Source organism: Mesoplodon mirus (genome assembly GCF_964341445.2).
Source record: "Mesoplodon mirus genome assembly, chromosome: 6".
NCBI lineage: Eukaryota > Metazoa > Chordata > Mammalia > Artiodactyla > Ziphiidae > Mesoplodon > Mesoplodon mirus.
In genome coordinates, this window is record NC_138982.1 from 31,677,917 (window position 1) to 31,921,709 (window position 243,793).

At 48.1% G+C, this 243,793-nt stretch overlaps 1 protein-coding gene across 1 annotated transcript; it reads right to left on the minus strand.

The window, feature by feature from the left end:
- Nucleotides 1–75,552: 75,552 nt before the first annotated feature.
- On the minus strand, nucleotides 75,553–231,879 carry ADCY5 (adenylate cyclase 5). The gene is made up of 21 exons (XM_082625412.1): nucleotides 230,191–231,879; nucleotides 144,339–144,488; nucleotides 140,326–140,447; nucleotides 125,682–125,793; nucleotides 124,036–124,163; nucleotides 121,854–122,012; nucleotides 120,836–120,977; nucleotides 118,745–118,885; nucleotides 113,348–113,370; nucleotides 112,268–112,412; nucleotides 110,876–110,973; nucleotides 107,089–107,176; nucleotides 95,667–95,783; nucleotides 95,064–95,228; nucleotides 92,156–92,331; nucleotides 90,031–90,060; nucleotides 88,820–88,952; nucleotides 82,308–82,571; nucleotides 81,044–81,248; nucleotides 78,052–78,176; nucleotides 75,553–76,318 (listed from the first exon to the last, which is right to left on the minus strand). Exons 1-21 carry the CDS (start codon nucleotides 231,319–231,321, stop codon nucleotides 76,190–76,192), a joined length of 3,783 nt encoding a protein of 1,260 aa, XP_082481538.1. The 5' UTR covers nucleotides 231,322–231,879; the 3' UTR covers nucleotides 75,553–76,189.
- Nucleotides 231,880–243,793: the final 11,914 nt, after the last annotated feature.

Genomic DNA, 243,793 nt, shown 5'->3' on the forward strand with positions numbered 1-243,793 from the left:
CAGGCTGGCAATCCTGCACTGAAACAACATGTACCATAGCCAAGACTTGGAAGAAACCAAAATGTCCATCGAGAGAAAAATACACCAAGAAGAAGTGGTCCCTGTACACAATGGAATATTAGCCACGGAAACGAATGAAACAGTGCTTTTGGCACCACCATCGAAGCAGCTAGAGATAATCCCCCAACTTGAAGCAAGAAAGAAACCAAAAGACAGATATCCTGTGACATCACTTATAGGAGTTATCAAAAATTGATACCCATGAAATTATTTCCAAGAGAAGGATACGAATACATTCAGAACACCAAATGACATTTAGCAAAATGGAGAGGTGAAAGGAATACATGAATTAGGATATGGGGGTTAACAGACATGTACTAATACACATGAAATATATAATCTCTATGGAATACCAAGAGAGGTCTACTCAACACTCTGTAATAAACAAAAAGGGAAACGATCCAAAGATGAATAGATCGATACATAGATATAATGAACCAGTTTCTGTACACCTAGAAGACACACAACATTTTTATCAAATTTGCTCTGATAAGAAATAAAAATTTAATTTAAAAAAAAACAAGAAGTAAGGAGAAATAAGCCCTTGGAGGTTTGTCCTGGCACATCCCACTCTAATTTGCGGCCCACTAACACAATTTCCACGAAGGCTCTGTTGCCCAAAAACCCAGGGTTGGAAATGTAGAAATGCTGCCGCCTTGTGGCCATTTCCCGCAAGAGCGGCTTTAAACCCACAGCTAACGGTCACTTGACATTCACAAGGATTCAGGGCTGTAAAGGACACCTGCCCTCAAAAAATGTCCTGCGCTAGGGAATGGCCAAAAAAAAATTAAAACTGGCAAAGGTTTCAAGGACATACTATGAAGAGGTAAGTTTTACTCAGTCTTTTTCCAAAAAAAACTAAAATGGATAAAAGCTCAACATCAGGAATTGTTAGACTCATGGAAATCTATTCTACAGAAAGGTTTCATCTCACACAAGTCAACTACCATCAGCAAACTGTCTACAATCAATAAATGCTGAAGGGTTATTAGAGTACTGTGTACCCTCTAGCTTCTGTTGAGATGTAAAGTGGTAACTGCCAATAATGAGAACAGAAAGGAGCTGCGTTTATAAGTAAAAATTGAGCCACCATTCCATCCAGCAGGGCCACTGCTGAGCCTCTCACCTGAGAAGACCAGAGTTGAGAAGACATACGATACAACAGCTGCACCACAGTCATTTCTACAATAGCCAAGACAAGGAAGCAAACAAAACGTCCATCAACAGATGAATGGATAAAGAAGAACAGGTCCATGTACACAATGGATTATTAGCCACGGAAAACAATGAAACACTGCTCTTTGAGGCACCGTAGATGAGCCTAGAGATATCCACAGAACATGAGGTAAGTCGGAAAGCAAAGGACATATACCCTATTTTATCACTTATAGGAGTTATCTAACAACTGACACAAATGAATATATTTCCACAGAAAAAGACACTCACAGACTTAGAAAACAAACTATGCTTATCTAAAAGTAAAAGTGGGGGGTTGGATAAATTAAGATTAGGATTACCATACGTATACAAATGCATGTTAAATATATGTTCCAAAAAGCCCGACCATACACAAGCGCAGTCTACAGAACACTCTGCAATAATTTACATGGGAAGAGGAACCGTACATGAATATATTACATATATATATATATATATATACATATATACATATATACATATGTAGTGTACAAATGAACCAGATTGTGTAAACCTACGACAAACAATATTCTAATCATCCACCCGACTAAAAAAATTAAAACAAAGAACAAGAAATTATGTGACATAAATTTATGGGTGCTTTTCCTGGCACATTCCATTCTAATGTACAACCTGGGAACAAGACTTGCAGAAAGCCTCTGCTGCCCTAGTAACCAGATAGGTGAAATGAGAAATGCTGCCGCCTTGTGGCCGTTTTCCACAACAGCAGCTTTAAACCCAGTGCCAATGGTCACTAATTATTCTCCCTCATTGCAGGCCTGTAAATGACACCTGCCCTCAAAAAATATCCTGGGGTCGAAAATTGACGAAAAAATTCAAAACAGGGCAACCTTCCCAGAAGACAGTTACAAGAGGTATATTGTACTCACAGGTGTTTTTCTGTTTTTGTTTAACAGAAATAAAAAAGATGTGGAAAAATGCTGAACATTAGGAATTATTAAAGACGTGGAAATCCAAATTACTAAACCCTATCAGCTCTCACCAGTCAGAATGGCCATCAGCAAAAATTCTGCAAACAATAAGTGCTGATGGGGTTTTGGAGCAATGTGTACCCTCGGTTCAATGTGGGTCATCGTAAGGGCCAGTAATGAAAACAGAAAGAGGTTGACATGAAAAGGTAAAAATTGAGCTACCGTTCAATCAAGCATACCCACAGCTGGGCATATCACCTGTGAGGATGAGAATTAAAAATACACAGGCGGGCAATCCTGCACTCCAGCAATATTTACCATAGCCACCACTTGGAAGTAATGAAAATATCCATCAACAGAGGTATGCACAAAGAAGAAGTGGTCCATGTACACAATGGAATATTACTACAATAAAGAACATAAATTCAACTTAAAAACAAACATAAGTAAGGAGACATCAGCTTCTGGGGGTTTACCCGGGCACATTCCAATTTAATTATAACCGAGGAACACCACTGGAAGGAAGGTCTGTTTCCTGAGTTACGAGACTGGGAAAAGCAGAAATGCTGCCGCCCTCTGGGCGTTACCTGCAACAGCAGCTTTAAAACCTGTACTAATGGTCACCTCATATGCACAAGTACAGGAGGGCTGTAAAAGAAACCTGCCCTCAAAATGTCTTGAAGGAGGTAACGGCCAAAATACTTCAGAATGTGGCACATACTTCAAGAAAACTATTTGAAGAGGTAAGCTGTACTCACAGATTGAAGAGAAAAAGGACATGCCTGAAAGCTCAATTTCAAGGGATCATGAGATGCATCCATTTCCAACCACAAAGAGCTATCGGCTCACACCAGTCAGAATGACCATCGTCCAAAACTACAAACAATAAATGCTGAAGGGGTTGTGGAGAAGTGCATACCCTCAATTTTAAGTGGGACATTACATGGTAAGAGCCACTAATGAGAACAGAATGGAGGTGCCTTTACAAGGTAAGCATTTTGCTACCATATGATCCAGCTGGCACACTCCCGGGCCTATAAATTAAGAAGACAGAATTGGATAGACGCAGGCAGGCAAATGTGCATTGCAGCGGTATTACAGTAACCAAGACATGGAAGCAACCAAAAACTCCATCAACAGATGAGTGGACAAAGAAGAACTGGTACATATACAGGTGGGATATTATCCAAGGAAAAAAATGACACAATGCCATTTGCAGCACCATAGATGAGTCCAGAGGCAATCACGCAACTTGTAGTAAGTCAGAAAGCGAAAGACACATATCCTATATTATCACTTACAGGTGTTACCTAAAAATTGATACCAGTGGAGATATTTCCACAGAGAAAGGCAATAACAGATTCATTAAACAGACTTAAGGTTCACCAATGGAAAGGTGTGAGGACCGTATACATCGGGATATTGGGGTTAACAGAGATATACAAACACAGGTGACGTATATAATCGCCAAAAACCTTCAGATTACCAAGAGAAGACTAATCAACATTGTGTCATAACCTACATGGGAAAAGGCTCTGAAGAAGGATAGATGTATGTATATGTGTAAAAGAACCACATCTCGCCCACCTAGAAGATTCAAAAATGGTAATCAAAGTTGCTGTGATAAAAAATAAAAATTAAACTAAAAACACGGACAATAAGTAGTGAGACATAAACTTAAGGGGCTTTTTCCTGGCACATTCCATTCTAGTTTACAACCTAGAAAAGGATTTCCATTGAGGCTCTGTTGCCCTAGTAACCAGATTTGGTAAAGGAGAACTGCTGCCACCCTGTGGCCGTTTCTCAAAACAGCAGCTTTAAACCCAGTGCTAATGGTCACTTGATATTCAAAATAATTGCAGGCCTGTAAGTGACACCCGCCCTCAAAACAAATCCCTGGGTTGTATGTCGAGCAAAAAACTCAAAAGACGAGCATTTCCCAAACGACGATTTCAAGGGGCAAATTTTATGCACATTTTGTCTTCTCTTTCTTTTTCTTGTTAAAAAAGGGGCATGGAAAATGCTCAACATCAGGAATTAATAAAGCCATGCAAATCCAGTGTACAAAGATTTCCTCCTCACAGCCGTCAGAAAGATCATCAGCAAAAAAAGTCTACAAAGAATAAATATAGAAGGGATTTTAGAGGACTGCGTACCCTCTAGCTGCTGGTGGGATGTAACCTGGCAACACCCAGTACTGAGAACAGAATGAAGGTGTGTTTAAAGGTAAAAATTGAGCCAAGGTGTGATAGGGTAGGCCCACTATGGGCCTATCACCTGAGTAGACCAGAATGAAAAAGACACAGGCTGGCAATCCTGCACTGAAACAACATGTACCATAGCCAAGACTTGGAAGAAACCAAAATGTCCATCGAGAGAAAAATACACCAAGAAGAAGTGGTCCCTGTACACAATGGAATATTAGCCACGGAAACGAATGAAACAGTGCTTTTGGCACCACCATCGAAGCAGCTAGAGATAATCCCCCAACTTGAAGCAAGAAAGAAACCAAAAGACAGATATCCTGTGACATCACTTATAGGAGTTATCAAAAATTGATACCCATGAAATTATTTCCAAGAGAAGGATACGAATACATTCAGAACACCAAATGACATTTAGCAAAATGGAGAGGTGAAAGGAATACATGAATTAGGATATGGGGGTTAACAGACATGTACTAATACACATGAAATATATAATCTCTATGGAATACCAAGAGAGGTCTACTCAACACTCTGTAATAAACAAAAAGGGAAACGATCCAAAGATGAATAGATCGATACATAGATATAATGAACCAGTTTCTGTACACCTAGAAGACACACAACATTTTTATCAAATTTGCTCTGATAAGAAATAAAAATTTAATTTAAAAAAAAACAAGAAGTAAGGAGAAATAAGCCCTTGGAGGTTTGTCCTGGCACATCCCACTCTAATTTGCGGCCCACTAACACAATTTCCACGAAGGCTCTGTTGCCCAAAAACCCAGGGTTGGAAATGTAGAAATGCTGCCGCCTTGTGGCCATTTCCCGCAAGAGCGGCTTTAAACCCACAGCTAACGGTCACTTGACATTCACAAGGATTCAGGGCTGTAAAGGACACCTGCCCTCAAAAAATGTCCTGCGCTAGGGAATGGCCAAAAAAAATTAAAACTGGCAAAGGTTTCAAGGACATACTATGAAGAGGTAAGTTTTACTCAGTCTTTTTCCAAAAAAAACTAAAATGGATAAAAGCTCAACATCAGGAATTGTTAGACTCATGGAAATCTATTCTACAGAAAGGTTTCATCTCACACAAGTCAACTACCATCAGCAAACTGTCTACAATCAATAAATGCTGAAGGGTTATTAGAGTACTGTGTACCCTCTAGCTTCTGTTGAGATGTAAAGTGGTAACTGCCAATAATGAGAACAGAAAGGAGCTGCGTTTATAAGTAAAAATTGAGCCACCATTCCATCCAGCAGGGCCACTGCTGAGCCTCTCACCTGAGAAGACCAGAGTTGAGAAGACATACGATACAACAGCTGCACCACAGTCATTTCTACAATAGCCAAGACAAGGAAGCAAACAAAACGTCCATCAACAGATGAATGGATAAAGAAGAACAGGTCCATGTACACAATGGATTATTAGCCACGGAAAACAATGAAACACTGCTCTTTGAGGCACCGTAGATGAGCCTAGAGATATCCACAGAACATGAGGTAAGTCGGAAAGCAAAGGACATATACCCTATTTTATCACTTATAGGAGTTATCTAACAACTGACACAAATGAATATATTTCCACAGAAAAAGACACTCACAGACTTAGAAAACAAACTATGCTTATCTAAAAGTAAAAGTGGGGGGTTGGATAAATTAAGATTAGGATTACCATACGTATACAAATGCATGTTAAATATATGTTCCAAAAAGCCCGACCATACACAAGCGCAGTCTACAGAACACTCTGCAATAATTTACATGGGAAGAGGAACCGTACATGAATATATTACATATATATATATATATATATATACATATATACATATATACATATGTAGTGTACAAATGAACCAGATTGTGTAAACCTACGACAAACAATATTCTAATCATCCACCCGACTAAAAAAATTAAAACAAAGAACAAGAAATTATGTGACATAAATTTATGGGTGCTTTTCCTGGCACATTCCATTCTAATGTACAACCTGGGAACAAGACTTGCAGAAAGCCTCTGCTGCCCTAGTAACCAGATAGGTGAAATGAGAAATGCTGCCGCCTTGTGGCCGTTTTCCACAACAGCAGCTTTAAACCCAGTGCCAATGGTCACTAATTATTCTCCCTCATTGCAGGCCTGTAAATGACACCTGCCCTCAAAAAATATCCTGGGGTCGAAAATTGACGAAAAAATTCAAAACAGGGCAACCTTCCCAGAAGACAGTTACAAGAGGTATATTGTACTCACAGGTGTTTTTCTGTTTTTGTTTAACAGAAATAAAAAAGATGTGGAAAAATGCTGAACATTAGGAATTATTAAAGACGTGGAAATCCAAATTACTAAACCCTATCAGCTCTCACCAGTCAGAATGGCCATCAGCAAAAATTCTGCAAACAATAAGTGCTGATGGGGTTTTGGAGCAATGTGTACCCTCGGTTCAATGTGGGTCATCGTAAGGGCCAGTAATGAAAACAGAAAGAGGTTGACATGAAAAGGTAAAAATTGAGCTACCGTTCAATCAAGCATACCCACAGCTGGGCATATCACCTGTGAGGATGAGAATTAAAAATACACAGGCGGGCAATCCTGCACTCCAGCAATATTTACCATAGCCACCACTTGGAAGTAATGAAAATATCCATCAACAGAGGTATGCACAAAGAAGAAGTGGTCCATGTACACAATGGAATATTACTACAATAAAGAACATAAATTCAACTTAAAAACAAACATAAGTAAGGAGACATCAGCTTCTGGGGGTTTACCCGGGCACATTCCAATTTAATTATAACCGAGGAACACCACTGGAAGGAAGGTCTGTTTCCTGAGTTACGAGACTGGGAAAAGCAGAAATGCTGCCGCCCTCTGGGCGTTACCTGCAACAGCAGCTTTAAAACCTGTACTAATGGTCACCTCATATGCACAAGTACAGGAGGGCTGTAAAAGAAACCTGCCCTCAAAATGTCTTGAAGGAGGTAACGGCCAAAATACTTCAGAATGTGGCACATACTTCAAGAAAACTATTTGAAGAGGTAAGCTGTACTCACAGATTGAAGAGAAAAAGGACATGCCTGAAAGCTCAATTTCAAGGGATCATGAGATGCATCCATTTCCAACCACAAAGAGCTATCGGCTCACACCAGTCAGAATGACCATCGTCCAAAACTACAAACAATAAATGCTGAAGGGGTTGTGGAGAAGTGCATACCCTCAATTTTAAGTGGGACATTACATGGTAAGAGCCACTAATGAGAACAGAATGGAGGTGCCTTTACAAGGTAAGCATTTTGCTACCATATGATCCAGCTGGCACACTCCCGGGCCTATAAATTAAGAAGACAGAATTGGATAGACGCAGGCAGGCAAATGTGCATTGCAGCGGTATTACAGTAACCAAGACATGGAAGCAACCAAAAACTCCATCAACAGATGAGTGGACAAAGAAGAACTGGTACATATACAGGTGGGATATTATCCAAGGAAAAAAATGACACAATGCCATTTGCAGCACCATAGATGAGTCCAGAGGCAATCACGCAACTTGTAGTAAGTCAGAAAGCGAAAGACACATATCCTATATTATCACTTACAGGTGTTACCTAAAAATTGATACCAGTGGAGATATTTCCACAGAGAAAGGCAATAACAGATTCATTAAACAGACTTAAGGTTCACCAATGGAAAGGTGTGAGGACCGTATACATCGGGATATTGGGGTTAACAGAGATATACAAACACAGGTGACGTATATAATCGCCAAAAACCTTCAGATTACCAAGAGAAGACTAATCAACATTGTGTCATAACCTACATGGGAAAAGGCTCTGAAGAAGGATAGATGTATGTATATGTGTAAAAGAACCACATCTCGCCCACCTAGAAGATTCAAAAATGGTAATCAAAGTTGCTGTGATAAAAAATAAAAATTAAACTAAAAACACGGACAATAAGTAGTGAGACATAAACTTATGGGGCTTTTTCCTGGCACATTCCATTCTAGTTTACAACCTAGAAAAGGATTTCCATTGAGGCTCTGTTGCCCTAGTAACCAGATTTGGTAAAGGAGAACTGCTGCCACCCTGTGGCCGTTTCTCAAAACAGCAGCTTTAAACCCAGTGCTAATGGTCACTTGATATTCAAAATAATTGCAGGCCTGTAAGTGACACCCGCCCTCAAAACAAATCCCTGGGTTGTATGTCGAGCAAAAAACTCAAAAGACGAGCATTTCCCAAACGACGATTTCAAGGGGCAAATTTTATGCACATTTTGTCTTCTCTTTCTTTTTCTTGTTAAAAAAAGGGCATGGAAAATGCTCAACATCAGGAATTAATAAAGCCATGCAAATCCAGTGTACAAAGATTTCCTCCTCACAGCCGTCAGAAAGATCATCAGCAAAAAAAGTCTACAAAGAATAAATATAGAAGGGATTTTAGAGGACTGCGTACCCTCTAGCTGCTGGTGGGATGTAACCTGGCAACACCCAGTACTGAGAACAGAATGAAGGTGTGTTTAAAGGTAAAAATTGAGCCACGGTGTGATAGGGTAGGCCCACTATGGGCCTATCACCTGAGTAGACCAGAATGAAAAAGACACAGGCTGGCAATCCTGCACTGAAACAACATGTACCATAGCCAAGACTTGGAAGAAACCAAAATGTCCATCGAGAGAAAAATACACCAAGAAGAAGTGGTCCCTGTACACAATGGAATATTAGCCACGGAAACGAATGAAACAGTGCTTTTGGCACCACCATCGAAGCAGCTAGAGATAATCCCCCAACTTGAAGCAAGAAAGAAACCAAAAGACAGATATCCTGTGACATCACTTATAGGAGTTATCAAAAATTGATACCCATGAAATTATTTCCAAGAGAAGGATACGAATACATTCAGAACACCAAATGACATTTAGCAAAATGGAGAGGTGAAAGGAATACATGAATTAGGATATGGGGGTTAACAGACATGTACTAATACATATGAAATATATAATCTCTATGGAATACCAAGAGAGGTCTACTCAACACTCTGTAATAAACAAAAAGGGAAACGATCCAAAGATGAATAGATCGATACATAGATATAATGAACCAGTTTCTGTACACCTAGAAGACACACAACATTTTTATCAAATTTGCTCTGATAAGAAATAAAAATTTAATTTAAAAAAAAACAAGAAGTAAGGAGAAATAAGCCCTTGGAGGTTTGTCCTGGCACATCCCACTCTAATTTGCGGCCCACTAACACAATTTCCACGAAGGCTCTGTTGCCCAAAAACCCAGGGTTGGAAATGTAGAAATGCTGCCGCCTTGTGGCCATTTCCCGCAAGAGCGGCTTTAAACCCACAGCTAACGGTCACTTGACATTCACAAGGATTCAGGGCTGTAAAGGACACCTGCCCTCAAAAAATGTCCTGCGCTAGGGAATGGCCAAAAAAAAAATTAAAACTGGCAAAGGTTTCAAGGACATACTATGAAGAGGTAAGTTTTACTCAGTCTTTTTCCAAAAAAAACTAAAATGGATAAAAGCTCAACATCAGGAATTGTTAGACTCATGGAAATCTATTCTACAGAAAGGTTTCATCTCACACAAGTCAACTACCATCAGCAAACTGTCTACAATCAATAAATGCTGAAGGGTTATTAGAGTACTGTGTACCCTCTAGCTTCTGTTGAGATGTAAAGTGGTAACTGCCAATAATGAGAACAGAAAGGAGCTGCGTTTATAAGTAAAAATTGAGCCACCATTCCATCCAGCAGGGCCACTGCTGAGCCTCTCACCTGAGAAGACCAGAGTTGAGAAGACATACGATACAACAGCTGCACCACAGTCATTTCTACAATAGCCAAGACAAGGAAGCAAACAAAACGTCCATCAACAGCTGAATGGATAAAGAAGAACAGGTCCATGTACACAATGGATTATTAGCCACGGAAAACAATGAAACACTGCTCTTTGAGGCACCGTAGATGAGCCTAGAGATATCCACAGAACATGAGGTAAGTCGGAAAGCAAAGGACATATACCCTATTTTATCACTTATAGGAGTTATCTAACAACTGACACAAATGAATATATTTCCACAGAAAAAGACACTCACAGACTTAGAAAACAAACTATGCTTATCTAAAAGTAAAAGTGGGGGGTTGGATAAATTAAGATTAGGATTACCATACGTATACAAATGCATGTTAAATATATGTTCCAAAAAGCCCGACCATACACAAGCGCAGTCTACAGAACACTCTGCAATAATTTACATGGGAAGAGGAACCGTACATGAATATATTACATATATATATATATATATATACATATATACATATATACATATGTAGTGTACAAATGAACCAGATTGTGTAAACCTACGACAAACAATATTCTAATCATCCACCCGACTAAAAAAATTAAAACAAAGAACAAGAAATTATGTGACATAAATTTATGGGTGCTTTTCCTGGCACATTCCATTCTAATGTACAACCTGGGAACAAGACTTGCAGAAAGCCTCTGCTGCCCTACTAGCCAGATAGGTGAAATGAGAAATGCTGCCGCCTTGTGGCCGTTTTCCACAACAGCAGCTTTAAACCCAGTGCCAATGGTCACTAATTATTCTCCCTCATTGCAGGCCTGTAAATGACACCTGCCCTCAAAAAATATCCTGGGGTCGAAAATTGACGAAAAAATTCAAAACAGGGCAACCTTCCCAGAAGACAGTTACAAGAGGTATATTGTACTCACAGGTGTTTTTCTGTTTTTGTTTAACAGAAATAAAAAAGATGTGGAAAAATGCTGAACATTAGGAATTATTAAAGACGTGGAAATCCAAATTACTAAACCCTATCAGCTCTCACCAGTCAGAATGGCCATCAGCAAAAATTCTGCAAACAATAAGTGCTGATGGGGTTTTGGAGCAATGTGTACCCTCGGTTCAATGTGGGTCATCGTAAGGGCCAGTAATGAAAACAGAAAGAGGTTGACATGAAAAGGTAAAAATTGAGCTACCGTTCAATCAAGCATACCCACAGCTGGGCATATCACCTGTGAGGATGAGAATTAAAAATACACAGGCGGGCAATCCTGCACTCCAGCAATATTTACCATAGCCACCACTTGGAAGTAATGAAAATATCCATCAACAGAGGTATGCACAAAGAAGAAGTGGTCCATGTACACAATGGAATATTACTACAATAAAGAACATAAATTCAACTTAAAAACAAACATAAGTAAGGAGACATCAGCTTCTGGGGGTTTACCCGGGCACATTCCAATTTAATTATAACCGAGGAACACCACTGGAAGGAAGGTCTGTTTCCTGAGTTACGAGACTGGGAAAAGCAGAAATGCTGCCGCCCTCTGGGCGTTACCTGCAACAGCAGCTTTAAAACCTGTACTAATGGTCACCTCATATGCACAAGTACAGGAGGGCTGTAAAAGAAACCTGCCCTCAAAATGTCTTGAAGGAGGTAACGGCCAAAATACTTCAGAATGTGGCACATACTTCAAGAAAACTATTTGAAGAGGTAAGCTGTACTCACAGATTGAAGAGAAAAAGGACATGCCTGAAAGCTCAATTTCAAGGGATCATGAGATGCATCCATTTCCAACCACAAAGAGCTATCGGCTCACACCAGTCAGAATGACCATCGTCCAAAACTACAAACAATAAATGCTGAAGGGGTTGTGGAGAAGTGCATACCCTCAATTTTAAGTGGGACATTACATGGTAAGAGCCACTAATGAGAACAGAATGGAGGTGCCTTTACAAGGTAAGCATTTTGCTACCATATGATCCAGCTGGCACACTCCCGGGCCTATAAATTAAGAAGACAGAATTGGATAGACGCAGGCAGGCAAATGTGCATTGCAGCGGTATTACAGTAACCAAGACATGGAAGCAACCAAAAACTCCATCAACAGATGAGTGGACAAAGAAGAACTGGTACATATACAGGTGGGATATTATCCAAGGAAAAAAATGACACAATGCCATTTGCAGCACCATAGATGAGTCCAGAGGCAATCACGCAACTTGTAGTAAGTCAGAAAGCGAAAGACACATATCCTATATTATCACTTACAGGTGTTACCTAAAAATTGATACCAGTGGAGATATTTCCACAGAGAAAGGCAATAACAGATTCATTAAACAGACTTAAGGTTCACCAATGGAAAGGTGTGAGGACCGTATACATCGGGATATTGGGGTTAACAGAGATATACAAACACAGGTGACGTATATAATCGCCAAAAACCTTCAGATTACCAAGAGAAGACTAATCAACATTGTGTCATAACCTACATGGGAAAAGGCTCTGAAGAAGGATAGATGTATGTATATGTGTAAAAGAACCACATCTCGCCCACCTAGAAGATTCAAAAATGGTAATCAAAGTTGCTGTGATAAAAAATAAAAATTAAACTAAAAACACGGACAATAAGTAGTGAGACATAAACTTATGGGGCTTTTTCCTGGCACATTCCATTCTAGTTTACAACCTAGAAAAGGATTTCCATTGAGGCTCTGTTGCCCTAGTAACCAGATTTGGTAAAGGAGAACTGCTGCCACCCTGTGGCCGTTTCTCAAAACAGCAGCTTTAAACCCAGTGCTAATGGTCACTTGATATTCAAAATAATTGCAGGCCTGTAAGTGACACCCGCCCTCAAAACAAATCCCTGGGTTGTATGTCGAGCAAAAAACTCAAAAGACGAGCATTTCCCAAACGACGATTTCAAGGGGCAAATTTTATGCACATTTTGTCTTCTCTTTCTTTTTCTTGTTAAAAAAAGGGCATGGAAAATGCTCAACATCAGGAATTAATAAAGCCATGCAAATCCAGTGTACAAAGATTTCCTCCTCACAGCCGTCAGAAAGATCATCAGCAAAAAAAGTCTACAAAGAATAAATATAGAAGGGATTTTAGAGGACTGCGTACCCTCTAGCTGCTGGTGGGATGTAACCTGGCAACACCCAGTACTGAGAACAGAATGAAGGTGTGTTTAAAGGTAAAAATTGAGCCACGGTGTGATAGGGTAGGCCCACTATGGGCCTATCACCTGAGTAGACCAGAATGAAAAAGACACAGGCTGGCAATCCTGCACTGAAACAACATGTACCATAGCCAAGACTTGGAAGAAACCAAAATGTCCATCGAGAGAAAAATACACCAAGAAGAAGTGGTCCCTGTACACAATGGAATATTAGCCACGGAAACGAATGAAACAGTGCTTTTGGCACCACCATCGAAGCAGCTAGAGATAATCCCCCAACTTGAAGCAAGAAAGAAACCAAAAGACAGATATCCTGTGACATCACTTATAGGAGTTATCAAAAATTGATACCCATGAAATTATTTCCAAGAGAAGGATACGAATACATTCAGAACACCAAATGACATTTAGCAAAATGGAGAGGTGAAAGGAATACATGAATTAGGATATGGGGGTTAACAGACATGTACTAATACATATGAAATATATAATCTCTATGGAATACCAAGAGAGGTCTACTCAACACTCTGTAATAAACAAAAAGGGAAACGATCCAAAGATGAATAGATCGATACATAGATATAATGAACCAGTTTCTGTACACCTAGAAGACACACAACATTTTTATCAAATTTGCTCTGATAAGAAATAAAAATTTAATTTAAAAAAAAACAAGAAGTAAGGAGAAATAAGCCCTTGGAGGTTTGTCCTGGCACATCCCACTCTAATTTGCGGCCCACTAACACAATTTCCACGAAGGCTCTGTTGCCCAAAAACCCAGGGTTGGAAATGTAGAAATGCTGCCGCCTTGTGGCCATTTCCCGCAAGAGCGGCTTTAAACCCACAGCTAACGGTCACTTGACATTCACAAGGATTCAGGGCTGTAAAGGACACCTGCCCTCAAAAAATGTCCTGCGCTAGGGAATGGCCAAAAAAAAATTAAAACTGGCAAAGGTTTCAAGGACATACTATGAAGAGGTAAGTTTTACTCAGTCTTTTTCCAAAAAAAACTAAAATGGATAAAAGCTCAACATCAGGAATTGTTAGACTCATGGAAATCTATTCTACAGAAAGGTTTCATCTCACACAAGTCAACTACCATCAGCAAACTGTCTACAATCAATAAATGCTGAAGGGTTATTAGAGTACTGTGTACCCTCTAGCTTCTGTTGAGATGTAAAGTGGTAACTGCCAATAATGAGAACAGAAAGGAGCTGCGTTTATAAGTAAAAATTGAGCCACCATTCCATCCAGCAGGGCCACTGCTGAGCCTCTCACCTGAGAAGACCAGAGTTGAGAAGACATACGATACAACAGCTGCACCACAGTCATTTCTACAATAGCCAAGACAAGGAAGCAAACAAAACGTCCATCAACAGCTGAATGGATAAAGAAGAACAGGTCCATGTACACAATGGATTATTAGCCACGGAAAACAATGAAACACTGCTCTTTGAGGCACCGTAGATGAGCCTAGAGATATCCACAGAACATGAGGTAAGTCGGAAAGCAAAGGACATATACCCTATTTTATCACTTATAGGAGTTATCTAACAACTGACACAAATGAATATATTTCCACAGAAAAAGACACTCACAGACTTAGAAAACAAACTATGCTTATCTAAAAGTAAAAGTGGGGGGTTGGATAAATTAAGATTAGGATTACCATACGTATACAAATGCATGTTAAATATATGTTCCAAAAAGCCCGACCATACACAAGCGCAGTCTACAGAACACTCTGCAATAATTTACATGGGAAGAGGAACCGTACATGAATATATTACATATATATATATATATATATATATATACATATATACATATATACATATGTAGTGTACAAATGAACCAGATTGTGTAAACCTACGACAAACAATATTCTAATCATCCACCCGACTAAAAAAATTAAAACAAAGAACAAGAAATTATGTGACATAAATTTATGGGTGCTTTTCCTGGCACATTCCATTCTAATGTACAACCTGGGAACAAGACTTGCAGAAAGCCTCTGCTGCCCTAGTAACCAGATAGGTGAAATGAGAAATGCTGCCGCCTTGTGGCCGTTTTCCACAACAGCAGCTTTAAACCCAGTGCCAATGGTCACTAATTATTCTCCCTCATTGCAGGCCTGTAAATGACACCTGCCCTCAAAAAATATCCTGGGGTCGAAAATTGACGAAAAAATTCAAAACAGGGCAACCTTCCCAGAAGACAGTTACAAGAGGTATATTGTACTCACAGGTGTTTTTCTGTTTTTGTTTAACAGAAATAAAAAAGATGTGGAAAAATGCTGAACATTAGGAATTATTAAAGACGTGGAAATCCAAATTACTAAACCCTATCAGCTCTCACCAGTCAGAATGGCCATCAGCAAAAATTCTGCAAACAATAAGTGCTGATGGGGTTTTGGAGCAATGTGTACCCTCGGTTCAATGTGGGTCATCGTAAGGGCCAGTAATGAAAACAGAAAGAGGTTGACATGAAAAGGTAAAAATTGAGCTACCGTTCAATCAAGCATACCCACAGCTGGGCATATCACCTGTGAGGATGAGAATTAAAAATACACAGGCGGGCAATCCTGCACTCCAGCAATATTTACCATAGCCACCACTTGGAAGTAATGAAAATATCCATCAACAGAGGTATGCACAAAGAAGAAGTGGTCCATGTACACAATGGAATATTACTACAATAAAGAACATAAATTCAACTTAAAAACAAACATAAGTAAGGAGACATCAGCTTCTGGGGGTTTACCCGGGCACATTCCAATTTAATTATAACCGAGGAACACCACTGGAAGGAAGGTCTGTTTCCTGAGTTACGAGACTGGGAAAAGCAGAAATGCTGCCGCCCTCTGGGCGTTACCTGCAACAGCAGCTTTAAAACCTGTACTAATGGTCACCTCATATGCACAAGTACAGGAGGGCTGTAAAAGAAACCTGCCCTCAAAATGTCTTGAAGGAGGTAACGGCCAAAATACTTCAGAATGTGGCACATACTTCAAGAAAACTATTTGAAGAGGTAAGCTGTACTCACAGATTGAAGAGAAAAAGGACATGCCTGAAAGCTCAATTTCAAGGGATCATGAGATGCATCCATTTCCAACCACAAAGAGCTATCGGCTCACACCAGTCAGAATGACCATCGTCCAAAACTACAAACAATAAATGCTGAAGGGGTTGTGGAGAAGTGCATACCCTCAATTTTAAGTGGGACATTACATGGTAAGAGCCACTAATGAGAACAGAATGGAGGTGCCTTTACAAGGTAAGCATTTTGCTACCATATGATCCAGCTGGCACACTCCCGGGCCTATAAATTAAGAAGACAGAATTGGATAGACGCAGGCAGGCAAATGTGCATTGCAGCGGTATTACAGTAACCAAGACATGGAAGCAACCAAAAACTCCATCAACAGATGAGTGGACAAAGAAGAACTGGTACATATACAGGTGGGATATTATCCAAGGAAAAAAATGACACAATGCCATTTGCAGCACCATAGATGAGTCCAGAGGCAATCACGCAACTTGTAGTAAGTCAGAAAGCGAAAGACACATATCCTATATTATCACTTACAGGTGTTACCTAAAAATTGATACCAGTGGAGATATTTCCACAGAGAAAGGCAATAACAGATTCATTAAACAGACTTAAGGTTCACCAATGGAAAGGTGTGAGGACCGTATACATCGGGATATTGGGGTTAACAGAGATATACAAACACAGGTGACGTATATAATCGCCAAAAACCTTCAGATTACCAAGAGAAGACTAATCAACATTGTGTCATAACCTACATGGGAAAAGGCTCTGAAGAAGGATAGATGTATGTATATGTGTAAAAGAACCACATCTCGCCCACCTAGAAGATTCAAAAATGGTAATCAAAGTTGCTGTGATAAAAAATAAAAATTAAACTAAAAACACGGACAATAAGTAGTGAGACATAAACTTAAGGGGCTTTTTCCTGGCACATTCCATTCTAGTTTACAACCTAGAAAAGGATTTCCATTGAGGCTCTGTTGCCCTAGTAACCAGATTTGGTAAAGGAGAACTGCTGCCACCCTGTGGCCGTTTCTCAAAACAGCAGCTTTAAACCCAGTGCTAATGGTCACTTGATATTCAAAATAATTGCAGGCCTGTAAGTGACACCCGCCCTCAAAACAAATCCCTGGGTTGTATGTCGAGCAAAAAACTCAAAAGACGAGCATTTCCCAAACGACGATTTCAAGGGGCAAATTTTATGCACATTTTGTCTTCTCTTTCTTTTTCTTGTTAAAAAAGGGGCATGGAAAATGCTCAACATCAGGAATTAATAAAGCCATGCAAATCCAGTGTACAAAGATTTCCTCCTCACAGCCGTCAGAAAGATCATCAGCAAAAAAAGTCTACAAAGAATAAATATAGAAGGGATTTTAGAGGACTGCGTACCCTCTAGCTGCTGGTGGGATGTAACCTGGCAACACCCAGTACTGAGAACAGAATGAAGGTGTGTTTAAAGGTAAAAATTGAGCCAAGGTGTGATAGGGTAGGCCCACTATGGGCCTATCACCTGAGTAGACCAGAATGAAAAAGACACAGGCTGGCAATCCTGCACTGAAACAACATGTACCATAGCCAAGACTTGGAAGAAACCAAAATGTCCATCGAGAGAAAAATACACCAAGAAGAAGTGGTCCCTGTACACAATGGAATATTAGCCACGGAAACGAATGAAACAGTGCTTTTGGCACCACCATCGAAGCAGCTAGAGATAATCCCCCAACTTGAAGCAAGAAAGAAACCAAAAGACAGATATCCTGTGACATCACTTATAGGAGTTATCAAAAATTGATACCCATGAAATTATTTCCAAGAGAAGGATACGAATACATTCAGAACACCAAATGACATTTAGCAAAATGGAGAGGTGAAAGGAATACATGAATTAGGATATGGGGGTTAACAGACATGTACTAATACACATGAAATATATAATCTCTATGGAATACCAAGAGAGGTCTACTCAACACTCTGTAATAAACAAAAAGGGAAACGATCCAAAGATGAATAGATCGATACATAGATATAATGAACCAGTTTCTGTACACCTAGAAGACACACAACATTTTTATCAAATTTGCTCTGATAAGAAATAAAAATTTAATTTAAAAAAAAACAAGAAGTAAGGAGAAATAAGCCCTTGGAGGTTTGTCCTGGCACATCCCACTCTAATTTGCGGCCCACTAACACAATTTCCACGAAGGCTCTGTTGCCCAAAAACCCAGGGTTGGAAATGTAGAAATGCTGCCGCCTTGTGGCCATTTCCCGCAAGAGCGGCTTTAAACCCACAGCTAACGGTCACTTGACATTCACAAGGATTCAGGGCTGTAAAGGACACCTGCCCTCAAAAAATGTCCTGCGCTAGGGAATGGCCAAAAAAAAATTAAAACTGGCAAAGGTTTCAAGGACATACTATGAAGAGGTAAGTTTTACTCAGTCTTTTTCCAAAAAAAAACTAAAATGGATAAAAGCTCAACATCAGGAATTGTTAGACTCATGGAAATCTATTCTACAGAAAGGTTTCATCTCACACAAGTCAACTACCATCAGCAAACTGTCTACAATCAATAAATGCTGAAGGGTTATTAGAGTACTGTGTACCCTCTAGCTTCTGTTGAGATGTAAAGTGGTAACTGCCAATAATGAGAACAGAAAGGAGCTGCGTTTATAAGTAAAAATTGAGCCACCATTCCATCCAGCAGGGCCACTGCTGAGCCTCTCACCTGAGAAGACCAGAGTTGAGAAGACATACGATACAACAGCTGCACCACAGTCATTTCTACAATAGCCAAGACAAGGAAGCAAACAAAACGTCCATCAACAGATGAATGGATAAAGAAGAACAGGTCCATGTACACAATGGATTATTAGCCACGGAAAACAATGAAACACTGCTCTTTGAGGCACCGTAGATGAGCCTAGAGATATCCACAGAACATGAGGTAAGTCGGAAAGCAAAGGACATATACCCTATTTTATCACTTATAGGAGTTATCTAACAACTGACACAAATGAATATATTTCCACAGAAAAAGACACTCACAGACTTAGAAAACAAACTATGCTTATCTAAAAGTAAAAGTGGGGGGTTGGATAAATTAAGATTAGGATTACCATACGTATACAAATGCATGTTAAATATATGTTCCAAAAAGCCCGACCATACACAAGCGCAGTCTACAGAACACTCTGCAATAATTTACATGGGAAGAGGAACCGTACATGAATATATTACATATATATATATATATATATACATATATACATATATACATATGTAGTGTACAAATGAACCAGATTGTGTAAACCTACGACAAACAATATTCTAATCATCCACCCGACTAAAAAAATTAAAACAAAGAACAAGAAATTATGTGACATAAATTTATGGGTGCTTTTCCTGGCACATTCCATTCTAATGTACAACCTGGGAACAAGACTTGCAGAAAGCCTCTGCTGCCCTACTAGCCAGATAGGTGAAATGAGAAATGCTGCCGCCTTGTGGCCGTTTTCCACAACAGCAGCTTTAAACCCAGTGCCAATGGTCACTAATTATTCTCCCTCATTGCAGGCCTGTAAATGACACCTGCCCTCAAAAAATATCCTGGGGTCGAAAATTGACGAAAAAATTCAAAACAGGGCAACCTTCCCAGAAGACAGTTACAAGAGGTATATTGTACTCACAGGTGTTTTTCTGTTTTTGTTTAACAGAAATAAAAAAGATGTGGAAAAATGCTGAACATTAGGAATTATTAAAGACGTGGAAATCCAAATTACTAAACCCTATCAGCTCTCACCAGTCAGAATGGCCATCAGCAAAAATTCTGCAAACAATAAGTGCTGATGGGGTTTTGGAGCAATGTGTACCCTCGGTTCAATGTGGGTCATCGTAAGGGCCAGTAATGAAAACAGAAAGAGGTTGACATGAAAAGGTAAAAATTGAGCTACCGTTCAATCAAGCATACCCACAGCTGGGCATATCACCTGTGAGGATGAGAATTAAAAATACACAGGCGGGCAATCCTGCACTCCAGCAATATTTACCATAGCCACCACTTGGAAGTAATGAAAATATCCATCAACAGAGGTATGCACAAAGAAGAAGTGGTCCATGTACACAATGGAATATTACTACAATAAAGAACATAAATTCAACTTAAAAACAAACATAAGTAAGGAGACATCAGCTTCTGGGGGTTTACCCGGGCACATTCCAATTTAATTATAACCGAGGAACACCACTGGAAGGAAGGTCTGTTTCCTGAGTTACGAGACTGGGAAAAGCAGAAATGCTGCCGCCCTCTGGGCGTTACCTGCAACAGCAGCTTTAAAACCTGTACTAATGGTCACCTCATATGCACAAGTACAGGAGGGCTGTAAAAGAAACCTGCCCTCAAAATGTCTTGAAGGAGGTAACGGCCAAAATACTTCAGAATGTGGCACATACTTCAAGAAAACTATTTGAAGAGGTAAGCTGTACTCACAGATTGAAGAGAAAAAGGACATGCCTGAAAGCTCAATTTCAAGGGATCATGAGATGCATCCATTTCCAACCACAAAGAGCTATCGGCTCACACCAGTCAGAATGACCATCGTCCAAAACTACAAACAATAAATGCTGAAGGGGTTGTGGAGAAGTGCATACCCTCAATTTTAAGTGGGACATTACATGGTAAGAGCCACTAATGAGAACAGAATGGAGGTGCCTTTACAAGGTAAGCATTTTGCTACCATATGATCCAGCTGGCACACTCCCGGGCCTATAAATTAAGAAGACAGAATTGGATAGACGCAGGCAGGCAAATGTGCATTGCAGCGGTATTACAGTAACCAAGACATGGAAGCAACCAAAAACTCCATCAACAGATGAGTGGACAAAGAAGAACTGGTACATATACAGGTGGGATATTATCCAAGGAAAAAAATGACACAATGCCATTTGCAGCACCATAGATGAGTCCAGAGGCAATCACGCAACTTGTAGTAAGTCAGAAAGCGAAAGACACATATCCTATATTATCACTTACAGGTGTTACCTAAAAATTGATACCAGTGGAGATATTTCCACAGAGAAAGGCAATAACAGATTCATTAAACAGACTTAAGGTTCACCAATGGAAAGGTGTGAGGACCGTATACATCGGGATATTGGGGTTAACAGAGATATACAAACACAGGTGACGTATATAATCGCCAAAAACCTTCAGATTACCAAGAGAAGACTAATCAACATTGTGTCATAACCTACATGGGAAAAGGCTCTGAAGAAGGATAGATGTATGTATATGTGTAAAAGAACCACATCTCGCCCACCTAAAAGATTCAAAAATGGTAATCAAAGTTGCTGTGATAAAAAATAAAAATTAAACTAAAAACATGGACAATAAGTAGTGAGACATAAACTTATGGGGCTTTTTCCTGGCACATTCCATTCTAGTTTACAACCTAGAAAAGGATTTCCATTGAGGCTCTGTTGCCCTAGTAACCAGATTTGGTAAAGGAGAACTGCTGCCACCCTGTGGCCGTTTCTCAAAACAGCAGCTTTAAACCCAGTGCTAATGGTCACTTGATATTCAAAATAATTGCAGGCCTGTAAGTGACACCCGCCCTCAAAACAAATCCCTGGGTTGTATGTCGAGCAAAAAACTCAAAAGACGAGCATTTCCCAAACGACGATTTCAAGGGGCAAATTTTATGCACATTTTGTCTTCTCTTTCTTTTTCTTGTTAAAAAAAGGGCATGGAAAATGCTCAACATCAGGAATTAATAAAGCCATGCAAATCCAGTGTACAAAGATTTCCTCCTCACAGCCGTCAGAAAGATCATCAGCAAAAAAAGTCTACAAAGAATAAATATAGAAGGGATTTTAGAGGACTGCGTACCCTCTAGCTGCTGGTGGGATGTAACCTGGCAACACCCAGTACTGAGAACAGAATGAAGGTGTGTTTAAAGGTAAAAATTGAGCCACGGTGTGATAGGGTAGGCCCACTATGGGCCTATCACCTGAGTAGACCAGAATGAAAAAGACACAGGCTGGCAATCCTGCACTGAAACAACATGTACCATAGCCAAGACTTGGAAGAAACCAAAATGTCCATCGAGAGAAAAATACACCAAGAAGAAGTGGTCCCTGTACACAATGGAATATTAGCCACGGAAACGAATGAAACAGTGCTTTTGGCACCACCATCGAAGCAGCTAGAGATAATCCCCCAACTTGAAGCAAGAAAGAAACCAAAAGACAGATATCCTGTGACATCACTTATAGGAGTTATCAAAAATTGATACCCATGAAATTATTTCCAAGAGAAGGATACGAATACATTCAGAACACCAAATGACATTTAGCAAAATGGAGAGGTGAAAGGAATACATGAATTAGGATATGGGGGTTAACAGACATGTACTAATACATATGAAATATATAATCTCTATGGAATACCAAGAGAGGTCTACTCAACACTCTGTAATAAACAAAAAGGGAAACGATCCAAAGATGAATAGATCGATACATAGATATAATGAACCAGTTTCTGTACACCTAGAAGACACACAACATTTTTATCAAATTTGCTCTGATAAGAAATAAAAATTTAATTTAAAAAAAAACAAGAAGTAAGGAGAAATAAGCCCTTGGAGGTTTGTCCTGGCACATCCCACTCTAATTTGCGGCCCACTAACACAATTTCCACGAAGGCTCTGTTGCCCAAAAACCCAGGGTTGGAAATGTAGAAATGCTGCCGCCTTGTGGCCATTTCCCGCAAGAGCGGCTTTAAACCCACAGCTAACGGTCACTTGACATTCACAAGGATTCAGGGCTGTAAAGGACACCTGCCCTCAAAAAATGTCCTGCGCTAGGGAATGGCCAAAAAAAAAATTAAAACTGGCAAAGGTTTCAAGGACATACTATGAAGAGGTAAGTTTTACTCAGTCTTTTTCCAAAAAAAACTAAAATGGATAAAAGCTCAACATCAGGAATTGTTAGACTCATGGAAATCTATTCTACAGAAAGGTTTCATCTCACACAAGTCAACTACCATCAGCAAACTGTCTACAATCAATAAATGCTGAAGGGTTATTAGAGTACTGTGTACCCTCTAGCTTCTGTTGAGATGTAAAGTGGTAACTGCCAATAATGAGAACAGAAAGGAGCTGCGTTTATAAGTAAAAATTGAGCCACCATTCCATCCAGCAGGGCCACTGCTGAGCCTCTCACCTGAGAAGACCAGAGTTGAGAAGACATACGATACAACAGCTGCACCACAGTCATTTCTACAATAGCCAAGACAAGGAAGCAAACAAAACGTCCATCAACAGCTGAATGGATAAAGAAGAACAGGTCCATGTACACAATGGATTATTAGCCACGGAAAACAATGAAACACTGCTCTTTGAGGCACCGTAGATGAGCCTAGAGATATCCACAGAACATGAGGTAAGTCGGAAAGCAAAGGACATATACCCTATTTTATCACTTATAGGAGTTATCTAACAACTGACACAAATGAATATATTTCCACAGAAAAAGACACTCACAGACTTAGAAAACAAACTATGCTTATCTAAAAGTAAAAGTGGGGGGTTGGATAAATTAAGATTAGGATTACCATACGTATACAAATGCATGTTAAATATATGTTCCAAAAAGCCCGACCATACACAAGCGCAGTCTACAGAACACTCTGCAATAATTTACATGGGAAGAGGAACCGTACATGAATATATTACATATATATATATATATATATACATATATACATATATACATATGTAGTGTACAAATGAACCAGATTGTGTAAACCTACGACAAACAATATTCTAATCATCCACCCGACTAAAAAAATTAAAACAAAGAACAAGAAATTATGTGACATAAATTTATGGGTGCTTTTCCTGGCACATTCCATTCTAATGTACAACCTGGGAACAAGACTTGCAGAAAGCCTCTGCTGCCCTACTAGCCAGATAGGTGAAATGAGAAATGCTGCCGCCTTGTGGCCGTTTTCCACAACAGCAGCTTTAAACCCAGTGCCAATGGTCACTAATTATTCTCCCTCATTGCAGGCCTGTAAATGACACCTGCCCTCAAAAAATATCCTGGGGTCGAAAATTGACGAAAAAATTCAAAACAGGGCAACCTTCCCAGAAGACAGTTACAAGAGGTATATTGTACTCACAGGTGTTTTTCTGTTTTTGTTTAACAGAAATAAAAAAGATGTGGAAAAATGCTGAACATTAGGAATTATTAAAGACGTGGAAATCCAAATTACTAAACCCTATCAGCTCTCACCAGTCAGAATGGCCATCAGCAAAAATTCTGCAAACAATAAGTGCTGATGGGGTTTTGGAGCAATGTGTACCCTCGGTTCAATGTGGGTCATCGTAAGGGCCAGTAATGAAAACAGAAAGAGGTTGACATGAAAAGGTAAAAATTGAGCTACCGTTCAATCAAGCATACCCACAGCTGGGCATATCACCTGTGAGGATGAGAATTAAAAATACACAGGCGGGCAATCCTGCACTCCAGCAATATTTACCATAGCCACCACTTGGAAGTAATGAAAATATCCATCAACAGAGGTATGCACAAAGAAGAAGTGGTCCATGTACACAATGGAATATTACTACAATAAAGAACATAAATTCAACTTAAAAACAAACATAAGTAAGGAGACATCAGCTTCTGGGGGTTTACCCGGGCACATTCCAATTTAATTATAACCGAGGAACACCACTGGAAGGAAGGTCTGTTTCCTGAGTTACGAGACTGGGAAAAGCAGAAATGCTGCCGCCCTCTGGGCGTTACCTGCAACAGCAGCTTTAAAACCTGTACTAATGGTCACCTCATATGCACAAGTACAGGAGGGCTGTAAAAGAAACCTGCCCTCAAAATGTCTTGAAGGAGGTAACGGCCAAAATACTTCAGAATGTGGCACATACTTCAAGAAAACTATTTGAAGAGGTAAGCTGTACTCACAGATTGAAGAGAAAAAGGACATGCCTGAAAGCTCAATTTCAAGGGATCATGAGATGCATCCATTTCCAACCACAAAGAGCTATCGGCTCACACCAGTCAGAATGACCATCGTCCAAAACTACAAACAATAAATGCTGAAGGGGTTGTGGAGAAGTGCATACCCTCAATTTTAAGTGGGACATTACATGGTAAGAGCCACTAATGAGAACAGAATGGAGGTGCCTTTACAAGGTAAGCATTTTGCTACCATATGATCCAGCTGGCACACTCCCGGGCCTATAAATTAAGAAGACAGAATTGGATAGACGCAGGCAGGCAAATGTGCATTGCAGCGGTATTACAGTAACCAAGACATGGAAGCAACCAAAAACTCCATCAACAGATGAGTGGACAAAGAAGAACTGGTACATATACAGGTGGGATATTATCCAAGGAAAAAAATGACACAATGCCATTTGCAGCACCATAGATGAGTCCAGAGGCAATCACGCAACTTGTAGTAAGTCAGAAAGCGAAAGACACATATCCTATATTATCACTTACAGGTGTTACCTAAAAATTGATACCAGTGGAGATATTTCCACAGAGAAAGGCAATAACAGATTCATTAAACAGACTTAAGGTTCACCAATGGAAAGGTGTGAGGACCGTATACATCGGGATATTGGGGTTAACAGAGATATACAAACACAGGTGACGTATATAATCGCCAAAAACCTTCAGATTACCAAGAGAAGACTAATCAACATTGTGTCATAACCTACATGGGAAAAGGCTCTGAAGAAGGATAGATGTATGTATATGTGTAAAAGAACCACATCTCGCCCACCTAGAAGATTCAAAAATGGTAATCAAAGTTGCTGTGATAAAAAATAAAAATTAAACTAAAAACATGGACAATAAGTAGTGAGACATAAACTTATGGGGCTTTTTCCTGGCACATTCCATTCTAGTTTACAACCTAGAAAAGGATTTCCATTGAGGCTCTGTTGCCCTAGTAACCAGATTTGGTAAAGGAGAACTGCTGCCACCCTGTGGCCGTTTCTCAAAACAGCAGCTTTAAACCCAGTGCTAATGGTCACTTGATATTCAAAATAATTGCAGGCCTGTAAGTGACACCCGCCCTCAAAACAAATCCCTGGGTTGTATGTCGAGCAAAAAACTCAAAAGACGAGCATTTCCCAAACGACGATTTCAAGGGGCAAATTTTATGCACATTTTGTCTTCTCTTTCTTTTTCTTGTTAAAAAAAGGGCATGGAAAATGCTCAACATCAGGAATTAATAAAGCCATGCAAATCCAGTGTACAAAGATTTCCTCCTCACAGCCGTCAGAAAGATCATCAGCAAAAAAAGTCTACAAAGAATAAATATAGAAGGGATTTTAGAGGACTGCGTACCCTCTAGCTGCTGGTGGGATGTAACCTGGCAACACCCAGTACTGAGAACAGAATGAAGGTGTGTTTAAAGGTAAAAATTGAGCCACGGTGTGATAGGGTAGGCCCACTATGGGCCTATCACCTGAGTAGACCAGAATGAAAAAGACACAGGCTGGCAATCCTGCACTGAAACAACATGTACCATAGCCAAGACTTGGAAGAAACCAAAATGTCCATCGAGAGAAAAATACACCAAGAAGAAGTGGTCCCTGTACACAATGGAATATTAGCCACGGAAACGAATGAAACAGTGCTTTTGGCACCACCATCGAAGCAGCTAGAGATAATCCCCCAACTTGAAGCAAGAAAGAAACCAAAAGACAGATATCCTGTGACATCACTTATAGGAGTTATCAAAAATTGATACCCATGAAATTATTTCCAAGAGAAGGATACGAATACATTCAGAACACCAAATGACATTTAGCAAAATGGAGAGGTGAAAGGAATACATGAATTAGGATATGGGGGTTAACAGACATGTACTAATACATATGAAATATATAATCTCTATGGAATACCAAGAGAGGTCTACTCAACACTCTGTAATAAACAAAAAGGGAAACGATCCAAAGATGAATAGATCGATACATAGATATAATGAACCAGTTTCTGTACACCTAGAAGACACACAACATTTTTATCAAATTTGCTCTGATAAGAAATAAAAATTTAATTTAAAAAAAAACAAGAAGTAAGGAGAAATAAGCCCTTGGAGGTTTGTCCTGGCACATCCCACTCTAATTTGCGGCCCACTAACACAATTTCCACGAAGGCTCTGTTGCCCAAAAACCCAGGGTTGGAAATGTAGAAATGCTGCCGCCTTGTGGCCATTTCCCGCAAGAGCGGCTTTAAACCCACAGCTAACGGTCACTTGACATTCACAAGGATTCAGGGCTGTAAAGGACACCTGCCCTCAAAAAATGTCCTGCGCTAGGGAATGGCCAAAAAAAAATTAAAACTGGCAAAGGTTTCAAGGACATACTATGAAGAGGTAAGTTTTACTCAGTCTTTTTCCAAAAAAAACTAAAATGGATAAAAGCTCAACATCAGGAATTGTTAGACTCATGGAAATCTATTCTACAGAAAGGTTTCATCTCACACAAGTCAACTACCATCAGCAAACTGTCTACAATCAATAAATGCTGAAGGGTTATTAGAGTACTGTGTACCCTCTAGCTTCTGTTGAGATGTAAAGTGGTAACTGCCAATAATGAGAACAGAAAGGAGCTGCGTTTATAAGTAAAAATTGAGCCACCATTCCATCCAGCAGGGCCACTGCTGAGCCTCTCACCTGAGAAGACCAGAGTTGAGAAGACATACGATACAACAGCTGCACCACAGTCATTTCTACAATAGCCAAGACAAGGAAGCAAACAAAACGTCCATCAACAGCTGAATGGATAAAGAAGAACAGGTCCATGTACACAATGGATTATTAGCCACGGAAAACAATGAAACACTGCTCTTTGAGGCACCGTAGATGAGCCTAGAGATATCCACAGAACATGAGGTAAGTCGGAAAGCAAAGGACATATACCCTATTTTATCACTTATAGGAGTTATCTAACAACTGACACAAATGAATATATTTCCACAGAAAAAGACACTCACAGACTTAGAAAACAAACTATGCTTATCTAAAAGTAAAAGTGGGGGGTTGGATAAATTAAGATTAGGATTACCATACGTATACAAATGCATGTTAAATATATGTTCCAAAAAGCCCGACCATACACAAGCGCAGTCTACAGAACACTCTGCAATAATTTACATGGGAAGAGGAACCGTACATGAATATATTACATATATATATATATATATATATATATACATATATACATATATACATATGTAGTGTACAAATGAACCAGATTGTGTAAACCTACGACAAACAATATTCTAATCATCCACCCGACTAAAAAAATTAAAACAAAGAACAAGAAATTATGTGACATAAATTTATGGGTGCTTTTCCTGGCACATTCCATTCTAATGTACAACCTGGGAACAAGACTTGCAGAAAGCCTCTGCTGCCCTACTAGCCAGATAGGTGAAATGAGAAATGCTGCCGCCTTGTGGCCGTTTTCCACAACAGCAGCTTTAAACCCAGTGCCAATGGTCACTAATTATTCTCCCTCATTGCAGGCCTGTAAATGACACCTGCCCTCAAAAAATATCCTGGGGTCGAAAATTGACGAAAAAATTCAAAACAGGGCAACCTTCCCAGAAGACAGTTACAAGAGGTATATTGTACTCACAGGTGTTTTTCTGTTTTTGTTTAACAGAAATAAAAAAGATGTGGAAAAATGCTGAACATTAGGAATTATTAAAGACGTGGAAATCCAAATTACTAAACCCTATCAGCTCTCACCAGTCAGAATGGCCATCAGCAAAAATTCTGCAAACAATAAGTGCTGATGGGGTTTTGGAGCAATGTGTACCCTCGGTTCAATGTGGGTCATCGTAAGGGCCAGTAATGAAAACAGAAAGAGGTTGACATGAAAAGGTAAAAATTGAGCTACCGTTCAATCAAGCATACCCACAGCTGGGCATATCACCTGTGAGGATGAGAATTAAAAATACACAGGCGGGCAATCCTGCACTCCAGCAATATTTACCATAGCCACCACTTGGAAGTAATGAAAATATCCATCAACAGAGGTATGCACAAAGAAGAAGTGGTCCATGTACACAATGGAATATTACTACAATAAAGAACATAAATTCAACTTAAAAACAAACATAAGTAAGGAGACATCAGCTTCTGGGGGTTTACCCGGGCACATTCCAATTTAATTATAACCGAGGAACACCACTGGAAGGAAGGTCTGTTTCCTGAGTTACGAGACTGGGAAAAGCAGAAATGCTGCCGCCCTCTGGGCGTTACCTGCAACAGCAGCTTTAAAACCTGTACTAATGGTCACCTCATATGCACAAGTACAGGAGGGCTGTAAAAGAAACCTGCCCTCAAAATGTCTTGAAGGAGGTAACGGCCAAAATACTTCAGAATGTGGCACATACTTCAAGAAAACTATTTGAAGAGGTAAGCTGTACTCACAGATTGAAGAGAAAAAGGACATGCCTGAAAGCTCAATTTCAAGGGATCATGAGATGCATCCATTTCCAACCACAAAGAGCTATCGGCTCACACCAGTCAGAATGACCATCGTCCAAAACTACAAACAATAAATGCTGAAGGGGTTGTGGAGAAGTGCATACCCTCAATTTTAAGTGGGACATTACATGGTAAGAGCCACTAATGAGAACAGAATGGAGGTGCCTTTACAAGGTAAGCATTTTGCTACCATATGATCCAGCTGGCACACTCCCGGGCCTATAAATTAAGAAGACAGAATTGGATAGACGCAGGCAGGCAAATGTGCATTGCAGCGGTATTACAGTAACCAAGACATGGAAGCAACCAAAAACTCCATCAACAGATGAGTGGACAAAGAAGAACTGGTACATATACAGGTGGGATATTATCCAAGGAAAAAAATGACACAATGCCATTTGCAGCACCATAGATGAGTCCAGAGGCAATCACGCAACTTGTAGTAAGTCAGAAAGCGAAAGACACATATCCTATATTATCACTTACAGGTGTTACCTAAAAATTGATACCAGTGGAGATATTTCCACAGAGAAAGGCAATAACAGATTCATTAAACAGACTTAAGGTTCACCAATGGAAAGGTGTGAGGACCGTATACATCGGGATATTGGGGTTAACAGAGATATACAAACACAGGTGACGTATATAATCGCCAAAAACCTTCAGATTACCAAGAGAAGACTAATCAACATTGTGTCATAACCTACATGGGAAAAGGCTCTGAAGAAGGATAGATGTATGTATATGTGTAAAAGAACCACATCTCGCCCACCTAGAAGATTCAAAAATGGTAATCAAAGTTGCTGTGATAAAAAATAAAAATTAAACTAAAAACACGGACAATAAGTAGTGAGACATAAACTTATGGGGCTTTTTCCTGGCACATTCCATTCTAGTTTACAACCTAGAAAAGGATTTCCATTGAGGCTCTGTTGCCCTAGTAACCAGATTTGGTAAAGGAGAACTGCTGCCACCCTGTGGCCGTTTCTCAAAACAGCAGCTTTAAACCCAGTGCTAATGGTCACTTGATATTCAAAATAATTGCAGGCCTGTAAGTGACACCCGCCCTCAAAACAAATCCCTGGGTTGTATGTCGAGCAAAAAACTCAAAAGACGAGCATTTCCCAAACGACGATTTCAAGGGGCAAATTTTATGCACATTTTGTCTTCTCTTTCTTTTTCTTGTTAAAAAAAGGGCATGGAAAATGCTCAACATCAGGAATTAATAAAGCCATGCAAATCCAGTGTACAAAGATTTCCTCCTCACAGCCGTCAGAATGATCATCAGCAAAAAAAGTCTACAAAGAATAAATATAGAAGGGATTTTAGAGGACTGCGTACCCTCTAGCTGCTGGTGGGATGTAACCTGGCAACACCCAGTACTGAGAACAGAATGAAGGTGTGTTTAAAGGTAAAAATTGAGCCACGGTGTGATAGGGTAGGCCCACTATGGGCCTATCACCTGAGTAGACCAGAATGAAAAAGACACAGGCTGGCAATCCTGCACTGAAACAACATGTACCATAGCCAAGACTTGGAAGAAACCAAAATGTCCATCGAGAGAAAAATACACCAAGAAGAAGTGGTCCCTGTACACAATGGAATATTAGCCACGGAAACGAATGAAACAGTGCTTTTGGCACCACCATCGAAGCAGCTAGAGATAATCCCCCAACTTGAAGCAAGAAAGAAACCAAAAGACAGATATCCTGTGACATCACTTATAGGAGTTATCAAAAATTGATACCCATGAAATTATTTCCAAGAGAAGGATACGAATACATTCAGAACACCAAATGACATTTAGCAAAATGGAGAGGTGAAAGGAATACATGAATTAGGATATGGGGGTTAACAGACATGTACTAATACATATGAAATATATAATCTCTACGGAATACCAAGGGAGGTCTACTCAACACTCTGTAATAAACAAAAAGGGAAACGATCCAAAGATGAACAGATCGATACATAGATATAATGAACCAGTTTCTGTACACCTAGAAGACACACAACATTTTTATCAAATTTGCTCTGATAAGAAATAAAAATTTAATTTAAAAAAAAACAAGAAGTAAGGAGAAATAAGCCCTTGGAGGTTTGTCCTGGCACATCCCACTCTAATTTGCGGCCCACTAACACAATTTCCACGAAGGCTCTGTTGCCCAAAAACCCAGGGTTGGAAATGTAGAAATGCTGCCGCCTTGTGGCCATTTCCCGCAAGAGCGGCTTTAAACCCACAGCTAACGGTCACTTGACATTCACAAGGATTCAGGGCTGTAAAGGACACCTGCCCTCAAAAAATGTCCTGCGCTAGGGAATGGCCAAAAAAAAATTAAAACTGGCAAAGGTTTCAAGGACATACTATGAAGAGGTAAGTTTTACTCAGTCTTTTTCCAAAAAAAACTAAAATGGATAAAAGCTCAACATCAGGAATTGTTAGACTCATGGAAATCTATTCTACAGAAAGGTTTCATCTCACACAAGTCAACTACCATCAGCAAACTGTCTACAATCAATAAATGCTGAAGGGTTATTAGAGTACTGTGTACCCTCTAGCTTCTGTTGAGATGTAAAGTGGTAACTGCCAATAATGAGAACAGAAAGGAGCTGTGTTTATAAGTAAACATTGTGGCAACATTCCATCCAGCAGGGCCACTGCTGAGCCTCTCACCTGAGAAGACCAGAGTTGAGAAGACATACGATACAACAGCTGCACCACAGTCATTTCTACAATAGCCAAGACAAGGAAGCAAACAAAACGTCCATCAACAGCTGAATGGATAAAGAAGAACAGGTCCATGTACACAATGGATTATTAGCCACGGAAAACAATGAAACACTGCTCTTTGAGCTCCACAGATGAGCCTAGAGATATTAACAGAACATGAGTTAACTTGGAAAGCAAAAGACATATATCCCATGATATCACTTATAGGCGTTATCTAACAACTGACGCAAATGAACATATTTCCACAGTGAAAGACATTCACAGACTTTGAAAACGAACTATGCTTATCTAAAAGGAAAAGTGGGGTAATGGATAAATTAAGATTAGGGTTACCATACGTATACAAATACATATTAAATACATATATCAAAAAGCCCGACTATATAGCAAGGGAGGTCTATGGAACACTCTGCAATAATCTACATGGGAAGAGGATCTGTACATGAATATATATATATATATATATATATATATATATGTATGTAATGTACAAATGAACCAGATTGTGTAAACCTACGACAAACAATATTCTAATCATCACCCTGATTTAAAAATTAAAACAACGAACAAGAAATAATGTGACATAAATTTATGGGCGTTTTCCCTGGCACATTCCATTCTAATTGACAACCTGGGAACAAGACTTGCAGAAAGCCTCTGCTGCCCTAGTAACCAGATATGGGAATGGAGAAATGCTGCCGCCTTTTGGCCGTTTCCCACAACAGCAGCTTTAAACCTAGTCCTAATGGACACTAAATATTCTCCCTCATTGCTGGCTTGTAAATGACACCTGCACTCAAAAATCATGCTGGGGTCGAAAATCGAGGAAAAAATTCAAAACAGGGCAACCTTCCCAGAAGACAGTTACAAGAGGTATATTGTACTCACAGTTTTTTTTCTGTTTTTCTTTAACAAAAATAAAAAGGCATGGAAAAATGCTGAACATTAGGAATTATTAAAGACATGAAAATCCAAATTACTAAAGCCTATCAGCTCTCACCAGTCAGAATGGCCATCAGCAAAAATTCTGCAAACAATAAATGCTGAAGGGCTTGTGGAGAAATGTGTACCCTCGGTTCAGAGTGGGTCATCGTAAGGGCCAGTAATGAAAACAAAAATAGGTGACTTGAAAAGGTAAATATTGAGCTACCGTTTAATCAAGTATACCCACTTCTGGGCCTATCACCTGTGAGGATGAGAATTAAAAACACACAGACGGGCAATCCTGCACTCCAGCATTATTTACCATAGCCATCACTTGGAAGTAATGAAAATGTCCATCAACAGAGTTATGCACAAAGAAGAAGTGGTCCAAGTCCCCATGGAATATTACTCCAATAAAGAATATAAATTCAACTTAAAAAAATATAAATAATGAGACATCAGCTTTTGGGGTTTATCTGGGCACATTCCAATCTAATTTATAACCGAGGAACACCACTGACAGGAAGGTCTCTTTCCCGAGTTACCAGATTGGGGAAAGCAGAAATGCTGCCACTCTCTGGCCGTTACCTGCAATAGCAGATTTAAAACCTGTACTAATTGTCACCTCATATGCACAAGTACTGGAGGGCTGTAAATGAAACCTGCCTTCAAAATGTTTTGAGTGCGGTAATTGCCAAACTGTTTCAAAATGTGGCACATACTTCAAGAAAACAATTTGAAAAAGTAAGCTGTACTCACAGTTTGAAGAAAAAAATGACATGCTTGAAAGCTGAATTTCAAGGAATTTGAGGTGCATCCATATCCAACCACAAAGAGCTATCAGCTCCCACGAGTCAGAATGACCATCAGCAAAAAACTACAAACAATAAATGCTGAAGGGGTTGTGGAGAAGTGCATACCCTCAACTTTAAGGGGGACATATCTTAGTAGGAGCCACTAATGAGAACAGAATGGAGGTTCCTTTACAATGTAAGCATTTTGCTTCCATATGATCCAGCAGTCCCACTCCTGGGCCTATAACCTAAGAAGACAGAATTGGATAGACACAGGCAGGCAAATGTGCATTGCAGCGGTATTTCAATAGCCAAGACATGGAAGCAACCGAAAAGTCCATCAACAGATGAGTGGACAAAGAAGGACTGGTACATATACAGGTGGAATATTATCCATGGAAAAACATGACACAATGCCATTTGCAGCACCAAAGATGAGTTCAGAGGCAATCACGCAACGTGTAGTAAGTCAGAAAGCGAAAGACACATATCCTATATTACCACTTATAGGTGTTACCTAGAAATTGATACCAGTGAAGATATTTCCAGAGAGAAAGGCAATCACAGATTCATTAAACAAACTTATGTTTCACCAATGGAAAAGTATTAGGATTGGATACAATTGGATATTGTGGTTAATAGAGATACACAAATAAGGTGAAGTATATAAACACCAAAGACCTACAGAATACCAAGAGAAGACTAGTTAACATTGTGTCATAACCTACATGGGAAAAGGCTCCAAAGAAGACACATCTATATATGTAAAAGAACCACATCTCGCACACCTAGAACAAGCAAAACATTGTAATCAAAGTTGTTGTGATAAAAGATAAAAATTAAATTAAAAAACGAACAAGAAGTAGTGAGACATAAACATAAGGGGCTTTTTCCTGGCAAGTTCCATTCTAATTTACAACCTAGAACACGACTTCCATTGAGGCTCTGTTGCCCTAGTATCCAGATTTGGTAAAGGAGAAATGCTGCCGCCTTGTGGCTGTTTCACAGAAAAGCAGCTCTAAGCCCAGCGCTAATGGTTACTTGATATTCATAATAACTGCAGGCCTGTAAATGACACTGGCCCTCAAAACAAATCCGTGGGTCGTATGTCGAGCAAAACTCAAAAGATGAGCACATTTCTAAATGACAATTTCAAGAGGCATATTTTATGCACATTTTGTCTTCTATTTTTCTTTCTATCTTTTTCTTTTGTTAAAAAAAGGGCCTGGAAAAATGCTCAACATCAGGAATTAATAAAGCCATGCAAATCCAGTGTACAAAGACTTTCACCTCACAGCCATCAGAATGATCATCAGCAATAAAGTATACAAAGAACGAATGCAGAATGCGTTTTCAAGGACTGCATTCCCTCTGGCTGCTGGTGGGATGTAACCTGGTAACAGCCAGTACTGAGAACAGAATGGAGGTGCACATAAAGGTAAAAATTGAGCCACCATGTGATCTGGTAGCCCCACTGATGGGCCTATCACCTGAGTAGACCAGAATCAAAAAGACAGTCTGGCAATCCTGCACTGAAGCAACATTTGCCATAGCCAAGACTTGTAAGAAACCATAATGTCAATCAAGAGAAAAATGCACCAAGAAGAAGTGGTCCATGCACACAATGGAATATTAGCCATGTAAAAGAATGAAACAGTGCTTTTGGAACCACCATAGTATGATCTAGAGAGAATCACCCAAATTGAAGTAAGAAAGAAACCAAAAGACAGATATCCTATGACATCACTTATAGGTATTATCAAAAATTAATATGCATGAAATTATTTCCAAGAGAAGGACAAGCATGCATTCAGAAAACGAATTTACATTTAGCAAAATGGAGAGGTGTAAGGAATATATGAATTAGTATATGGGGGTTAACAGATGTGTACTAATACATATGAAATATGTAATCACAAAATACCTATGAAATACCAAGAGAGGTCTACTCAACACTCTGTAATAACCTACACGGGAAAGGATCCAAAGATGAATAGATCAATACATAGATATAATGAACCAGATTCTGTACACCTAGAACACACACAACATTTTTATCAAATTTGCTCTGATAATAAATAAAAATTAAATTAAAAAACGAACAAGAAGTAAGGAGACATAAGCTCTTGGGGGTTGGTCCTGGCACATTCCACTCTAATCTGCAGCCTACTAACATGATTTCCAGGAAGGCTGTGTTGCCCCAAAACCCAGGGTTGGAAATGTAGAAAAAAATCTGCCACCTTGTGGCCGTTTCCAGCAAGAGCGGCCTTAAACCCACAGCTAACGGTCACTTAACATTCACAAGGACTAAGGGATGTAAAGGACACCTGCCTTCAAAAAATGTCCTGAGCTAGGGAATGACCAAAAAAATTCAAAACAGGCAAATGTTTCCAGGAGATAGTATGAAGAAGTAAGTTTTACTCATTGTTTTTCCAAAAAAACCGTAAAATGGATAAAATCTCAACATCAGGAATTATTAGACTCGTGCAAATTTAATCTACAAAATGGTTTCGTCTCACACAAGTCAACTACCATCAGCAAAAGGTCTACAAACAATAAATGCTGAAGGGGTATTTGAGAACTGTGTACCCTCCAGCTGCTGGTGAGATGTAAAGTGGTAACAGACAATAATGAGAACAGAAAGGAGCTGCGTTTATAAGTAAAAATTGAGCCACCATTCCATCCAGCAGGGCCACTGCTGAGCCTCTCACCTGAGAAGACCAGAGTTGAGAAGATACAGCATGCAACAGCTGCACCACAGCCATTTTGATAATAGCCGATACACGGAAGCCACCAAAATGTGCATCAACAGACGAATGGATAAAGAAGAAGAGGTCCATGTACACAATGGAATATTAGCCATGGAAAACAATGAAACACTGCTCTTTGAGGCACCATAGATGAGCCTAGAGATATCCACAGAACATGAGGTAAGTCGGAAAGTAAATGACATATATCCTATGATATCACATATAGGCGTTATCTAACAAGTGATGCAAATGAACACATTTCCACAGAGAAAGATACTCACAGACTTAGAAAACAAACTATGCTTATCTAAAAGGAAAAGTGGGGGGAATGGATATATTAATATTAGGGTTACCATGCGTATACAAATACATATTATATAAATATATCATAAAGCCCGACCATACAGCAACGGAGGTCTATGGAACACAGTGCAATAATTTACATGGGAAGAGGATCTGTACATGAACATATATATATGTGTGTATGTGTATGTATATATATATATATATATATATATAGCCGCCTTGTGGCGGTTTCTCCAAACATCAGCTTTAAACCCAGCGCTAATGGTCACTTGATATGCAAAATAATTGCAGGCCTGTAAATGACACCTGCCCTCAAAACAAATTCTGGGGTTGTAAATCGACCAAGAAATTCAAAAGACCTCCACATTTCAAAAACACAATTTCAAGAGGCATATTTTATGCACAGTTTGTCTTTTCCTTCTTCTTTTTTATTTTTTTTTAAAAAGAGGGTATGAAAAAATGCTGAACATCAGGAATTAATAAATCCATGCAAATCCAATCTACAGAAACATTCACTTCACAGCTGTCAGAAAGATCATCAGCAAAAAGTCTACAAAGAAAAAATGCTGAAGGGGTTTTAGAGAACTGTGTACACTCTAGCTTCTGGAGGGATGTAAACTGTAACAGCCAGTAGTGAGAACATAATGGAGGTGCATTTATAGGTAAAAAATGGAGCTACCATTTTATCTGGTAGGCCCTTTGATGCGCCTATCACCTGAGCAGACCAGAATCAAAAAGACATAGGCTGGCAATCCTGCACTACAGCAACATTTAACATAGCCAAGACTTGGAAGAAACCAAAATGTCCATCAACAGAAAAATGCTCAATGAATAACTGGTCCATGTACATATGGAATACTAGCCATGGAAAAGAATGAAACAGTGCCGTTTGCACCACCATAGAAGGACCTACATATAAACATCCAATTTGAAGTAACGAAGTAACCAAAAAACAGATATCCTATGACATCACTTATAGGTGTTACCTAAAAATTGATACCCATGAAATTATTTCCAAGAGAAGGACACACATGGATTAAGAAAACAAAATTATGTTTAACCAAATAGAAAAGTGTAAGGAATGGATGAATTAGGATATGGGGGTTAACAGACATGTACTAACACATATGAAATATATACCACAAAATAACTATAGAATACCAAGAGAGGTGTACTCAACACTTTGTAATAGGGTACACGGGAAAGGATCCAAGGTGAATAGTTAGATACATAGATATAATGAATCAGATTCTGTACACCTAAAACAAACAACATTTTTATCAAATTTGCTCTAACAATAAATAAAAATTAAATTTAAAAAACAAACAAGAAGTAAGGAGGTATAAGCTCTTGGGGGTTTGTCCTGGCACATTCCACTCTAACTTGCAGCTTACTAACACGATTTCCAGGAAGCCTCTGTTGCCCGCAAACCCAGAGTTGGATATGTAGAAATGCTGCCTCCTTGTGGCCGTTTCCCGCAAGAGCAGCTTTAAGCCCACAGGTAACGGTCACTTAACATTCAGAAGGACTCAGGGCTGTAAAGCACACCTGCCCTCAAAGAATGTCCTGAGGTAGGGAATGGCCAAAAAAATTCACAACTCCCAAATTTTTCAAAAAGATAGTATGATGAGGTAAATTTTACACACTCTTTTTTTAGAAATAGGAAAATGGATAAAAGCTCAGCATCAGGAATCAGTAGACTCATGCAAATCTAATCTATGAAAAGGTTTCAACTCACATCAGTTGAATGACCATCATCAAAATATCTACAAAGAATAAATGCTGAAGGGGTTTTAGAGAACTGTGTACCCTCTAGCTGCTGTTGAGATGTAAAGTGGTAAGATCCAGTAATGAGAACAGAAAGGAGCTGTGTTTAAAAGTAAAAATTGAGGGGCTTCCCTGGTGACGCAGTGGTTGAGAGTCCACCTGACGATGCAGGGGACACGGGTTCGTGCCCTGGTCCGGGAAGATCCCATGTGCCTCGGAGCGGCTGGGCCCGTGAGCCATGCCGCTGAGCCTGCGCATCTGGAGCCTGTGCTCCACAACGGGAGAGGCCACAACAGTGAGAGGCCCGTGTACCACAAAAAAAAAAAGTGAAAATTGATATGCCATTTGATCCAGCATGCCCACCACTGGGCCTATCACCTAAGAGCCGAATTGAGAAGACACAGGCTGACAAAGCTGTACTGAAGCAATATTCAAAATAACCAAGACATGGAAGCAGCCAAAATGTCAATCAACAGATGAATGGACAAAGAAGAAGTGGTACATGTACCTAATGGAATATTAGCTTTCGAAAAAGATGAACAACGCCGTTTTCATTACTACAGGTGAGTCTAGAGATAATCATATTACATTAAGTCAAAAGTGTATGATATATATCCTATGATATAATTTATAGGTGTTATCTTAACATTCCTACCAATGAACATATTTCCAAAGGAAAAGACTCTCAGAGATGTATAAAACAAACTAATGGTTAACCAAAATGAAAGGTGGGAGGATGGATAAATTAGGATTATGGGGTTAATATACATACAATAATGTATGTTATATGTACATAAACTTATAATATATAAAATATATAAATTATATCATCACTAATACATATAAGTTATATAATCACCAAACACCTACCAAATACCAAGGGAGGTCTACTCAACACTCTGTAATAACCTACATGGTAACAGGATCCAAAGATGTACAGATATATGTATGAAAATCTGATCAGAATCGGTACATCCAGAGAATCACAACACTCTACTAAAATTGACTCTGATAGGGGCTTCCCTGGTGGCACAGCAGTTGAGAATCTGCCTGCCAATGCAGGGGACACGGGTTCGAGCCCTGGTCTGGGAGGATCCCACATGCTGTGGAGCAACTAGGCCCATGAGCCACAACTACTGAGCCTGCACATCTGGAGCCTGTGCTCCGCAACAAGAGAGGCTGCGATAGTGAGAGGCCCGCACACTGCAATGGAGAGTGCCCCCCACTTGCTGCAACTAGAGAAAGCCCTCACACAGAAACGAAGACCTAACACAGCCAATAATAAATCAATAAATATTAAAAGCAAAGAAGAAAGGGGAAATTGTAGATGGAGTAAGGATCTAGTTTAAAAGAAGTTTACTCCGATAAAAAACATAAAATAAAATTTAAAAAAACAAACATAAGTAGGAGACATAAGCTTTTGGGAGTTTATCCTGGAACATTCCACTACAACTTGCAACCTACGAACACAACTTCCAGGAAGGCTCTCCTGCCCTTGTAACCGAAGCTGGGAATGTAGAAATCTGCCGCCTTGTGGCCATTTCCCGCAACAGCAACTTTAATCTCAGTGCTATTGTTCATTTAATATTCAAAAGGACTGCAGGGCTTTAAATGACACCTGCCCTCAAAAAATATCCTGTGGGGTGCTTCCCTGGTGGCGCAGTGGTTGAGAGTCCGCCTGCCGATGCAGGGGACATGGGTTCGTGTCCGGTTCAGGGAAGATCCCACGTGCCGCGGAGCGGCTGGGTCCATGAGACATGGCCGCTGAGCCTGCGCAACCGGAGCCTGTGCTCCGCAACGGGAGAGGCCACAGCAGAGAGGGGCCCACATACCGCAGAAATAAATAAAAATAAATAAATAAATAAATAACATTGTAAAGGTATTAATTCTCCCGAAATTAACCTACACCAGGCATTAGCAAACTAAACCTGGAGATCATATCAGGCCTATCACCTTCTTTTGTAAATTAAATTTAATGAATGACCGACAAGAAAACCCATAATGAGACGTCAAGTCACACCTCTCAACGTGGCTATTATTCCAAAGTCTACAAATATGAAATGTTGTTTATGACATGGAGAAGGGAATCCTAGTACATTGTTGGTGGGATTGCAAATTGGTACACCCACTGTGAAAAGAATATGGAGGTCCTGAGAAAAGATACAAGTAGAACTATTATATTAGCCAACAATTCCACTGCTTGGTATAGGTCCAAAGAAAATGAAGACACCAATTTGACAAGATACATGCATCCCAATGTTCATAGCAGCATTATTTACAATTGCCAACATAAGGAAGCAAACTAAATGCCCATCAACAAATGAGTGGATAAAGAAGATGTGGTATGTATACACAATAGACTATTACTCAGCCATTAAAAAGGATCAAATTCTGCCATTTGCAACAACGTGGATAGGCCTAGAATATTTATACCTACTTAAATAAGTTAGAGAAAGACAAATACTCTATGTTCTCACTTCTCTGTAGAATCTAAAAATGCAAGAAAGGAATGTATATAACAAAACAGAAATAGACTCACAGAGAACAAATTAGTGGTTACTGGTGGGGCGAGTGAAGTGGGGAGGGAAAGACAGTAGATTGTTTATCTAAATCCAGTATCCCTATGTGTGAAATAAACAAACAAGGATATATAGTACAACACAGGGAAATATAGCCATTATTTTTTAATCACTTTAGTGGAGCATGATCTATAAATATATCCAATCCATATGTTGTACCCCTGAGACTAATGTAATATTGTAAATCAACTATACTTCAATTTAAATAATCCATAGGGTGGCTGAATGGATTAAATAAAGTTCAATTATACTGTGTACAAGAGATTCATGTTAACTTCTAATCCATATATAGCATAAAATTGAATGACTGGAAAAAATACTCCATGAAAATGATACTTGCCTGACTAGTCTATTATGAGGTAAAAAAGTCTTGAAGTCAAACTTCTCAAAGGAAAGAAGGTTATCATATAATGATAAATGGATTAATTCATCAAGAAATCATGAGAATTATAAATATGTATGTATCCAGCTTTGGAACCTCTCAACATATAAAGAATATATTAACCCACGTGAAGGGGAAAATGTGAAGAAATAAAATAATGGTAAGAAACATCGATACACAACTTTCAACACTGTATAGATCATCTAGACAGAATATCAATCAGGAAACACTGAACTTGAACACACACTTGATATCAAATGTACCTAACATACATCTACAGTATATTCCACTCAACAGCAGCAAACTTTCCATTGTTCTTAAGTACACATAGAACATTGCCTAGGGTAGACCCTATGTTAAGCCACAAAACAAGTCTTCAAAAATCCAAGAATATTGAAATCATATCAAGGATCATTTCCAACCACAATGGTCTGAAACTGAAATTCAATATTAAAAAGAATAATTGAAAATTCAAGAACACTTAGAAATTGAACAATAAGCTCCTGAGTAGCCAATGCATACAGGAATAAATCAAAAGGGAAATTTAAAATAAATCTTAAAGCAAACAAAATTGGAAACACAAAGTACCTAAATTTATGGAATACAGGAACAAGACTGCAATTCAAAGAGTTATGTTTACAGTAATAAATGCATATATTTTCAAAGAATTCTTGAGAGGGGAATCAAGATGATAGAGTAGGAAGATACTGAGCTCCCCTCCTGCCATGGACACACCCAAATTACAACTTACACGGAAATTTTCTCTGAAGACTAGCAGGGAACGTTTTCCACAACTAAAGATATAAGGAAGCAGAAACCACAAGGCAGGTAGGAGGACTGGAAACACAGTCTAATTGGAACCCACACGTGGAGCACAGTGACCCACAGCTGGAAGATATCACAATTGTATAGGTCCTCCACATGGAGGGAAGGGTCTGAGCCTGGCATCAGCCTGCTCAGCCCAGGGTTCCTGCACTGGAAGAGAAGAACACAGCAGGTCTGGCTATGAAAACCTGCAGGGCTTATTTTCAGGAAAGCTGAAGCCTAAAGAAAACTGAGAATTCGCTCTCATAGGGCACACTCACATCTCACATGTTCTCAGTCCCTGTGCAGAGCCAATGGTGTGAAAGATACGTGTGTCAGACCCACTTGCTAATCTTGGAGAGCTTCTTGGAAAGGCAAGAGGCAGCTAGGACTCTCACTAGGAACTGAGACATTGGCAAGCAACATTTTAGAGTCTTCCCTGGATCTGATTAGAATCAGGGGCCTGCCCCATATACCACCATGCCCATGGCACTCCTGTACCAGAAGGCCTCACAACCAGACACACTGGGGGCCTACCCTGTCTGCCTGTGCACCTGGAGCACCACACAGCCACCCACAATGGAGGGCTGCCTTGGCTATCAGCACTCCCATGGCAATCACATACTGCAGGGGCTCACAGCCATTTAGGCCAGGGTCCAACACCACCTACCAGCTTGTCTACAGCAGTTGCCCCTGCCATAAGAGAAAGGTGTGTGCAGCCCACACAGGGGACACCTCTGGAGCATGTGGCTCTGCTGGCCAGAGGACAGTGTGCTGCTGGGCCCTATCAGTCATCTCCTATATAAGGCCACTTCTCTGAGACCCGGGAATGTAACAACCTGAACCTAATGAACAGAAATGCACAGAGAATTAGGAAAAATAAGGAAATAGAGGAATATGTTACAAATGAAGTAACAAGACACGACCTCAGAAAAAGAACTGAATAAAATAGCGAGAAGCATTCTACCTGATAAAAAAAAAGTGTTCACAGTAATGATTATAAAGATGCTCACCCAAGTCAGGAGAAGGATAGATGGACATAGTGAGAATTTCAACAAAGAGTAATAACATGTCAAAAAGAGCCAAACAGTGAACAAAACAATAAAAGAGATTAAAACACACACACACACACACACACACACACACACACACACACACGAGAGAGAAGCCACATTATATTATATGATACAGAAGAACAGATCAGTGAAATGGAAAACAGAGTAGTGAAAATCACCCAAACTGAATTAGGACTATAGGTCCTAATATAGGTCCTGAATTAGGACTATAGGTAAAGGGACCTCTGATACAACATCAAGAATATTAATATGAGCATTACAGGGGTTCCAGAACGAGGAGAAGAGAGAAAAGGGCAGAGAAATTATTAGAGGATATAATAACTGATAACTTTCCTAACCTGGGGAAGGAAACACACATCCAGGTCCAGGAAACACAGAGTGCCAAACAAGATGGACACAAACAGGTCCACACCAAGACATATTATAAAGTGCCAAAATTTAAAAAATTAAAGAGGGATCACAGAAGCAGTGAAATAAATGGGTCTAGTTATGTTCAAGGTACTCCCATAAGACTGTCAGATGAATTCTCAGCACAATTTTCAGACTAGGAGGTAATGATAGGATATAATCAATGGGCTAAAAAGAAAAAGTCTACAACAGGAATACTCTACCAGCAAGATTATGATTCAGATTTGAAAGAGAGTGCTTCCCTGATGGCACAGTGGTTGAGAATCTGCCTGCCAATGCAGGGGACACAGGTTCAAGCCATGATCAAGGAAGATCCCACATGCCACAGAGCAACTAAACCTGTGTGCCACAACTACTGAACCTGTGCTCTAGAGCCAATGAGCCACAACTACTGAGCCTGTGAGCCACAACTACTGAAGCCTGAGCACCTCAAACCCATGTTCTGCAACAAGAAGAGCCACCACAATGAGAAGCCCGTGCACCACAACGAAGAGTAGCCTCCAACTGCCACAACAAGAGAAAAGCCCATGCACTGCAATGAAGACCTAACACAGCCAAAAATAAATAAATAAATTTATGGGGAAGAAAAGAATTGAAGGAGAGATCAAGGGTTTCCCAGACTAGCAAAAGCTAAAAGAGTTCATCACTAATAAACCAGCCTTGTGCACAATGTTGAAGGAATTTACTTAAGCTTAAAAGAAGTCTCACTAATTATTGATAGTAAGAAGAAAACAAACAAAAGTAAAAATCTCACTGCAAAAAGTATACATAGAGTAAGGGTAGTAGGTCATATATTTATTAAGCTTCTGTAAAGAATAAAAGACAATAGTAGTATTTTTTAAGAGAGGGTCCAAATAAATCAGAAATGAAAACGATGATGTTACAACAGACACCACAGAAATACAAAGTATCCTACGATACACACTGGGTAACTCAGGGCTCAGACTGGACAGAGCCCACTCTCCATTCCACTGTACATGAGTTACAGGAGCCTCAGGAACTGAGGAGGTGGTCCCTGAGGGGAGGCACAGATAGAAGATGTTAGGCATTAACCTGACTCTATTTATGTTAAACGTACCTGAACGACATTCACATGAAATGGATTTGTCCTGTATGTACATCAGCACCTTTAGTCTGAACTGCAGATCTTTGGCTTCACCACCTCTACTGACAGCATTAATTTCACCTGCTGTGGACCATCTCCTATAGGATTTCTAGAACCACGAAGAATTGAAGCTTCACAGGACCCAGAATCTGTGAGATTCCACTCAGAGTCTCAGAGTCTCAACTCCACTCAGAGACGTAGAGTCACATCAGAGACTCCACTCTTGTAGGGCACACAACAGTAGTGTGCACATCAGGACCCAAGGAAAGGAGCAGTGACCCCATAGGAGACTGACCAGACCTACCTGCTAATTTTAGAGGGTCTCCTGCAGAGGTGGGGGGTGACTGTGGCTCACTGTGGGGACAAGGACACTGGCAGCAGAAGTTCTGGGAAGTCCTCCTTGGCATGATCCCTCCCAGAGTCCGCCATTAGCCCCACCAAAGAGCCACGTAGGCTGCAGTGCTGGGTCGCCTCAGGCCTAACAACCAACAGAGAGGGAACTCAGCCCCATGCATCAGCAGACAAGCGGATTAACGTTTTATTGAGCTCTGCCCACCAGAGCAACACCCAGCTCTACCCACGACCAGTCCCTCACATCAGGAAGGTTGCACAAGCCTCTAAGATAGACTCACCACTAGAGGGCAGACAGAAGAAGCAAGAAGAACTACAATTCTGCAGCCTATGGAAGGAAAACCACATTCAGAAAGATAGACAAAATGAAAAGGCAGAAGAATTTGTACCAAATGAAGGAACAAGATAAAACCCCAGAAAAACAACTAAATGAGGTGGAGATAGGCAACCTTCCAGAAAAAGAATTCAGAATAATGATAGTGAAGATGATCCAAGACCTTAGAGAAAGAACGGAGGCAAAGGTCAATAAGACACAAGAAATGCTTTAAAAAGACCTAGAAGAATTAAAGAAAAAACAAACAGAGAGGAACAACACATTAACTGAAATGAAAAATACACTAGAAGGAATCAATAGCAGAATAACTGAGGCAGAAGAACGGATAAGAGACCTGGAACACAGAAAGGTGGAATTCACTGCTGCAGAAACAGAATAAAGAAAAAAGAATGAAAATAAATGAAGACAGCCTAAGAGACCTCTGGGATAACATTAAACGCAACAACATTCGCATTATAGGGGCTCCAGAAGGAGAAGAGAGAGAGAAAGGACCCGAGAAAATATTTGAAGAGATTATAGTCAAAAACTTCCCTAGCATGGGAAAGGAAATAGCCACCCAAGTCTAGGAAGCACAGAGAGTTCCAGGCAGGATAAACCCAAGGAGAAAAAATGCCAAGACACATAGTAACCAAATTGACAAAAATTAAAGACAAAGAAAAAATAATTAAAAGCAACAAGGGAAAAATGACAACATACAAGGGAACTCCCATAAGGTTAACAGCTGATTTCTCAGCAGAAACTCTACAAACCAGAGGGAAGTGGCATGATATATTTAAAGTGATGAAAGGGAAGAACCTACAACCAAGAGAACTCTACCCAGCAAGGATCTCATTCAAATTTGATGGAGAAATCAAAAGCTTTACAGACAAGCAAAAGCTAAGAGAACTCAGTACCACCAAACCAGCTCTACAACAAATGCTAAAGGAAACTCTCTAAGTGGGAAACACAAGAGAAGAAAAGGATCTACAAAAACAAACCCATAACAATTAAGAAAATAGTAATAGGAACATATGTATCAATATTTACCTTAAATGTGAATGGATTAAATGTTCCAACCAAAAGACACAGGCTTGCTGAATGGATACAAAAACAAGATCCATATATATGTTGTCTATAAGAGACCCATTTCAGACCTAGGGACACATACAGACTGAACGTGAAGGGGTGGAAAAGGATATTCCATGCAAATGAAAATCAAAAGAAAGCTGGAGTAGCAATACTCATATCAGATAAAATAGACATTAAAATAAAGAATGTTACAAGAGACAAGGAAGGACACTACATAATGAATAAGGGATCAATCCAAGAAGAAGATATAACAATTATAAATATATATGCACCCAACATAGGAGCACCTCAATACATAAGGCAACTGCTAACAGCTGTAAAAAGAAAATCGACAGTAACACAATAATAACAGGGGACTTTAACACTTTACTTAAACCAATGGAGATCACCCAGACAGAAAATTAATAAGGAAACACAAGCTTTAAATGACACAATAGACCAAATAGATTTAATTGATAGTTATAGGACATTCCATCCAAAAACTGCAGATTACACATTCTTCTCAACTGCACACAGAACATTCTCCAGGATAGATCACATCTTGGGTCACAAATAAAGCCTCAGTAAATTTAAGAAAACTGAAATCATATCAAGCATCTGTTCTGACCACAAGGCTATGAGATTAGAAATCAATTACAGGGGAAAAAACATAAAAAACACAAACACATGGAGGCTTAACAATACGTTACTAAATAACCAAGAGATCACTGAAGAAATAAAAGAAAAAATCAAAAGCTGCTTAGAGACAAATGACAACCAAAACATGATGATCCAAAACCTATGGGATGCAGCAAAAGCAGTTTTAAGAGGGAAGTTTATAGCAATACAAGCCTACCTCAAGAAACTAGAAAAATCTCAATTAAACAATTTAACCTTACACCTAGAGGAACTAGAGAAAGAAAAACAAAACCCAAAGTTAGCAGAAGGAAAGAAATCATAAAGATCAGAGCAGAAATAAATGAAATAGAAACAAAGAAAACTATAGCAAAGATCAATAAATCTAAAAGCTGGTTCTTTGAGAAGATAAACAAAAATGATAAACCTTTAGCCAGACTCAAGAAAAAGAGGGAGAGGACTCAAATCAAAAAAAATCAGAAGCGAAAAGGGAGAAGTTGCAACAAATACCACAGAAATACAAAGCATCCTAAGAGACTACTACAAGCAACTCTATGCCAATAAAATGGACAACCTGGAAGAAATGGGTAAATTCGTAGAAAGGTATAACCTTCCAAGACTGAACCAGGAAGAAACAGAAAATATGAACAGACCAATCACAAGTAATTAACTTGAAACTGTAATTAAAAATCTTCCAACAAACAAAGTACAGAACCAGATGGCATCAGAGGTGAATTCTATCAAACATTTAGACAAAAGGTAACACCAAACCTTCTCAAACTTCTCAGAAATTTGCAGGGGAAGGAACACTCCCAAACTCATTCTATGAGGCCACCATCACCCTGATACCAAAACCAGACAATGATACTACAAAAAAAGAAAATTATAGACCAATATCACTGATGAATATAGATGTAAAAATCCTCAACAAAATACTAGCAAACAGAATCCAACAACACATTAAAAGGATCATACACCATGATCACATGGGGTTTACCCCAGGGATGCAAGGATTATTCAATATACACAAATCAATCAATGTGATACACCATATTAACAAATTGTAGAATAAAAATATCATCTCAATAGATGCAGGAAAAGCGTTTGACAAAATTAAACACCCATTAATGATAAAAAAAAAGTCTCCAGAAAGTGGGCATAGAAGGAATCTACCTCAACATAATAAAGGCCATATATGACAAACCCACAGCAAATGTCATTCTCAATGGTGAAAAATTAAAGCATTTCCTCTAAGATCAGGAAAAAGACAAGGATGTCCACTCTCTCCACTATTATTCAACATAGTTTTGGAAGTCCTAGACATAGAAATCAGAGGAGAAAAAGAAAAGGAATACAAATTGGAAAAGAAGAAGTACAATTGTCACTGTTTGGAAATGACATGATACTATACATAGTGAATCCTAAAGATGACACCAGAAAACTACTAGAGCTAATCAATGAATTTGGTAAAGTTGCAGGATACAAAATTAATGAACAGAAATCCCTTACATTCCTATACACTAACAATGAAAGATCAGAAAGGGAAATTAAGGAAACAATCCCATTCACCATTGCAACAAAAAGAATAAAATACGTAGGAATGAACCTACCTAAGGAGGTAAAAGACCTGTACTCAGAAAACTATAAGACACTGCTGAAAGAAATCAAAGATGATATAAACAGATGGAGGTATAAACCATGTTCTTGGATTAGAAGAATAAATATTGTGAAAATGACTATACTACACAAAGCAATCTACAGATTCAATGCAATGCCTATCAAATTACCAGTGGCATTTTCTACAGAACTAGAAGAAAAATATCTTAAAATTTGTATGGAGACACAAAAGACCCTAAATAGCCAAAGCAGTCTTGAGGGAAATTAAAAGAGCTGTAGGAATCAGACTTCCTGACTTCAGACTATACTACAAAGCTACAGTAACCAAGATTATATGGTACTGGCACAAAAAGAGAAATATAGATCAACAGAACAGGAAAGAAAGCCCAGAGATAAACCTATGTACCTATGGCTAACTCATCTATGACAAAGGAGGCAAGGGTATACAATGGATAAAAAACAGTCTCTTCAGTAAGTGGTCCTGGGAAAACTGGACAGCTACATGTAAAAGAATGAAATTAGAACACTCCCTAACACCACACACAAAAATAAACTCAAAATGGATTAGAGACCTAAATGTAAGACTGGACACTATAAAACTCTTAGAGGAAAACATAGGAAGAACACTCTTTGTCATAAATCACAGCAATATCTTTCTTGACCCACCTCCTAGATAAATGGAAATAAAAACAAAAATAAACAAATGGGACCTAATGAAACTTAAAAGCTTTTGCACAGCAAAGGAAATCACAAACAAGACGAAAAAGACAACCCTCAGAATGGGAGAAAATATTTGCAAACGAATCAACGGACAAAGGATTAATCTCCAAAATATATAAACAGCTCATGCAGCTCAATATTAAAAAAACAAACAACCCAATCCAAAAATGGGCAGAAGACCTAAATAGACATTTCTCCAAAGAAGACATACAGATGGCCAAGAAGCACATGAAAAGCTGCTCAACATCACTAATTATTAGAGAAATGCAAACCAAAACTACAATGAGGTATCACCTCACACCAGTTAGAATGGGCATCATCAGAAAATCTACAAACAGCAAATGCTGGAGAGGGTGTGGAGAAAAGTGAACCCTCTTGTACTGTTGGTGGGAATGTAAATTGATACAGCCACTATGGAGAACAGGATGGAGGTTCCTTAAAAAGCAAAAAATAGAATTACCATATGACCCAGCAATCCCACTACTGGGCATATACCCAGAGAAAACCATAATTCAAAAAGACACATGCACCTCAGTGTTCATTGCAGCAGTATTTACAATAGCCAGGACATGGAAGCAACCTAAATGCCCATCGACAGACGAATGGATAAAGAAGATGTGGTGCATATATACAATGGAATATTACTCAGCCATAAAAAGGTACGGAATTGGGTCATTTGTAGAGACGTGGATGGATCTAGAGACTATCATACAGAGTGAAGTGAGTCAGAAAGAGAAAAACAAATATTGTATATTCACACATATATGTGGGACTTAGAAAAATGGTACAGATGAACCAGTTTTCAGAAATTGAGACACAGATGTAGAGAACAAACGTATGGACACCAAGGGGGGAAAGTGGCAGGGGGGGTGGTAGTGGTGTGATGAATTGGGAGATTGGGATTAACATATATACACTAATATGTATAAAATGCATAACTAATAAGACGCTGCTGTATAAAAAAAATAAAATAAAATTCAAAAATTCAAAAAAAAATAATAAAAATTGTTTTGGCTATTTGGGGTCTTTTGAGTTTGGGCTCATTCACATTATTCCTTAGATATGCATCTTTACTATATAGGGCCATCATCCAAAGCACAACATGCATCCTGTTTTTCCATACTGAATTCCCCTCAGTGCACACCATGGGAGCAACAGGCAGTGGCTCTCGTGACTGGTAGCTTGATTCCTGAACTGGAATGGCAGGCAACATTCCCTTTCCACAATCCCAGTAATCAAATACCACCTATGTGCCAGCTGTCAAGACATTCATAGGCCCAAGACTGCTAATCCAAATGTAGACAAAAGACATATCCTGAGGGGGCACACAGAATGCCAGACCTATTATTAAACTTTTAGGACATGGTCAAGCTAGGGATCAGTGTCATACCTTTTCAAATTGGACTTTCTCAGTCATTCTTAGTTTGGCTCAAACACTTTGATATTAAATATGGAAGTGACATATGCTGGGAAATATAGGTACACAAAGGTCTTTTTTTGTTTTTAAATCTGAGGGCCAAAAAATTTCAACTTAGTCAAAAAAACAGGGGACAGGAAATTCTGTTGATTAGCCTAACCTGATATGTTACAACCGAGGACTTTTTTTGTAAGTCACAGTGACGTTAGGGATGGTTGAAAATTCATGAGAGGCACAACTCAGGGGTCAGCATGTCAGATTCAGAAAATAGTTTTGGATGACATATCCAACAGTTAGAGAGATTACCTGCTTTTGCCAAAGTCTGAGAAATCCTCATTATTGAATTGTTCTTCCAAACTTGGGAAGTTAGAAACAAAGCAGAAGCATAATAAGAGAAAACAATCATTCTGGTAACCTAACAAGCTATTGATATTTAAATTGCCTTCTGAAAGTTTTACTTTACAAAGTTACCACTGCAGCAATTCTGTTCACCTCAATTTCTTTCTTGCAGCTTCCTTCTGAAAAGCAACTTAAGAACTGTTAGAGGTTCACTTGCCCACTTGGAGAAGCCAGTGTCAGGGTCTGGAACCAGCCATGTTTTGGATGATCCGTCAAGGTTCTCTCCTTCCACATGGTTTCCATTTCCTGTAGACAGATGTGTGGCTCTGTTGATCTCTGCAAGATGAGCTTACTGTGAGTGTGATGAATCCATGTCTTAATTCCCTTCTGCTTCACTGAGGAATGGGTCACAAGTAGCACCTCATAAGGTCCAATCCAGCAAGTATGGAACGGGTCCAGGAAGCACAGAGAGTCCCATAAAGGATAAACTGAAGGAGGACCACACTGAGGCCATGTTAATCAAATTGACAAAAATTAAAGACAAAGAGAAAATATTAAAAGCAACAAGGGAAAAGCAACAAATAATATACAAAGGAATCCCCATAAGGGTATGAGCTGATTTTTCCACAGAAACTCTGCAGGCCAGAAGGGAGTGGCACGATATATTTAAAGTGAAGTAAGGCAGACAGAGAAAGACAAATACCATATGATATCACTCATATGTGGAATCTAATTTTTTAAAAATGATACAAATGAACTTATTTACAAAAGAGAAATAGCCTTACAGATATCAAGAACAAACTTATGGTTACAAAAGGGGAACCATGGAGGGGCGAGGGATAAATCAGGAGCTTGGGATAAACATACACACACTACTATATATAAGATAACCAGCAAGGCCCTACTTTATAGCACAGGGAATTCTACTCAATATTCTGTGATAACCTATATGAGAAAATCTGAAAACAAATGAATATATGTAATATGTATAACTGAATCACTTTACTGTACACCTGAAAGTAACACAACATTGTAAATCAACTATACTCCAATAAAAAAACAAGCAAAACTAATATATGAGTAAGGAGTCAGTAGAGTGGCTACCTTTAGGGAGGGAGATTAGTTGATGGGATGGTATATGAGGTCAATTTCTGGAGTTTTCTTGTACTTGATTAGGATGGTAGTTACATGAGTATGTTAACTTTGTATAAGTTCTTTGTACATTCATGATTTGTATGCTTTTTGGAATACATGTTATATTTGAATTTTAAAAGTTTATTAAAAGGAAAACAAAAACACAATGATCCAAAACCTATGGGATGCAGCAAAAGCAGTTCTAAGAGGGAGGTTTACAGCAATACAACCTTAACTCAGGAAACAAGAAAAATCTCCTGTCAACAACCTAACCTTTCACCTAAAGCAACTAGAGAAAGAAGAACAAACAAAACCTTAAGCTAGTAGAAGAAATCATAAAGATCAGAGCAGAAATATTAATAAATGACAGATGAAGAAAATTGAAAAGGTCAATTAAACTAAGAGCTGGTTCTTTGAAAAGATAAACAAAATTGATAAACCTTCAGCTGACTCATCAAGAAAAAAAAGAGAGAACTCAAATCAATAAAATTAGAAATGAAAAAGAAGTTATAACCGACACCACAGAAATACAAAGGATCATAAGAGATGACTGCAAGCAACTATATGCCAATAAAATGGACAACCTAGAAGAAATGGACAAATTCTTAGAAAGGTACAATCTTCCAAGACTGAACTAAGAAGAAACAGAAAATATGAACAGACCTATCACAAGTACTGAAATTGAAACTGTGATTAGGAAACTTCCAACAAACAAAAGTCCAGGACCAGATGGCTTCACGGGCGAATTCTATCAAACATTTAAGGAAGAGTTAACACCTAACCTTCTGAAACTCTTCCAAAAAACTGCAGAGGAAAGAACACCCCCCAACTCATTCTATGAGGCCACCATCACGCTGACAGTAAAACCAGACAAAGATACCACAAAAAGAGAAAATGACAGGCCAACATCAGTGATGAACATAGACATAAAAATCCTCAAGAAAATACTAGCAAACCAAATCCAACAATACATTAAAAGGATCATACACCATGATCAAGAGGGATTTATCCCAGGGATGCAAGGATTTTTCAATATTTGCGTATCAATCAATGTGATATTCCACAGTAACAAACTGAAGAATAAAAACCATAAGATCATCTTAATAGATGCAGAAAAAGCTTTTGATGAAATTCAACACCAATTATGATTAAAAAAAAAAACCTCTCCAGATCGTGGACATAGAGGGAAACTAACTCAACATAATAAAGGCCATATATGACACACTCACAGCTAACATCATACTTAATGGTGAAAAGCTGAAAGCATCCCTCTAAGGTCAGGAACATGACAAGGATGTCCACTCTTGCCACTTTTATCCAACATAGTTTTGGAAGTCCTAGCCCCAGCAATTACAGAAGAAAAAGAAAAGGAATCCAAATTGAAAAAGAAGTAAAACTGTCACTGTTTGCAGATGACATGATACTAAACATAAAGAATCCTAAAGGTGCTACCTGAAAACTACTAGAGCTCATCAATGAATTTGGTAAAGTTGCAGGATACAAAATTAATACACAGGAATCTCTTGCATTCCTATACACTAACAACAAAAGATCAGAAAGAGAAATTAGGGAAACAATCCCATTCACCATCACTTCAAAAAGAATAAAATGCCTAGGAATAAACCTACCTAAGGAAGCAAAAGACCTGTGCTCCAAAAACTATAAGACATTGATGAAAGAAATTGAAGAAGACACAAACAAATGGAAAGATACACTGTGTTCTTGGATTGGAAGAATCAGTATTGTTAAAATGACCATCCTAGACTACCCAAGGCAATCTACAGGTTCAACGCAATCCCTATCAAATTGCCAAAGGCATTTTTCACAGAACTACAATAAATTTTAAAATTTGTATGGAGGGCTCCCCTGGTGGCGCAGTGGTTGAGAGTCCGCCTGCCGTTGCAGGGGACGCAGGTTCGTGCCCCGGTCCAGGAAGATCCCACATGCCATGGAGTGGCTGGGCCCATGAGCCGTGGCCACTGAGCCTGCGCGTCCGGAGCCTGTGCTCCGCAACGGGAGAGACCACAGCAGTGAGAGGCCCGCGTACCGCAAAAAAAAAAAAAAAAAAAAAAGTATGGAAACACAAAAGACTCTGAATAGCCAAAGCAATCCTGAGAAAGAAAATGGAGCTGGAGGAATCAGGATCCCTGACTTCAGATTATACTACAAAGCTACAGTCATCAAAACAGTGTGGCACTGGCACAACAAATATAGATGAATGGAATATAGATCAATGGAACAGGATAGAAAGCCCAGAAATAAACCCATGATCAATTAATCTATGAAAAAAGAAGGCAAGACTATACAGCATATCACTTTAAAAAGGTAAAGAAACGTCAAATCTGTTATCAATAGCAGCTCAGTATTCCAAAAAAAACTTTGTTCTCCTGAGAGAGAAATCAAACTCCAGTCTCATCGGTTTTTAATAAAAATTCATTCACCATTGTATTCAATCCAATCTAACCAGCCCTGACCATGCACAAAACTCATCAAGGTTCCTTTTCTACAAACTTTCCGTAAATTTCTGTATCTGTTAGTTAATCCCTTATTTTCTTTCCTATTTTGAAATAACGAGCTTTAGGACAAAATTACTTTCTTTTCCCTTAACACAACAGATTTTCATTCCTCATACCTTTTTACTGAACACATACATCCTACTTTTCTTGCATACTGAACTATTTCCCATATTTCTAGTAGTTTTAGTTACAATTTAACCCTTTAAAACCTTCATCTCCAGCAAAAACCAAGAAGTGAGTAATTGTGAACTGTCATACCAGCATTTCCTGATTAACCAACTTATGAACATATTCTATAGCCTCTAGAAACATTTTCTCACAGCATAATTTCTTTCCTCAGTGTGGTATAAGAGGTGTGTCTAGTAAACCCAAACACCTTGAGTTCCTCTCTAGTATGAGGACAAAAAGTAAACTTAGCCTTGTTTAGCAATTAATGTTCTAACGGTATCTTATTTGAAATAATCTGGATATTTAATGAATTTATTTAACTTAATTTAGCAAAACTCTGAAGCTTCAAGTTTCCAAAATCTGTAGACTATTTTTAGACATTCCAAAAACATAGTTATTCCTGAAGAGTTCACCTAAAAACCTCTTCTCATTTACATTTAATTTACTTAAGTTTTATCATACCAAGTTAATTTTCTTGTTAAAACATTTTGTAACAGATATGAACTTGACATAGTATATCTAGGTACAGTGAAAGTATTATACTTAATGACTCTAAAGATATGTCTGTATTAAATCAACAACTTAAACTTGCTATTCATTGAAGAAATCCTAGATCGTGTGATCCTTTTAAAAATTTAGCTTAGTTTCTGTTGTGTTTTAGGATTCATATCAACTTTAATTTCCTTTAAGCCAATTAAATAGAGCTCATTTACAAGTTAATTTTGGTAAAATCCAGAGGTAGAGACATATTTATAACTGTACATATAGACACACATACATCCCTATAGACACACACAGATCTCAGTTTTCCTCCTTGAGTTTAAAAAGGCCTCTTTTTCTCCTCTCATCTCAGGACTTGGAGATAGTCTAAGTAAGAGTAAGATAGGAGTCCCTGAGAGTCCTGGTTGAACACTGACATCTCAAAGGCACAGGGATAGAAATGCAAGTTCTTCCTAAAAAGACTTGTTTCCTTAGGGTCAGAATTTTGAAAATGTTTTAATCAAGCCAGCTTTCTCTAACACATACACAAAACCAGTTTTGGAATGTCAAAGGAGCCCCGTCTTGGGCTTTTTTCTCTGGAATCTAAGGAGTATTGTGGCCATGCAGTGTTACAAGAAAGTTTTTCCTTTGAAAGTCACCCAATTGTGGAGAATGCTCCAAGGGGAAAAATCGAATTAAACGTTTCTCTTTTTTTTTTTTTTTTTTTGCGGTATGCGGGCCTCTCACGGCTGTGGCCTCTCCCGTCGAGGAGCACAGGCCCTGGACGTGCAGGCTCAGCGGCCATGGCTCATGGGCCCAGCCGCTCCGCGGCATGTGGGATCATCCCGGACCGGGGCACGAACCCATGTCCCCTGCATCGGCAGGCGGACTCTCAACCACTGTGCAACGAGGGAAGCCCCAATACAGCTATTAATAACTAAGACAATCTGACACAGATGGACGTGAACAAGACCAAAACAAACAAAAAAAACAATGCAGAGGCCCGAGCCTTTAACCCAGGTACTGAGTACCTCAGCAGCTGTAATCTTTCATATTGTCTGCCAAATTTTCACCAGGTGGACCTCCAACCCAGGACCTGGACAGGACTGCCAAACAATCTTGGCACAGGGACATTTCTTTAATGAGGTCACTCACTCAAAAGACACCTTCCAACCCAAACCCCAAACTTTTTTCACTGCAAAAGAAAATTAAGTGCCAGAAGTCTGCAGTGCCTCCCTGGGGAATTCCACGGGATGGTCCCTAGAATCAGGGAACTGCTGAGACTTGTCCACAGGCTCTCAATACCAGCAAGGGGCCAACAAACCATGGGCAAAAGCTCCATCTGGAGGTAACCTGGCTGGCTTGCCAAATTTGTTACCAAACTAGGTTTGTTTTGCCTGTCACACAGCAAGCCAAAATGCTGAGAACTGTTTACTGCAAACCTTGTTTATTCACAAGGCAGTCAGGAGAGGTGATGGGAGAACAAATCTCAAATCTTCCTCCATGAAGGCAAGGGGTTCAGGGTATTTATGGGATGAAGAATAAAGAAGCAGGGCAGTCTGAAGCATGGGGAGTGTGGGGAAAGGTGATTGGAATAAGGCGTGGTAATCCACGTTCTGTGCAGGTATAACTAGGCTACAGGCCTCTGCATGTTCAGAGGGTGCAGTTTTAGCCCTCATGTCAAAAGGTCACTGAGAAGATGATCGCACATGCCCAGTTGAAGGGTTAGTGGTCCCCTTCAGTCTTAACCAGCTCAGCTCTATCTAGATACAGCTAACTCTGGCTCAGCTGAACTAGACACAGCCAACTCAAGTTCCTGGAAAACTCGGGCAAACATCTTACTGTTTAGGCTACATGAGGCTTGGAGGATATGCAAGTCTTGTAGCAACAATTAGAATGACCTTGATTAATAAAGGCAGATTACAGGCGAAATGGAATTAACTAATGTTTACCCACTGTTTCAGTTCCCTGAATCTTTTGATTATTTTTCAATCTTGAGGGAAGAGGGGTTATGACCACTCTGGGCTACTTCCTGCTAAGTAGCGTAGCCCTAACAAGGGCTTTAGGAATGAAACTGTTTAGCATTCATTGAAAATACTCTTGTTCCTGGCTTCAAGCTTAACAAGTCTTGGTACAGCATTTAAGAGTACAGTTTATAGCTAAATACCCAAATAAAAGGATGAGAAGTATAAATAAACCAAGTTTTAATAGTCTCTGACATACAGATCTAATCTCTTGGGGAATCCAGGAAAATAGTCCTGAAAACCAGTCTGGACCCAATACTTCTGGGGATACTTATAGCCAGTTGCTGAATTGTCTATACTGTTTTCTGTTTCAGCAGAATCATTAATTTATACACAGGAGGTATCACCAATAGCATAAATCCTACTCTGTTGAGCCAGAATATAATCTAGAGCTATGCAGTTCTCTAGGATTACTTTGGCTAATGAGTCAATTTCTCTTTGTAGGCCAGTCATAGCTAAAGCATTTTCATTTGCTGTTTCAGCTACCCTAGGGGTAAGGTTTCTGATCATGTGATAAGACTCCCCAACATGGCAAAATTGCTCTATCGAGCAATTCATCTTCTTGATACCCAAGCAAGTAGGTGGTCCTTTTTATTCTAGAGAACAATTTTAAAGACCTGGTCCAATGTTGGGTCTCATTTGGATTGTGGACAGAAAGGAGGTGACTAAGTATCCCAATAAACAAATACTACCTATGTACCAGCTGTCAAGGCATTCATAGGCCTAAGATTAGCAATTGAAACCACAGACAAAGATGTAGCCTAAGGGACACAGAATGCCAGATATATTGTTAAAATTTATGCTATTTTTAGGAATTTTATCTAGGACACAGTCAAGCTAGGGATCCATATAAGGCAACATCCACGAGGAATCATTTAATTAGCAAATAGGCAGAGGTGTGTGCAGCACTTGAGAGTATGTTTTTTCTTGTTTTACCTTTTATATATTGAAATGTCTTTATTATCAGTTTGGGTGAAACACTTGGATATTATATATGGAAGGGACATAGACTGGGAAAAACCATCCTGTTTCTACAATATTCTGACAAAGTAGAATTTTGACAAAGGTAGACACCAGGGTTTTGTTTGTTTTTTGGGGGGTTGTTTTTTTAGTTTGTTTTTTTGTTTGTTTGTTTTTAGGACAAGAGAGGACCAAATTTTGGCTTAGTCAAGAAAAAAACAGGGGGCAGGAAATTGTTGATTAGCCTAACCTGGTTATATCTGAGGGCTTTTTATCCTAAGTCACAGTGATGTCAGGGATGGTCACAAAATTGACAGGCACAGCCAAGGGGTCAGTATGGTCAAATACAGAAAATGGTTTCAGATGACATATCCAACAGCTAGAGAGATTACCTGCTTTTGCCAAAGTCTGGGAACTCCTCATCACTGAGTTGTTCTTCCAAGACTGGGAGATTAGGCTTTCTGTTTCTAACAAAAGGGGGGAAAAATCATTCTGGTAACCTAACAAGTTATTAAAGTTGCCTTCTGAAGAGTTTTGCTTTACAAATTTACCATTGCAGCAATCCATTGCACCTCAATTTCTCTTGGCTTCCTTCTGAAAACGAACTTAAGATCTGTTAGGGGTTCCCTTGCCCTCTTGGAGAAGCCAGTGTCAGGGGTACAGAACCAGCCAAGGTTTGTATGATCTTGGTCACGGTTCTCTTCTGCAGCATGGTTTCCATTTCCCATTGCTTTCCTGTAAACAGGATATGGTGGCTCCGTTGATCTCTGTGGGACCAGCTTAACGTGAGTGTGATGGATCCATGTCTTAATTCCCTTCAACTTCATCGAGTAGCACCTCATAAGGTCTGGTCCAATAAGGATGGAACTTGTTTATTTTCTGAGATTTCAGCAGGACTCAACCTCCAGGACAGAAGTGGGGTGCAGGGGAATAGCCATGGGAAACATAACCTGCTAGGCGAAACATGTATGACAGAGTAGCTCCCAATGATTGTACATATCCAACAGTGTCTGGTTTCTTGATTCAAGTTCCCTCCTGGTCTCCTAAACCATTTCTGAAAAATAGGAAGGGTCTCCCATACAACATTCCATAAAGGCTCACTCAGAGCTTGCTTCTAGGGGTTACCCTCACTCGAAGCAGGGCAAATGGTAGGGCCTTATTCCAGGGGATTATAGCTAAAATCTGTCAAGAGACTAGTCTTTTTAAGTTTATGATTTATCTTTTGTTTTGCCAGTAGATTAGAAATTACATGCTTCATGGCAACCCCAATGAAGGTTTCAAGCTCTAGATGCTTGAGTTACTATAAAGGCCCCTCCACTGTCACTATGAATGGACAGTTAACCCAAACCTAGGAGTTATTTCTTTTAGTAGGGCTTTTACAACCTCAGAAGCTTTTTCAGACCAACAGGGAAATGCTTCTCACCAGCCAGTAAAAGTGTCCACAAATACTAGTAAGTACCTAAGGTTTCCAGTGGCTCTTGGCATCACAGTGAAGTCAGTCTGCCAATCTCGGGGTCTAGCACCTACAGTCTCAACTCCTTTGATTGGTGGTAGCCCAGGTTTAGCATTATTTTTAGCACATACCATATATTTCTGTTTCACCTTTTGAATTGTCCTTTGCATGTTTGGTCCTACAGTGAATTTCTGAATCCACTGCAGGGATTTTATGTAAAATCCCTGTATATAATTTATTAGATCTTCCATAAGGTACTCAGGTACAAGCACCTTGCCTTGTCTATTCTAAACCTACCCTTCCTTGGTGTAACTATACAGTCAGCCTCCTGAGAATGGACAGGACTCCAGTCAAATCCCCATTCACTGGCCCTTTCTAAGTCATCAGAAGACTACTTTGGATAGCATTTTGTCAAAGCCATATCAGAGGTAAGGGCCAAACTGGGAACCCAGGTGTTTTAGTCCTGACTGTTAGCTTTGCCACCTGATCTGCTAGATTATTCCCTCAAGCAGTCAGACAACCAGATTTCTGATGTCCTGCACAGCGGACAATAGCCAATTCTTTTGGCTCCATGACAGCTTCTAATAAGTTTAAAGTTTCTTGGCACGTTTAGTTTCCTTCTTTTCTGAAGTTAACAGTTCTTTTCCAAACAGCCCCATAGGCATGGACCACCAAGAAAGCATATTTGAAATCAGTGAAAATAGTTATTCTTTCATCCTTACCTAGGTGGAAGATTCTCATCAGGGCTGTTAAGTTCCACCTTTTGTGCAGAGGTGCCTGGGGAAGGGCTTCAGCTTCCAGTGTCTTTTGATGAGTCAGTACCACATACACAGCCTTGCGTTGGCCCTGGTCCCTAAAGCTGCTTCCATCTGTGAACATCTTGTCAACTTAAAAATTCACAACCTGAAAGTTGAGAATTATGTCTTATTTGGGGGCATTACTGAGGATATAAGCCCAGGATACAGCCTCTTGGATAGCTCTGAGGGACTGTACTGAAGGGGTAACGGAGGAGCTAGGATATAGAGGAGTTTTTGCAGAAAAAAACAAAAACAAAACAGGTAGTTGAACATTACTGCTAATTAAAGCAACAGACATCTCAAGTTAATGAATTTAGCGCTTTTCTTTGTATGGGAAGATGCAAGAGTCTGGGCTCACTGAAATCATTCCTTTGATATGCACCATAACAACCTATCCCATTTTTCTCCATCCTGAATCCCCTCAGGGTGCACTGTCAGGGGCCGCTGCAGTGGCTGAGGGCTGCAACATTCTTTGTTTGCTGATATGGCAGGTGACATTCTGTGTCCAGAGTAGAGACTGCTTTCAGAGAAACATTAGGATTACCCAATAATATGGCCTGATATTTTCCCCATCTTCCTGAAGTTCCCCTGTTCTACGAGGGGAAGTACACAGTGAGGGGCATGCACAGTGGTAAGTTCTCCTAGTGTAAAATTCTCTGCTTCTTATATAAGATCATAGGTAGCTGCTGTGGCCAGAAGGCAAACTGGCCATCCCTTAGTGACTGTATCTAAATGCTTTGAGAAATATGCAACAGGCCTTATGCTGCCCAGGTTCTGAGTTAGGACTCCAAGGCTGGTTCCTTGTTTCTCAGTAATAAGTCAAAGGGCTTTATGATATCTGGAAGACCTACAGCCAGGACAGTTAGCAGTTTCTTGACCTGGAATGCCTTGTGGCATCCCCAGTCCAGTTTAGAGGTTCACTGTCTACTCCTTTAAGAGCTTCATAAAAAGGTTTTGCTATGAGTGCAAAGTTAGGGATCCAAATGCAGAACCCGGCCATTTCTAGAAATCCCCACAATTGTCTCTTGTTAGTGAACTGCAACCCTGGCGAGATCTCCCCTTCTGTCAAAGATTAAGTCTCTGTCCTTGTGAAAGTTCAAAACCCAAATATTTAACAGAAGGCTGAGAATCTGTGCCTTTTTATTAAACACCTCATAACCTCGTTCAACCAAGAAGTTCAAAGTCAAAACTGTATTTTGGTCTGAGGTGTCCTTTGTCTTATAAGAAAACAGACTATTATCTACACACTGGAGCAGGGCTCCCTCATTTAACTGAGAGTCCCTCAAGTCTTTTGCCAAGATTTCTCCAAACATCATGGGGATTTTTTAATCCCTGAGTGATAGGGACAGAGTAGGTGATCAAATAGTTAATTCCATTAGGGGACTGTAGGTAGAGAAAAAAGTATGGGAGACCCCTGTGAGTTAATGATCACTCAAGAAAGGAAGCTTGCTTAACAACTAAACCAAGCAACAGAAACACAAGACATGCCCCCAAACAAAACAATGGTGGAATGAGACCCACATCCTACCCAGTGAAGTCAGCAAGTTAATGAATGTTGAGAAGGCGCTTTTTCTGCATGTACTAAGAGGAGAAATATAAGTGAAAGGTGACATTATACTGAAACCTGAGATGATTTATCATGTTTTCATATATGTTACCGCCTTTTTGCTCATTTCCTTAGCACTGTGACAGTGCCAGTTTGCCTATGTAGGGACAAGAAAACTCCTCTGTCCGACGTGGAGGAGGAGCTGATGCTGGAAGTTTGACGTCTACTCCAGAATGAGGAAGAAGGTGGTCTTCTCCCCCTCCCCACTTTTCCTCTGATGATAAACCTATAGCCCACTAAGTTCTCGGGGTGGCACTCCCTTGCCTGCCTGTTTGTATCTCTCACAAGCGTCTTATACTAATAAATCACATCTTGCCTGTCCCTTTGCCTCTCGCTGGATTCTTCCTGCGCCAAGACAAAAGAACCTGTGCTTCATTAAGCCCTGAGATGAGTTCTGAGTTTTCAGCAACTTGTGCTCTACTGAGTCCCAAGACAAGTTGTATGGTTTAATGAGGAAGTATTGTCCAGCAGTACTGTTTAACTTTTGTATATAGATCTTCCCATTCGAAAGCAGACAACTCTTGTGATTCAAAACTCAAGGGTACACCAAAAAATGGCATCTTTCAAATCCAAAATGGTAAACCAACAAAAATCTCCAGACAAAGTAGTGAGCAGAGCGTATGGGTTAGGCACTAGATGAATATCTTCTACAGTTTGATTGTTTTTGGTTTGTGCACAAACCAATACTCATCTGTGTCTGGTTTCTGACTGGTAAAATTAAGAGTACTAGAAGGTGACAGGCAGGGGTGTATTAAATCATATTCAAGGAAGGCCATTAGCAGGGGTTGAATTCCATGCTTTCACTGTTTCTTTAATGGGTAGTGCTTTTAAGTTTGGAATTTTTGCCCCAGGGCAAAGCCTAACCTGTATAGTATAACTGTCTGTTCTCCCTGGTCTCACATCCACCCACACCTCTGGGCCTCCTACCTTCTGCCATATCTCTCCTCGGACAGTTGCTGGATGTTCTCTTCAGGGTCAGAGCAATAGAGCCTGCAATGTGTAAGCCTGCTCTGGTGGTACTTTAATGTCCATTCATCTAGGTGCAAAGGTATCTTTGGCATTTAACTTAGTAAATCTTACCCCAGAAGGGGATGGGGCCTTCAGGCATGTATAAAAAGCCATGCTTTAGATGGGTGTCCCCCATCTAACTGTCTAGCATCTGGAGAAAAGGCTTTTTCAAGGTCTCTCCGGATACCTAGCCTCAGAAGACAGTTTACAAAGCCGGGTATTTAAGACTTAAGTGGCCTTGGTATCCATTAGAAAGTCCAAAAGTTGACTTCCCACCTGGGGTTCTGTATTGATGGATGCAGGATGTAAAGGAGCCCCTGGTCCCTGTCACTCTCAGTCACTGTCATTCTCACATCTGATGTGCCTCCTGTTTACCTTCAAGAGTCTTATTTAGGATGCGACAGTCTCTTTTCCAGTGTCCCTCCTGTTTACAATATGCACATTGCCAGGGTCCCACTGTTGAGTGCCCCATTCGAGTGGGAGTTCGGGGCTTGAGGCCTCCTACCTTTTGCCGAGTCCCTTGTGAGGGTCCTCGATTTGATCTAGCTCTCCCCTGTGTTAAGGCAGAGGCCTATTTTGCTCTCCACTGTTCCCTTTTCTCCTGAACCTGGTTTTTGCCATGAAAAACTTTGAAGGCAATTTCAACAAGATGAGACACGGGCAGCCCTAGAGCCCCTTCCACCTTCTGCAGTTTCTTCTGTATATCGGGGTTGCTCTCACCAAAAGTCATTAAACATCTTTTAAATTCTCATATCCACCAGGGAGCTACCCAAACTCAGGTAGGGCAATCCCACCTGGGTCTTAGGGTCTATATCTGCATGTTGCCTATAGGCTTTATAGACCCTTTCTAGAAATTCTGAAGGGTCCTCATTCGGTTTCTGTTTTACCTCCCGTACTCTATTAAGGCTTCTTTGTTTTGGCACCCTCTTTGCAATCCTGCAAGAATGCAATCTTGATAAAGTTCAGCATTCTCGTCCCAGTTAGGGTCCATTGTTGGTACAGCTAGCTACAGTTGCAGCAGCCTGTACTGGGTTGCCAGGGGCTTCTGTATGAAGCCCATCTACGTCCTCCCTAGTTTTATCCAGCACGATTCTATGTTCTTCTGAAGTGCGGAGGGAATTTAGTAAACTTTCAACAACAGCCCGGGTTGTGGGTTTCAGAAATCAGAAAGACACTTTCCATTTTCTGGGGGTCATCTCTATAAACTGGCATATTGTTGTTTTTGTTTTGTTTTGGCTGTGCTGTGCGGCATGCGGGATCTTAGTTTCCTGACCAGGGATCGAACCCGGGCCCCTGCAGTGGAAGCAGGGGTCTTAACCACTGGACCGCCAGGGAAGTCCTGGCATATTGTTCTTCTAACTGATTAAATCTGAAGTTGGAAAGGGGGTGTGGACCCAGATCAATGCCATCGGCTGCTCAGTCTCAGCATTTATACCCCCAAGGAGGATTTGCCTTGACAGTAGGATTGCCCTACCTGAGTTTGGTAGCTCCCTGGTGGATATGAGAGGGGGAGACCATTCCTATTTCTCGATCCTCAGAGATGGGGGCAGGGGGGCCTGAGACTATGGCTCAGGTGCTGGCAGGGAAGGAGCAGCAGCCTCATCATATGGGGGTGGAGGAGGAGCAGGCAGAGTGTTCCACTGAGTTAACAGCAAGTCGTCCTCCTTTTCATTAGGATCAAGTAAAACAGGCTTCTTTGCCTTCCCTTCCTATTGGATTGTAATCTTATTTTCTTTGCACAGGTTTACTCTGATACAATGACATAAAAGACTGTACATAGGTATTTCATCCCACTTTTCTTCATATTTACAAAATAAATCTAGCTGCAAAATTGTATCATAATTTAGACAGAAAGATAGCCAAGATGAAAAGGCAGAGGGTTATGTACCAGATGAAGGAACAAGATAAAACCCCAGAAAAACAACTAAATGAAGTGGAGATAGGCAACCTTCCAGAAAAAGAATTCAGAATAATGGTAGTGAAGATGATCCAGGACCTCAGAAAAAGAATGGAGGCAAAGATTGAGAAGATGCAACAAATGTTTAACAAAGACCTAGAAGAATTAAAGAACAAACACAACAGAGATGAACAATACAATAACTGAAATGAAAAATATACTAGAAGGAATCAATAGCAGAATAACTGGGACGGAAGACCAGATAAGTGACCTGGAAGACAGAATGGTGGATTTCACTGCTGTGGAGCAGAATAAAGAAAAAAGAATGAAAAGGAATGAAGACAGCCTAACAGACCTCTGGGACAACATTAAACATAAAAACATTCTCATTATAGGGGTCCCACAAGGAGAAGAGAGAGAGAAAGGACCCAAAAAAATATTTGAAGAGATTATAGTCGAAAATTTCCCTAACACAGGAAAGGATCCATAGCCACCCAAGTTCAGGAAGTGCAGAAAGTCCAATACAGGTTAAAGCCAAGGAGAAACACGCCAAGAAGCACAGTAATCAAACTGGCAAAAGTTAAAGACAAAGAAAAATTATTGAAAGCAGCAAGGGAAAAACAACGTACAAGGGAACTCCCGTAAGGTTAACAGCCGATTTCTCAGCAGAAACTCTACAAGCCAGAAGGGAGTGGCATGAAATATTTAAAGTGAGGAAAGGGAAGAAGCTACAACTAAGATTACTCTACCCAGCAAGGATGTCAGTCAGATCCGATGGAGAAGTCAAAAGCTTTACAGACAAGCAAAAGCTAAGAGAATTCAGAACCACCAAACCAGCTCTACAACAAATGCTAAAGGAACTTCTCTAAGTGGGAAACACAAGAGAAGAAAAGGACCTACAAAAACAAACCCAAAACAATTAAGAAAATGGTAATAGGAACATACATATTGATAATTACCTTAAATGTGAATGGATTAAAGGCTCCAACCAAAAGACACAGGCTCAGTGAATGGATACAAAACAACACCCATATATATGCTGTCTACAAGAGACCCATTTCAGACCTAGGGACACATACAGAACGAAAGTGACAGGATGGAAAAAGATATTCCATGCAAATGGAACTCACAAGAAAGCTGGAGTAGCAATACTCATATCAGATAAAACAGACTTTAAAATAAAGAATGTTACAAGAGACAAGAAAGGACACTACATAATGATCAAGGGATCAATTCAAGAAGAAGATATAACTATTATAAATATATATGCACCCAACATAGGAGCACCTCAATACATAAGGCAACTGCTAACAGCTATAAAAGAGGAAATTGACAGTAACACAATAATAGTGGGGGACTTTAACACCTCACTTACACCAATGGACACATCATCCAAACAGAAAATTAGTAAGGAAACACAAGCTTTAAATGACACAATAGACCAGATAGATTTAATTGGTATTTATAGGACATTCCATCCAAAAACAGCAGATTACACACTCTTCTCAAGTGTGCACGGAACATTCTCCAGGATAGATCACATCTTCGGTCACAAATCAAGCCTCAGTAAATTTAAGAAAACTGAAATCATATCAAGCATCTTTTCTGACCACAACTCTATGAGATTAGAAATCAATTACAGGGGAAAAAAACGTAAAAAACACAAACACATGGAGGGTACAATACGTTACTAAATAACCAAGAGATCACTGAAGAAATCAGAGGAAATAAAATACCTAGAGACAAATGACAATGAAAACACGATGACCCAAAACCTATGGGATGCAGCAAAAGCAGTTTTAAGAGGGAAGTTTATAGCAATACAATCCTACCTCAAGAAACAACAAACATCTCAAACAATCTAACCTTACACCTAAAGGAACTAGAGAAAGAAGAACAAACAAAACCCAAAATTAGTAGAAGGAAAGAAATCATAAAGATCAGAGCAGAAATCAATGAAATAGGAACAAAGAAAACAATAGCAAAGATCAATAAATCTAAAAGCTGGTTCTTTGCGAAGATAAACAAAATTGATAAACCATTAGCCAGACTCATCAAGAGGGAGAAGACTCAAATCAATAAAATTAGAAAGGAAAAAGGAGAAGTTACAATAGACAATGCAGAAATACAAAGCATCCTAAGAGACTACTACAAGCAACTTTGTGCCAATAAAATGGAAAACCTGGAAGAAATGGACAAATTCTTAGAAAGGTAGAACCTTCCAAGACTGAACCAGGAAGAAATAGAAAATATGAACAGACCAATCACAAGTAATGAAATTGAAACTGTGATTTAAAATCTTCCAACAAGCAAAAGTCCAGGACCAGATGGCTTCACAGGTGAATTCTATCAAACATTTAGAGAAGAGCTAACACCCACCCTTCTCAAACTCTTCCAAAAAATTGCAGAGGAAGGAACACTCCCAAACTCATTCTATGAGGCCACCATCACCCTGATACCAAAACCAGACAAAGATACTACAAAAAAAGAAAACTACAGACCAATATCACTGATGAACATAGATGCAAAAATCCTCAACAAAATACTAGCAAACAGAATCCAACAACACATTAAAAGGATCATACACCATGATCAAATGGGATTTATCCCAGGGATGAAAGGATTCTTTAATATACGCAAATCAATCAATGTGATACACCATATTAACAAATTGAAGGATAAAAACCATAAGATCATCTCAATAGATTCAGGAAAAAGCTTTTGACAAAATTCAACACCCGTTTATGATAAAAACTCTCCAGAAGGTGGGCATAGAGGGAAACTACCTCAACATAATAAAGGCCATACACGACAAACCCACAGCAAACATCACTCTCAATGGTGAAAAACTGAAAGCATTTCCTCTAAGATCAGGAACAAGACAAGGATGTCCACTCTCGTCACTATTATTCAACATAGCTTTGGAAGTCCTAACCATGGTAATCAGAGAAGAAAAAGAAATAAAAGGAATACAAATTGGAAAAGGAGAAGTAAAACTGTCACTGTTTGCAGGTGACATGATACTATACAAAGAATCCTAAAGATGCCACCAGAAAACTACTAGAGCTAATCAATGAATTTGGTAAAGGAGCAGGATACAAAATTAATGCACAGAAATCTCTTGCATTCCTATACACTAATGATGAAAAATCTGAAAGAGAAATTAAGGAAACACTCCCATTTATCACTGCAACAAAAAGAATAAAATACCTAGGCATAAACCTACCTAGGGATACAAAAGACCTGTATGCAGAAAACTATAAGACAGTGAAGAAAGAAATTAAAGATGCTATCAACAGATGGAGAGATATACCATGTTCTTGGATTAGAAGAATCAATATTGTGAAAATGATTATACTACCCAAAGAAATCTACAGATTCAATGCAATCCCTATCAAATTACCAATGGCATTTTTTTTTACATAACTAGAACAAAAAATCTTAAAATTTGTATGGAGACACAAAAGACCCCAAATAGCCAAAGTGGTCTTGAGGGAGAAAAACAGAGCTGGAGGAATCAGACTCCCTGACTTCAGACTATACTACAAAGATACAGTAATCAAGACAATATGGTACTGACACAAAAAGAGAAATATAGATTAATGGAACAGGATAGAAAGCCCAGAGATAAACCCACGCAGCTATGGTCAACTAATCTATGACAAAGGAGGCAAGGATATACAATGGAGAAAAGACAGTCTCTTCAATAATTGGTGCTGGGAAAACCAGACAGCTACATGTAAAAGAATGAAATTAGAACACTCCCTAACACCACACACAAAAATAAACTCAAAATGGATTAGAGACCTAAATGTAAGACTGGACACTATAAAATTCTTAGAGGAAAACATAGGAAGAACACTCTTTGTCATAAATCACAGCAGTATCTTTTTTGATCCACCTCCTAGAGTAATGGAAATAAAAACAAAAATAAACAAATGGGACCTAATGAAACTTAAAAGCTTTTGCACAGCAAAGGAAATCACAAACAAGATGAAAAGACAACCCTCAGAATGGGAGAAAATATTAGCAAACGAATCAATAGACCAAAAGATTAATCTCCAGAATATATAAACAGCTCATGCAGCTCAATATTAAAAAAAACAAACAACCCAATCAAAAAATAGGCAGAAGACCTAAATAGACATTTTCCAAAGAAGACATACAGATGGCCAAGAAGCACATGAAAAGCTGCTCAACATCACTAATTATTAGAGAAATGAAAACCAAAACTACAATGAGGTATCACCTCACACCAGTTAGAGTGGGCATCATCAGAAAACCTACAAACATCAAATGCTGGAGAGGGTGTGGAGAAAAGGGAACCCTCTTGCACTGTTGGTGGGAATGTAAATTGATACAGCCACTACGGAGAACAGGATGGAGGTTCCTTAAAAAGCAAAAAATAGAATTACCATATGACCCAGCAATCCCACTACTGGGCATATACCCAGAGAAAGCCATAATTCAAAAAGACACATGCACCTCAGTGTTCATTGCAGCAGTATTTACAATAGCCAGGACATGGAAGCAACCTAAATGCCCATCGACAGACGAATGGATAAAGAAGATGTGGTGCATATATACAATGGAATATTACTCAGCCATAAAAAGGTATGGAATTGGGTCGTTTGTAGAGACGTGGATGGATCTAGAGACTATCATACAGAGTGAAGTGAGTCAGAAAGAGAAAAACAAATATTGTATATTCATGCATATATGTGGAACTTAGAAAAATGGTACAGATGAACCAGTTTGCAGGGCAGAAACTGAGACACAGATGTAGAGAACAAACGTATGGACACCAAGGGGGGGAAAGTGGCAGGAGGGTGGGGGTGGGGTGGTGAGATGAATTGGGAGATTGGGATTGCCATGTATACACTAATATGTATAAAATGGATAATAAGAACCTGCTGTATAAAAATAAATAAAATAAAATTCAAAAATTCAAAAAAATAATAAAAATAAATAAAAATTGTTTTGGCTATTTGGGGTCTTTTGAGTTTGGGCTCATTCAAATTATTCCTTAGATACGCATCTTTACTATATAAGGCCATCATCCAAAGCACAACATGCATCCTGTTTTTCCATACTGAATTCCCCTCAGTGCACACCATGGGAGCAACGGGCAGTAGCTGTCATAACTGGTAGCTTGATTCTTGAACTGGAATGGCAGGCAACATTCCCCTTCCACAATCCCAGTAATCAAATGCCACCTATGTGCCAGCTGTCAAGGCATTCAAAGGCCCTAGATTGGTAATCAAAGTGTAGACAAAAGACATAGCCTGAGGGGGCACACAGAATGCCAGACCTATTATTAAACTCTTAGGACATGGTCAAGTTAGGGGTCAGTGATGAATTGGGCAATTGGGATTGACATGTATACAATGATGTGTGTAAAATGGATGACTAATAAGAACCTGTTGTATAAAAAAATAAATAAAATAAAATTCAAAAGCAAAAAAAAATTGTATCATAATTTAAGGATCCATTTTCAGGCCATTTTGGTCTTAGGCCTAAAGACATGCAGTGTTACCAAAAAATAGCATCTTTTTCTTTTCCATGGATTTATAACTGAGATCTCCCCAGTTTTGGAGAATGCAGCCTAGAAGGCTGCAAGAGGGAACTGAATTAACATTTCCGATTTTGAAGGGGCTTTACTGCCAGGTGCTCACAGCAACAAAATCTTTCTGCCAGTCCTTGCTATGGTCACCAAGAAGCTCAATCCCCAATAGCCAGTTCTTAATAAGTAAGACAACCCAACACAGACATGGACAAACAAGACCAAGACAAAACCAAAGCAAACCAAAACAAAACCGGGAGTCCCAAGCCTTTAACCCAGGTACAGGGTCCCTCAGCAGCTGTAACCTTTTACCTCATCTGCCACAATCCCGCCAGGTGGGCCTCCAGCCCATGATCTGGTCAGGCTTGCACAGGTATGTTTCTTTAACAAGGTTTCTCATCCAAAAGACATCTTCCAAACCGTTCCTTCGCTCCAAAACGAAACTAAGCGCCGGAGGTCAGCGGCACCTCCCTGGTGAAATCCGGGCCAGGGTAGGGGGTGGGAGAGGTCGTCCCCGGAACAAATGGCCCAGGCAGCTACTTGGACTTGTCTACAGGCTCTCAGTACTGGCAAGGGGCTGATGAGCCATGGGCAAAACTCCGTTTGGACTTACCTTCTGGCTGGCTCACCAAACCTGTTACGGAACCAGGTTCATGCTCCCCGAAGCACAGCAAGCCAAAACGCTGAGACGCCAAGGTTTGCAGCAAACAAAGGGCTTATTTGCAAGGCAGCTAAGAGAGGAGACGGGAGAACACACCTCAAATCCACCTCCCCAAGGCAACGGGCTCGGGGTATTTATACAGGATAACCAATAAAGAAGCAGGGCGGTTTGAGGACCGGGGAGGGTGGGGAAAGGTGATTGGAAAAAGGTGCAAAAATCGTTGTTCTGCGCAAGCGTAACTAAGCTACAGGCCTCTGCTCGGTCAAAAGGTCACTTGCGCATGCCTAGTTGAACGGTTGGTGGTTAAGAGTCTTAACCAGCTCAGCTTGAACCAGAAGCAGCTGACTCTAAGTTTCTGGAAAACAACTCGGGCCAATATGTTATTGTTTCGGCTACGTGCAGATTGGACGACACGCAAGTCTTTTGTAGGAACAATTAAAATGACCTTGATTAGTGAAGGCAGGTTACAGGTGAAATGGAATTGACTAACAATTACCCACCGTTTCACTGCAGCCTGAAAAGATCTTCGAATTAAACTTTTGGTCTATGCAATTACATCCTTTACCACGCACATTTGAATTCCTAATGATGTCTATTCTCTCTGGGGCAGGAGACCTGCCTAGGACCAGGACTACCACATCTGTGTCCCCATGTGGCCATTGTTGCAATGAATCCCAGTGAAGTGTCTTTCAACGGTTCCTTCATTTTCACTTGTGTTCAATTTAATTTGACCAAGCCCTTCTGGTTTTATTTCCTGAACCCTGCATTTGATGGGTGCAGCAGCTGGGAATTGCTGAAAAGTGTCCCCTGGCTTCCTACCCCCTTTCCCTTCCTCTCAGGGGAGGAGTCCTGGACACACGTGAACTTACTTCCCTGCGTGGGCTTAGCAGACAGGCCCGGTTTAATCTCATCTGTTAATTACCAGCTGTGTGGACTTAGGCAAGTAACTCAACCTCTCTGTTTCTTCATCAGTGAAATGCGGTGGCCAGGATGATTAAATGAAGTCATGTTTGTAGGGTGCTTATCCCATGCTCTGGCACACAGAATGCCTAATAAATGGTAACCCTTGTTCTTAGCTATCCAGGTCAAGTCAGTTCACCTCCTGCCTACATCTCCCCCACTGCCACCTACTTGGGTCCTTTTGATGATCTGTGCTCCCTCTTGTATTTTCAATTTTCATTCCCTTAGCAAAGAAACATGTTTGGCTCACCTGTTTTAAGACATCCTCCCCTTGACCCTGGATCTTTTCTGGTTCCATCCTCCATCCCTTGTCCCCTTCACCCCTGGTCCCTCTCCTCCTCTCTCCATCCCTCAGCCTCCTGCACCCTGGCATGTCAAAGGTCACCAGTCCAAGGTCACCAGCGTTCTCCCACCTGCTGCTACAATGACTGCAGTCTTCAGCTGACATTCTCGCCACAGCAGCGCGCTGTGCCCACTCAGGGGCGCTCTCCACCCTCTGAGGCTCCCTCCACAGTGCCTCTCCTGTGCTGAGTGCACTGTTCTTCCAGCTGGAGCCAGGCCCACGGCCCAAGATGTAAATCAGACCAGGACACGTTACCAGTGAAAGTGTTTAATAGTTAAATTAGTTAAATAGACTTTTCAATTTCCATGGGAAATCATAATTGTATTCATTTTTGCAAGAGCAGGGATAAAAAGTGTGCACACCCCTTGGAGGGAATGAAGAGCTAGCAGTACACGTTGTCACCAGTCACTGCCAGGATGGGGAGGATGGGTCCCCACAAGGCCAGGGAGGCCATGACCAACAGGGGAAACACAGGAGAAACTCAGCACACACATTACTCAGGTTGGGAGCAAAATGAAAACCCAGCACCGCTGGCGGGCCATATGGAGGGGTCAGGGACTTGATTACAACACCATGGAGAGAGCCGGCCCCTCGTGACAGATGCAAGAGGCGTGATGCAGAATTCAGAGGCTGGAGCAGCAAAAGCAGAGAGAGACTAAGGCTGCCAGTTTTAGGTCCATAAGCTTTGCTTCTCAGAGCTGTGTTCAAACTGGGGTGGGAGACTGTGTGGAAAGGGGAGGGTGGTGCTAGTGTCCAGTGAGAGGTGGGGCAGGTGGGCATCAAAGTAACATTTTGCAGCTGGCATATAGCTGCCTCCTCACCTCCTTCAAGCCCATGTTGGAGGCAAGAATAATGCTGCCCTGAGAAGCAACGAGAAGATCTGGGCACAGGACCAAAGGATTCTGTTTGAATATGTCTCTATAATAGTATATCATTTCCCAAATGCCTCCCTCATAGGGTATAAAAAAATAGAGCTTTTTCTTGGTATATTTGACTGCTCCCTCCCCCCAAAACAAAAATCAGACAAAACGAGATTTCTGCTAGCTTTGCCCCATGGACTCTGAAGCTGGCCCCTACTCTTTCCTCTGTCTGGTTTGCAGGTGGAGAGCAAGGCCACCGCCCTTTCCTTGCCTGAGAGCTGCACATTACATGCCCAAGTCTGAGGGATCACCTCCCTAGACAGCCACCTGCACCTCGGCCAACAGAGGAGCCAGGCAGGCGAGGTTTCCTCACACCCCCAACACCAGCTGAGCTCTCAGAGTTGCAGGAGTTGCCTCTCTGCAGGCAGCAAACGCTGACATCTCAGGGAGTGAAAGGGTGGAAGGTGGCCGAGCTGTCCACCGCAGGTTGAGGCTGCTTCCCTTGATTCCAACTTGGCCTGAGATGGGAAAGAAGCTTTTGTTTTCTTTTCATTTTGTTTGCATTTTACTTAGGGGAAGTGATGTGTGTGTGTGTGGTGTGTGTGTGTGTGTGTGTGTGTGTGAGAGAGAGAGAGAGAGAGAGAGAGAGAGAGAGAGAGAGAGAGAGAGAGAGAGAGGTGGGGTAATGTGTGCATGCATCTTCCTACCTATGGTACCCCGAAAGGACATGCTCACCGTTCTGGTTGGACCTGGGGAAATCTGAAGTGAGGGAAACAGGTGTCCTGAATGAGACCAGTTCCGCAGCATAAACACACACACACACACACACACTCAAGTACATTGACATACGTACAGTACAAATGAGCACAAATGCCCTGCTGTGCACAGCTGTTTTCTAATATAGAGAATTTACAAAATATAGAATTTGGTATATTTGTTAGATCTCCAAGGTTTTCAATAATACAAAGTAAAAAATACAAAAAGACAAGTTGGGATCCCCGCCCTCCCTCCCCAGTGGCATCCTGCTTTGCCTGTGGGTTTCTTACACGCATACAACTAGCATAGTCTAAAGAAGGGCACAGAAACGTGTTTTGTTTTATTTAATAAATATTTTCTTTTTCTCAGAACCGCCACTCCTTGCTCCGGGGCCTCTGGCCTCCCCCTCACAGTTCTGCCCCCTCCAGGGGCACCGGCTGTGGGTGTGGGCGTGGGAGGAGCCCGCGAGGAAAAGGTCCCTCCAAAGCCAGCACTCCTGCCCAGGGCCCCCTCCACCATGGAGCAGGGCCGCGGCCTCGGTCTGAAGTTTAAAGGCTCACATAGAAAAGCAGCCCCAGGGCCCGGGGCCAGGTGGCGCCGCCTCCCGCCCGCCGAGGCCATGCTCCCGCAGCCCCGCACACGGGGATGCCACGCGCCCAGGCCCCTCCAGCGGCGCCTCTCCGCCCGCGCACGCGCCGCAGCACCCGGTAGAAAACGAGATTCCGACCGAGTCTGGCGGCGTCTACTACAGGGGGAGACATCTTTGGTCAGCTTGGTGCTCGCAGGACGCTGGCACCCCGGGGCCTGGGACGGAGACCGCCCGCCCGCCAAGGCAGAAGCTGCTTCTGGAGTCAAAGTGGAAAATCTCAGGGCGGCCTCGTGGGCTGGAGCGAGGCTTCCGCCGTTTCTCTGGAGGCCAGGCTGCCTGGCGTCCGCGGCGGCTGCTAACTGGGTGGGGGCCCTCCGTTGAGGAAGTATGTCATCATCTCGCCTTTGCCCTTGACCTTGACCACACCCCGGCACTCCAGCTGGTACGTGTTGGCGGCCAGCACCTGGTACATGTCTGTGGTGACCTAGGAGGCAAACGAGGAGAGAGGACAGGCCATTCATGACCTGAGCCCTGACTGCCACCGACTCGGAAGGGTGGGCGGCGTGCCCCTGCGGGGCGGCTCGTCCAATGAAGGGCTTCAGAAACCGGAAGGACGGCAGCACCCACCCCTGCTGCGTGACGTGGCGAGCACCTCACGTGTGCCTGTAGCCCACAAACTGCCTGTCATCGTCCACAGTGGGAGAAATGCAGACACTGAGGGGAGGCGCTCAGGAGCTCACAGCCGTCTGACTCCCCACAATCAGTGCCCAAGGGTTTACCAAAGTCTAACTCCTGAGTGATCAGAAAGTTCTAGAAACCGTTTTTTCACCACAGACAGTTGGAGAACCACTGCTGATCTCATTTCATCCTTCTGTGAGGTAAGAACTATGATCTCAGGCTCATAAAATCTAAGTCACTTGCCCGATGTTATGTAGCTAATAAATGCTAGAGCCCGGATTCACTTCAGATGGTACTGCCTGTCTCTGCTTTGGCTTTTGGAATAAACAGGAGAACTCACAGGTGGTTTCAGTAATGACACAGCACTACTGCAGGGCGAAGGACCAGAGCAGGGGGCACAGGAGCAGCAGGACGACGAATGCCGCACCACAAGGTGATCCAAGAGCCATTTCCGAGCATAGCCAGCACCCGGCCCCCGCCAGCGCCCCCATCACACGCCTGCTGTCGGACCAGGGAGGAGGGGGCAGCATAGTCCGTGAAAGGTAAGCCCCGTGCAAAGGCGAGGTGCTGGGTTGTCATGTGCTTACTGACTGAGCCCCTCACACCTGTCTGTGGGCGGGGTTGCAGGCTCTGTAAACACTCATCCCGTCTCCCCATCTCCCTTGAGGACCTCCACTCCCATCCTGCTGTCCCTTCCCCGCCCCCACCCCCCCGCTTTGGCACAGGGATAGAAGTGAGAGAAGGCCATCTGGCCAGGGCCCTTAGGCAGCACCCGCAGGCCAGCCAGGGCTGTGCTGGGGTCAGCCCCTTTGTTCAGAGGCCCCCCAGGGGAGAGAAGTTAGGGGCCAGTTAAGCAGCGTCAGTGTGAGCAAGGACCTTAACAATGGCCCAGTTTGCACTTGGGAAAACTGAGGCCGGGGAGGCTAAATGACCAGCCACAGCCTCCCAGGGACCCGGGGGTGCCGGACTAGAGCCCAGTCCAGGGCCTCTCTGCGTCAGATTGGAGCAGAAAGAATCAAGGAAGGCCTGAGAAAATAAAGAAAAGCAGCTGAAGAGCAGCAGGCCTGAGAATCACAAGTACCAGATGCAAAGGATGAAGAGAGGAGAAAGTCTCCAGGTCTCTGGCCAGGCCCCTTGGCTGTTGAGGCTGGTGAGAGCACCATCCCGGGACCATTGGCCTCGTCTGGTTCTCAGAGCTAGGCCCTGAGTGCTGTGGGCTCCATTTGGCAAGACCCTGCTCGTTGCGGCCGCCTCGTGTCTGCTCTGCGTGCCTGGTGGCTTGGCATCTGCAGCTGGCTGCCCTCATCCCCCCCAGTTCCTTCTGTGGCCAGTAGAGGGCTTGCATAGGGTAGAAGATCTGTCCAAGGTACCGACGGACCAAAACACAATTGTGTTCTCCAAGCTTCCAAGATACCAGCGCCAACTGCCCCATCACCCTCAAATTTGGCTGCAGAAATTCTGACTGGGAACAGCGGGGGGCCTGCCGGAAGACCACTTAGCATCACACAGAGGTCCCCACATGGGTGCTCCTGCACTCACCTGGATGCGGTCGGGCACGCCGGTGCTGTCCATGCGGCTGGCCACATTCACTGTATTGCCCCAGATGTCGTACTGAGGTTTGCGGGCCCCAATCACCCCAGCCACTACGGGGCCGATATTGAGCCCTGCAGGGGACAGAAGTCAGAAAGCTCATCAGGGTTCAGACTGACGCTTGCCCTGCCTGCCCTCACTACCGTTCCTCCCTCCACACTCGGCAGATTCTCCCCCTGACTCTTGGCCTTAAGACACCCAGGGTCCTCCCGCCCCGAGGCTGTGCCTGACCACAGCTGCCACCGCTCTGCTCCGACTGCACGCTTGCTAACTTGAGACCACAGGAACCCATTCACATAGCTGCTGCTCCTGTGTCCTCGCCACCCAGGCAACGTTCAGCTCCTGCAAACCCACCGCTAGACTGCCCTCTTCAAAGTGTCCAGTAACGTCTTGCGTTGTCTGATTGCCTTTCCTTAATTCCCCCTCTCTTGGTGGCATTGAAGTTTTCACCTTCAATTCAGACTCAATATACCAGACTCGCCATTTTCTTCTTCCTTGCTCCTCTGTTTGTTTCAGGGGTGCCACCATTCTCGTTCTTAGAGCCTACTTCCTAACCCACCTCCCTGACCCCAGAGTCTCCTCTCTCCAGGTAATCCTCCCTCAGGCCTCTGAGCCAGGTCGGTGATGCCGCAGCACCATCCACATGGGCTCTCCCTCTCCATCTCTCTCCTACGCTTCTGCTCCAGTCTGTCCACCTTCCCAGTCCCGCCCAGGACAACACTGAGCAACCATGCCCCTGAGCCTCTGCCGTGCTGGTCTCCACCTCAAGTGTCCTTCCTCCTTCTCCCCTGGCAAAGTCCTTTCTGAACACATCTGCCTCAACCGGCATTCGCTAGACATTTCTTGCCCCATCTCCAAGCCCCAGGGTGCTCCCTCCTATTACATAAACTGTCTCTCACACTGGGCCTTATTAAGCCTCACTGTTGCTTAACTATTTCTTGTGTGTGAGTGGCAGGACCACAAACACAGCAAAAGCTCCCACATACACCCCTTGGCCACTCCCTAAGTCAGAAATGTCATCAGTTTTCAAAACTGGTTTTCAAAACCACGACCCTCCTCTTTGGTCCCATCAAACCACATGTAGCTTTTTACCTCACGTGCTATTCCCAGGCTGGACTGTCGCCCTCACTGGCCAAAAGCCACGCTCCCCAAGGAAGACGTTCCTGAGTCTGTAGGACGGGATCTGCCACACAAGGCTCCCAACTGCCTGCCCAGCTACTTATCTGCCTGCCACTCAGTCCCCAGTCCTGGTCCAATAAAGGAGCTGGGGCAGCTCACAGAAGTAAGTACACACTGGGAGAAAAGTGCAGAGCAGTGCGGGTGAGGGAGATGGGGTGAAAGGAAAATAAGAATGGCAACATCACAGGAAACCAAGAGTGACATTAACACAGAAGCACAGGCTGCCCCTCAGTTAAAGCAGGCCCCCAGCTGGCTCTGGTCTGGCTTTCCAGCAGCCGATGCAAAACGAAAACCTGGTCCAGTCCATAGGCATGTGTCCACGGGCCCACACGGCCAGCTCCTCAGGGAAAGCCCAGTTCCCAAGACTCGGGCCAGAACGAAAGGTCTCCTGAGGACATTCATGATCACAATATTGATTTTTAGGAATCCAATATTTCAGTCTAATGTGCTAATTTTTCGAACTGAAATACCAGTATTTTTGTTGGTGAATCTCTGTCCCTTTTTTTACAAAATTTGAAATCTGAATAATTTTTGGCCTGAGATATTTCTTGGGGGGGTCGATCATACATTAAAATTTTGACAAGAACAAAGGCCTGCTCTTCTGGAAAGCATTCTTTACCTCCACCATCCTCAGAAGGAGGAGAGAGCAATGCTCAACAAAGCAGTTTCTTCTGAAAAAGGAACTCTTACTCTGAAAGCCTGGGCATCCTTGGCAAGATACATGCTAAAAAAACAAACTGCTGAGACACCTTGAACCTTATCAAGCAACACAGAGTTGTGATTCTGAGATCATTTTGTGGATATAGTAGGGGAGCGAACAGGCAAGTGTGCTGATGTACGTGGGTTTTCCCTGCGCTATTCTTTCAGCTCTTCTGTAGAGTTGAAATGTGTCAGAATAAAAGGTTGGGGTAATAAAACAACAAAATTGAATACCAGAAGGTGTAGGCACAGGGAATATAGCCAATATTTTATAATAACTTTAAATGGAGTATAATCTATAAAAATATTGAATCACTATGTTGTACACCCGCAACTAATATAATATTGTAAATCAACTATACTTCAATTAAGAAATAAAATAATAAAATTAATACAAAAAATGAAAAAAATTATATAGGGTTTTGGTTCAAAGATTTTCTGAACAAGTAGAGTATGGCTCTGCCTGTTTTGAAACTGACCCAGGGCCTCTGCTCAGAGCTCCCCACTCTCTCCTGTAGCGGCCCTGCCTCCAGGACACCACAGCATCTACGAAGCTCCTCAAAGCCACCCAGCGAGGGCCAAGGCATTTGACAAAGAAGGGATCCAGGGAAGATGTGTGGACTTATCTCCACATCCTCACCGTTTCTTTCCCCAGTTTGCGTAGACCAGAAGAGCTTTCACAGCACCTAGAAGATCTTGCTCACGTGTGCACAGAAACCACTTGGAGCTCAGCAATAACCTCTCTCTGTCTCTGAGTTCCCACCTCTCCCACCGGGGGCCCCTCTGCCGTTGGCACACAGCATCCCCCCACAAAGCCTTTCTGGCAGGCACAGTGAGTGGGAGAGGCAGGAACTCAGAAAGAGGGTGTCCAGTGCTTACCACCATGCAGAGGAGGCACCTCCAGGCCCTGGGAGAACTCTGCTGTGTGATGGGGGCCTACCCCCACCCCTCGGGCAGGGACACACTGCAATGTTAGCCTCTGCTTGGACCGGGTCATGGTGGCGGCATGGGGGATGGTGGGTGGGAGTCCCAACAAGCCCTCCGGACTCCGGGCCGGGCTCACCAATCTTCATCTGGAAGTTGTTGAAGGAGTGCTCGTTGATGTACTTCATTTGGTCCATCAGCTTCATGGCGAAGTCAGCGAGCGCTTTGATATGGGTCTTGCCCACCTTGTCATAGGTGGAGTCGTTGAGGCCCGAGGCGGCCATGTAGGTGCTGCCGATGGTCTTGATCTTTTCCAGCTGCCTGAACCGATCCTCACTGATGATCTGGACAGATGGAGGACAAACTGGGTCACCCCCAAGTTGGGCACTGAGGTCTGCAGGGAAGTGCAGCAGCACGGCCCCCTCTTGTCTCCCCAGTTCACACAGGGGGGCCCATTTCCATCACCAACTCAGTGCAAAGCCCTGGTGCTCCCCAACAGCCAGGCCTTCTCCAGCACTTACCCTGTGGCTGTCTAGTGGCTGTGGGCTACGAGCCCAGCCCCATACAAGAGCCCCTGGGGCCAGGTCACTAGTCACCTCTGGGGCTCTGTCCTCCGACAGGGATTGGCAGCCACCTTCCCCTTTGCTGGCTCAGGTCTCCATCCCTCCCAGGGAGACCTCCTCATCATTGTCCAGCAGGACGCTCTTCTGTCTCCAGGACCTGCCGAAAGCCTGTCCACACCCATTGCAGCCAACTCCAGTTACCCCACCACCCGGGAGTCTTGAGGCCTGCTTCTGACACTGCCTGGTCCCACCTCCATGCCCCAGCCCCGGTATTCCCGCCGGGCTCGTCCCTCTCACGCTCACTACGCGGTGAGCTCCCAGCCCCGAGACTGCTTTACTGGTCACAGCATCCCCAGGGCCTGGCACACACTGGGTGCTCAACAAGGGAGTAATAAACCAAGAAGAAAATGTCTTTGTTTCTGCCTCTGCTGTTCAGGGCTTTGCATCTTTGTCCTGCCTCCTCCTTTAGCCTGGGAACTCCTCCTCCCTCAGACTCTCTCAAATGCTGAGTCCCAGCCTGAGCCCCATCCAGTCCTAGATGGCATGAGAGGAATGGCGGGTGATGGGGGTGAGTCAGCCAGGCGGGGCTTCGATGGGGCAGCCAACATGCACAGACTGCGAGTTCAAACAGCTGGGCTGAAACCCCAGCTCTGCCACTTGCAGGCAGTGACCCAAGGCAGGATGCTTAACGTGCGGGGGCCTCGACCTCCCCATCGTGACATGGTGATGGGGAGGAAATGTATGCAGATGCCTGTGACAGTGCCTGGGACACAGTCAGAGCGCCTGACGCCTCTGCTCACATCTGGTGATGGGAAAAGGGGCGTCGGGGCCCGGCCGCACCTCGTCAAAGTCGGCGATGATCTCGTTGAGCAGCCGCAGGCACTCGACACCCTCGTTGTTGGCCTCCAGCTCCACGTAGAACTCGGAGAAGTTGGCGATGGAGGCGAACATGACGGCCACGCACTCACACGACTGATAGTAGAGCTCATCATTGCGCCGCTCGCGGGCCAGGAAGTGCGCGGCTACGTCCTTGGGCAGGATGTTGTGCAGCAGCCGCCGGTTGTAGGCCTGCAGCTCCTCCATCTCCTCCTTCTCCTCGGTGGCCTGGGACAGAGGACTCGGTCAGAGGGAGGGCAAGCATTGTGCTGCTCGGAAAAAGGCAGTGCAATCCGCCCACGTGCCAGCGCAGGCCCAAGATTTCAGCAAGTGCTGACTTTGCATCCTCGCTGCTGTCTCTACTTCCTGGTTTTCTATAAAGAGCATCTCTTACTTTGACCAACAGAAAAGAGAGATCTGTAGGTAGCTAACTCTTCCCGCCTGCCTCTTGGAAAGCGACGCCTATGAGGGCATTGATCCTGAAGGAGGGAGCCCTGAGTGAACACAGGTCCCAGAGGAGAGGCCGGAAGGATCCTGTCTGCCCCAGATGAGGAGATGGCAGGAGGGTAAAGGGATGGTCCAAAACCACACCCAAATGGCCCTCCAGCCACCCAAAGGCTCCTCGACTTTCCATTTTCCCCTTCATATCGGGAAATGCGATCGGAAAGGCGGTTTGAGAAAAATCACTTTAGCAGACTGACCACAGAGAAAAGGGCTCAAAGCGCTGCCCGTTCTCCCTGGTTCCCTGAGAGCTGACTCACCCCAGGGCCAGACGCAACCTGCAGGGCCAGGAGGTGCAGGTACCCAGAGGTTCCCACCTGGGCGGGACAAGGACATCACTGATGACTTTGGTTCTCCCCTAGCTTGGGTCCTGGGTCTGGGACAAGCTCACTCTCCATGATAAAGGGGCAGTGCAGAGCCTCGGATCAAGAGGCCAACAGTGGCCCACAGGCTGAAGCACCTCGGCATGCGACGAGCCAGCTGACCAGAGTGTTCAAGGGACACGGGGGTACAGACTGGAGTCTGCTGGCTTCCTCCCCTCAATGGCAAACAAAATGGCCCCCTGAACTGGGGGTGACCGTGTTGGTAAGGCAGGCAGGCAGGCAGGCAAAGAGTCATTGGCAGGGCTGTTTAAAGGATCTAGCCAGCCTGCCTGGGCCTTCCCTAACTACACATGGAGGCCTTTCTATTCACTGCAACTAGAACATCCAAAAGGGCCAGGACTATTTCTCAGAGCCCCGGCTCTCCCGGTAGGCGGTGGCTGCCTACAGGGAAGGAGCTGGCACACCCACCAAGGCTGCAGGACTGGGTCCAGCAGGGAAGGAGAAAGCTCAGGGACCCTAAGGCTCAGGGTCTAAGCCTTGCCTCTGAGGTGAGAGGACCCACTTCATTCCTGGAGCCACTGGAAACGTGGCCACAAGGATGGGGATCACACCCAAGGAAGCTCCTGGACCCTCAGGTGCCTGGGGGCGGTCCAGCGGGCATGTGCTGTCTTCCTGCCAGGTGACTTCTGCTCCTATGAGGTGGGACAGTTTGACCACCCCCCTCCCCATAAATAAGTGCCACCTGCTCCTACTCGGGAACGGGTGTGCCAGAGGGAGAAGGCTGGAGTGGGAATCGCTGTACTTCTCGCCTGCTGTCCCATGGAGGAGCCCCAGCTGGTCCATCTGCCTCTGAAAATGCACCTGACTGCCCCCACTCCTGCTCCCCACATGCCTGGGGACCCTGGAGCGCCTCAGCTCCTCGGATCAGCCTGCAGGTGACAGAAATGTGACACGTGCCTTCCCAGAGCGCCTCTGCCCAACATGGCAGGCAGGGTGGCTGTGGAGGCTGTGCGTGGGGACTCAGGGAGCAGAGACGCGGCTGGGAACGCACACCAAGCGCAGAGGCCCTGGCCAGGTATGGCTGCCACATCTGGGGAACTCTGCCCAAGACATGCTGGCAGCTGCCAGCACAGCCAGCTGCTTCTAGGGCTGGGCTCTGCCCAGGCAGGATAGCTTAGGGGTCCACAGACACTTGCTGGTCCTAGTAAGTTCAATGCTGTGGGAGGGGACAAGAATGGGCTCTCCCGAGAGCTGAGGCCGAGTGGAGGGAGCCTTGCGGGTTAGGGTGTGTTCCTTGTGCAGGTGCTTCGGGGAAGCTAAGAACCCCAGGCTCCCCACCTCCCCGTCAGCACCGCACCCACCCATCATGACCACAGACCCAACAGCTAAATGGGCTGCTGCATAAGACTGGGCGTGCGGAGTGGACCATCACTCACCCATCCCAAGGACCTGCGTTCAGGTTATTGTTTATCCCGCCCCAAAGCCCTGGAGCACAAGGGGAGATGGAGGGAGGTGGATGCATCATGAGCCTGTCAGAGAGCTTGAGTGGAGAGAGGCTGACACACCTAGCAGGTAGAGACACGCTCACCACCCGCCCGCAGACACACACACAGTGTGCATGGCCTTCTTAATTGTTTTCAAAATGGGAAGTGGTCAGCCACTTCCCTTCCAATTTTCCCTTCCTTCCCGCCCTTGTGCAGAGCCCTTGGTGCCTGAAGAAGGAAGTGATCAGAGGAAGGGGTGCCACGTGTGGTATGTCCAGTGTGCAAGGAAGCAGGGCAGTGAGGGGGGAGGGCATGGTAGGGCAGAGAAGGGGGCTGGGGTGGGTGGGAGGTGGGTTCCGTCGAGCAAATGAGTAAATATACGGAAGGGGAGGTTCTCACTGCCAGAGATGATATTTGCATGCATAGAAGGGAGAAGGCTAGAAAGAAGCCTGAGGTGTTGCATTGGCAGTGGGGGTGCTGCTATAAACTCATGGTTTTAAATATCAACAGACAGATATTGGAGTAGTATCCATCTATATGTATGTGTGTATGTGAATGTTTGTTTCTATGTTCCTATATACCTACATACATTTCCTGGCTTTGTCCACAGAGAGGACCTAGAACAGTGAGCACACTGAGTGCCCTGATCTGGGTTTCTAAATACCATTCTCCACTAAAAAGAATTGGGGCACTTTGAAGGGAGAGTACGTGCTGAGCCCCAGACATCTTCTTGTGCCAGAAAGTAAGAAGATGCTCAAAGAATGATGGAGCCAACTGAAGACACACCAGCCAAAGCCAAGACAATTAAAGCATTAAAATAAATGATGAGAGGAACAGAGTAAACCCCATTGAATTCGATAGGAATCCAGGAGTCTATGCTGATGTAGATAAATGAATGACCAAGTAAATGAGAGGGGGAGAAGGAGAGCTCTGCCTTACAGGAGAATGCCGATTAACAAATGCAGAAGGAATGACAGACATAGGTCATCACTACCTGGCAGGCAGGAGTCAGCAATGGATGCTGAGGCTGGTGGGTGAGGTTTGCTGGAGATCAGAATATTGGCGTAATACCAGAGTATCTTTCCACAAAATGCTAATTGAGTACAAAGGGGAAGATGGGGACCTGACAGTGGAGAAATCTGGCAGACACCCACTTGAGTGGGTGATCAAGGTAAACGTCACCAGGGGTGGGACAGGCCAACATAGAGGAGTCCCCAGGGTGATGCTCTGAGAAGTGCACAGTGTCATTTCCACGGTTTTCCTCCAAGAAGGCATGGCCTGAGTCTGGACATGGGAAACATCAAGGGCTCTAGACTGAGGGTCACAGAATAAGGACCTCTTTAAGACTGGCAAACATGAGAGGAAAAGAAAGACAGGAGACATGACAACTAAATGCATAGGGTACACCAGATGGGATCCAGGGCCAGAATTGGGACAGCTGACACAACGTGAACAGCTCTGTGGGTGGGATGGTATTGTGGGTGCACAGTGTTGATTTCCTGACTGGGAGTTCGCACGGGGATAACGCAGAGAGTGTCCCTGCTTTTGGGAGGTAGACACTGGAGAATTTAGGGGGGTGATGGGGTATTGTTTCAGAAAAGAGAGAGGGGGGGTGACGGAGCAAATGTAGACAAATGGCTGGGGAATCTGATGAAGGGACTGGTGGAGTTCTTTATACTGTTCTTTTAACTATTCTGTAAGTTTAAAGTTATTTTTTAAAACTTCCTCCCATAAAAGAAGATAAAAATGGGGGGGGGGTGCATGGGTGTGGGGTAGGAAGTCAGGGAGGAAAGATAAAGAGTGGAAATGACCTGTTTCTGCAGCCACATGTGGAAAGATACACTAACAATACAAGTGCCTGACATCGACTGGGTCTCCAAACCTCCCTAAACCCTCAGCACAGCTGGGGTTGGCAGGGGAATGGATGGGGGCGGGCTGCAGCCGGGGACGCAGGAGGCAATGGGAGTGCTTTGGGCAGATGTTGGGGCCTCAGACCAAGGGGACTGGAGGAAGTCTTGTCCACAACACACCCCTTTTTCCCTGGCTGTTTTGGTTTGGGGAGGTTCACCCTGGCTGAAAGCTGGAAGGCTTCAGCTCTCTGGGAGAGACAGGCACACTGCCTCATGGCTCCTTCAGGTCTTCCGGGGCTACGAGAAAGCTCCTGTTGCCTGGGCACCGGGGAGCCAGAGGTAGGGGCTCCTGGCAAGCTCCAGGCTACTCTGCTCAGCAGGCAGGTGGCCTCGGTTTGACCCTGTGCCCTCAGGAGCTGGACAAGGCCCCGGGATGCGGGTCAAGGGGCAGCTGGTCACAAAGATGCAGAGTGGCAGGCTCACCGTCCCTGGCCTCCGCCCCTTTCTCGGGTCCTTTGTAACACAACAGGGTCACCTAACAGCAACCACCTTGGGAAGGGCTCCCTGGGGGCTCCTGGGGGAGGCGGGGGTTGTGAGCAGAAGAGTGGAGGGGCATTGGCCCTGGACCCCACAAAGCCTGGTCAGCCCCCAGGAGAGACTTGGGGACCTCCTGGGAACTTCCCCAAGAAGAGAGGCGTGAGCAAGTCGGAAGGAGGCTGGGAGGCTGCTCTCCGAGAAGAGAAGGTGCAGCCTCACACTGGGTACCCCCGAGGCCCCTCCCAACCCAGGGCATTCCGCATGGAAAACATGCTCCCCCAGCCTCAGGGCACCCCCACCAGAGACACCCAATAGCAGGGGCAGCCAGATGCCCCCGTCTTCACTCAGAATCCAGTGAAAATCCAGGGCCTCCTGCCCCGGCCCGAAGACTTTAATCTCAACGTTACTAGGAAGCGGAGGATGGAGGAGGCCTAAGTGAGTTGCAGATGAGCTGAAGAAGTAGTCTGCACACAGGGGCCAGGCCAGGGGAGGCAAAAAAAGCCAGGCTAAGCTATGCCTTGCAGGCGGCTGGGCTGGAATAACAGGTCTGAACCCCACCTTCACTCCCATCTAAGACCAGGCTTTCTCTTGGGGCTTCCCTGGTGGCACAGTGGTTAAGAATCCGCCTGCCAATGCAGGGTACACGGGTTCGAGCCCTGGTCCGGGAAGATCCCACATGCCACGGAGCAACTAAGCCCGTGAGCCACAACTACTGAGCCTGCGCTCTAGAGCCCGCGAGCCACAACTACTGAAGCCCACATACCCAGAGCCCGTGCTCCGCAACAAGAGAAGCCACCGCGATGAGAAGCCCGCGCACCGTAACGAAGAGCGGCCCCCGCTCGCCGCAACTAGAGAAAGCCCATGCACAGCAATGGAGACCCAACACAGCCAAAAATAAATAAAATAAAATAAATTTATATATTAAAAAAAAAAGGCAAGACCAGGCTTTCTCATGGGCCCTTGCGTGCCCGCTCCTGCATCTTTTGAGGTGGTCCAGCAGGTCGGAAGGGGCCACAGGGGCTGCTGCTGTAGCACCTGGAATACGCTGTGCATGGCCCAGCAGCACCCCTCTGGCAGGTGGACACAATCAGGGCGCAGGGCACAGAGCATGGAGGGCAGAGTGCTGGCTGGATTCCAGCCCCACCGGGGCACCCAGCACCCAGCACCTCTGCCCCTGCCTGAGCCACCTCTCATCAAGGCCAGGGCACAGCCACCTGGCTGGACTTCCTGTCGACGATCTTTGATGCCCCTTCCAGCCATCTTCCCCTGGAGGGGTCTTCAAGCCCAGCTTAGGTCACATCGAGCCCTGCTCAGAAGCCTCTGGCACCACCTCCCGCACTAAGGCCTCCGCGGCCCCAGGACTGCACTCCCCCTACTTCTCTCCTCTCCTCCTGCCACTGTTTCCCCCCTGCCCTCCTGACTCCTTGCTGCCTCTGCCACAAACTGGGCCTGCCCATGCCTCCCCTCTGTCCCGGCATCTGGATGCCCATGGTCTGTGTGACTGAAGAGCCTCTCTCCCAGGCCCATCAGAGTCCCCGTACCAGGCACTGTCAAGGGTGGGTTTGTCTGGAGCTCCAGGGTTTTGCCTCTTGACCCCAGAGAGCAGGGAGCAGACTCGCTGGGACGTGGGGCACCGGTCAGCTGGTGAGCAGGACACCTTGTCAGTGCAGAACCCAGGCCCAGCCCAGCCCAGCCCAGCGGATGTACTGCTCACTCACAAAGTGCCATGAGGCCTGGGGGTCCCGCCCCACCCCCGACCCCCCCAGCCCGGGGCCACCCACCTGCAGTTTCCAGAGGAAGTCGAGGCGGGCGGTGGACTCCACCTGCTGGGCGTGCAGGTACAGGGCCAGCACAAAGACCGAGATGATGATGGGCGTCACCACCTTCAGCGCCACCTTGGTCGCGTGCTCAGGGCTGCAGGCGGGAGGTAGATGTCCTGGCACTTCATGCCGGGCTCTGAGGCCCCTCAGGCCTTTTTTTCTACCTCCCACTCCAGCCCCCCTATCCTCACCCTCCTTCTCTAACTGCCTGAGGTGTGCCTCCTCCAGGAAGCCTTCTCAGTGGGCAGCCCCTGCTCAGCCCCGGCTCAGCCTGCAGCTCAGCAGCCAGCACTCTTCTCCTGATGGCTCCCTCTCCCCCGTCACTGGGGCGCTTCCCTCTGGTTACATCAGGGGATGAACGAGGCCCTTGTAAAAGGCAGCGTGTACATCTCAGGGCTTTCTCAGTTGACAAGACGGGGGTTGTAACAGGGGAGCCAGGCAGGCCATACTGACCATCTCTGGGCAACCTTGGGCAAGTCCTCTTAATTTCTCTGAACCTTAGTTTCCTAATCTGTAAAATGGGATAACACCCATATTTCAAGATTGTGGCAAGAATTATAGACGCTGTATGCAAACTCCTTGTACAGTGTCTGACAAACAGTAGAAAATCCAAAACTGGTAGCTATTATTGTCTGACTATATTTCTGTTAACATTATTAATACTCCCAATAAAAACAGCTGTCCCTGACCCTGCTCCTGTCCCAGCAAAGAGCCCAAACCTTGAAGGCTGTGTAGACTCCCTGCCCAGGAGCAGCCCCGAGGCAGGGCCTAACCTACACGCCCTGCAGGCCTCTCCTCAGCTCCTCTCCTCTGGGGGCAGAAGGGGCACCTGTTCTCCTGCACCCAGGATCTCATGCACGCCCCTGGGGAGAGCTTGAGGCCTGTGGAACGACCTGTGGATCCTGACGGCCTTGGTCACTGAGTCTATAAATCATCTCGGGGTGGTAGAGAGATCATAAAAGAAGGGCACCTACCCAGTGAGCCCCCCTTGGTACCTAGGGAGGGGAGGGCCTCCTCCTTCATCACCCACCTTGCCGCCAAGGCCCCCTCCCACCTGGGTACCGCTGCCTCCTCTGCTGGGCTGGTGGCCTGAGCTGGTGGCCTCTGGCTGCTCGGTGCCAAGGGCAGGCAGGGGTTGTATCAGGGAACTCGGAGAAACAGCTTCAACTCACCACTGGGAGGTCCCGTTGTTGTTGAAGTCTCTGTGAACAGGAGTTGGGGAGGGCTGTTCAGGGCTGCTCCCTGTATCAGCAGCCTCCATGCCTGCTCTGCTGGCCCCCACCCCCTGCTGTGCCCCTCTACACCCAGCTCTGCTTCCCCACGCCTCCTGCTTCTGCCCCCACCACTGCTGCTCCTTTGCCACCTCCCCCAGCACCCCTCTTCCCAATCCAATGTCACTTTCAGGATGGGAGGCTTGCAGAAAGGCCAGCCCCAATTAGCATCTGGTCACCATGACCACAAATCACCCAGCCCTCACCTGGGACCCTGGGGCCCTCCCAGCACATCCACCTGGGCAGAAGCCTGTCCCCTCTCCCACCCCAGCCAGTCGCTGCCACCCAGAGGAGGAGAAACACTACACCTGCACTGTCCAGTATGGTAGCCACTAGCTACATGTGGCTACTGAGCTTAAAATGTGGCTAGTACAGGTTAAAATGTCCTGTAAGTGTAAAATAGATACTAGGTTTTGAAGACTTAGTGTGGAAAAATGTCAAATATTCCATTAATAATTTTAAACTGACTATATATGAAAATAATATTCTGAATATATTGGTTAAATGAATACATTATTAAAATTAACTGCTTGTTCTGCCTTTTTAATATAGCTACTAGAAAATTTTAAATTACATCTGTGGCTTGCATGATTTATCTAGCGGACAATGCTGCCCTAGAGCCACACCAGGGTCTCCCAACCAGAAAGGACCTCCATTCTCTGTGGCTGCTTCATCAGGAAGAGTGGAGGGGCTCTGGGGAGGGGCGGGGCAGGAGAGAAAGAGGAGGCAAAGTTCCCAGCTCCCGCCCTGATCCACAGGGAGAAGGGTCGACCTCCTCCCTCTTCCGTCCCCAAGGGACTGCAGCCTGCACCGCTCATGATGCTACAGAGTCTCCCTGTCATCTGCCCACAGCTCTGCACAGCTGTGGAGAAGTTCTTCCTTGCATCTGACTTAGATCCTTCACAACATCTTCACTTTCTCAGGCGACACTCTGCACAAGAAGGTAACATTTCCGACACTGGAGTTATTGCCTATTTTATCCATGACTGTACCTTCACTGCCAAGCTCAGTGCCTGGAACAGGGTAGGCCCTCAATAAATATTTTTCAGTGAATGGATAGATGGATGAATGGATCCCTTCCTCTAACTCAGAGAAAGTACAGTTCGCTGCATTTTCTCAGGGGACACAGACCTGTCATTCACGTGTTTTGCTCTTCCTGATGTATGTGTGTGTGGGGGGGATGGTAATGGGAAGAAAAAGGTACTACATATCAGGCACTTTACATATTTCTTACTACTATAGGTATTATTATTCCCGTTTTACTGGGAAAAAATAATGAGGTTCAGGAAAAATAGCCAAATGTGTGTCTGAGGCTGAGATTCAAACTCAATATGACCCCAAATCAGAGCTCTTTCCCCTCACGGAGCTACCTCCCCTGGAAATCTGACAAATGTCACTATATGACCAGGCTGACTGCCAGCTAGATAGCCTGGGGCACAACCCCCATACTTGCCACCTCTCGGCTGTAGGATTTAACTGCTCACCATCACAGCCAGGAGCATTTGAGCAGTGCACAAACTACCCAACTGTCCAGGGTGGTCCTGCCTACTTTGCTAAGTTGCTATGAGGATAAAAGGGATAACGTATGTCCAACTGGTTTGAGGCAGGACAAGTGCCCACGAACAGCAAAGGCTGTTCCTTTGCTTGCACACACCTTGCTTTCCAGCTCTGTTGGACCTTGACCCCTCTGGGCCTGAGGCGTAAGGGCAGTTAGGTGAAAATAGGTCATCAAAGGCTGCCCTGGACAGATGAGGAAAAATTCACTGAAGCCTGAGGTCAGGACTGAGTAGGAGGCTGGAGGCAGAGGGACAGGGGACCTAATAGCTCTGAGGCCACCCTCACCCCTGGGGGAGGGATGGAGGGAAAGAAACAAGACACTGTGTTGCTTTGTCCCGTGGTCAGAGCTGGGAGCAACAGAACACTCCCCTGGCAAGCCCCCTTTGGCCCAGGAACCCAGCCTCCCGCTCTTCCTTCCTCTCTGCAATGCCCCAGATCCCATGCAGAGCACGAGGCGGGTGCCACCTACATGGCGTTGGCTGTGACCAGTAGGTCGGCATTGTCAAAGAGCGTGACACCAGGCACCTCAACGACAAGCACGTAGATGAGCTCGATGGCCAGCATGAGCACCAGCTTCCCGATGCAGCTGATCTGCAGGAACACCGAACAGGCCAGCAGGCTGAGCAGCACGCTATAGGTGAAGTACTGTGGAGAGAGGGCAACGGCTTCAGCGCCCCGGGCCCCGCCCACCCCGGCCCCACCCCCCCAGCCTCCCTCCAGTCTGAGTGGCCTCAGGTGAAACCGGGGGTCTGGGGATGTTTCTGCTGATGCAGACTTGTACGGTGGTGTGAGTGGCCCTGGGTAGGAACCAGGAGGTGGGGCTCCAGGCTGAGGAGGACCACTATCAGCAGTGTTGCCCAATGGTTAGAGCAGCGCTCCAGGCTCAGGCAGACTGGAGTTTCAGCCCTGATTCATCATGGACTGTTTGTGTGGCTTAAGCCATTTATTCAACCTAAGCCTCAGTTTCCCCATATGCAAAACCTTCTATCTCATGGGCTTACTGTGATGATTACGCAATATGAAGCCCCTGGCACAGTGCGTGGTGCCCTCCATTACTGTGGGAGCACAGGCTTCAGCCCCTGATCTGCAACGTAACATGTGGTGGCAACATCTGAACTGACCTTATTTGGTGGCCAAACTGACCTACTGATGTGGTGCGAATTATCACCTTTATCCTGCTTCCTGTGACTATTCATACATTTTGCTGCAGAAACATTTCTGTGTTTCATTATCAGGTGCTGCCCATACTGCACTGGGGTGTGAGGTAACATTTTAAAACCTGAAAAATTCCCAAGTCCAGGACATATCTAACCCAAAAGGTTTCAGATGAGGGATTGTGCTCTTTCCTGTACTTTGGGGAAATCCTGGTCTCTGAGCCTCAGTTTCTTTCTCAGACAACCAAGGGGCCAAACCAGGTGATCTCAGAGTTCGACTTCTGCTCTGTTGTCCCCTGACACTAGTCCTAGTCATGTCAGCAACTATTATTTTTCTCTTTTAGATTTACCGTTGTTGTTTCTGCATCAGGCAGAGCGACTCACTGTTCGCTGCCTCTGCCTTGGGCTGGAGGCCAAATTTGGTGGCTGGCAGTGGGGCAGTCCCTTCTGCCTAGGCCTTCAGGAACCCAGAGAGGGACTGCAGAGGCCCCTGGTGGTTGGAAGGGGGAGGGACCAGCCTCAAGTCACCAGCAGGAAAGCGGCAGAGGAAGGAGGAGGGAAGGCACAACCCGATACATCAGCCCCAAGGATAATAGTCCTGTCCTTGGGGGATGGGGAGGGGAACCCAAGCGCCAGCCTGGATTCCCATTCAGACCCTGGGCCCAGACATCCAGGGGGCCAAGGCTTAATACTGAGGTCCACCTCAGGGTCTGTGAGGAGTTGCTGAATCAGAACAACACTTGTGGGATGGGGTCAGCCCGAGGGGTCTGTAGCTGGTAGGGCCTGGGATCTGAGGGCCTGAAATTGGTCGGGCTGGTGAGAGCTGAAGTCTGTGACCAACCAACCATCTGCCACAAACAAGGAACCAGAACAGGCCCTGACACCACTGCTTTGTTCCCCCATTCTCCCATGGAGCAACCACCAAGGGGCATGTGCAAGACCAAAAACAGCCTCTGCTTCTCAGCAAACAGCCCTCAGGCAGCAGCTCCTGTGGGCTGTCGGCCAGATGTGAGAGGGAAGAGAGGTGGGGAGCAGAGGGCGGGTGCTGGAGCATGGCTGCCTGGGCAGAGGGAGGGCTTGGCAGGGGCCCAGGGACAACTGGTCTAGGTGAGCACTGGTGAGGGTGAGCCCTACCCCTCACTGAGTTTCCCTTGCCCATGTGTACAGGGGAGTAGGATCAGGTCCATTCCCTGGGGCGGGGGAGGGAGGCCAGCACTGTGACCGCTCACGGGGCCCTCACTGCAGTTCTGAACCCTTGTTATGAGTCATGGGCCCTTTGGGAATTGGATGAAAGCACGGGCTTTGTCCCCATAAAAGGGCAAAAACTGCCATCATCTTACAGGTTTCACGTGAGCCCCGTCAGGGAGCCGGGTTATGGGAATCACCCAATGCTTGGAGCAAATACCCTGGGCTGGAAGCCTGGCCCTGCTGCTCGCTGCAAAAGGGCTCCCTGAGGAAGCACGGCAGGGTGAACGAAGCACCTCGCATACCATAGGCGCTTAATGCACGCTGCTCTCGAAAGGTTCTTGCCATTTTTTAAACCCAATAACCTGTAGGTACATGATTTCTTTTGGGGGTGACGAAAATGTTCTAAGATTAGATTATGATGATGGCTGCACAAGTTTGTGAATATACTAAAAGCTACTGAATTATACTTTGAATGGGTGAACTTGCTGGTTTGGGATTGGGTTCCCTTTGCTCCCCTCTGCTCTCTGACCCACGGCAGAGGGGTCAGACAGGTCCTCCTGAGGCCATATCAGGAACGCTGCTGAGGCTGAGCGTTGAGAAACAGCTCTGCCTTCAGGTTAAGAGCAAGAATTCTGAAGCTAGGTGACCTGGGTGGGAGCTCTGGCTCTGCCATTTACTAGCTGTGTGACCTTAGGCAAGTTACTTAACCTCTCTGTGCCTCAATGGCATCTGTATAAAATAGTATCTTTGTCATAGGGTTGCTGTGAGGATTAAATGAGTAAATGTGAAGCCCTTAGCACAGTGTCTGGCACGTGGTAAATACCATATAAACAATAGCTATGCTATTATTCTTGTCACTGCTGTACTGAGGAGGTCGGCCTTGTTCACTGGTGTCTGGCACAAAGAGTGAGAGAGACTGAGGGGGAAGGAGGTCTCTGTAATGGCAGTGAGCTTGAGGGCCCTCAGAGTAGCCAAGGGCAGAGAGGGCTGGGGTGGCAGGTCCCCATCCGTGTCCAGTCCCTCCCTGCCCAGTACCTCGGGGAAGTTGCAGTTGGGCCAGGGGCTGCCGCAGAAGCCCCGCTCATCACCCAAGCTGTAGTTGCCGGCTGACTCCATCACGTGGCACGCGCTGACCTGGCTGGCACTGATGTTGTGTTCGCCCGCCAGGCAGCCAAACAGGTCCTTGGAGTTGCACGTGAACTGGTGGGGGAGGAGAGGGTCAGCCTGTGGGGACCAGGCCAGGGTAGCTCATCTCCACAGGCAGCAGGTGCCCATCCCGCCTTGCCTCAGGTGCAGCCTGACACTGGCCGGGACAGGAGAGGAGCCTGGAAGAGGCCGAGGAACGGGCAAGATTTGCCCAGCTACCCAGGGCAGGGCTTGTAAACCTCCCTTGGGGCATACTTCCCTGAGTCTTTCTGGCTCCTCCAGCCTCTAGAGTGAGGACTAAAGGCTGTGTAAGAGGCTTTAGGAGCTAAATGTGATCCCAGACCCAAGGTGAGACCCAAATAAGAACTTCCAGGGCGGAGAACGCCAGGGCCTGGGGGAAAGTCTCCTCCCAGCCCATGCTTGTGAGGTACAGGGCTCCACTGGGTTTCACCCAATGGGCTGAGGAAGCGCTGGGGAGATGGAGCCACCCACCATGTTGACAAAAGCCGACAGGAACACCAAGGTGATGGTGAACACGCCCACCAGGGTGCTGTTCATCTTGGACCGCACGATCTTCCTGGAGAGCCTCTGCAGCGGGGCCGGGAAGAGCTGTCGCGGGGCAGAGGGAGGACAGAGATGGAACAGAATTCAGTGGACTCCGCACACCGCCACAGAGGAGCTCGGTGGACGCCCTCCCCACCTTTGTCTCTCGCCAACAGAACCACAGGGGCTTTCCTGACCCCCTCCCTGTGGGCGAGCCTCCAGCCTCGCACCATTGCACCCCTGCTTCCAGGCCAACCACAGCGCAGATTCTGCAGCTGGCTAGAAGGGGGTCCACCTGGGGAGCTCACAGGTAAGAGAGGTAGGACGAAAGGAAAGATGCTACCTTCACCCCAACAGGGAAGCAGAGAAAAAAGCACATGTACCCGCTGTGTGAATGCTGGGCCGCTTGGAGTTACAATCATGGAGGGGCAGGAGGTGGGAGTGAAGGAGACATGGAGGTGCCCAGAACGCTTCCGGGAGGGTCAGAAGGCTTCGGGGAAGAAGCAGGGAGCTGTGGGTCTGAGGGCTTGGAGAGAACCTGGGGTCTGGAGGAAAGGGGCGGGCACATGGGAAGGGAGCAGAGCGGCGTGTGAGCGGACAGCGGGGCCCCAGTCACGGGAATGAAGCGAGCTTTTCTTCAGCAGGATGCCCGTGGGTCTGCCATTTCCCTCCCCTAATCCTCCCTACATTTCCTTCAGCTAGACAAACTGTATGTCCACTCAAGACCCACCGCGGTTTTGGTAATTAAATGATTGGGTCTACCAAATCTGATACACTTGGCCTTGGCCCCCATGTGCTCTTCATCTCCCAAGCAACCTGACTAAAAAAGAAGTCGACAGACCCCAGAAAAGTGAAGTAGTGGATTCGTGCTTCCCCCATCCTACCTACCTTAATGCCTCCTGGTAAGGCTGATCTGCAAGCATGCCATGCGTCCTTTGGAAACCCCTAAGGGCAGATGAAGGTGGTGGAAAAAGCACTCACCAGAGCCTGGAGGCCTGGGTTCTAGGCGTGGTTTTTCCTGTGTGACCCCTGAGCACACCGGCACATTCTGGCTGAGTGTGCCAGACTGCAAGGTTTATCCACCCTCTGATACAGAGCGTTTCTGTAGCTGGTCACACAGACAGCTAAGTAGGCAAGGGGACAGAGTGGGACCACGGTGTGACTGCTCATTCCCAGTGTGGAGAGGACTGGCTTGTGTGCTACAATGTTTAAGGCCAGCAAGTGCCGGGCCCTTGGTCCAGTGTTCCTCAGCTGTGACCCAAACTCACTACATGCAGGGCGTCTACATGGGCCCATCAGGTTGCCCCCATGGGACTTTGGGAAACCAACACAAATATGCTGATGCTTGTGCTGCTTGCTATGCTGTGAGTAATAAAGTCTCTTGTCTCTGACCCAGGAGTCTCGTGACATCTGCCAGCATCTATGAAAGAGCAACAAGCTAATTTATTAGCTTGTAATTAGGGTAAAACCAAATCTCAGACCCTTCATAGTTCTTGACACCAAGAAAGTGCCCTGCTTACCCCCTCAGTCTTGGGCTTTGGGCTGGGCATGCATGTAGGGAAGCAGTATATCTTTCCACCCCAAATCCTCCTCCACCCTTCCAACAAGGCCACTTCCTATTCAGCAGAGGGAAAGAAGGGACCACAGAGAAGGAATGCAGCAGTGGCAGAGGCCTGCAAGCCATTCAGGCTCTAGGCTGAGTGGTGTAGACCTTGGACCTCCATGTCCCCAGCAGGGGTGCCTCTCAGATGTGTTCATGGATCATCAAGTCTGTGGCATTCTTCTGAAAAAACACTTCCTTCTGGGGTAATAAAGGAGGCACTCTGACTGAACCCTCTAACATAGCAGAAGAAAAGATATGTGTGATTTGGAGAACATAAGCTTGGATTAAAATATTGCTTTAATAGACATAGAGATCAATGGAATAGAGTGAGAGTCCAGAAATAAACCCTTACCTTTATGATTGATTGATTTTGACAAGGTAGCCAAGAAAATTGAATGGGGAAAGAAGAGTCTTTTCAACAAATGGCGCTAAGACAACTGTATCTCCACATGCAAAAGAATTTGGAGCTTACCTCACACCATATATAAAAATTAACTTGAAATGGATCAGAAACCTAAATGTAGGAGCTAAAACTATAAAACTCTTGAAAGAAAATATATAAGTAAATCTTTGTGACTGGATTAGGCAATGGTTTCTTAGATATGACATCAAAAGCACAAGCAAAAAGGAAAAAACAGATAAGTTGGACTTCATCAAAATTTTGAAAAATTTTCCTTAAAATAACACCATCAAGAAAGTAAAAAAGGTGTTGGTGAGGATGTGGAGAAACTGGGACCTTTGTTTGTTGCTGGTAGTTATGTAAAATGATATAGTTGCTGTAGAAAACAGTATGACGATTCCTTAAAAAATTAAACATAGAATTATCATATGATCCAGCAATTCCATTTCTGAGTATATACCCAAAAGAATAGAAAGCAGGGGCTTATACAGATATTGGCACACTCATGTTTATAGCAGCATTATTTTCAATAGCCAAAAGTTTAAAGCAACTCTAGTGTCCAGCTATGGATGAGTGGATAAACAAAATGTGGTATACATACACAATGGAATATTATTCAGCCTTGAAAAGGAATGAAATTCTGAAACACGCTACAGCATGGATGGCACCTTGAAGACATTATGAAAGAAGCCAGTCACAAAAGGACAAATACTATATGATTCCACTTTTTTGAGGTACCCAGAGCAGTCAAATTCATAGAGACAGAAAGCAGAATGGTGGTTGCCAGGGAAGAGGGCAGAATGGGAAGTTATTGTTTAATGAGTATAAAGTTTCAGTTTGGAAAGATAAAGAAGTCATGGAGATGGGTAGTGGTGATGGTTGCGTCACAACAATATGAATGTACCTAATGCCACTCTACTGTAAACTTAAAAATAGTTAAAATAAAAAATTTACATTATGTATATTTTACCGTAAATTAAAAATGATTATGAAAAGGAAAATGAAAAGACAACCCACAGAATGGGATAAAATTGTTGTAAACCATATATCTAATAAGGGTCTTATAACTAGAATATACACAAAACTCTTATGACTCAACAGGAAAAGACAAATAACCCAATTAAAAAATAGACAAACAGGGAGTTCCCTGGTGGCCTAGTGGTTAGGATTCCAGGCTTTCGCTGCCATGGCCCGGTCAGGGAACTGAGGTCACACAAGCCACGAGGAGCAGCCAAAAACAAAACAAAACAAAAAAAAGGCCAAATATACTATGAATAGAGATTTCTCCAAAGAATCTACACAAATGGACAACAAGCACATGAAAAGATATTTGACATCAACAGTCACCAGGGAAATGCAAACCAAAAACAAAAGCAACCACTTCGCATCCACCAGGATGGCTATAATCAAAAAGTCAGATAATAACAAGTGCTAGTGAGGATGTAGAGAAATTGGAACCCTTGTATACTGCTGGTGGGAATGTAAAATAGTGCAGCTGCTTTGGAAAACAGCTTTGCAGTTCCTCAAAATATGACCCAACAATTATACTCTTAGGTACATACCCAAGAGAACAGAAAACATAAGTCCATACAAAACCTTGTACACAAATGTTCATAGCAGTATTATTAATAACAGCCTGAAAGTGGAAACTACCCAAATATCCATCAACTAATGAAGGAAGAAACAAAATGTGGTATATCTACACGATGGAATATTACTTGGCCATAAAAAGGAATAAAGCACTGTCAGATAGTACATCATGAATGAACCTTGAAATATGCTAAGTGAAAGAAGCCAATCTCAAAAGGCCACATACTGTATGATTCCATTTATACAAAATGTCCAGAACAGGCTCATTCATAGAAGCAGGAAGTAGATTTGAGGTTGCTAGGAGCTGTGGGGAACAGGGAATGAGGAGTGACTACTGAAAGGTATGGGGCTTCTTCTGGGGATGATGGCAATGCTCTGGAATTAGTGGTGATAGTTGCAGAACTTTATGAATATAGTAAAAACTACCGAGTTATAATTTTATAACCTTTATAAAGGTGAATTTTATGGTATGTGAATTATATCTCAATAAAGCACTTATTTAAAAAAAATCCCGCTCAGCTTCCTACTGTGTGATCCTGGGGAAGTCAGCAAGGGCTCTGAGTTTCCTTATTGGTAAACAGGGAATATCTACCTTCCAGGGTGGTAGATTTTCCAGGGTGGTTATGAAATGATGCATTTGAAAGTGCTTTGAAAGCTGTTAAATTCAATAGAAAATTTACTTAATATTTGCATTTTAAAGAGCTAGGTTGCCGATAAGAACAAGAGTCCTTGTTTCTCAGCAAAGGAATTTTTGGTTTCACAGCTGTGGAAAGTGTTTTGGCACCAGCATGAGGATCTTACTCTGAAATGGTATGACAGGTGGCTTCTAATCTTCGCCTGCTTAAAATTTTGCCATTTCATCCCCCCATCCCCCGTGTTGCTTAAACCATTTCAGTCCCGATCACCCTATCCATCAATAGAACGGCTTCTTTCATCGCCAGTGTAATGACTTGATTTAGACAAAACTTATTAGAAGATGGTAAAGCCTTTATAGAAGGTGGTTGGGGAACAGTATATGCACACAGGCTCCCTGGTGAACCTGGGACCAGGAGCCCCACAGGGGCCACCCAGAGAAGAACTGCAGGCTATTAAACAAAATCCAACCTGGAATACTACAGCTCAGGGGTCTCCAACCCCCGGCCTGTTAGGAACCGGGCCACACAGCAGGAGGTGAGCGGCAGGTAGGCGAGCAAAGCTTCATCAGCCTCTCCCCATCGCTCGCATTACCGCCTGAGCCAAACCCCACCCCACCCCACCCCCATCCCGTCCGTGGAAAAATTGTCTTCCACGAAACCAGTCCCTGGTGCCAAAAAGGTTGGGGACCGCTGCCACAGCTCTAACATCTAATGAGTGATTGCCTCAATGCATTGCCTTTTTACAAGCCATTTTCCCTTGTCACCCTTTCAAAAGACTTAAAGTCTCAGCAGAAACCCAGGAATTGCTGCCTTTTTGAAGTCTCCAGAAGATTTGACATCCTGCCCTGGCACTGGTTTATAGAGTATCTCATCTCCTGTAACAAAAAGTTCACCTGTATGTTGACCCCAAATCCCACCTTTACTAACCCTGGTGTGGACAATAAAATTCTTCACCTGGAGTAGAATCTCCTCGCAGGGCTGCTCTACAGCTGCATACAGATCCTGGAGAGCATTTTTATGGAGGGATAATTGTGTCTGTGCAAACCAATTGCTCAGTGCCTGTTCACCATCAGAGCTCAGAAAAAGAATCAATTAAAAAAAAAGTTCCAGGGCTTCCCTGGTGGCACAGTGGTTAAGAATCTGCCTGCCAATGCAGAGGACATGGGTTCAAGCCCCAGTCTGGGAAGATCCCACATGCCACGGAGCAACTAAGCCCGTTTGCCACAACTACTGAGCCCGACTGCCACAACTACTGAACCCCGCGCGCCTAGAGCCCATGCTCTGCAACAAGAGAAGCCACCCAATGAGAAGCCCGCGCACCACAACGAAGAGTAGCCCTCCCTCACCGCAACTAGAGAAAAGCCCCTGCACAGCAACAAAGACCCAACGCAGCCAAAAATAAATATAAATAAATAATTTTTTTAAAAAGTTCCAATCCCAATATGATTAATCCAAATCAATTCAACTTGAAAAATGGGAATGGTGACACAATTAATAAACCATGACTGGGGTGAGGGACAGTTTTGATCCTGGCCTCTCAGGAAGTCTCCAGGCAAATCAATGACCTCCCTGGGGTCCTGGCTCCCTGTCTGTCATGTGGGACCAGGGTATTGCAGGAATGAAAGAAGGTGATGAAATCTGACAGCAAAAAAATGTAAGAAAACAGACTTTCTGACAAGGAGCTAATAAATGAAGCAGTGGCTCCTACTTCAGAAAAATACTTTTAAAGATATGAAAACTTCAGAACAAGACAGGAAGATGCTGACCAGTAGTAGACCCTGACTACTGCTCTTATCACCTGGCCTTTCAGCGGTCAACTGGACACATTAACAAAGGCAGTGTCCTGGAGGGGAAGGACTGTGGGCTCTGGAGTCAAGGACCATTTGGGTTTAAACCCCAGCTATACCACTTCTTAGCTCCGGGACCTAGGGAAAGCTGTCTAACCACTTGGAGCCTCATTTTCCTCATCCGCAAAGTGGATATAATAAAAGCCACCTTAAAGGTTTGGGAAACGCTGCTCAAGGTGGCATGGCTGGGCTCTGGACCCAAGATGGCTTGACTTAAAAGCCATGGGAGGAACCTAAGATCTCCTTCCTGAGAATGAAGCATTCTCCACCCCCAAACGAACATGTGCCTGACAGCAACCCCTCCTCTTCAAGTGGACAAAGTGTGACCCCGAGCCTCTGGAAAGGGGAGTGTGGAGATTCTGAAGTCATCACAAGACAGAAGCCAGCTGGGAGGTGAGAGGTACTGGTTGAGGAGTAGGGCCCTGTTTTAGAAGCTGTGGACAGGAGTCAGGAGGGCGTGGTAGGAAGGAGAGCCGGCAAGGCGGGACTTGGCTAGCTTCAGGCTTCGGGGAGGGGAGAGGCGCCTTTTAGGTGACTGCACAGAGCAGACAAGGGCCTAGAGGAAGCCCTGGTCAGTTTCCAGGAGGTCAGACAATCAGGTCCAGGAGGTCAGTGGGAGACAAGCCAAGAGGGAGCCAAGAGCAGCCTAGAAGATGAAAGAGATTTAAATATACACACACACACGCATGCACACACACACACGCACGCACACGCACACACACGCGGCCCTATAGCTGAGTACTCCTTCTGGGCCTATCTGTACCCAATCCTCAAACTGCAGGAAAGCAGAGCTTGGCCTTCTGAGTGAGAACGTGCTAATGAGCCACAGGAGAGAAAGGGGGCCCAGTCAAGTGCGGGGACAGAAGGGAGCCACTCTCTTCCACCCACTTGGGCGGTGGCAGCTAAAGTGCTGGCACTGTCAGGGGCAGGCCTGAGCTGCCTCACAGGATGAGGGGCAGAAGCCACATGGGGACTGACAGAGCAGTCAGAGCTGGCCAAGGAGGGAAGGGGCTGCACTCAGGAGACGTGAGCGAGCTCGCCATCCCTGGAGCTGACACGGCAGAGGCTGGCCCACCCCTTGCAGGGTTATGCAAAGGGGTTCCAGCCTCAGGAGGGTGTCTGGGCTGCCTCCGTGTTCGGGCCCCTACCAATCTGAGATTCTCTGAGTTTGGGGACCACATGTGATGGCAAGAAGGGATTTAGCACGGTTTTCTCTGATGAAAGCAGCTCTGGAGCCCAGATGAGCACCGATGCCAAGGGAAGGAAGGAGTGGTGTGTGCAGATGTTCAGACTGGCCCTCTAAGACAGCTTCACCAGAAGGATAGGCTCAGGGGATGATCCTTAGGACAAGGCATCTCAGAGACAAAGGGGCTCCAGAGGCCAGCTGATGCCGAAAAGCGAGACCAGGACTGTGGGACAAGATGAAGACCAAGGCACAAAATTACCCTCACTGAGAAATCTAGGTGTGTGTGTGTGTGTGACCTGGGCCAAGCTATGTCAGGAAAAGATCATACAGGCCCAAGATGAAAAAAACAATCAGAGCCTTCGGTGAGCAGTACATTTCAGAAAAACAGAAAGGACCCAGGAATTGCTCCCTGACAGACAGCTAAGATGACTACATTGACTAACTCAGACCACACTTTCTTCATGTTTCTCTCTTCAAAAAGGATAAAATATGGATGATTTAAGAAAGTAAGTCCAAGTTGTTTTGGGGAACTGGAAAAGTAAATGAAAGAGAAAGAGACCATGTCTGACAGAACTGCTTGGCTTTGGATCTGCGGAGCCCATAGCAGGCAGGGGTAATTTAGGAACTGCTGTATCTCATCGGAAAGCCACTAGCCATGATTTCTGAGAAATCGTGGAAATCAGATGAAAATTGTCTGAGTTCTGGCAAATCTTTTCACAGGGAAAAACAGAATGACACTGGAAATTCCAGTCCAGTCAGCTTCACAGCAGTACCTGAAAAGGTGACACAATCAACTTTCAGTCAGTCGGCCTGCAGGCAGTGTGACAGGGGAAGGGGGGCCAGGCCGCCCTGCTGCAGAGATGCCAAAAGGGAGACTTACCCCGTTCACATTTTACTGTGCAGTTAATCCACAACACAAAGAGGAAAGAAGACTGATTATTAACTGGAAGAGGAGTTCATGCTACAAACAATTGCTCAGGTCGGGGTCTACTTTCCAGAAAGTGGATAAATGCTGAGACAATGGCTTCTCAGAGGCTGTGAGAGAAGCACACAGCTAGAAGCCCAAGATGGGTATTAGTGTCTCTTCAACTCTTGGTCCAGATGAGCAGGTTTCAGGCTTGGTAAGTCAGAGAGCACTTTTTTTCTAAACAGACTCCTTACAAAAGCTCTACATCTGCAAGATGGAAGAAGCAGGCTCCTCTGGTGGAAGGGTGTGGGGAGGTGGGCAGAATGGAGTCGGGGCAGGGAGGGGAGTGTTCCATCCACCGGCCTCCCCCTTAGGAAACTGAGGCCTCAGAGCCGTCAGAAAGATCACTGGGCTGGATGAAGGAATTGAGAACAAGATTATGGACTGTGACACTGATTACAAAATAGGTAGATTCTATAAAACACAAGGAGGCAGGAATGACTTTTATAAATAATCTCTAACAGTGGCAAAAAGAATTCACTAGACCAAGGAACTAACTTAAAATGGCCAGTGCGGGCAGGACCCGTCCCTCCCCTCCCCACCTCCTCCCCCTCTGCTTCCTCCTCTTCTCCCACCAGCAGATACACACGCAAGTCAGGGAACACAAAACAAATGAAGTCCATGAAGCTCAGGTTCACCAACGCAGCTAATAGAAAAGAGAGAAGCTCGGTTCCAGTTTAAAAATTGTAAACAACAGATAGCTTTGATTCTGATTTGAATAGTCTAATTAAGTGCCTCAGATGAACAAACAAAACAATGACTTTGCCTCAGTTTATAACTTAAGATTCTCTTTGAGCGTTCAGCAAAAGAATGTTTAAGAGGGCCTTTTAGCTACGGTATGCTTTTTTTTAGTTGTTTTATTGCGGTAAGATATATATAACATAAAATTTGCCAATATAACCATTTTTAAGTGTACAATTCAGTGGCATGAATTGCCTGCACAAGGTTGTGAAACCATCACTGCTATTTATTTCCAAAACCCTTTCATCACTCCAAACGGAAGCTCTGTACCCAATAAGCAATAACTCTCCACTCCCCCTCCCCCAGCCCAGGCTATCCTATAGTCTACTTTTTGTCTCTATGAATTTGTCTAGAGTAGATATTTCATATAACTGGAATCATACAATATATGCCCTTTTGTGTCTGGCTTCTTTCACTTAGTGCAATGTCTTCAAGGTTCATCCATGTCGGAGCATGTGTCAGAATCTCAGTCCTTTTTATGGTAGAACAATATTCCATTGTATAGACATAGCACTTTTGTTTATTCATTCATCTGTTAATGCAGTGGTCCCCAACCTTTTTGGCACCAGGGACCGGTTTCGTGGAAGACAATTCTTCCACGGACGGGGTCGGGGGGGATTGTTCAGGAGCTAATGCAAGAGAGGGTTCAGGCGGTACTGCGAGCAATGGGGAGCCGCAGATGAAGCTTCGCTGTCTCACCAGCCACCCACCTCCTGCTGTTTGGCCTGGTTCCTAACGGGCCATGGATGTCCGAGGCCCGGGGGGTGGGGACCCCTTTGTTAATGGAGACCTGAGTTTTTTTCCACCTTTTGGCTCTTGTGAATGTACGGCGTGCTTTTATAGCCATGAGAGGGAAGAAAGTGGGACTGTCCACTGGGGGAAAAGCAGGCTGGGGTGCCTGACAACGTCAAGACCAAAAGGCAAGAGGGACTGAACACAGAGCAGGAGGGAGGTCATAGCCTTGAGGAAGGAGCTGGTGGAGAGGCAGGGAGCCAGGATTAACCCCTACAATGCAGCGAAGGAACTGGCTGAGCACACTGCTCAACTTGCCGAGTGACCCTGGCCGGTCCTGCCCCTCTCTGGGCATCCACTTCTGCACCTGCTCAGGGGCACACTGCAGCACACCAGATGCTTCTAAGGTCCTTCCAGTTGTGACAATCAGTCCACCAAGATCTTGACCATCAGATGATTAAGCAGTTTAGAGCCTAATGAAGGACTCTATTTGGAGGATGGAGCCAGAAAGGGGACTTTGGAGATGACAAAGGTCCAATCCCCCAGGAAGGAGAACACGGTGCCCACCGCAGAAGGTGTAGGGAGTGCTGGCAGGGCCTGGGCCCCCCAGGGGCTTGGCTCCAAGTGAGTGTCAGGGAGGAGCAGAGAAATGGTTACAGCAGAAGCTAGAGAGGACTTGTCTCTGCTGGGACAGAGAGGTTTCTGGAACCAGGCTGGCCCCATCAGGGAATTCTTTTGTGTGGTTTTTTTTTTTTTTTGATGTGGACCATTTTTTAAGTCTTTATTGAATTTTTGTTACAATATTGCTTCTGTTATATGTTTTGGTTTTTTGGCCGTGAGGCACGTGGGATCTCAGCTCCCGGACCAGGGATCAAACCCGCACCATCCCACGCCCCTGCCCCCCCCACCCCGCCCGGCATTGGAAGGCAAAGTCCCACCACTGGACTGCCAGGGAAGGCCCATGGGAATTCTTAAACCAGTGGCGAAGGAACTGAGGAAGAGGCTTGGTGGGCAAGGCAAACAGGAACCTGAGTGATTTCTACAACAGACCCTAATGACCTGTGGTCAGGTCCCCTTGAAGGACACAGCCTGGGTGGCAACACAGCATGCCTAAGAGGCGGCATGGGAGAAAAACACAGAACAGGGTCTCACGCCCATGCTACTACCTGTGTGGCCCTGTCTGAAACAATGAACCACTCTGGGTCTCCCTCTCATCGATATGATGGGCAGCTCAAAAGCCATAATCTCTATGGCCTCCCTCCAGGGCCATTTCCAGGGCACACTGGAACAGAGAAGGGGTGTCGAGAGGGAGCCCTTTCACACTCATTCTTTCAGCAAATGTTTATTGACCATTGCTCTGTGCCAGGCATTGTGCTACGTGCCCTTCCTTTGGCCTACCTGATACCCAGGGGACAGACAGAAGAGAGAGCAACAGTATCTTCTTGCAGAGATTTGCAAAGGCTAACTGAAACAGCCAGTACAAATAAGGCTCCTCAGACAAACTACGCCCCCTGCAGTCTGGCTTGCTGCGAATGCCAATCAAGAGTTGTGATCCAGCATCAGGTGCCTGGATCCCAGGTGGGACTCTCCAGCCCCTGGGAGGGGCCCTATCAGTGGGCTGGGAAGGGAGGGAAGAAGGTGACTGGGGTTCAAGTATAAGCTGGACTCACCTTCAAGCAGGAGTAGATCACGGACACAAATACCACCAAGGTCAGCAGCAGGAAACAGGTCAGGTAGAAACTCAACATGAACACGGAGCTGGAAGGAGAGAGGAGGTGGGGAATTCTGGGGCTCTGAGAGGCCCCGCGAAGGAAGCAGAATTTGCTCCATTTCTCCTGCACCTCCTGCCCAGTCTTGGGTGCCTGGCCCCTGACTCACTGAGGAGGGATTACTGAGGCTTATGAACCGATGAGGGACCTGCCTCCATAACGGTCTGGCTCCTGCCCTTCCTCCCGGTCTTGCCACTTTTCTGGGGGAGCATAGTCCACACAGGAGCCAAATGAAGAACGGGGTGACACCTGCCCAATATTTTGCCTAATTCTTAGCTCTCCATAGACTCAGTTCATTTAGCCTGGAAGGGCCCATTTTAAAAATCACCTGGCTGTTCCCTCTAGGTAGTCACTTATGGCCTGACAAGTAACTCTGAAGGCTGAACACTGGTTTGATAAACGGCCATCATTTATAGAAATGCATTTGTCAACAGCCCAACCAGCTACTCTGAGAAACAGCAGTGACATGTCTCTTTGGAGGGCAGAGTCTCTAAACCCTGTCCCCTTCCTACTGCCAGGCCACACAAGTCCCGTCCAGTTTCTGTTCCCCTAGCCCCACCCAGCTCCACAGCAACCGTGTAAACTGCAAGGATCTCCTGCTGCCTCTCCTCACAGAGGCAGATCACAGGTGAGCTCAATGTTCACAAAGGGCTAGTATCCTCGGGCGGGCGAAAGAACTGCAAGTGACTTTCCATCCGGAGCCTGCCGTGGCCCTCCTGGGGCAGGGGCTGGTCGAGGCACAGCACTCCCTACCAACCACAGGAGGCCCCAGAAACTCTTTCTCCCTTTCAGGGAGTGAGACAGCCTGACATGACAGGTGTTGTCAGCAGGTTAAAGGCAAGTGGAGGACATAAGAAGGCAGGTGAAGGCCTCTAGGGAGGCATCTTTGTTCCAGGCTCCCCCAGAAGCCAGCACTTAGCTGCCTGAAACAAACAGAACAGGGGAGAGAACTCTCTTCAGAGGGAAAGAAAGACCTTTAAAGTAGCTTTTAAGGCTTCCCTGGCGAGAGGACCGCCAGAGAACGACCTCCATCCATGCCTTAGCAGCTCCGAGCTGTGGCCAGAGGAGGGAGTGAAGCTACTGCGGGCAGATCAGGGACCTGGAATAACCCAGCCCCAAGCCATGCTACAGAAAGAAAGAAGCAGCAAAGAGGCAGGATTATGCACCCAAGAGAAGGGGGCTCTCAGTTGCAATGGGACAGAAAGTCTAGGTTGCTTATTATACCTATAGTTCCATTTCAATACAGAAAATGAGTCCTATGCCAGTAAAGACCCACAATCCCACCAGCTCTACATGGTCTCAGTGCAGGGGGCAATGGACATTAACTGCATAACCAGGGTGCAGCTGGCTGCCAGTGTCTGGTTTTCACCTGTAGTATCCTGACAGGGTCATAGCAGACACAAACGCAAGGGCCATCTCTTCAACGATAAGTGCCATTAAAAATAAAAGGCATTGAGTAATAAGACACGCCGACGTCATGTACCTCCTGATATGATGCCCTGAGAAAGACACATGACTTCTGTGGGATTCTTGTGAAAAATACATAACCTCCATCTAATCATGAAAAAGCATCAGACAAATCCAATTTGAGAGATTCTACACATTAATTAGCCAGTACTTATCAGAAGTGCCAAGGCCATGAGAGATAAGGCCAAGGAAGCATCACAGATTGGAGGGGACTAAGGAGATACAGCAGCTAAATCCAGTGTGGGGTCCTGGCCCAGCTCTTGGAACACAAAAAGGACATTTGGGAGAATGCTGATGAAATTAGAATACAGCCTACAGATTCGTTCATATATCATTACAGTGTTATTTCCTGATTTTGATTACTGCAGTTATATAAGTTGTCAATAGTAGGGGAAACTGGATGAAGGATGTACAGAAACTCTCCGTAGTACTTTTGTAACCTTTCTCTAAGTCTATAATTATTTCAAAATGAAAAACAGAAGGTGTTGGAGTGAGGGGACTCTTCCAGATTTAGACTTATGAGACATAACCAAATGCATCCAGTGGATCTTGAGTAGATCCTGGCTATGAATAAACTAAGAGTAGAAGACATTTAGGCGGACAATTTGGGAGATTTGAATACAGACTTGGTATCAGATGATTGTAGAGGAACTGGGGTTAGCTTTGTTTGGTACATAAAGCATTGTGGTTAAGAAGCAAAATGCCATTAAAACAGGTGTATATTGATGTGTTCAGGGGCAAAATGTCCTTGTGTCTAAAATTTACCTTAAAAAATCAGAAATACACCTGAAACTAACACAACATTCTAAATCAACTAAAAAAATCAGAAAAAGATAGATAAAAAATTCTTGCAAAATATTAACAATTGTTCTGGGACTTCCCTGGTGGTGTACTGGTTAAGAATCCACCTGCCGGACTTCCCTAGTGGCGCAGTGGTTGAGAGTCCGCCTGCCAATGCAGGGGACACGGGTTCGTGCCCTGGACGGGGAAGATCCCACATGCCACAGAGCGGCTGGGCCCGTGAGCCATGGCCGCTGAGCCTGCACGTCCGCAGCCTGTGCTCCGCAACAGGAGAGACCACAACAGTGAGAGGACCGTGTACCGCAAAAAAAAAAAAAAAAAAGAAAGAAAGAAAGAATCCACCTGCCAATGCAGAGGACACAGGTTCAAGCCCTGGTCCGGGAAGATCCCACATGCCGCGGAGCAACTAAGCCTGTGCGCCACAACTACTGAGCCTGCGTTCTAGAACCTGAGAGCCACAACTACTGAGCCCACGTGCCACAACTACTGAAGCCCGTGTGCCTGGAGCCCATGCTCTGCAACAAGAGAAGCCACCGCAATGAGGAGCCCACGCACTGCAACAAAGAGTAGCCCCTGCTCGCCGCAACTAGAGAAAACCCCCTGCATGCAGCAACAAAGACCCAACACAGCCAAAAATAAATAAATAAATAAATAAAATTTTTTTAAAAAGAACAATTGTTCTATCTAGGGGATGAGCGTTGATTATATTAATTACATTTCTGTATGTTTGAAATATTGCATAATAAAAAGTAAAAAAATATGTGTATATATATATATATGTGCATATATACATATATATACACACACATACATACATGGAGTGGTTATCTTTCTCACTTAGCCGTGACCCTACCGTGAATGACTACCTAACAAACACTTCATGTCCAACATCCCATTTCAGAGTGGTCCCCTTGGAAGCCACAGGCCTCTCTCAGTGACACAGCCAGTCCTCAGAAGATTTCAGGAACACCTCTTAGAGAAAAGTCTTCAGAATCTGAAATCCATTCTTTGAAATATCTGGAGTAGCATAAAACCCTTATTTTTTAAAGATATACTGTTTTTTTGCAAGAACCAAAGGTCACGCAGAAACCAGCTTGGTGAATACTTTGGGTGACTCAGTGGGCAACAGTGGTTTGTGTTAAAATGGGATGAGAGGATGAAGTGGAGAGAAGGGGTCTCCCATGCGCTGGGCAGTACCCAGACAGAAGTTTTCCACCTGCAATGAGCACATGGCCTACCCATCATGGGGGAGGCAGACTCTTGGCTTCCTGGTCTCACTGAGGACAAGACTGTAAACTTTTCTCCCTGCCTAAGTAAACTCAGCTCAGACTCCCGCCTCTGCTCTCCTCCCTGACCTCCCCTGCCACCCCTGGAGCCCCTGCAGCCAGAGGAGGGAGCCCGGGAGGGATGGGGTACTTACTGGGGCACAATGGTGATCTGGACAAAGCAGATGAAGAGGAAGACGAGCGAGGCACATGCCACGTAGGCACCGAATCGGTCATCCACTTGCTTGGAGTACTGAGAGGACATGGGCAGGGTGAGTGGGCGAAGGCACCTGGCCCTGTCTGCTCCAGCCCCCCTCCACCCCAGACACACCCGGGACAGCACACTCCCAAGACTTGGAAGACCCAGTCGAGAACCAGCCCTAGCCTTAGCTCTCAAGAAACCAGTCCACTCACTATATGGTGGTGCCTGTGGGGAGGGCCGTTGAATTATGTTAAACCAGAAACTCTGCAGGCTGGGGCATCATGAGAATAATTCATAATGATCATGGCTCACATTCCTGAGCACCAACTACATGCCAGAACACGTGCTGGGGCTTGCAACCATCACTGCGCAGCCTCACAAGAGGACCAGGAAATAGGCACAGGACTGCTGCTGTTTCTACGTCAGAGATGAGCGAGCTGAGGAGCAGAGAGGTCACTCGACTTGTCCAGTGCCACAGAGCTCATCTCCAAGGTCCTGACTCCCAGGCCCCACCCTTCCCATGACACCAACCAGCTGCACAAATAGCCGTGCTGGCAGACAGTCACCCAGAGAGGGTAATCCATGAGTCAGTTCCATTTACGCTGGTAAACAGACTAAGTTCCCTTCCCATAATTCTTCCCTCCTGATTAAGCGTGCCTCATTTGACCACGGCATGAGTTCACAGGAGCCCATGTTGACGGAACACAAGGGAGACCCTGTGACATGTAGCAAAGACCCTGGACCAGGGTCTCGTTCTGGCTCTGTCACTACTTCACTGGGTGGCCTAGAGCAAGTCACCCAGATACTCTAAGCTTTACTTTCTCAGTCACAATTTAAGGAGATAGGACAAAGAGCTCCTGAGTGCCCCTTCCAACTCTAATGCTTTGAGTTTCCAGTGTGCCAAAAGCAGCTGGATGGTCCATTGGGAACTATAATAATAATAATAATAATAATAATAACAATAGCATAAAAATAATACAAATAGCAATGTTTATTGAACATCTACTATGTGGCAGGTACCGTTTCATGTGTTTTACATACATGGATATGTTTAATCCTCACTATGACACCATGAGGTAGGTATGTTAAAAATCCCCATTTCCCAGATAAGGAAACTGAGACACAAAGAAATTAAGATGTATCCTTTTCCACCAAGAAAGTCTCCCTAAAACCCCCATTTCCTGGGTAGGGCAGCATCAGAGCTGGGAAATGGAAGTGACAAGAAGGAGCTCTTTCCAGGGCGGAGACAGCGGGGGGAGCCGTCCTGTTGCCTCCTTCCCCTCCCCTTGGTCCTGGTTCTGCACCGGGGTGGGGGTGGGGGGTGGTCCCCCCCAGGGTGCTGTACCTTCTTCTCTAAGTCAGGCTCCCTGAAGGTCAAGAGGAACTTGCGAACGTGCTCAGATCGTAGCCTGTCGATGCTCCTGGCGTCAATGGCACGGCCCAGAAATTCATCCACTTCATCCTCGGGGTTCGCACTTTCCTGGGCGTTCCTGGGGAGCAACGGGCGCAGACACAAGACAGGCTGACCACCAGGGGGCGCCTCTAGGGGGCCGGCTCAGCCCGTGCACCTGGACCCATCAGAGGGGCTTGATCAGCTCTAATAAGGGGTGGGGAAGCTGGGATTGACACCAGGATGGCCAGAAGCCCAAGTACTCACATGCGCAGAAAACTACCCAAGGATCAGACCCGCGGGCTGGGGAGGGGGATGCCTCACTGACAATAAGGATTTTCTAACCCTATTGATGTATTATTAAATGATAATGATAATATGAATTATTCTCAAGGGTTTGTTTTTCTCTTACAGGTAACAGTCTCTGCTCTTCACTCTCTAGCTGTACTGTCATCCTGAATTGAAGGCTGAGACCAGGAGGCAAGACATCTGCCGCAGGGCCTGGGAGCCACCTGGCTGCTCTCGCCTGGCCCAGGGGACTCTCTGGGAAGCACGTTTCACAATCTTTGGGTGCTGAACTAAACACTCTACTTGTAGAGTGGAGCCCAGTCCTCGAGTGGGATTTCTGATAGCCCCTGAGACTGGGGAGTGGAGGAGAGAGACAGGCACATTCCTTCAGGGTGCTGGGACGTGACCAGGCGCTGGCGACCAATGTGCAAAGCCTGCATCTTCCTGGGAGCCGCATGTGTGTGTGTGCGCGCGCACATGCATGTGCTGAGTGTAGTTGTGTGTGCATACGTGTGTGTGCGCGTGGAGTGGAGATTATAAATGGGGGACGCCCAGGCCCAGCCTCTCTGCCGGGGGCCTGGGCTCCTCCACTGCTCGTCTCTCAGGTGCAGTGGGCTCTGTTCACTCCCAGCCAAGACTGCGAGACCCGGGCTCATTCTCCACGGAGTATGGAAACTGAGCTCCAGGCAGATTTGGAGACATCCCCCGGGCCAAGGGAGCTGAAGTGAAGAAGGACAGGTTACTCACTTGTCCTTGGGATCTTCAAAGCCCTAAAAGAGAGGGATGGAGAGAGGAGGAGAGGAGGATGAGAACCAAGGGGATGAAAACGGGGAGGCTGCAGCTCATCCCCTCTCCACAGTTCACCAGGAGCTTGGACACAGAGAACACTGTCACTCAGTCATCCCCTCCTTCCTTCATTTGGCAAATATAGCTGGGTTTGGGACAGGCTCTGTGCTAGATGCTGGGGGCGCACTGTGATTTTACTTCATCCACTGGCAAAATCCATGAGTCTAAGCTCTTCGTGTCCCCATACCCAATTCCTTGTCATTCCCCAAACCTTCCTTCACCGTCCTCCTGGACCCTGGGCTTGGTGGGTCCCCTCCCAATTCTGCGACTTACTCAGATGGAAATAAGAGAATCCGCCAGGCCGATCAACCCCCACACACCTGTGCACACCTGTGCACACACACACAGCTCATGCACACTCACCGCCCCCCCCAACTCCCACCAAGCACATATAAAATCTCCTGGGACTTTACAAGTTTTGAGCTTAAGAAAACTAAACTCTGGTTACCTGCAACAGCTTTTCTGGTATCTGAGAACCAATGTGTTCTTATAAGGCTGGAGCTGGCTGGGGACCCAGGAGGTGAGGAACCTGCCTGCCCCGGTTTGATTACTGTTCTGATGTTCACACACACAGGGCAGGGGTGAGGGTGGGAAGGGCCCTTACTGGTTGCCAAACTCAAGGCCCTACCTAGAGTTCATCTATAAAGGACTGAAGTGTGTCAGGGTCTGACCAACTGGGGCAGAATGGAGGGAGGGGCCCCTAAAATGGGAAGGGGTGGGATCTGGGAGGCAGTGGGGGAGGCACAGGCACCCCCGGACAGGCGGCGTCAGGTTGCCAGAACAAGGACAGAGGGTGGCCTCTTGTCCCTGTGGCTCAGCATGGAACACACTGCTTGGCAGCCAGGGGGCTTGGCAAATGTCAGGGGAACCCAAACCCCAAATGAACACAGCTCTCTTCATTCCCACTGAGGAGTGGGGTTTATGATGTTCTTCGCGAGTCGGAGCTGCCAGGCTCCGAAATAGACGTGGGGCCCATGGGCACTGAGGTGCTGTCTATTCTCCTCACCAGCTCAGGGCTCCCAGGGGCCTTGGCAGCCCCTAGTGCCACATCCAAGCACCCAGCTGTGGGCTCTGAGCTCCTCCTGGGCTGCCCAGTGGTTGTCTTCCTTTCTCCTCGTCCTCTGAGAATCACCAAGCCCTCGGTCCAGGCTGCAGGGCCCCGCCCACCTCACTGTCCCCACTCGAGGCTAGAGGAGTTGGGGTCTCTCATGTGAGTGCCCCTTCTGGGGGCAGGCAGGATCTCTAGGGCACAAGCTTGAGTGGGCAGCGGAGAGTCCGGACAGGCCAGTCTCTGCAGACCATGGCGAGGGGCTGGCCCGCTGATCTCCACCACAGAGGCTGGCAACGATTTTACTCAGAGGACATCCAAGCCATATTATGCCTACGCTGGTGTCTACAGCTCGGAACTATACCTGAAACATGTCTAATGAACCTCTCTCTGACTTCCTCCAGTGCTCCTTTGGTGGTTTGCAGGGGCTGGTGCTGGGAGCCAGGTCTGCTCTAGGCTCCCTGGGTGCCGGGCTGGGGTGGTGAACTGACCGCAGTCAGGGAACACTTTGGTGGATAAACCATGGTAAAGGGCCTTTAAGAACACAGGCCAATAAACAAACAAATAAATAAATAAATAAATTTAAAAAATGGGCTTCCCTGGTGGCGCAGTGGTTGAGAGTCTGCCTGCTGATGCAGGGGACGCAGGTTCGTGCCCCGGTCCAGGAAGATCCCACATGCCGCGGAGCGGCTGGGCCCGTGAGCCATGGCCACTGAGCCTGTGCGTCCAGAGCCTGTGCTCCGAAGCGGGAGAGGCCACAACAGTGAGAGGCCCGCGTAATGCAAAAAATAAATAAATAAATAAATAAATAAATAAATAAATAAATAAATAAATAAATAAATAAAAGAACACAGGCCAGCAGACTGGGTTCCAGTCCCCCGACCTGCTTTCTAGTCCTAGGACAACGGTCCTCAGCCGGCAAGGAGGACACTCAGATGGGTTCCTGCCATTGTGCCTCAGCACTTCTGGGGAGCAGCTCAGCTCAGTGTTTCTGTTTGGTCCCTGAGTCCTCTCCTTCTGACCTACAGCAAGAACAGAGGCCGTGGGCCCCTCTGCTCGTCCGCACTGAGGTGCAGACTCTGGTTTGCACGCCTGCCCTGGCGAAGCTGCTGTGGGGAACACTTGGGCCCAGCCTGCCGCCTCTGGAGAATGCACAGCTTACCCGGGCCTGGTTAGTGAGCAGGAGTCCACATACGATCTCCCGTCAACCTCTTTATTAATAAAGAACCTTAGAGGACATCCCTGGTGGCACAGTGGTTAAGAATCTGCCTGCCAATGCAGGGGACACGAGTTCGAGCGCTGGTCTGGGAAGATCCCACAGGCCGCAGAGCAACTAAGCCCGTGAGCCACAGCTACTGAGCCTGTGCTCTAGAGCCCGTGAGCCACAACTACTGAGCCCGTGTGCCACAACTACTGAAGCCTGCGCACCTAGAGCCCGTGCTCCACAACAAGAGAAGCCACTGCAATGAGAAGCCCGCACACCACAACAAAGAGTAGCCCCTGCTCGCTGCGACTAGAGAAAGCCTGCCAGCAGCAACGAAGACCCAACACAACCAAAAAATTAATTAATTAATTAATTAATTTTTAAAATACATAAAAATAAAAAAAATTTTTTTAAAAAAGAACCTTAGAGACCTTACAACACTCATGCCTAAATCAGCACCGCTCATTACTACATCTTAAAAGCTGAGTAAAAGTTGGAACAAGATTTAAAGAAATAAACTGCTGACTACGAGTTACTCCCCTCTAACTGCTCTCAGTCACTGCTTAATCCAATCCCCTCCCCTCCACTGCATCTTTAGTGGAAGTTGGGGTAGAAGCTTTCTTTTTGCGTATCTTTCCCAAGGGTTTCTGGGTGAGTTTAACACCAAAAGCCAATGGTGTGCCTGGCGGCTGCCAGATCCTGTCCCATCCCTGGCCTAGACACTAGGCAGGCAGGGGCCCAGGGGATGGTACTTTGATGCTGGCCCCTCGGGTGACTCTGCCCAGCAAGGACAGGGATGGGGAGCCTCTTCTCTCCCTCTACAGGGGTGTCCCCGAGCCTTCTGATCACTTTCCATTCTTTCCCCACTGGGCAAAGCAACCAACACCACGGAGGAGCCTTTCTGACAGCCAGTCTCCCGTGAGACTGTTTCCCCAGTTACAGCCCTTCTGCTAATTCTTCCAAGGTTTCTTGTCCTAACAATGATTAATGTCTGCCAAATCGGTGCTTATAGTCCAAACTGCCCCCTTGGAGACTCTGAAATACCTAGAGTCCACCTACACCAAATATCACTAAAGAAAAAAACGTTCCGAAGATTTTAAACAGAGAACATACCAGCGGGCACCTTTCTTGCCTGCTGGTGGTTCTTCCTCTCCACCTCTGTCCTGCCCATCTTTTTTTTTTTTTTTTTTTTTTTTTTTTTGCTGTACGCGGGCCTCTCACTGCTGTGGCCTCTCCCGTTGCGGAGCACAGGCTCCGGACACACAGGCTCCGCGGCCATGGCTCGCGGGCCCAGCCGCTCCGCGGCATGTGGGATCTTCCGGGATCAGGGCACGAACCCGTGTCCCCTGCATCGGCAGGCGGACTCTCAACCACTGCGCCACCAGGGAAGCCCCCTGCCCATCTTTTATTCCCTGCTCTCCCTCATCTTCTGCTCCCCCCACCATCTCCCCCTTACCCTCTCTGTCCTCCCGCTCTGGCCTTCCTGCTCCCCTGTCCTCCTCTTTCCTCCCACCTGGATGACAGCCTCCCTCCTTGCACCCTGCTCAGTCTCCCCCGTTTCCTCTCACTCCCTCTCTCACCTCTTGGCCGTCCTGGTCATGTGGGTACGGAGTCCACAGGAGATGATTCAAGAACTGGGGTGAGAACAGGGGGGATCCAGCAACTGCTCTTTGCTTTGGGGAGGGGCCTGGAGGGAGCGGGAGTGGTGCCTGGAGCTCTGGGTGGCAGTGACCAGGCCTGGGACGTCTAAGTTCAAAGCCCTGGGGCAAGGCTGACCTTTCCCACTCTTCATCGCTTAGGACCCTGGTGTCCTGCAAGTTGTTTCTTTACCACCAAAAGTGAAAATGGTGATCTTGACTCAATTCACTTTTTTCTTCTGTACATTTTCCTTAAACCTTTGTCATCTGCTATTTGCTAGCTGGCAAGGAGCAGAATGACTGGTCCCTAGCCTGTCCCCTCCCTCAGACCCCTGGATCTGTCTGCCGACTCAGCTGGACTCCCATGGAGTCTCTCGCTAATCCCTGCTGCTGCAGCTTAAACCCAGTCTGATCCACAGGCCCCCAACGTGGGGATCCTAGTGTCGGCATGCCCCCCATTCCTCTACCGGGATCTGTGGGAACTCAGTGGACACACACACACACACACACGGCTTCCTCACCCATCCCTCCCTCAGAGTGGGCAACTCCTGCCTGGGTACCAGGCTGCCCTTGACCTGAGGAGTGTGCTCAGATGCAGAAGCCAAGATCTCAGATGAAAAGAAAGAAAACGTTGCTGCTGCACACTGACTTCTTGTCATCCCTCATTCTCTTCTTCCCACTCTCTGAAGTCTTCTTTCTAGCATTACTGATAGAACCCAGGCAGGGCATCCTGAATTAGCCTGACCCTGCTGTGTGCAGGGTGGCTGAGGGTGTCTGTCCTCTGAGGCCAGCAGGGTCCCTTGAGATGGAGGCAGCACCCCCACCACGGCCTCTGCTCACTCAGCCTGCACGCTCCCACACGAAGACTGGAATGAGCAGGGCGTTTCTCAGCACAGAGGGCAAAAAGACCATCACCTGGCACTTGCCAAAAAGCACTGGGATGGTTTCTGAGCGACTGGGCCAGAAGATGTGTTTCAACTGCCTGGGGAATGCAACAGATGCTGAAAGGTGTCTGACAAGCCTATGCCCACCCAACTCCCCAGGGCTCCCCAGACAGTGCCAAGAGGCCCTGGAGGCTCTGTTTTGACCCTGAGTCCAGCCAGATGGGTCTGCTTCCAGCCTACACCAGCAAGGTCTGCCAAGGGGGAGGAAAGAAGGGGCTTCACCACTCTGCTCCAAAGCCAAATCCGGCATGCCAAGAGACGGTGGGGCCCACGGAGAAAGCCCAGGCCCGGAAGTCAGGCACTCTGTCTCCTGGTCCAAAGTCAGGGTGAGCCCCCTTCCAACGATTCCTTCTGTGGCTCTCCAGATTCCCTGGGTAACAGGAGGGGCCTGGCCCAGTCCTCACACCCACAGAAGGCCCTAGCCCTGGAGAGGGCGGCCCACACACTGCCCTGCCAGCTACTCACCATCCGTTTCATCTCCTTGGACACCTGGTTGCCACCCAGGTGGTTGTAGAAGGGGCGCTCAGCCCCCCAGTGTGGTGGGTTGTGCCCGATCGAATTGGTTCTCTGGCGATTCATCTTGGCAATCATGGCCTTCTCTTCTTTCTGGGAGAGCAACATAGATGCATCAGCCTGTGGGCAGGGCCCATCAGGTGAGCCCAAGTAGGGAGTCTCTCATTCCTCCCAGGTGCCTGGCCAGGTCGGGGTTAAGGCAGTGCCTCCCTCCCTTCTCTGCACAGCCCAGAGCCCTGAGGTCTGCCAAGATCCTAAAGCTCACCCAAGAAAGCACCTTAAATCCCTCCAAACTCCCCAACGCCAGCCCTGGCTGGGAGCTGGGAGCCTCAGGTGGGAGCAGCAGAACAGGATGATGAGGTTTGTCTTGTTAGAAAGCCAAGGGGCATGGGAACATCTGTCGCTGGCATAGAATTCTAGATGTGGGCAGAGCCTGGGTCTGAAAGTGCTTGGGGGGTGATGGACGGAGAGGAAACATGAGATTCCAATTTCCATCCCCAAACAGGCATGTTCTAGCAGAGCGGGTAGTAGGACAGGCCCTGCAGCTTCTGGAGGTTTGGGTCATTAGAACGTCAGATTCAAGGGCTGATGCGCATTGCACAAATCCACCAACGGGGCCTCAGCCAGCTCTCCATGTGCCAACCACAACCTATCTGTCCATCCATCCAAATGAGCTTGAGGCGGAGGGTTGGAGAGGCCCTGGGGGGACCTGGGTGGCCTTCCCTTCAACTCCCTCCCTGAGCCTGGGAAGGGAGCCAGTCAGATCAGAGGCCGAGGGGAGGGGACACAGCCTGCTTCAGTAGACACTGCCCTGGGTCGGGGCTGGAGGGGTGGGGGGTATCCTTTTCTGTCTCCATTTCATCTTTTCTGAACCACTTGTCAAGCTAGAAGAATCAAGATCCAGAGAACCCAGGGCAGAGGGTAACCCTTCAGCCTGGGCGGGACAGGAAGGTGAGGCTAGAGGCGCTATGGGCCCAGCAGAGAGGAGGAGTGTGGGAGGGGGCCTGGGAGGATTTCGGTTCATTTATACTCCAGCCAAACAACAAGCAAATGCTTTAAAATGAGTCAATTAAGCCACTAAGTGCTTTCCCCAGAGTACCTAAACCCTCCCATCCCTCTTTCCGGATGTCTGTGGCAGGGCCTGATACCGCTCCCTCAGAGGCACCCCGTAGCCAGGTCCTGTGTGCTGGGATGTGCTTCTGTGGAGGGTGAGGTGTCCCTCTGATGTCCCTCTCAGGGTGGACACCTGCCTCAAAGAGCTCTGCCCACCTTGAAAAATCTACTTTTGCTGTCTCCAAGACTTTCTCTGAACTTTTCTCGCAGCTTAATTTTGTCTTCAGTCTAATTCCTTAGGAAAGAAACAGGGAAGCTTTTCTCTATCAAAGGGCTCTGACCAATAAGTAAATTCAATTGAAAGATTTATAAGTAAAAGGCATTTTAATCTAAGGAAAAATGTAAAATATAAAATGTTCTCCTCATTTGCTTTAAAAATTAAGAACATGGAACGTGACACTATTAAAAATAGAACACTGAAGTCTGCTAATAATTCAGTTTTATATTTTGGCAAGTGTGGGCTGAGACAAAAGAAGGAAGAAGAAAGACTGGAAAGTGCAAGAGGGGAAAAGACAGAGTTTCAAGAAACAGAGGTTATATAAGTACAGGCGGAGAGAGAGCGAGAGCCACCTAGTTTAGGCAACAGACAAGGAACGAGATGGAAATAAAGGACGTGGTATACAGAGTTCCCTGATGCTTCTTTTCCATCTTGTGGCCTTCTGCTGTATTGTTACTAACCGATCTGAGGTCTGTTGCTTTTTCTGCAACAGAAGCAAAATGAAAACCTCCCCTCTTTGCCACCAGCCTTTACAAAGCCTCTGTAGCTCTCACGTCCTTCCTGAGATGCAGGAACCATGACTGCATAAGAAATTCAGGACTTGCCTCAAGGAAAGAGTGAGAGGAGAAGGAAGCAGCAGGCTAAGAAACACTCCTCCCCAAAGAATGAAGCCCTCCCACTTCCCCACCCCAGCCCAGCCCTCGGCCCCCGACCCGCTTCTGGGTGCAGCGCAGGATGAGGAAGGTCTCGATACTGTGCTCTTTGAGGTAGGCGTTGCGCTCGCCCCCACCGCCCGGCTCCACTTCATAGTCGCCATTCAGGTAGTTGAGTGTGGCCTTGGTGATGTGGATGCGTCTACGGGTAAGGGGGGAAGCAGGGAGAGGAGGGCAGCAGACGTGAATTCAGAACCCCTGCTCCCATGCAGAACCAAACTGTAACCAACTCAGTCATCATTCGAACCCCAGGGCCCCAAACTCTGGCTCAAATGCTAACCCCTACCTGGATCTCTCAGTGGACTGTATCCCTCTAACCTCATCAAGATGGCACGGTGGGCCCCTCCCCAGCTCGTGTTCACTGAGACCACACCGCATCACATTGGCATCACGTTATTACAGTGATGTAACACATCGGCCTGCCGGGAGAGCAAGGCCTCCGGTCTCACAAACTTTGCAAACCTGCTCAGAAGCCAGCAGTGGCTCCTGCTGACTGCAGGACTGCGCCCAAATTCCCCAGCCTGGCATGCACGTCCTTAACACAGGCACTGTTTCTCCCACTGGTTCCTAAAAGGCCATCTGCTCTACTTGCGTTCCCTGGAAGTACTGTGTTTTCCTCTGCCTGTGCCCGTCCTCAGCCTGGCTGCTCCCCCGACCCTCACCTTCCTCACCTGCCCCCATCCTGCCCCGTCTGCCAGGCCAGCTGACCTTCCACCTCCTGGCCACCCCCGGAATTATCCAGGGGTCCTCCCTCCTCTAGAAGCCTACCCTGACCTCCCGCGTCTCACGACAGGCCGCCAGGTTCTGTGTAAATATTTTCTGGGTGAAGACTGGGTGAAGGTTGGGGCCACGCTCCCTACAAGTTGCCATGTGTGGCGTCAGTGCTTGGTTACTAGAGGAATTCCACTTAAATTCTGCCAACCCCAGGGCTGCGGCTACCCGGTCCTGCCCACCCTAGCCCTTTCCCCATGACAGCCACCTGGGTGGGCCGGGCGGGAAGCTGCCCTCACTCACTCACCCCGCCTTGCCTCCAGCCTCCATGTGGTTGGCCAGCGTGACGTCGTTAGACCAGACGTCGAACTGCCACTTCCTGAGGCCAAGGACGCCACAGTGCACTCGCCCGCTGTGGATTCCCACACGCATGTTCACGTTGACACCTGTCACCTCCCGGACCAGCCTGGGGATGGAGTAGGGGTAAGGCCGGGAGGGGGTCAGGGCCAGGCGCAGAGAGGTCAGGGAGCGTGAGAAGGTGCAGGGGTCAAAGAGTCATTTCTCTCCAGGCCAGCCCAAATCCAGAGTCTGAAACTGTGCATCCTGAAGGGCAGGGCTGGGCCCTGGTGCTCAGGAGCTGAGGGCTGTGAGAGGCGCTGCTTCCCAGCTTTCCCGCAAGGTGGCGCAGTGCCTCACACTACGTCCCAGGCCCACTGCTTCTCCCCAGCTAGGGCACCTGAGCCAGCGCTACCGTAAGTCAATAATTAAGTTGTGTTCTGAAAATGCAAGCGCACGTTAGTGCCGATTTTAGTCGACAGGAAAGTTATAGTCACTCCAAACCCCATTCATATAATTCTCAGATTTACCCACATTGCTGCTTCTTCGACATTAGCAGGATAATGGAGAAAAAGAGAACATAGGCCCTGCCCAGGAAAGATAGGGGAGCTGGGGCAGGTGCAGAGGACCAGGGGTGCTCCACATGCTAGAAGACAGTGCCAACCCCATCACATGCACCACGTACGTATTCGGGGAGGGCCGCCTGTAGGAGGGGGAGTGGGATGGAAGCTCTACAGCTCTGGGTATGCGTCTGGGGCCCGGGGTCTGTGGAAGAGGGAGCCGGTGCTCTGGGGGGAGGGTCACAGTGTGCACTTCTTAGGGACCTGGACCCTCCTTGGCTCCCTGGGGATGGACCCACTCAGCCAGCCATGGGGCCGGCAGTCTGACTTGGCCTGGTGGGCAGGACCACCATGTGGCCTCCAGCTCTCACCCCAGCCCACCACCGAGAGGCTGACACCTACCACAGGGAATATTTATGTCATCCATCTATTTCTCTCATCCTGGGATCAACTCTGCAAATACCTCTGCTGGAGCTGTGCCTTCCATCCACAGGACCTCTGGCCACTTGCTTAGGTTGATATCTCTCATTCTACCTTTTTGGCTTCACTCCAAGGCCACCTTCTTCATGAAGCCTTTCTGGGTCCTCCCAGTGAAATCAACTGCCCCCTCCTGGACCCTCCCACCGCAGTTTGCCTCTCTTACCTGATGGTGTCCACTGGGCATGCCTGGTATCAGAGCAACGGGAGTCCTGGCCCCTCAGCAGGCTCTGTGCTTCCAGGCAAGGGACCCCCTGTCTAGCCTGGGCACACAGGGGCACTTGGCAAACACTGCCGAAAGGAACTGAGCCAAAGAGGATGGACCCGGCCACCTTCTGGGCCAGTTACTCTGACCTCTGACCTTGCCCACTGTGGCTTTTCCTTTGCCCCACCCAGTCTACTTCTAAAGCTCACAGTTTTGGAACCTGGACGCAATCTCTGGCCTACTCCCTTGGCTGACCTGTAAGCTTGGATTGTCCATGTTGCTTAATGACTGGGGCTCCTTCTGTGGTCAGCAGTGACCAAGAATCGGCCAAAGATCCTGGCTGTTATTGCTCCCAGGGAGGATGGATTTTCTTAAACGGGAACACCTGTGTTTGCATCCACCTGCCTAGCAGTATTACCCTGGGGAGCCGTTTAGCCTCTGTGAGCCCAACCTTTCTCATCTGTGAAGAAATGGGACTGGTGACTTCTACCCCTGGCTGGGTGGTTGTGAGAAGACATGAGGCCTGGAGTGCAAGGCCCTGCCATGGCACAGGGTACAGCACAGCTGCCAGCCAGTCCTCCTTTCCTGGAGGGGTGGCTCCATACCTCCTGCTGCCCTGGAGTCTGCAAAGCCCTCCCTTCTTCCAGGACATGTCCCTCTGTGCAGAGCTTCCCAGGCTGTTGTGAGCACAGGAGCCCAGGAGAAGGCTCAGAGCCTGGAGGTATGAATCAACCCTCCGGTGTGGCCAGGGTCCTTGGGAGGTGGCTTTGTCCCACTATTTCCCTGCTTCCATCAGTTCAACATGAGTCAGTTACTCGGGCTATGGGACAGTCCTCCTGCAGACGGGTGGTCCCACGGGAGATGGACAGTGTCCCCACAGGCAGGCAGTCACCCTGGAGACGGGCACTTACGAGATGGCCTCAATCATGTCCATGCCCATCTCCACGCAGCAGTGGGCATGGTCAGCCCTGGCTTCAGGCAGCCCTGAGACGCAGTAATAACAATCTCCCAGGATCTTAATACGTAAACAGTGATTCTCCTGGAAAGCAAATTAATTTTAAAAATTAAAAATAGTAGGAAAGAGAAGTGGGAGGGAAAGAAACGGGAAGCAAACAGATTCACCCCATGCCTGGAATAACTTGCCTTTTAGGGCAGCGAGCACAGACCCAGTGCCGGCATGAGGTGTGGCCCCAGCCTGGGGACAGGCTTATCGGGAGCCGTGGGGGACGGAGGACAGGCTGAGCCGCCCTTGAGAAGCATTCCAGCCACCCCAGGCTCAGGAGCTCACTTTTCTGGCCACAGCTGAGGCCCAAGAAGAATACAGCTGGTCCAATGTGGCAGCAAATGGGGCAGACTCATCAGTGTGAGAGGTCCCGAGCTGAGAGTGAGGGGCCCATCCCACTCCCAGCCCTGCGACACGCTCCGACTCTTGACCTAGAGTTCTACTAACAGTTTTATGACTCTCCTTTTATGAAAAGGCTGAAGCAGAAGTGAGATTTAACTAAAGCTCGCCTGACCCCCAGCCTGAGATTTTTATCCAAGACAGTTCTGCTAAGCCAGCAAGCACGTGCGCGCTAAGACAGCCACAGAGCGGAAGCACCCGCCCGCTGCAGGGTCACCCTGCAGGCCGCAACCGAAGCATAATTGGGATTGAGATGGACTGTCATTAATCACCAATTCTGAGCTGTCCAAGTCTGCTTCCCAAAGGTTATTTCGTGAAGCTGGTATGCTGGGACCCAAGTATCTGTGTGCCCTGGACTCTCCTTTAAGGCCCTTCCAAAACCCAAGGGCCGAGCATGTCCCCGTTCACCTCGCCCACATTCGGTGATAAAATCAGTGAGGTGTGAGGCCCAGCATCAATGCCCTCAGAGGCCCTTGGCACCGTCTCTCATCCATGATCTGCCTGGTGTCCTGTGACAGCCCAGGGGACGTGTCCACCTCTCAGTGGACATTGCAGTAAGTGGGCCCCGACATAGGACTCTCCAAAGGCACAAAGCATCGCTCAGAGCCACGAAGGCTGGGAAAGGACGGCAGAGTATAAACAGGGACTAATGAACGTGTGTCCTTCACCACTCCATGCCCGGGGGGGTCACTTCCAATCTGTCCCAACGTGGAAGAGTCCTCTTTCCATAAGTCTCTTGGGTGACACACAGCTGTCTGCAGGCCAGCTGAGATTCAGACTCATTTATTTATTTATTTTATCACTCTGGCCACCCTCATCAGCAAAGTGGCTCTGTGGCACCGAATTTGCTCCTCCAAACACAAATTCCACAAATTCAGGGGTCAGGGCAGCATTTCCTGCAGGCCTCACCACCCCTTTCCACTGATGGAAGGCTTGCTCCCTTGTGACTGGTGACACTGTGAGCACCTCTGAGTGTGCAGCGGGGCTGATGTGAGGTGTGAGGACACGTAGCCACAGCCTGTATGGCCCCGCCTCCCCAGTTCCCGATGGCGGACTCCGCAGCACCCTACCCCAGGCAGCCCAGATCAGGCCACCCTTCCGGCCCCGTGTGCTTGGGCACACGGGGTCCCCAGGGCAGTGGGCAAGGTGACTCACTGCAGCCAGCTTGTCGAAGCGGGCGAAGAGCTCGTTGAGGGTCATGACAAGCTCCTGGGCAGTGCACTGGGACGCCAGGCTGGTGAAGCCCTCGATGTCAGCAAACAGGATGCTAGAGAGACAGGGGGGAAGACCCCCGTGAGGAAGGAAGGTCAGGGGGACACAGCTGGGGCCACCCTCCGCCTTAGGAGGGCTGCCAGCCAGCAAGAGTCCTGGGAGCTCCAAGCGGCTGCTGGGGAGGGGAGAGAGAGAGCTGACTCTGGTGTTCTCTCCCAGCTGGTAGGGAAATGCCGGGCCAGCCCTCCTTTCTGTATCTCCCTGCACCCTCGCTCCCACCCAGGAGGAAAGGGGGGCCGAGGTGCATGAGGCCTGGGGGCGTACGTCTGCCTGAGGCCATGCAAACAGGGCCTGCTCCCCTCACCCTCAGCCACCTCTCAGGCCTGCCCCCCATTTGACTCCTGAGCAGCCCCCTCAAGGTAGCTTGGTCCAGGAGAAGGGTCTTTGGTTCATCTTGTCTGGAAAGTGTTTCAGGCCCTAATGGCGGCCATACAGAGGTCTCACTTCCCAAACGCATACACAGGGAATCCAACCCCAGGCCCTCCGTACCAAGGGAGTCCTCTAGAAGAGACAGAATAAAGAGGCCCAGGGAGGAGGGAGAGGAAGACACAGCCAGTAAGCGTCTCTGGAAGCCCCCCAACTTGTCCTGCCAGCTCCTTCGGCCTCATCCCCGGGGCCCTCAGGTGCACCCGCTGGTCCCTGCATTGCACGCTGTGATCTTTCATCTGTTCCCGAGATTGAACGTGTCTTTCTTTTCTTTCAAAACAGACTACCAGAGGTGAGGCCCCAGGGCCAGAATGTGTAAGGGCCCCAAGAGTTTTTTCTTAAAATGGACACAGAAATGTACTAACTCTTGTGGGCTGAGATGCTCCTGGTGGCTGGGCACGGGGGCTGGGGTTTCCAACCTGCCACCTCACTGAGCCCTCCAGGCAGCCCTGAAGGAGGGCCTGGTGTCCCCATCCCAAGATGAGGAGCCTTGGGGAAGAGCCACGGACGGTAGCTTGGGGGCTCTTCCCCACGGCCTCTGCTCTCTCCTCTGATCCACGCGGCTCCCGAGGCTCCAGACCGACAGTCTCGCTTCAAATTAGAGTGTACAACTAAACATGCCTTGTCATTTTATTTGGAAAATGTGTGTTCATGCATTAAGCATATCTTTTCATTCTGCTCTCTGACATCTGGGGTCTTCCTCACCTGGGAAGCCTGCCTCTCCCAGGCCAGCCAGTTCCTAGAGATGGTCAACCACTCGCCTTGGAGTCCAGAGCCTCCCACCCCAGTCAGGTTCCCACACCTGGCCCACCACTCCCCTGCCCTACTCACCCCAGGGACAAGTGCCAGGTAACTCCGACAGTCCTACGCCTCAGAGCCCACCGACATTATTCAAACTAGCCAATCCCAAGCCTGCTTACCCTGCTTCACCCATTCCTTCCTGCAGAAACCACAACAGAGGCTCTTGCCCACGTTTCCCCTCTCGCTGCCTCCTCACTGACCCCTGTGCTTCCCTGTATGGCCCCCCAGCCCATGGCGTAACGCATCCTCTCCTCTCGGGACCTGTGAGTAACAAACTATCTTTTCAGTGGCAGCCGTCTCCTGATCTGCTGGCCTCACCAAACCTGGATAATAATAACACCTACATTTTAAAATAGTTGGACATTGTTCTAAGCACTTTACATGTATGAACTCATTTAAGCCTCACAACCACCCTTTGAGGTTGGAATCCTTTTCGAGGTAAGAAAACTGAGGCACAGAGAGGTCGAGTCACCTGCCCAAGGCCACACAGGCTTGTATGGGTCCACAATCCAGGAGTTAAGCCAAAAAATACTATGCTGTCTGTTGGCCCCATAGTCATCTTAAATGAGTAAAAGCACAGTTCACTGGTCTGGCATTGTATATGGAGCAGAGGGAGGTGGAGGGACAGGTGTGGGCTGCCATAGGCGGGCAAGTACAGGACTCCAACGTGAGGGGGCATGCTCTGCACCAGCTTACACGAGGGGAGGTGGGAGCGCATCTCGGGGCTTGGGCTAGGCAAGTACAAGAAAAGTACAGGAGGGCAGCCCCCAGGCCCCGAGCCCAGTGCTGCTTCCCAGCTCCGAGGCTCCTCCGGCCACCCTGATCCCAGTCCAGACCAGCAGACAAGTGCAGGAGGAAAGCCAAAGAGGATGGGAGAAATGGGGGAGCTGGCAAGAGAGGAGACAAATGAGGGGGACGGAAGCAGAGGTGAGGAGGAGGAGCAGAGAGGAGAGACTGTCAGCCCACAGAACTCAGAAATCAGACAAGCTGCTCCAGAGTGGCAGCCACGGGGCAGGGGCTCAGAAGATGAAAGGGAGCCAGAGCCCCCATCAGCCTTTTTTTTTTTTTTTTGCAGTACGCGGGCCTCTCACTGCTGTGGCCTCTCCCGTTGCGAAGCACAGGCTCCGTATGTGCAGGCTCAGCGGCCGTGGCTCACGGACCTTGCCGCTCCGCGGCATGTGGGGTCTTCCCAGACCAGGGCACGAACCCGTGTCCCCTGCATCGGCAGGCGGACTCTCAACCACTGCGCCACCAGGGAAGCCCCCCCATCAGGCTTTGATGCCTGGTGTCTGGCAGACAGGCTCAGCACCCCGCCCGGGGGAGTCTGTGGGCATCCACACTGGTGAGAGAGAAGCGCGTGAAGGGAAGTGGCCATGCTTCACACGCTGACCCCAGCTCCCCAAGGAAGCTCAGACCCCTGGCCCAGCCCACCAGCCACCTCCCTGGCTCTCAGTCTCTCAGGAGCCCCACCCCACCTGGGAAGAAGGGAAATGTCTCTCCTGGTCTACATGAAAGCACCATGACATAGTTGTTCTGGAAATTCTTCTTTAACTCTTAGATAATCAAAGCCAAGGGGAGTTGGGGTCAAGATCAGGTGTTCCAGAGTCATGAACACCTTTAATAAGTGTCAGTATTTCGAATGCAAAGCCCCAGGCACCAGGCCCAGCAGCTGTTCCACACTCGGTCCCAGGCTACAGAGCAGAAGCCTGGCTTTGGGGGCTGATGAGACACCCCCATGGTGGGAAGGAAAAAAATCTCCAAACCCGACAGAGGCAGGAACGCTATTGGGCAGGGTGACCCACAGCACCAAGCCAAGGAGAAGAGGGAAGGAGGAAAACAACAGGCCGCCCCTAGAAGCACTAGGCAGACGTGTGTGGACCAGGGCTCGGGGGCCTCGCTTCACTGAGCCCTGAGCCCTGCAGCTGCCTGAGCTCACCTAGCCACTCGGCCAGGATGGCCTCTGCCTGCCACATGGGCAGGCCTGCAACCCTTCTCCTTCTCCACAGGGACCTGGCTGGGCCTAGGAGAGCACTTTCTCCACTGCAACTTTCATCTGCTAGACCAGTGGTTCTCAGAGCTGGTATCCATCAGAATCCCCCTGGAGCTTTTATATGGAGAAGTCCCGGAGCCCCATCCCCAGAGATTCTGACTTCATCGGCCTGGGGTGGGGCTCTGCTATTGATTGGTTTTGTTTTGTTTTATGGTAATCTTCCCTGGTGATTCTAATACGCCGCCAGGGTTGAGAACCAGGGTACTAGTTTAAATGTCACCTTTTCAAGGCTTCCTCCACCCTATTTAAATCTACAACCCCTCCCATGTGTCTAAGTCCCTACGCTACTGTATTTTTCTCCATTGCACTTTTCACCATTTATTATTTATTATTGTTGTTGTTATTTATTATCATGCTCCTGTCTGCCTCTCCCCACTAGAATGTAGTCTTTGAAGGAGGGATTTTTTGTTGTTGTTTTCTTTTTGGCTGCACTGGGTCTTTGTTACTGTGCGCGGGCTTTCTCTAGTTGCGGCGAACAGGGGCTACTCTTCGTTGCGGTGCGTAGGCTTCTCATTGCGGCGGCTTCTCGTTGCAGAGCACGGGTTGTAGGCATGCGGGCTTCAGTAGTTGTGGCATGCGGGCTCAGCAGTTGTGGATCGCAGGCTCTAGAGCGCAGGCTCAGTAGTTGTGGTGCACGGGCTTAGTTGCTCTGCGGCATGTGGGATCTTTCTGGACCAGGGCTTAAACCCATGTCCCCTGCATTGGCAGGCAGATTCTTAACCACTGCGCCACCAGGGAAGTCCTGAAGTAGAGATTTAGTCTATTTCTTTCAATACCACATCCCGGCCCCTAGTACAATGTCTGGCACACAGAGGAACTGCTCAATAAAATTTGCAGTGGAATGACTGAATGAATGAGGACAGGGCACATCTTCCTTGCCCTCTGCTCTGCTCATTCCCCTACACACACACACACACACACACACACACACACACACACACACACACCCAGCACAATACCCAGCACATAGTAGGTGCCTGTGTTAGTTTCCTAGGGCTGCTGTAGCAAAGTACCACAAGCTGGGCTGCTTAAGACAACAGAAATTTATTCTGTCCCAGTCCTGGAGGCTGGAAGTCTGAAGTCAAGGTGTTGGCAGAGCCACACTCCTCTGCGACTCTGGGTAGAACCCTTCCTTTCTTCTTCCTGCCTCCGGTGGTGGCTGTCGATCCTGGTGCTCCTCACCTTGCAGCCGTGTCACTCCAACCTGCCTCTGTCCTCATAAGGCATTGTCCATGCGTATCTGTGTCTTTGCATGGCATTTTCCTCTTCCTATAAGGACACCACTTATGTTGGATTAGGGGCCCACCCTCTCCAGCATGACCTCATCTTAACTTGATTTCATCCACAAAGACCCTATTTCCAAATAAGGTCACATTCACAGATACGAGGGGTTAGTACTTCAACATATCTTTTAGGAGGGCACAGTTCAACCCACACAGTGTCTTATATGTATTTGTTGAATGGAAGAGGATATTCATAGTGTAAAGCAAGGAAGAGGCAGGACCAGTAACTCTAGTGGCTCTTCCTTCTACCCCACTGGGCCTCTTGAGGTCCCAAGCACGTTATCTGAGACACGAGTGTGGGGAGCCCCGGGCCTGGCACCCAGCAGATATCCAGCAGTGTTCATGGAACAAACGGTAGAATAGTGGTAGAGGCCAGGCATCTTTCTGGTCTGTGCCAGAGGACATCGGAAACAACATCCATGTGGACGGGACCTCCAGGTGCCTTAGAAAGCCTGACCCTCCGGGACTTCCTTGGTGGTGCAGTGGTTAAGAATCTGCCTGCCAAAGAAGGGGACACGGGTTCGAACCCTGGTCCGGGAAGATCCCACATGCCGTGGAGCAACTAAGCCTGTGGGCCACAACTACTGAGCCTGCGCTCTAGAGCCTGTGAGCCACAACTACTGAGCCTGCGCGCCACAACCACTGAAGCCCGCGCACCTAGAGCCCATGCTCCGCAGCAAGAGAAGCCACTGCCACGAGAAGCCCGCGCACTGCAACAGAGAGTAGGTCCCGCTCGCCACAACTAGAGAAAGCCCGCGCACAGCAACGAAGACCCAGTGCAGCCCCAAAATAAATAAATTAATGAAAATTTAAAAAAAACTAAAAGAAAGGTTGACCCTCCCTCCAATCTGCTGGGACCTATTCTTCCGTAAAAGAAGTTCTTTCAACAGCTGCTGAGGAATCAGGGAGGGGCAGGTTGCTGGTTCCCTTCCAGTGGTGTGGTGGTGTGACAACGACCAGCAGCCAGGGAGAAGGTTGCTCCAAGCAAGGCTTCTAGCTGGTGCGGAGCTGGGGCGGGTCCCACGTCTACGCCCTACAGCCTCTGCTCCACGCTGATGGAGACTCTGCCACCTCCACATTCCTCCACCTCCTGTCACAAGCAAAGTCACACTCCTCTGCCTCCTCGGGGGAGGATTCTGCTTCGTGTCTGTCACTTCTGGAGGCTGCTCTGTTTTACGAGGTTTACCCAAAGGCAGGCTGTCTGTTCTGCTGGCCAAGATCGCCTGATCTGCTCCTCGGTAATTCCGAAGGCCATTTTACAACAGCGCGGGGCCCAGACACGTGGCAAGGTACTAACTCATCGATTAGCTCCCACTTGAGAGCCTGTCTTGGCAACGTGATCAGGCCCTCGTGGTGGGTCTGCGGAAGCTGGGTAGGCCCACTCCGGCTGTGCGCTCTTCCCTGGTTGCCTGCCCTCCATCACTCATGGTCGCCTGCATTCTGTTCCAGGGGCAGGAGCGGGCAGGCTCTTCATCCCAATTACCACAACAGGCCCTTCAGCTCTGTCACAGCTTCAGCTCAGCCTTACCATGTGCAGTTTTGGTTAAGTGCATTTCCTCACTGTTGCTCCCTCTCACTGCCAACAGGCTCTAGGACTTAGGGAACTGCCGGCATCTGATCCCATTTCTGTGCAGAACCCACATTCCATAGCATCTCTGAACAGCCAGGAGCTAGGGGTCTGGGCGGGCAGCAGCATGAGAACCCACCCGTCTGAACTCCTGCATTCCCTGCCTGGCACGGAGAGGGAACTTGAGAAATGCCAAGAAGCAAGCCATCTGTCCAGGTGGGCCCAGGAAGAGCAGGGGCCTGGGGAAACAGAGATCATGGGGTGGGGGCCGGGAAGGGAGCATGGCAAGGTCTCAGCCCAACTCCTGGGACTGTGGGCCCAGAGGGAGCGGAAGTTCTGGGGAAGCAGGGCAGGAAGTGCCCTGGAGGCCCCCAGTGTGTAGCTTGGGGAGGCCCAGCCACACGCCAGGGGTCTCTTCTGGACCAAGAGGGCTGCCCCCTCAGCATCGCTCCATTTGCTTCAAGCCCTACCACCCAGAAAGCCACCCAGGTCCATACCCCTTGTAAGATAAAGGAGGGTCAATGGGCCTCTGCCATGCCCTAGGTGAGCAACACAATCACATGTGGTCTTATAACACCTGGCTGAGAATGGGCTCCAGATGACTGGGCATTTTCTGAGGGGCAGTGGAAAACGACTAGCGGGGCATCTGAACTGGGAGCAGCCAAAGGACCATCTGAGGACACAGGCTGGGAGAGGCAAAGGGGGAAAGCCAGGGAGAGGATGCTGAACACACTGGCTGTTGGCACACATCCACGTACAGGGAGAATCTGCCCTGGGACAGCCGTGCCCTCTCCACTCCCACAGAGACGGGACACCTTCCTTCAGGAAGCAGAGGGTTCTGTGACAAGCCTGACCACCAGGACCGGCTCCAGGGGGTCTGGGATCAAGGTATGTCCTGGGATCCCCACTGCCGGCCTCAGGGCCTCCTGCAGACCCCATTCCAACGCTCCAGCGCCTACTCTTATTTCTGCCCACCAAATCCTACTCCCCCCACCCAGACGATGAAGCCTCCACAGCACTTGCAGGCTTTCTGTTTCCAGAGTCTGGGGAGAACTGGGGAAATGCTTCCTAAAGGAGAAACACTGAAGGGAGGGGAACTGCCCCAGAACCAAGCCGTAGTCGGGACCTCTCAGTGGTGAGAGGATGGGTGCTTTTTATTTTCTTCTCATGCTGCTCTTATTTTCCCATTTTTCTATAAAGAACCTACATCCTTTGTATAATAAAAATGCTAATTTTTAAAAGATGGAAAATAAATCACATTCTTCTTTTAGGCCTTCTGAAAGAAGATTCTAACCCTTCCATCTTCACAGTGTCTTCTTTGACTCACCCTGCCCAGAATCAGCCTTCTTGTGTCTGAATTCTTATTGGAATCAGAATCACAAAGCACAATTGATTCCAGTTGTTTCAAAGACAGCCTGACATGTTCAACTGGTCAGTGACCCTGTGCCCCAACTTCTCCCTCTTCTAGTTTCCCCCAGGGCCCCCCATTTTGAGTCCAGAGCGGTGCTGGCTCCATTCCCCACTGATCCCCGTTCTGTGTCCCAGGACAAACTTAGGTCTGATGTCAAGACCCAATCCCAGGCAAGGACGTGAAGAAACTGGAACCTTTGTACACTGCTGGTGCAGAGGGAAAACCGTGCACCACTATGGAAAACAGTGTGTGCGGCTCTTCAAAAAGTGAGAGACAGAATTACCGTACGATAGAGCAACTGCACTCCTAGGCGCACACCGAGAAGTCTGAAAGCAGGGACCAAGGAGATATTTATACACCCACGTTCATAGCAGCACTGTTCACAATAGCCGAGAGATGGAAGAAACCCAAGTGTCCATCTATGGATGCACAGATAAACAAAACGTGGTAAATACATACAGTGGAATATTATTCAGCCTTAAAAAAGGAAAATACGATGCATTCTGTAACATGAGTGAACCCTGAAGACATTTAGTGAAATAAGCCAGACACAAAAGGACACACACCGTATGATCCCATTTAAATGTGGTACCTGGAAGTAGCCAAATACATAGAAAGTGGAATGCTGGTTGCCAGGGGCTGGGGGAAGTTGAGGAATGGGGAGTTAGTATTTAATGAGTAAAGAGTTTCAGTTCTGCAAGATGAAAAGACTTCTGGAGACGGATGGTGGTGATGGTTGCACAACAGTGTGTCTGTTCTTAATGCCACTGAACTGTACACTTAAAATCGTTAAAATGGTACATTTCATACTACGTATATTTTACCACAACAAAAATAATTAATTAATTGATTGACTGATTGAAAGAAAAGACCCAACCTCAGTGGCTCCAGCTGGGTCGTCAGCCACGTTCCCAGAACACCAGGCTCAGCCCTACCTCACTGGTGGGGGCTGGATATTCCTTAAGGGGCAAGCATGGTGTCTTTTCCATCTACTCTGAGTCGTGTCTGGCACACAGTAGCAGCTCAATAAATGTTTGTGGAATGAATGAGAGGATAATATAAGACCACTTATATCTATAATTGATACAGGACATGACAAGAAAAGAATACTTTTCTTAATATCAGGTTGGAGACAGGAAAGCTGCATGTTTGTGGGCCACACCTCTCGTCCATCCGCTGGCTGGGGACATGGGGAGGTAAACATTTTCAATCTCTGCCCACAGGGTGCACAATCCGCCCACGGGTATCAGAGCATCGCAGACATTGCGGGGTGGTCATTATAATTCAGAACCATGCTGTAGCTGAGCCAGACGCTGGAGTGACCTGGGGACGCAGCCAAGCCCTTGAAGGAGACAGGAGAGGAGCCTATAACCTTAAAAGGGGGAGGTTGGGGAGAGACGGGGAAAGAAGGGAAGGGCGGGGGAAGGGCAGCCCTCCCCAGACCCTGCTACACCCACCCTGTGTAGGGCGAAGGTGTTACCTCACTCTCACCCCCGGGTCAGCAGCTCCTCTGCCAGGCCCCCAGCTCCAGCTCCACAGGGCTCCTGGGTCTCTGAGAATGAGGCTCTCATCCAAGCCAGTGAGTCAAGACTGCACCCCCCACCCCCACCCCCACGCCCCGCCCCGGCACTCCTTCAGCAGAGGACCAGCGCCCCCTGGAGGAGGTGACCTTCTCTCCACTCCCACAGAGAGCAGAGTCTGGAATGATCCCCCCATCTGCAACCTGTAAAACCTAAGGGCTCCAGCGTACTGGCCAATCAGGTACAGGTCTTTCTCATCCAGCAGGGACCCTTGCGGAAGCAGGAAACCCTTCAGTACCCTCTCAGGACTGGCTGGGTGTTCCCTTCCTCCTGAAACCTCTGGGGTTACCTGACCTTGACTCTCACCGGGTAGCCTGCCCAGGAGCCTGCTCTGCTTCCGCAGGGCAAACAGTGTGCAGCCACCTCGTGGGCCCGGGGCTTGACACACTGCACGCTGTAGCTGCCCTACCCTTCCAGCACCCCTGCAAGAAGCCCCAGGGCCCCCCTCCTACAGACTCTGCTCCTCAGTGGCTGAGAGGTGGGCTGTCTAGCACTGTATTCTGCCAGAATGCAAAGTCCATGTCGCCAGGTCACTACCCCCACTCCCCATGTGATGCATCCCCAATTTACTAATTAACCTGTTGTTTGCGTGTCCTCCCAAACAGAAGGGGAGCTTCCCCATGACAGAGACAGTGCCCCCCCCCCCAAATGCCAGCACGGTCCTGCCTCTGGCTAAGTGTCTGAGAGCACAGCTGGTGATCCCCAGCGATGGAGGTAGAGGTGAAACCTCTGCTGAATGGATGAATGGAAGGACATCACCATTCCCATGTCACAGATGAGGAAACTGAGGCTTAGACTAGGTGACCTGCCCAAGTCCCCACAGCTACTAAGTGGCAGAGTGGGGTGTGAACTAGCCTGCCCAACACAGACACTCATCTTCCTTCACAATGGTGACCTCTTGGCAGGGGTAACCCGGTGGCACCTGGGTTCTGGCTGCATCAGTGCCTTTACTCTGCCCCCCCACGTGGTATGTTCTCTGGGTGTCCCTTCCTCCAACCCCCATCCCCCTCCCCTCAGAGCGGAGCACCAGGAGCCCCCAGCCCAGAACAGTCTCCGCTGACATGTCCTGGAGGCCCTCGTCCCAGGAGTAGGGACAGCACAGCCCTCCTCTCACCCTGGCGCTGTGGCTGCAGCAGGGCCAGATGTCTGGGGGGAGGTGAGGGTAGGCAGGAGGGCTCTCAAGTCACAGGTCTGAATCCAGCCACGGCCCCAGCCCCAACTGAGCTGTCCAGCAAGAGGGGCTGAAACATCTCCACCCGACACATCAGACAGGAGAGGCATCTGGGGGGCTCCACGGGGGTCTTGAGGGTTCCTTGGCCTCTGGCCTGCCTCAAACCACAGCCAGTGGTGGCCCAGCACCAGAGCATCCAACAGGCCCCCCGGAATCCCGAGAACTGTATACTGTGCAATGATCCTCCTTGGGGCCTGGGGACAATGAGGCCACGGAGAGTGATGGGCACCTGTCTGTCCCCCTTCCCCGCCCAGGCCAAACTCTCTGGCCACCCATTAGTCTCTTCTCTCCCTTAGATCCAGGCCCAAACTGTCACACCTCAGAGCTGATTTATTTTTCTTGTGGCCTTGCTCTCAGTGGGGTTAGAGAAGAGCATGTCATCACCCTGTCTAAATATTACAACTCCACAGAGAACTGACGAATGTGACTCATCACCCTTCCACCCCAGATCGAGAATCCCTGGGCCTTTCTTTGCTGATAGGAGTGTGGTAATAATCATAATGATAACAGTAACAATAATAGCTGCTCCCAATTAGTGAACACTTGCTCTGTGCCAGATATTGTGCTAAGCGCTTTCCTCATGTTATTTCATTTACTGTTTTTCTTTTTTTTATTTATTTTTATTTTTTTTTATTTTTAATTTTTTTTTTTTTTTGCGGTATGCGGGCCTCTTACTGTTGTGGCCTCTCCCGTTGCGGAGCACAGGCTCCGGACGCGCAGGCTCAGCGGCCATGGCTCACAGGCCTAGCCGCTCCGCAGCATGTGGGATCTTCCCGGACCGGGGCACGAACCCGTGTCCCCTGCATCGGCAGGTGGACTCTCAACCACTGCGCCACCAGGGAAGCCCTTTCTTTTTTTAAAAATAAATTTATTTATTTTATTTATGGCTGCGTTGGGTCTTCGTTGCTGCACGCGGGCTTTCTCTAGTTGCGGTGAGTGGGGGCTACTCTTCACTGAGAAGCACAGGCTTCAGTAGTTGTGGCTCGCGGGTTCTAGAGCGCAGGCTCAGTAGTTGTGGCGTACGGGCTTAGTTGCTGCGTGGCATGTGGGATCTTCCCGGACCAGGGCTCGAACCTATGTCCACTGCATGGGCAGGCGGATTCTTAACCACTGCGCCACCAGGGAAGCCCTTCATTTCCTCTTTAACAAACCCTGTTAAGTAGGTACTTTTCCTATCCTATTATGCAGATGAGGAAACAGGTTCAGAGTGGCTCAGTGCCTGTAACTTGCCCTGGTCACACAGCAGAGCCAGAATGACATGAAGGGCCGCCATGCCTAGGGCCCCAGGGCTAAACACTGGACCATGAGCCAAGCCCCAAAGTGCATTTCTACACTGTGATGTCATCCCTCCACCTACTACTCAACCCCCAACCCAAGCCAAAGGTTCAGCCCAAAACTAGAGACCAGAGCAAGCAATGTGTTTCCACCAAGAGCAGCACCCGGAGGCTGATGAAACAGGGAAGGGGCCCCAGCGGGATATTTGCATATGATTGCTTGCGGCTGGCCTCTGAAGTGTACCAGCCACCCCTAGTCCTGGCAATTTCAGAGCCAGAATTATGTCTGTCCCCATGAAAATGATGGCATCTTAGCTTTTCTGTCCTTTCATCTCTTTCCTGATTGCTGTTATTGATCCTGAGCACATTCTAGAACAGACATTCCTCACCCCCCATGGCTGGGGTCTGATTCTGATTCTTGCTGTGCCGATGCTCTAGCCACTCTTGTGATTCTTGTATTGACCCGAAGTCACAGCCTTTATGGGAGTGGAGGGGTGAGGGGGTGTCACCCAGAGGGTGGGCCACTCCGTAGGGCAGTCACTGCGGAAGAGGCCTGAGTCAGCCTCTCTGACCGAACCCTTTTGCTGGAGGGCTGTGGGCCCAAGAGCTAGCAACAGAGGGATGGGAAGTGAGACGAAGCCCCCCATTTGGGAGGACAGAGGGGTGAGAGGGCAAGGTACTGGACAGAGATGCAGAGGAGGCCAAACGTGGCAGATGTGCCAGCCAAGCCAGGCTGAGAACCTGTGCCTTGAATGCCAGACGGTTTCTGAGTGGTGAATTTTCTGGATTTCCTTTGTGTTCCACTTTATATTTTAGTAAATCTGCTGAAAGTTCTGCTGTGCTAAGGGCAATCGAGGAAAGCACCTTTTGTCCATGCTCTGCCTGGAACAGAGCAATGCCAGGGCCAGCGGCGTGGTGAAGACAGGACCAAGAGAGAAAATTCCAACGGGCGGAGCTCAGGGGTTTGTATGTGTTGGGACCACTTGGCGGGTCACTCCTTCCCACCTGAACGTTGGACCTCTGGGACTTGTTCTGATAAATAAGGCTGTTTCTTTACATGTCCTAAGGTGGGGCCCCCCAGATTTGAGGGGCAGCCAGCAGACAGGAAAGGCCCTGTGGCTCCTGAGTCACACACACGCAGGTGGGAAGCCAAACCTCTCTCCTCCTCTCCTCTGAGTCCCCTCTTCCCTGAGGGCTCCCCAAACCTCCTTCCTACAGAGTCATCCACAAACCCCTTCTGCTGGCGTATAAAGAAAATCTGTCAAGTAGTCAGACCAGGTAAAAACTCCAATAACAAAAAGCTTTCTGGGGGTGATTCCCTCACTTAACCAGTTATGGATCTTGGACAAGTTAATCTCTGTGCCTGTTTATTCACCTGTTAAAAGGAGATAATAATAGTACCAACCTCTTATATTTGTTGTGGGGATTAAGCGAATATACAAAAGCGCTTAGAACAGTGCTTGGGTTAAAGAAAGCTCTATACAAGCATTAACTATTGCTAGTGATTACTCCACCATGTGAGGACAGAGGCGACCATGCGAGGACAGAGGCGGGTGTGACAAGCCGAGGAGGGAAACCTCGCATCAGTACCACCTACTGAGGCCTGGACCCCACCTCCCTCTTGAGGTGAGCCCGCAGCCCCTCGGGACACCTCCTCGGCGTGGAGACTCGGCCAGGGCAGCTTTCTTCCTGCGAGTCCAAGGCTGCTGCTGGCCACACTGTCCCTGCCTGACAGTGGAGTGTGGGCGGGCGTCACGGGGGTGGGATACTCTGAAAACAGGACAAAGATACTGTCCAGGTACTATTTTCTCCCAAAGGCTTCAAATCTGTCTTGGGAGTTGGATGGAGGACACACGGGCAGAATCAGCAGCGTCGGATTCCGGGACACACTGGGGACTGGGCAGCCCTGTCCACTCTGCAAGACAACACATGCCCTCCCCACTCCTGCTGCCATCAGCCTCATCTTGAATGTGTATATTTGTGTGTGCGTGTGCGTGCACCCACGCACGATAATTTGTATTATTCTCTTTAACCCAAACTTGAAAATTCAGCCCAAACCTCCAAAATGTCCTCTTCACACCAACCTTAGAGGACTCATGGGTCCTAGGAAAACTCGCCCAGGGAGGAAGCAACCCTCTTGAAGGCAAACACAGCAGCTCCTTTTCTGGGCATGTGGGAGGATGAGCAGGCTCTCCAGGAAGCCATGCTGGATGAAGGCCACTGTATTGCTTCATGTCCCCATGGAACACAGAAGCAGATTTTGCACTCTGTAATGTACATCTGTTTGCCTGTCCCTGCTGTCAGAGCTTCCGTCTAGGGAAGCCGCAAACACGCACTAAAAGGAGCGTGGGCTTCAAGGTGGGCTGACCTGGGCACACACCGCTTTACCACTCCTGGCTGAGTGACCTTGGCCGGGGGTCTTAGCCATTCTAAGCTCAATCTCTAAACAAGGGATGTGAATAAGGGTCCCCACCCTGCAGGGTTGTCAGCCTCCTGACAGGATTAGCAGTGAGGTGGATAATGCCTGGTACAGTGTCTGGCACACACTGGCTCAGAAGGCATGGAGGCTGCTGGATGGTGGTGAAGATTGAGATGATGATGGTGACATGTGGGTCCCAAGTCTGTACTGTCGGTCTCCCTTGTTAGGCTAGGAGTTTCCCCAAGAGCTGGTGGTGTTGCTTTCTCCTTTCTCCTCCTTGCCGCAGCCTCCCCTCCTCCCCACCAATACTAATTCACTTAACAGACCTAGAGGGGCGGGGCTGGGGTGCCCCAGACAACACACATTCCAAAGCCACCAGACCACCCCGTTGGGCTGTGCCGTCTTGAAGGGGAGGGAAGGGACATGTCACCTCTTTGGGGGTTCAGTCTTCCCACCCTGCCTTTGCCCCCCAGCCTCACCCCTACCTCACGTTGTCATGTTTCTGGATGTAAATTTTATGGAACATCATATCCTCCTGTTTGGCATTGATGTCTGCTTTCATCTCCATGGCAACGTGACGGGGAAGGACAGACAGCAGGAGCCGCTCCTGGGGAGGGAAGCAGATGCTTTCATCACAGCTCCTCCCCCTGCCTGGCAGTCCCCTCCCCTCCCCAGGCTTCACTCCTCCCCACCTGAGCCCCCACCCACAGGGCCCTGGAAAACTTTTCAGGCTCTTCTGAAACTCATGGGGCTAACGCTTGTGAGTGCTGGGTGTGGAGTCATGCCCCAGGGCTACCTGGCCCCCATCTCCCTGCGACAGCTCCTGGTTCTTCCACGTACATGGGGAAAAGTACTCCTGGTGAATCTGTAGTACCAGGCACTTGGGTCAGAATCCTGGGTGTCACCTGAGACTTTGGGCAAATGACTGAACTTCTCTGAGCCTCCAGTTCCTTATCTATAAATAGGGATGGGGTTGTTGGAAGGTTTAGATGAGATTCGTTCAGTCACCAAATATTCACTGAGCACCTCCCATGTTCCAGGCGTCATGCCGGGTGCCAGGAGTGATAACCGTGAACGAGACAGGCAAAGTTCCTCCTTCACCAATTCCCAGTCTTGTGGGGCTACAGGTACTACAGGGCACTGAGCAGGGTGACCTGACGTAGGCTGGGGAGAAGCAGGGTGGTCACAGAAGGCTTCGTGGGCACCAGAGGATGACGTGTGAAGGAGGGGGCTCCATTTCGACGTAGGGGATGGTGGCCCAGGAGGATGGGAAAGCTTGCTGACTTTGAGAAACCAAGAAATTAAGACCGCTGAAGGGGAGGTTGGAGAAAAGCCAGGAGAGGGGCCAGGGCCACCCTGTGAAGTTGGGTAGGGTCACGGCAGCCCTTGATGGGGTCTGGACTTGGCCTGCTCTGTGTTCTCCTCCGGGGCCTGCCTGCTCCGAGAGGTCCAACCTCTACCTGCACCCTCTGTAGCCCCCTCCCCACACCAGGCGCTCTGCCAGGCTCGCTCACGAATCCTATCATCTGGAGCCTTTCCTCCTGGCTGTCTCTAGCCCTCCTCATCCTCTCTCCACTCCTTCAGCACCGGAAGCTGGGCTGCTCTCTCACGTGGCCCTAAGACTCTTCCGCTGCTCCTGCATCTGTCTAGTTCCCCCCCCCTCCTCCTGGCCTCTGGGAGCAAGGTCTCCATCAGCGTCTCCTCTGCTCACCTCCCCACCCACTCCCCCGTCCGGCTGCCCGCCTTATGTCTTGCCACCAGCACCTGACATCATGCCCACGCCAAGCTCACCATGCTCCTGATGTTCCTTCATCTCAAGTTCCCTGCCTTTGTCCATGGCACCCCCGTCCTCCTGATCACGAAGGTCAAGGCCTTGCTCCTCAACTAGAATCACCATCCTCAAGTACTGCTGCTAACCTACCTCAGGCTCAGCCCCGTCCCAGGAGGAGGGTCCTGGCTCCAGCTTCCAGCATCCCCTCGCCACCCTGGGCCTTCTTATAGAGCCCCCGATCACTCTGCATTTCAGTGTCAATGGTCTGTTACTGGGGTCTCCCTGAGGGTGGGAACTGTGTCTTGCTCAGCTCCAGAGCTGACAGGCTTCTGCTTAGGAAACTCTGGTGGACTAGTGAGGAATGGTGCTCTCTGTGGGCTGGTCTGGCCTCCCCAGACATCAGTGCACATGGTCATTAAAGACCATTTCATATTTACTGAACTCTCAGCGAACAGCTACTGGTGATAAAAATATCAATATAAGCTAAAGGACAATTCTGTGGAAATACAGGATGACTGGGAGAAAGTGTGCTACAAATTGTTTAGATTCATGAGAGACCTTCCTACATTTATAACTAGCTCTGGAGCTGAGGGCCAGGACGAGTGGTCAGGGGCTGGCTGGGGAACAGTGCTGAGTCCCCTCATCAGGTGGCACCTAAGAGCATCCTCAGATCTAAGAGCATCCTTTTCTGCAGAGGGCAGGGGAGGCTTGACTCTGGGCCCTGGCTAGGTGAGGAGTGCCTGTCCCCTGGAAGCATGCCTCCCCTCCCCAGTACCTTGGCCTGAAACATGGTATGGCAAACATATTTTCTCCCCCAAATCCCTGTGGATTTTCTGGAATGTCCAGCCTGGCCAGGGTCAGTGCAAGTAAACTGTGAGGCACTGTAAATGCTAATTTTTTTTTTTTTTTTTTTGCGGTACATGGGCCTCTCACTGTCTTGGCCTCTCCCGTTGCGGAGCACAGGCTCCGGACGCACAGGCTCAGCGGCCATGGCTCATGGGTCTAGTCGCTCCGCGGCATGTAGGATCTTCCCGGACTGGGGCATGAACCCATGTCCCCTGCATCAGCAGGCAGATTCTCAACCACTGCGCCACCAAGGAAGCCCTGTAAATGCTAATTTTACTGGAGAAGGGACAGGACCCAGGAGTGAGGGGGGACATTCCCTAATCCAGAAGGGGAAGGAAGGTATCCTGATCTCACGTGAGAGATGCTGGGGTCTGGAACAGGGATGAGAGGGGGGCTTTAGAGGCAGGTAGGAACTTGGGGGTGACCAGGGTACAGAGAGGTGAGGTAAGCTTGTCAAGAAGAGACAGTGGGAAGACTCAGGGACACCCCTGGGAACAGGTTTCATTCAAGAGGCTGGACCTGGAGCCCAGATGGGGCCAAGAGAGCACACGGGAAGGCCAGGCCTCAGACTGGACAGCCTGAGCTGGGGACTTAGCCAGGCACAGCGGCCGGGCGTGGGACTGGAGGGGAAAGCAGGGGCAGATGGTGACTGGGGGAGGGCCTGGAGAGGCTCAGCAGAGCTCTCCCCACTGCTCAGCCATCTGGATGTCACCAGCCGTGGGCTGAATCCAGACAGAGGCAGAGAGGCCCTCACACTGTGGCAAACTTTATGCTCGTGGGGTGTTCACAGCGCACACGCCGTGCTGGGCAGGAGGGCACAGATGACTACTGCCATCCAGGCCTCCGGCTCCCTGTCCTCACGATCGAAGGCAGACCTCCGTGTTTACACCTGTCGTCGGCCGACACAGTGTGCAGCACAGAAGAGGACTCCTCCTCCAGTGTTCGTGCAGGGTTTGGCGAGACACGAACCTAAGAAGAGAGGGAGGCCCCTCCGCTTTGGAGTAACCTTATCTCTGAGAGCCGGGACGAGTCCAAGTCCAGTGGGAGCCCCAGCACCCTGCTGACCTGCCCACTCTCCCCCTGGGGTCTCCCTCCGGGCCTGCTGTCTGGGAGCCATGCACAGTCTCAGAGATCCCAACTTCCATCTGGTTCACACACAGGAGAAGACACAGTGGTGAGCCAGCCAGACCTGAACCCCAAACAGGACACCCCCAGGATGCCAGGCAGGGAACCCTGACAAGTCCTCAGTCCCTGCCCCGCCTTAGCCAGAGGAGTACACAGGGGCAGGTCCCTCTGCCCAGGGCTCACGGGGAGAAGCCCGCGAGTCTGTGAGCTGCATGAATGGCCTGCCTCCTGGCCCAGGAGTCCCCTGAGGGTGAGGTTTAGGGTGAGACACAGTCGTCTTCCTTTCTCTGAACTAACCAAACCCCAGAGATCATCACAGAGGAAGTGCCTAGTGAGGGTGTCACAGGGGCTGACAGCTTGGTCTCCTCTCCTCCTCCCTCCCCCCTCACCTGGCGGGCACCTTAATCCCAGGAGGGAACACTGACGCTCTCACCACCCCAACTCATCAGCCCCGGGGGAGAGGTGGAGGGCTGCTTCCTGCCGCCGGAGCTGCTTGGTTTGCTTGCAAACCCCAGGGAGACTGAGGACGCAACAGGCAAGGGCAGGGCTAGAGCTGGTGCTCCAGAGCCTCCCCTAGAGCATTCCCACAGAGCCAGGAACGCTGGGCTCCCTCCAGGGGAAACGTTCCCCATAGGCTGGGCACCACCCCAGGGAGGCGGGGCTGGACAGCTGCCCTGAGCACAGCTGGTGGGCAGGCAGCAGCTCAGCCGAGGCAGGCTCCCTGCCAGCTGTGCAGGGCAGGAGGGCCTCACTCACCTGCTGCTGGTTCTCCCGCTGCGAATGCAGCCGAGCCTGGATGCACTCCCGGGTCTCCTGGAAGGCCTGTCTCTGGGAGACCTCAGCCGGGTAGTGGGTGCAGACGCCCACGATGTTGGTGCAGGAGAAAATGAGGACATTGGAGACGAGCTGCAGAGGGAGAGATGAGGACACAGCTCAGGCCTGGAGCAGGCACCAGGTACTGGAGCCTCAGCCACGACCCTCCCAGTCCCCACGGTAGCAAACGCACACCTAGCTGCCCGCAAACAAATGCCAGGGAACCCACCCACAGCCAACTGCTGGGAGTAGCCAAGTGTCATCAGTCAGGCTCTCTGATGTCCTCAGAGCCTAAAGCTTGGCTGGCCTATGATAGAATATGGCCCTAAGGATGCTGAGTCACTGAATACTCATACTGGCCATGTCCACAGTACCAAAGGCTAAAAGGTTAGGTGTCTTGGGGATGCTGTGACAGAGCCGTGTGTGTTGGTGGCGGCAAGGGCACTGCAGGGAAGGTTCCTTGAGGGGGACAGGGTTTCATTGTTTGAAAGTGCGACAGGGTCCACGTAGGACAAAGGGCTGCTCTTCCACAGAGAGGCCTTAGCTGGCTCTTCCCCAGGAATCAACTCCAAGAAGCAAATACTTGCTGATACCCAGCACTGTGTGAAGTCCTCTGGGGACTGAGGGAAGGATGAGGTCCCTGGCCAGCAGGGATCAGTGTCCACACAGGTCTCATCTCCTTCTCTGCACCAGCACCAGGGCCTCCTGGCGACCCCACCAGCACACGGGCTGGCAAGCACCCACCATTACCCCCACTCCTCACAGGTGCCCTCCTCTGTGTTGACAGAGATGTGTGTGGAGAAAGACCACTGTCCCTCGGGTCAGAGACAAGGCTGGAATTCTTTTGAAAGCAATACTTACTGAAAAGCTAAGGGAAAACACAACTCAACCCACAAAAACAGGGTTGACATAGCACATTCCAGGTCCTGGCAAAGGTACTGTTTGGTCAGAACTTCTCTTGGCAGGTACAGCTCCTGGGGTATCTGGGTAAACAGATCCTGGTCCTGCCCTTGCCTCAGGCCATACCGGACAGAAGCCACACAAAGAGGCTCAGCTTTCTAGGCCTCAATCACTCCCTCCAAACATTTAGCTCTTAGTCCCAACTGCAGAAGGGGAGCCCAGGCCGACCCCTGCACCTTCCACTGTGGCTCCTCCAGCCCCCAGGAGCCCTGCATTGGTCTCTAGTCCACTTGTCTATTTGGATCCCCAAAGGGCCTCCCTCTGGCACTTCAGCTGCCTGGCAGTGACTCTTCCACACTCTTCTTCCAGGGTGTCTCTGGACCTAGAAGTCCTGTCCTTGGCTCTGCTCTGCATTCTACCTGAAGGCTTTCCCCGGCCCAGCTCTGAGGTGGCCCTGACCTCCACCCAGGCTCTCAGGCCCAGAGCCATGTGGGCTCCATACCGGATGTGGTGCCATCTTTCCCTGGAGACACCCTATACCATGTCTGTCCCAGTCCATGCACAGAAAGAGACTTTTCCTCTCCCATCTCGGTCTTGCTCTCTCCTCGGCTACACAAAAAATTCTGGTTTTCTGGCTGAAGGACACTGTGGGCTCCCCTCAAGCACCTCCTGGCTCCCCTCCAGATGCCTCCCTGAGGAGCCTTCAGGGAAGAGGCAAACTCAGATTAGCAGCTCCACAGCTCCACCAACTCAGTGGCTCACTCCCAGCCCCCCACCCCAACCTCAGCCACCCCCGAATCCTACCACTGTCATCTTATGTAAACGCACTGCAGAGAAAAACCCAACCCATTTATCACAAGCAAAGAAGACCCCTGCTCTACAGAAGCTTACAGTCCAGTTGAGGAGATAAGCGGTCAAGACTGACAGAGAACCAGCAACAGGAAGCAGAAACTGACTCATGCCAAGCAAGAGGGAGCGGAAGAGAGCACAGAGTGAGGAGAGACCCCTGGGCAGGCCCGGGCTCCCTGGGCCTGCGGTTAGGGGCATGTTTGCCGAGGCTGGCAGACATAAGAAAGGGCGTCCCTGGAGAGAGCATGCAGGAAGCTCAGGCTTGCGGGGTACTCAGCGTCCTTGAGTAAATAACCCAGAGCTCTCTAATCCTGAGGGTAAGTCCACAGAGAGGAGCTGGAGCTGGAAAGGCAGACTGGAGCCAGAATGAAGAGGCATCTGAATGTTAGGCTGAGAAGTCCTGGCACAATCCTACAACAGGAGCCACGAACACTGCTGAAGCAAAGAATGGCAGGATGAGCACACGGCTTCAGAAAGATCCATCAGGGGCAAGAGTAATGCAGGGAGTCGAGAGATGGCTCAGGAGGCTACCACAGAAGCCCAAAGTATGAGGGAACAAAGACATGAGGCTGGGGGCTGTCAAGGCAGAGCTGACTCAGAAAGAAGAGCCCCCAAGAGCAGGGAAGAAATAGACTGCAGCCTGCAGTAGGAAGCAATGCAATGACTGTGAAAGGAGACGCCAAGGACACGCCTCCTGGATGTCGCTGGGGACCACTGAGAGAGGGCTAAGGAGAGAGAATGAGATGAGGAGGTGGAGGATGAAGATGCAGACTACAGGGAATTCTGAAGAATGTTCTCTTTACGGGATATCTCTTGAAAGGTGAGAGGAAGGTGCCAGACGATAACAAAAGGAGTGAGGAGAAACTGGAAAGGAGAATATGAGGAGTTACTCTCAGACAGAATAATGCAGCATGATAATGCAACATGGCCAACTGGGGTTTATCCCAGGAATGGAAGGCTGTTTCAACATCAAAAATCAATGTAATTCACCATATTAACAGACTAAATAGAAAACCATATGGTTATTTCAATAGTTACTGAAGAAGTATTTCACAAAACTTAACATCTATGCAAGATTTTTAGTTTAATTTAATTTTTTTATTTTTTTGGCCGCACTGTGCAGCATTGGGATCTTAGTTCCCCCACCAGGGATCGAACCAGTGTCCCCTGCACTGGAAACATGGAGTCTTAACCACTGGACTACCAGGGAAGTCCCTATACAAGATTTTTTTTTTAACTCCTAACAAATGAGGAAGAGAAGGGAAATTCCTCAATCTGATCAATGGCATATACAAAAACCTATAGCTAACATCACATTTAATGGTGAAAGACTGAATGTTTTCCCCTAAGATCAGGAACAAAGAGAGATTGTCCTCTCTCATCTCGTGTATTCAACATCATATTGGAGGTCCTAGGCCATGCAATAAGATAAGAGAAAAAAATAAAATGCATACAGATTGGAAAGGAAGAAATAAAACTGTCTATATTTGCAGATGACATGTTTGTCTGTGTAGAAAATCCCAAAGAATCTCCAAAACAGCTACCAGAATTAATAAGCAAGTTTAGAAATACAAAGATACATGATCACAGGAAACAAGGTCAATATACAAAAAAGCAACTGTATTTCTACAGGCAAGCAACAATCAGAGGTGAATTTTTTTTTTTTTCGGTATGTGGGCCTCTCACTGTTGTGGCCTCTCCTGTTGCGGAGCACAGGCTCCGGACACACAGGCTCAGTGGCCATGGCTCACGGGCCCAGCCGCCCCGCGGCGTGTGGGATCTTCCCGGACCGGGGCACGAACCTGCATCCCCTACATCGGCAGGCAGCCTCTCAACCACTGCGCCACCAGAGAAGCCCAGAAGTGAAATTTTTTTGAAGTGCCATTTATATATTACCAAAACTATGAAATATTTATCCATAAATCTAACAAAATATTGCAAACCTGTTCACTGAAAACTATAAAACACTGATGAAAGAAATTTTAAAAGACCTAAATAAATGGAGAGACATACCATGTGCATGTATTGGAAAACTCAGTATTGTCCAGATGTCAATTCTCCCCAAACTGATGTACAGATGCAACATAATCATAATCAAAACCCAACCAGGGTTTTTAAAAAGAGATTGACAAGCTGACTCTAAAATTTATATGGAAAAGCAAAACAACTAGCATAGCCAAAACAATTTTTTTTTCTTTCTTTTTTTTTTTTTTTTTGCAGTACGTGGGCCTCTCACTGTCATGGCCTCTCCCATTGCGGAGCACAGGCTCCGGACACGCAGGCGCAGCGGCCATGGCTCACGGGCCCAGCCGCTCCGCGGCATGTGGGATCTTCCCGGACCGGGGCACGAACCCGTGTCCCCTGCATCGGCAGGCAGACTCCCAACCAGTGCGCCACCAGGGAAGTCCCCAAAACGATTCTGAAGAAGATGAACCAAGTTGGAAGACTCACACTACTCAATTTTAAGACTGACTATAAAACTACAGTAATTAATCTAGCACAGTACTGGCCTAAGGATAGAAATATAGATCAATGGAATAGAATTGAGAGTCCAGAAATAAACCCTTACATTTATGGTTTGCTGATGTTTAACAGGAGTACCAAGACGATTCAATGGGAAAACAATAGTCTTTTTAGCAAATGATACTGAGATAACTTCATATCCACATGCAAAAAAATGAAGCTGTACCTCATAACTCATACCATATACAAAACTAACTCAAAGTGGATCAGAGACCTAAACATGAGAGCTACAGTTATAAAATTCTTAGAAGAAAATATAGGAATAAATCTTCATGACCTAGGATTAGGCAATGATTTCTTAGACATGACACCAAAAGTACAAATGATAAAAGATAAAAAAAGAGATAAATTGCCCTTCATCAAATTTAAGAAGTCCTGTGTTTCTAAAGGAACCATCAAGAAAGTGAAAAGACAAACCACAGAATGGGAGAAAATATCTGCAAATCATTTATCACACCTTTATTTTTGACAAATATACAAAGGCAACTAAATTGAGACAGGAAAATCTTCTCAACAAACGGTGCCAGAATAATTGGATACCCATATGATTAACTCAAAATATACAAAAATTTACTCAGAACAGTTCATAGGCCTAAATGTAAAACCTAAAACTATTAAACTTCCAGAAGAAAACACAAGACTTTGGGTTAGGCAAAGATTTCTTATATACCACAGCAAAACATGATCCATAAAAGAAAAGAAATGGGGCTTCCCTGGTGGCGCAGTGGTTGAGAGTCCACCTGCCGATGCAGGGGACACGGGTTCGTGCCCTGGTCTGGGAAGGTCCCACATGCCGCGGAGCGGCTGGGCCCGTGAGCCATGGCCGCTGAGCCTGCGCGTCTGGAACCTGTGCTCCACAACAGGACAGGCCACAACAGTGAGAGGCCCCCGTACAGCAAAAAAAAAAAAAAAAAGAAAAGAAATGATAAATTGATAAATCAGACTCATCAAAATTAAGAACATTTGCCTTCAAAAGACACTGTTAAGAAAACGAAAAGACAAGCAGCAGAATGGGAAAAGTTATACATAAATCATATATCTAATAAAAAGACTTGTATCTAAAATTCATAAAGAGCTCTCAAGTCAAAAATAAGAAAACCAACAACCCACTTTTTAAAAGAGCAAAATATTTAAGTAGACAATTCGCCAAAGAAGATATACGGATAACAAATAAGCACAGAGAAAGATGCTCAAAATCATTAGCCATTAGGGAAATGCAAATTAAAAAAAAACAATGAGATACTACTAAACACTATTAGAATGGTTAAAATAAAATAGAAAACGAAAAGAAAAGAAGAAAGAACTGCCAACACTGGTACAGGTAAGAGTGTGTAGCAACTGGAACTCTCATACCTTGCTAGTAGGAATGAAAAATGGTACAGCTACCTTGGGAAACATTCTGGCATTTCTCATACTTATGCCTGCCATATGACCAGCAACCTCACTCCTAGGTATCTGTCCAAATCAAATGAAAAGTTATGTTCACACAAAAATCTGTGCAGGAATGTTTATGGAATACTACCCATCTATAAAATGGAACAATCTAGTGATAACACACAACATGAATGAGTCTTAAATACATTATGCTGAGTGAAAGAAGCCACACTCAAAAGGCTACGTACTATATGATTCCATTTATATGGCATTTTGGAAAAGATAAAACTGCAGGGACTGAAAACAGATCAGTGGTTGCCGGGAGGCAGGGGGAGAGGTTGGCTAAAAGGGGCAGCAGGAGGAAATCTTTCAGGGTGATGGAGCTGTTCCACATCATGATTGTGCTGGTAGTTACACATCTATATGCCTTTGCCAAAGCCACAGAACTGTACACCAGAGAAGCTGAATTCTACTGTATGTAAGTTATACTTTAATAAAGAAAGGACAGGACTAAGGTCCAGGAGGGACTAGCAGAGAGAATATGAAGAGCCAGCTGGACGGGGAAAGGGCAGCCTTTCCTCTCTCTGAGGCCAGAAAGAGGGACCAGACTCTATTCTGAGACATGATCTCCAAAGTAATTATCAACTGGCTGATGCTGTATCTCAGTACTAATCCTCCTGACCTCTCCTGCCGTAACCTTACTCCTCCTGCAGCCAGAAGGCCAATAGCAACAGACGGTGCAAATCCAGGTAAAATGATGCGCTGTAACCCAATAGGGTCCAAATGGCTTGGCTAAGCTTAGCATGCCTCAGTGTTCCTCTCTCCCATTCACTAAACACACAATGGGGTGAGGAGGAAGAGAGTGCTGGGTATGAGAGAGGGGTCTTGAGCAAGGCCCCATTGGGAAGGGTGATTTCAGCAAATTGGACCTGAGAGTGACAAAGAGATTAACACATCAAACAAACACACACACACACACCACACACACTCACACACACACACAGGCCGCCCATCAAAAAAGCAGGAATCTGTGTGCCAGGTTTTAATAGATGCTAAGGCCACTGTGCAGGCACTAAGGTTATGAATGGAGAGGAAACGTCAGTAAAATCTGATGGAATTCTGCTTACAGCCTTCCAGGAAGGAGTTTGTAGCTTAAAAATGATCTCACACCTCAGGCACAAGGGTCTAAATGCTGACCAGCTTTCTTCTCTACTAAAAATAATTATCAAATATTGAGCCCCTTCATATGTCCTTATGTAAAATACTTAATTAGTAAATAATAGCAGGTATCATTCACAACAAGTAAGCAAGGCCTAATTAAGGGTTTGTTGGTTTTCCTTGTGCCAACCTCACAGGACATGTCCAACCAATGGAAGATGCGTGTGTGTGTGTGTGCGTGTGTGTGTATGTGTGTGAAGGGATACCTACATTACACCAGGTGGAGTAACAGGGACACCTGACAATACAGCAAACCTCAGCCCTGGCAGTGGCCTCAGCATTTGCTTTTAAAGCCAGGCCTACATATGGTTTGGGTCTGGGAGGTCCCAGGACCACACCAGGAGAAACCCCTGTGAGTGGGGAATGTTTGGAATTCTAGTCCCCTAGTGGAAACCCAGAGGATATGCCTAGGCATATGTACAACTCCGCTGGCATTTCTAAAACCCCAGCACTTCAGAAACCCAATCTTTGGCTGTCTGTAGGCTGCAGGTTTGATTTGGCCACAAGTGAAGTGACAGTCCTCAGTGTGTGCAGTGTCTCCATGGCAAAGGTTGGAAGGACTCCCAGCAGCTTGCCTTGGGCACTGCCATCCGTGCTGCCTCTTCTCTCTGAGTTTTCAGGGGGGACCCAAGGGCCTGCTGCCATAGGCCTGCTACTAACCAGTCCTGAGAAAGGCACAAGGCAAAGAGGAATGAAGAATGAACGGTTTGGAATAGAAGGAAGTAAGTTGGGGAAGACGTCCTCACAATCTGCTATTTTGCATAAATTCTGTTCTGGACAAGCCAGCTTGCCCTTGCAAGTTGGTTCACAGGGTGGATCTGGTGGTGGTGGTAGGAGATGGGGAATCAGAATTCCCCAGGAAGCCAGATTTGGTGACTGGGGAGAGGGGGCAAGATGTTCAGTTATATTTGAATTTCAGATAAACAACATTTTTTTTTTTAGTATAAGTATGTCCCATGCAATATTGGGGACATATACGACAAAATTATTTGTTTATCTGAAATTCAAGTTTAACCGAGCGACTGTATTTTCACTGGCAACGCTAACAGGGAGCCCTTTCAAACCTGCCCTCCCCCAGCTGACACCACCCCGCTTGGCTGAGGCCCAGCACACTAAGCGTGACCCAGCCTCCACTCCGCCCCACTTCCTCTTCCAGATCCTCTTCCACTCTCAGTGGCTCCTGCACAGATAGACTACAGTAATTCCTCTTCACATCAGGGCCTGAAATCACCCCACTTAAGTGCAAGTCAAAGCTGAGATCTAACTTTCCAAATCCACCCACCTGGACCCAGGGTGAGCTAGACAAACTCAGGGCCCTGGGAGCTGAGGACCAGCTCTCCAGTATTCTACAGCTGTGACCTGGGACTCCAGCCTTAAAGACAGTCAGAACGCTTTCTGTTCTAGTCCTTTTTCTGTTTACAAACACACAAAACTAGCAACCAAATGAGTCCCAAATAAAAGGAGCTGACAGGCAGGACAAGGGTTCCTTCTGCCTGTCCCAGATTTCATTTATCCTCCGTGCTGCTGGTGGCAAGCTTGGGGGACCTCGGTGGAATCCCATTATGATGTAAAATAAATCAAGGAAGGATAATCTTAAATTATATACTGAGAAGGCATATCAGCAGGGTTTCTTGAATACTGTACCATGCTCAATTAGGTGCTAAATGGCTTTTTTAAAATATTACATATTTTAACTTTTTTTCATCATAGTGATGCCTCTTTTAAAATTATTCCTTTACAGAGAATAAAGATTGCTATACATTTTTTTGTGATCAAAGCCACATTATCTCTGCCTGAGGGTTTCTGTGATGAGGTCCTCTTTCATAGAGGTGGCTGGTCCATCTCAATGGCTCTGGACAAACAAGACCAGGGTCTCCGCTCACTTCATTCCTGCTAGGATTCTGCCCAGGTGGCACCCCTCCTCCTCTCCATTCCAGCCAGGATCTAGCTGCTCGGTGCTTGTCAATCTCTCCTGCACTGGAATCCTCTATGCAACTATCCTCTACGTCAGTGATCCTCATATCCCCTTATATCATGACACTTTCCTGCTCAAAAGCCCACCAGTAAAATAAAGCCCACACTCCTGTGCTGGTATTAAGATTCTACAAGTCTCATCGTGGGCCACGTTCCCCTTCTCCTCACTACCCCAATCATATGGGCTACTCACTGCCTCTGGAAATACCAATCTACAATATGATTCTAAAAGTACAATGTTTGGGACTTCCCTGGTGGCGCAGTGGTTAAGAATCTGCCTGCCAATGCAGGGGGCAAGGGTTCGATCCCTGGTCTGGGAAGATCCCACATGCTGCGGAGCAACTAGGCCCACGTGCTGCAATTAATGTAGCCCGCGTGCTCTAGGGCCCGCAAGCTGCAATTACTGAGCCTGAGTGCTGCAACTACTGAAGCCCCCGCCTAGAGCCCGTGCTCCACAACAAGAGAGGCCACCGCAATGAGAAGACCGTGCACCGCAACGAATAGTAGCCCCCACTCGTCACAACTATAGAAAGTCCGTGCACAGCAATGAAGGCCCAACGCAGCCAAAAATAAATAAAATTCTTAAAAAATAATAAATAAATAAAGTGTGCAATTCAATGGTTTAAAAAAAGTAATCTATAAAAGTATGATGTTTATTTAATACAATTTTACTATTACTAAAAACAAATCAATAATTAGCATCTGCTTAATCCATGTTTAGGAAAGACAACATAGACTAAAATAGGAAAAAAGACAAGTATCTAGGAATGATGGGGGTCAGCAATTTACAGCCTTCAAAACACCTTCACAGGTAATATTTCATTGCATCCTTCTAAGATAAGCAAGTTGGGTGGCATCACCCCCTCCTGCTGATGCGGGAACTAAGGCTCGAGGCAGGAGCCTCAAAGGCAGTCACACAGCAAGGCGGCGGCAGAGCTCAATCAGATTCTCATTCCGAGTTCAGAGCTTCTCCTGCTCTACCGCACAAAGCTGTTATTTATCCCAACTTAATTTAGGTCACTTTTGTTTTATTCTATTTAATAAAGAAACACTCGACTTCCTTTCACCCTCGTCCTAAGTGCCCCAGGCCTTCTTCATAGATCCTGGTCACATAAAATGCTGCTGATTAGGGCCCTCCTCCCAGCTGCTGCCTCCAGCCCAGCTCTCTCCCAGGAACTCGCCACTGCGGGTGAGAAAGGCCCATTGCCTGTCTTGTGAGGCCAAGCCTTACCCTCGTAGAGTGTCCTTTAATTATGTTTTCAGTGAGATACAATTCATATACCATAGAATTCATCCATTCAGTAGCTTTTTTTTTTTTTTTTTTTTTTTTGCGGTATGTGGGCCTCTCACTGCTGTGGCCTCTCCCGTTGTGGAGCACAGGCTCCGGACGCGCAGGCTCAGCGGCCGTGGCTCATGGGCCCAGCCGCTCCGCGGCATGTGGGATCTTCCCGGACCGGGGCACGAACCCGTGTCCCCTGCATCGGCAGGCGGACTCTCAACCACTGCGCCACCAGGGAAGCCCAATTCAGTAGCTTTTAATGCAATCTCAAGGTTGTGCAACCCTCACCACTAACTCCAGAACATTATTAACATCGCCCAAAGAAATCCCACGCCCATTAATCCTCGCTTATTTCCCCCCCGCAGCCCCACCCCCAGCTCCGTCAACTACTAATTTACTTTCTGTCTTGATGGACTTGCCTGTTCTAGACATTTCATATAAATGGTATCATGTAATAGCCTCCCGTGTCTAGCTCTTTTCACTTAGCGTAATATTTTCAAGATTCATCTCTGTTTAGCATGTATCAGTACTTCATCCCTTTTTATGGCCAAATAACATTCCATAGTACAGATATACCACATTTTGTTTATTCATCCATCAGTTATAGACATTTGGGTTGTAGCTACTTTTTGACTGTTATGAATAATGTTGCTATGAACATTCATGTACAGCTTCTTTCAGAGACGTCTGTTTTCAATTCTCTTGGGTATATGCCTAGGAGTGGAACTGCTAGATGTTATGGATTGAATGTTTGTGTCCTCTTCCCCTAAATGCATATGTTAAAATCCTGACCCCCAGTGTGATGGTATTAGGAGGTGGGGCTTTGGGAAGACGATTAGGTATGAGGGTGGAGCAGTGATGAGTGGGATTAGCACCCTTACAAAAGAGATCTCATAGAGTTTTCTAATCTCTTCCACTAAGTGAGTACACAGTGAAAAACTATGAACCAGGAAGTGGGCTCTCACCAGACCCACATCTGTTGGTGACTCGAACTTGATTTCCCAGCCTCCAGAATGTGAGAAATAAATGTTGTGTAAGCCACCCAGGCTATGGTATTTTGTTATAGCAAACTGGATGGACTAAGACGCTGGTCACACGGTAACTCTATGTTAAACATTTTGAGGAACTGCCCAAGTGTTTTCCAAAGTGGCTGCACCTTTTATATTCCAACCAGCAGTGGCTGAGGGTTCTGACTCTCCACAATCCTCCCCAACACTTGTTTTCTCTGTCTTTTTTATTACAGCCATCCTAGTGGGAGTGAGGTGGTATCTCATTGTGATTTTGATTCCCTTAAAATTTAAAGCAAATAGTGACAATAACATGTAAGGTAGTCTACTCTGTAACTTAAACAGCTGTGCCTTTAGAGAGAAATGGCCGCACTGTACACTTTATTTTTGTCATCTTTGGTCACTTATTCCTAGGAAGACCCCAGACCTTGTGTACACAGCCAGAGAAAAACAACAGCTTTCATATAATAGTACTTATTTGAACAGGACATCCTCTTAATTCATTCAAAAAGCATCGACTAAGCATCCAGTGCACAGCACCATACTGGGGCACTGGGGAACCTTGACCCCGGCCACCCAGCTCCTGCCCTCCAGGACTCCAGGTCTGGTGGTGAAGGAAGGCATATGCACAGAAGCAGCTGAGAGGACACAAACTCTGCAGGCCTTGCAGTGTCGCTAAGCCCAAGTTAGTTCCACAAACACTCAACAAATACGGCAGAGGAGATAATACTCTTACTATATGAAGTGGTTTATAAATTAACAAGGAATAAGTAAAATTTAACAGAAAAATGGATAACGTAGATGAAGAAGCTTTTCAAAGAAGTAAAATTACAAATGACTTATAAACACATGATATGAAAAATGTGAACCTCACCAGTAAGCAAAGAAATACAAATGAAAACAATATTTTGCCTATTAAACTAGCAAAGCTTTTTTTTCATGGTAATAATGATGGCAAGAATGCAATAGAAAAGGCACCACACCATCAGTGGGGATGTGAAGGCACAACCCTTCTGGAAAGCGATCTGGCCACGTGTATGAAGAACCTTAAAAATGTTTATACTCTGACCTAGATTCAGTCTCCTCTCAGGAATCTGTGCTACAGAAACTCAGTAGCTTGGGCAGGGCTTTATATCCAAGGAGAATTAGAAAACTTAAAAATGGGGAACAGATAAATGTTGAACAACTAGAGGATAGTTAAATAAATTATGGTGCTTCAATACCCTGGAATATGTCAAGGCCTTTCAAATGTTTTATTTGAAGAAGATTCAACATCATGGGGAAGTTTGCAAAATATAATGTCAAGTGGGGTAAAAAGAGAATACAGAATTGCATATTCAGCATGATCCCAATCTAAAAATATATGTATGTTAACAGTGGTAGACTGTCTCTAGGAGGTAGCATTATAAGTATTTTTACCTTTTTCTTTAGACCACTGAATACTTTCCTACTTTTCTACCATACGTATGAATCTTAAAAGAGAAACATGATGAATTTATTTTAAAAAGAGGAAAATCTTACATGCTTTTACTCTGAATATGGCAGGCTGAAGGAACTTCTTATCTAAATTGAAGAGATCAGAATTCAAATGTCTACAAAACCAGCCAGAATAAGTCAAATGGGAAAAGAGATTTGAACAAGAAAAAGAAGTCCCGTCTGGGCAGTGGGGACCAAGAAGGCTAGAAGTGTCTGGGGATGGAACCTACAGCGTGGGCAGCATCCGGGCAGCCAGCATGACAGGGGAGGGGTGTCCAGGTGGCAGAAACAACCTGAATAAAGGGGTGGAGGGAGACACGTGCAAGGCTGCTTGTGGAATGCGAGGAAGTCAATGCTGACTGGGACAGAGCCAGCAAGGGGAACTGGCCAGAGACAGGGTGGGGCTCACTGCTGGATCACGAAGGACATCCACGTCAGGTAAGAAGCTGGCACATGACCCAGGAAGCATTAAAACCTCTTGGTGGCTGCATTTCCCAAAATAAAAAGTATATTAATTTTTCAACTTATAAAATGCGCTTTCATTAGAGAAAATTTCAAAATCATAGAAAAAAATCAATTTACCCCCCAAAGACAACCAGTGCTGTCTGGTTCCTTCCTTCCTTCTCTCCTTCCTCTCTAATCTACTCACATTTTTTTGTGTTTGCTTTTGTGAAGCTAGGATCTTACTGTTTCTATGATTTCGTATCCTGCTTTTTTCACTCAATGCTATAGCGTAAGCAAGTTCCCCTGTTATTACAACTTCTAATGCTGCAGGCTTTCAACAGGGAAATATGATCGGAGATGCACTTCAGAAAGATTAATTGGACAGCTGGGAAAGAGGTAGTCAAGTCAAGACGAAGGTGCTCGAGATGGAGAAACCAAAAGGAGAGGTGGAGAAATGGCACAGATGAGAAAGGCCAGGGCCTGAGGGGGGCTAGGGGCCTGCAAAGGGAAGAGGGAGCCATGTTGGGAGGTCCCAAGCAAGACATTTGCCAGAAGTGGCTCTCCAGGGGAAGGGAAGTTTCCATGGTGAGTGGAATGAGTGAGAGTGTCACGAAAGCTAAATGGAAGAGAGAGATTAAAGGAAGAGTTGGAGGGCCAACCAAGTCAAGTCTGTGGAAGAGGCTGACAAGGTACTATGAATCAAAAGTTGTTAGGGCGTCCCACAGGTGACCGCTGAGGGAGACTGGGTAGAAGAGGGGTCCAGACTGCAACGGATTAAGTCATAGGGTCTGTGAAGGTGACTCTTTCTTAGGATGCTTGAGAGGGAGCGTGGAATGAAGGGAAAGGTGGGAGAACCAGATTTATCCAAAGGCAGAGGCAGGGGAGGACTACAGGGGCAAAGGAGGACAGAAGTCTATTGAGCTGCAGGACAGCACTGTCCACAATGGCAGCCGCCAGCTGCGCGCAGCTATGAGCACTTGAAATGTGAACAGTCTGAACTGCGGCGTGTTGTAAGTGTAAATACACATCAGAGTTTGAAATAATTTTTAATTACTTGTTCAAGTGATATACTAGAGATACTGGGTGAAGTAAAAATACACTATTAAAATTAAGTTCACCCGTTAAACATTTTTTTAATTAATTAATTATTTGCTGCGTTGGGTCTTCGTTGCTGTGCGCAGGCCTTCTCTAGTTGCAGCAAGCAGGGGCTACTCTTCGTTTGCGACGCGCGGGCTTCTCACTGCAGTGGCTTCTCTTGTTGCGGAGCACGGGCTCTAGGCGCGCAGGCTTCAGTAGTTGTGGCACATGGGCTCAGTAGTTGTGGCTTGCGGACTCTAGAGTGCAGGCTCAGTAGTTGTGATGCACGGGCTTATTTGCTCCGCGGCATGTGGGATCTTCCCGGATCAGGGCTTGAACCCGTGTCCCCTGCACTGGCAAGCGGATTCTTAAACACTGCGCCACCAGGGAAGTCTAAATTTCACCCATTTTAAGAAACTTTTTTGGCTACAGGAAAAGTTAAAATTATGTATGTAGCTCTCTATATTTCTGTTAGACAGCACAGCTGTAGAACAAAGGGGAGGCAAAGCAAGAGGGACTGGGAACACGGTAGACATGGGACAGACCACAAGCTGACTTGCACATTATCAAACTGCTGTTTTTGAAAACCTGACACTCGGTGAATTGACCTGAGCCCCACCTTTGGGCCACAGAGGGACTGGCCTCCCTCCCTGCCCTTTAGGGGGTCATTTCCCAAAGACTCAGATTCTTTCATCTACTAGGCTCAGAGCAGACTTCAGATGGTGTGCCCCAAGACAGCCACTCTCTCTGGCTTCTGGGAGCATGAAATGTGCAGGAGAAAAGGGACAGGGGTCTCTGGGCACTGAGGCTCAACCATAAGATCCCAAGGGACCAGAAAGTCTCTCACGGGGGGCTCAGGTATAGACTGAGGTATTAAGACTGTATTAAGACAGGATGTCAACGTTTCTAGCATGTCATGAAGCTTGGGGGCTTTGGGAAAGTATATGAATTTAAAACCATGGGGAGAAGGGGCGGCCCGAGAGCAATGAACAAATGTCTGGAAGCAGCACAGTGTAAAGAAAGTACTAGGGACTTAGGAGGCTAAGTTCTCATCCTGGATTTGCCACAGAAAAAAAATAGCACTTTGGGGGATTCCCTGGTGGCGCGGTGGTTGAGAGTCCGCCTGCGGATGCAGGGGACACGGGTTCGTGCCCTGGTCCGGGAAGATCCCACATGCCGCGGAGCGACTGGGCCCGTGAGCCATGGCTGCTGAGCCTGCGTGTCCGGAGCCCGTGCTCCGCAACGGGAGAGGCCACAGCAGTGAGAGGCCCGCGTACTGCAAAAAAAAAAAAAAAAAAAAAAATAGCACTTTGCTCTAAGCAAGTCACTTTTCCTCTGTGGGCCTCAGCTTCCTCGTCTATAAAACCGGAGAGGCAGTGGGCGATGGCCAAGGTCTCTGCCACCTGGGACAGTCCATGGAGTGGCCATGGCCTGGGGCTCTGGCAGCGCAACCGTCCTGAGCACACCACTATGAATGGAGACACCACTTACAGGGTTTTCTGGGAAATCTGATTTCAAATATTCTGTCCCATGTTCTTCTGAAATGCAATAAAATGCCTAACATTTCAGCGTATAAGCTGCAGCTTCAAGACAGCTGGTCACACCTGGAAGTCATTCAAAAGTCTCCCATCTGATCCATGCTGAATCTGTGGGGAATCCCAGAGGAAGCCGGAGTCCTTCAGAACCTATGCCAGGCAACAACCCCCCTCACGCACCCCCAAGGTGTGGGAATCACACGTACAAAGCAGTGTGGAAATGCAGATACGTTCCCACACAAACCAAAGCTATGAGTTGGGGCAGAGGGGTCGGGGGTGATGGACAGTCTAGCTCAGTGGGAGTGCCTTGGTAAGGCTTTCTAGAGAAGCTGGATGGGGCTTCGCCACCCATAAATGCTTCCCATGCAGTTCTCTGACCTCTGCGGTAAGGGAGAGTTTGCTCTGTGGCCTGGCAAGAAGTTTTTGTGGGCTAGAAGTTTATTTATAGTCTGAGTGCAAATGAAGTTTCTCTCCTCCATCCTGGAGAACAATTACCCAGCCCCACCTCCCCAGGTTCCTCCACCCTCAGCATCCTCCTCCCCCTTCCAGGAAAATCAGACAAGACTTCATTGTTCTAGGTGAGCAGTGGTGACAGCTGAGGATGATGTTGGGCTGTGTAGGTGGAGGGAAGGGGCTGACAAAATGCTGGAATCAGATCCCGCGGGAGAGAAAAGAGCAGCCCCTCCCCAAACACTGAATTCGGCTTTCCACCCTACACAGGTGAAGCACGGCTTTCCCTCGTGCCTTCCCTACCCACACCTCCTCCCTCCCTCCAGTCCTCATCTCCAGGGGCCCATTTTAGGTCTGCTGAATTTGGAAGGAAAAAAGAAACACTAAAGAGAAAGTGAAATTGCCACCAAGCTGCTTACCTAACCTCTACTTGAGTGCAGAACATGTACGGGGCTGTGTCTGTCTGTATGGCAGGCTTGGGCACCCTGTGAATGACCCAGGATGGAGGGTCACCCTGCAGCTGCTCGGGACAAGGCAGGCTTGCCCAGCTCCGTCAGGTACCTCAGCAGGGATTCAGGGGGCTCCAGACGTTACCCCAGAGGTTGCCTGGAGAGAGAGGCAAGGAGATACCATGGAAGGAGTGCTTTGCGGGGAGTCAGGGGACCCGGACCGACCTTTGCTGGCCTTGTGTCTTTGGGTAAATCACATAACCTCCAGAGCTAGCTCTGAAATGGAGCTATGGATGCCTGCTGATTTTACCAATGCAAACACATTACAGGTGTAAAGCAATACAAGTTGGTCTAGCGATGCCCTGAGTGGCTGGGAGGGGTGAGAACTAGATAAAAGCCCTCCAGGGGCTGGCCATGCCTCCTTCTGCTCACTAGTCCACTACTGCTTCTGCTCCTCATCCTCCAGGACAGGCTGATACATATCAGGCACCAATAAACACTTATTAAATGAATAAACGGATGAAGAGGACACTGAGGGCTACAGGGTACTTTCAAGGCCTTGAATATTCCAGCTCACATCAGAAGACAGTCCAGACCCCCAGCCATCTTTGCCTCTGACACTGAGCACCAAGCACAAGGCAGGAGAGGGGGTTACAGGACCCCATCCATGGGAATTCAAAGGCCTGAGTTAGAATTAAATAAAACACAGAGGAGGCCAAGAAAGATGGACAAATGAAGGTGGCACTAACTGCCGTGGCCGCTAAGGGCTTGGAGATGGTTTCTACCAGACAGATGAGCCAGGAGGCAAGTCTATGTGTCCCTGTGAGTGGGTGCACGGCTCTGTTGGGCTGGGACCTGGGAGACCCAGGTGTGGTCTTGGTGGGTCCCTGACTGGCTGGCTGGCTTTGAGCAGATCACTGGGAAATCCCTGGAGGCTGGACCTGGGAGGAGAAATGAGATAATGTGGAAATGAGGCTTGTGAAAAAGCTTGATGAACAGTAAGGACCTGGATTACTGCAGGGCCTGCCCTTCTCCTCATAGGTTGGGCTGCCTCAGCAAGTCTGCTGGGTCCCATGAGGTTTCTTTTTATGTAAAACAGGAGAACACGACCCCACATCTCTCAGCTGCTTCACAAGGGCCCTGACATCCTAGGACTCGGGGGGCCTTCTCTGTGATGTGACTCAGCCTCCCAGAGAGAAAACCAAGAGTTGGCCCCGGGTCGCCACTTCCTCCCAGCTGTCCTGCTAACGAGAGGTAGGAAGGTTGACCGGGGCTGGCACTGAGACTAAGAGCCCAATTCTTGGGATGAAAGAGTTAAAAAGAGTTAAGTCTTCTTCCTCACAAGACACGACCTGAGTGCCAAAGGGTGAGCCATTAAACTCAACCATTACTGATGCAAGTCTATAAAAAGCGCCTAGTGGAAAGAGTGCAGCAAATGTTCATTTGCAAACTGACCCCCCAGAAACATACTTTCAGCTCGAGGGCCATCTGATGGACTATAGATTATCACACTACCACCTCCCACCATGTCCCTTTAGAGTAGATAATTAGGATTAACCTTTTTACTTAAAAAATAATTTTACATTTGCAGCAACATGGATGGACCTAGAGACTGTCATACTGAGTGAAGTAAGTCCCACAGAGAAAGACAAATATCATATGATAGTGCTTATATGTGAAATCTAAACAAATGGTACAAATGAACTTACTTACAAAACAGAAATAGAGTCACAGATGTAGAAAACAAACTTATGGTTACCAGGGGGAAAAGGGCAGGGGGAGAGAGAAATTGGGAGACTGGGATTGACATATACACACCACTATATATAAAATAGATAACTAATCAGGACCTACTGTATAGCACAGGGAACTCTTCTCAGTACTCTGTAATGGCCTATATAGGAGAATAACCTAAAAAAGAATAGATATATGTATATGTATAACTGATTCACTTTGTTGTACAGCATAAACTAACACAACATTGTAAATCAACTATACTCCAATAAGAACTAAATTGAAAAAAAATAATAATCTTAAGGGCCATGACAGAGACTGTTAGTTGTCCACCTAAATTCATTCTCCCCTTCTTCCAAAACATTACACCGTAGCTGGACACATGGCTGCCCAGCTAGAGTATTTTTCAGCCAACGTTGCAGCTAGGTGTGGTCATGTGACTATGTTCAGGTCAAAGGGATGTGAACAGAAGTGATGTGTGCAACTTCTATGCCATCTCCCTCTCCATCATCAGACAAGTCCCTTGCCCTACCTGGACCAGCACCTTTTTTCACTTTCTTCTAGGCTGGAACATGGATAGCCCCCAGATGCAGCTTTGATGATATAGATGAGGATAATGGCCTTGTGGGTGGTGGAGCAACCTCATGGGACCAGACCAGGTCACTTTGGGACTACTACCTGAGAAAGGAAGAAACTCTCATCTTCTGAAAGTGACTGTATCTTGGTGTCTCTCTGTTACACTAACATGCCTGCGAACAGCAGAGGTCCATAGATTGGAGCGTCCAATGACAGCCTGATCCCATCCTTCCCCCTCCTCTCCCATCACTTCCTCCAGTGCAGAAGGGAGAAACCACAACATGCAGAGCACAGAAGATGAGGGAAGGCAGGATGGCGTCGGAGGTGTGAAAATGGGAAGCCCACTTCAAAAACAGTGGAAGGTTTCCGAGGCAGTGGTCCTGACAAGAACTGGGCCTGAGCCCAGAAACCAGACCAGAGACAAAGCAGACAGACTGGCTGGATTCTCAAGGGCAGGAGGAAGTAGAGTGGCTGTACTCCACAAGGTGGGAAACGGACGCCCCGAGGAAAGAAGGAACGGGCTCTGCTTTATCTCAAGGAGATGAAGCATGGTGTGGGAAAGAGCATGGCACCTGGTATCAGAAGACCTGGGTTCAGGTCCTGCATCAGTTACTTATGAGATGAGTGGTGCGGACTGAGTCATTTCACCTTAGAAAGCCTCAGATTCTTCTCCTAGAAAATAGGGAGATACTATCTACTTCTCCAGGACTATTGATAAACTAAATAGGGTAATAATATAAAATGTCAGAAAAGCAGTTATTCTCCCACTGCCTACCTGGTTTAGTTATAGTGAAAGCGAGAAACTGAGAACCGCAACCAATCTATGCCCAGTCCCAGCATGAGGAGTGGAGTGGGGAGGATAAGAACATCGATCAGTATTTGTCGGGCGTCTCGAAGCACCAGGAATGGGGCTGGGAGTGTTTCTCAGAGTATCTCCCAGGGAAAGGGACACGTGGCCAACCGCCCGAGAGTTCTAGTCTGGAGCCTCAGGACCCTGTGCACAGGCAGCCTGGCTTCTCTCACCCATGCTTGGAGGACCAGGCAAGGGCTAGGGCAAGGCTGTCACTCCCACAGCCCTGGAGGCAGAGACCTCCAAAGACGAGAGGAGCTGGAGAAGGGAGCTCCTCTCCTCTGTCCAGTGGCCACTGCAGGCTCTAGCCTGGCGATGACAGGCCTTGACTGGGAGTGAAAGCAAAGACCAAAGCTTCTCTTCTCAGGGGGCTCTCAGCAAACTGTCAGGCATGCACCAGCAGAGGCGTGTGAACCTTAGCTTCCTGCCTAATGGTCACTCGGCATTTCCACACAGTGAAGCACAGGAAGGCAAAAGGTGCCTGAGGGCCTCACCTCGGGAGCAGCGGGGCCTTGGGCTGCTCCTCAGCCAGATTTGGGGAAGAATGAGGGATTTTTGAGAAGGTGGGGCAGCAAAGTCTCTGAGGTCTGTAGTGAGACTAGAAAGAGGGCCTGGGACCCCTGGCCCGGTGGTTCCCTTCTCATCTTTGAGCCCTTTTTCCTCCTTCTCTTCTAATTTTATTTTATTTTATTTTAATTAAAATACAGTTGATTTACCATGCTGTGCCAACCTCTGCTGTACAGCAAAGTGACTCAGTTATACACACGTAGACATTCTTTTCCTCCTTCCCTTCTACAATCCAAGCTCTTTTCTTTCTTCAAAAAATTATTTGAGTTGGTGGAGAAAAGTGCACTCAAGCTCAGCCCTCTCCCAGTCCTGGAGGGGTCCCTGATACCCCAGCACCACCATCGGATAACCATCCTGCAGACTTTGCCTCTCTGTCCTGGGGTGCGTCCAGGAGCCTTGAAGGGTGAGCTACCATGCCAGCCCAACACCTCTTCTTTTGCCTCGGTTTACCCCCATGCTCCCTGCTAGAATACCAAGCCTTCTCGGTCCCACCTGCTCACACCTACTCCAGCTCCAGCCCCGTCGTGGCCGGTCCTCCTCACCTCTCCCCAAAGACTGGGCAGCAGTACTCTGCTCTGCCCCCAGAACACAGGCAGAGAGGGCATTTCCCAGGAACACCGCGGGATCCGGAAAAGCATCGCGATGCCCTGTGGGGCAGGATACCAACCCCCGAATGGTACTCCCATTCTGAGAGGGCCCCGGGTGAGAGGAGCCAGGAGAGTCCTTTCTCCTCTTCATCTGGGGGGAAGCAGAGTCCTTCCCAGGGCTCAGAGGTGGATGGAGAGAGCCCGAGTCCTCGGAAAGGATTCTGGAGTGGACCCTGAGCCAGCAATACCAGATGCTCTCCATTCCCCGGCCACGTGCATGTGCCTGGAGTGACAGAGCGTGAGAACAAGAGAGGAGAGGAACATAGCAGCCTGCCTCCCCACCAACACCACTCCCCCCCACCCCCGCCCTGCCCCCCACCAGCAGTGAGGGCAGGAAAGCCCAACCAGGCTCGTGTCTGGCAACACAGCCATGTGACAGTCCCCTGTGGCTCAATGTCTGCACCAAGGGAGCTGCCGTAGTAAGGTAGCCTAGGGCGCACCCTATCCGAAGCAAAGGGCCACTCCCCTAATAAATCAGCTTTGCAAGTCTGGATGTTTGTCAACTGCGCTCTCTTAAAAAGGGCCACAGCTACAGCAGAAAGCAGAGTCTGGCAAAGCCACCTTGGACCCCAAGCAGCCTGAACCCTGACAAGCAGAGGCTGGGGCAGAGGTGCTCAGAAAGGTGGACACTGCACCACTCGGCCTCCTGTTCTCTCCTGGTCGGCTCAGGTGCTCATCCACTGTGGGAATTATCCACAGCAGGTTACTAGCCAGGGTCAGCCAGGCTGCTCTCTGGGCACAGGGACCATATCTTGCAGAGGCTCAGCACCCCACACTGTGCTTAGCATGCTACAGGTACTTGATAAATGCTGGGTGAGCAGGAGAATGGGAAAACATGTCAAGGAATGACTGGCTTGTCCTCACCACAGCCATTTCCAGCCAGCGATATGTACGCAAGGAATACAGACTGATCTGACCTCAGCATGAGCCCAAAATAATTCAGAGAGGAAGTCTGCTACAAATCATCCAGTGCATTCCAAACTCTCAAATGCAGTTAGAAATCCTCTGCTGTTTGGTATTCTCCATGCCTCTGGCTTCCTAGCTCAATGGGTCTAACTGGGTGAACACTCAGAGGGACAGAGGGCTCTCTCGGAGCCGACCAGCCTCAGCTGCGCTGCTCCAGCAGCCAGACTGGGACTGGGAGAATGAGGGCCGAGGGGGCACGGGATCTCCCTCCCCCAACCCCATGGCCTTACAGCAGTGACCCCCCTGCCCTGAAGGGCCCTGGGGAAGGAGTCGGGGCAGGAGTCCTGGTGACACCTCAAGTGCTAGCACAAGCCGAGTAAGCCAAACGGCCCTGTCAAAACAAAACACTGCAGGCACTTGCAGGGCCGTCCCTGCTTTCATCTCTGCCGCTTGTTGAGCTGCGGAATTTGGCCAAGAAGCCAAGAGCCCCCAGGTAACAAGGGATCAGGGCTGAGGGAATACAGGACCTGGGCTCGAGTCCAATCCCGTTTCATCTGCATGGTCACTTGGGAACTTTAGGATACATTTCTTGACCTTTTGGCTCCTATCAAATCAGGATAGGACTTCCCTATATTTTTTTTTTTTTTCGTTTTGCGGTATGCGGGCCTCTCACTGTTGTGGCCTCTCCCGTTGTGGAGCACAGGCTCCGGATGCGCAGGCCCAGCGGCCATGGCTCACGGGCCCAGCCGCTCCGCGGCATGTGGGATCTTCCCAGACCGGGGCATGAACCCGCGTCCCCTGCATCGGCAGGCGGACTCTCAACCACTGCGCCACCAGGGAGGCCCAGGACTTCCCTATATTTGATGGACAAGTTTCTACTGATCATTATGGTCAACTCCCAACTCTCCACATTAGGGGAGTCAAATCAGTACGTGGCTGGCCCCATGAGACAGGCTGGAGACATTCAAGATGTGGCCCCTGCCTTCAAGGTGCTCACAGTTAGGTGGATGACATGGGAGAAACCACAGGAATAGATGATACAGAGCAAGATGGCTGGGTTTAGACTGCAAACACCTCTGTGGGCCACAGAGGCCAAGACAGGCTTCAGGGAGGGGGCGAGGTTTGGGTGGGGAGCTGACTAGGGTTTGGATCGGGAGGGGAAATTTTCAGATGAAAGTGACAGCCCTGGAAAAATCCTGGCATGGCTGGGGTGGTGAAGAGACTCCCCAGAAGGATCAGAGAGTGACTGGTGATAATGCTGCACCCAGCTGTGGCCCAGGTGGGAACCAAGGTCTACCAGGATGGAAAGCTTGTCTTGGGATCACAAGCAATAAGGAGCCACTGAAGGTTGGTGGGGGAGGGGGGAGTTTCATGATGAAATGGTTTTTAATAGCAACTACTGTCTATTGAATGACTACAATGTGCAGATATAACCTCCTATAATCCTCAGGACAATCCTATGAGGTGGATGCAATTAGAATTCCCATTTTACAGACAAGGAGACTTGTGAGGCATGGCAAAGTTAAGCAACGTGCTCAAGTCCACACAGCTAGGACGTGGCTAACCGCTATGCTACCTGGCCCCCAAGAAGGAAGAATACATTGTCGGCAGTTGCAAAGAGGCATGGAGATGGCAAAAGGGAGGAGCCACAGCATCCACTGGGAACCTGGGTCTGCAGGCCAGGAATACTGTTACGTTAGGGAGATGAGGATAGGGGTGGGGCTGGAGAGGAGAGCTGAATCCAGGAGAGTCCATGAGGAAAGTATTGACAAAATTTGGGACAAACCCATACCAAGCCTCAGGGAGACTCAACTGTTTAGGGGACCCTTGACAAGAATGGAAAAGTTGAGAAAGGCACCAAGTATGGGGCAGATGATGGGTTCAGTCTGAAGAGTTGTGAGTTGTCCACAGAGTGGACACTCCCTGTCTCTCTCTCCTCGTTGAGTTCTTCTCCCACATAGCCTAACCTTCACCTACAGCCCAGGTTTTCACAAGTTACTCTCCAGGGGACTGAAGCTCCCACCTTCCCTCATCCCTTCCACAGGCCCCATCGCAATGACACGTCCACCCCTACCAGAGTCCCTTCTCCAGGGAAGCACATCTATTCCCGGGGGAAACGGACAGGATCTGGTTAGTGTCTGTTCACTGCCACAGAGTCCAAAGTGGGGGACTTATTACTTCCAAGGCTGTGCGTGTGAAAGTATGCACGCATGTGTCAAGATCCTGCAGATGTAAACAGCTCTGCCTCCAAGAAGGAAGCACATTCTCATTTTTCCTCAGTGGACGACAAACAGAGATAAACCAGGCACTGAGCTTTCCCAGGTCCTGCTGCCGGTAACCTCAGCCAAGAGGGTGTCCTTCCTGAAGACTCTGGGCCCTGACAGTCAAGTGTCAAGGCATCACCCCAACAACCAGCCTACCCCACTCTGGGCTCAGCCACCCATCTGGGACAGGCCACTCTGTTCCCAGGTTTCAGAGAAATCTGGAGACTGAAAGATATTTACAACCCAAGGTCAGCAGGCGCCATCTTGCTTTCTTGAGAAAGAATGTCTGCAGCTAAGAGTTTGCCCCCAAAATGCATGAGGGGTCGGAGGGACATGAGGCTTCTGGCAGGCCAGCCACTCTAAGAGCTGGTTTCATCCTTCAGTGTTGACTGAGGGGTCCCTGTGTGCCGGGCACTCTGGCATCTGGGGAAGCTGGACAGGGCACTCACACAGCAGGGGATAGCTGGGAGGCTGGGAGGGTGACTTCAAAGGCCTTGTTTAACCCCGAGAAGCGAACACCTTGCTCACCTGTCCACATCAGCGTCTGTCCTGGCGATTCTTAGGCACACACAGTGAGGAAGCCTAGAAGAGCCCCACAGCTGGGCTCCATGCAAGCCTTCAGAGTGGTGGTGGGAGTCACGATGGCGATAGTGATACGGGGGTTTTAAGCCAAAAGTTGAGTTCCTTCATGGCTGTTTGGGGGCATGTGTGCAGCAGACCTGGAATTCCTCAATCTGCCTGCTCTCTAGGGCAAGGGGCTACAGTGGGGTAAGGGGAGACTCAAGGGCTGCTTGGCAGTTCTGCTGGTCTCAGCAGGACTGTGGCTAAGGTGGTCTTTGGTTTGGGGACCCACAGGATAGAAGAGCAAGGAAATGCCAAGAGTGTGGCACAGGTGGTCACAGTTAAGCTAAGGGGTCCAGGGGCAGGCTCTGGACCTTGGCACTTCCATAAGAGAAATCAGAATTTCTTCTGAGGACTGTAAGTTCTTTCTGCCTGGGGCTTCCCAATCCAGGCTATATGTTTTTGAGAAATGTCTCATTAGGAGGAGAGGACACTTGTTCCTAGAGGCCTTTCCTCTACTCGAGGCCTCAGGACATAACCTGCTAAGTGAAAATCACGACCAGCCCATAGCCAGTCTGCCCACTATTTGGATGTCCAGGGAGGTCTAAAATAGGTAACAATGGGGACTCCCCTAGTGGTCCAGTGGTTAGGACTCGGCGGGGCCCAGGTTCAATCCCCGGTTGGGGGACTAAGATCCCGCAAGCCACGTAGTGCAGCAAAAAAATAAAAAACAAAAAAATAAGTAACAATAAACCCCTCATCCTTAGCTCCAGAGCAGAGGGGGCCGGGTGAGCTAAGAGGATGAGGAGAGGCTGGAAAAGAGAGGTCTGGGCAGGCAGGAGGGAGGAACCAGCACCAAGCCCTCAGCAAGGAAAGGTCAGGAAGAAGTTTCACTGAAATATTCCCAAAGCCTAATTTTAGACAATAGTTCCTTTCTCCACCAGCATTCTTCGCAGAATTAGGATCTGCTTCTGGTGAATTCCCGTCATTCCCTGGGGAAGTTTCATCCTCTGGTGTTTCAAGCATGGAACACATCTAATCTGTGCTGAGGTAGTCCAGGGTGAGATGTGCACCAGCAAGAAGCAGGCAACCTTGGACCGAAGGTTCTAAAATCTAAAATCTAAAATCATATGCATGTTCCACCCTCCACACATACACCTGTCCACCTGCAGCTGATGAGGGCAGAACAGACAAGAACTGGAGTTGTACACAGCAGCCAAGGTGATCTTTTCAAAACACAAATTTGATCGTGTAAACTACACATCCTCGCCCACTTCAAACTTTGATAACTTCCAAGTCTCTTGGAATAAAATCCAATCTCCTAACTCAGGTCCCTGGGCTCATGTCATCTGCCTCCTTCTGCATCTCCAGCCTCATCTCACATCACCTCTTGCTATCACTACCGTAAGTTCAATTCCACTCCATCTGGCCACAGGGCTTCTGCATATGCTGGTCCCTCTCCCAAGAAAACACCATTCCCACCCCTCTCTACCTGGTTACCTCCTAGTCTTCTTTTAGTTTTTAAAATATTCATTTATTTATTTATTTGTTTTGGCTGTGCTGGCTCTTAGTCGTGGCACGTGGGATCTTTGCTGCGGCACGCCAGCTCTTAGTTGCAGCATGCCGGCTCTTAGTTGCGGCATGTGGGCTTCTTGGTTGTGGCACGCAGATTTCTTAGTTGCAGCATGTGGACTCCTTAGTTGCAGCACGCATGAGGGATCTGGTTCCCCAACTAGGGATCGAACCCAGGCCCCTGCATTGGGAGCTCGGAGTCTTACCTACTGGACCACCGGGGAAGTTCCCCCTCCTACTCTTCTTTTAGATTGCAGCCAAATATCCAATTCCTCTGAAAAGCCTTTTCTGACCTCCCAAAGTGACGTCCCCCCAACAGCTACCAAAGCCCATGTCTCTCTCCCTTTTGTGTTTAGTACGGCTGGAATTTTACCATTACCAGTGTGATTTCTCATCAGTGTACAACTTCCCCACTAGAGTGAGAGCCCCATAAGGGTAGGACCTGTCTGCTCACCAGCAAAACATCAGCACCTAGCATGGTGCCCGGCATGTAATAAATGTTCAAGAAACTTTGCATGAATGAATGAGTGGACGAATGAATGAATGGACAAGAAAATCAAATCACTTACGAGCTGGGCGTTCTCCAAAGCTAGAGCCATCCATAATTCCACCTGAGAATAAAGCTGAGAAAAAGCTTGGGCATAGCAGCCACCTGCCCTGCCTTTTCACCCTGAGCCCAGGAAACCTTCCTTCTCCAGCATGTTTACTCAACTCTGATCTTCAGAGCCTCTCCAAATTTCAGACCCTGAGAGGGCTTGACGCTCTACTTTTTCAGATGAGGAGATGGGTTCAGTGCCTCAGATCACGCTTTCAGGCAGCAGGACAGCAGGACTACATCAGGCCCCTTGATTCTAATATGCTGCTGTTAGTCAGAACAGGCAAGGCTATGCTACAGGAACAAATACACCCCGGCAACTCCAGCACTTAGCTCCGTACAAGTTGAGTTCTGGCTCATAAAAAATGTGATACAGGCCACATTTGGACCATGTGGAAGGTCCATGTCAGGTCCCTGTGGAAGGGGCGAAGAGAAGGCACTGGGTATTTTCAAAGACCAGGCCTGGAGGTGGTACACATCAAGCTGTACGTGGCTTTCGCCCACATTCCACTGGCTACCACTCAGTCACGGCGCGCCAAATTAATTGTGAGGGAGGCTCAGGAACACAGTCTTCCCAAGTACCCACAAAAAGAGAATGATGTGGAGAGCACATCTCCACACTGCTGTGTGGCCCTAACTAGGGCGAATTCTGTCCAGAGTCCTGAAGAGTCCTGCAGCCTCCACTGACCTAGTGGCCCCATGTCCCTGCTGGGAGGACAAAGCTTCCTTTCCCAAGATGACATGCTGACTAGGAGCCCCATTTCCCAGAGCACAGAGCCCCAGGCAGAGATCAGCCTGGGAGTTGCGAGGGAAGGACTGAGGTGGTGGGAGACCACGCCCTCCTGCTCCAATCACCCTGACCTCACTCCTCAGAGGCTCCAGAAGGTCCAGCTGGTCCCGTCCTGCAGGAGGGCAGCATGACCCTATCCTAGGGAAGCCCCACTACCGTGTTGAAATGGAAGGCTCTTATCCCTGTCATCTGCCAGAGATGCCGAGGGCTGCTCTGATTGGCCAAATGTCTTTAGTTGTGTCTCTTCGTGCCTTTGTTTCCCCAAAGGTAAAATGGAGATGCTCAGCACCAACTCCACCCTATCCTCCACTAGCCGAGGGTTAGTGTGTGGATTCAAGAGGAGAGGGAGGAATGATGTTCAGATGAAAGTGATATCAGTTACTATAAACAGAGAAAGTCCTCTAAAGCTCCAAGGCAGCTCCTTCTCTTTGGCCATCCTCTGACTCTGCAAAAAGGCCCATGTTGTCAATGCCCTGTCCCACACTCTCATTTTCAGGGTACATGTCCCCGGTTTCCAGGAACTCAGGCTGAACTTCTCCAGGTGAAATGAATTCCTGGTACTGGCTATTGTCCTATGGTCCTTGGAAAGAGCATCAGGAGCAAATGTTTACTTTCCTACATGCTTCACTCGCCCACCCTCTCACAGACAGGTTCCACCATCTCCGGCCAAGGGACACAGGACCACTTGTGGCACTTAACCGTAGTGCTTGGTCTTTTGCTGGCAGAAGTTCCGGTGTTGGAGGGAAGGGCTGATAGAGAGGACAAGGGGTGCAGTGGGGAATGTTCGAGACCCCCAGGAGGCTGAGCCTGGGGCACGCTTTGGCTCCCCTGGGTCGAGACCTCCCATCAGCTCCCGTCACAGAGGACTTCTGAGGCAATTCTCTCTGCCTGTTTGAAATAGCACTGAGTCTCTCCGCTCTGGGAGGGGGAGTCTTATGAGGTAAGAAAGGAACTGACACAGGGCAGGAGCGAGACGCTGCAGGCCCACAGAGCAGGTGGGTTTGCAGGAACTTTGGGAGACTCCAGGACAGTAATTACTGCAGGGGGCGAGGCGGGCGGGTGGTGGCTTGGAAGTGGGGGCAATGGGAACGGGGCAGGTGGGGGGAGAAGGTGTGAGAAGAGAGTGGGCGAGGCAGACAATGGAGGCTGTCAGGAAAAGCTCTGTGACAGCACAGAGTGTGGGAACGGTGTGTGGGTGAGGGTAGGGTCGCCTCACGGGGGCTCGGAGACATGGGGGCTTTAGAGTGGGGCGGGGGGTGGGGCGGAGTGGCAACGGCGAAGTTGAGAAGCCCAATCGGAGGCCCCAGGTCTCCGCCAACTTCGGATCAGACCTTGTCTGAACAGCAGAGATTCCGGGCTAAAAGCGTTACCAGAACTGCGTTTCTCCTTCCTACGTATCTCACCCCAGGTCTCCACAGCAACTTGAACAGATTATCCTAACTTTTGCAGAAGAGGAAACTGAGACTCAAAGGAGAAACCAACTCAAACCAAGGACACGCAGATAAAATATTAAATGCAGGGTGAGAATTCAAGTCCAGGTCCTTTTAGCCCAAAGGACACAGCCAGACATCTGGGTCTGAATTTCCTCTCCCATCAATAGGCCAGACTCTCCTAGTTAGGACTACTTCCCTAATTAGAAGAAATTAGGGGACTTCCCTTGCCTCTCTTCTCAGAAAGAGTGAATCCAGGCTTGAGTACATTTTGGTTTCCCAGGAAAAAATAAGCCAGAAAAGTCCCAGTTACAACGACCAATGCCTTGGTATAATTATCAACCACAAACATTTACAGAGAGCCATGTAAATGGGGAACAAGCTGAGTAGAGGTGGGTGGGAAAATGACTATACTACCCTCTGCCCTCAACAGGATTCTGGTCCTGTCAAGCAAAGCCAAGGTCTGAGCAGCATTTGGGGGATTGTGAATCCTGGGCCCCAGAGTGGGGAGTGCAGAGAGAAGAGGTGAGACCTAGGTGAGCTTTGTCAGTTCACTTACCAACCAAAACCATGCACTGCAAACTGCCCCCCACCTGCCCTCTTTATAAACACGAGCACTGCTGGCTCCCTCTCTTGGAGTCAGGATGCCCCACAGGGGCCCGCCTCCCTAAAATTAGGGTGGGCACATACCCACAGTGCCAGGCATGGGGTCACCACCACGGGCCCTCCTCATATCCCATCCTTCCCCCATGAGAAGTGCAAACAGCATGGTGCCCCTCCCGTGGTGCTTCACCTCTACCCAAGGCAAGAACCTGACTGTGCTTCAGTCTTGTCTCCTGTGAAATGGGGACACCTTCTAGGTTAGCATGAGGATTAACTGAGTTACTGTATTATAAAGTGCTAATAAATGTAGCTCTCGTCCCACTCAGAGTAAAAGGAAGGGCCAAGTCGTGACAGTGGTCTTGAGGCCTTTCACAGTCTACACCCTTCTCCTTCCCTCACTGACCAGGCACATTCTAACCCCAGGGCCTTTGCTCTGGCTGTTACCTCTGCACAGGACACTCTTACCCCAGATATCTTTCCCCAAACAGAGGACCAAACATCCCTTTCAAGTCAGAAAAGTCCTCTAAAATCATACCTATCCCTTTGTCCCTAAGCTGGACTGCACTTAATCCAGCCTTTAAAAAGCATAGAGTGTTGGTGAAGATGTGGAGAAACTGCAACCCTTGTGTATTGCTGGTGGGAATGTAAAATAGTGCAGCCTCTGTGGAAAAGAGTACGACAGTTCCTCAAAAACTTAAACATAGAATTACCACCTGATCCGGCAATTCAACCTCTGGGTATATACCCCAAAAAATTGACAGCAGGGACTCAAACAGGTATTTGTACACCCATGTTCACAGTGGCATTATTCACAATAGCCAAAAGGTGGAAACAACTCAAATGCCCATGGATGGATGAATGGATAGACAAAATGTGCTATATACATAATGTAATATTATTCAGCCTTAAAAAGGAATGAAATTCTGACACATGCTACAACATGGATGAACTCTGAGAACATTTCGCTAAGTGAACTAGGGCAGACACAGAAGTACAGGTATTGTCTGATTCAGCTGACACGAGGTACCTAAAATCAGTAGAATTCATAAAGACAGAAAGTAGAATCATGGTTACCAGGGGCTGGAGAAGGGAGGGGTGGGGAGTTATTGTTTAACAGGCATATAGTTTCTGTTTAGGATAGAAAAAGGTATGGAAATGGAAGGGGGTGATGGCTGTACAACATGGTGAATGTGTTTAATGCCACTGAATTGTACACTTAAAAATGGTTAAGGTGACAAATTTTATGTTATTTATATTTTGCCATGATAACAAAAAGTCGAGGAACAATCATGAGGTTAAAAGACTCAATTGCATATGGAACCATTCTGGACCTCGCCCTCCCTCCTGACCCCCCCGGCCTCCTCCACACCCGCCCCAGGGTCTGATGCTGCTACCAGGTGACACTGACCATCATGCACAATGGGTGGCCGAGTGTTGCCCTGCCCTGGAGAGGGAAGGGGGTGCTCCCGGTCTGCTGCATCCCCTAGTGATACCCTGTGAGGGATGCTCAGGCACAGACATACACGGGAAGTCTCTTGCCGAGGAGATGGGGCTTTGTGAATGGGTGGAAAGTGCAAAGGGAAAGGCAGTCGCTGGTGAGGCGTCTGGGGGCCTTTGATTCTGCCTCCAGGACCGTGGGCTTCAGCAAAGCCAAGTCAGGGGCACGCATGGCCACAGTGTGTGACAGAAGGAAAGGAGGAGCCCTCCATCCCCTCCGCAGCCCAGCCTGCTGCTGCTGCAGGGATGTGAAGTGGGTCGGCGCGGCCCTTGCGCTCGGCAAGCTCTCAGGCCCACTCTCGGCTCCCCCTTTGGCTTTACCAGCCATCGGTCAAGGATGAGAGGGGAGAGACAGATTCTTTTGGTCTCCAGGGAAGTTTGCGATGCTCACAGCTCTGCCCCAAAACCAGGGTGGGATGGGGCTGCCCAGCTGAGCTCCAGGCTCCCACCTTCTGGAGATGGACAAGCTCTTTAGGGAGAAGAAAGCCAGATGGAAAAGTGCCTGCCCACGGGGCTAATTTTAGGCTCCACAGCAGCAGGGACAGCTCCCTGTGCAAAGGCTCCTGTTAAAGTCAGCTAGGGAGGTTTACACTATGGGGCCACCCAGAAGGGCAAGAAAATACACACACACACATGCACGCATGCACCCATGCACGTGCACATACAACCATGTACACGCACAGGCGCCCATGCACATGCACGTGTGCACACGTACACCCTTCCTCCCCGTGGGCCTCATGAATTCTCCTTCCCGCCCTGTAAGAGGAAGAGAATCTGTCAATCCTTTACTCTCTGCAGTTCTGAGCCCAGTAAGGCCCCACTACATAGTATTAACCACATGACCATATGACTCCCGGGTCAGAGGTGGCTAGGTCCCAAGAAAAGACCCTGAGGGAGATTTAATAATAAACAGCCTTTAGACCGCAGCTGCAGATGGGACCAGCTGTCCCCTCTGAGAACAGAGCAGGACGGCTCAACAGTACATATTATCAAGGAATTTGGTTGGACTTGAAGATGAGCCGTCCAACCAAGGGAAATCTAAAACACTGAGTCACGGAGTCTGGTCCCGGAGCATGAGTGCATCACAGAAGGCTGCCTCTTCCCTTGGGCAGGGTCAAGTGTGGCCCACCTGTGGACGAGGGGTGGTGTAGATGGCCTTTGGAGCCCTTGACCACACCAGCTGTATCTGCGCCATCACTGGATGTGCCCTTTCCATACATTACCTCAGAGATGCTGAGAGCCTTGCCTCAGGGCACACAGTGCGTAAGGGCCAGAGCCGGGACTTGAAGCCAGGTGTGTCCTTGTAAAGCCTGTCCACTGTCACACGCACTGCCCTTTCTCTGACCCCAGAACCAAGCTCCAGGGGCCACTTAAATTCGCTGCCCAAGAAATTGCTCCTTCTTTGCCTCCTCCCTATTAAAGCCACAGGAACTGGCCCAAAGCCCGAGGGCACCTCTTCTCTCCCAACCTCCCGCTCTGGTGCTCGGCTCTGTGACAATCTGTGAGCCCCAACTTTTCTAATTTGAGGAGCATAGTGGCCACCAGTAACCATCTTGCCCTCCCTGCTGCTCCTAAAGCCACCACTCCTTCTGTGACCCTCAGCTCAGAAGAAGGAGTGGACAATAGGACTTCAGGGATGCAGCCACCAAGTGCAGGACCAGCCCTTCAGTCTCCTTGAAGTCCCTGGGACCCCGCCCCCTCCTCCAAGTCATAATATTTACAGGGAACACTGCAAAGCCAGCCAGCCAGCAGCTCCGCCTGGCTGGCAACTTACGGCAAACAGCAGATGCCTCTGAACAACGTGAACACAGGTCCCTCTCCTTATACTCCGCACCCCACCACAGCCCCGGTAAACAAACAAACAAGCAAGACGCTGGAGCCAAGCTAGCTGCCCCTCCCACAGAGGTCACCCTGGAGCCTGTGTCGCACTCCACTCGAGAGCACGTCCTTCTAGGGGCAAAAAATGTCCATCGCAGACGTACACACACACACACACACACACTCACGACGGGGGTTATAATCTGTGTGTGTGTGTGTGTGTGTGTGTGTGAGAGAGAGAGAGAGAGAGAGAGAGAGAGGGGCAGGGGTGGGGGAGCAGTGGAGAAAGGAGAGGGAATGTCAATAGAGCCAAAAGGCTTATTTTATTAAAACCGTTTATAAATAAGTCCCACTTAGCCCCAGCCAGACGTGCAGTGTCAGTGCCAGAAACCATGACTCCTCTACTTTCTGGAGACCTAGCTGGTGAGACAGAGGTGTGCACGGGGTGGGAGGGGAGACCTGCCAGCGTTCTGTCAGAACTCTGAGTTCCAGAGAGAAGGACGCCCACAGGATCCCAACTTGCACCCCAGCTTCTCAGCTTCCCGCCACACTGCCCGTGATGCCCCAGTCTGCCTGGGATGCCCCCTGGATGGAACTGAAGAGCTCCCAGAGCAGGCCTGTCTTCCATTCAGGAGGCCCTCTGTTCTGATTTGCCCAGGACAGTCCTGGTTTATGCCTGATGTTCTGGAGCAATTATTCACAGTGCTCCCTCCCCTTTAACTGCCAAAAGGGTCCTGGTTTTGATGCTAAATTATATGGACACCATACTCTCACTCCCCACGCACAGCTCCTGAGCCCTGGGCCTAAATCTGCCCTTAAGGGGGGCACCCCACCGTCCTTGGGCAGTTCCAAGGACCTTTAAGAAATGCCCCTGACCAGATTCCTTGATTTTCCAGGCTATAGAAACTTTCTTCCCACACTGCCTGCCAGCCACCCATGCCTGTGACTTCTAGAAGGGGCCCAGCTGGGCCTTCTCAACACCACATAAGTGACTGAAGGTCATAAGCCAGCAGAAAATGGAAAACGGCCACTCCAGAAGAGAGAAAGGAGGCGGCCAGAAGTATCACCCAGCACTGCTCATGGATACACTAGAATCCATGAGAAATCACTGTATCTTCAAGAAGAGAAACAGATACTCCCTCAAGCTCTAGTCTGTTTGTTCATTCATTCAACAAAAATTGATTAAACATCAACCAGGCTCAAGGCTGTGTCCTATAGTCAGTGGAACCAGAACCCACAAAATTAAAGCATATATACAACCTACAGAATTAGGATGGAGATACACACACATGTGCATATATAGATTTAGTTATTTGTGCTTGTGAATTGTGAGCTATCCCAGGAATCTGAAAATCACTGGAATCAGGCTTTGACATGAATTAGGTGATTTTTTTTTCAATACTTTTACCTCCTTGATGATGTTTTAGCCCATATGATAGTACATTGTTATTCAAATGAACCTGGATTCCGAGATCTCTTCTACATTCTCAGAAAATGCCTGGTTTTGAGGAAGCTAGCCAGGGGAAAAAAAATCAATTTGGCCAAATTTATCAATCTGGAAGTATGGATTAATTGCCCAGGATGTGACCAGCATGTAGGAGGCTGGGGGTAAACCAAATGCAAACATAAGGCGAGAATAAAAAAACACGCAAATCCAACTCTTCTGCAGAGAGAAGCCTGAGGACAGCTGAGGAAGCCTGAGAGAAGCTGAGGAGGACATTGATCTCAGCCCAGCCCAGTCACAAATATGGGACATTCAAACCAAGTGGCATAGTAACCTCCTTTAAAAAGGTCTATTAGCAGATGCAAGAGAGAATTTATCTTCATACAACATTAATTAGACAAACATGTTCTGAGGCCAATGGCAGGCCAGGCACTCTGCTAGGGCTGGAGAAATCAGCAATAAATAAAGCCCAATCTCAGATCTTGAGACACACCTAGTCTAGGGGGAGAAAGATAAATAGAACCAGGAGGGCGCAACAGCTGGGTGAGTGTGGTCAGAGAGGGGTCCCAAGGAAGGAAGGAAAAAGCCTAACCCTGCAACTTGGGGTATGGCCCAGGAAGGCTTCCTGGAGGAGGTAAAGTTTGACTTGGATTCTGGAATGCAGATGAGTAGTGGCTGAACAAGAAGCAGTTGGAGGGACTGAAAACCTTCCAAGAAAGCTTGGAGAGGGAGCTATGCATGGCAGGTGGGGGGGCAGGGGAGCCAACATGCAGAGCCAGAATGGCCCGGAAGTGATGTGCTCAGTCCTGAGTTATGGCAATGCAGCATTACAGCTGTGTGGAAGGTGCGCCAAAGAGGGAAAGAGCCAAGTCAGGGTACCCCGTTAAAAGGCTGTTGCAGTGGGTAGATGAGAGATGATGAGGGCTAAGCAGGGCAGGCTGGGAGGCGACGTGGGAGGTGGAGGAAGGGCGAGAGGGTTTTCAGAGTCACAACCATCAGCACCAGATGACCAGGTGAAAGTGGGAGGCAAGGAGAGGGAGTGGTCAAGGATGACTCCCAGTTTTCAACTGGGCACCAGGGGAGGGTGATGCCAGAAAACAAGATGCAGAAGAGAGGTAGAAGAGAAGCTGGCCTTGTCGGGGAAGTGGGGTGGATGCATCAGGCAATGCCACGATAGGTTTTTGAGGTACCCAGGGACAAACAGTCTGGGAGCAACAGACAGCTTGAAATCTGCGAGTGGACCTCCAGAGAAATCGGAGCCAAAGGGACAGATATGGGGGACAACTAACTGAATCACAGAGGTAGGCAAGACCAGCCAGAAGCGGGCCCACTGCAGAGCCTGGGAAACACCTCAGTGTTAAGGAGGAAGGAGAGGACCGGAGGCCCAGATAGGAGATGGAGTGAGAACCAGGAGTGTCAGGAAGGAGGCGGGGCCAGGTTGACGAGAGGCAGGAGACCAGCAGCTGAGGGGGCTCGACCACGTGGTAGCCAGGAGACCCCAGTATGTGAAGCAAGGTCTTCCTTCATCGTGGGGGGGATTGCTGAGTTTAGGGAAAGCTACCCAGTTGAGAGGGCTGGTGGTGACAGAGGAGAGAGAGAACGTGAGAGGTGGAGGCCTGAAAGAGACTGAGGGTGGGTTTGATGCAGGAGAACCTGTGTCCTCACTCAGCATCTGAGGGAGCAGAGGCTGAATGACACTAGAAATGATGGAGAAAGAGCAGAACAGAGGCCAGGCCAGTGGAGGGAGCACCCTGGGCAGGAGAAGGTCAGGGCTGGCTCTGAGAGGCCGGGAAGGGCACCCAGGACGTAGTTGAGACAGAGAGGGACAGGGGTTGAGGGGTCCTCAGTGAGGCAGGAAGTTCTTCTGCAAACAATGAGGGCTTAATGGTGACACAGGATTGGAAGCCAGAGAGACAGTAGGGAGGGCTCCAGCTGGCCACTCTGGGGAGGAAGATACGGATAAAACTGTGAACCTCATTAGAAAATCCTTGCAAGAGGGGCCTCCCTGGTGGCGCAGTGGTTGAGAGTCCGCCTGCCAATGCAGGGGACACGGGTTCGTGCCCCGGTCCAGGAAGATCCCACATGCCGTGGAGCGGCTGGGTCTGTGAGCCATGGCCACTGAGCCTGCGCGTCCGGAGCCTGTGCTCCACAGCGGGAGAGGCCACAACAGTGAGAGGCCCGCGTACCGCAAAAGATAATAATAATAATAAAAATAATTTAAAAAGAAAATCCTTGCAAGAAATTATGGCCCTGGAGGGGAAGGGAACTGGTTTAGAAAAATTAGGAACACAACTTAAAGAGTTTCCTCCAGGCTAAGATTTATAGTCTTGTCCCTAAATCTTTCAGTCCCTTTTCCCCAATACCAGCAGGGTCCTTTTGCACATGGAGAGTTTTCACAAAAGACAGTTAACTGGGGACTTCCCTGGTGGTGCAGTGGTTAAGAATCCGCCTGCCAATGCAGGGCACACGGGTTCAAGCCCTGGTCCAGGAAGATCCCACATGCTGCGGAGCAACTAAGCCCGTACGCCACAACTACTGAGCCTGCACTCTAGAGCCTGTGAGCCACAACTGCTGAGCCTGCAAGCCACAACTACTGAAGCCTGCGCGCCTAGAGCCCGTGCTCCACAACAAGAGAAGCCACTGCAATGAGAAGCCCACTCACCGCAACTAAGAGTAGCCCCCGCTCGCAGCAACTAGAGAAAGCCCACACAGAACAACGAAGACCCAACGCAGCCAAAAATAAAGAAAATTAAATCTTAAAAACAAACAAACAAACAACGACAGCTAACCGCCCCCCCTGCTGCCCTCCCCCCACTCCCTGCACACCATAGCCGGGACTCTAGTCCAGCACAGGCCCACATCTGTTTCTTGCTCTTGGTGACGCCCCCAGCAGAGCATCACATGCAGAGAGGCATGTGACAAACAGATGAGAGGGACACTAACCCTGAGGTTAGAAAAACCTATAACTTTCCCCCTCGCTGACCACAGGGTCAATCAACTCTCCCAGAATAAGTGCTTCTCAGTCCGTGGCTCGGAGCAGGATAAACTCCAGCGTGAAGTGAATACGACCGGAACCTAATTGCATGGAGGGTACACAGATGTCCAAAATGGCCCGCGTCCTTCCTCAAGAGCAGGGTCAGGGTGGGGGAGTGTACAATGGGGGCAGAGCCAGGGGAGGGGCCTGGGGAGTCGTCCTACAGACGTCTGGACACCGGGACAGAGCAGGTGGCCCTAGGTGATGGGGGTGAGGGTGGCTGTCGATCCCTGGGCCATCAAGCTTCCAGCTTCAGTCTCAGGCTGGGAAGCTGGACAGACACTTTGAACCATCGGCTCAGAAAACTGAACCCGTCCCCTACTGCTCATCCCCAGCAGACACAGCTCACAGCCAAGCCTGACTTTTGTGCTGCTTGTAGAAAAAGGGGGAAAGAAGAGGGAGCTGGTGGTCCCTGAATGCTGTCATTGTGGCAGAAGCAGAGGAGCCTTCAGAATCTGCTTGACCACCCAGTTGGGCATCAGTCTAGTGCCTACTCGCGGGGTCTCCCACTGCATCTTCAAGCCTGTTTCCCCCGTGCATGCTGGTGGAATGGGCCACGGAGGGCCAGCCTCTCTGTGAGATCTAGTTAGCAGGGGCTCTACCTGAGGCTTGTACAGGTGGCCTTCAGGAGCCCAGGTCTCCCTAAAATGGTACATTTCCCTGCAGGGAGGGTTAATAGACTTCCTTAGATTTTTCCGAGGGGCTGAGACACAAAGGAGGATAAAAAGTTGCTTTACAGAATTAAGAGGTGCTGTGGGGTACGGAACGAGGGCTGGTCCTGGACTCCTGTGGATGTGGGTTAAGCACCCTCCTCATAATCCCCTGCTGGTCCTGGGCCAGCAGGGTGAGGCCACCCAGTCACATCCTTGGAATGGACTTGTCCTGTTCCTTCTCTCCCCTTCATCTGCTCAGGACAGCAGGCTGGAGTCTGCATCCAGGAAGGTTCACTTCTGTGGTCTGTCCCCTAAAATCTCTACCTGAGAAGAGAGTATTTGTTCAACTTTCAACCCTGCTACAGAGACTTGGGGCGTGAAGGGGGCATTTCGAGCTGTCTCTCCTCCCTGGAATGACTTTGGAAAACCAGAAGCAAACACTAAAGCACTTTGCGCTGATCCAGCTGTGGGCAGGGTCCAGCGCACCTCCCATCCGGCCCTCCAGGGGCTTGGGGGCCGCCCAGTGCACCTGCACACGAGGACCAGCTGCCCAAACAGACTGGCCAGGGTGCGCGGAAGCTTGAAGGATGTACAGGCACACTGATCCCTCCAGGTGGGTGAGATGGGAGGATATGGACGGGAAATGAAGCGAAAGGATGTGGGTCTGAGATGAGAAAAGTGAGCTACATTCTCAGAATTTCAAAGTATGTGCCACCCCTGAGGCCACTGGGCCACTAAACTAGGCCAAACTCACCCTTCCCGGTCGGTTCGTGGGCCACTGCGTGAGGACCACAGACTGTCTAAACACTTTCAGATGTCCTTGAGGGCCTTACAGGGGACAGCAAGTGCAGCTCAGACAAAACAAAGTGAAAGATCATCTCGTGGGAAAGAGAGGCTATAAATTAAAATTATGACTTCCCACCCAGGAGGGAGAGACCCCAGGGCTGAGGCCTGAGGGTGGAAGATGGGTATGTCCTTCCTGAGAGGAGGCAGCCTCCACCCAGCCCAGGAGGCTGAGAAGCAACAATGCCCCCGAACAACCCCACCGGGGCTATCCCTGGTCTTCTTCCTCCAGCCCAGCTCCCCTTCCCAAGGTCCAAAGGCCATGGGATGGAAGCACAACCGAAATAACCTCGCCCTGTGAAATGTGCTGAGCCATTTCCAGGGCCCAGGGCTCCTATTAACTCACAGGAGTGACACGGGCAGTCCTTCGGGCTTTGGTACAACCTCTCATTGCACAACTCCAGGGGGCGCCACTCAATGCAGATTATGTGTGAACAGCTCCCTCTGCAGTGACAGGGCTTTGCCCATAGCCCTGCAGGATAGCGGGTGGCCAGGTGCCCCTGCAGTCCCTGCCATGGCACCTCTGTCATGGTCAGTCCTGGCAGACCAGGACTCCGAGGCTAAGGGCAGGGCCACAGGCTTCCAGAGGCCTCAGAAGCGCAGCTGCTGACACAGGCCGCTGAAGGGCAGCCAGCTCCACCTCCTCCTCGGGTCTAATTTGCTTCACATGATTAAGAAAGATGCACTATGTAGGAGCAGGCATGGGGGAAGCAAGTTACAGAACAGAATATCCTGTATTATACTAATTTCAGTTTTAAATGATTAGAAGGAAGTATCAAAATGTGTAGAATTAAGGGTGATTTTCCATTTTCTCCTTTTTACTTTTTTTTAATCTTCCAGATTTCTTCAATGGATATATATAGCTTTTATGATCAGAGAAAGAAAGCTATGCATGCAGTAAAGATTTTATTCCTCAGAGAAACCTTGAGTGGAAAATTCTGTGAGTTCCAGGTAGGACAAAATCTGTCGGGTTTGTAGAAAGTCTGAGAAGCGGTGAAGACGGGCTGGTGTCTGCAGGTATCACAGGTGAGGGCGTGTTCCTTGAGATTCTCATACACCACAGAGTTAGAGAGACCAAGAAACCATTTCCAACTCACTCAGCTTATGACTGGTTGCCCGAGTCCCAGAGGGCACGAGGCTGGCCTAAAGTCAGTTAGCCAGGAGGTAGCGGCCAAGCGGAGTCCGAACCCAGGCCTCTCAACTCCCAGGCAGAGAACATTGTTGTTACCCTGTTCTGCATCTCTGTCTCTGTTACACACACACACACACACACACACACACACACTGCCCTTACCTATCCCACTCCCCCAATAGAACAAGCTCTTTTTTCGTGTTTGTGGGAGGCCACCAGTCTCCCCCACCCCAGGTGGCTCAAGGGACATGTGACTCTAAATGCACCGGGTCTAGACAACGGCACCCAGTAGGAAGACTCAGGACTTCAGTCCATGTAATCAGGCCACATACCAGGCAGACAAGCGAGTAGCCAGGCACAGAAATCCACACACCTTCTGCCTGAATCGCCCCCCACCCCACCGTACCGACACGGGCCTTGGTTCAAGCTGTTTCACTTAGAGCTGAGCTCTGCGGCTGTGGGCATGTTAGTCCTCTTCTCTGAAACCCCGTGTAAAATGAGGACAAGAACTTTTGCTCCTAGGGGCGTGGTATCACATGAGAACCAGATAACATGAGCAAAGTGCCCATTCGAGTTGGCCCGGCCAGGTGCTCACTAACTGGCAGCTACTGTTGTCATGAACTTGGGCCTTCTGCAGACCCACCTTCCACCCCATACCAGCCCCAGGCCCAGTCTGGCCCATTCCCAGTTCTCCCTTCTTCCCTCCAGCGCCAGCTGCTGAGGACCCTCAGGGGCTATGTACAACAACAACAACTAATTTTAAGACAGTACATTTTAAATTTACTTTTCTAACTTTAAAAAGTACATACCTTGTCTTTATTCTCTTAATTTGATTAAAAAATATTTTTTTCTCACCCTAATCAGAAATAATAAAGGATGTTGCCTCCAATACTTAACCAATCAACTGTTTTCTGTTCCCTCTCAGGGACCTGACCATTTTTGAATGAATAAAAAGGATGCGTATTTATACTAGCCTTCTATAGCACAGCTGAGAACCCAGAAATAGCCAAAAGGATACCCTATATGGGACAAAACAAATACACTTAGACTATGCACTCACTTTCATAAAGTTTACCCGTGAGTGATCATCTCAGGTTATCTCTAAGTACCTGATAACTGTTAGTTTCCACAAATTCTAATAATATAGTTGCCAAGCTCATGCAGTTTAGAAATAGCAAATTAGAAGTGGTGGTGGGATAGGGGTGGGAGAGGTGACGAGCTGCTTGGGCAGGCGCTGTGATAACTTTGAGAAGTGACAAGTGACAGTCTATTAACCAAGGAAGAAGACAGAAAATGATTTTTTAAAGTATGAATAAGTTATCAAAAAACCCCAGTACTTGGACTATTTCATGTAGGAGCAAACATCCCTGCAACCCCCAAGCAGGTCTGCCCTGTATTATAGCAGAAGACAATAACTTACACAGTGATGGCTGGAGTTATCCAGAAAAGGTTACATTGTATCAGTGACTATTTAAGGAGTGGACAAAGTACATATTTTAGGAAGACTTCCATCAGAAATAGTTATAATAATAAATGCAGCATAAATACTTAATGATCCGGAAAAGCAGGCCACACGGAATGGTGTACTCCCCAAGGGTTTGGAGAAAAGGGGGTTACCGTGCCAACTTCATTTCTTAAGTGAATTGCCCCTCAGACTCTCCCCACTTTGAGCAGCCTTGTGTGATGAGCAGAGGGGCGCCCCAGCTATCAAGGCCATAACATAGACTACTCCCCACTCAAAGGGCCCAACCGGCCAGTGCCCAATGTCCAAGCGGAATCTCAGTCTATGCAACATCCCAAAACTGGGCTCCGCTGAGGCCCCAGGAGGGCCTACCGTACCCACGCTCCAACCCCAGTCTGCCTGCTCTCCCCGACCATGCCCACACACCCTCACGCTGCCGGCCGCGTTTGCCCACGGTGTTCCCTCACAGAGCCTGCCACCGCTCTCCCCATCAAAGTCCCACCTGCCCTGCAAATCCTCCTCACATGCCCTGGCCTGGGCCTCCCCTTGAGCTCCTTTCCATCCTGTGTTGACTGGCACTGCCTGCACACCCGCCTCCCCTGCTCGGCTTGACGGTAAGCTGTGTGCAGACAGCACACAGCCTGTTTGGGTCCCCACAGCGGACAGCATGCTCAGCACCTCACGGGCGTTCAGTAAACTTTTGTCAGATTTGAAGACCCGTGTCCACACCACAGCAGATCAGGTGCCCTGCTCTCTGGAGCACACACGGGCGTGCATGCCTACAGGCACCCTCACACACATGCCTTCCCACCACTTTAGGGAAACTCACGGGGGATGTGATCTCCTGGAATTGGGAAAGGATGACAGGAGGTCCAGCTGGGAAGGAATTCCCTCTTGCCCAAGAAGGATTTTATGCTAATTTTTTTCTCCATAAACTCTGAAAAATAGAAGGGCTAAATTTGTCTCTGTCCTGGTGTTCCTGAGAATGGGTGGAACTAGGTGGAAGGGAAGGAGGCCCTGCCAACAATTTCCTCTGTGTCTTGCCTAACTGACTTTTTCCTTACTCTTTGCTGTGGCATAGTGGGGGGGGGGGCGGGATAAGCACAGAAACATCCAGAATCACGCAGCCCCTCTTTTCTCCTACTTGACCAGGCAGGAGTCTCCCCTGTGCCCAGAGACTGCTGAGAAAAGGAACAACTGACTCATCCATTCCAGCACTTAATTGTCAGGTCTGGAAGTTCTTCCTGACATCTAGCTTAAACCTCTTCTTCTGTTCTGTGGGAAGGATCTTCTTTTTCCCACTCTCAACCATTTTTTTTCCCTTCTGATCTTAAGCGGTGGGCTTTTCAAACCAGAGATGAAGAATGATGAGGAAAAGGGGGCCTTAGTTAAGGGTATCTCTGGCTCAAACTAAAACAGTGAAGGGGGCACGTAGGGGAGACCCCACACAGAGAAGCCAATGTGGAGAGCAAAGAAGAGGGGACAGGAGAAAGTAAGAAGGAAAGCTTAAGGGTTAACCCTCCTGTTGCAAAGTCTAGCTGACTGTTGGGCACCAACAGAGCTGCTCACAGGTATCTTGGGGTTCAGACACCTCCTCATCTGGGTTCCCCGCCCCCCAGCCTTGTAGCACCCAAGCAGCCATCTGCTGCCCTCCTCCTCAGAGCACTGCCAACCTGTGCCCATTGCCATGGCAACCAGCTCTCCCAGCACCTGGAGAGCGGGGCTCATCAGCGAAAAGGCCCCCAATTGACCTCTAGCAAAGCCCCCTTCCCTCTAAAACCAAGGGCTTTACCTGCCCCTCAGCTGGGACCCACACACCCCAGCGACACAGTGATGGGAGAGGCCAGTGTGCACCCTCGCTCAGGACATTCGTACAGGCCACCACATGGTCGAGGGGGCCTGTCTCAGGGATCCCCAGGCTGAGGTGACACAGGGATACTGGGAGGTGCTCAGTTCTCTGAGATTTTGCAAGGATGGATCCAAATGTACCTTACCATCCATCATCACCACACCGTCTACCGCCCTCATCACCTCTGGTCCAGATTCCAGGCCAGTCGCTGGTGTTCCAAACCATCGTGCTCACAGCCACCACCACCAGGATAATCTTTTGCAAGTACCATTTTTACCCAATCACTCCTCAGCTCAAGCACCTAAAATAGCCTGCCCCAGCTTATCAGATCATATCTAAACCTTTACATTATGTACACATCCACACACTCCAATCCTAAATCCAGGGCCTTGCCTTTCCAGCCACACCCGTCTCTTCTCTGTCTCAATTTTCTTGTTCTTGCCATGTTTTCTTTGCTCATGCCATTATCCCCCTCCTGCCATGTTCTTGCATCCTGGCTTACATTCCTCTCCTTCAACAAGCCATGCTGTATCCTGTCACTATAGATACTTGCATCTACCTTGATGTTGCTATAAATGACCATTTGATTGTGGGTTCCAAATTTCTAACTTCATTGCAAACTCCTCAAGGGGGGATCTTCCTCTTTCATTAGGCTGCGAGATCCCCCTGTTAGACTAGGGGCTCCCGGAGGACCCCCAGAGCTTCCTCCATTAGACTGGGCACTCACTAGACAAGCATCGCGACTATCCCATTAGCATTCCCCAGGGACAGGGCCTGGGGAGCCATCTCTCCACCTCCCCCAAGCCTCAGCCCCTCATGGGCTTCTCTATATCGCAGACATAGCTTCCAAAGCAAGGCGAAGGGTGAAAGTGTAGAGCAGGGCTATTCACTGGAACTTTCAGCAGCACTGGAAATGTTCTGTAGCTGAGCTGCTCACCAGTTGCACGTGGCTATTGAGCACTTGACATGTGATGAGTCTAAAATGAGATGTACTGTAAGTATAATATAGACACCAATTTCAAAGACTTAGTAAAGATGCAAAATATCTCATTGATAATTTTCTATATTGGCTACATATTAAAATGATAATAGTTTGGATATGTTGGGTTACATCAAATATAGTGCTAGTATAAATCTACCTGTTTCTTTTCTTTTTTTTTTTTTGGCCGTGCCGTATGGCCTGTGGGATCTTAGTTCCCCGACCAGGGATTGAACCCAGGCCCTCAGCAGTGAAAGCTCCAAGTCCTAACCACTGGACTGCTGGGGAATTCCCTGTTTCTTTTCATTTTTAAAAAATGTGGCTACTGGAAAAAATTTTAATTACACATGTGGTTAATGTTATGTGCCTACCAGACAGTGGCAGTCTAGGGAGCTCTGGGTGTGTTTACTGGTCTGTACCTTTTAGTTGAAATAGTCTCTCTTTGACCTCTGAAGGGTATAATGAGTGTTCCTTTTGAACTGTCCCCATGTCTCACTTTTCTTTCTCCCTCTCCATATTGCTTAATGTGGTAAAAACCACATAACATGAAATTACCTTTTAAACAAAATTTTATGTATACAGTACAGTATTGTTAACTTTATGCACTTTGTTATACAGCATCACTTTTCTTAGTTTTATTTATCTTCATGTATACCCTCTCTGATAGATGCCTCATATTCTCTCTGGAACAAACTGGTATTATAAATGAGTTAATTAAGTTAGACCTTTAGTGTCCTAATGCTGAATCTCCCATCCCAGGAATACTTTCCGAATAACCATAATCGTAATAGCATGTTTCATTTGGATTGTTCCTTACTGTATTGTGGTGTTTTCTGCACACTGACCCTGTGAGGCAGGCAGGTCAGGCACTGACAGCCCCAGAAAAGAGGTAAGGGAACAGAGGTCAGGGGGGTTAAGTCAGGTGTGTGCAAAGGTGGTGTCAGGACTAGGACCCAAACCCTTGACACCCAGACGCCTTCCAGTGCACACATGCAGGAAGGGCCATGGACACGGTTCAGAAGCAGCCGAACTATATGCTCTCCTTGCTTCCATAGGAAAGACTAGGACATAACTCAAAAAAAGGAAAGGAAACATTATTAAAACAGGAGTAGGCAGTGAGGACAGTTAAGAGGTCTAAAGTGTGAGGCTACAGGCCTTGATTCCAGAATCACCTCTGCTCTCAAGGAACTGTGAGCCCCTGGATCACCGCTCCTCTCACATCTCTGCACTTCAGTTTCCTCATCAGTAACATAGGAGCTGGATGCTTCGAGAAGCAGCTGGATAGGCACCCACTTACCCTGCTATTGGGAATGCAAACCAGCTCAATCCTTTTGTACAGCAATTTGGCAATATGTGTCAAGAGCCTTAGAAATGTTCAAACTCTTTGACCCAGTAATTCCACTTCTGAGAACCCTAAGGAAATAATCCTAAATAAGCAAAAAGCTTTATGTGCAAGGACTTTCATCTCAGCACTACTTCTGACATTAAAATGCTAAATGAGCTAAAGTCTAATAGTAGGAGAATGTCTAAACTTTGATATGGCAATTTCATTTAATGAAATATGCAGTTATTTGACAAAACAGAGCACTGACATAGACTGTGCTTTTGGCCATATGAAAAAAAACCCAGGATATTAAAAGGCCGGTACTGTATAACTGTAATTAAATTTTTATAAAAAAGAAGTTTTGGGGGTCTTCCCTGGTGGCGCAGTGGTTGAGAGTCAGCCTCCCGATGCAAGGGACACGGGTTTGTGCCCCGGTCCGGGAAGATCCCACATGTCGCGGAGCAGTTGGGCCCATGAGCCATGGCCGCTGAGCCTGCGCACCCGGAGCCTGTGCTCCGCAATGGGAGAGGCCATGACAGTGAGAGGCCCACATACCACAAAAATAAATAAATAAATAAATAAATAAATAAATAAATAAATAAATAAATAAAAAAGAAGTTTTGCACCCCTATATGGGGTGCAACACCTATATGTTCACAAAAACTCAAAGGAAATTCACCATAATGCAAATAGTGACTATTTAGACTGATGGGATTATGGGCGCTTGTTTTTTTCTTCTTTTCTCAGTTTCCAAATGTGCATAAATAATTTTGGGAAAAAATACAAGATGAGGGTCCTGATTTGATGTTCCCCAGGAGTACTCATGGCTCCAACAGGTGGCTGGATCAGACAGATGGGGCGGGAGGTTCGGATGCTAAGCCCAGGCACATGCCGGGGTTGGTCATGGGAAACCCAGCGCCTGAGGACTCCTTCTCAGGAAAAGCAAAACACCGTGACACCAGGGCAGCATAATTCATGTGCAAGTGGGGAACTACTGTCCCGATGCCACCCCTCTACTTAAAAAAAAAAAAAAAAAAAAGACCATTTCGTGGCTATTGTCACGTAGGGTAAAAACAAGCATATGTCTGATCACTCTACAGCCTAGAGCAGATGATTTTCAACCTGTGCTCCTTGGAGCCCAGTTAGTGGCTGGAGTCACGGTGGAGGAGCTGGGCAGAGGAAGGGGAGATGGCTACCTAAATGATTATAAACTGTTTTTCCCAGAGAGACCTATATAAGATTTCACTGAAACACATGGTGGCAAGATCAAGGCAACTTTTCCTGAGGGGGTGGGGAAGAAAGCTGGGATCATCCTGAGCCCTGACCTCTCTCTCTGGTCAGCATTCTTCATGGCAGGAACAACGTTTTCCCAAACTTTCCAGCTGTTCTCTGGGGCCCCTGCTGTGACATGTGGCTATAACCAAACCAACCTAGAGAACATGGCCTGTCTCAGAAAGGGCCTTAGAAACATATCAGGAGGGACTTCCCTGGTGGCGCAGTGGTTAAGAATCCGCCTGCCAATGCAGGGTACACGGGTTCGATCCCTGGTCCAAGAAGATCCCACATGCCACGAAGCAACTAAGCCCATGTGCCACAACTACTGAGCCTGTGCTCTAGAGCCTGCAAGCCACAGGTACTGAGCCTGCGCACCACAACTACTGAAGCCTGCGTGCCCTAGAGCCCACGCACCGCAACTACTGAATCCTGTGCCCTCTAGGGCCCTTGTGCCGGAACTACTGAGCCTGCGTGCTGCAACTACTGAAGCCCACGTGCGCCTAGAGCCTGTGCTCTGCAACAAGAAATGAAGAGTAGCCCCTGCTCGCCGCAACTAGAGAAAGCCCACATGCAGCAACGAAGACCCGACGCAGGCAAAAAAAAAAAAAAAGAAAGAAAGAAACATATCAGGAGACTGAGATGACCCTGGATGACCCCACGGTGCCTGCCCCTGCCCCAGAATCCACAGGCAATGCCTCAGACAAGGTCTGGCCAGGCTGGAACGGGTCCCCAGGGGAGAGCCGAGTAGACAAGGGCCATGAAAAGGCAGACTTTTTGTGCATCAACTCCTCTAAGACGAGGGCTAAATGCCCCTGAGAGCTTAAAGAAGCACAGTTAGACATAAGAAGGAAGTGCGTCCTACCAAGCTGGACGGGAACCCCTGGTCCCCATCTCTCTTAAGAGCTGAGATAGGCTGAAAACAGAACAGGCTCATGGAGGGTTCAGATAAATTAAGAGAAGGCAGAACCACGACTGGTTATCAAGGGACCTGAGGGATGCCTGGACCACAAGCAGGACCTTTTAAGGCTGATGGCAAGGAAGACAACCCTCCGCTCTCCAAATATACAGCTTGGGCTAGGCCCAGAGGTGGAATGCTGGGGCTGCAGAGCATGGCTCTAACCCAAAGTTACTATTCTTGGGATCAAATCTGGCTGCTGGACAGCACTGGACTGCTGGTAACCCTGGTGACAGCATGATTGACAATGCTGGCAGGATGTTAGAAGGCAGGAGTGCAGGGGAGGGCTTGTAATGCAAGCAAGGGTGTCTTCCAACATCTCTATCCCAAGGCAGAGCAGCTCATAGGACCATGGTTGGGAAAAGTGTTCAAATGGAGCTCTCGTCACGTCTACAGTTTTTCCTTTTTGGCAGGGGAGATGTACTTATATTTATTACCTGATTAAAGACTGGCAATTAAAAAAAAAAAGAAAGAAACCATTAAAGCATCCCTCAATACAGATGCGATGAATAATGAAATCAAAAGCTTTCTTTACCATGTCTTGCAGAGTCTTGAGTAGCATGAAGAGCACAGATTTAGAGCCAGAGAGACCTGGTTTTGACTCGTGGCTCCACCACCTATAGCATGTGTGACTTGGGTTCAGTTTTCTCGTTGGTGAGATGGGGATGGTAGTAACCGAATCACCATGAGGAAAAACTCAGGCCATGTCCCAGTGCAGTGAGGAACCCATTCTTAGTTCCATCGTCCTAAGGACGCCACCTTCTCCTACTCCCAATCCACCCCATACGACCACCAGGTGAATGAACCAACCACATCAATCAGAAGCTCCCAAAGGGTTCCCGCTGTCCATGAGATTAAGAATGAACCCCTGAGCCATCCCCTCCCAGCCCACGGGGGCCTCTCCTCACACAGCCTCCCTCATGGACCCCGGGTCTCTCCTTCCTGTGTGTCCTTGTCACCTTCCTCCTTCTATCCTTCTGCATCCAATCCCTTCTCTCTGTGGAATCCATACCCATCTATAGTCCCTCCTCCGTGAGGTCTCCTCTGACACTCCAGCCAGAAGGGAATCTCTCTCTCTCCCACCACCTTCTCACATGCTGCTTGATTAGAGTCAGCTACGTGGAGGTGTTCACCTTCCTGATTTAGCATACAGTTTGAGTTTGGTTAGTTTACAAGAAAGGAGTAAGACCCACTCCTCTTCCCTCAAAGAATCTGAAACACAGTGAGGAAGTACAGAGATATGCCCACCCAGGAAACACCGAATGAGGCAGAACAGCCAACTGCAAAGCACCAGCAGAAGTGACACAATCAGCACTGTGTCTGAGTCACAACCCTGCCCGCCCCAAGCAGAGAGCCACTGCTACCGGCTTCGGGAGGGGACTTTTAAATACAGTGTGAACCCCGGCTGGTGAACAAGCACTGCCAAGCACCCGAGTGCTGAGAACACGAGACCCCAATGAAGACACGGTTCCTCTTCCCCTAGCTTCTGACCTTGGACAAACACTGCCCCTGCCAGACCCAGGGGATGGACATGGTCACTCTGGAGCTGCCAGTAAGTTCTGAGCATCAAGCAGAGGGCCTCCTGGTACCTCCAGCCCTTGACTCACCACCCCCCAGCCTCGACTTCGTGCTCTACCGAGGCCTGCTTCCTGCCTTGCCCCGTCTCTCCAGCTGTGTTCTGGAGAGAAGAATGTGTACTATGCCCAGAACAAACACTCACACAGGCCTCCCAGGTGGGAAGGCAGCTCGGAAGAGTGGGAGCCTCCACCCCCATCAGACAAGGGCTCCTGGCAGCTCTGTGGGCTGCGTGTATGTCACCAGAGCCACTGAGTTCAGCTCTAGGGGGTGGGAGAGTCACACAACCAGGGGTCCCCGGAGAAGTCAAGCGGAACCTGGACTCATCTGGGCATGAGTCCCCCCCAGCTGCAAGAGAAGGTGGCTGACAGACAGATTTCTGTCTTATTCCATCTTTTTACACTCCATCTTCAACTGGCTCTCAAAGAGAAACCCTGTCCAAGGGGTCTGGAAAACGTGTTTGCTTTGGGGCTTGGGCCCCCCATTCTGGCCTCCTCTGAGCCTCCATTTTCATGTACCACAGAGAGAACTAGAGGGACCCTCCCTGCCTCTGGGGTGCTGCTGGGACAACACAGAGATGACAGAGGGAGGGCAGTGGGGAACGAGCATGACAGAACCACCAGAAATGTGACCTATGACTGTTGCTGCTGGTCGGCCAGAGCAGCATCTGAAAGAAGAGCTGCCTGGTAAAGGCCTGAAGGCCAACCAGCACCGGCTCCCAGGCCTGCCTTCCTGCTGCCGTGGCCTTGATTTTGTGGCCGAGACCCAGACCCTCAGAGGCTCGCAGCGCCCCACCCCTGCATGCTCCTCCTTGTACCCCTGGGTGAGGCTCTGAGCGCCAGCCTAGAGCTGACAGAGATGGACAGGCAGACACCAGTCATCTCGGGCTGCAGCGTGAACAGCTTCCAAGTCTCTTCTCCCTGGAAGGCAAATGCTTCCAAGAGTCCACCCAGGCAGGGAAGAGGACTCCAACTTTCTTCTCTCCTTCGGTACCTGAGAGAGCTACAAGAGGCAAGGAGGAGAGCAGGGCCTGATGGGAGAAGCACCCCTGCCAGGCCTGAGTAGGACTGTGCTGGGAACAAGGTCCTGAGGTTCCCCACTGTATCAATCATGCCTTTTTTTTTTTTTTTTTTGCGGTACGCGGGCCTCTCACTGTTGTGGCCTCTCCCGTTGCGGAGCACAGGCTCCGGACGCGCAGGCTCAGCGGCCATGGCTCACGGGCCCAGCCGCTCCGCGGCATGTGGGATCTTCCCGGACCAGGGCACGAACCCGCGTCCCCTGCATCGGCAGGCGAACTCTCAACCACTGTGCCACCAGGGAAGCCCCCAATCATGCCTTTTTATTTTTCTGTATTTCAGACACTTCCACACCTTGGGGCCTACCTAGTCAATTCGGAGAGAGAGAGTCAATGACTTGCCTCTTGTCTGTGTGTGAGCCTTCTTCTTTATCAAGCTCTTACACTCCCACACTCGGGCCCACCACTCCCCTGCCCTACTCACCCCAGGGACAAGTGCCAGGTAACTCCGACAGTCCTACGCCTCAGAGCCCACCGACATTATTCAAACTAGCCAATCCCAAGCCTGCTTACCCTGCTTCACCCATTCCTTCCTGCAGAAACCACAACAGAGGCTCTTGCCCACGTTTCTCCTCTCGCTGCCTCCTCACTGACCCCTGTGCTTCCCTGTATGGCCCCCCAGCCCATGGCGTAACGCATCCTCTCCTCTCGGGACCTGTGAGTAACAAACTATCTTTTCAGTGGCAGCCGTCTCCTGATCTGCTGGCCTCACCAAACCTGCATAATAATAACACCTACATTTTAAGTGCTTTAAACTTAAATTTAAAGTTTAACCCTACGGTTCTTCAGTCAGTTACGAAGATAGTTGTCTGGTACCACTGACCAGCAAAGTGGTGTTTCATTTGAGTTGGAGGGACTGACAGGGAGAGGAAATGGATTTTTTTCCCTCCTGAAACTGTGCTCTTGAGACTCAGGGCTATTCCATTTCTCCCATGATCACTCAAATGGTACAAACAATGCTCTAATCAACACTGACTGTTGTAATGCTGGGAGGGACAAGAACGCTCGGGTGACTTGAGGCTGAGCAAGCTGGCATTCCCACAACTCCGCCCATCTGGGTTCCTTATAAGGCCCCGCTCCTCTCCTGTCCCACGCCACTCCTCTCAGGGATACGCCGCCATGCTCAGCCAGCCTGTCACTCCCACACCCGCCCAGCAGGCCAGGCCACAGCTATTGCTCCTGTTTCCCAGGAAATCCAGGACCTTTTCCATCTGGGCACGAGGTCACACCTTGGTTTTGGATCAAAATTCCTCACCTTGAAGCCATTCACATGCAGGCTTGGGGACATCGTCGGAGTTCAACCACCACATTTCCCTGCACTGACTACTCCTCTGTTCTAGGAGTGTGACACCCCCTCAGCTGCCCCTCCATGCCAAGCTCCATCATCCTGCTCTTCCCCCTTGATCCCTCAAGGGTACATACCCAGTCCCGCCTCTGACCACCAATTCTACCTTCTCAAGACTCCCTACCACTGTCCCATGTCCCATGCAGCCTCCATCAATAAACTCCTCTTGTGACCCCCCTCTCTTCTCAAAACATTAGCATCACACTCCAGAATCCAACATTAGCCCTTGGATTTCCCTGGTTACCAAAAAGAATGGGACTGGATAAACAAAATGTGATACATCCATGCAACTGAATATTATTCAGTCATAAACAGGAACGATGTACATGATATATGCTACAACGTGGATGAACTGCAAAGACATTATACTAAGTGAAAGAAGCCAGACACAAAAATACACATATTGCATGATTCCATTTACATGAAATATCCGGAATAGGTAACTCCATAGAGGCAGAAAGTAGACAAGTTGTTGCCAGGGGCTAGGGGAAAGGGAGAATTAGGAATGACTACTAATGGGTATGGGGTGTTCTTGGGGGTAACAAAAATGCTTTTGACTAGACAGAGCTCATGATTGCACAGCATTATGAATGTACTAAATGCTGTTGAATTGTATACTTTAAATTGGTTAATTTTGTACTATGTGAATTTCACCTCAATTTTTAAAAAAGAAATAGATCAAATCATCCATGATATACAGTGTACAGTGGGCACGTAAAAAGAAATATAAGAGGTGGTCTGGGGTGGTACAAAGAGCCCTGGACCTATAGTGAAAACTCCAAACACCAATTCAATGTTCATGATGCTTGGGAAACATTAAGCAAACCACAGAACATCACCTCCATGGGATATTCTACTCCATGAATACAGTCATAATACTTACCTTCAGTGCTGTTGTGAGAATTAAATGAGATAATATAGGGCCATCACACAAAAGACACTCATTTGTACACTCAGCAAGAAAATTAGTATGCAAAATGTTAAGTTTAAAGAAAACAGCAGACAGAAAATTCTAGCTATGCAGACTGCATTTACATATTCACAGTGCACCTCTGTAGACACAGGAAAGACTTAGAGAACTAGCTTGTGTTTTAAGCTTATGACATTTTTTTTGGTAAAACTGTCTACACGGAGAGTATAAAGTAGGAGTCCAGGAAGCCACATTCTAGTTCTGATTCTGCCCCTAACCAGCCTAGGAGGCCTCTGTGCAATGCTCTCCCCAACTGAACCTTGATTTCCTGGTTTTGAGAGTGGCTTAACCATGACAATGGTTCAGTTTAACCAGGCCCACTCTGCCCCTAGTTCCTCTATGTGCCAGGGCCTGTGCGAGGCACCACAGGGGCCCAGGGATTAGTGAGAGTGACTCCCAGTGTTCAGGGAGTGTGCGACAGCCCTGTAAAACCAGGCACAGTAAGAAAATGAGGACAGATGGCCCAGTGCACGTGGCTCTCAGTGTGGCCATGGGGGAAGGTGTCCTTTGAACCAGGGCCTCAAGGCAGGACGTGGCTTTCTCAGGTGGAGAGGGCGAGTTCCGAACCACAGACCCGTCTAAGCAGCAAGGTGGGGTGAGGGAAGGGTAACCATAAACTCTCATTTGAGTGTCTAGCACCACGGCTCTCAAAGTGGGATCCCCAAGCCAACAGCAGCCGCATCACCTGGGAACTGGCTAGAAATGCGGATTCTTGGGTCCCATCCCAACCTTGGGAATTGGAAACTCTGGGGTGCCCCCGTCCCACCCCAGAAAGCCCTCCAAGTGGTTAAGGTACTGCTCCTCTAGCACCTGCTTTCTTAACAGTGTAGAAACTGCCCCTGAAAGACACCCCTTCCTGGCCTGGCCCCGCCCACCCCCCAGGTCCCAGCCGGCTGAGCTGAGAAAGTTTCCTAGGCTCAGAGGAGCTAATCTATCAGCTGGATATAGATTAACTCTTCCTCTCTTCACCAGCTCACTGGCCTGGGAAACGCAAACACCTAAAGGGAGAGCCATCATAAATCTGTCTGCCGTCACACGGCCCCAGCTTCTTCCACAGCCCTTCCCACACCCACTCCCCCACCCCCAGACCTATGCTCCCCAGGGCAGTGGCCGCATAGCCCGGACGTCCCCAGACAGGAGGAGGCAAAGGGACATTCCACTGTTCTCCCCACACAGCCCAGGGCCCGGATCCTATCAGCTCAGCAGGAAGCCCCTATCTGCCCCCAGGGCCCCCTCCAGAGCTGGGAGGATGAAGGAGGGAGGGATGGGGGCGGGAACACAGCTGATCACCCTTTTTTTTTTAATTAATCAATCTAATTTATTTATTTTTGGCTGCGTTGGGTCTTTGTTGCCATGTGTGGGCTTTCTCTAGCTGCAGCGAGCTGGGGCTACTCTTCATTGTAGTGCACCGGCTACTCATTGCAGGGGCTTCTCTTGCTGCGGAGCATGGGCTCTAGGCGCACGGGCTCAGTAGTTGTGGCTCGCGGGCTCTAGAGCGCAGGCTCAGTAGTTGTGGCGCACAGGCTTAGTTGCTCCGTGGCATGTGGGATCTTCCCGAACCAGGGATTGAACTCGTGTCCCCTGCATTGGCAGGCGGATTCTTAACCACTGTGCCACCAGGGAAGCTCCTTTTTTTTTTCTTTTTAATTTTTAAAAAATTTATTCAGGGGCTTCGCTGGTGGCGCAGTGGTTGAGAGTCCGCCTGCCGATGCAGGGGATACAGGTTCGTGCCCTGGTCCAGGAAGATCCCACATGCCGCGGAGCGGCTGGGCCCGTGAGCCATGGCCGCTGAGCCTGCGCGTCCGGAGCCGCATCGGGAGAGGTCACAACAGTGAGAGGCCTGCGTACCGCCAAAAAAAAAAAAAAAAAAAAAAAAAAAAATTTAGTCAGCTGATCACTCTTAAGGGTGGCAAAGTGACTGGGAGTTTCCTCTCTAGAACTCCCCAGGAAACAGCTCGCGGAGACTCCCTTTCGGGGCATCTCTGCCCTGTGGAAGAGTTCTCCTCCCCTCCTCCTCCTCCTTCTCCTGGAAGGAGCAGCCTGCGACCACCACCATCTCCCAGGTGTCAGCTCTCCCTCCGTTATTCCAAGGCCCTTGACCACACCCTGCACCTGATCTGGCTTTGGAATCACACTTCCACCACATACTAGTCGGGTGACCTTTGAGACTCAGTTTTCTGGAAAACCGGGATAACAATACCCTCCTTAGAGGGCTGCGGGGAGGATGGAATCAAAGGACACAACACAAAGCACACACAGGAAAGGCTCAATAACGGAAGCGCTTACATTCGTCACCTCCATCACGCCCATCCTTTATTCAGACACCTTCAATGGCTAATCCAGAGTTGCTTTAAGTCCTGGCTCCCACAGAGTGCCAGCCCAGCACCACCTGCTCTGCCCCCAGGACTCAGCCCAAGTCCTAAAAGCAAAGCAGGGAGGGGGTTCAAGCGGCTCCTGGGCTCAGACTCTAGCCTGGGGACCAGGCCTCCGGGCTCCGGCATGCCTGTCCCCAAACGGCTCAACCTAAAGGGACAGCTGGGCTAACATGTCAGTACAGGTGAGGGAGCCCACGCACAGCTTTCAGCCCATGTTGACTGCACAACAGAGTCCCGGGTGGACAGACTAGAGCCTTCATCACCCTTCCCCACACACGCCCAGTTCCTGTCCCTTCAGCCTGTGGGCCCACTTACCAAACCCACCCAAACAGAACTTCCCATCTTCTGGAGCACGCCCTCCCCACCCAAAGTCCAGCAAAGCTTCAGAACACCAAGCCAGGAGCTCGGGATACCTGCCCTCATCTCTAGAAGGTGCCAAGAAGGCTCCCACTCACAAAAATCTTCCTCCACTTAGGGAAAGATCAGAAGAGACGACAAGAGGGAAGGAGGCTAGACTTCGGGGAGACTTCCTGACAAAAGGGGAATGCCACAGAGGAGAGAAAGCAGCTTCCCCTGTGGGCTTTACTGGGCCAGCCTGGCTGCCCTGTCGTAGTTCAGATTCCTGCCAGCAGGAGCTTAGAGAAGACATTCTCCCCACTAGGAAATGGGGGCGATGGGAGGGATAGGACCAGAGTGACAGAGAAAAAAACCTGATAGGACTGTCCCCGTGTGTCTCCCTCTGACTCCAAATAAATGTCAAATAATGCAACTACCGTGTCCCCCACATCCAGGCACTCCTTAATGAGTGATTCCCAAAGGGGCCAGAGCCCCCGGAGGGCTCTTGTGATGACGTGTCAAGGCAATGAAGACGGCAGTTCCAGTGCTAGTGGAAGAGAGCTCTGAGAGAAGGTAAAAACAAAAACCTAAGAGGGGGACATACTCAACAGTCGGGCTGAAGGTGGGAGTCCAGTGCAGAGGGAATCTGAGCCCCCATGGAAGATAAATTATCAGCTGGTTATCTGTTATGTGGGAAGCTCTGGGACCCACCTTCCCTGCATCTGTCATTTCCTATCTCTGGTCTTCAGCTTTACCACGAAAAACATCTGGAGAACTAGAAACATCTGGATCCTTCCTCAGGCTAACAAAACAAACAAACAAAAAAGGGCAGTCATGGTCACGTGCTCAGGCAATGATTGCCCTAAACAGCCCCGTGCATGCACATGCCTGTCACAAAGGCTGGGGACCGTCACTTGCCAGGTACAGAGGCCCAGTAGGGCCTCCAGAGCAGGCCATCAGAGCTCAGACTTGGACTTTGTTTCCTGGTTAAATCCAGATTTGTGAGAAATCACTGCGCCCCCGGAGACATCCTCAGCGTCAGAAGCAGACTTCACGACACAGGCTACGACACAGGCTCATCCAGGAGACGATGAGCCTCTCTCCCCTGTTCTGTTTTCCTGTTTTCATCTGAGAAATGCTGCCAGCCTATGGGAGAGGAGCTGCAGACCTTGCTTCCCGGCAGATAGGCCAAGCCCAGGACCAGGCTGTTTTCTTAAGCAGTGACCTTTCCGAAGGCAGGCGCTGAGTGTGCCTAAAACACGTCACATTTCCCCGAACCCTAATCGCACGCAGGCAGGCAGGAGCACTTCCGGTCCCTGATGAGATCCCAGAGCTATGAGCTCAGGCCTATGGGTGGTCTGGGGCCCGAGGAAGGTTGTCTGTTCCTGGGAGGCCTCTGATCTCAGTCTGAGGAGGGAGGGGGATGCTCCCTCCCAGACAGAACTTGTGGAGTAGAACCCCAGAAAAATGCACACGGGGAGGGCCTCCCGTCAGAAACTTGAGGCCTGAAGTTGGGAGGCCAAGTCAGGGGTCAGCTCTGCATCCAGACCTGCCTAGGATTCCTCCAAACCACCCCCAAACCAGTGTGACTCTCAGCAGAGAGGACGACTGAGTCCACAGTCTCTGGAGACTTGGGCAGCAGGGCCACTGCAGGAAGCGGACCTGCCTGAGCCTCTGGCTGCAACTTGAGGCATCTCTCGTTCTTGCCTCAGAAAGGACAGAGAAAGCAGTTCCCTTCCCCTTTGATTTGCTCAATGAGTATTTATTAAACATGATTGTGTTGGGTACATGAGACAGGAACCCCAGGCTCTGTCCCGAAGGAGTGTAGAGGCAGCAAAGACCAAGGAGGGGCAGGGCCGTGTAGTGGACAGAGCAATGCCTGGGAGTAACGTCCCAGCCCCACTGGAGACTGTGTGCCCCTGGGCATGTCATTTCACCTCTGTGCACATAGCCTCCCTCTCAGACAGAGCTAGGGGAGATGACCCCCAAAGTCCCTGTCCGCTCTGGTTCAAATAAAACAAAACTCAGAGAGGAAGAGAGAGAGCGAGCGAGATTGAAAAATGGTCCAGACAGTATATTGCCAGCTAAAGGCATACAAACTGCTGGAGGATCTGCCCAGGATAGGTGAGTGAAGACTGACTTGGGGGGACACTGAATCTTCAAAGGCCTGAACCACTTCTCATTCCACCCCCAGACTTCTCTGCTCCCAGGTGGACAATCCTAGCCCTCCGGCCACTCCACACCAATTTCACCCACTAGCCTGTGCCACACCTGAGCCCCACCTCCACACTTACTGTGCAACTTTGTACAATCCTCTTATCCTCTCTGAGCTTCAATTTTCAAATCGACAAAATGGGGACGATGATAATAATTCCTACTTCACTGATACTCCAATGAGATAATGTATGGGAAACTGTATGCATGGGTCCTCAGAAACTGTATCAATATTTTTTTTTTTTTGCCAATAATTCCCTGCGTCCAGTACCGAATGCCAGAGGGACATGGGAGCTCCAGGTCAGTGGGGAGAGAAAGCAGCATCATTTCTGAGGACCAGTGCTAAGCTAGGGATTTGACTTGACAACTCATCTTTAAAGCAACCCTTCCGAGGATCTACAAATGAGGAAACTGAGGCTATGCAAGGTTAGGTAACCTGTCCATGGTCACATGGGTAACCAAGGCGGGAAGCAGGATTTGATGTGGGTCTGTCTGACTCCAAAGCTTCACCACAGCAATCTCTGGGACCCCCAGAGAGAAGAGCTAAGGGGTGAGCCACAGCGGAGCCTGCAGCCCCCTCCCAGTCAACAGGGAGCAGACCTGCAAGTCCTCCCACGGTCTCCACTGGCCCTTGGGTCTGACAGGAAGTGTTTATTCCAGACTCCGATATTTTCTGTAAACACGGCTTAGGTTGCCAAGAGAGAGAGAGAAATTCGTTAGAGAGGAATGAGACAAAACCATTAAACTTCCTTTGACTCAGCTGGGGACCAGGGGACAGGGTGGAATCAGCCCTGGACAGAACCCTAAGCAGCCTCTCCCCAGCCCTGCCATCCACTAGTACACCTCCACGCCACGTGCCAGTGTGCCTGGGGTCTCGCTGGTCGGGCTACTTCTCACCAAAGCCCTGGGGAGATCGTCATGGTACAAGATAAGATGACCCAGATTCTTTCTGAGCTGGGCCACTTGTCCTCCCAGGGGTGACAGCGGCCCCTGGGAGGACTAATGAGCCTCTCTTCAGTGTCTGCGGGACCGTTTAGAAAATGATTACTTTTCCTGCGACCAGAGAGAGGGGGTAGCACGTCCCACAGTGCCTCTGTGGCCTTGGGGAGGAGCTCCAACCAGGGAAAATGCAGTTTAATTACAAATCCCAGGTCTCAGGTTTAATCTGGCACACCTTCTTTCTACACTGTTGTTCTTTTTAAGTTCTCCTTTATTTTACCCAATACCACACCCTTGGGAAAAATTCACAGTGAAGAAACTGAGAGGTGAGAGCATCACTGACTGACCTGGGATGGCACAGAGAGGCAGAGATCAAATTCGGATGCACATTTTTTTTTTTCAGAAACACTAAGTATATACAGGTGCATGGACATGATGGTTGGAATTTGCTTTAATAGATTTCAGCAAGAGGAAAAAAAGAATAAATGAAGTAAATGTGGGAAAAATCATGCTAATTACCGAATCTGAATGATGGGTGTGTGGGAGCTCACTATTATTCTACTTTGCCATGTTTCATATTAAAAAAAATTTGAGACAAAGGTCCCACCCAAGGGCAGGAAGTTATAATGCAGGACCCAGGTGAGGTGCCCAGGGAGGGCACAGGGAAAGGGAGACAGAGGGACGGAAGGAAGGAAGAGGTGGTGCAGGGGGGCCAGAAGCAGAGACGATGTTGTCCCTCAGAGAGTGGCATTCTCCAGGACCCGCTGTCTTGCTGGGCAGGTCACCTCCCCCCACAACAGCTCTCTGAGACTTCATTCTTCAGGACTCACTTGCAGACTTTTCCTACAAAGGGCCAACAGCAAGAATCTCCTTCTCTGGAACTTCTATCATCAGGGCATTTTGTCCCGTTGGGTTGGGGTTAGACACCAGGCTGCCCCACAGAGAAGTGGCCTACTGGCCTCCCAAAGGTCCTCCCTGACCCCAATCTGATTGGGAAAGAGAGGAGGGAGCTTTAAGGACGAGGGACACTCAGACTCTGCCCCATCATCTGAGGTAACTGACAGGATGTGACAATTCTCTCACAGAAATTTGTAGAGACCTTGAGATTTTGAGCAAATTTCCTACCAATCAGGTCTTTCACACCCGTGGACAGGGCACCCTGATGATGAGGAAGATACAAACCCATGGCTCTCGTTCGCAAATCTTCTCTGTTATGGACTGAATTATGTCCTCCCAAATTGATTGGTCCCCCCCTAATGTGACTGTATTTGGAGATGGGGTCTTGGGGAGGTAATTAAGATTAATGAGGTCATAAGGGTGGGGCCCTCATCCAATAGGGCTGGTGCCCTTATAACTAGAGGAAGAGACATCTGAGATCTCTCTCTCCCCAAGCTCATGCACAAAGGAAAGGCCATGTGAGAACCCAGCAGGAAGGCAGCCATCTGCAAGCCAGGAAAAGAGTTCTTACCAGAAACCAAATCTGCTGGCACCTTGATCTTACACTTTCAGCCTCTAGAACTGTGAGAAAATAGATGTCTTATTTAAACCAAGTCTGTGGTATTTTGTTAGGGCAGCCCAAACTGACTAATCCTTCCCCTCAGAGACACGAACCCCAAAGGCACACTGTGGTTCCACTGACCCAGTAAGCACACCTGTCTGGCTCAAGTGCCCCTGATTTCCTAGCATCTCCCAAGGTACAAGTTCCCTCCTTCCTCCTCGTCCCACCACGCATGATCTGGGCCAGGAGGCATAGAAAGGCCACAGTGAGTCTGCCTTTCCAGGGAAGAAAAGGAGCTGTACCAATGAGAGGCCACCCCCCTCCCCCTCGGTCCTCTTCCCAGGCTCACCACAGGGCAGTGAGGGAAACCACTGCTTGATGGCCAAGCCAGCCAGAAACAGTGAGCCCTCCTCCCTCACAGGCCATGGGGGGCTTCATGAAGGAGCCTCTGAGGCCCCAGCATTGCTGCAGGGGGCGGTGAAGAAGCACAGGCCCAGAAGCTGGAGCGGGCAGGGCGTGTCTGGTACACTGAGTCTTCCCAGTGACCCACGTGCAGGGTCCTCCCTGGGGCAGGAGGGAAGTGAGGCCTCACATGCTGGCTCGAGGCGCGTCTGTATAATGTAGCCATCAGAGGGGGTTCCTTGGGGTTTGTGGGCATGGGCACATGGTTTAGGCTGCACCTTAGAAGCGAGTGGACAAGGAGAGTGTGCGGGGTGGGGAGCATGTAGCCGGGGGTGCCCTGGAAAGAGGCTGAAGCAGGTCTGGGAGAGTGGGATGAGCCCTGACACAGGTGAGGGAGCATCGTGGGAGTGGGAAGAAAGAGCGAAGGGAAGACTTTTCTCTTGGAAGATTGACAGAATTTGGCAAGTGAGGAAGAGGAGGCATGGAGGATGAGCCAGGGTGAAGGCACAGTGTTGCCATTCAAAGAGAAGTAGGGGGGAGGGTGCCTCCCTGGCCTTGGCTCTGTGCCATCCACCTGTGCAGCACTGGGGCCTCTGGTGTGGTAGAGGGCAGGTCTCGGGAATCACTGTGGGACAAAGGGGATGCAGGGCCCTCTCTCGGGTACCCGGGATGGAGGGAGCACAGAGCAGGTAGTGAAGTGGGATCCTGGGGTGAACATGTGCCACTGGCCTTTGTGACCAGCATGGGTCCTGGCTCCTGGGCCCCTGGCTGCTTGTAGCTCAGACCTGCCAGTGGGCCTAATGGCCAGGGCTCTTCAGGGAAATGAGCCCCCTCTGATTCCTGAGAGGAGCTATCTCCTTGCCCACAAAAAGAGTTGGTGGCCATGGCTAGTCCAGGGTCTTACCGTGCTGGAGGACTACTCTGCATCTTTCTCCACCCCTCCGTGGGACAAGACGTCCCCGACTGCCTGTGCTGAGTTCCTCCTCCTCCACAGCCCCCCACCTCCACTCTCAGCTTGCACTTCTCCACGCTCCTTGTTTTATTCCCCTTAGATTCAGAGTTATTTTGTGCTTGTCTTAGATGCCCACCCGCTGCTCCGCCCCGGCAAATGACAAGCTCCCGGTGGGCGAGGCCAGCACCTTCCTCATCGCTGGATCCCCATGCCATGCAGACAGAGACACATAAGACCTGTCTGTTCCCTCAAGTGATACTGCACAGCCCGTTCTCTGGAGGGAGCAGGCAGGGGCGGGCTGCCGAGGTGCGCCTCGGGAGCTGGCATCACCCACCCCGGGGACAGGTCTCCTCCGTCCAGCACAGCCTGATTGTGCATTCATGAGTCATGGTCACAAGGCCCATAGAAGCTTAATGAGGGACATTCTCAGTACACACACTCACACACACACACACACACACACACACACACACACGGATACACCCCAGACAGGCAGACCATTTCCCAACTAGAGATCAAAGCTAAAGTTCCAGGAGACAGGCGAGGAGAGGGGCAGAGATGTTCAGGCCTACAACCCACTGTGGCTTGTCCTCTCCAGGGATTTATTACCTCCTTTCTCCATTTCCTCCTGTCTGGAGCAGGGGTGAGGTAGGGAGTGCTACAAGAAGCAGAGGCAAGAGGCAGGAAGGCAGGGTGGGAGGCGAGGGGTGGGCTATCTGCACCCCAGGCCCTACGAATGGCTCCAGCTCCATTTACCTGCATGGCCAGAAGCCCAGGTCATCTGAGATGCCAGAGCCTCAAAGCCAGCCAAAGCCTGACAGCAGGCCCCGGACCCTGGCCTGCTTGTCCCACCTCCATTCTTCTCCCCTGCAGGCGGCAGGCAGCTCAGGGGAGCAGTGGGAAGCAGTGGGCCATACTCCTATCAGACCCTGCCTTCATTTCCTAGGGCTGCCTTAACAAAGGACCACAAACCGGGTGGCTCAAATGACAAAAAATAATTGCCTCACAGTTCTAGCCGCCAGAAGTCCAAACTCAAGGAGTCAGCAGGGTTGGTTCCTCTGAGAGCTGTGAGGGAGACTCTCTCAGGTGTTCCTGGCTTGTAGATGGCCCTTTCCCTGGGTCTTCAGGCCATCTTCCCTCAATGTATATCTACCTCTAGGTCCAAATTTCCCCTTTTTTCTAAGGACACCCGTCATATTGGATTAGGGCCCTCCCTAATGACCTCATCTAACTTGAGTATCTACAAAGACCCTATTTCCAAATAAGGGCAAAGGTACTGTGAGTTAGAACTTCAGCATCTTTTAGGAAGACAATTCAACGCATAAGACATCCCAAGGGTGGGAGCTGCTGAAGGTACTGGTATTGTTCCTACTGAAAAAATAGTAACTGAAAAAGAGCTGACCCTCATGGGCGTACCATGTCCCACATACCATTATAGGCATGGATAAGAACACTATGGAGTTACTTTTATTATCTCCACTTCCTGATGAGAAAGCTGAGGCCCAGAGAGGTTAGGGAACTTCCCCAAGGTCACAGAGTTTATGCATGACAAAGCCAGGGTTCTAATGCAGGTGGTCCTCAGCCGTTGCACTATAATAATCATACCATACGATGTAAGCATTTGTGCCAGTTCTGGGCAACACAGATATCATCTCACTCTGACACCTTGTCCTAAATCCAGAACCTGGGTGTGGTCCACTCTGGCCATTAGATTGAGCCATGGAGAGTTCTCACAGGGCAACTGCCCCCTGACCCTGGCTCAAGTCACCACCCAAGAGAGCAGACAGGCCTGCAGTGGGGCAACACAAAGGTGGGAGGAGTTCCTAATGGGTGAGTGAAGAGCAGGGGGCAGGGGACACATAAGGCAAATGGAGCCCACTGCCTCCCTTTCTGGGACATCCCCATCCGTCCCTAGATGGGCATAGGACCACACTGTGCTCTACTGGAAGGAACTTATTGATTTGTCCAGAAGGCTTTTTCTTTAATAGGGGAAGGCTGTGGGAGAGAGAGTTGAGCATGAAAACCCTGAAATCTGCTGCCTTCAAGCCCCCGGCCATCCCTGGTACACTAACCGAAGCCCTGGCCTGGAGCCAGGCCCTCAAGTCTCAGCCTTCTCCATAACTGTGTGTGCTTGTCGATGTTGTTGCTGTTATTATTACTGCTGTACTGATCATATTACTCAGTGTTTCTTCCCTGGCTACTCTGGGGACAGCACAGACATTAGATCATAATAATGCAGTCTTTACTGGGAGGCAAAAAACCGTGCAGGCACTGGGACTGCCAGCTTCCTCCCTAGCAGAAAGGGGCCCTCGAAGGGTTCTGCCCAGCTCCTAATACGGCCACACTCTCTCCAATTCTCTCAGCAAAGTGGCACCAAAGCTGAGTCTAGATTTAGATGAGTAGTTAAAGCAGCCAGAAGTTAAAGTACACAAGACCAGGCTTCCCTGGTGGCACAGTGGTTAAGAATCCGCCTGCCAATGCAGGGGACATGGGTTTGAGCCCTGGTCCGAGACGATCCCACATGCTGCAGAGCGGCTAGGCCCGTGCACCACAGCTACTGAGCCTGCACTCTAGAGCCTGCCACAACTGCTGAGCCCATGTGCCTAGAGCCTGTGCTTTGCAACAAGAGAAGCCACCACAATGAGAAGCCCGCGCACCACAGTGAAGAGTGGCCCCCGCTCACCGCAACCAGATAAAAGCCCACGCGCAGCAACGAAGGCCCAACGCAGACAAAAATAAATAAATAAATAAATAAATAAAATAATTTTAAAAAGTAAAGTACACAAGACCATGGAAAAATCAGGGGCAGCGCAGTGGCCCGAGGAACTAGACACCTCATTGACCCACCTCCTCTCTCGGCCTGTCCATGGGATTTCCATGGGCAATGGGGAAGGTCAGGGTGTTTTATACAGATTAGTGCACAAGTCTCACAGCAGTACTGTGCCGTGGAGAGCGACAGCCCCAAGTGATCAGAAGGGGACACTGAGGGTCAGACAGCTGTGGCCACTCATCCAAGGTAACCTGTACACAGGTAGGCAGCAGAGCTGAGTTTCAAATCCAAGCCTGCCATTAAACCACGCAGCCACTGAGTCATGACCTGCACATCAGGGGCAGTGAGCTCAGCTCACAACCTGGGGGCTGCAAATCCCCTGCCACTGCCCCCATCAGAACGCCCAGCCAGGAGGACCCACCTTTTCCCAGACCCTAGGACACTGGCTTCCAGGCAGGGCCCACCAGCAGCAGGCTTGGTCCCCCTCCTTGTGCTGCTGGGAGCCGTGAGAAGCCACTGCACTCCAGAAGAGACCAAGGATTGAGTCCAGGAGAGGGGCAAGCACACAAATTAACGAGATGGTCCCTTATCAAGTAGGGGAGAAAGACAGACACAGATACATCAGTCTGTCAGGGGTTGGCACAGTCTGGATGCACAGACCAGAGAAGACTTCCCAACAGTCCCTCCCGGGGAGAAGCATCAGCACTGACCTCGAGGACAAGGAGATGATACTTCCCTGCACCTCAGAGGAGGGGACAGGCCAGTTACCGGGGCTGCCCTGGCCCTCAGATCAGGAGTAGGTCACACAAGGCAGCAGCTCAAAAGGGCACTTCGTCTTAAGGCCACCAGGGGCACCAGCCCAGCCCTCCCTGACTGCCCACCTGTTCCACACTCGTGCCTGCCTCTCGGACTGCCCTGAGCTTATTAGCACAAACCTTTAGTGCTCAACTGGCTCTCAGGCTTGTGAAATTCTGCCCCTGACCCCCGGCTATAAAACCCATCCCTACCCCACCCCTGGGAAGAAGGGGAAGTGGAGGGAAGCTCCTGATTAAGGGGATGGAATTCTTGGCTCTGACTTCCTGCAGGGAGATGGGAAGTTTCTCATCTTCCATATCCCCAGCTAAGGCCGTGTGGCTCCCCAGAATTCTACCCTCTTTCCAGGCACCCAGGCGCACCTTTGTGTCCCACAGCCAGAAACTGGGCCCTGAGTGGTGGAAGAGGGTCCTGATCCCATTCTCAGGGAGCTCCCAGTCTGATGGGGGAGATACAGTCCTTGTCCTCAGGAGCTCCCAGTCTCAGGGGAGGAAATGCAGCCCCTGGCCTCACTCCCACTCTGATGGAAGGGGCAAGCCCCTGCCCTCAAGGAGTTCCCTGACTCCGAGAAGGGCTGGCATTGAGTCCCAAGGCAGAAAAGCCCCACAGGACATAGCCCGGCAGCTGGCAGTCCCTCTGCAGTAAGTATCCAGTCCCAGGAGTGCAGTGTCTTCCTGAGGCCAAGAAAGGGGTCTTGAGGATGAGGAAAGTGGATGGCACGTGCTCTAAGATGGGAAGGGTGGGGCTGGCCAGCTGAGTGGGAGCAAAGAGGGAGCCATCCCGGGACTCAGGCCTGGTCGCCACCACTCCAGCCCCCGATCCCCTCACTCACTGCCTTGGAGACGACAAAAGCATCATTCGCAATTCTCACAAGCGCACACCAAGGCCCAGGTAAGGCACCAGGCAGCCGAGGGAAGCAGGAAGGTCCCTATTGCTCGTTCTATTCTCCTGTTGGTTCCATGCTGGCCTTTGGGAGCCCCGGGGTCAAGGCTGTCAGGGGGAGGGAACATGGCCAGGGCCCCAGCCTCAGAGCAGAGAAGCTGGCCCTGAGGCAAGGAGACTGGACGCAAGTGTGAGGATCATCTCACACCATGCACACAGTGCCCTGCACACAGGTCTGTGTGGGTGGCGGGGCTGGCGCCTGCTCTGCTGCCAGCAACCTGCTCTCAGAGGGATCAAATGGTGGTCAGGGCCATGTGCACGCTGCCCCTCAACGGAGGCCGGTTCCCCCTGATGCTCTCTGCTCTCAGACAGTGGCACCTCTTCATCTCACGACCAGAGCCCAGGGTTGTCCCCACCAGGCTGGGAGCTCTCTGAAGGCAGAAGCCAAGTTTCCCTCCTCTGGAAGGTGAGGGTTTGGTGAGCAGGGCAGAAAAGCAGGCCTCCTGTAGGAAGGAAGCAAGGGCTCTCCTGCCTCCTAGCAAGGAGGCCTTAGATCTCCCAGGTCTCCCTGCTGATTTCTGTGGAAAGATGGTTCAGGCAGGATCCACAATCCCCTCCCACGTGGCTCCTTCCTGAACACCCCTGATGGCAAGAGAAGGGGAACAGAAATGCCTTGGGGGTGGAGGTGTTTCTGGGGAATGATGAACGTGGGGAGGTCGCGGCCTCCCATCACCCCCACAGCCCTTCCTCCACCCTGACTCAGAGAGACCATCTTTTGGTCATTTCCCCCTTTTGCATCCCATGTTCAGCCTGGTGGGCGCAGGCTGGCTTTTCCAATGGGTTCTGGGTTGAAGGGTGTGTGTGTGTGTGTGTGTGTGTGTGTGCGCGTGCGTGTGTGCGTGTGTGCATGCGTGCGCCCATCTGTCCTGGGGAGCAATAATAGTTAATAAATAAGTGAATGGCAAAAATAGCCTCAAAGGAGCTGACAGGCAGAAGGCCAAAGTGGCCGGGCATGGGGCCAACACCCTGAAATGCCAAATGTTAATTTAGCCAAAAAGAAAAAAATGTCCATTTTAAGACCGCCTCCATTAGCCAGGATCAGGGGCTGTTGCGGTTTCTGGCTCTGGCACAGTCCCTCCCCACACATCGTAAGTGCAGCCCAGGCGCAGGGGGCCCCTCGCTCAGTGTGAGGGTAACAGCTCTGGAGAGAAGGGGCCCAGTCAGGGACACACAAGATTACGGACGGGCAGAAAGCCGGCAGGCCACGTGCCAGCAGTCCTCCTACGGTCCACCCAGCTGGCCAGCCCTGCGTCCAGTCCCAAAGGTCCAACCAGCTGGGGGCATGTTCTGGACATCATCACAATCTCTTGCCCTGGGCATGGGCCCTGCCCCGCCTAAACACTCACTTGGGGGCGAGGGATTTGACTCAATGTCCTGGTTGTCGCTCAGCCTCGGCCAGATCCCTCAAGGGTCTCATCTGATTTCTCTCAGGCCCTTCTCTAGGCCTCCCCGGCTCTGAGCGTTCTCCGCCCTGAGGCCTCTGGGGTCCACGGGTGCCTTTGTTGGCCTTTGTGCTGGGTGTGCATGTCATCATGAAGTTACAGAAGAAAGCACATCTGGGAAAAGCAGATGTGTGCCCACTCCCTTCCCTAGTGGTTCCAACCCTTTCAAAACCGTCCTCAGTTTATTTACTGGCCTCTCTAGAATGGTCCTTGGAGAGGATGCTGGTCACATCCCTGCAGCTTCCCTCGGCTACAGCCACCCCCAAATTCAGGGGGACCTGGCTGAGCCCACCCCCCATGCACACTCACCCAGGGCACTCCTGGCTCCAGCTCCCAGGCTGGTCCCAGTCAGTTCTAGAGGCTGCCTCACTCCTGGACGGTCTGTGCTGGACCTTGGTGGCCAGCAGTCAGCATAAGGATGGGGCAGGGGTGGGGGGAAAACCCATGGCCCAGGACCTACTCCTTCCTCCAGCAATTTTCTCCTACCCTGTTTACTGCTGTCCAAACACAAAGGCCTTCAAGAGAAACACGAGGCCCTCCTGTAATGTGTGGGAATTTGAAAGCTTATACGTAGCCAGGACAGACATCGGGTCATTTACGGAGGGCGTTTTTCTTGGCAGTCCCTGTGCTAAGTGCTTTGCATACATCATCACATAGAATGGACAACACAACCTTCAAGGGCTGCAATTCTTATTATATCCCATTTTGTGGACTACACTTAGGCTCAGAAAGGACAAGGAGCCTGCCAAGGAGAAACAGCTGGGACATGGCGGAGCTGGGGTGTGAACTGTGTAGGCACAGAGAACACAGCCGTGAGCATGAGGAGTCCCTGCCTGGAGAAGCTGACGTTCTAGTGGAAGGGGAAGCGGGCAAGCGATGAACAAGGGGCTTAAGTGGGCACTTTGTCAAGTGGCCCCCGAGAAGGGGCAGTGCGTGGAGGGTGTCATATTGGGCCTACAGGAGCACCAGGAGCTCTGCTGGGGGTCAGGGTGGCCAGGATGCCAGTGGCCCAGAGAGAGATGAAATTCTCAGAGACTTGAGATCTCTGGGCAACAGAGCTGGTTGGGGTGGGGGCTCCCGGGTTCCAGAGGGAGGAGGAGCTCAGAGGTTGAATGTTTGGGCGCTTAACACCTAGATAAACGCAGAGCCCTGGCCATTTGAGGAGAGGAGGCTGACTTGGGATATTTAAAGCCCAAGAAAAGGTAAGGAGGAGGGCCCTCAGGATCCACCTCAGGCCCCCTGGGAAAAAGAGGATATCTAGTTCCCGGAGGCTGGCGAGCTGGTCTCCTAGTTAGGGAGCACAAGGCTGTGGGCTTGGCACCACTGGTAACCAAGGCAAGGAGAAACTAATAGGCAAATGCCCAGATGCACCCTGTGACCCGTCCCCTCTTGTTGAAGGCCCTGACCCTCAACCCTCCAGCACCCTCGGGACTTCTCCAGCCTCCCCGGACAACGGCAGCAGCCTCTGCACTCGGCACCAGCTCTCCCTCTTCCGAGAGGCTGCTCCTTCCAGATCCACACACTAGAGCCACCTTTCCAAATATAGATGGGGCTATGAGAACCTTCTGGAGATCCCCACTGCCTCCAAAAAATGCAACCCCCTTGGCCCACAAACCTATACTCTTCCCAACCTAGTCCACGTACTAGCAGCCTCACCTCTGCCACATACCTCTTCCCACTCCCTCCCTGGTATAGGCTGCATGCTTATCTCTGCTGCTAAAACTGCAGGTGTCATGCTGCGTCCAGAGGGTGTGAGTGCCCGTCTGTCCACTGCACTTGGGAGGTCAGAGCCCAGACTTGGAGCCAGGCTGCCCGGTTCATTGTGTGAGCTTGGGCCAGTTACCTAACCTGCCAGTCTCAGTGTCCTCATCTGCAAAATGGGGGTGACAACAACAGTGTTCACCTCCTAGGGCTGTTGTGGGGATTAAATGAGTTAACAGAACAAAATAACGCAATTAGAACAGAGTCAGGCGTATAGGAGGCACAATGCACAGGCTTGCTCTTGAGGGCAGGGTCTGCAGCTCTTTCCCCTTGGCTTCCCAGTGCCTAACACATGGTAGATACTGTTAAATAATTCAGTCCAGCAAACATCTAACACCACTACCTAGGCAAAGAGAGAACGGACATGACAAAAATAAAGCCAATTTAGGGATCATGATGAATTTTGTTTGGGGACATGCTGAGTGCGAGGAGCTGGAGGGACTCTGACCGGGAGGATCAATGGACAAGGACCCATGAGGGCCATGCACTGTCTGGCCTTGTGACTCTCAGTCCCCCCAGGGTTGTATCATTTTCGTCCCCATTCTGCTCCCCATCCACGCCTCTGGAGTGAAGTCCTTTCTCATTTGGGCCCAGTGCCCCGTTAATGTACACACGGGAAGGATCTTCAGAGAATGTCTGATCTGTGTTGTCCAGACGAGGAAACTGAGGCAGAGGCAGATGTCTCCCGGTCAAAACTTCTGTGCCTGCAATGTCACAGCCGGTGTCCCTGCTGTCATCTGAGAATCCCTTTGTCTGCCTCCTTTCTCTGGCCGTTGACACGTGCTCTCTCCCGGACCACTTCCCAGCTCCCGCCCCCCAGATTAGAGTCTCTCCCTCAGTTCTTCCAAAAGCCTCCTCCAGCTCTGCCCCGAGACCCACCAGGCACAGGCTCAGCAGAAAGGGACCTCCTACCCTCAGTCTAACCATCTCATTCTGCCTTCCCCAGCTACCTCCTGGGGAAGTCAACACAGAAACCTCTGTCTCTGCGGGTGGCCGGGCACCGCCCCCCATCACTTCAGCCTCAATCCTTTCTCCACCTGGGGAGGCACTCTAGGGTGGGACTGTATCCCTGGGGCACCTACCTCAAATTTTAAGGTGCCTGCTTAAGATGTAGATTCCTGGGGCCCACCTTAATCTTACTGGATCAGACTCTCTTGACAAGGGGCCCAGGAGTTGATTTTTAAATAAATTTCATGGGGAATCCTTGCACACGTTAGTTTGGGAGCTGCTCGTGTACTGGCTGGGATCACGAGCTCTGGAGCCCGCTGTATCACTCTCTAAACGTACAACCTTACAGGAGCCACTTACCTTCTCTGGGCCTCAATTTTCTCATCTATAAATTATCCTCTTTAAAAAGAAAAAGCAACACCTACCTAAAGGGAGATTACGAGGATCAAATAAGTTACCAAGTGCTCAGCGCTTCCTGGCACACAGTAAGTGCGTGATAAATGATAGGAATTAGCAACACTGTTCTATCTTTAAGTTGGGTATCTCAGAAAGGCAAAAGATTTCCATCAGACTGAACATTCCCCCAGGGGAAGGACAATGTCCCCTCTTTCCTCCCCATGCCCAGGGCCCCAGGGCTTCATCAGGACTGCAGCAAAGACTGGTGAATGGAAAAGAAAGAGATGCTGTTCCCAGTGGACAGCCCACCCTACACCAGGCAGGCTATCAGGACACCTCCAAGTCCAGAGGGGCCCCCGGAAAAAAGGAAGAAAGAGGAGTGCCCCCCTCCCCAGGGAGTGCCTGTGCTCAGCCCCTCCCCAGCCCTGGATGAACGCAGATCCCAAAGCCCTCCTCTCCTCAGAGCAGGAGCCCAGGCACCTGGTCCCGCCCATTCCCACCTGCCAGTAAGGTAGGTTCCCCAGGTTTTTCACTCTGGGGGCCTGGAGAGGTCAGAGTTCACGCAAACACAAAGGGAGGCACTTCTGAGACCACCTGATACCCATTCCCTGGAAGGGTGGTGCTGCACGAGGGGGCGGGAACAGGTGGGAGAAGTCAGGGCGGCATATGGCACCTGCGTGTGGCTGGCCCGGTGGCTTCTTGGCTTCCGGGAGATCCAAGGCTCTGAGCCTCTGTGCCCTACTCTACACCTGCGCTCAACTGCAACAGGTCCTCTGAGCTCACCTGCCCACAGCCACTGCCCTGCTCCCTCCAGGCCCCAGTGGTCCCTCTTAGATGAATTACAACTGCGGGTGCGAAGATCCAGCAGAAAATGCCCTGCACATCACTCCAGGGCCAGCCTTGGCCCTTCTCCCCACCTCTCAACTGAGTTTGCAGGGATGCCGCCTCTGTTACCTCTCCCAGTGCCTCCTCCCGCCTTCCATCCCCTCGCAGTACAGAGGCTCCAGCATCTGCCCTGAGACCCTCTTCCTGCTCCACAGTGGAACCAGAGATGACCCTAGGGGAAGTGGGATGGAACAGTCCATATATTTTTGATCCCTTAAGAGAAACCAGGTCTGTTCTTTAAAAACAGGCTTTGGGTGCTTTTCCTTTTACTCCCTTCAGACTATACAGAGTAAAATTAAAGAACAAAAAAACTACTGGAGAACACAGGCTGGAACCAGTCTTACAGACCTGGATGTGGCAGGGTAAGACCTCACCTGGATGCCATCGCCCCCTCCAAGGAGAAGCAAAGAGCAGCGCCAGAGGCCACTCCCTGTCACCCAGGATCAGAGCAGAGGATGACACCACTTAGATCCAGCAGGACTTCCCTTTAGATCTGTTTGCCAGTGAAATCACCCCAGAGGCCCCCGAGGGAGAGGATTTAAATCAGCCCCAGAGACATCAGGTGGGAAAGAAGCAGGGGCAGCAAACACCCCACAAGGGGAAGATGTCAGATGGTGACTAACTGGCTTTTCTAGGCCATTGTCATCAATGCCGGAGAAATATTACACTTTAAAAATAAATGTAAAGCAAAATCCAAAATTAACTCTCCCCAAATAACCCTTTTCCAAAAAAGACCACGTCGTAATCCACATGTGGCCTTTCATAGAGGATTTAACCCAAGGATGTCTCTCGGTCCTGGATAGGGATGCTTCCCAGGCCTCAGCCCACACATCTGGTGACTTTCAACCCTTCCAGTCCTCAGATGGACCCTGATTTCATGTGCATCTCTCAGTCCTCCCAGAGCACAAGGGCTACAGCAGGATCCTTGTACCTTTCTAACCAAAGGTACTCGGAAAGAAGTAGCTTCAAAGTGCACAGGAAGGAAATCCTTTCAGAGTGCAAGCTCCATCTCTTCATCACCCTACACATCACCTTTCTTTACTCTTTGCCACACATGCTGATAACAATACGTGCAAATGGGGAGTCACTAACTGTATAATTCCTTACATATTTCATGAGCTCAAGGGTTGAAGAAAAAGTAATGGCGGTATTAGTGCTGGACTCACATTGCTATTTACCTGCTGTGAGCAAATTCATTCATTCCTTTAGCAAATATTTATTGAGCATCTACTACAGACGTTTTCTAGTTTACATTCTAGTTGGAGGGAGACTCACAAAGACTACTGTACAATTTCTCCTATTCAAAAGGGAAATACCACATAAAAAAGAGAGAAAGGAAGAGCTGACACTTATCACTAGGCATCTGTTTGTAGCTAAGAGGCCGTCAGGAATGCTGAGTGAGATTTGCTGCTCTGCTAAGATGGCTCCATTGAACACATGGTATAGCACTCATTTTCTAAAATATCCTTGCAGTTATATAGCACTGCACTAATCCATTTATCGAGCCATGTTTGGGACTAATTGCTGGTGATAAGAGGAACATAAATATACTGAGCCACAGCCTTGCCTGACAAGATTTTATACACCAACCGCCAATCAAGTTTTCTTCCCCTATTACCTGCCTGTAATCATTTTTAGTGGCCATCACTCTTTACTGAATCACCACAATAAACCCCTTTCAATATAAGCAACTTCCCTTTCGATATAGCCATAAATCAGACTCGGCGTCATCCTTGTGAGCCCTCTGCTGATGAAGGGTGGCTCAGGGCAGTAGTTCTCATCCCTCGGCACGTCAGAATCAGCAGGAGCATTCCAAAATGCTGAGGCCCAGGCCCACCCCAGATGAGCCTGGATACTGGGGTTATGTAAAAACTCCTAGATATACCTTCACTTCCCACGCCTTAAGCTCCGTAGGGTGACTGGAGGTTAACCCACCCCAAGAGCTGAAGTCTCAGCCTTGGGCGTGTGAGGTGAAAAACGGAGCTGACACATGCACTGTAATACAGGGCAATCAACCATAAGGAAGTTTATAACGCACGGTGAGAACTGCTGTTTCATGGGATTGCTTTGAAAAGAATGAAGAATACTGTTTGGAATTTGTGTAGTTATCCAGGCTTATATTTATTGTCCTTACAGTTGAACTTGCCTCCTGGCAAGTCTCTGAGGTCTTTCCCACATCTTACAGCTGGAAAGAGGGAAGTGGGAGGACTCGGGAGGAGGACAAAGATACCAGAAGAAAGCTGAGAAGAAGAAAGGGGACCAAGGATGGGAGAGAGAGGCAAATGGGGGCAACAGGGACACTTCCTGACATCACCCAACAGACCAGTAGGGAACCCAAGGGAGGGAGGGCAAAGATGGAAAGCAGTGTTTTCTAAGCCCACACCCCCAGGCCCAGAGCCCCTTGCCAGTGGAGGACAAGCTTGCCTTGGTCCAGGGAGGGAGCCCCATGAGGGACCCCTGGCTGCCAAGAGTCAGCATTCCCTGTAGAACCTGAGAATGGGAACTGTCCACCTTCTTCCCACAGTGCTGGGCAGTAGGGGTTAGAAAGTCAGTAACATTCAGTAAATATCTGAGTATTCAAACAGACAAGGCCCCTGTCCTCAGACAGCTGACTGTCAAGTTGAAAGACAGATAGATAGACCTACAGAGATAAAATTACAAACCAGTATGAGTGCTGCAGAGAAAAAGAAGAGGGTGTTTCAGAGTGACTCAGATGTTAGATGCAGAGTGTCAGATGTTGCAAAGGCAGGGCACCTCTCCCTCGACAGGGAGGGGTACAAGCCTACACTGCTCACCTGGGATTCAGTGATGATCCCTCTCCCTCGGCAGCCTCCTTGGCTGAGATGTCAGAGCCAAGGCACTTCCGAGCTGGTGTTACCCGCTGGGAGCCTGTCAGGATGGCTGGGTCCCTTCCAGATGGCGTGGTGAAATGCTTACAGGAAAAGGGACTTGGCCAGAGGAAGACTGGGGGCTTGGGCATGTTAAGTGAACAAATAAACAGCCTTCCCACCCCCAAAAGAAAATGCAAAAATAAAACCTTGAAAATCCACTTAGCAAAAGAATTGCACTTGGGTAGGAGTTACGTTTTCCTTTAGTTTTCTTGAGAAGAGTGACAAGGACAGAAATGGATTTGAAGCAGGATGTTTGGGGTACTTTTTAGGATGTTGATGGTTGAGGGGAGCTGGGCTCTAAAGACATCCTAGAGGGACTTCCCTGGTGGTCCAGTGGTTAAGGCTCTACGCTTCCACTGCAGGGGGCGTGGGTTGGATCCCTGGTCAGGGAGCTAGACTCCTGCGGGCATCACAGCGTGGCCAAATAAATAAATAAACGAAATAAAGACCTCCTAGAGTGAGCGTTAAACTGTGCCATCTACTAGATGCAACTCTACAGAAAGACCCCAGGTCTGACCTCCGAGAAGCGATCCTGATGTGTGTCCCCAGCCACCTCCTTCCCACCCCTGTTCCATGTACACCACCAGAAGCCTGGACGTGAGGCAGCCTCGCACCCAGACCTAAGCTATCCCAGCATTGAGTCTGACCCATCTCCTGGGTCTCGGTCCCTCCTCACGCATCCAGAAGACCATTCGGGGGCTCTTCACAGGTAAACATCTGATCCCAGGTGCCCCCTGAACACTTCAGCACTACCCCCGCTCGCAGCATGACTGCAGGCTCAGGAAATGACAAATCATTTAACGCCCATCTGAGCCAGACACCACGTGGGAAGGAAGGCATCACAAATAAGAAACCGCACGTTCCACAACCACCCAAGACGACTGCTTGATAGCAGCTGTGCCTTCTAATTTAGGCACCATGGGATGGACTCGGGGCTGGGTCCAAATGTGAAAAGAGCACTGGATTTGGAGTCAGAGATCTGGATTTGTATAGCAGCTCCTAAGCTAACTGGCTGTGTGACCTGAGTGAGGTCACTTAACCTCTCTGAACCCCCACTTCCTCCTCTCCAACACAATACCAGCAGCACAGGTCTGTAACTATGAGTACTCTTGCAGGCATGACTGTATCGGCACCCAACAACAGATCCTGTCAGTCCAGGAACTGACTGAGCGAGAGTAAGGCAACTCAGCCAGGACCATATAAGCAGGGACTTCTCCTGGGCCCCTGGGCCCAAAAACCAGTGTCTGCACCTTCTTAACTCATCACCTCCTCAGAGCCATCATGAGAAGCAAGTAAGATCACACGTGGTAAAGTCCTGTGTCCTCTATAAAATGCTAATCAGGTGTCCAAGTATTTGAGTCTTTGGCTGATATTTGAGCCACTGTCTAGGTGACAGAAAGTCATACATTTTTAAGAAGCAGAAATTAAATATATATATATAAACAAAAAAATATGTATATAGTTTTTAAATTTTCACACCGTTCCACTCACTAGTCCAGAAACCACCCTACTGGCGACAAAATATGTTATCAGATAGGAGCGAGGGGCCAGGCAGGACTAGGGTTCTGAGTCTGCCACAGAGTTCTGCACTTGATGCATTTTGCCCTAGCAAAGCGGCCACTGCCCTCCCTAGTGTTCAAGTCAAACCCAGATTAGAATTCCAGCTTCTCCACTCTCAACTTGGATTGTCCCTGGAAAAAGATCCTGAGACAAGGATTTGAAAGAAGTGGTTTACCTGGAGGTGGCCCCAGAAAACATTAGACAGGGAATGGAGAAATGAGACAAAGAAGGGAAGAAAGAAAAAAAAAGAAAGGGAGGAAGGAAGAGAGGGAGGGAGGGAGGGAGGAAGGAAGGGGAAGAAAAGAAAAGAAAAGAAAAGGAAAGAAAAGAAAAAGAAAAAGAAATGTTTTCACGTCTATACCACTGTGGGCAACCAGAGCTGAATCCTTCTGCAGGACTAGAAGCCAACAGAGAAGGCTCGTCTCAAAGTTATACTCCTCCCACACCGGGGTCAAGGGAGCTGGGGTATTTATCCACCAGCTCCCAACAGTCATTGGTTAAGAACTGCTCTAGGGATGGGCACTCCCTCCCCAGCACTTCTGACCTGTCCCACAAACAGGCAGAGAGGCTCAGGGCCAGAGAAAGCCCTCAGGTGCCGACAGCTGGCAGTCTGGCTGGCAAGAGCAGAAAGGTACATGCCCAGGGAATATGGGCGGGCACTGAACCATCTGCTATGCTCACTCACTGAGTGACCTTGGGGAAGTTACTTACCTTCTCTTATCCCATTTTCTGCAGCCCTGAAATAGGGATAAAAATATCTTTCTCAAAGGGTTGATATTAAGATTAAATGAGGTCACATACGTAACAGATTAGCCCAGTGCCAGGCTTACAACAAAAACTCAATATATACTGATTGTTCATAATCAATATTCTTTAAGGTCTTCCTCCTTTTGGAGGGTGGGAGTGCAAAGGATACAAAGAAAATTTGGGGAAGAAGGGTGCTCTGAAATGGCCCATCACGACTTCCCCATGGGCAGCCATGCCCTCAGTGCATGGCACCCAGCCCCACCAAAAGTCATATACAGAGCCCAACAGGCTCCGATGTCTAATGACAGCAGAAAACCCCTAAAGGAAACTGAAACTAGATAAAGGAGGCATCTCGCTGGTCCCTTCCAGCCCCATCATCTTACTTTATAAAGGATTTCAGATGCAGATGGGGAATGAGACTTTAAAACAGGTAGCCAGCCAATGCAAGCTGAGTAATCTCCTTCTTGAGGGAGGAAAGCCCCCAGACAAACAAATGCCCCCATCTAGATGACTTTGCCTAGGCCTACCCCAGAGGCAGGGGGCTGGACCCTGAGAAATTTCAAAGATTCTCCCAGCCCCTGAAGCAGCATGTCCCAAAATGAGTTCCAACCAACACGAATGCCTCTGTTATATTCCTTCAAAAACTGGTTCTGCGGTCAAATATGTTTGATAAAGGCTTCATGCAATAGCCTCCTCTTGGCAAATTCTGCTGCATATTAACATATGAAAAGCGTTAAAGTTCTACAATAAAGAATTCTGTTTAACCCAGTATTTCTTAAATTTATCTGACACAGGACTGAATGTGTGTATGTGAAACATCTATTAACATCCCTCCAAAGGACAGTCACAGGGAGCATCTGGGCTAAAGGCAATGCTGGGCGCTGGGACCCAGGCTGAGTCATTTTTGGACCCTCATGGTCTAGCACAGTGCCTGTTACACTGTAGGCATCTAATAAACGGTTGTTGTCTGAATGAATGGGGAAAAGGCTGAAAGAATGACTTAATAATGGTTTTCAAATCTGTGAAGGGATATAGTACCGGCAGTACCAGGCAACAGCTTTCTGTTTCCAAGAAGGCACACGTTTTAAATTGCAGCAGGAGGGATTTTGGAAGCCCCGCTCAGAGTGTAGGATAACAATCCACCAAAATAGGCTTCCAAGCCGAGCTGTATCGCCTCCTTCTGTGGAGGTGTTGGTCTAGCACTTCGGTACAGCTGAGAGTCTGCATGCAGCGGTCCACCCACCCCACCACCCGTTCATTCATTCATTCAAACTCTCACTGAGCACCTACTACGTGTCGCGCACCAAGGTCCCTCAGGACCCCTTCCAAGAGCCAAGTGGGACTGTGGTGATCTGTGTGATAACCCCTAGGGAGTCCCTAACGGGAAGGGAGAGGAGACCACCCAAGTGTGAGGTCAGGATGCCTCAAGCCTAGAAGCAACAGCTCATAACCCTCTCAGAGCAAGAAGTGTGTGTGGGAGTCAGGAGGCGGGGCGCAGTGGGTGTGGTGTCCAGGCTGACACAGGAGGCTGGGCTAGAGAATAAAGCTATTACTGTCTCCCCGGTGTTTGTTTGTTTACCCCCCTTTTCTGTGACTATATCCCATTGTTCCCAGAGAGCATCCCTGCCCCCACTTCCAAGCTTTTCCCCTCCCCATACTCACAGCTCCAATCTCCTCTTCCCTTCCTTACAGCCTACTCCTCCTCCTTCAAAGCATCTCCTAATTCCCGACCTCTTGCCTACCCCTTGATCTCCCCACTTGCCACGTTCTGTACCACCCATTGTGGACCTGGGGTATCCTCAGTGTTTTTCATATTCACTTACCAAATGAATGAATAAACCAGGAGTCAAACTAAGGTCCATCTTTCTGATGACCACTACCACCACCACTGTTGAGCCACAGACTGCTTTGCCTCAAACAAGAGTGGGGGGATGGGAACAGCTGGGAGGCAGGATGAGAGGAGAATATGCATCCAGGTCTGGGCCATCCTTCCCACCCTATGTCACCATTACCAATCGCCTTCCAGCTCTGCATCCTACATCAGTCACTTGCCAGCCCCACCTGGACATCTCCTAATGGGCCTGCAGGTCTGCAGTGACTTTCTGACTTTTAAACAGAGGCTGAGCTGGGCATGATGATAGGACACCCCAACAGATTGCAGCAGGCATTCATGCTGTGGTAAGACGCGAAACCACAGAATCCGAGGGTTGGGTGTGACCTGAGCGGCTATCTTAGCCAATGATCCCAAACCTAAGAGTTGATCAACAATATCGGCTGGAGAGCTTGGAAAACTAAATCCACGCTGTTGAAAAAATAGACCCCTTCCTGGGACCCATCCCAGACCTTTGGAAGCAGAGCCTTCCATTTCCTCAGTAACAAGCTTGGCAGCCAGCCGTCCAGTCTCCCCTTGAACACCTCCACTGACACAGCTGGCTACCTCAGGAGGCATCTGGTTTGATGGCTGCAACCCCAAAGGCTAGAAAGGTATCTTCTACCTGGAGCTGAAATCTGTCTACTGTTTCCACCCATTTGCCCCAACTCTGCCCTTGGGAGTAACCGAAAATAAATTTAGTCCCTCTTCTAACACGTGACAACAGGGATCCCAGCAATAAATAACACTTTGCCCATGTCTCTGCCTTCTTACCTTTGTACAGTCTGCTGTCTTCCCAGCTAAACATCTCCCACGCTTTCAAGTGTTCTCTCAGAAGTCAAGGTTTCCAGTCCCCTTACCAATCTGGTACCCTCCTCTGAATTCTAGAATCAAACATAGTATTTCAGATCTGGCCTCAATCTTCCTATGAACCGGATATGCCCATAAGCCTAACCAAGACCCCACTGGTCTTTTCTAACAGCCAGACCGAAATGCAGGTCCACATGAAGCTCACAGTCCATTAACAAGAAACTCCCAGATTTTGTTCACAATGTTATAAAGAGAGATCTCCCCTGCCCCACGTTTGGACATTGGCTGGAGAAAATGTGGGGGGGCGTGGGCGGAAGTAGGGCTTTCCAATCATCTTCATGGAGTTTCGTGTTTGGGAGAGAAAACCAACACTGGGACTTGCCTAGTGCTGCAGTGGTTAAGAGTCTACCTGCCAATGCAGGGGACACGGGTTCGAGCCCTGGTCCGGGAAGATCCCACATGCCGCGGAGCAGCTAAGCCCAAGAACCACAACTACTGAGCCTGCGCTCTAGAGCCCGCGAGGCACAACTACTGAAGCCCGCATGCCTAGAGCCCGTGCTCCACAACAAGAGGAGCCACCGCAATGAGAAGCCCGCGTACCGCAACGAAGAGTAACTCCCGCTCGTCGCAACTAGAGAAAGCCCACGCACAGCAACGAAGACCCAACGCAGCCAAAAATAAATAAATAAATTTATTTAAAAAAAAAAAAAAAAACCCAACACTGATCCTGCCCTCCACTAGCGAGCTCCCCCCACCTCATAGGCAGGGATGAAAGAAGGATACGATACGCTAAAGTGTGACTTATGTAACTGCACCCAAAGGATTTATGGGCACCAGCACGTTGGAGCTCCTGGGGCAAACTGTTTCCATTCCCAACACAGGCGATGCTCCTGGGAAGTAAACGACCACAAACTGGACCCACCACAAGATAAATAAAGTTAACGGAGGTGCCAAGCAGGCAGCCGTGGACAGGAAGTCACCCAGCAAGAGACTGGTACAGTCACAGAGAGGCTCCCACCTCGGTCCCCTCCCCCAACACTCACCCCACCCCTGGCTGGAACCGAGGAGGGCGCTCCCTCCGCACCTCTCAGGAGAACACGAGGCCAGGCCCAGCAAGGGCCACAGCCCTGCTTCTGCTGCCAGGTGCACCCTCTGACAGAGTGACCCATGGCCAGGGCCTGTGTGCACAGGGGAGCTTCTGTCCAGGCCTTTTACACTGATATTTAAAACTCTTCTGTGAGGCTGGGCAGGTTTCCGAGCTGGGGTTTAATACATCGTCTGTGTCCTCTTTATAGACAAACATGAGCACACTGCTCCGTGTTGCACAGCACACAGACCTCATGCTCTTGCTCCAGATCAAAACTTAGATTGAATTATTAACAGTCAACATTGCCACAAGTACAGCAGCTGATCGTTCTGCTCCTCAGTTGGGTCTCTGCCATTCCTGAAGTCCTCCCCACAGGCCTCGAGGCACCCCTGAGATCCACAAGATGACCCTCCATCTAGAAGCTCTGCTCGACCCCCACCCCAGAGGCTTCTGCTCCCCTCCAAGCATCCCCTTCCCGCTGCATAGAGAAGGAGGCAACATAATCATTGAAAACAATTAGCAAATATAATCAGCAAATACAATTAGCGTTGAGGCAAGACAAGCAGACCCTCCCCGGCTACAAACTCAGAGCCCACCTCCCACCCCAGCCTGCAGTTGCTGCTGGGGTTCACTATGGCCAGATTTCTCTCTTCCAGAAATGGGGGTGATGGGGGAAGTAACTGGTGGCAGACGATTCCCGGAGTTGTGAAAGTGTGTGTCCTCTTCCATACCACCACCCCGTCCTCCCACCCCTCCGTGGGCAGGGAGGCAGTGGCTGGAGCAGCGCACACAGTAACGCACTGCACAGGCCTCTGGACCGAGTTCCAGAGCGAGGGGCCAGCTCTCCACGGGGCTCACCGGATGGCTGAGTGGGTGGGCAGCTTGCGTTTTTGAAAGGGAAGGGTAGGACTCCATGGAGCCATGGGACTCCATGGAGTGGGCTGACCACTCGAGTCTAGCCCCCAGCCTCATTATGATAAGGGGGGGGCGGCGTGTGCATCCAGGGTATTTCCCTGAGGAGCCAGAGGTCAAGATCAGAAAGTCAATCAAGGCCCAGAATCAGAAATGCAAACAGCCATAGGAAGCCAGCCACCAACCGAGAATAAACAGGACAGAGCTGTGATGATCTCCTTTCAAAGTCAACACAAAGGCTTCCCTGGGCCCCCCTCCACCACCCGGGCCAGCCCACACGACAGACAGATAGATACACACACACACACACACACACACACACACGTACGTCCACATGCATGCACGTACACACTGGGGCCAGCCCACGTGACAGACACACTCCCACACATGGACCCAGGCACCCACCCCTCAGCAGCCAGAGCAGTCACTTCTTGGTCTGCTTCCCCACCCCCATCCAGCCCCAGACTCCTCAGTTTAGACACTCACACGTGCTCATGGTCACAGAACATCACCCACACAGCACCTGTGCCTTTCTGATCTCTGGAACAACTGGTGACAGTTGTGTGTTCAAACAGGCACAAAGGCAGAAATGCAGGAAATCACTGAGTTTCTCCAAAAGGGTTAGGGGGAAGAGAGGAAGGAGCTGATGGTAGCTGGGTAGGGATGGGTCAGCCCACACCACAAAGGCCTGACACCACCAACCTCTGACAGCACTCCCAAGCTCACGGGGACCCACACGGGGTCAGAATCTTCTCTTCAGAAACCATGTCAGGTGGGTTTAATGTGGCTGCAGAATAATACCCCACATTTGAACAGGACTTTCTACTTTTCAAAGAGCTCCTGCATCCATTATCACCTCCTAGAGTAACACTGGACAAGCAGAGACATTCATCTCCTTGGCCAAATGACGGCCCACCCCCATGGGGCCCAAAGATGTTTCCTCCAAAATAATCTCTAATAGTTAAGCATGTGCAATAGTTGTGTGAGTGTACTTGTTTGTGTGTGAGTGCATGCAGAGGCTTTATGTAGCAGAGTGGGATACAGTCAAACAAAAATGAGGTTGCCATGGCAACAGGCTCCAGCATCATTGCAGCCTATTAACACAAGTGAGGAATGTGTTTGGCAGATGCTTGAGTGTTATTTATGGTATGGGTGTAGCAGAGGGACTTCTAACAGGCAAAGAAGGAGAAAAAAACAACCCGTGACGCCCCTACTGTACCCCACCAAGGAGACGACAGTGAGGCGAGCACAGAAGGCGAGGCTGAGAGGCTGCAAATGGGAAGTAAGAGATGGGGAAGCAGAAAAGCAGGCAGGCAGAGGAGAGGAGAGGTAGGCAGAGAACAACAGGGGACTGAAGGGGGAGGCAAGAGAAAGGAAGGGACAGAAAAAGAGCAGGGGGAGGGGGATGAATACCAGGGGAAGAGCTAGATCAGATTTAGCAAAAGGAAGAAACATCATCCCCCAAAAGGGCTGCCCCACCTTGCCCCTCCACTCTCTCAAGAGGCAGCAGATGAGACACTAGATGTTTCTCCTCCTAACTGGAGCAAAGGGAAGAGCCCCAAAGAGAAGAGGGGCCAGCGAAAAAAAATATCCAGATCAGATACTGATGTTGAAGATCTAGGCTGTAGGAGCAAGGGGGCCAGCCTCTCAGGAGAAGTGGAAAATGCCAACACAGTTTCCTGAGGGCCCACTCTGTGTCCAAGGCACCGTGGAGGGAAATTCCCAAAGCCCCCGCATTAGAGACCGCATACTGCAGCCCCATTTCCCTGGATGTGTATCTTCACCAAAGAAAAGAACAAGGCATCTAATGCAAGCCATCTTCTAACACCCGCTGCTCTGGGGTAACCTGAGGCAGAGGATAATGCTTGACTGTCCCACTAATATTTCCCACCATCCAACAGGGTTTGCTCAAGAAATACAAAGTTTATATCAGACATAATCAGAAAGGCAAATCAAATACAAACCAAAAAAAAATACAGTTTTCTCTGAAGTCAAATAGAAAGAATGCTTGCATTCTGTTATCGTGGACCATTCCTAACAAGCTCTGCTATACTCAGCAGAGTAGGTCATGAGAAGTTAAGTGCAAACCCACCCAAAAGCCTACAGACAAGGGAAGGTCTGAAGACCACAATGGGTAAAAGAAGCATGGGGTGGGAGGTGGTGGAGGTGGGGAGAGAGGGGAGACGGACAGGTCTGAGGAACTAGATGGGAAGTCGGTCAGCCAACTCTTGTTGCTGCAATGGCATCTTCATGCTAAGATGGAGACGGGGCTCCCTAGTCCAGCACTCCTGTCCTGGGATCTGACTCCAGTCTCCTAAAATCACACGTCTAGGATTTCCTAGGGCTGTAATCAGACCCTGAGTCCCAAGTCTGGTTCAGTAAATACTCTGAATGATCCCGGAAATCTCTGCTGCTCCATGTGGATGTCATGCCTTTCTTTCTGTAGAAGAGCTATATCCACCCAAGCAACCTGCCTCCCATTCAAGCCAGGAACAACCCCCAAAGGTATAATACTCATGTGAGAGCTTGGGTCCCCAGGTCAAAACATTAGGATCCTTTATAAGCACTAACAACAGTAATTAACTTTTTCTAAACCAGCTCTCAATAGGTTGTTCTCTTAAGTTCAGAGCTGATCTCTAAAGATTTTATTTCCTTCTGATCCCAGATCAGAAAAACTTTAAGTTAGCATCAACAACCCCAACTACTTCACCTACTGGGACACAATCAAATTGTGAAGCAGTTATTAAATCCCTACTAAGTAACTTACACTGTGCTAGACAAAGGAGAGAGGGTAGAGAAGGCAAAACACATACACCTCAGGATTCCTGCATCCAAGGAGCTTACACTGGATGGGGAGTAAAACCAGTGGGCACTGGGAAATAAGTAAGTGCCCCACTCTGTGGCTCTGGCTCCATTGTTGGCCATGCAAAAGAGGGAGAGGCCAGTATGGCTGGAATGCAAGGAGGGGCTCCTTGCAGAAGGTGAGGATTGGCACAGAGGGGCTGGAACTGGAAGGGGCATGCAAAAGCCTCTCATTTACCAGGCAAGGAACCCGGGGCCCAGAGAGGTTGTAGCCTCCCTCCCTCCCAGTCACAGAGCACCCTGGAGGTGCAGCGAGAGCCCAGCACCATGAAGCCCATAGTATTCCCTGTGGGACAGTATGATACCCAGGAAGCCAGGGGGCACAGGAGAACCCCTCAAGAAAGACGCAGTACCCAACAAGATTGAAGTCTGAGAAAAGGCACTAGAAGTGGAGAGGAGGAAGGCAATGACAATGGAATAGAGTTAAGAAGTTCTGTTAGAGGATGCAGTTGCCTGGAGAGAGGTGGGGGGGATGCACTAGGTTCCACAGTCAGGAGACTAGCCTGCAGCAAAGGCCCACTTGACTCTCACAGCCAAGTAGGTTGCACCACAACCAAGTAGGCTCAGCAGGGGCCAACGGATGAGGCCCATGGAGCCACATACAAGGGGACCGCTAAGGGGAGAAGGTGTGCATGTCAGAGGAGCTGGTCTCACCCAAGGTCGCCATGGCAAGCACACCTCTCTCCCACAAGTCTTCAGGGGACTCACCAGTTAACCAGGGAGAAGTTTTATTTCCTCCTAAGCCTACCGTTCAAGGCTAGCCTAACCCATCCCAGGAGGATTAAAAGCCCCCACCATAAGCAATAACCAGGAGCACCCACATGAAGGGGTCACGACTTCCAACACTAGCTTTCTGCTCAGGCCAGGAGGGGGACCGTCACCACACACAAAGTTTCCTTCCCACCTTTGCTGAAGGCAGCTTTTTGGCTTTAACAAATGAAACAAACTTGTCAGTCCTCCCTCAAGTTCAGAAATATCTCCAGCTCCCGAACCCCCAGTCCCAGACAACTGGCAGGGTTATATAATTACCCCTCCCTAAGACTGGGCAAGGGGCGCCCAGGGTCTCCCCTCCCCAACCGTCCATCCAGGACATTCGGTTAACAAACCATCAGTGGCCCTCAGGAGCGGGGAGGCTGCTACAGGGGCCAGCCACTTTTCTCAGGGGCCTTTTATATACAGAGACAGAAGCACAGAGAAGGGGACCTCTCCATAGCATTTTCTCCTCCGACTCTCCTTCCTCATTAGCATCCCTACAATAATGGCTAAGGTTTGGTGTGTCTTCTACCAGCGGGAACATTACATACAAGAGCACTCTTTTTGTAGAGGAAGATGATGGGGCTCAGAGGGGGTTCGGGGGCTAGAAGACACCACACAGCTGACACAGCCATGTCTCTCTGGCTCTTTTCACCACTTTCAAGGGTGAAAGTGGGTTGCCTTTCTTTGGAGTCAGGCCTAGGCCTGCGCACCCCACTATACAGTCCCTATGCCCAGGTGGGCCCCTACCTGCTTGAGCAGGAACTGGTCCTGGGCGTTGGTGCGCAGGGCGATGGCCAGGTGGAGGGCAGAGAGAAGCACCCCGCTGAGTACCGCGGCCCGCATGCGCACGGGCAGCAGCGTGTAGATGGTATAGATGAAGAACACAGTCCACCAGATGCCCTCGGAGGCACTGCGCGGCTGGGGCAGCAGCAGGCCCACCACCTGGACAGCCAGCACCACGGCGATGAGCGCGTAGCAGGCCAGGCCCATGTGGTCCTGGTGGAAGGCGGCGCGGTTGCAGAGCACGGCCATGACGAGGATCACACCCACGGCAGCCGCCAGCACGGCCAGGTAGGGCAGCTGCAGCGGGGGCCGTGCCGCGTGGAAGGCCAACATGACGAGGCACACGAGCACCAGCACAGCCATGAGCATAGTGAGGCTGCTCTGGTTCAGACGGAAGAAGTAGCGCTGGTACAGCCGCTCCAGCTTGTCCGACGGGAACTTCTTCGAGCGGAATATCTGCAGCAGTGCCAGGCAGCAGGCGCCCAGCGACAGCACCGCGCCAGGCCCCGCGCCCGAGCCTGCCAAGCTGCCGCCATCTCCGGAACCCTCGTCTTCTTCGACGGCGCCGGCCTCCAGCTCGTCGGCCGCGCGGCCCTTGCCCCGCCGCTCCTCCAGACCCAGCTCCACAGAACGGGGGCGCACCTCCGTCCCGCCAGCTGCGGCCGCCGCCGCCGCCGAGCCGCCGCCGCCGCCCGCAGGGGGCGCCCGGGTGCTGCCCCCGCCGGCCGCGCCCCGCCGCTGCCGCCGGCTGCCGCGACCGCAGTCGTCGCCGCCGCGCTCCTGCCAGGCCGACTTGGAACGGAAACTGAAGCCGAAGCCCCCAACCAGGGGGTCATCCCCACTCAGCGGAGGATCATCATCGTCGTCGCTGCGCCAGCGGCTGGCCAGGCGCTGCTGCTGCTGCTGCGGGGTCACCGTCCCCCCGGGTTTCTTGGTGGAGCCGCGGGCCGAACCCCCGGGGGCGTGGGGGTAGCCATTGGCGCGGGAGTCGGCCTCGCCCCACGCCGAGCGGTGTTCCGGGCCTCCCCGGGACGCCGGCGCCGCCGCTGTTTGCGCCGTGTAGCCCGGGGGGCTCACGCTTTTGGAGCTGGACATCCCCCCCTCGGCCTCGTCGTCTTCTTCCTCCTCCCCCGGGGGCCGGGCCGGGGTTCTCCAAGGGGAGGGCGGACGGCCGAGCAGGGGGACCAGGCTGGGGTCACACGTCGGGGGCGGCCCGGGGCCCTGGGCAGTAGCGGGACATCTTGGCACCCCCGTCCTGAGCGGAGAAGGAGGGCAGCGGGAGAGCAAGCGGGAGGCAGGCACAGCCCCGAGGTGAGAAGTGGCTGAGAATCCGCGTCAGTAGTCCCAGGTCCGAGATGGAGTTGGCTCCGAGCTGGGGCAGCGGGGACTACTCGAGCTGCTGAGCTGCGCGCAGAGGGACGTCCGGGCTCCTGGCTCGCGTCGAGCTCGACAAGGACCGGAGTTGCGGACGAGGCGGGACGGAGAGGTGTCCTTGCGGGCGGCGCCTCCCCGGAGCTGGCAATGCCCGGGCGCGGCGCTCGCAGATTCTGCCTAAGCGGAGCCCAGCGGCACACGCGGCGAGGCGGCAGCTAGGGCGGCTCGGTAGGGGTCCCGGCGTGGAGACCAAGCGGGCGCCCTTTCCTCGCGGCGGACTGGGAGCGACTGGGAGGTGCGGGCGCCAGCCAGCATTATTTTCTTACGAGGGGTGGGGAGGTGGGATGGGGGGGTGGAGAGGACGGGGGAGGGGGCGGCGGGCGGAGCAACAGCTCCCGAGCCCTGGGGGGAGGGTCCTGGAGCCCAAGGGGGCCGTCGCCCGCATCCCCCACCTCCCGCAGCGAGTGGGAGCTTGGCCCCCGCGAAAGCCGAGCCCAGCCTTCAGCGTGTCCGCGCAGGGGGGCGGGGGCGAGGACCGGCTCCTGCAGCGCGGCCCTTCCCCTCTCGCCTCCCCCTTCCCCCAAAACGGAGCGGAGCTGGCCCGGACCCGCTGGCCCAGGAGGGCTGTCGCGCCGGCTCCGCAAGCTCCAGGCTCCTCGCCGCCGGCTGCGGGCCCGCCGCGGCCGGGCGCAGAAGGACTAAGCTGAGGGCGGAATCCGGCGCAGCACCGCCGCCGTTCCGCCCCAACGCAGGCGGGCTTCTCCCAGGGAGCACGGTATCCAGAGATCGAGGGCCGGCGCTCAGAGGCAGCCGGCCGAGAGGGGCCGGCCCAAGAACCGCTGCGCCCGGGGGGCGCTCCAGGGGAACCCGCGGGAGCCGGGCTCAGGGCGCGCCATGCACGCCTCGGGCCCTGCGCTGCTCCGGCCGCTCGTGCCGCTCCTCCCTTCTCGCCCGGTTGCCGCCGCCGCCGCCGCCGCCGCCGCCGCCGGAGCGCCCTCCGCATCCCCTCCTCCCGCCGCCTCCCCGCCCCCCGCGCCGCTCGGGCCTCGGCTCACAGCGGCGCGCGGCCGCCTCCGCCCCCGGCCGGGCCGCGGCCCCCGCCTCGGCGCCCCGCTGGCATCCTCAGGCCCGGCCTCGTGAGGCGCCCGGTACCGTGGGGGCCCCAGCTCCCCTTCCTCACCTAAAATTCTCGCCGCGCCCCTCCCTCCCTGGCGCCTGGAGCCGCGTCCAGCCCGTGGTCCCTTCGCCAGACCTGGCTGCCGTGCGGTCCTCCCCCGCCCCTTGCTTGGGTTCCTGCGCCCCTAGTCCTACCTCCCCTCTTTTGTATCCCCCTTTAATCCCCATCCCCCCATTCAACCCAACTTCAGCCCCCGCGCTGCGCCCCCCTTCCCCGGCCCGGCTCGATTGGCCGCTTCCTGAGCTGTCATATTTGAGTCCGGCGCTCTTATTGGGCGATTCTCTGGCCGGGCGGCTATACCAAAGGAGGGCGCACCGGCCTGGGGGCGCCCAGGCAGCGACTGCCGCAGGGAGACGAAGACCAGAGTCCCTGGAGGGCCGGAGGGGCCCAAGAGCCAGACCCGGAAATGGACGGTGGAGATGGAAAGACTGAGTATCTCTGAGGCGCAGGAAGACAGTGACGCGAAAGATGGAGATGCAGTGGGTGAGGCCGATGCAGCTAGGGCGGGGCGGACAGGAACGCTTTGGTGGAGAGTTACCCAGAGGGAACCCCACAGACAGCATTACGAACACCTGACGTTTGTGAAGAGCTCTTTGCCAGTTCATACTTTTTTTTTTTAATCTCATTTGATTCTCCTCAATAACCCTGGGTTGTGACAGGGGACAGGGCCCGTGTGATTATTCCCAGTTTATAAATGCGGAAACTAAGGCTTCAGAGCCTAATTAACTTGCCATGGGCCACACAGGTCTCCTGACTTGCAACAGAAAGATCTTTCGTCAGCGCCAGGCTGGCTCCCTACCTAGCAAGGTGTTAGCCGGAAGGATGCGCCCCAGAGCAGGGTGGAGAGCCCCGGCTGGAGGAGGACGGGGGAGAGGACAGAGGAGGACCAGATACTCCTGCACAGCGCCAGCGACAAACAGGCAGGAGTGGAGAGGACTTTACTTCGGGTCAAAGAGGACCTAGGCCTGTGGAATGATGTACCTATCCAATTCCCCTCGGCCCTAAGCTGTCCTGTTGGAAGCTCCGGCAGTCTAAGCACTGGGATGGGTGGGGACGTGTCACCTCTGCTCTGGGGAGGGAGAAACAACCTTCACATTACTCTTCTTCCTCCAGCTCTCTCTGCAGAGCTTCTGACAAAGAGGCTAGAGGTCTGGGTGAGCTTCTCTTTATTTCTCTGTTGGTCATCTCTTTGCAAATTGGAAGATAAACCTTGCCAGAGTTACAAATTGGGAGGAGAAACATTCCAAGAGATCTGAATAAACTAACCCTAGAGTATTCCAGCCTTTGAGTAATCAATCCAGGATTAGCGAAGTCATAAAAAGCACCATGAATTAGTCAGCAAACATTCATAGAGCATCCCCTGTGTGCAAAGCACTGTGCTAGGTGCCTTAGGGATAGAGAGGTGACTCAACTCTGGTTACAGTCAGGGAGGGAGAGGAGCTAAGCCACTAATTCCAGTTCAGAGCACAGTTCAGTCAGTGTTCAATAGAGGTCCAAAGAGAGCGTTTTAGGAGTTTGGAGAGAGGAGGCATTAATTCCCACTGTAAGGGCCAAAAAGACTCTAGAGGTTGAATCTGGGGCCAGCAGAGAAGGAGGAGTCGGAAGAAAAGGAGAATGGACTAATATTTATTAAGCAACAACAATATATCTGTGCATCTTATTGTCGCATAACCGTTTTGAGGAAGATGTTATTCTCCCCACTATAAAGGTGAGAAAACCGAGACTTAGAGAATCAAAGTTTGCCCAGGGTCCAGAGTTTGTAGTAGAATGGAACCTAAGTTCAGTCTGCTCCTTGAACTCTACCACACAGCCATGTAGCAAATACAATCTGAGAGGAACACTGCATGGACAGAAGCCAGATGGGCTTCAAGGTGATTGGGTTCCATCACTGATTCCCTTCTCATTCCCTGAGCTCTCCCTAGGTCATTCCTTTCCATTTTATTCAAAAATTTTAAGTAACCATCATCTTATAGCAAAAGCTATGTATGATTAAGTGTGTAAAAACTCGAAGAAAGACAAAAGAAAACACATTCATAATTACAACACCTAGAGAACCATTAACATCTTAATTCTTTTCTTAACAAAAAATGGGACTTTACAAAGAATTTTAGAATCTGCTTTTTTCTACTTAGCAAAATATTGTGATTTTTTTTATGCCAATAAGCATCCATCTACAATATCCATTTTATTGTCCGAACAGAATTCCATTGCATGAATATAGCATAATTTATTTAACCAGTCCCCTACTGTTGTACATTTTTCACTGTCGTAGCAGTTTGTAAAGTTTCCACTGTTTTACTGTTATAAACAATGAGGATTTTTGTACATAAATCTTCACACACATCTTTAATTGTATCCTTAGGAGAAATTCCTACAAGTAGAATTGCTGGGCCAAAGGATAAACATTTTTTCGCTAAGGATTTCTGAAATCTGAGTCTTCAGCCCCTGCCTCCCTTCCCAGTTCCAAGCTTACCCCCATCTACTGGAGAACTCCCCATGGATGGTCCTTGGTATCCCAGCACCCCAGGTTCAGTTTGTCTAAAACTAAGGTCATCCCCCAAGAAGCTTGCTCCTCCCTCTGTTTTCTCACCACTGGTGGAATTACCATCCCCCAAACTCCCAGATCTTAGAGTGGCAAGCCCTCCTATCCCAGTTCCCAGAGTCCTGCCACCGTGCCCTTGTCTTTTCACTTCTGTCTCTTCTTCCACATTCTCTGGCTACTACCTTCGCCCAGATCCTCCCTACTCATTGCCTAGACAATGACCAACTCTCCCTCCTTGCCCTCCAATCTGTCCTCCACTTTGTCCCCATCTGATCATGCCTGTCACAACCAGACTGAAAACTGTCCCCAAAACTGCCTCTTCCTACCTGCTAGCTTTCACTATCCACCACTTCCGCACATCATCCAGCCACAGTAAAAGGCTCTTTAAATTTCTGCAGAGATCACCCTTTTCACATGCACCCCCAGCACAAACCAAATCTGTAGCATCTCTGTGATGCCTCTCTAATGCCTTTTCCTCCCCCACGACCCCAGGCTGCTAGGCACTCCTTCCTCAGTTCCCAGCACACCTTGCTTTTATCTCTATTATAGCACTTGGCACATTGTATTATCTTGTTTTCAGAACTGTCTCCACAATCTGCTGAACTCCTTGAGGGCAGAATTGGTATCTTACTTATTCTTGTGCCCCATACCTGGCACATAGGAGGTACCCCTTAGCTGTTTGTTGGGTAAAGAAATGGTACATCTGGGGATTAGTGATGGGAATTGAGTCTGAAGGGTGGGGTGGAGTGAGGGGACTGACTGGCAACCATGGGTGAAGGTGGAAAGGTGGGTTGGGCTCTTTAACGCTATGTGGAGGAGGGTGGGCTTCAGTTTAAAGACAATGAAGAGTCCATGAACTGGGGGACAGGGGTGTCAAGGGCCATTATGTTTTGGGAGGCAAACTCTGGCAATGTTGTAATGAGATTGGAAAAGCAAGATCCAAGAGCAGAGGGGACCAGTCAAGAAGCTGTGGCAGAGCAGATGTATTGATTGATGGAGCCCAGAAGTGACACGGTGATGGGAATGATGCCATTGGCTGGAGGACACCTGTGAAGGGCTGACGAGGAAACCCAGGGGTCAACCACCATGTAGAGGAGGAGTCCGAAAGGTCAGATGAAAACCAAGAAAGGTGGGGGTCACAGGAACAAAAGGCAGAGGTTTTGAAGAGCTGCTCCAGGATGTGCATCTGGCTATTGTCATCAGATAGGGGCTGACCACCTCAGGCCTCTCTCTGAAGTGAGTACCTGGCTTGCAGAGGGGAGATGCCTATGCACCTCAGGACATAGCAGGCCCTTTGGGAGTACTGCAGACCACCCACCTCCAGCCATCTTCCCCTTGTACCTTAGTTACCCTTCAGGACTTCATTCTTCATTTCCCCCAGACATTTTTTGGAAGAGTAGCTCCATTTTGGAAATTAGAATATTAACATTTTAGAATGTTTAGAAATATTTGTGCAAGTGGGTCTCAGTAATACTCTTGTACCTAAAAATACTTTCCCCACAATGCTGAAAATCCCACCATTAGATAGTCATGCTTTGGGATGACAATTATTCCCTAAAAATGAATGCAGAAAATCTAGAGACAGAAAGTAGATTAGTGTTTGCTTAGGCCTGGAGAAGAGGAGGAATGGGAAGTGATGGCTAATGGGTACAAAAGTGATGGCTAATGGGTACTGAAGCCCACCCTCCTCCACATAGCGTTAAAGAGCCCAACCCACCTTTCCACCTTCACCCATGGTTGCCAGTCAGTCCCCTCACTCCACCCCACCCTTCAGACCCTCCTTCTTTGGGAAGTTCATGAAAATGTTCTAAAATTAGATTATGGTGATCATCGCACAACTCGAGAAATATACTAAAAACCATTGAATTGCACTTGAATCCAACGGGGTGAACTTTATGGTATATAAATTACATTTCAAGAAAGTGGTTGAAAAAATGAATGCAGATACCACTAGGAGATTGAGGGACTTTTGCCAGGGCTGCCAGTCGTTATTAAGTTAGTGTGGATGAGTTTAATCAGCAGGCTTCCCCCTCTAAGGCCAAAACAAGTTTCTCTCACCGAGAGAATGGATGCTTGCTCTTTTTTGTTTTGTTTTGTTTTGTTGTTTTTTAAAATATCTTTATTGGAGTATAATTGCTTTACAATGGTGTGTTAGTTTCTGCTTTATAACAAAGTGAATCAGCTATACATATACATATATCCCCATACCCCCTCCCTCTTGCATCTCCCTCCCACCCTCCCTATCCCACCCCTCTAGGTGGTCACAAAGCACTGAACTGATCTCCCTGTGCTATGCGGCTGCTTCCCACTAGCTATCCGTTTTACATCTGGTAATGTATATATGTCCACGCCACTCTCTCACTTTGTCCCAGCTTACCCTTCCCCCTCCCCGTGTCCTCAAGTCCATTCTCTACATCTGTGTCTTTATTGCCGTCCTGGCCCTAGGTTCTTCATGACTTTTTTTTTTTTAAGATTCCATATATATGTGTTTGGATGCTTGCTCTTTAAGAGTAGGAATGAGTTAGGGAAAGGAAGGAAAGAACAGTTGGGACCACTAAGCAGTTCCCAAAGCAAATGGAACCAGAAAAGGGCACAGGTGCCTGGAAGCAGGAAGGAGGAGGGCAGAAATGACAGCCAGTTAGGAATTGGAGGTTAAAAATGAACTTTGCCTACTGCCTAGGAGAGCCCTGCCTTGTAATGTGTTCTTCACAAGGAATTAAAGAACTCTAAGAACCCTAGGTTCTCTTAAGGGTGAAAGAATCTTAAAGATCATCTAATTCCCCAAAGGTGTGTCAACCTCTCCTGGATATTTGCATTTTGAGAGCAAGCCCGACACCTCAGACTACATGACTTACCTTTCCTTTGAAGAACTAACTTACTCTCCCCAAGTCAGAGAGTAGCTAACAGGATGGAACATTGTGTGTCTTGAGGGTAGGTCATCTGTGGAAGCTTGGGCCCCAGTGTCTTAGCCATTGGGCACAGATGGCTGAGGTCCCTGGGAGCCGTCCTCCACCCTAGCCCATCCCGCACCAGGAGGTCTGAGGAGGAACCAGGAACATCAGCCATCTTACTCTTGACCTCTGTCTTCCTTGGCTTGGAAATCAAGGATGATAAAAGTGTGCAGTTGGCCATAGGGAACTGGGCCCTAGATTTTTTCCAGACTCTACACTCACCTCCAGACCTCTGAGCCTCAGGGAAGTGGAAATATTCAAAGAGCTCAGATTGTAGCTGAGGTGGAAACGGCCGATGATAGCTCGATCTGCCACTCTCCCAGGTGTTGACATTCGCATTGTAATGGAGGCAGTTAACGCCATCAGCTGGAGTGACTAATATGTTCTTTCAGTTGCTGCTGGAAGTAACGGGGAGACCCTTTGCATCCCAGGGCCTTTTAATGCCCTCTAGTCACAATACTAGATCACTCCTGATCCACAGCTGCCAACCCTTTGGATTGTAATGCCCACATTCCACACTTTATCTTTGTTCCTGTTCTTGACTTTGCTTTCTTGCACTTTCTCCTGAATCCTTTTTTCCTAGAAGTATGGGAACATCCCCATGAGTCACTTATTCTTTCAACACACATAAACTGATTACCCATTTCAAGCAGAAAACTATGCTGCACATAGTCGAGTGGGGGGAGCCCAAGAAGTATGCCAGCAAGATGCCATCCCCAAGAAGTCAGAGGTGAGGAAATCACAGAAAGAGCTGGAGAACAGCACAGTGCCAGCAGAGATGGGCTTTGCAGCTTATGCCAAGTGCTTCTTGAACAAACAGACGGCTGAGGACTAATAGGAGAAAGTATTCTTATAGGCGGGGGAGCAAGAGGCTTCTGGGAGATGTGAGAAGGGGACAGAAGTATGTGTGGGAGTTGGATATACAACAACTGGATGGAGTCTTGAGGATTCAAAACATTCCTCTAGTCACAAAAGACCACGCATTGTATGATCCACATATTATATGAAATGTCCAAAAGAGGAAACTCTACAGAAACAGAAAAGAGATCATTGAATGCCTAGAGCTTAGGGGAAATGGGTGTAGAAGATGGGGATTAATTGCTAATGAGTACAATGGGATGGTGAAAGCTGTTCTAAGATTGTGGTGATGGTTCCACAACTCTAAATATACTAAAAAAAAATTGAATTTCATACTTTAAATGGATGAACTTTATGGAATGCAAATTATATCTTAATAAAGCTGTTTAAAAATGGGGGAAAAGTGGGATCCAAAAAGACCATTCCTTCAGTAATCCTGCTTAGTTATAGAAGGAACACCCTAGTTTTAAGTTCCTAGTCTTTTCCTGTATGAAGGCTCTTTTTTTTTTTCTCTTGGCCATACCGCATGGCTTGTGGGATTTTAGTTCCCTGACCAGGGATTGAACCCGGGACCTCAGCTGGGAGAGCATGGAGTCCTAACCACTGGACTACCAGGGAATTCTCTGAAGGCTCATTTTTAAGGTAAAAATCTTTCAAGGACCTCAACATGGTATATATGTACTTTTAGTTAAGCAAATACATAATGGTAAAAAACTATTATAAATAGCTATTATAAATTTAGATTTTCATTTAGTAAATGAATTAAAACTTTACTAATCCCAGTAGTATTTATATGTGGTAGAAAAGTAGTTCTGTATTTGTACGGGAGCATTTTATATGCCTACAGACAAGGCTTAGTGGCCCTCTCTCAAAATCTCCTTGGTCCTTTGGGGTCCTCAACCCACAGTTTTAGAATCCTGGTCCATGTTCTACCAAGGCATGTTTGATTCAGCTTCTCTGTCAGGTGAATGCTTATGGGTGGGGATCCATTAGCAGAAAATGTGATACAAGTTCCATCCCATGATGTTTCTGCCTCTTCAACTGCTCAGGCAAAATGGCACCCTTTCTCCTCCCAAACCAATGAGCTTTGCTGAGAGCAGATCCAGCACAGAAGACAGCCAGAGCCATGCCGGTTGGCAGACACTTGTCTTTAGCAAATGTAATTAAAGGCAGCAGCAAGTAAATGCCTATTAATTTTTCATTAGAAAAGTCAAAGGCAACCTTCTTGGAAAGCAGCATCATTGAACTTCAGCCTTGGTGTTAAAACCAGGCTTTCCCCCACTGTGTATATCTTCTTCCACAAGTACACACACACACACACACACACACACAGAGTGAGTCCACAACCTCTTTATAGAGCGTGGGAGAGAAAGAGTCAGAAACCATCACCCCTATACCCTTCAGAGGTTATTTTGTCCCATCCCCTGTCTCAAATTACCCCAATGTCTATCTGCATATGTAACTGCCTATGTATATGAACCTTATACAATATACTGATCTCTCCCTAAATTGTGTTTACGTACCATTTGTGTAGTTTGAACCGGATCTTAGATGCCCTTGGGGAGATGACTATTCAAAGCTCTCTATGATGCTTCCTTTTGTAAAGAATACACAGTGCTTGCACTCTGACCTGTTTTTTTTTATAAGCCAGGGGCAATATATGAGTCAAGAAGAGGGGATTCGGGACTGGGGCCCAATCTGGCCCTATCAGCTGGCTCTCTGTTGGTAGGCAGAGCCGATTCAGCTGGCTCTAGTCATCAGTTAGCTCATCTCTTTCTTTTCCTCCTTGTACTTCCTTACTAAGTCATCCCACCTGATGAGAAAACAGTCTTCCACTCAACACAGAGGACTGAGGGAAGAGCGCTAAACTTGGGGTCAGAATACCTGGAGGTTCTACACCAGCTCTACCACTTTCCAGCTGTGTGATATCCAACAAGTCACACGTCACCTCTCTGAACTGCAGTCCCAGCAAGGGTAACTGCTCTCCTACCCTTCACGATTTGTTATGAGGATCTGGACAATGATGTGAAATTCCTTTTCAAATTATTCACCATTATGTAAAATGGGAATCATTCTTAATAATAGCAAATTAATAAAGTCATTCTTAATAAATCCAGATATTCATTTAAGAGGTTAGCATGGAATGATGTACATCTCTCAGGGTCTCGGGCTCTTGCATACATTTATAGATGACTGTGATAAATATTTTTATGTCTGTGCAGCTCGTCTAGTAGTCTGGGAGATCTACCCTTTCATCTCTGCTGTGTTCAAAGCAGGGCCCCCAGGGCCATGCAGATGAGGTCTCTGTTCTCAAAGACCTTCCCTCTTTCAGGATTCTGACAGACTGCAGCCTGTCTGCCCTGCAGACTGGAGAGCTGCGCCCTCCCACAGGCATGGGTGGTGATTTGGGTGGTGATTAGAGTGGCCTGTGAGGCGCTTGAGTGGTGCTGGGTGTTGTTTCTCCTCTCACTGGCCAGTCTGCTTGGCCTTGGAGTTGTATAGTCCAGTCTCTGTATCCCTGACTGTGAATCTGTGGTTAGGGATGGCAAGCTAAGCCGTGTTAGCAATCGTGCTGGGGCTGGCTGACCTTCCCCAAGCCAGGATAATCTCTTTCCCTGGCAACAGGCAGAAGCACCAAGGGACAGTGACAGATTGTGAAATCCTGGGGCTGGGCTTTCTAGAATTACTTGAAAAGAGAAAATTGTAACAATACCTTGCGTTTGTGTAGTGCTTTTAAAAAGAAAGAAAACAGTTTTTTAAAGCTGTTCAAGGAGAAGGCAGCTTTGGAATTGTCTGGTAGAGAGCAAACCAGATGGGTAAGAAATGTATTGTCTTATTCTTATTAACTCAGTAACAATTTGAGAGTGTTAGGAGAAATCTCTCCTCTCCCCCCACCCCCTACCCCCACACACAGGTGGGGATACAGAGGAAGAGAGAAGTAGAGTGACCTGATGAATATTACATAGCATTAGGGGCAGAATTTGACCTAAACTTCTTGACTTTTATTGTCAACCCAAAGCAGGCAGAGGATGAAGAAGCTGAATGACCTAACAGTTTGTTATGTCCACCTGAGATTCTGGCATGTAGACAGCTCTTCCTGAGTCAGACTTTGTACTTGGTCCTCTGGGGCATACAAGAATATGTTTCACTGCTTGTAGGTCTGAAAGCAATGAAGAAATGTAGGGGTGGTACATGAGAAAAATTGCCGTCCTCTTGCAAGATACCTACCAAGGATCTTTAAGCAAGGCAGGAGCAGACTCAACAGGCAGGGATGGATGGGGCTGCTTGTGTTGCCTGGGGAGTTTCAGTGCTGTGTGAAGATTTAAAGAAGGTATCAGCAAACTCTGACCACTGGGCCAGACGTGGCCACTGCCTGTTCTTAGACATAAAGTTTTGTTGAAACACAGCCACACTCATTTGTTTTTGTCTCAGCCTGCTTTTGCACTACATGCAGAGTTAAGTAGTTATGACAGATTGGATGGCCCGCAAAGCCTAGAATCTGTACTGTCTGATCCTTTAAGAAAAAGTTTGCCCACCCGTGCCTCACACCATACACATAAAAATTAACTCAAAGTTTATTATAGGGACTTTCCTGGTGGCGCAGTGGTTAAGAATCCGTCTGCTGATCGAACACGGATTCGATCCCTGATCTGGGAAGATCCCACATGCCATGGAGCATCTAAGCCCGTGTGCCACAACTACTGAGCCTGCGCTCTAGAGCCCACAAGCCACAACTACTGAGCCTGCGTGCCACAACTACTGAAGCCCGTGCACTCTATGGCCCGCATGCCACAACTACTGAGCCCACGTGCTGAAAACTGCTGAAGCCTTTGCACCTAGAGCCCATGCTCCACAACAAGAGAAGCCACCGCAATGAGAAGCCCACGCACAGCAGCAAAGACCCAACACAGCCCCCCCACCGCCAAAAGAAAAATTTATTATAGACCTAAATGTAAAACTTCAAACTGTAAGAAAAGTACACAGGAGAAAATCTTTGTGACCTTGGGTTACAAAGATTTCTTTACCACAACACCAAAAGTACAATTCATTATTTTTTGAATTATTCAAAAAAATTTTTGGTAAATTGGACTTAGCCAAAATTAAGAACTTTTCAAAAGACATTATTAAATGAATGAAAAGACAAGCCACAACTGGGAAAAATTATTTGCAGATAAATATATCTGATAAAGGATTTGTAGGCAGCATCTAAAAAGAACTCTAGGCATGATAATGAGTAAATATCCCAATAAAAATGAGCAAAAGATTTGAACAGACACTTCACCAAAAAGGGTGAAAATATACAGACAACACATAAGGACATGAAAAGATGCTCAACATCATTAGCCATCAGGGAAAAGCAAATTAAAAATCACAATGAGATACCACCACAAGCCATAAGAATGGCTAAAATTAAAGAGTGATCATACCAAGTGTTGGACAGGATATGGAGCAACTGGAACTCTCATATGCTGCTGGTAGAAATGTAAAATGGTACAACCCCTGTGAAATAGCGTGACAGTTTTTTTTAAAGTTAAGCATTCACATACCACATATTCCATCAATTTCACTGCTAGGTATTTACCCAAGAAAAATGAAAGCATATAAGAATATGTTCACACAAAGACCTTTACACTAATATTCATAGCAACTTTATTCATAACTAAA

What these genes read in the sequence shown, in the direction of transcription:
- ADCY5 (XM_082625412.1), bottom strand. Translation starts at nt 231,321, where the DNA reads ATGTCCAGCTCCAAAAGCGTGAGCCCCCCGGGCTACACGGCGCAAACA. An exon ending in TGATCTACTCCTGCTTGAAG is followed by an intron (nt 95,784 to 107,088) that starts GTGAGTCCAGCT and finishes GCCCCGCGACAG; the next exon opens with CTCTTCCCGGCCCCGCTGCA. An exon ending in TCATCGCCGACTTTGACGAG is followed by an intron (nt 81,249 to 82,307) that starts GTGCGGCCGGGC and finishes CCATCTGTCCAG; the next exon opens with ATCATCAGTGAGGATCGGTT.